This window comes from Carica papaya, chromosome 2 (assembly GCF_054855325.1).
Source record: "Carica papaya isolate Zhongbai chromosome 2, ASM5485532v1, whole genome shotgun sequence".
Taxonomy (NCBI): Eukaryota; Viridiplantae; Streptophyta; class Magnoliopsida; order Brassicales; family Caricaceae; genus Carica; species Carica papaya.
Genome location: NC_142310.1, coordinates 6,232,929 through 6,488,084, shown reverse-complemented (window position 1 = coordinate 6,488,084; position 255,156 = coordinate 6,232,929). Strand labels below are relative to the sequence as shown.

Genomic DNA, 255,156 nt, shown 5'->3' with positions numbered 1-255,156 from the left:
ACGATCAGCCTCCGTTGCGTAACTGGAAAAAGCGGGAGGCAACCTTTTGCTAACTTTCTTACGATTCAGGATCCGGATCTTGGTCGTCCTGATATGAAATGGTTAATAATAAGGGAGTGAGCTAAATTAACTCAGTAAGAATATCAATACTTTACTACTGATACGAAAAAATCAAAGGTTGGTAGAAATGATAAAATAACTAATGAAACTTATTTTTTTTAAGTAAATTCATTTAACTCAAACATTTATTCCTTACTCATATTTAAATTTCCAAATATCATTTATAAAGGAAAAAATCATAATAGTAATACACATCATCCATTCTAAAATACCAATAATAATCAACTTTATCTTTTTACTTACTTACTGATGCCACTGGGGGTCCATAGGGATTCCCACTACACGTGGACCACCATTATATTGATCAACCGACTATCTCCATACCCCGTCCGGTAATGAGCGTCAAATATACCACTGCTTCAATACTTCGTCCTGTATGAGTGTGATCAATACACTTTCCAACCCTTTATGGTATGGGACTTCTCAGCCTCGTTCGACTGAGGGTAACATCCATGGTAGGGTTTGTCCTATATACCGGGTCCATACACTATTTTTCATAACACCCAGTAAGTTCTTTAATTTAATAACGTTACTTAACACATACATGTCCCCATCACCATTTAGCCACCAAATACATGTAACATTTACATTTTAAAATTTAAGGACAATATTATGATTTCTTTAATAGGCAATATAATTTAATATTCAATAATTCAAAAAAATATAATTAAGACATTCATTTCGAACTAAATTAGCTGATAGAGATAAAAAGGATTGAGTAAACTAAATACTAAGAAAAACAATTAAAATCAATAAATTAAAGTACACGAAGTAACTATAAGCAAGTAAAGCAGTATAACAATCAATAAGAAACACAAATAAACTAGGGCAATTATACATTGACCAGTTACTGACTCCATCGTTGACCTATATTTAATTAATTAAGGGATTGCCAATATTTATACTTTTTCATTTAATATTTATTATACTTTAATTAACCGTAATGGAAGAAAAGGTGAGAGATTCTTACCCCGGGTCGATGTTCGGATCACTACCTTTTCCATTGCACTTTCTATCGGTTTCTGGTTCTTAGATTTTTTTAGTTTTTCTACAGAAACCAAAAATACGCGTCAAATATCATGAAAATTCTCAAAAAAGGGCCAAAAGGGGTTAAAATTCTCTCAGGGACTGGTTTAGGGTTCTGACACGGCAGCTTCGCCGCCTGCCCCCTCTCGGTCAAGCTGGTTTCAGCCGGTTATAGTCGAAAACCTGTAAAATTTAGCGTTAGGTGGGTTCTATTGGTGAAAAAATGAGAAAAACCAAAATTTACCAATGGTTTGGGGATTTTGGTGTGGTAGCTCCACCGTTCGTCCCTCGAGGTCGTAGTTTTCCTTCGGTTACCTTGCACTGAAAACATGTTAGATAACCAATGGTTGAAAAACAAAAGGGAACGAGAAGAGGATTCGAGCTTACCAGAGGGGATTTTTTATTTCGAGTGCGATAGCTCGACCGAGCTTTGCCCTCTATTTCCAGTTTCTCCTTTGGTTTTTCAGAGCCGATAAGAGTTTGGGGAGGTTTAAAATCGAGAAACAGAGATAACGAAAAAAAAACTCACTTTTCAGAGTTAGTGATTGGTTATGGTGCGGCAGCGATGACAACCAGTCTTCTTCTCCGGTGGCTGATTCACTTTTCGGCTGCCCCTCTTCTTTTTCTCAGGTTCTCTTTGACGACTAGGGTTTTGGGGATCCAAGTGGAGAGGTTTAAATACCTCTCCGCTTTCGATATGGGCTGTTCATTCAGGACTGTGTGACCTAATCTCCACTGTGAGATTTGGCTTATATGGGAAACAAATCAGAGTCGTCCAATTGAAAGTACGTGAATCGTTCGATTGTGCCTGAAGAAAAAATAGATCTGGGTCATTCTTGTGCGTGGGAGTGAATCCCGACCATTGGATCGGTTGGCATGCGGATTGCCCGTGTGGCCTCTTGCGTTGAACATGTATTCGCGTGTCTGTCATGCTACAAATGGCGACTGGTCGTGCTGCTGAGTCATTTCTTATTTTTAGTTTGGTCCCGACTTTTAAAAATTATTTTCAAATGCTTCCAACATGTATATTTCTTTAAAAATTCTAAAAAAATTAAAATTAAAAATTTGTAAAATAATTATCAATATAAAAATTTGAGCCTAAATCCTGGACTCGGGGTGTTACAACTTTTCCCCTTTTAAGAAAATTTAGTCCCTTAAATTGTTGCTCTCTCACTAATTAAACAATTGAGGATATTGAGCCCTGAAGTCTGATTCCAACTTCCAATTGGCATCGTCATACGAGTGATTTTTTCTTAAGACCTTGATGAAGGAAAGTTCTCTCTTGTGAACCACTAATCGGTATCTCATCGTAAGATAAATCTTCATGAAGTAGAAGTGGCTGGTAAGACAAAACATGTGAGGGGTTCGGGTTGTACTTGTGTAGCATTAACACATAGAATACATTCTAGACTTTGGATAGTTCTAGAAGTAGTGCTAGCCTATAGGTGGATGTCCCAATCTTATCCAAGATCTCAAATGGTCTGATGAATAGGGGTTTCAACTTTTTCTTTTTTCCAAACCTTGTGATACCCTTAAAGGGGGTGACCTTAAGGAATACTCGATCTCCTTTCTCAAATTTTAAATTTCTCATTTGAGTGTTCGCATAACTTTTCTGTCTACTCTGGGTCGTCTGAATGTTTATCCTAATTTTAACAATCTTCTCTGCGGTCTCATCTACAAGATCTAGGCCAATCAATTTTCTGTCACTCATCTTATCCTAACAAATCGGTGATCTACAAGGTTGATCATAAAATGTCTCATACGGAGCCATGCCAATACTTGATAACTTTTATTATAGGTGAACTCTATCAGGGGTAGGTAGTCATCTCAATGCCCTCCAAAATCTAGAAGACAAGCCCTGAGTATATCCTCTAATGTATGAATAGTTTGCTCTGATTGTTCATCTGTTTGAGGGTAAAATGTTGTGCTAAGAGACAATTTTATCCCCATTACTTGTTGAAAACTTGTCCAAAATTGAAAGGTGAAACTAGGGTCCCTATTTGATATCATTATCACTAGAACTCCATGTAGTCTGACTATTTCCTGAATATAAATTTTAGCTAGTTTGTTTAAGAGATCAGTAATTCTGATGGTTAAAAAATGAGAGGATTTAGTGAGTCGGTCAATAATCACCCATATTGCATCATACCCCGAGTGTGCCCTAGGCAACCCTGTTATAAAGTCCATTGTGATATGTTCTCATTTTCACTGCAGGATTGGTAATGGCTGAAGTAGCTCGCCTAGACGTTGAGCTATGTTTTGACCTATTGACATACAAGGCACTTGAAAACAAAATCGATAATTTTTTTTTCATCTCGTTTTACGAGAATCGGGGCCGTATGCTCTGATACATCTTAGTACTTCTTGGATGCATGGTGAACTTTGAACTGAGCCTATGTCATGATATCCTTTTTTAGTTCGTTATCATTAGGGACACATGACCCATCCTGGAACCTGAGCAACCTATCGACAAAGACTCAAAATTATGAGTTTAAACCCTGTTCTGTATCTTTTATGAGAGTTGCTAGAGTGGGATCGGTCAGTTGAGCCTCCCTTATTCTTTAGATTAATTTGGGTTGGACAGGTAAGTAGGCCAGACATGTTGTCCTTTTCAAATCTTGGAGTTGTATCTACTACGTAGCCTTAATCACCCTGCACTTAGAAACCATTATGTGCGCTAACATACCTGCATTCTTCCTGTTGAGAGCGTTGGCTACCAAATTACCCTTGCCAAGTTGATATAAGATCTTACAATCATAATTCTTAAGGAGCTCAATTCAATGCCTCTGACGCATGTTGAGATCCTTTGAGGTGAATATGTGCTTTAAAATCTTATGGTTTGTACAGATTTTGAATGTTTCTCCAAATAAGTAATGACGACAGATCTTCAAGGCATGGATAATGGGGGCAAATTCCAAGTCGTGGATGGGATAATTCTTTTCATGAGTTTTTATCTGCTTGGACTCATAAGCTATGACCTTCCTGTGCTGTATCAGAATGCAACCCAATCCTTGGTAGAATGCATCAGTATATCCACCATTGTCAAGTGCTATCACATCTACACTCATTTTTCTACCTGCTATTTCTATGATATAAGCTTTGTATATAACATTCTCTAATAGTGTTTCATTCCGAGGTGTAGATACAAACAATATAAAATCAAGACTTTCGGGTAACATATTTAAATTTTAAGTAAAAGCATGTAAAATAAAAGAATGTAAAGCACCAGTATCAATCAAAAGATATACAAGTAGTTACAGATAGTGTACATACCTCGTATTATGTCCGGGTTAGCTTTAGCATCCTGTTGGGTGAGTGTATAGACTCCCCTACACTGTGGGTTTGGCCTGATTTTGATTTTATGGGCATTCTCTCCCGTAGTGTTGGGCACTCCCGTTTATACAGCAAGTGTTGTTAAGGTGATAGTAAAGTCAGTCCTTATCATCCTTGCTACAGTGCTGAGAAATCTTGTTATGTCCTGTCACGGGGGCCTAGGAAAGAGCTCGAGTTGCGGGCCTTAGTCATTTGTTCTACTGATTCGGTCTAGTAGGTGTTGGCCTACGATGTGGAACCAGGGGTCTGGAGTTACCCACTGTTGGGAAAAAAATGCAAAGGTTCCTTTCTATCAACTGCGCCTTGGCCAAAATTGTTGAGTATGTGCTAAGCTCGAACACATACAATTACTGTCTACTTTCAGGATGGAGGCCCCAATTAAACTTTCTTACCTTTCTGCCTTGGTCGGTCATGCTTTCAGGAGAGTATCGGCCTAACTCCAGGAATTTTTGAGCATACTCTAATACTGATAAATCTCCCTAGACCAGGTGTGCGAAATCCATCTCCTTCAGATGCTGGAGGTGTTCTGGAAGGTACTCAACATTGAAGGTTATTAGGAACTGTTCCCGGGTAATTGGAGTGCGTAGAGTGGTATGCTTCAGTTGCCACCAACACCCTGCCTCACCCATGAGTATGTATGTGACAAGAATGACCTTTTGTTTAGGAACTACTCCAAGAGTTGCGAAGGCTTTTTCTATCTCTGCTAACCAATAATCAATTTCTTCAAAAGTGAATGGTCCGTCAAAAGTAGATGAATTAACTCTTTTGTACCTCTTGATGTAGCCTGAATTCATCACAAGTGGAGCTAGGTCCTGCTGAAAGGGAACTGGATTATGCTGGGGAGGAACCATGTGGCCCTGTGGTGGCACCTGTTTGTATGCTGGGGATATTGGATTGTACTGTGGAGATGTCGAATGGTATGGTAGAGGAGCAGAGTTGTATCGTGGTGGCATTGGATCCTCTCAGTGTGGAGGTGATTCATACTGTAACAGTGGTGGAGGGGGATCAAGTAGTTCCCTCCTCTTCTCCCTGGCCTACTGGGTAGAGATAAGTCTTTCCAGCATCTCAAAGAGCCGATCGAGATCCTCCCAAAGTGATCCCTCTCGGGCTGCTCTATTTAGCAGGGTCTTCCTCTCCTCATGTCCTTGTACCTACATTTCACAACAAACGTTTGAGATTCAGGTTATATTGAATTATTCTAATCCTATGTATAAGGATGGTTTCGAGGAACGCGACTCTAATACCAACTATAATAGCCTAAAATAAAATAAACTGAAATTTATTAGTTTACAGAAGCAGTTTACCAATTTTGGGTTACGTTCCTTGTACAGTTTTAATTAAAATTCCTAATAGGGTTACATGAATGGCCCTTAAAAACTATATAAAAAAAAATGCAAACTGAAAACTTATGTGATCAACCTCCATTGTGTAACAGGGAAAAGTGGGAGATAATCTTTTGCTAACTTTCTTGCTATTCAAGATCTGGATCTTGATCGTTTTAATATGAAATGATTAATAATAAGGGAATGAGGTACACTAGCTTAGTAAGAATATCAACACTTTACTACCGATATGAAAAAAATCAAAAGTTGGTAGAAATCATAAAATAACTAATGGAGCTTATTTTTCTTTTTAAGTAAATTCATTTAAGTTAAAAACATTATTCTTTACTCACCTTTAAGTTTCTAAATACCATTTAAGAAGAAAAGAAATAGAATAATAATACACATCATCTATTCTAAGATACCAATAATAATAAACTTTACTTTTTTACTTACTTACTGGTGTCGCTGGAGGTCCATAGGGTTTTTCACTACATGTGGATCCCGTATCCATTCTATTAATCATCTGGTCGTCCCCATACTCCGTCCGGTAATGGGCACCAAATATACCACCGTCTCAATATCCTATCAGATATGAACGTGATCTAAACACTTTCCAACCCCTTCTTGTATGGGACTTTCAGTCCCATTCGACTGAGAGTAACGTCTACAGTCGAGTTTGCCCTATATATTGGGTCCGTACACCATTTTCCATGACACCCGGTAAACCCTTTAGTTTAATAACATTACTTAACACATACATGTTCCCATTACCATTTAGCCACTAAATACATGTAACACTTACATTTTAAAATTTTAGATAATAGTATGATTCCTTTAATAAGTAATGTAGTTTAATACTCAATAATTCAAGAAAACATAATTAAGACATTAATTTCGAACCAAATTAATGGATAGGGATAAAAATGGTTGAGTAAACTAAATAATAAGAAAAATAATTGAAATCAATAAATTAAAGTAAACGAAGTAGCGGTAAGCAAATAAAGCAGTATAGCAATAAATAGTCAACATAGATAAGATAGAGCAATTATATACTGATTGTTTACTGGCTCCATTGGTGACCTGTATTTAATTAATCAAGGGGTTGCCAATATTTATAATTTGTTTATTATTTATTAAACTTTAATTAACTGTAAAGGGAGAAATGGTGAGAGATTCTTACCTCGGACCGGTGTTCGGAACACCGCTTTTTCCACTACACTTCTCGACGGTTCTTGGTTCCCTAATTCTTTTGAGTTTTTCTACGAAAACAAATAATATGCGTCAAATATGATGGAAATAGGCAAAAAAAACAGCCAAAAAAGATTAAAATTCTCCCAGGGGCCGATTTAAGGTTCCGGTACAGCACCTACGGGGTTCTCCCTCTCAGTCAGGTCAGTTTCGGCCGGTTATATGCGAAAACCTGTGAACTTTAGCTTTAGTTGGCCTCTGTTGGTGGAAAAATGAGGAAAACCAAAACTTGCCGATGGTTTAAGGTTTCCGGTGCGGCGGCTTTTCCATTCCTCCCTCGAGGTTACAGTTTTCCTTTTGTTGCCCTACACTGGAAACATGTTAGATAACCAATGGTCAAGAAAAGAAAGGAATAGGAAGAAAATTTGGGCTTACCAGAGGGGTTTTTTGTTTTCAGGTGTGGCGGCTCAGCCAAGCTTTTCCCCTTGTTTCCAGCTTTACTTTTGGTTTTTTGACGCCAATAAAGGTTTGGGGAGGTTTAAAATTGAGAAACAGAGCGAACGAGAAGAAAAAACTCACCTTACGGCATCGATGACTGGTTCTGATGCGGTGATGACGATGGCCGGTCTTCTTCTCTAATGACTGGTTCACCTTTGGACCGTTCTTCTTCTTCTTCTCTAGTTCTTCTTGATGACTAGGGTTTTGGGGGTCTGGGTAGAGAGGTTTAAATACCTCTCCACTTTCGATCTGGGACATCCATTCGAGGTTGCGTGGCCCAATCTCCACTGTCATATCTGGCTTATTTAGGAAATGAATCAGTGTCATTCGATTGAAGGTACGTGGACCGTTCGATCACACCTGAAGGGGAAATAGATTTGGATCGTTCGTGCGCATAGGAGTGAATCCAGACTGTTGGATTAGTTGGCACGTTGCCCGCATGGCCTCCTACGTGGAATGCGTATCCGTGTATCTGCCATGTGGCGCATGGCAACTGACCGTGCTGCTGATATGGTCGTCCCACGTGGCCGTTTTTTCTCTTTTTGTACTTTTACCTCGATTTTTAAATTTTTATTTCAAATATGTCATTCCTTATTTCAAGTTGGCCTTGACTTTTGAAAATTGTTTTTAAATACATTCAAAATGTATATTTTAAAAAAAATTAAAAAAATTAAAATTAAAAATTTTAAAACTATTATTAATATAAATTTAATCATCTCGAGCCTAAATCACGGAGTCGGAGTGTTACAAATAATTTCTTATTATACATTATTAATACTATTTAACTTTTATAACCGAACTCATGGAGAATCAAATGATTAATTTTCCACTTATATATATTGATTTTAAATATTATATTTTTTAGAAGGTTTGATATTCTGTTTATATCATATAATAAAAAATGATTAAACATCATATTAATATTTAATAAAGTTAAAGCAGAATTGGGCCCTAATTATATTAAATATAAGATTTATAATTTATTAATTTAGTGTAAATTTTATTCAAAGCAAACAATTATACATGCAAGGAGATAAGTTTACATATTTTCATTTTATATATGTCTACATATATGTGAAATTTTTGCGTCATTATTTTTGTTGCATAAGTAATATTTTATTTTATTTTTTTATCTTTAAAAAAGTGACAAAGAAATGGGAGAGAATCTGTAAAATCCAGGCTCAAAATTTAGCCCGGGATCAATTTTTGTATTTATAAAAATAATTTTAAATATTATTTTAATTTAATTTTATTAATTTATTTGAAAAAAATAGGTTAGAAACGAAATTGAAAGCAATTTTGGGGAAGATTGGTGAAATTTTGAGTTTGGGGGGTGTTTTTTGAAAGAAAAATTGAAAATAGAGAGTTAAAATACAAAAAGAATAAATTTAGCCATGTAGAACAGCCTAGTCAGCAGCCACACTGAACCAGAGTACGCCGCATGATAAAACACGCTAATATCGGCACCACATGGGTAATTCGCGTGTCCAGCGATCCGAAGGTCAAGACTAATGGAGCTCTTAATTTAAGTAAATTCATTTATCATAAATAAAATCATTTATTGCATACTTATCGTAGAGGAATTTCCAAAAGCAACCTATAAAGATAATAACACAAGCAATATCAAAATATCATATTCAATTAACCTGACAACAACTTTCCATTTTTATTTGCCTACTAGTATCCATGGGGGTCCATAGGAATGTCTCTACTGTGCGTGAACTCATATTCAACATTGTTGACTAACCGGCCGTCCCATACCTTGTTCGGTATGAGCGTCAAAAATACCATTCCTCAATACCCCGTCCGGTATAAGTATGAAATGAGTCGTCCCCATACCCCATCCGGTATGAGCGCTAAAATATCAATCCTCGATATCCTGTCCAGTATAAGGCAACATTCATGTATGGTTCCTTATGTACCCAATTTGTCCACCATTTTTCAGGATATCCAATAAGGCTACCATTCATTCATTCACTTAATCAAGCAATTTTTCATTTACATTTAATTTTTAGTTTTACAATTTAACTGTAAATCACGCAAAACATGCAATACATGCATCAAGGAAGCACAACTAGTTTGTCATGCATCCCGAAAGTACTAAGATGTATCAAAGTATGCGATCTCGATTTTAGTAGAATGGGATGAAAAGAGATGTGGCCGACTTTGTTTCTAAGTATTTGGTATGTCAGCAGATCAAGGTAGAGCATCAATGCCCAGGTGGACTACTTCAGCCTTTACCAATTTCGGAGTGGAAGTGGAAACATATGACAATGAATTTCGTGACAGGATTACCTAGGACACACTTAGGATATGATGTCATCTGGGTAATTGTTGACCGGCTCACCAAATTTTTTCATTTTTTAGCCATCAGGATGATCGAACCATTGGACAAGATAGCAAGAATGTATATATGAGAGATTCTCAGGTTACATGAAGTGCCAGTGACAGTAGTGTCCGACAGGGACCCCAAGTTTACTTCTTGGTTCTGGTCTAGTTGTTAGTAAGCCATGGGAACAAAGCTATCCTTTAGTACTACATTCCACCCTCAGACCGATGGGCAATCAGAAAGAATGATCCGCACACTTGAGGATATGCTCTGAGCTTGTATTTTTGACTTCAGGGGCCATTGGGATGATCATTTACTCTTAATAGAGTTTGCTTACAACAACAGCTACCAAGCAAGTATTGGTATGGCTCCGTACGAGACGTTGCATTGCCGCTCATGTAGATCGTCGATATGTTGAGAAGAAGTGGGTGATAAAAAACTATTCGGGCCAGATCTCGTAGAGGAGACTACAACCAAAATAGTTAAGATCAAGAAGAACATTCAAATGGCTCAGAGCATGCAAAAGAGTTATGCGAATACGCGGAGGAGGGATTTGAAATTTAAGAAAGGTGATCGGGTGTTCGTTAAGGTCACTCCTTTCGAAAGAATCAGTAAGTTTAGCAAGAGGGGGAAACTAAATCCCCAGTTCATTGGGTCATTTGAAATGTTAGACAAAATTGGCACTGCCTCCAGAACTATCCAGGGTCCATAATGTGTTCTGTGTGCCCATACTACGTAAGTACAACCCAGACCCCTCTCATATCCTGGCCCACGAGCCACTTTTGCTCCAGAAGGATCTGTCCTACGAGGAGATATCGGTCGATGTTGTGGACCGAAAGAATAGAGTACTCCGCAACTGAGAAATTCCCTTCGTTAAGGTCCTATGGTAGAACCATACACCGAAAGAGGCCACATGAGAATTAGAATCAGACTTCAGAGTCCAATATCTCCAGCTGTTTAGTTGAGTGAGAGAGAGGCAAATTTGAGGGACCAAATTTCTTTTAAGGGAGAAAGAGTTGTAACACCCCTCATTAATTTTAATATAATTAAAATTAATGTGAAAATATAATCTTTTAATTTTTAAAATTTTGTTTAATGTAAAAAATGAAGAAAATTAATTGGAGGATGAAATTGAAAATAATTTTGGGAATAATGGGTAAATATTTGGTTCTTGGAGTATTTTTGAAAGAAAAATTAGAAACTAGGGGTCAAGATACAATTTAAGAAAACTGTGCCATGTAGGATGCCTAGTCAGCAGTCCCGACAAACTGGAGCATGTCGCTGGACAAGGCACGTAGACGCAGTGCAACGCGGGAGGCCACGCTGGCGATTCAGGTGCCCGCGATCGGACGGTCTGAATCAAACACGATGGACGGTTTAGATTAAAAGGAGATGGATATAAATAACTCTCTTCACACCAAACCCTAATCCTAGCCGCCAGACCCCCCGTCGGAGAAAAAGAGCTAGTCATTGGGAAGAGATCCGACCGCCGCCTACCACCACGCCAAAGCCACTTCCGAACGCCAAAAGAGGTAAAAAAATTTCAATTCGCTTGAAATTCAATTTTGAACACCCCCATGGCCAAAATGGAAAAAAAGACAGATGGATGAGGCAGAAACTGAAGGAGAACCGACGGAGCCGCCGTACTTGGAGACCACCCCCCCTCTCCCCCCGACCGGTACGTTCGATTTTTTATTATTTTCTAGTCAACTGAGGTCAGGGATATGTGTAAAACTGGCCAAAACTAGTTAATACCGGTCAAGCTAAGGCAAACTACTGCTGTGAAAAGTGGAACCGGTCCCGGAGTACGACGGTGCCGCTATGGGTGGTGGAGCCGGCGCTGGAGTACGACGGTGCCGCTTTGGGCGGCGGAGCTAGCACCCTCGTGCTGGAACCCTAAAATGGGACAAAAAGAGTTTTTAACACTGATTTTAAATTTTTAGATACTTGACGAGTATTTTAGATTCCTGCAGAAAAAATTCAAGAAACTCGGGATCCGTTAAGAGGTATAGTAGATAGTACAACATTTTCAAACACCGATCTGGGTAAGGATCCTCACTCTATTCTCGATTACAATAAATTAAGAATTAATAATCGATAATTGTGTATTTTGTGAAAAATTAGAGAAAGCCTAAAAATATTACAGGTCACTTGTAATACCCAGAATTAATTTTAAAAATTTTAAATTAATGTATAAAATATAATTTTTAAATTTATAAATTTTTATTTAATGTAAAAATTAGAAAAAAATAGGTGGCGGATGAAATTGAAAATAATTTTGAGAAAAAGAGGTGAAAATTTGGGTTTTGGGGGTATTTTTGAAAGAAAAATCAGAAACTTGGGGTGAAAACGTAATTTTAAAAAAATATGCCACGTAGGACCGCCCAGTTAGAAGTTCTAACGAATCGGAGCATACCGCGTGGCAAGGTATGCAGACTCGGTACTGTGCGGGAAGCCACACTGGCAATCTGCGTGCCCATGATTTGATGGTCCAGATTTGTTCCCGCGTGCGTGGACGGTCCGTATCCGTTCCCTCATCAGGTACGATCAGACAATCGTGATTAAACACGATGAAGGGTCCAAATTCGTTCTCTTTTCAAACGCGATCATACGGTACAAATCAAATTACGATGAATGATTCAGATTTATTTCTTCTTTAAACTTGATCAGACAGTTGAGATTAAACGCAATGGACGGCCCAGATTGAAGAGAGATAGGTATAAATATCTCACTTTACATCAGACCCTAACCCTAGCCGCTAGCCCTCTGCTGGAGAAGAAGAACCAATCACCAGAATAGAGAGCCGACCGCTGCCCGCCGCCGGGCCGGAACCACCTCCGACAACCAAAAAAGGTAAAAAATTTCTCATTTGCTTGAAATTTGATTTTGAACACCTCTATGACCAAATCAAAGCAAAAAGACCTATGGATGAACCGTAAACTACGAGTAAAGTCCAGCAGTATTGCCGTAAAAAAAATTAAAAATTGCCTCTAATGAGGCCCTTCTCGATTCCCTTCTTGTGCGATTTTTCTACCATTGTATTCATCATTCTGTTTTTCACAGGTTGACCAAAGAAAAGCACCTAACCACAAAGGTTAGCCAACGGAGCCGCCATACCGAAAAACTCCACCGCTGATAAGCTTCTGTTTTACGATTTTTTTGGGCCAATCAAGATCTTTTAACATGTTTTCTCGCAATGATGAGTATAAAATCGGCCAAAATTGGCTAAAACTTTCCAAAAATGGACAATCCGAGGCAAGCGGCGGCGATACTGTCGCCGAAGCACGGCGGTACTACCGTGTCGAAATTTTAAAATTTGTCAGAAAAGGGTTTTAACTCCAATTTTTTATTTTGGGGGTACTTCCAAGTATTTGAAGCATGTTTTAATCTCCAAAAGAAAATTTATAGAACCCGGTGACCGCCAATAGGCGCAGCTGAAAGTTTGGTGTTCAAACACTAATTCGGGTAAGAATCCCTCACCTTATTCCCTGTTATGGAATTGAAGTTTGATTATCAATAATACAGTATTTTGCATAATTTAAAAAACTTTGAGAATTAATTACAAGTTATTAATAGAGGCAGAACTGATTATTTATTATTGTTTGTCCTGTTTAATTAATTGATTGATTTTACAATTTTAAATGCATAAATAATACACTGGAGTTGGTATGATGATTCAATTGTATTTTCGTGATGTATTTCTTGTTTGTTTTGCGTGATTTACAGTTAAATTGTGAAACTGGAAATTAAATGTAAATAAAAAATTATTTGATTAAGTGAATGAATGAATGGTAGCCTTACTGGATATCCTGAGAGAAGGTGGACGGATGGGGTACATAGGAAACCCTACCATGAACGTTGCCTCATATCGGAGAGGGTATCGAGGATTGAAATTTTGGTGCTCATACTGGACGGGGTATAGGGACGGTCCGTTTCACCTTTATACCGCACGAGATATTGAAGGATGATATTTTTGGCGCTCATATCGGACGGGGTATGGGGGCGGCCGGTTAATTGACAATGTTGAATAAGGGTTCACGCATAGTGGAGACATCCCTATGGACCCCTACGGATACCAGTAAGCAAATAAAAAGGGAAAGTTATTGTTCTGGTTAATTGAATATGAGATTATGATATTGTTTGTATTATTGCCTCTATAGGTCAGTTTTAGAAACTTCGCTACGGTAAGTGTACAATAAATGATTTTATTTATGATAAATAAATTAACTTAAATTAAGAACTCCATTAGTTGTTTTCATGATTTTTACCAACCTTCATTTCTTATTGGGCTAGTGTAGCTCACTCTTTCATTAATCATTTCAGATCAAGATGACTAAGATCCAGATCCTGATCCACAAGAGGGTTGCAAATAGGATGTTCAATTGTTTACTTTCTATTTATTTCTTTGATTTTTCGTTGTTCTTTTAAAAGATTCATTCCCGTAGCCCTATTGAGTATTCTGAATTATTGTATAAGGAATGTAAATCCTAATGCTATTATTTTGCTTCCGCATTCAATTTATAATTTATTTCCTTTAAAGTTCTGGGTCGTTACATCACTAGTGAAGCCGGAACCAATTAGTTCACATTTGTCCTCATTTCTTATTTATTTTTCTGTACTGCCTACATTTGCTTACTATTATACTGTACGTAATTGAATTGATGGTTTTTATGTTCTTCTCGATTATTTGGCCACAAGGAGGTTCAGCATCGAAAAACGAGCCAAGGAGAGAAATTTTACCTCATTTGGCGGTCGAAAAATCCTCCGGTGCGGTGGTGGGTGGCGGCAGTCGGTTCCTCCGGTGGCTGGGTCGTCTTCTCCGGCGAGGGATCTGGTGGCTAGGGTTTGGGGTTGGGTGTGGATGCGATTATTTATAACCTTCTCCTTTTAATCTGAACCATCCATCACGATTTAATTTGGACCGTCCGATCGCGATTAAATTAGAAATAAATATGGACCGTCCATGCACGCTTTTGATCTGGGCCGTTCGTGCACGCGGGAACAGATCTAGGCCATCCGATCGCGTGCACACCGATCGCCTACTTGGCTCCCTGCGTCAGCGTCCCTGCCACGTGGCGTGTCCTGGTTGGCCGGGGCTGCTGACCGGGCGGCTGATGTGGCTGCTGATGTGGCACTAATTTTTTAAATTGTGTTTTGACCCCCGATTTTTTATTTTCTTTTCAAAAACACCCACATAATCCAAATTTTCACCCTTTTTCCCAAAATTAATTTCAATTAAATCCCAAAAATAATTTTACCCAATTTTATTATTATTATTATTTCTATTAAATTAAATTAAAACCTTATAAATTAATTATTAAAATAGAATAAAATCAAACAAAAATTCTAATAAAAATTAAAATACAATAAAAATAAAATAAAAGAAAAGTTTTGGGTGTTACATTATCTCAGTTAGATGGGGCTGAGAAGTTCCATACCAGAAGGATTTTGGGAGATATGGTTCACCCTCATACCGAACGGGTATCAAGGCGATGATGTTTTTGGCACCCATGGGGACGACCGGGTTAATTATCAAATCTTGATACTAGGTTCACGAGTAGAGGAATATTTCTATGGACCCTCAGGGGTCCCAGTAAATAAGTTAAAAAGGAAAGATTATTGATTTATGCATGAAATTGAACTGCCATTTGGTCAATTATTTTCATAGGTTAATTTTGGAAAAAATCGTAACGGTGTATCAAATAAAAAATTTTGAAGTTAAATGTATTTACTTAAAACAATGGCCGCATTAGTTGTTTTCTGATTTTTACCAACATTCAATTTTCCGTATCAGTGATTAGTATGATATTCTTACTGTGTTAATGTAGCTCACTCTTTCATTAATTATTTCAGATCAAGAAAACCAAGATCCAGATCCCAATCAGTAAGAAAGTTGTGAGTAGTTTACCTCCTGGCCTCTCTTCAAGTACTAGTGAAGGTTACCGTAAAATACTTATTTATTCGTTTTTCTTTAATTACCGTTTGTCTTTTATGAACCGCGTAGAATGGACATTCTCATAACCTTATTGAGCAATTTAATTTATTATGTAAGAAATATAAACCCTAACATTATTATTCGCTTCCGTATTTAAATTATAAATTTATTTCTTTTAAGGTTCTGGACCTTTACAGAATCACTCATGATGTATGTGTAAGAGCTCAACTTTCCCAAGAGAGACTTTTTATTCTATGAAGTATATGAAGATCCATCTTCTGGTTACAATAAAGATATACATGTGTATAGAACATTATTTTCCCGGTCTGAAGGACAAAGATGATAATATTAATTTAAGGTATACAGACATATATATATATATACATATCTATTTAATTCCTTAAATTAATTAAGCATATTCCATTATGCATTTTCAAAGATCTTCTGTTTATTGTATATAGGTTGAGTGTATGGACGCCTCTCTCCTTTTATCCTCAATGGCTTGTGCCTGCAAAATATAATTATTATAAGTAAAAGAAAATCATTAGAACTAAGAAGGCTATTCATCATTTGTTTAGAGGAAGTGATCATGTTTATAATATAACATTAAAAGTATATGCTGATTTAATTTAATATGTAAATATATATATATACCTTATACAGGGCACTGGAAATTTGTTGGAGGCCTCCTGTTACAATCGTTAACCAGGACTCCAATAGTGAGAGGCACACGTAAATTTATACTTAAGATTTTAGCTCTTAAAGCAGTGCAAAGACAGACAGCAGCATCTAAATCTGTTAATCCGGCAAGCACCGGACAACAAGCTTCTCGTTGTTGTGTTGCCACCTGCACTAGTCCGCCTAGTAAGTCCACGCAGAGATCGAGTCTCAGAGTGTCAATCGAGCATGTAAAGGGAGGCGTGGGAGATATAGGTTGTGCTAGTGAAACACTGCACAATTGAAGTGTAATGAGGGTGAACAGAACAGTGGCTATTGTGAGCTTCTCCATATCTTTGAAAGATGCAAACTTTGTTTCTTACTTTTTTTTAAGGGTTTTGCAGAGGGAATTGTGTGTTTTAGGAACCGTGCACTTGCCTTTTTATAGATGCTCAAGAGAGATGGAGAGGAATTGTATACATTTCAATAATTATATCTCACACACACATATATAAAATAATAACAATATAATTAAAAATACACTATCTTTTTAACAAATATACCCACAAAATCTAACTTGAATCTATAATCAATGGTCAACTATATTTATTATGTCAAATAATATTATAGTTATAAAAGATGAATTTGAATATTGGTTGTAATTATAAATTTGAATTCTTTTTTTTAAAAAAAAAAAAAGAATTCAACGTGAAGTATGAAAGGTTCAGACTCGATTAATGCTTTCATCCTAAGCTAATTTTTGTACAGAGAGATGTGTTAATATATAAATAATTAATTAAATTATTTTCTATAAATTTTAACTTTTTATGATAATTTATTCAATTTGTATTATTTTATGATACTAAAAATAATTATTAGAAAATAAATACTAAGTGTTAGAGCATAACGAGTTGAAAGATTTCATCAATCTAATTATAATTTTTTAAAATAATTTTTTAAAAGATACTTTAAAATAAACATATAGTTCTTCCAATTCATATGTGCTCCCGAAACATTTAATAATTATTCAGTTAGTAGATATCTTGATTTTTAAGTGCATAAATAAATTGAAAAATTTTGTAGACTCTGTAAATATGTTTGTACACACGAATATGTAATAATTTTATATTTTTTAAATAAAATTTAAATTCTTATAAACAGAATTCAAAAAATAAAGATTTAAATTTGCAATCCCTTCAAAAAATAAAATCTTAAATGACTGAGTCTATATTAAAAAAAAAAAATGTGCCATTGGAAAAAAATATTTAATCACCATGAAAATTGGAAAATATCTCCTATAATAACTTTTAACTCAAACAAAATAATAATGAAGTTGGTAAAATGTTGAATAGAGTGAGATGAAAAGTTTGGCAAATGGAGGAAATTCACACCGCCAGGTTCGTCTTAACATTTTAATTAGATCTAAGTCGAGGGTTTGGTTTAATTAATTAATTAATCTCTATTATTTCACATAATTATTAACAAGATTATTGTGTTAGAGTGCAAATAAGTTAAAGATAAATTCATAAATTTAATTGGTATGTCGTAATTCAACTTTTATTTCATAATTTCCTGAAAGACTATTAATTTTAAGTGAGAACACCATATTTATAGTTCTTCATAAATGGAAGAAACCCCTAGCAAATACGTCGTCTTCCATTGTAATTAGGTATTGGGTCTAACTGGGGTCACGCTATCTAAGTAGCTGTGCCAGAAGCTACTTCAATATTACAAAATGGACTTTGGGTTTAACTTAATTTATATAATATTTAACTAAAACCAGATTAATTTTTCGCCAAATAAAGTATGAGTACCAATTAATACACGCTCTTCATGAAAACATATTATATGATTTGTTTTTAAGCAATAATTAATTAACTAATAAATATAAATATGCATGCAATTAATATTTATCTACACTACTAATCATATAGTAGTTTAATGGTTAATATCCTTGTGCTAAGTTATAAGATCAAGTCTTATTGATGACATAGAAGTTATCAATTTTTTGAGACATTATAAACGGATGATATTCGATCTATGATACAAAATACTTAATTCACTAATATGTTAGTTGGATTGTAATAACTAAATTAAATTAAGTTATAATGAATATATTAAATTTTTGGATCAAATTCCCTATTATGTTCTATTAATTGGGTAACAAATTAAATACTTTACCTAATTATTTTTTATCCAAGTTAAATTACTGGGCGCAATAGCTCAAAATATAATAAATTATAACAACTCATGTAAAATATTCTTTCTAATTATATATATTAATTAAATATTATATTTTTTTAGAAGGTTTGATATTCTGTTTATATCATATAATAACAATGATTAAACATCAGAATAATAATTAATAAAGATAGAACATAATTTGTAACAGTCTCGGAATTTTAAAGAAAATGTATATATTTATTCTAAGTACAGAAGCGAAATAAAATAGATTATGATTAACATTCTTTACCCAATAACCAAAACGAATTAAACGTATGAAAGAATAAATTAACTTAAAGGAAATATTACAAATGAATACTATGAGGAAAACTAATAAATTCTTTGGCTTCTACTCGCCGTCTTCCTGCAGAACGGGCTCAAGAACCAAGTCCTCCTGATCTGAAATGATTAAGTAAGGAATGAGCTACACTAATCCAGTAAAGACATCATACTATCTCACTGTCACAGAAGTAAAGGTTGGTAGAAAACAAAAACGACCAATGGAGTATAATTTATAACAAACTCATTTATCAATAATAAAAACCTTTACTGTCCACTTACCTCGGTGAGATTCATGAAAACAACTTATGAGAAACAATAACATCATAAACATCATAAGATCATGCACACTCTGTAACATAACACATATCATGCTTTTGTATTTCAATCATCAGACAACAAATTTCCTCTTTTATCAGCCTACTAGTATCCATGGGGATTCATAGGGGGTCTCCGCTACACGTGAACCATTCATATTAATAACTTAATTCTAGGGCTGTCCTCATACTCCGTCCGGTATGGGCACCAAAACTATAAACCTCAATACCCCGTCCGGTATGAGGGTGAAACGGGTCCTCCTCATACCCCGTCCGATATGAGAGATCACGTTCCCGATAGGGTTCCTTATGGACTCGATCCATCCACCATCTCCTAGGATATCTAGTCAGGCTATCGACATTATCCATTTATCAATTCACATACCTTTTCCCATTTTTCTTAATTTCAATTATCCAATCAAACATAAACACGTAACCCAATAATAGACACCAAACAAGCCAACACAACATCGAGTTCACAATAATTCAAACCATAATAGATGAAACTGTAACAGCCCCGGAAATTAAAAAGAAATGTATATATTTATTCTAAGTGCGGAAGCGAAATAAAATAGATTATGATTAACATCCCTTACACAATAACTAAAAACGTGCTCAAAATATAAAAGAACAAATTAACTAAAAGAGATACTCGAAAATAAGAACTCTAAATATAACTACGGAGTCTTTAGGCATTCCCTTCGCCGTCTTCCTGTGGAACGGGCTCGGGAACAATGTCTTCCTGATCTGAAATAGTTAAATAAGGAATGAGCTACACTAGCCCAGTAAAGACATCACACTATCTCACCGTCACGGAAGTAAAGGTGGGTAGAAAATACAAAAAAGACTAATGGAGCATAATTTATAATAAACTCGTTTATTAACATAAAACCCTTTACTGTCCACTTACCTCGGTGAGATCCATAAAACAACATATGAAAGCACGCATTATCAACATCATGTAATCACATAGACTTTATAACATAATACTTATCATGTCCTTGCGTTGCAATCATTAACAATATAATTCTCTCTTTTACCAGCCTACTAGTATCCATGGGGATCCATAGGACCGCTACCCATGAACCCTTAACATTTATAACCTGATTCTAGGGCCGTCCCCATACCCCGTCCGGTATGGGCGCCAAAACACATAAGGTCTCCATACCCCGTCCGGTACGAGAGACCACGTTCCCTGTAGGGTTCCCTATGGACCCAGTCCGTCCACCATCTCCCAGGATACCTAGTCAGGCTTTCCACATTATCCGTTTGCCAATTCACATAACCTTTTATCCCTTTTTCTTTAGTCACCATCATCAAGTCACACACAAACATGCAAACCAGTAGTTCATGCCAACAAGACAACACACAACATCGGGTTCTCAGTCATTCAGTCCATAATCAATGAAACAGTGATACATGCACACGAAACTATGAAATGAAAACATCAGACATCATACTGCATTTAAAACTGTAAAATAGAACAAACAACAACTGACCGACAAATACACCAAACTCGGGCTCCACTAGCAACCTTAAACAATTTTACACAGCTATTGATTCATGAAATACCGTTTTATCATTTATTGCACTTTAATACCGTGATAGGAAATAGGGTGAGGAATCCTTACTTGTTTCGGAACCTGAAATAGACTCTACCGTGCGCCTGCGGGCTATCCCTAATTTCCCTGAATTTTTTTCAGGAAACTGAAACACGCTACCGGTACCTCTACGTATCCCAAAAAATTCCAAATCAGACCTAGGGCCCCTTTCGGCTGATATCATAATTCCGGTATGGCGGCTCCGCCGTGCTTCGGCAACGGCACCGCCGCTTGCGGCGGCAATTCGCCTCGGGTTGGCCGTTTTCGACCGTTTTTGGCTTAATTCTGCCACACTTGTATCGGTTCCTGTGATAAAACAACCATAGGGCCCTCGGTGGGCCAAAAAATCACGAAAAACTGAAGCTTACCGGCGGCGGTGCTCTCGGGTGCAGTGGCTCTCTGGCGTGAATCGTGTTTTGGTGATTTAGCTCTGATCAACCTGTAGAGAAAAGAACGATGATCACAGTGGTATAAAATTTGCATCGAACAGAGGCCGGGAAGGGCCTCATCGGAGGCAAAAACCAAGGAGGGGCGCGGCGACGCCACTGGGTTTCGGCTAGGTTTTCTGGCCGTTTGGCCGGTGGTTTGGCTCTGGTTTGCCATATGCGGACTCAGCGTCAAAAAACAAGCAAGGGGGAGAAAATTTACCTCGATCGGCGGTTGGAAACTTCCCCGGTGCGGAGGCGGGTGGCGGCAGTCGGCTCCTCCAGCGACTGGTTCTTCTTCTCTGGAGAGCACTGGCGGCTAGGGTTTATTTGGTCAGGTGTGGGTGGGGGTATTTATACCCTTTGCCTTTTAATCTCAACCGTCCATCAAGATTAAATCTGGACCGTTCGATCGCGATTTAATTGGGATTAAATATGGGCCGTACGTGCGCGTGAATTTGGGCCTTCCGTGCCTGATTGAATCTGGGCCGTCCGTGCGCGTGAATCTGGGCCGTCCGATCGCGTGCACGCGGATTGCCTCCGTGGCCCGTTCCCTGGTCAGCGTGTACTTGCCACGCGGCGCGCCCTGGTTGGCTGGGGCTACTGACGTGGCACAACTTTTCTAAATTACGTTTTGACCCCCGGTTTCTGATTTTCTTTTCAAAAACACCCTCATAATCCAAATTTTCACCCCTTTTCCCAAAATCAATTTCAATTAAATCCAAATAATATTTTTACCCAAATTTTATCATTATTATTATTTTTATTTTTATTAAATTAAATCAAATTAAAAAAAATCAATTAAAATTTCAATAATTACAAAATAAACTAAATAAAATAAATTAAAAATAATAATAATAATAATAATAGGTGTTACAGAAACCGTGATTCATGCATGCGAAACCGTAGAATAAACACATCAAGTATCATACTACATTCAAAATTGTAAAATAAATCAAACAACGCCTGACCGAAAAATACATCAAATTCGGGCTCCATTAGCAATCTTAATTAATTATGCATATCTATCAATTCATAAAATATTATTTTATCATTTATTAAGCTCTAATGCCGTGATAGGAAATAGAGTAAGAGATCCTTAGTTGTTTCGGAGTCTGAAATCGGGTTCTCACTACGCCTACGGGCAGTCCTTAGATTCCTTGAATTTTTTTTTGGAAACTGAAACGCACTTCCGGTACCTGCACATGTCCCCAAAAAAATCCCAAATCAGACCCAGGGCCCTTTCGGCCAATTTCAGAATTCCGGCACGGCGACTCCGCCGTGCTCCGGCGACGTGGGCGGGGGCGATCCGCCTCAGGTTGGCTATTTCTGGCTGTTTTCGGCCGAATTCTGCCAAACTTGCATTAGTTCCTGTGATAAAACACCCCTAGGGCTCTCGGTGGGCCAAAAAATTCCAAAAAACTGAGACTTACCGGCGACGAAGCTCTCGGGTACAGCGGCTCCTCCGGTGCGTGTTGCGATTTGGTGTTTTGCTCCGATCAACCTGTAGAGAAAAGGACGGTGGTCACAGTGGTATAAAAATTACATCAAACGGGAATCGGGAAGGGCCTCATCGGAGGCAAAAATTGAAAAAACCTGCGGTGGCCTCGCTGGACTTCGGCGGTGTTTTCTAGCCAATTGGCCAGTGGTTTGGCTCCAATTTGGCCACAGGGAGGTTCAACATCGAAAAACGAGCCAAGAGGATAAATTTTACCTCGTTTGGCGATCAAAAAATCCTCCGGAGCGACGGCGGATGGCGATAGCCGGTTCCTCCGGTGGCTGGGTCATCTTCTCCGGCGAGGGTTCTGGCGACTAGGGTTTGGGGTTGGGTGTGGATGCGATTATTTATAACCTTCATCTTTTAATCTGAACTGTCCATCATGATTTAATATGGGCTATCCGATCGCGATTAAATTGGAAATAAATCTGGACCGTTCATCGCCATACGATTTGGGCCGTGCCTGCGTGATCAAATCTTGACCATCTGCATGCGTAAGATCTGGGCCGTCCATGCGCGCTTTTGATCTGGGCTGCCCGAGCATGCGGGAATGAATATGGGCCGTCTGATCGCGCGTATGCAGATCACCCACGTGTCTCCATCCCGCGTGGCTTCCTGCGTCAGCGTCCCTGCAACGCGGCGTGTCCTGGTTGGTCGGGGCTGCTGACGTGGCACTATTTTTCTAAATTACATTTTGACCTCCGGTTTTCAATTTTCTTTTCAAAAACACCCCAAGAATCTAAAGTTTCACCCTTTTTTTCCAAAATCAATTTCAATTAAATTCTAAAAATAATTTTACTCCATTTTATTATTATTTTTATTTTTATTTCTATTAAAATAAAATAAAATAAAATTCCAATAAAAATAAAAATAAAAATAAAATAAAATAAAATAAAAATTTTGGGTGTTACATAATTAGGCAATAATAATATTAAATATAAGATTCATAATTTATTATTTTAGTGTAAATTTTATTCAAAGCAAACAATTATACATGCAAGGAGATAAGGTTACATATTTTCATTTTATATGTCATATATATGTGAAATTTTGCGTCATTATTTTTGTTGCATAAGTAATATTTTATTTTATTTTATTTATCTTTAAAAAAGTGATAAAGAAATGACAGAGAATCTGTGATATCCGAGTTCGAAATTTGGCCCAAAATTAATTTTTATATTTATAAAAAAAAATTTAAATATTAATTTTATTTTATTTCATTAATTTATTTGAAAAAAAATAGGTTATGAACGAAATTAAAAGCAATTTTGGGGAAGATTGGTAAAATTTTGAATTCGGAGGGTGTTTTCGAAAGAAAAATTAGAAACATGGGGTTAAAATACAAAAAAGAGAAATTCAACTATGTAGGACAACCTAGTCAACAGTCACGACAAACCAGAGTACGCCGCGTGGCAAAACACGCTGACATCGGCGCCACGCAGGCAATCCGCATGCCCAGCAATCCGACGGTCTAGATTAAATTCCACGCGTATTAACGGCTCATATGCATTCCCTCCTTATGTATGATTAGATAGACGAGATCAATTGTGATGAACGGCTTAGACCCGCCCACACAATCAGCCTAAACAGGCAACGGTCGGATGACCATCCTCACTTATCGTCGATGCGAATGGATGGCTCAGATCGACGGGGGATAGGTATGTAAACATCGCGTCCTAGGAGAACCCTAACCCTAGTCGCACCTGCCCTCGCCAGAGAAGAAGGACTAGCCGCCAGAGAAGGAGACTGACCCCTGACCGCCGTCGACTGCCAAAAAAGGTAAAATTCTCCTCTATTTGCTCAGAATTCGATTCCGAGTCTCCCTATGGCCATATCGGAACAAAAAGAATGACAGGTGAGCCGAAAATTGCGGGCAAAGTTTTTCGGAGCTGCTGCGGCCGAAACCTTAAAACCCCTCGATGAGCCCCTTCTCATTTTCTATTTCACAAAATTTTCTGACCATTATGTTCACCATCATTTTCTATATAGATTAGCTAAAGAAGAAAATCCAGCCGCGAAGGAGAACCAGCAGAGCCACCGCACCCGGAGACCCCCCTTTTCCACTAGTAGGTTCAGTTTTTTGTCATTTTCTGGCCAATTGAAGCCCCTTAACGTATTTTTCTGCAAGGATACGTGTAAAACCAACCAAAACTGGCCAGGCCAAGGCGAATCATCGCTGTAGGCGACAGAGCCGGCACCGAAGTACGGCAACACTACCGTGTCAAAACCCTAAAATGGGCCGAAAAGAGTTTTCAACACCGATTTTGAATTTTTAAATACGTGACGAGTATTTTGTATTCTCTCAAGAAAAATTTAGAAAAATCGGGACCTTTTATGAGGCGTAGTAGATAGAATGGCATTTTGAAACACCAATCTGGGTAAGGATCTCTCACCCTATTCTCGGTTACGGTAAATTATGAATTAATAATCGATAATTCTGTATTTTGTGAAAAATTAAAAAAAAATTCTAAAAATATTACAAGTCACTAGTGGATGCGGAACTGGTTAGTTCACATTTGTCCTGATTCCCTGTTTATTTCCTGTACTACCTACATTTGCTTACTATTATACTGTGCATAATTGAATTGATGGTTTTTATGGTCTTCTCAATTATTTAGTAATTTGGTTCCTCCTGCATTGTTTATTCGCTTGTTTAAGCATCATTTGAATTAATATGTGAATATGCAATGAGATGTTGGTATGTTTTGGTAGTTATTTGAATGATGAGAATCTAAATAAATAAAAGCTTATCGAGCATCATGGGAAATGGTAGATGGACCCGGTACATAGAGAACAATATCGTGGACATTACCTTAGTTGGACGGGGTTGAGAAGTCTCATATCGAAAGAATTTTGGGAGATATGGTTCACCTTTATACCGGACAGGGTATCGAGGTGATGGTGTTTTTGGCTCCCATTACTATATGGGGTATGGGGACGACCGGGTTAATTGTCAAATCTTGATACTGTATCCACGAGTAGGCGGATATCCATATGGAACCCCAAGGGTCCCAATAAGTAGGTTAAAAAGAAAAGATTGTTAATCCTATGCATAAACATGAAATGTCATTTGGTTAATTACCTTCATAGGTTGATTTTGGAAAAAACTGTAATGGTGAGTATCGAATATAAAGTTTTAAAGTTAAATGTATTTACTTAATGTAAGGGCTTCATTAGTTATTTTCTGATTTTTACCAACCTTTGATTTTTTGTATCAGTGATTAGTGTAATATTCTTACTGGGTTAGTATAGTTCACCATTTCATTAACTATTTCAGATCAAGAAAACCAAGATCCAGATCCTCATCAGCAAGAGAGTTGTAAGTAGTCCACCTCCCAGACTCCCTTCAAGTGCTAGTGAAAGTTGTCCTATGATACTTATTTATTTATTTTTCTTTGATTATAGTTTGTCTTTTATGAACCACACAGAAGGGACATTCCCATATCCCTATTGGGTAATTCAATTTATTATGTAGGAATGTAAACCCTAATATTATTATTCACTTCTGCATTTAAATTATGAATTTATTTCATTTAAGATTCTGAGCCTCTACAGTTGGTATTAGAGTCGCATTCCTTGGAACTATTCCTTATACAAAAACTTAAAAACACCAAATTCAAACTATCGTTCAACCCTTTCTTGTGAAATGTAGGTACAATGATATAAGAAGAGGAAAACCCCTACTAAATCGAGCAGCTCAGGATCGTTCGCTTTGAGAGGATGTTGATAGACTCTTTGAGATGTTAAAGAGACTCATCTTTACCCAGTAGGCCTGATAGGAAAGGAGGGAGCTGTCTGACCATATTATTTGGCAGCTCCCTGGTATAACCATACTCCTCCACCGTATCATCCAACACCGCCACAATACAATCGGGTGCCTCCACCGTATCATCCTGCACTGCCACAGGACCACCTAGCCCCTCCACAGCACAATTCAGTCCCTCTTTCATGGGACCCAGTCTCACCCATGATGGATCCAGATGTATAAAAGACTAAATTCATCTACCTTTGCAAGGGCATCCTCTTTCGAAGAGGCCGAGTATTGGTTAGCTAAGATAGAGAAGGCCTTCGCGACTCTTGAGGTGGTTTCTGAATAGAAGCTCGTACTTGCCACCTATATGCTTATAGGAGAGGTAGGTCACTGATGGCAGCTCAAGCAGGCCACGTTGCCCGTTTCAGTCACTTGGGAACAATACCTTATGGCTTTTAATATAGAGTACCTCTCAGTTCACCTTTGACTATTGAAGGAAATGAAGTTTACACACCTAATTCAAGATGATATGACAGTGTCAGAGTATGCTCGAAGGTTTTTAGATTTGAGTCGGTATTTCCCTGAGAGCATGATGGACGAAGGCATAAAGGCAAAAAAGTTCGAATGGGGCCTCTGTCCTGATATCAGACAGTAGTTGTACGTATTTGAACTCAGTACCTACTCAGCCGTTCTGGTCAAGGCACAGCTAGTAGAGAGGAACCTTCACATCTTTTCTCTAGCAATGGAGAATCCCATACCCCCGGTTTCACATTGTAGACCAGCACCCACTACACCGATTCAGTAGAACAAGAGGCCTAGGCCAGTGACTCAGGCTCCTCCTCAAGCTCCGATAACAGAACGTGGTAAGATTTATCAGCACTGTGGAAAGTATCATGGGGACTGACCCTGCTATCATCTCAACAATACTTATTGCATATGTGAGAGTGGCCAACACTACGCGAGAGAGTGCCTACGAAATCAGAACCAGGATGGACCTCCTATTAAGGGCAGAGCCTACAACCTCACCCAGTAGGATGCTGAAGCCAACCCGAACGTGATACAAGGTATGTAAACTATCTGTAATTACCTTGCACATGTTTTAATTAATACTAGTGCTTCACATTTGTTTGTTTCACATGTTTTTGTATAAAACTTGAATGTATTACCTGAAAGACTTGACTCTATGTTGTTTATGTCTACTCCTGGAAGTAGGACACCAATAGGGGACTTTGTGTTATAGACATAGCAGATAGAAAATTGAGTGTGAATCTGATAAAGATTGACACGGGGGACTTTGATATAATTCTAGGAATGAACTGGTTAACGATATACCACCCACCGTAGATTGTTTCCATAAAAAACTTATATTCGACCCTCTTAACAAATAATCATTTATAAGTTAACAAAAGTTTTGAATATTATTCTCTCATGGAAATTCTGTTATTACATAGCACTTTAACTCGGTTGTCTTCTCTACGCAGGAAAACCTAAGAAAAAAGTCTGCATTTAAGAGATCCCGATAGTGTAAGACTTCCCGGATGTATTTCTTAAAGAACTACCCAGACTGCCAGTAGACAAGAAAGTTAAGTTCACCATAGATCTTCAGCCTAACACTCAGCCGATTTCGGTTACCCCTTTCTGTATGAGTCATGTTGAGATGGAAGAGCTGAGGAAACATATCAATAAGTTGCAGGATAGTAGGTTCATCTGACATAGTGTGTCTCTTTGGGGTGTTAAGTCACATTTGTAAGAAAAGAGAATGAGACGTTAAGATTATGTATTGACTACAAGGGATTAAACAGAGTAATGATTAAGAACATATACCCCCTACTCAGAATTGATGACCTTTTTAACCAATTGCAGGGTGACCAAGTCTTCTTCAAAATAGACTTGCATTCAAATTACCATCAGGTAAAGATCAAAATAGAAGACGTTCCCAAGACAGCTTTCAGAATCAGGTATGGATACTATGAGTTCTTGGTTATGTCATTTGGACTAACCAATGAATCAGCCATTTTTATAGGCTTGATGAACAGGATTTTCAAACAATTTCTGGATTAGTTCATCATTATGTTTATCGATGATATCCTGGTCTGTTCAAAAAGCATATAGGAACACGCCCACCCTCTGACTTAGGTTTTGCAGGTTCTCAGGAAAAAGAAATTGTATGACAGATTGAGCATGTGTGAGTTCTGCCTTGAGCATACTACCTTCTTAGGGCATATCATATCAAGAGATGGAGTATCAGTGAACCTCAAAAAAGTTAAGGCAGTACTCGGTTGGGAGAGATTGACCTCAATTAAGGAAATTTATAACTTTCTCGGGATGACAAGTTATTACCGTTGGTTTGTGGAAAGATTTTCTAACATAGTCGCTCCTTTTACTTGGCTCACAAAGAAGAATATTAAGTTTGAATGGAACGATAATTGCGAAAGAAGCTTTACAAAACTCAAGAAGTGGTTGACTACTGCACCCGTGTTGGCTTTACCAAGTGGGACAGATGGATATACAGGGTATAGTGATGTCTCCTACCTGGGGTTGAGTTGTATTCTGATGCAGTATGGAAAAGTCATAGCCTATGGGTCCATGCAGTTAAAGAGTCACAAGAAAAATTACCCCACCCACGAGTTAGAACTTGCTGCCATTATCCACGCCTTGAAGACTTGGCACCACTACCTGTATGGGAAGACTTTTGAGATTTATAAATACCAAAAGAGCTTGAAACACATATTCACTCAGAAGGATCTCAACATGTGTCAGACGCGTTGGATAGAGCTCCTCAAGATCTACGATTATAATATTTTGTATCACCCGGATAAGGACAATGTGGTAGCCAATGCGCTCAGTAAAAAAAGTGCAGGTATGTTAGCTCATCTAATAATTTCTTAATGCAAGGTAATAGGCGCGCACAACAGATATGACTTCAGGACTTGAAGAGAGTTACATGTTTGGCCCACCTGATTGTCCAACCCAAATTGATCCAGAGAAAAAAAGAAGTCTAATTAACCGATTCTACCATAGCAGCTCTCAAGAAAGATGTAAAAATGGGAGTAAATCCAGAATTTTGAGTCTCTACCAATGGATTGCTCAGGTTTTAGGATAGAGTGTGTGTTCCATATGATAGTGAACTAAAAAGGGACATCATGACAGAGGCTCATAACTCAAAATTCACCATATATCTCGGAAGTACTAAAATGTATCAAAGTATGCGACCCCAGTTTTGATGGAGCGGGATGAAAAGAGAGATATAGGACTTTGTCTTCAAGTGTCTGGTATGTCAACATGTTAAGGCAAAGCATCAATGCCCAAGCGGGCTACTTCAGCCATTACCCATCTCGGAGTAGAAGTGGAAACATATTACAATGAACTTCCTGACAAGGTTGCCTAAGGCATGCCGAGACATGATGTTATCTAGGTAATTTCGACCAACTCGCCAAGTCATTTCACTTCCTGGCTATCAAGATGACCGATCTCTTAGACAAGCTAACGAGAATATATATCCGGGAGATAGTCAGGTTATATGGAGTTCCAGTGACAGTTGTATCCAACAGAGACCCCAGGTTCACTTCTCAGTTTTGGTCTAGTTTTCAGCAAGCCATAGGAACAAAATTATCCCTTGACACTGCATTCCACCCTCAAACTGATGGACAATTAAAGAAAACGATTCGTACACTAGAGGATATGCTCCATGCTTATTTTCTAGACTTCGGGGGACATTAGGATGATCATCTACCTTTGATAGAGTTCACCTACAATAACAGCTACCAAACAAGTATCGGCATGGCCCCCGTACGAGGCAATATATGGCTGCCCCTGTAGGTCGCCGATAAGTTGGGAAAATGTGGATGATAGAAAATTATTCAGTCCAAATCTTGTAGAGAAAACTATAGCCAAGATAGTTAAGATCACGAAGAACATCCGGACAACTCAAAGTAGGTAGAAGAGTTATGTAGACACCCGGATGAGGGATTTAGAATGTGAGAAAGGTGATTGAATATTTCTTAAGGTCACCCCTTTCAAGGGAATTAGTATATTTGGTGAGAGGAAGAAATTAAATTCCCAGCTCATTGGGCCATTTGAGATCTTAAATAGGATTGATACGACCGCCTACAGACTAGCACTACCTCCAGAGCTATACAGGGTCTATAATATATTTCATGTGTCCATGCTACGCAAATATAACCCGGACGTCTCACACATCTTATCCCACGAGCCCCTTTCACTCCAAGAAGATTTATCCTATGAGGAGGTACCAGTGGGCATTATAGACCGAACGAACAGAGTATTTCGCAACAGAGAAATTCCTTTCATTAAGGTCTTATAGGAGAATCACACACAGAAAGAGGCCACATGGGAGTTAGAATCAGACTTAAGAGCCCAATACCCCCCACTATTTGACTAAGTGAGAGGGTGACAAATTTAAGGGACCAAATTTTGTCTTAAAGGGGAAAAATTTGTAATACCGGCCCAAAATTTGACCGATAATCAATTTTCATATTTATAAAAATAAATTTAAACATTATTTTAATTTATTTTTATTAGCTTATTTGAGAAAAATAGGTTACGGACGAAATGGAAAACAATTTTGAGGAATAGGGGTTTAATTTTGAGTTCGAATGGTATTTTTGAAAGAAAAATTAGAAACGTGGGGTTAAAATGCAAAAAGAAGAAATTCAACCACGTGAGACGGCCCAGTCAGCAGCCACGGTAAACCAGCGTATGTCGTGTAGCAAAACACGTTGACATCGGTGCCACGCAGGAGGCCACGAAGACAATCTGCGTGCCCAGCGATCCGACGATCTAGATTTAATCTCGCACGCGTGAACGGCTCAGATGCATTCTCTCTTTAGGTCCAATCGGACAAACGAGATCAATCACGATGAATGGTCCAGATTCGTCACGCAATCGGCTTAAACATGCAATGATCAGACGACTCTCCTTGCTCCACATCGACGTAAATGAATGGCCCAGATCGACGCAGGATAAGTATATAAACATCGCGTCGCAGGAGAACCCTAACCCTAGCCGCTGGAGAAGGAGACCGAACCCTGACTGTCGTTGTACTAAAGCCACCAGCCGACCACTAAAAAAGGTAAAATTCTCCCATGCCTGCTCAAAATTCGATTCCGAGTCTCCTTGTGGTCATATCGGAACAAAAAGAATGGCCAGTGAGCCATAAACCATAGGCAAAGTCCGAGGGAGCCGCCGCGGTCCAAACCCTAAAACCCTTATGATGAGCCCTTTCTCGATTCTTGTTTCACAAAATTTTCTGATCATTGTGTTCACTATCCTTTTTTGTGCAGATTAGCCGAAGAAGAAACCCCAGCTGTGAAGGAGAACTGATGGAGTCGCCGCACCTGGAGACCACCCCTCCCCCTCCTTGGCCGGTAGGTTTGATTTTTTGTTATTGTTTGGCCAATCGAGGTCCCCGAACATATTTTTTCGCAGGGATATGTGAAAAACTGGCCAAAACTAGTCAAAACCGGTCACGCCAAGCGAACTGACATTGTGGACAACAGAGTCGGCGTTGAAGTATGGCGGTGGAGCTAGTGTCAGAGTACGTAGTGCTGCTGTGGGCGACGGAACCAACACCGTCGTGCCGGAACCCTAAAATGGGACAAAAAGAGTTTTTAACACCGATTTTGAGTTTTTGAAATATTTTTAGATATTTGACGAGTATTTTAGATTCCTACAGGAAAAATTCAAGAAACTCAAGACCCATTAAGAGGCGTAGTAGATAGTACGATATTTTCAAACATCGATCCGGGTAAGGATCCCTCAATCTATTCTCGATTACAGTAAATTAAAAATTAAAAATTGATAATTGTGTGTTTTGTGAAAAATTAGAAAAAGCCTAAAAATATTACAGGTCACTTGTAATACCCGGAATTAATTTTAAAATTTTAAAATTAATGTATAAAGTATAATTTTTAAATTTATAAATTTTTATTTAATGTAAAAATTAGGAAAAAAAATAGATAGATGATGAAATTAAAAATAATTTTAGGAAAAAGGGGTAAAAATTTGGGTGTTGGGGGTGTTTTTTTAAAAAAATCAGAAACTATGGTCAAAACGTAATTTAAGAAAAATATGTCACATATAATCGCCCAATCAGCAGCCCTAACGAACTGGAGCGTGTCACATAACAAGACACGCTGACTCGGTGCCACGCGGGAAACCACACTAGCAATCCGCGTACCCGTGATCGGATGATCCAGATTGGTTCTCGCGCACGTAGACAGTCTGGATCCATTCCCTCCTCATGCGCGATAGGACAATCGCGATTAAATGCGAAAAATGGTCCAAATTTATTTTCTCTTTAAATACGATCGTACGGTTCAGATCAAATCAAATCGCGATGAACGATCCAGATTTATTTTCTCTTTAAATAGGATCGGACGATCGAGATTAAATACGATGGACGATCCAGATTAAAGGGAGATGGGTATAAATATCTCATTTCACACTGAACCCTAACCCTAACCCTAACCGCTAGCCCCGTTGGAGAAGAACTAGTCACCAGGAAAGAGAGCTGACTGCAGCCTGCCACCGTGCTGGAGCCACCTCCGCCCGCCAAAAAAGGAAAAAAATTTCTCATTCGCTCGAAATTTGATTTTATACACCCTCATGACCAAATCAGAGCAAAAAGACTACCAAATGAGCTATAAATTGCAGGTAAAACCCGATAGTACCGTCGCAGGAAAAACAAAAAACTACCTCCATTGAGACCCTTCACGATTCTCATTTCGTGCGATTTTTTCACCATTATATTCACCATTATGTTTTTCACAGGTTGACAGAAGAAAAACACCCAACCGCGAAAGTGAGCCAACGGAGCTGCCGCACCAAAAAGCTCTACCGCCTGTAAGCTTCTATTTTTCAACTTTTTTTAGCCAACCGAGTTCCCTTAACGTGTTTTCTCGCAGGGATTGATATAAAATAGGACGAAATCGGCCAAAACTGATCGAAAATTGCCAGTCCGAGGTAAACCACCACCGCCGGCGGTGGTGTTGTTGCCGGAGCACGGCGGCACGCAAACCACCACCGCCAGCGGCGGTGTTGTTGCCGGAGCACGGCGGTGCCGCCATGCTGGAATTTTAAAATTGGTTGAAAAAGGATTTTAACACTGATTTTAAGTTTTTTTGAGGTATTCTTATGTATTTGGAGCGTGTTTTAATCTCCAAAGAAAAATTCAGGGAACCCGGGGACTACCAGTAGGTGCAGATGAAAGTTGGTATTAGAACACCGATTTAGGTAAGAATCTCTCACCTTATTCCTTATTATGGATTTGAAATTTAATTATTAATAATACAGTATTTTGCGTAATTTAAAACAATTCGAGAATTAATTATAAGTTACTAATAGAGCCAAAACTGATTATTTATTATTGTTTGTCATGTTGAACTGATTGATTAATTTTACAATTTAAAATGCATAATAATACACTAGAGTAGGTATGATAATTCAATTGTGTTTCTTTGATGCATATATTGCTTGTTTTGCATGATTTACAGTTAAATTGTGAAACTGAAAATTAAATGTAAATGAAAAATTGTTTGATTAAGTGAATGAATAAATAGTAGCCTTACTGGATATCCTGAGAGATGATGGATGGACCGGGTGCATAGGAAACCCTACCATGAAGGTTGCCTCATACCGGACGGAGTATCGAGAATTGGTATTTTGGTGCTCATACTAGACAGGGTATAGGGATGGCTCATTTTACCCTCATACCGAACGGGGTATTGAGAAATTGTATTTTTGGCGCTCATACTAGATGGGGTATGGGGATAGCCGGTTAGTTGACAATGTTGAATAATGGTTCACGCGTAGTGGGGATATCCCTATGGATATCATTAGGCAAATAAAAATGAGAATTTATTGTTCTGGTTAATTGAATATGAGATTATGATATTATTTGTATTATTGCCTCTATAAGTCAATTTTGGAAACTTCGCTACGGTAAGTGTACAATAAATGATTTTATTTATGATAAATGAATTTACTTAAATTAAGAACTCCTTTAGTTATTTTCATGATTTTTACCAACCTTCATTTCTGTATCGGTGAGTAGTATGACATTCTTACTAGACTAGTGTATCTCACTCTTTCATTAACCATTTCAGATTAAGAGGACCAAGATCCTGATCCTGATCCACGTGAGGGTTGCGAATAGGATGTTCAATTATTTACTTTCTATTTATTTCTTTAATTTTTTATTTTTCTTTTAGAATGGTCATTCTCATATCCCTATTGGATATTCTAAATTATTGTGTAAGGAATGTAAACCCTAACGCTATTATTTCGCTTCCGCATTCAATTTATAATTTATTTTCTTTAAAGTTCTGGGTCGTTACATCACTAGTGAAGCTGGAACCAGTTAGTTCATATTTGTCATAATTCCTTATTTATTTTTCTGTACTGCCTACATTTGCTTACTATTATGTTGTGCGTAATTGAATTGATGGTTTTTATGGTCTTCTCGATTATTTGGTTATTTGGTTCCTCTTGCATTGTTTATTCGATATTCTGGTTATTTGATTATTTGATTATGTTAAACTATATCGCTTGTTTAAGTGTCATTTGAATTAATATGTGAATATAAAATGAGATGTTGGTATGCTTTAGTGGTTGTTTGAATGATGAGAATCTAATAAATGAAAGCTTACTAGGCATCTTGAAAAAGGGTAGAGGAACCAAGTACATAAGGAACCCTACTGTGGACATTACTTCAGTTGGACAGGGCTGAGAAGTTCCATACCAGAAGGATTTTGGGAGATATAGTTTACCCTCATACCGAACGGGGTATGGGGACGACTGGGTTAATTGTTAAATCATGATATTAGGTTCATGAGTAGAAGGATATTCCTATGGACCCTCAGGAGTCCCAGTAAATTGGTTAAAAAGGAAATATTGTTGATCCTATGCATGAAATTGAAATGTCATTTGGTCAATTATTTTCATATGTTGATTTTGCGAAAAATCATAATGGTGAGTATCGAATAAAAAGTTTTAAAGTTAAATATATTTATTTAAAACAAGGGCTCCATTAGTTATTTTCTGATTTTTACCAACCTTCAATTTTCTGTATCAGTGATTAGTATGATATTTTTACTGTGCTAATATAACTCACTCTTTCATTAATTATTTCAGATCAAGATCCAGATCCCAGTCAGTAAGAAAGTTGTGAGTAGTTTACCTCATTGCCTCTCTTCAAGTACTAGTGAAGGTTACCGTAAAATACTTATTTATTCGTTTTTCTTTAATTACCGTTTGTCTTTTATGAACCGCGTAGAATGGACATTCTCATAACCTTATTGAGCAATTTAATTTATTATGTAAGAAATATAAACTCTAACATTATTATTCGCTTCCGTATTTAAATTATAAATTTATTTCTTTTAAGGTTCTGGACCTTTACAGAATCACTCATGATGTATGTGTAAGAGCTCAACTTTCCCAAGAGAGACTTTTTATTCTATGAAGTATATGAAGATCCATCTTCTGGTTACAATAAAGATATACATGTGTATAGAACATTATTTTCCCGGTCTGAAGGACAAAGATGATAATATTAATTTAAGGTATACAGACATATATATATATATACATATCTATTTAATTCCTTAAATTAATTAAGCATATTCCATTATGCATTTTCAAAGATCTTCTGTTTATTGTATATAGGTATAGTGTATGGACGCCTCTCTCATGTTATTCTTAATTGCCCGCGCCTGCAAAATATAATTATTATAAGTAAAAGAAAATCATTAGAACTAAGAAGGCTATCATCATTTGTTTAGAGGAAGTGATCATGTTTATAATATAACATTAAAAGTATATGCTGATTTAATTTAATATGTAAATATATATACATACCTTATACAGGGCACTGGAAATTTGTTGGAGGCCTCCTGTCACAATCGTTAACCAGAATCCCAATAACAAGAGGTACACGTAAATTTATATTTAAAATTCTGGGTCTTAAAGCAGTGCAAAGACAGATAGCAGCATCTAAGTCTGCTAATCCGGCAAGTACCGGACAACAGCCTTCTCGTCGATCTACTGGTTCTTGCACTAACCCGCCTATTAAGCTCACGCAGAGATCGAGTCTCACAGTATCAAACGGGCATGTCAAGGGAGGGACGGGAGATAGAGATTGTGCTAGTGAAACACTGCACAATTGAAGTGCAATGAGGATGGATAGAACAGTGGGTATTGTGAGCTTCTCCATACCTTTGAAAGATGCAAACTTTGTTTCTTACTTTTTTTTAAGGGTTTTGCAGAGGGAATTGTGTGTTTTAGGAACCCGTGCACTTGCCTTTTTATAGATGCTCAAGAGAGATGGAGAGGAATTGTATACATTTCAATAATTATATCTCACACACACATATATAAAATAATAACAATATAATTAAAAATACACTAACATTTTAACAATATACCTACAAAATCTGACTCAGAATATGTAATCAATAGTCAACTATATTCATTATATCACATAATATTATAGATAGAGAGGCTGAATTTGAATATTGGCTGTAATTATAAATTTGAATTCTTTTTTTTTTATTAAAAAAAAAAGAATTCAACGTGAAGTATGAAAGGTTCAGACTCGATTAATGCTTTCATCCTAAGCTAATTTTTGTACAGAGAGATGTGTTAATATATAAATAATTAATTAATTGAATTATTTTCTATAAGTTTTCACTTTTTATGATAATTTATTCAATTTGTATTATTTTATGATACTAAAAATAATTATTAGAAAATAAATATTAAGTGTTAGAGCATAATGAGTTGAAAAATTTCATCAATCTAATTATAATTTCTTAAATTAATTTTTCTTTCATAATTTTTTAAAAGATAATTTAAAATAAACATATAATTCGTCCAATTTATATGTGCTCCTGAAACATCTAATAATTATTTAATTACTAGACATTTTGATTTCTAAGTGTGTAAGTAAATTGGTAAAATTTGTAGACTCTGTAAATACATTTTTACTCATGAACATGTAATAATCTTTTTTTTTTCAAATAAAAACTTAACAATTTAAATTGAATTCTTATAAACAGAATTCAAAAAATAACTTTTAATTCAAACAAAATAATAATGAAGTTGGTAAAATGTTGAATAATGTGAGATTAAAATTTTGGTAAATGGAGGAAATTCACAGCACCTACATCGTCTTAACATTTTAATTAGATCTAAATCTAGGGTTTGGTTTGAATAATTAATTGGATTAATTTAGCTGTCTATATATGCGAGAAGCTACTTCAATACTAAATAATAGAGTTTAGGGTTAGCTTAATTAATATAATATTTAATTAAAGTTAGCCAAAAAAAAGGAAGACCACAAAAATTTTATACAATATGTGAAGTAAATATGAGCAATATTGACAAGATAAACTACTTATATTTTGTAAACTTCTATTTTTTAAATTAAATTTATACTTTTATGAACATACAATAATTATAAAATAATAAAAATAAACTTTAAATAAGGACATATATGAACAGAAAAATATTCGAATTCACGATTTTTTTTTAAGAAATAAAAATATCAATCACTCGGCAAAATAGTGATTGGTTTATGAACTTATATTTTGTAGTGCCCGGAAAGAGGAGCAAAAAAAAAAATGTCACGTCAACAGCCACGTCAGCAGACTCAGTCAGTAGTCCTGGCCAACCAGGACCTGCCACGTGGCAAAACCACGTCGACCGGGGACGGGCCACGTTGGCGATCCGCGTGCGCGCGATCGGACGGCCCAGATCAATCGCGCGCACGGACGGCCCAGATTTAATCGCACGGACGGCCCAAATTTAATCAAAAACAGACGGCCCAGATTAAATCAAAATGGACGGCTAAGATCAAAAGGCAAAATGGTATAAATAGAACCCCCACACCATACCACAAAAACCCTAGCCGCCTGCCCTCGCCGGAGAAGACGAACCAGAGCCGGCCGCCGCCACCCGCCGCCGCACCGGGGAAATTTCTGACCGCCGATCGAGGTAAATTTCATACCCCCGACTCCTTTTTCAATGCTGATTTCTCCTGTGGCCAAATCGGAGCTAAAATCCCGGCCAAACGGCCGGAAAACACGGCCGAAAGCCAGCGGCGCCGCCGCGCCCCTCCTCGGGTTTTGCCTCCGATGAGGCCCTTCCCGGCCTCCGTTTGATGCAATTTTTATATCACCGTGATCACCATTCTTTTCTCTACAGGTTGACCGAGCCGAATCACCAAAAGACGAACCTCGCCGGAGAGCCGCCGCACCCGAGAGCACCGCTGCCGGTAAGCTTCGGTTTTTCGTAATTTTTTGGCCCCCCGAGGGCCGTAGGGTTGTTTTATCACAGAAACCAATGCGAGTGTGGCCAAATTCGGCAGAAACGGCCGAAAACGGCCAATCCGAGGCGAACCACCGCCGCAAGCGGGTACCGTTAGTGTGTTTCAGTTCCCCGGGAAAAATTCAGGAAAAATTGGGGACAGCCTGTAGGCGCACTATGAAGCCGTGTCCGGACCCCTAAACGTGTAAGGACCCCTCACCCTATTTCCTATTACGGTGTTAAAGTTCAAAAATGACAAAACGGTATTTCTTGAATCATCGAATGTGTGAAATTACTTAAGGTCGCTAATGGAGCCCGAGTCTAGTGTGTTTGTCGATTAACTGTGATTTGGCCTGTTTTACAGTTTTAAATGTAGCATGAGGATTGATGTTTCCATTTTATAGTTTCGTGCGCATATTTTACTTTTTTATTGATTATGGGTTGAATGACTGAAATACCGATACTGTATGTTGTCTTGTTTGGCATAAATTACTGTTTGTTTGTTTGCGTGTGAATTGATGATACTGATTGAGAGAAAGGGGAATGAAATGTTATGTAAATGGATAATTGTATTATGTGCTCAGCCTGACTAGATATCTTGGGAGATGGTGGACGGAATATCTGACATAATACAAGTGTTAAGGGTAACGGGTAGCGGGACCCCTATGGATCCCCATGGATACTAGTAGGCTGGTGAATGAGGAAAAGTGTTTGCGAAATGGTTGAATTTTAAAGACGTGATAAGTATTATGTCGCATAGTTTATATGATTTCATAATGATGATAATGCTATTGCTTTCGTATATTGTTTTATGAATTTCACTGAGGTAAGTGAATGGTAAAGGTTTTATTAGTGATAAATGAGTTTTTTGTAAATTATGCTCCATTGGTCTTTTGTGTTTTCTACCCACCTTTACCTCCGTGACGGTGAGATATCGTGATGTCCTTACTGGGCTAGTGTAGCTCATTCCTTATTTAATCATTTCATATCAGGAAGACATTGTTCCCGAACCTGTTCCGCAAGAAGACGACGAAGGGAACACCTAAAGACTCCATAGTTATATTCACAGCTCTTACTTTCGAATTTTTCTTTTAGTTAGTTTGATCTTTTATATTTTGAGTATGTTTTTTTTGGTTTTAGTGTAAGGGATGTTAATCGAATTTTGACTTCGCTTCCGCATTGATATTTTAATACACATATTTCATTTTAAATTTCCGAGGCCGTTACATATTTAACTCTCAAAATTTATCTTATATTGAAATTAACTTATTAATCACACAATTTATAAATTAGATAAAACTACAACCCAATAATATGACTTGCTTTTAAGCAATAATTAATAAATATAAACATACATGCTATTGACGTGAAATACGTGACAATACAAGTTTATAGCAAGTGATGATCGATAATAAGTTAAGAGTTATGATAACTCAAAATATGAAAAATTATTTAATAATAAGATGGTAATTCAAATATAATTAGTTTATATATTATTAGGACTAGTAATGAAAGTGAAGAAGAAACTTTGCAATGTATAACTATATCCACCTACATCTCAAAAACAATATGAAATTCAAATACAATATAATTATAGCATATAGGATTTTTTAGTCAATTAAAAATTAGTTTCTACTTTCATATTTTAAAATTTCAAAAAATCATATTAGCTTCATCTTTTTCTTTTCAAGTTTGAACCGATAATATTTAAAATTCTATCTTTATATAATAGATATTATAATTATAACAACCCGAACTCAAGTGGAGTCATGAACGTTCATTTATTTTTCTTTTCACAATAATAAGTCACAAGTCATAAGGATATGCACTACATAATCTCTTACTAATTAGTACCATCATTTCTTGCGTACAATCTTAAACATTAGAATTATTGACAACTGAAACAAAGGTTCATTTATCTCTAACAGTCAAATAGTAATTTAGTGTTCAAATGTTGAGTCAATAGATATAGTAACCATAAAGGATCTTGTACTTGCCTTTCACTACTCCGAATGATCTTGTGTAACAGGTCGAACTCTCACCCTGAGCTCTAATCGAATATTTACAATGTCATGATAAAATAATCTATAAGAATACTTCACGCAGTAAATTTTAAAATAATGAAAAGTATATCCCTTGCATACTTAGTTCAAAATATCCAACATCCATGAGATATGTCTAAACTTTAAAACAAATACTCACTAAAAATGAAATAATTAACATTAAGTATTGTTCGAATTAAAATAAAAATTAAACAATCTCCTAACAAGTCTTTCACTGTTCATGAGCGGGTTCTGAATATTCTGATCTGAAAAAATAAATAAATAATAAATAGGGTGAGCTTAATATGCTCAGTAAGCATGTAAGTATCGACAAATAATAGGATAATCTGTCCAAGTTGGTAGAAAACATAAAACTACCAACAGAGATGGTTCAAAATACTTTTCTCTTTAATTCGAAAAACACATGGTATTTACACCATAATTCAATCACCGAACCTTATAAATCAATTTATTAGTAAACATTCAGAATTCCTTATTTCATTATTATAACTCATGTCATAAATAGTTCAATAAATAACATAATTTAGTATTCAGTATCACAATTTAGATAACAAGCAATTTAGTAAATATTGATTCAGTATTTCAGTATCATAAACGTTACACATTACTTTCTATTCACTCATATCAGTTTATATCCTATTAAAATAATTTCACCGTACGATACCATTTCCATCGGTATCAACGAGAGTAGTAAAGAATCCTCTCTACAACATGAATATGTCACAATTCAGTTCTGTAAAGCCACTAATTTTGTCATTTTTATTAATTTTTAATTTATTTTATTTAGTTTATTTTATAATTTTTGAATTTTAATTGATTTATTTAATTTAATTTAATTTAATTTAATAAAAATAATAATAATAATAATAATAAAATTGGGTAAAAATATTATTTGGATTTAATTGAAATTGATTTTGGGAAAAAGGGGTGAAAATTTGGATTCTGGGGGTATTTTTGAAAAGAAAATCAGAAACCGGGAGGTCAAAACGCAATTTAGAAAAATTGTGCCCCGTGAGCGCCACGTCAGCAGCCACGTCAGCGGCCCAGTCAGCAGCCTTGGCCAACCAGGACCTGCCGCGTGGCAAGACCACGTCGACCCGGGAACGGGCCACGTGGGTGATCCGCGTGCGCGCGATCGGACGACCCAGATGCGTCCCCGCGCGCACGGACAGCCCAGATCAAGAGCACGGACGGCCCAGATTTAATCACGATGGACGGCCCAGATTTAATCCAAATTAAATCGCGATCGAACGGCCCAGATTAAATCAAGATGGACGGCTGTGATTAAAAGGCAAAGGGTATAAATAAACCCCCCACACCTGACCACAAAAACCCTAGCCGCCAGCCCTCGCCGGAGAAGACAAACCAAACGCCGGAGGAGCCGGCCGCCGCTACCCGTCGCCGCACCGGTGAGTTTTTTGACCATCGATCTAGGTAAATTTCATACCCCCGACTCGGTTTTTCATGCTGAGTTCCCCTGTGGCCAAATCGGAGCCAAACTCCCGGCTGAACGGCCGGAAAACACGGCCGAAACCTAGCGCGGTGCCGCGCCCCTCCTCGATTTTTGCCTCCGATGAGGCCCTTCCCGGCCTCCGTTTGATGCAATTTTTATATCACCGTGATCACCATTCTTTTCTCTACAGGTTGATCGGAGCCAAATCACCAAAACACGAACCACGCCGGAGAGCCGCCGCACCCGAGAGCACCGCCGCCGGTAAGCTTTGGTTTTTCGTAATTTTTTGGCCCCCCGAGGGCCCTAGGGTTGTTTTATCGCAGGGACCGATGCAAGTGTGGCCGAATTCGGCCGAAAATGGCCAACCTGAGGCGAATCGCCGCCGCTAGCGGTGGCGCCGTCGCCGGAGCACGGCGGAGCCGCCGCGCCGGAATTGCGATATTGGCCGAAAGGGGCCCTAGGTCTGATTCTGAGATTTTTGGGACACGTGCAAGTACCGGTAACGTGTTTCAGTTTCTCAGAAAAAATTCAGGGAATTTAGGGATATCCCGCAGGCGCTCGGAAAAGCCTATTTCGGGTCCCGAAAACAAGTAAGGATTTCTCACCCTATTTCCTATCACGGTTTTAAAGTTAAATAAATAATTAAACTGTGTTGTGTGGTTTTATAAATGTATAATGTATTAAGGTTGTCAATGGAGCCCGAGTCTGACACAGGGTTGGTCGGTTACAGTTTGATTTAATTTTCAGTGGTAAATTCAGTATGATGTTAAATGTAGTTATTGTTATGGTCTCGTATGCATGAATAATGTTTTCCTGTTATGATTTGTATTTTGGTGAACCGGTACTGTGTGTTGTCTTGTTTGGCATTAATTACTGGTCTACATGTTTGCGTGAAATTTGATGAGGGTGATTAAGGAAAGGGAATAAAATATTACGTGAATTGGCAAATGGAAAATATAGACAGCCTGACTAGGTATCCTGGGAGATGGTGGATGGACCGGGTCCGTAGGGAACCCTACCGGGAACCGGGTCTCTCATACCGGACGGGGTATGAAGATCCTATGTGTTTTGGCGCCCATACCGGACGGGGTATGGGGACGGCCCGTTTCACCCTCATATCGAACGGGGTAGTGAGGTTCATGGTTTTGGCATCCATACCGGACGGGGTATGGGGACGGCTCTGGAAATCAGGATTTTAAACGTCAAGGGTTCACGGGTAGCGGGCCCCTATGGACCCCCATGGATACTAGTAGGCTGGTAAAGGGGAATTATGCTGTTTAAAGATTGAAATGCAAACGCGTGATGAATGTTGTATTATAAAGTTCATATGATTTCATGATGATGATAATGTTATTGCTTTCGTATGTTGTTTTATGAATTTCACCGAGGTAAGTGGATAGTAAAGAATTTTATTATTGATAAAAGAATTTGTTTTAAATTATGCTCCATTGGTCTTTTTGTGTTTTCTACCCACCTTTACCTCCGTGACGGTGAGATAGTGTGATGTCTTTACTGGGCTGGTGTAGCTCATTCCTTATTTAATCATTTCATATCAGGAAGACATTGTTCCCGAGCCCATTCCGCAGGAAGACGGCGAAGAGGACGCCTGAAGACTCCGTAGTTATATTTATATCTTTTATTTTCGAGTTTTCTCTTTTAGTTAGTTTGTTCTTTTATACTTTGAGCACGTTTTTGGTTTTAGTGTAAGGGATGTTAATCAAAATTTTTATTACACTTCCGCATTTGACCTTTTTAATACATATATTTCATTTTAAAATTCTGGGGCCGTTATAAGTTCACAGTTCACAATTTGTAGTACACAGTATATAATTCACAGTTCTTATTCACCACATCTAGCTAAAACTGTATCAACAGGTAGAGTTCGCCACAGTTACACGCCAAAAGGCTACACACACACACACACCCCTCAGTAATACTGGTTAAATGGGTTTTCCAAATCTTTTAATGTCTATATATTAATTTCAACTCACTAATAAATTTTCTAATTTTTATTATTTAATATATTTTATACTTATAACATACATACTGTAACTATTCATCACCCTAAACTCTTCTACATATCCTTAATGTACTCACAATTACATAGCGACTCGTACATATACGAATCTAGTTACCAAAACATAGCAAAACAATTGACTAGTAATTTTAATAGTAAACATAAATAAGAACACAAAAATCAATAGTAAAATTCAATCGGAATTGTAACACCCAAGAAATTCTTTTTTATTATTATTATTTTATTTTATTTTATTTTATTTTATTCTATATAAATATAAATAAGTATTAATAGAATTTAATTTATTTTAATTTATTTTAATGAAAATGATAGTAATAATAATAAAAAGGGGTAAAAAATTATTTAGAGATTTAATTGAAAATAATTTTGAAAAAAGAGAGGTGAAAATTTGGGTTTTGGGGGTATTTTTTAAAAGAAAAATCGAAAACCGGAGGTCAAAACGTAATTTAAAAAATTATACCACGTCAATTGCCCGGTCAGCAGCTCCGACCAACTAAGACACACCAGGTGGCAGAGACACTGACGCGGGAGGCCACGCAGAAGGGAGCCACGTGGGCGATCCGCGTGCACGCGATCGAACGGATGAGATCCGTTCCCGCGTGCACGGATGGTCCAGATTGAATCGCGTACGAATGGTCCAGATTCATTCCCTATTTAATCGCGATTGGACGGTCCAGATTAAAAGCGATGGACGGCTGAGATCAAAAGCGGATAGGTATAAATAATCTCATATGCACCCAAACACTAACCCTAGCCGCTAGAGCCCCTCGCCGGAGAAGACAGCCCAGCCACCAGGGAGCCGACCGCCGCTACCCGCCGCCATACCGGAGCAATTTTCAGCCTCCAAACGAGGCAAAAATTATATCTTTTGCTCAGAATTTGATTCTAAACCCACCTATGGCCAAATTAGAGCGAAAGCACCAACCAATTGGCCGAAAAACGCCACCGAAGTCCAGTGGCGCCGCCACGAGGTGTCTCAATTTTTGCCTCCGATGAGTCCCTTCCCGATTCCTGTTCGATGTGATTTTTCCACCGTTGTGATCACTGTTTCCTCCTCTACAGGTTGACCGAAGCAAAACACCAAACCGCGACGTAAGCTGGAGGAGCAGTCGCATCGAAGAGCCCTACCGCCGATAAGTTTCAATTTTCTGTGTTTTTTCGGCCCACTGATGGCCCTAAGCTTGTTTTCTCGCATGAACCGATGCAAGTTTGGCTGAATTCAACCGAAAACATCCAACCCGAAGCGGATCACCGCCGCTCGCCGTCGTTAGAGCACGGCGGAGCCGCCGTGCCAGAATTTTAAAATTGGCCTAGTAAACCCTGAGTCTGATTTTTGAGTTATTTGGAACATGTATAGGTACCGTAAGCATGTTTTAGTTCCCGAAAAGAAATTTAAAGAATTTAGGGACCGCCCGTAGGCGCAGTAAAAATTTAGTTTTCGGCGTCAAATCAAGTAAGGACCTCTCACCCTATTTTCTATCATGGAATTGAAGTTTGAATAAATGATAATACTGTATTTTGTACAAATTAAATAGATATGCATAATTAATTACGGTTGCTAATGGAGCCCGAACCAGACATATTTCTTTGTCGATTCCTGTTTGATTTATTTTACAGTTTAAATGCATTATGGTATCTGGTTTATCTATTCTATGATTTTAAATGCATGTATCACTGCTTACTTCACTACTGTTTGATTTTGGGAATCTAAGATATGCTTGCTTTGTTGGATGCACGTTACTTATTTATGTATTCATGTTTAAGTTGGTAACGGAGACTAAGGACAAATAGGAATGGGATGTGATTTGATAAATGGATAAGATGACATCCTCACTAGATATCCTGGGAGATGGTGGATGGACTAGGTTCATAGGGAACCCTACTGTGAACGTTGTCTCATACCGGACGGGGTATGGAGACTTTATGATTTTGGCGCTCATACAGGACGGGGTATGGGGACGGCCCCCTTTACCCTCATACCGGATGGGGTATTGAGGTTTATTGTTCTGACACTCATACCGGATGGGGTATGGGGATGGCCTTGGAATTAAGTTTGCTAAGGATAATGGTTCACGTGTGGCGGGGACCCCCATGGATCCCCATAGATACTAGTAGGCTGATAAAAATGGGCAATTGTTGTTTGATGATTTGAATATAAAAGTATGATATGTGCTATGTTACAGATTATATATGAATTCATTATATATATAATGTTATTGTTTCCATATGTTGTTTTTATAAATCTCACTGCGGTAAGTGGACGGTAAATGGTTTGATTATTGATAAATGAATTTGTTTAAATCTACTGCTTCATTGGTTGTTTTAATTTTCTACCAAGATTTGCTTCTGTGACGGTGATTAGTGTGATGTCCTTACTGAACCAGTGTAGCTCATTCCTTATTTAACCATTTCAGATCAGGAGGACCTGGTTCCCGAGCCCGATCTACAAGAAGACGACGAGTAGATGCTAGATACCTTATAGTTTCCTTTATTTTTTTTATTTCTCGTATTTGTTTTAGAGAACTTATTCCGTGATATTGTTTAGTACTTTTAAGTTATTGTGTAAGGGATATTAACATTAATTTTTTATTTTGCTTCCGCACTCAGATTATTATATGTATTTTCTTTTGAATTTCCGGAGCCGTTACAGGAATCATGCACCTAATTATCAATTATTCAACATTATACTTTAATATCTTAGAAAGATTAAACTACATTTGTAAGTCTTACGCACTTAACTGATTTCTATCTAAATCTGTTCGTAAAATTATCTCTGATGTACAAGACAAACTTATTACACTGATATCCAAGTCGAGCTAGAAATGAATTAGTTATCCCATAATTTCAAACATCCGTATATAGATTTATTCCTAATTTTAAACTAGATAAATAACTTATTGCATTAAAATTAAATAGGATTAATTAACCTTAAATCTAAAACGGTAAACTATCAGAGTTTTTGAACTCACTTGTCACAGATCACACCCTGTCTTATAGGATAATGACCAGAGCATATTTTTTTAAATCATATAGACTCGAGTTAAATAAAATAACTTAACTTTATTAATAATAAAAATGTCACAGAAATGTTATATCCCTTAAATATAAAACATAAACATATGTACGAGATTCTAAATTTCTTTACTTATATTATTAAACAAAAATAAGAAATAGTAATCTTAATATCAGAGTATAGGTTACAGAGATTTTTTCTGTATCACCGTTCACTCTGTAGCGGTATCTTCTATATCTGGAGGGTGATAAGAGAGGTGAGATAAAATATCTCAATAAGCAATATTATGAAATCATAATATAGTACATGCAATATATAGTTTCTTTACACACAACAGAACATATATTATATAATCTTTCCAAAACATATACGAATCAGAATACAAAAGCACAAATTAGAAAACAAATGCATGTTGTATACTTCATCACTATTATGGAGAATCAATCAATTATTGTAGATTATGCATAAGCACAGATACTTATCACTAATTCCTCATGTACCCGAATATGGAACGACATATATGAGTACCTTAAAATATTATTATCCCCTAAATACAGAACGGTTAGGGCACGCAGATCATACTATTTTCCCATACACTCGAACACGGAACAGTTATGTATGGGTATACACTTATCACTTTACCAGTACACTCGAACACAGAACAGTTATGTACGGTCAGATTGAAGCCTAGCATAATGCAGTGCTTTTGGATAACTTCTTTCCATAATGAGTGATGCACACATATTAAAATCACATTTCAAAAACATAAAGCGAAATAAATTTATAACGAAGTAAAACTTTAACAAATACTTACTTAACAAATACGAAAGACAAATTAAACATGTGCACATTTTTATACTGAAAATACATAAAATACTTCAAAACTACATAGGCTAAGAATTCATAATATCTACTTACCTTACGTCCTTAGCAGTTGTAGTGTTAATTTTGATAGAGTTCTGCCTTTATTTATGACTTTTTCCTCTAAAAATTCAGTAGAGTTTCGAGATGATTTTTGGTCACTTTCTTGACTCAAAAATATCTAACGCAATACTCAAAAACTAATCCCAGAAATCAAAGAGAAACCGAACTTCAAAACTTAAGAAAAAACTTACCTTTTTAACGGTTTATAACTTACTTTTGATCATGAGTCTTATTCTTCTTCTCTTCCTTTTTCTCTGCTCTCATAAATTTAGCAGAGTTTCCCCAAGATTTTTATCTAAAACTTCAAAATACTCTCAAATATCACACACTTCGTACTCTCTCTTCTTCCTTTACCTCTATACTTCTTATTATTTTTCTCTCATTTAGATTATCTTTTCCTCCCTTCTCTTATCCCCTATTTATAGAAGTGGGTAGCCACGAGGAAAAAGTTGTCACCATTCCGTCTTACAATTTCATTTAAAAGTTATCACCTTTCGTCATGTCACTTCACTTAAAAGGTTACTACTCTTCATATATCGTTTAACCTAAAAAACCTTTTAACATGCCACTTCATCTAAAAAGTTACCAAATTTCATATGTCATTTTACCTAAAATGCCTTTTAACATGCCACTTCATCTAAAAAGTTACCACTTTTCACTTGTCATTTTATTTAAAAGACCTTTTCACATGTTACTTCATCTAAAAGATTAACACTTTTCACATGCCACTTCATCTAAAAGGTTACCACTTTTCACATGTCACTTTATTTATAAGTTGTCATTTTTCATTATGTTATTTTGCTAATAGCTATCACTTTTCATTATAACACTTTATTTAAAATATTTTCACCTTTTCTCATGCCTCTTCATGCTTATTCTAGCTTCTTCATCTTTATCTATACTTTTTTCATTTGACTCTCTACTATATTCGTAACCTAATTATATATTTTCAAACACATGTAAAACTAAATTAAATATATCAAATATAATAAATTTACTCTGAGGTATTTTCAAGCTATCACATCACCTACCGGAACTGGGTTCATAGGACTCATTGCGTGCAACCATTAGAAATCTACACGCCTCCACACGTGCCGTCACCGGACCGCTATGCACCGATGTTGATCGTCATCGATCACCACTGTGGATTGGTTGAAATTCACTGCAAAACTCTTTGTGCCCTCAAATGCAACATAGATCTAGTGGTACCACACCGAAGCACTCTCGAGAATGCAAAGCCGCACTTGGCCGCCACCGCGGAGTTATTCCTCTCCGGTCCTACTGCCACGTGCAGCACCACTTCTCCTTCTCCTTCTTCTTCTTCCTCTCTTTTCTCAGTTGTCACTTGGTGATAACTGCAGCCTCTCTCTCTTTCTCTCTCCCCCTTTATCTCTCTCTCTTCCTACATCGATCTCCCTCTCTCTCTTCACACGACTCTTTCTTTCTCTACTCGATTTATAGCCGGAGAGATGAGAGCCCTACACAGTTCTTCCCCCTTCTTCTTCGATGGAGAGAAAAGGCGTACACGCCTCTTCTTCCTCTTCTTCCCCGACTAAAGGCGAACAGGCCTTTGGTCAAAAATTAATTTTTTTCCTTACCCAAACGGCATCGTTTTTGGGGTTTCTAAAACGACGTCATTTTTATCCTTTTTTTTTTACCTAAAACGGCGTAGTTTTGGAGTTTTCCAAAATGACGTCATTTTAGTCTATTACATTTTGTTTCAATTCTTGGTTCTCCTATTCTGAAAAAAAAAAATTAGAATGAGTTATATATATTCAATCAGAATAATTAAAATCCTAACTTACAGAGTTCATTGAATACATATAAATTCTTTTTGTGTCCCATCTCGAAACTAATGGTGTATCCATGTCTATAGAGAGCTTAGATGAAACACAATTAATCTTCATTTCACTTATTTAAAATGATTATCTTCTCTTTTTCTCATACAATGTTCATTCTTTCACACTCACAATTTTCATTACCATATTATAGAGAGAAAACTAAATAATCAAAATTTACAAGGGAATTTAGTTATACTTTTCGAAGCAATCATTTCATTTTTTTACTTTTTAATTTAATCACGATATACTATAGTCAATTATTATGATCACCTTCTCAATATAATACGATACGATATAACACGATACAATTTAATTTATTTACCACATTCAAATTTATTATTACAAAGGCTCATAAACACTTTAGACTTTTCAATTTTATCATATGATGTCGTTTTAATCTCTATCAGTGAGAATAATAAACGTGTCTACTATTAATGTAAATTCGATACGATACATCTAAAAAAAGACATAATAACAATATGATGGTTAGCTCACATAATAGGGTTTGCTATCACGTCGACTGAATCTCGACCACACACGCATACACCCCTTCTTAATCTAAGACCAAACAGATTTAAAATATTTTGACTCATTACGTCAATCCATTATGTTTTAAATTTAATCTTATGTCTACTTACTTTCTTTTTTGATATTTACCAACGTTTCTTATCTTGATTTGATAATTAATATATATATATATATTTATTTATTTATTTATTACTTCCAAATTTTCTTTCCATTGATCCTTAATATTCAATTTGAACCTCTAAAATCTAACGTATTATGATTTCCCCATGGCAGTCATTTCGTTATTAAATTCTCTTCTCTTTTATTTTCCCGTTTAATATATTTCCTTAGGGTTATACTATATAATTGTCTTCCAAGGTTCCTTTATTTTTATTTATTTATTATTATTATTATTATTTAATTTCTTCTTTTAATTTTCTCACCAGAAACTTGTACTGGGCCTTACCCTTCGGCCCAATACTTTCTGGATTCCTTGCCTTTAAGCTTCTTCTTTTACCAGACCCTTAGGAATTTACAGACGGCCCATTTAGCCCATTAAGTATTATAGACCCATTAATTCGAGAATTTTATTTATTTATTTTGCTCAGTTGGGCCTCCTCATAATTATGTGCATTACTGTATTAATTTTATTTTTAAAGTTTTAAAATTGAAGTAGATAATATTATCTCTATATAGAATATATAATCACAATATCTAATAAAATTTTTAATTGGGCAGATTTTAGAATTATTAATATGATAATTAATTTTAAAAATAATAATAATTAAAAAAATTTAATTTCAATAGAACTATTAATTGGTTAACATAGTTGTGACGTTTAATTAAAATCTTTAATGGCACAATTTTAATTTTAATAAAATTTTTAGTTGATAGAATTATAACATATATCTCATAAAAATTTCAACTTATAACGTAATAATCTTCTTGTATTGATTTTATCCTATGGTACCATTTTATTAATAATTTATTCATTTGAAAAAATGGATGCGTATAGGAAATGAAATATTTGAAGAACATTTTTTAAATAGCATATATTTTATATAGACCCTTCTTCCGGGGAAGATACAGAAATTTTTTTATTAAAGACATTTATAGTGCTTTAAATTAAATATGTTTTATTGTTGAAGCAGACATCGAATTTGTATATTAGATGCTCTCTCCGTATTATTGTAAATACACTGACTGCAACCAGCCCTGCACCAACATCATTAACATAAATAAATTGGAAGAAATGAAAGAGATTAATTTCTATAGTTTTTACAATAAATTACATACTATATATTATAAATTAAATTAGACTAGTATTATGTGGAAAATTCTATTCACAGGTATGGAAATTGACGTATATTTTCTTTTTGGCTCTAGCTTATGCATTAATAAGCTTAAATAATATTATTATTTAAATTAGATATATATAGATATATATGTGTGTGTCATATAATATATTGCAATTAGAAACTAAATGTATACCTTATAGTTTTGCTGGACATTGAAAGCCTTGTGGTAAGCTCCTGCCACAATCATTAACCATGACCCTAGTGACAACACGTAATAAGAGATTGACGTTAATGATTCTTCCTCTAAGGGCAGTGCAAAGACACACAGCAGCATCTACATTCACTAGCCCTCGAATCACTGGGCAACATGCTTGACGTGGTCCTATTATGATCTGCACTAGCCCACTTAATATGTTTGCACAAAGCCTTAGTCTCAGTGTGTTAATTGGACACGTTCCTCCACTCGGTGGTGGTGACGGTGATGGAGGTGGTGGCAGGGGCTGCGATGGTGGTAGCATTGGTGGTGTTGATTGCGGTGGTGATATTGGTGGTTGTGATGGTGGTGATACTGGTGCAAACGGTGGTGGTGCTAATGGTGGTCGAATTGGTGCAAATGGTGGTGGTGTTGGTGGTTGTGATGGTGGTGATACTGGTGCAAACGGTGGTGGTGCTAATGGAGGTCTTGTTGGTGCAAATGGTGGTGGTGCTAATGGAGGTCGTGTTGGTGCAAATGGTGGCGGTGGTGATGATGGTGGATGCATTGGTACAGTTGGTGGTTTTGATGGTGGTACCATTGGTGGCGAAATTGGTAAACATGGCGGTGTGGGTGGTGGCACTGAAGGCATTGGGGCGATGGTTGGTGGTATTTTATGAGGCGGTGGTGGTGCTTTTAGAGGTTTATATGGTGGTGGTGGTGTTTTTGGAATTTTGGGCGGTTTGGTAGAAGCAAGCGAAGAGGCTAAGTGAATGAAAATAAAGATTGAGAAAAGAGTGATTCGAGGAAGTTTTGTCATTTTTATGTGTAAAAGAAATACCCACTTTTTATTATTATTATTATTATGTTTTTTGCAAATAGTGAGTGGCTGTGTGAGTTTAGAGTTCATGAGATTGCTTTTTATATAGGACTTGAGAGGAAGAGCAACTTGTTAATTAGTCAAAAAAAAAACTTTATATTTTGTCAATTGATAACTAAAAAAAAAAAAAAATACCATTTTGGTCTAACATAAAAACTAGCATTTCCATAAAGTAATTTCCAACCTACAACATAAATTAGCCGCCGATTACAATATTTTGAAATTTAAATATTAAATATTTTAGAAATATTAAAAATGAGGGTAAATACCAATTTTTTTTATTAAAAAAAAAATCAGATAATATAAGTAAATTTGTATCCTTTACTAGTAGATTTTCTTTTTTTTTTTTCCAAAAATTTTGAGAATTATTTATGATATTAATTATCACTTTAATTTTTCTTAATTAATCAAAATTTGGATTACTAGGTAGGATTTGGCACGGCTCACCCCATAATCTAATTACAACTTTCCCTTGCTTTAAATTTTGTGATATTAATTGTTACTTTAGACTTTCTTAATTACCTCAATACTGATTTATTTTTATACTTAAATATGATTGAAACTTTTTTACATCAAAGTTTAACAAATTGTCTTGAGAATGTCTAATGGATATTTTTTATTTATCAAGAACATTTAATTTAAATAATATACATATTTTTATTACAAATTTACAATAGAATAATAATAGAGTCATATTTTCCTCTAGACCTACACACACACACACACGCGTACATATATTCAAAATCTAGATCATCAAAATTATAAATTAACTTTTTTTTTTAATGATATAAGGCTATATTGAGTTTTTTTTTTTTTTTTTTTTGTATTCTGTTGTAATTTACTCTAATTAAAAAAACATAATCGTGTATATAAAATTTAATTTTATTACTGCAATCTCACAAAAACATTACCGAATGAAGTTATTAGTTTCATGAAATTAAACATTATAAAACCATCAACATATATATTTTTTGATTATTTCTGCTAATGATTCAAACCAAAATCAATTTATTTGTCACAATAATAATTTGTATCACCAAATGACACCAGTATTATTTGTTTAAGCATTTGTTGAGCTTCTTGTAGATCGATGTCACTGTTCATTCTTGATATCATTACATATCGCGTAAACCCCACATAAAGGATAGGTTGATTAACTAATTGAGGATAGGCTGGTTAGCTCCATAATCTTAGATTTAATCATGGTTACACTAATTAGATTTTTATCTTCATTTATTTATAATTAGGCCAGAATATTAAATTAGTTTCTATGCTATTTAAAAATATTCAAATTCATTTATATAATTTTTTTTTACAGTATTTTTTGTTGTATTTTTTTAAAAAAATTGATTTAATCTATCTTTGTTACATATTAACACCGTCAATGGAAGTGACATATGAACTTAAATTAAATACATATTACATTCTGATTGAATTATTTTATATGTTATATGTCATGTGTGTGATGATATGATATTTGATGTAGCTAGTTTTAAAAATTTAGGAACCATTAGACCCAAACCAACTCAAACCAGTTGTTTTATTCGAACTAGTTAATGGCTTTTTAGATTTTTAAAATTTATCATATTAAATATTATGTCATCATATGTACAGTATCTAAGTGGATATTGATTCAATCAGAGTGTAACACGTATCTAACCTAAATTAGCGTGATACTTACAATAAGATATTAATGTGCATTAAAGATCAAAAATGTAAAAGTCTGGAACTTAAAAGTAAATAAAATCATAAATTGAATATGGAAGCGAAATAATAGAGTTAGGGTTTACATTCCTTACACAATAGTTCAAAATATCCAATAGGAATATTGGAATGTTTCTTCTAAAAGAACAAACGAAAATAAAAAAAAATAAACGAAAAGTAAATGACTGAGCATTCTAGGACGATCTTCACTAGCTTTTGAAGGGAGTTCGAGTAGTGAAACTATGCACGACCCTCTTATTGATCGGGATCTGAATCTTGGTCCTCTTGATCTGAAATAGTTAATAAAAAGGTGAGTTATACTAGTTTAATAATAATATCACACTACTCACCGATACAGAAACTGAAAGTTGGTAAAAATCATAAAAAAAAACCAATTGAGCTCTTAAATTAAGTAATTTTATTTATCATAAATAAAACAATTTATTGCATACTTACCATTGCGAGATTTTCAAACTCGAACTATAGAGATAATAACTTAAACAACAGCATAATCTCATTTTCAAGTGAGCAAAAAAAATAACTTTTCTTTTCTATTTGCTTACTAGTATCTCTAAGGGTCCATAGGGATGTCCTACTACGCGTGAACCAATATCTAAATTTTATCAACTAACCGTCCCCATACCCCATCCGGTATGAGCGCCAAGAATACCATTCCTCAATACATCTTCCGTTATGAGAGTGAATTGAGCCGTCCCCATACTCTGTCCGGCATGAACGCTAAAAAATATCATCCATCGATATCCCGTCCAGTATGAGGTGACGTTCACGGTAGGGTTCTCTATGTACCCGGTCCATCCACCATCTTCCAGGATATGCAGTAAGACAACCATTCACTTATTCACTTAACCAAGCAATTTTCCGTTTACATTTTAATTTTTAGTTTCATAAATTAACCATAAATCACGCAAGACAATAATACATGCATCAAGGAAATACAACTTAATTATTTTACCAATTACAGTATATTATTATGCATTTAAAGTTGTAAAATCAAACAATATTAACAAGAATAAACAATAGTAACTAACTGATTTCGGCTCCATTAGTAACCTGTAATTATTCTCGAAGTTTTTTAAATTGCACAAAATGTCATATTACCGATCATTAAACTTCAATTCCATAACAAAGAGTAAGGTGAGAGATTCTTACCCGAATCGGTGTCCAAAATACTGAACTTTCTACTGCGCCTACTAGCGGTCCCCGGATTTTCTGAATTTTTTTGCGAAGATTAAAACACGCTTCACATACCTAAAAATACCATAAAAACCCAAAATTGGTGTTAAAATCCTTTTTTGGCCAATTTTAAAATTCCATATCTCAATCTAGCCCTTTTCGACCGGTTTTATACTCATCCCTGCAAGAAAACACATTAGGCGGTCTCGGTTGGTCAAAAAAATTTAAAAATAGAAACCTACTAGCGGTTGGATTTTTCAGTGTGGCAGCTACACTGGCTCACCTTCACGGCTTGGTGTTTTTCTTCTGTCAATCTATAAAAATATAACAGTGAACACAATGATGAAAAAGTTGTACAAAATAGAAAACGGGAAGGGGCTCATCGAAGGCGGTTGTGAGTTTTGCCCGCAGCTTTGCCTGTAGTTTTTGGATCACTCGTCGTTTGTTTTGCTCCGATATGACCACAGGGGTGCTCGGAATCGAATTCCAAGTGGGTATAAGATTTTTTACCATTTTTGGTGGTCAGAGGTGGCTACGGTGCAGCGGTGGGCGGCTGTTGGGTCCCTTCTCTAGTGACTAGTTCTTCTTCTCCGACGGGGGAATGGCGGCTAGGGTTCGATTTCTGTATGATGCAAAATATTTATACTCATCTCACATTAATCTAGTTTGTTCATCGCATTTAATCTTCACCGTTCGATCGCATATAAGGAGGAAACGAATCTAAACCGTTCATCGCGTTTGATCTCGACCGTCTAATCGTACCTAAGAAAGAAATAAATTTGAACCATTCATCGTGTTTGATCGAGACCATCCGATTGCACCTGAGAAGGGAACGGATCCGGATTATTCATGCTCACTGGAAGACCTCCGGCGGTCTGATTACGGGGCACGCGGATCGCCAGCGTGGCCTCCTGCATGGTACCAAGTCAGCTTGTCTTGCCATGCAGCGCACTCCGGTTTGTCAAGACTACTGAATGAGCAGTCCTACGTGGTAAAATTTTTAAAAATTACATTCTAACCTCCAGTTTCTGATTTTTTCTTTCAAAAACACCTTCGGAACCTAAATCACCCTTTTTTAAAATTATTTTCAATTTCATCCCTAACCTATTTTTTTTCTATAATTCCACATTAAATTAAAATTTATTAATTTAAAAAATATATATTTTTATACATTTTAGAATGTTAAAATTAATTCCAGACCAAATTCTGGATCCGGGTATTACAAGTCTCCCCCCTTAAAAAAACTTTGGTCCCTCAAATTTGTCTCCCTCACACTTAATCAAACAGTTGGGGATACTGAGCTTTAAAGTCTGATTCTAACTCTCATGTGACCTCTCTCTGTGTGTGATGTTGCCATTGGACCTTAACGAAGGAAATTTTTCAGTTGCGAAGTACTTTACTCTTTTGGTCTACAATGCCCACTTGTACCTCCTCATAGGACATATTCTCCTGAAGTGAAAGGGGTTCGTGGGATAAGATGTGAGAGGGGTTCGAGTTGTACTTGTGTAGCATGGACACATGGAACACACTATGCACTCTGGATAGTTCTAGAGGTAGTGTCAGTCTGTAGGCGGCGATACCAATTATATCTAAGATCTCAAATGGCCCAATAAACCAGAGATTTAGTTTTCTCCTCTTGCAAAGCCCACTGATCTCCTTGAAAGAGTTGACCTTGAGGAACACTCGATCACCTTTCTTAAATTTCAAATTTCTCCTCCAGGTGTCCGTATAACTCTTCTGCCTACTCTAAGCCGTCTGGATGTTCTTCCTGATCTTAACTATTTTAGTTGTAGTCTCCTCCACAATATCTATGTCAAACAATTTCCTATCACTCATCTCTTCCCAATAGATCGGGGATCTGCATGGGCAGCCATATAATGCCTCGTACGAAGCTATGCCGATACTTGCTTTGTAGCTGTTATTATAGATGAACTCTATTAAGGGTAAATGATCATCCCAATGAACCCGAAGTCAAGAACACAAGCTCGAAGCATATCCTCCAGTGTGCGTATCGTTCTTTCTTATTGTCCATCAGTCTGAGAGTGGAATTCGGTATTAAGAGACAATTGTGTTTTCATGACTTGTTAAAAATTAGACTAGAACCGAGAAGTGAACTTGGGGTCCCTATCGGATACTACTGTCATTGGCACTCCATGTAACCTGACTATCTCTCAAATATACATTCATGTTAACTTGTTCAAGGGGTCAATCATCTTGATGCCCAAGAAGTGAGAAGACTTGGTGAGCCGGTCAATAATTACCCAAATGGCATCATGTCCCGAGCGTGCCCTAGGCAATCATGTCATGAAATCTATTGTGATGTATTTCCACTTCCGGTCCATAGTCGGTAATGGCTGAAGTAGGCTACCTAGGCGTTGATACTCTGCCTTGACCTGCTGACACACTAGGCACTTGAAAATAAAGTCGGTTACCTATCTTTTCATCTCGTTCTACTAAAATCGGGGTCATATACTTTGACACATTTTAGTGCTTCTGGGATGCATGATAAATTTTAAGCTATTAGCCTTTGTCATGATGTCATTTTTCAGCTCACTCTCACATGGAACACACATCCCGTCCTGAAATCTGAGCAACCCATCGGTAAAGACTCAAATTTCAGAATTTACGTCATATTCTGCATCTTTCTTGAGAGCTGGTAGGGTGAAATCGGCGAATTAGGCTTTCTTTATTCTCTATATCAACTCATGTTGAACAGTCATGTAGGCCAAACATGTAACTCTCTTCAAATTTTGAAGTCGTATCTGTTGTGTGGCCCCTATTACCCTACATTCTGAAACCATTAGGTAAGCTAACATATTTGCACTTTTTCTGATGAGTGCGTAGGCTACCACATTGCCCTTACCCGGGTGATACAAAATATTACAATCGTAATCATTGAGAAGTTCTATCAATTGTCTTTGATACATGTTGAGATTCTTTTGAGTGAATATGTGTTTCAAGCTTTTATAGTCGGTATAGATTTGAAAAGTCTCCCCATACAAGTAATAGCGTCAAGTCTTTAAGACGTAGATAATCGTGGCAAATTCTAAATCGTGGGTGGGGTAATTTTTCTCATGACTCTTCAACTACCTGCACTTATAGGCTATAACCTTCTCATACTGTATTAGAACACAACTCAACCCCAAGTATGAGGCATCACTGTAAACTGCATATGCACCTATCCCACTCGGCAAGGCCAACACAAGTGCAGTAGTCAACCGCTTCTTTAGTTCTGAAATTTTTTTTTCACGGTTCTCGTTCTACTCAAACTTGACGTTCTTCTTTGTAAGCTAGGTCAAAGGAGCAGCTAAGCTAGAAAATCCTTCTACAAACATGCGGTAATAACCTGTCATTCTTAGAAAGCTACAAATCCCTTTGATCGAGGTCAATTTCTCCCAACCAAACACTACCTCAACTTTTTCAGAGTTCAATGACATTTCTTTCCTTGATATGTACGTGCTCTAGGAAGGTAGTCTGCTCGAGGAAGGTAGTCTGTTCGAGGCAGAACCCATACTTACTCAACTTTGTATACAACTTTTCTTCTCTAAAAACCTACAAAACCTGAGTAAGATGGTGAACGTGTTACTCTCTATTTTTTGAATAGATTAGGATATCATCGATAAATACAATAATAAACTAATCTAAGAATTGTCTGAAAATCCTATTCATCAAATTCATAAAGATGGTTGATGCATTAGTTAGTTCAAATGGAATGACCAGGAACTCATAATATCCGTACCTGGTTTAGAAAGCTGTTTGGGGAATGTCTTCTGCCTTGATCTTTACCTTATGGTAACCTGAATGCAAGTCTATTTTAGAGAAGACATGGACACCCTGCAACTGATGAAAAAGGTCATTGATCCTGGGGAGGATATATTTGTTCTTGATCGTGACCCTGTTCAGTCCCCTGTAGTTAATACATAACCTTAATGTTTTATCTTCCTTCATTGCAAATTTGACTCTAGCACCTGAAGGGAACACACTATGTCGGATGAACCTACTATCCTGCAGTTCATCGATCTGTTTCCTCAGCTCTTCCATCTCAACACGGCTCATACGGTAAGGGGCAACCGAGATAGGTTGGGTGTCTAGTTGAAGATCTATGGTGAATTCAACTTCTCTATCCATAGACAGTTTGGGTAGTTCATCAAGAAACACATGCAGGAAGTCTCGAACTACCAAAATCTCTCAGATGTAAATTTCATTCTTATGTTTATCTAGTTAGAGAAAACAGCCGAGTTAAAGCACTTTGAAATCCAAAAATTTCCATGAGGGAATAATGTTTAAAAAATTTATTAATTTGCAAATGATTCTTCATTAAGAGGGTTAAATACAAGTTTCTTGTTAAAACAATCTACAGTGGTATGATATACCGGTAACTAGTTCATTCTCAGAATTATATCAAAGTCTCCCGTGTCAATCTCTATCAGGTCTACACTCAATTTTTTATCTATTATATCTATGATACAAGCTCTGTATATAACCTTCTTTAATAGTGTCCTGCTCTTAGAGGTAGACACAAATAATACAGAATCAAGTCTTTCAGATAATACATTCAAGTTTGGTGTAAACGTATGTGAGACAAATGAATGTGAGGTACCAGTATCAATCAAAATATGTGCAAGATGACTACAAAAAGTGTACGTACCTTGTATCACGTATGGGTTGGCTTCTGTATCTTGCTGAGTGAGGTTGTAAGCTCTGGCCTAGATAGGAGGTATGATCTGGATATGATTTTTTGGGCACTCTTTCGCATAGTGCTGGGCACTCCCACATATACGATAAGTATTATTAAGGTGATAACAGGGTCGGTCCTCATGATTCTTACCACAGTGCTGGCAAGTCCTACCGCGTCCTGTTATCGAAATCTGAGGAGGAGCCTGAGTCACTAGACTAGGTCTCTTGTTCTGCTGAATAGGTACAGCAGGTGCTAGTCTGTGGTGTGAAACCGGGGGCCCGAGGTTCCCCACTGCTGGAGAAAAAATGCGAAGGTTTCTCTCCACTATCTGTGCTTTGGCTAGAATGGCTGAGTAAGTATTGAGCTCGAACATATACAGCTGCTGTCTAATCTCAGGACGGAGTCCCCACTCGAACTTCCTTGCCTTTCTGCCTTCATCTATCATGCTCTCAAGGGAATACTGGCCCAACTCTAGGAACTTTTAGGTATACTCTGACACAATCATATCACCCAGTACTAGGTGTGCAAACTCCATTTCCTTCAGATGTTGGAGATGCTTTAGGAGGTACTCTGTATTGAAGGCCATCAGGAACTATTCCCAAGTGACTGAAACGGGCAGGGTGGCATGCTTGAACTGCCACCAGCTATCTGCCTCTCCCACCAATATATAGGTGAAAAGTATAACTCTCTATTCGAGAACCACCCTAAGAGTCGTGAAAGTCTTCTCTGTCTCAACTAACCAATACTTGGCCTCTTCAAAGGAGGATACCCCTACAAAAGTAGATGAGTTTAGTCTTTTATACCTCTCAATGTAGCCTAGATCCATCATGGGTGGAATTAGGTCCCGTGGAAGAGGGACTGGATTGTGCTAGGGATGGACCGAGTGACCCTGTGGTTGTACTGGATGATATGGTGGAGGTACCAGATTGTCCTGTGGTGGTGCCAGGTGATGCGGTGAGGGGTACCGGACCATATTGTGGTGGTACCGGATGGTATTGTGGAGAAGCAGGGTTATATGGAGGTGGATCAAGATCCTCCCGCTATAGAAGTGACTCAAACTGTGGAAGCAGGAGAGGGCCAGGTAGCTCCCTCCTTTCCTTACGAACCTACTGGGAAGCAATGAGTCTCTCTAACATTTCAAAGAGTCGGTGAATATCCTCTTGAAGCGAACCCTCTCGAGCTGTTTGGTTTAGTAAGGGTTTTCCTCTCCTCATCTGTATGTACCTGTCTTTCACAAAGAATGGTTGAGTGATAATTTATTTTTTGGTGTTTCCTTAAGTTTTTGTGTAAGAAATAGTTCCGAAGAACGCAGCTCTGATACCAATAATAAAATTCTGAAACTTAAAAGAAAATAAAATCATAAATTGAATACTGAAGCGAAAAAATAGAGTGAGGGTTTATATTCCTTATACAATAGTTCAAAATACCCAATAGGACTATGGGAATGTCATTTCTAAAATAATAAACGAAAATTAAAGAAATAAATAAAAAATAAATAACTGAGCATCCTAGAATGACCTTCACTAGCTTTTGAAGGGAGTGCAGGTAGTAAACTATTCACAACCCTCTTGTTGATCGGGATTTAGATCTTAATCCTATTGATCTGAAATAGTTAATGAAATAGTGAGTTATACTAGCCCAGTAATAATATCACACTACTCACCGATACAGAAACTGAAGGTTGGTAAAAATTATAAAAATAACCAATTGAGCTCTTAAATTAAGTAAATTTGTTTATCATAAATAAAACTATTTATTGCATATTTACTGTTGCGAGATTTTCAAAACTAACCTATAGAGGCAATAACTCAAATAACATCATAATCTCATTTTCAAGTAGATAAGAATAATAACTTTTTCTTTCTATTTGCTTACTGGTATCCATGTGGGTCCAAGGGATGCCCCAGTACACGTGAACCAATATCTAAACTTTATCAACTAACTGGTCGTCCTCATACCCTGTTCGGTATGAACACCAAGAATATCATCCCTCGATACCCCATCCGGTATGAGGGTGAATCGTCTCTATATCCCGTCCGGTATGAGTACAAAAAAATATTATTCCTCAATATTCCGTCCGGTATGAGGTAACGTTCACGATAGGATTTCCTATGTACTCGGTTCGTCCACCATCTCTCAAGATATCCAATAAGACAATCATTCACTTATTCACTTAACTAAGCAATTTTTCATTTACATTTTAATTTTTACTTTGACACATTAACCGTAAATCACGCAAAACAAACAATACATACATTAAGGAAATACAACTGAATCATTTTACCAATTTCAATATATTGTCATACATTTAAAGCTGTAAAATCGAACAATCGGTTAAACATTATAAACAATAATAACTAACCAGTTTCGACTCCATTAATAACCTGTAATTATTCTCAAAATTTTTTAAATTATACAAAATGTCATATTATCAATCATTAAACTTCAATTTCATAAGAGATAGTAAGGTGAGGGATTTTTAGCCGAATCAATGTTTGAAATATTAACTTTTTAATGCACCTACTGGCAATTTTCAAGTTTTCTGAATTTTTTGTGGAGATAAAAACATGCTTCACATACCTAAAAATACCCCCAAAAAACCCAAAATCGATATTAAAATCTTTTTTCGGCCAATTTCGGGATTCCAACGCGACGGCACCACCGTGCTCCAGTGACGGCACCGCTGTCCACAACGGCGGTTTGCCTCGGCCTAGCCATTTTTGGCCGATTTTGACCAATTTCTATTGGTTTTATATCTATTCCTGCAAGAAAACACGTTAGGGGGCCTCGGTTGACCGAAAAAAATTAAAAAACAAAAACCTGCCAGCGATGGGATTTTACAATGCAGCGGCTCCGCTGGCTCACCTTCGCAGCTAGATATTTTTCTTCGGTCAGTCTGTAGAAAACATAACAGTGAATACAATGCTGAAAAAATCGCACGAAATGGGAAACAGGAAGGGGCTCATTGGAGGCGGTTACAGATTTTGCATGCGACGACGGTGTCGATCTTTGCCCACGATTTTTGATTCACCCATCATTTGTTTTGCTCTGATATAGCCACAGGGGGTGCTTGGAATTAAATTTCGAGCGGGTAGGATAATTTTTTCCTTTTTTGGCGGTCGGAGGTAGCTCTGGAGCGGGGACGGGCAGCAGTTGACTTCTTTCTCTGGCGACTGGTTCTTCTTCTCCAGCGGGGGGCTAGCGGCTAGGGTTCAAATTCTGTGTGATATGAAATATTTATATCCATCTTGCATTAATCTGGATCATTCACCGCGTTTAATCTCGACCATTCGATCGCGCCTAAAGAGGAAACGAATCTGAGTCATTCATTGCGTTTGATCTCGACCATCCGATCGCGTCTAAGGAAGAAACAAATCTGGATTGTTTATCGTGTTTGATCGTGATCGTCCGATCGCACCTGAGGAGGGAACGGATCCGAACCGTCATGTGCATGGGAAGACTTCTAGGTTGTCCGATCGCAGGGCACGCAGATCGCCAGCGTGGCCTCCGGCGTGGCATCGAATCAGTGTGTTTTGCCACGTGGCACGCTCCGGTTCATCGAGACTGCTGACTGGACAGTTCTACGTGGTAAAATTTTTCAAAATTGCATTCTAATCCCTAATTTTTAATTTTTTTCTTTCAAAAACATCATCCGAACCCAAATTTTCACCTCTTTTTTTTTCAAAATTATTTTCAATTTCATCCATAACCTATTTTTTTCTACAATTTTACATTAAATTAAAATTTATTAATTTCAAAAAAATAGATTTTTATATATTTTAAAATATTAAAATTAATTTAGAGCTAAATTTCGAACCTAAATATTACAAAAAAAAATAGATACGAATTTTTTTAAAAATATAGTGATTAAAATATAAAAACTAATTTTAATCGACTTAATATATGAAAATATACAATTTGACCAAAGTGGGTATTGCTTAATTTTGCCTTCCTCTCTTGGTATATAACTTAGAATTTTGTATAATACTCTTAACTAACTCTTAAATAAAAGGAAACCTTTGGATATATATATATATATATATATGGAGGGAATTTTCGTCTGTGCATGGTCTTCATGCACAATATGTAGATATGAAAAATTTACGATATCTCCCTATCATCATTGTGTTAATAAATAAGTTTGGTTAAACTAAGAAATTGCCTAATTTTTAAAATTAATCGCACTAAAAATAGAGAATTAGTGTAGCGCCCGGACCGAGAAAAAAAAAAAGCCACGTCGGCAGCCACGTCAGCAGGCCCGGTCAGCAGTCCCGGCCAACCGGGGCCTGCCACGTGGCAAGACCACGTCGCTCCTGAACGGGCCACGTTGGCGATCCGCGTGGGCACGATCGGACGGCCCAGATTTAATCAAAAACAGACGGCCCATATTAAAACAAAATGGACGACTGAGATCAAAGGGCAAGGGGTTATAAATAGAACCCCCACACCAGACCACAACCCTAGCCGCCTGCCGCTCGCCGGAGAAGACGAACCAGAGGCCGACCGCCGCCACCCGCCGCCGCACCGGGGAAATTTCTGACCGCCGATCGAGGTAAATTTCATACCCCCGACTCGTTTTCCCACGCTGATTCCTCCTATGGCCAAATCGAAGCCAAAATTCTGGCCAAACGGCCGGAATACGCGGCCGAAGACCAGCGGCGCCGCCGCGCCCCCTCTCGGTTTTTGCCTCCGACGAGGCCCTTCCCGGCCTCCGTTTGATGCAATTTTTATATCACCGTGATCACCATTCTTTTATCTACAGGTTGACCGGAGCCGAATCACCAAAACACGAACCTCGCAGGAGAGCCGCCGCACCCGAGAGCGCCGCCGCCGGTAAGCTCCGTTTTTCCGTGATTTTTTGGCCCCCCGAGGGCCCTAGGGTTTTTTTCTCACAGGGACCAATGCGAGTGTGGCCGAATTCGGCCGAAAACGGCCGAAAACAGCCAACCCGAGGCTACTCGCCGCCGCCAGCGGCGGCACCGGAGCCGGAGCACGGCGGAGCCGCCATGCCGGAGTTGCGATTTGGGCCGAAAGAGGCCCTGGGCCTAATTTGGGTTTTTTTTGGAACACGTGCAGGTACCGTTAGTGTGTTTCAGTTCCCCGGGAAAAATTCAGGAAAAATTAGGGACGACCTGTAGGCGCACTGTGAATCGTATTCGGATCCCGAAAACAAGTAAGGACCCCTCACCCTATTTCCTATCACAGTATTAAAGTTCAAAATGATAAAACGGTATTTCTTGAATTAACGCATGTGTGAAATTGCTTAAGGTTGCTAATGGAGCCCGAGTCTAGTGTGATTGATGATTTACTGTTATTTGGCCTGTTTCACAGCTTTAAATGCATTATGGGGTTTGATGTGTTCATTTTATAGTTTCGAGTGCATATATTACTGTTTTATTAATTATGGGTTGAAAGACTGAAGAACTGACACTGTATGTTGTCTGTTTGGCATGAATTACGATTTGCTTGTTTAAAAATGAATTGATGATGCTTATTGAGGAAAAGGAAAATGAAAGATTGTGTAGACTGATAATTGTATGATGGGGTCAGCCTGACTAGATATCCTGGGAGATGGTGGACGGACCGGGTCCGTAGGGAACCCTACCGGGATTGTGGTCTCACATGCCGGACGGGGTGTGGAGATCTTATGGTTTTGGCGCCCATACCGGACGGGGTATGGGGACGGCCCGTTTCACCCTCATACCGGACGGGGTATTGAGATTTATGGTTTTGGCGCCCATACCGGACGGGGTATTGAGGTTTATAGTTTTGGCGCCCATACCGGACGGGGTATGGGGACGGCCCTGGAAACTGATTATGAATGTTAAAGGTTAACGGGTAGCGGGACCCCTATGGACCCCCATGGATACTAGTAGGCTGGTAAATGAGAAAATGATATGTTGTATAATGATTGAATTACAAAAGGCGTGATAAGTGCTATGTTTTACAGCTTATATTATTCCATGATTGTGATAATGTTATTGTTTTCTTATATTGTTTCATGAATTCCACCGAGGTAAGTGGATGGTAAAGGTTTTATCATAAATAAAAGGATTTGTTGCAAATCATGCTCCATTGGTCTTTTGTGTTTTTCTACCCACCTTTACCTCCGTGACGGTGAGATATCGTGATATTCTTACTGGGCTAGTGTAGCTCACTCCTTATTTAACCATTTCAGATCAGGAAGACATGGTTCCCGAGCCCGTTCCGCAGGAGGACGACGAAGGGGATGCCTAGAGACTCTGTAGTCATACTCATAGTTTTATTTTCGAGTTTCTCTCTTAGTTAGTTTAATCTTTTATATTTTAAGTACGTTTTTGGTTTCTGTGTAAGGGATGTTAACCGAAATTTTGATCTCGCTTCCGCATTTAATATTTATAATATAATTTCCATTTTGAATTACCGGGGCTGTTACAGTTGGTATCAGAGCCGCATTTCCTCGGACCCATCCCTTACACGATAGTGCCTTAGATAAATACTCATCGATATATCGTTACTCAATCATTCCTTGTGAATGCAGGTACACGGGAATGAGGAGAGGAAGGCCCCCACTAAACCGAGCGGCTCAGGATAATTCGCTTCGGGAGGATCTTGACAGACTGTATGAGATGGTGGAGGCTCTCGTAGCTGCCCAGCGAAGGCAAGAGGAGAGAAGGGAGTTACCGGGACCTCCTCCGCTAGCGCAGGTTGAGCCCCCGCTACAGCAGGCTGATCCCGTACCACCCCGGCAGGAGCCTGTTCCTCCACAGTACCAACCGGCACCACAGCCGCGGTACGACCCAGTACCACAGCCACAGTACCAGCAGGCGCCGCCACAGCACTTTCCAGTGCCCCCACCACATCAGCAGGTTCCACCACAGGGTCCCCCAGTTCACCCTCAGCCGGTCCCAGTCCCTCTGCCCCGGGACCCTGCTCTTTCCTTGATCGACCCCGGCTTCATAGAGAGGTACAGGAGACTGAACCCTTCTACCTTCTCAGGGGGATCCTCGTTCGAAGAAGCCCAATACTGGCTGGCAGAGACTGAGAGAGCTTTCGAGACCTTGGGAGTAATTCCTGAGCAGAGGACTGCCATTGCCTCCTACATGCTGGTAGGGGAAGCGGTACGCTGGTGGGAGCTCAAGCGGGCCACCCTGCCTGTACCAGTTACTTGGGAGCAGTTCCTAGCGGCCTTCCATGCGGAGTATCTCCCTAAACACATCCAACATTTAAAGGAATTGGAATTTGCTCAATTGGTCCAGGGTAATATGACAGTGTCGGAGTATGCCCACAAGTTCCTGGAGCTGGGCCGACATGCCCCGGAGACATTGTTGGATGAGGGCCGAAAGGCCAGGAAATTCCAGTGGGGCCTCCGCCCGGCGATCAGACAGCACTTATTGGTGATGGAGCTCGAGACATATTCGGCAGTCCTGGCAAAGGCGCAGATCATAGAAAGGAGCTTCGACACCCGCCCTCAGCTAGCGGGAAGTTCCCGACCCTCAGCCCCGCTCCGCAAGCCAGCGCCTACCATGCCTGTCCAACCAGTAAGAGGCCCAGGCCTGCCGTTCAGGCCCCTCCTCAGGCTATGGGGGCAGCACGTGGGAAGATCTGCCAGTACTGCGGCAGGGATCATGGGGACCGACCCTGCTACCGCCTCAACAACACCTGTCGCATATGCGGCAGTGCCCAGCACTATGCGAGGGAGTGCCCTAGAAACCAGAATCAAGGGAGGCCTCCAATCCAGGGCAGAGTTTACAATCTTACCCAGAAGGATGCCGACGCAGACCCGGACGTGGTACATGGTAAACCCAAGAAAGAAGTTTGTATCCAAGAGATTCCAGTAATCCGAGACTTTTCAGACGTATTTCCGGATGAACTGCCCGGTCTACCAAGGGACAGGGAGGTCGAGTTCACCATAGACTTACAGCCAGGTACCCAGCCCATCTCAGTAGCTCCTTACCGAATGAGTCGCATCGAGATGGAAGAACTAAGGAAACATATCACTGAGCTACAAGACAGTGGCTTCATTAGGCACAGTGTTTCCCCATGGGGTGCCGGGGTTACTTTTGCAAGGAAGGGAGATGGAACGTTGAGACTGTGCATTGATTACAGAAGGATAAATAAGGTAACAATCAAGAACAAATATCTTCTTCCTCGGATTGATGACCTTTTCGATCAGTTGCAGGGTGCACAGATCTTTTCTAAAATAGATCTACGATCAGGTTACCATCAGGTAAAGGTAAGAGCGGAGGATATCCCCAAGACGGCATTCCGAACCAGGTACGGACACTACGAGTTCCTGGTTATGTCGTTTGGGCTAACCAACGCCCCGGCCATCTTTATGGATCTAATGAACAGAATCTTCAGAGAGTTCTTGGATCAATTTGTCATCGTGTTCATCGATGATATCTTAGTCTACTCAAAAAGTAGAGAAGAACATGCTCGTCATCTTGCCCAAGTCCTACAGGTACTCAGGGAAAAGAAGTTGTATGCAAAGTTGAACAAGTGTGGATTTTGGCTCGAGCAAACCGCCTTCCTAGGACATGTTATATCGAAGGAAGGGGTGTCGGTGAACCCCGAAAAGGTTGAAGCGGTACTTGGTTGGGAAAGGCTGACAACAGTTAAGGAAATTCGCAGTTTCCTAGGGATGGCAGGTTATTACCGCCGATTTGTTGAAGGGTTCTCTAGTCTAGCAGCTCCTCTAACCCGACTCACAAAGAAGAATGCAAGGTTTGAATGGAATGAGAACTGCGAGAGGAGTTTTTCAGAATTGAAGAAGCGACTGACTACTGCACCCGTGCTGTCTCTACCGAGTGGATCAGGAGGGTATACAATTTATAGCGATGCCTCCTATCTGGGTCTGGGTTGTGTCCTGATGCAGCATGGAAAGGTTATAGCATATGGGTCTAGACAGCTAAAGAATCATGAGAAGAACTATCCTACCCATGACTTGGAGCTTGCCGCAATCATACACGCCCTGAAAATCTGGCGCCATTATTTGTATGGAGAGACCTTTCAAATCTACACCGATCATAAGAGTTTGAAGCACATCTTCACTCAGAAGGATCTCAACATACGTCAGAGAAGGTGGATGGAACTCCTCAAGGACTATGATTGTGACATCCTATACCATCCAGGTAAGGGCAACGTAGTAGCCGATGCCCTCAGCAGGAAAAGTGCAGGCACCCTTGCCCATCTGATGGTTTCAGAATGCAGGTCCATTGGGGCCACGCAGCAGGTTCGACTGCGAGATCTGAAGAGGGCCACATGTTTGAGCCATCTAGCAGTCCAACCCGAGTTAATCCAAAGAATAAAGGAAGCCCAGTCAATCGACCCCGCCCTAGTAACCCGCAAGAAGGATGCAGAACAGGGAGTGAACTCAGAATTTCAGATCTCTGCCGACGGATTGATTCGTTTCAGGGACAGAGTGTGTGTCCCAGACGACAGTGAGTTAAGAAGAGACATCATGACAGAATCCCATAGTTCAAGGTTCGCCATGCATCCAGGAAGTACGAAAATGTACCAAACTATGCGACCTCGGTTCTGGTGGAATGGGATGAAGAGAGATATAGCCGACTTTGTATCTAAATGTTTGGTATGTCAGCAGGTCAAAGCAGAACATCAACGCCCGGGCGGGTTACTTCAGCCTTTACCGATTCCGGAGTGGAAGTGGGAACATATCACCATGGACTTCGTATCGGGACTACCCAAGGCACGATCGGGACATGATGCTATATGGGTAATTGTTGACCGACTCACTAAGTCTTCCCACTTCCTGGCCATCAAAATGACTTGGTCATTTGGCGCTCATACCGGATGGGGTATGGGGACGGCTCGCTTCACCCTCATACCGGACGGGGTATTGAGGTTTAATGTCTTGGTGCTCATACCAGATAAGGTATGAGGACGGGTCTGGAATTAAGATTGTTAAGAAAAATGGTTCACGTATAGCGGGGACACGCCTATGGATCCCCATGGATACTAGTCGGTTGGTGAAACGAAAAACAGTGATGATTAGTTATTGTTAATGAATACCAATTTATGATATGTTTTATGTTACTGATTATGCATGAAATTGTGATCTGTATGATATTATTGCTTCTATAATTTGTTTCCATAAATTCGCCAATGGTAAGAAAAAGGGTAAATAGTTTTATTTTAAATAAATGTATTAGTTTAAATCTACTACTCAATTGGTTGTTTTGATTTTCTACCAACCTTTACTTCTGTGACGGCGATATAGTGTGATGTCCTTACTGGACTAGTGTACATCACCCCTTATTTAACCATTTCAGATCAGGAGGACCCAGTTCCCGAGCCCGATCCGCAAGAAGGCTATGAGTAGATGCTAGATATTTTATAATTTTCTTTATTTTTTTCATTTCTCGTATTTCTTTTAGAGAATTTGTTCTGTGATGTTTGTTAGTTCTTTTGAGTTATCGTGTAAGAAATTTTAATCTCAACATTTTATTTCGCTTCCGCACTCAAATTATGATATCTATTTCTTTTTGAATTTTCGGGGCTGTTATAACTTCAAAGTTTATTTAAAATTAATTCTTTCTATAAGCACACTTTTTTTACCGTGCATTTAGAATTTTATTCTCATATATTTATTTTTAAAAAATCATAAATTATAAATTATAAATTTTATACATGTTATCTGTTCCAATTTTTTATTTTTTATTTTTAAGTTTAGAAATTAAATTGTTTAAAAAATTAATTAAAAAATTTAAATACAATTCAAAATAAAATAAGATTAAGAAAAATAAATTATATAGGCCCAGTCACATGGTAACCCACGAGACAATCAATCGGATCCAATTTGGGTATAAATATATATATATATATATATATATAGTTAATTATAATTAGAATGATATAACACAAAAAAGAAGTAGTTCAATTAAATTAATTTAAACTTTCAAATGTTAACCAGTCAATAAGATAAAATAATTATAGATAACAAATGTTCTTATAATGGTAAATAATTTAAAATAAAAATTTGTTGTTTATAATTAATTTTTAATAAAATGAAGAGGTACATCCAACAATACAATTTCACTAAATTGTGAAATGAAGGCCTTGAAAAAAAAGATAATTATTTTTGGCACATTAAATTAATTATTTTCTTGCTAAATGCGTCTGAAGAGTACAATAATTAATTTCACTTGAAGCGATTAATAGAAACTCTTCCTTTATTCTTCATATCTATATCAAAGCTGACTTCCCCTGCAGCATAATTTTAAGCCAACAAAAAAAAAAAAAGTCAGAAAAATATCTGCAATGTGTGTGTGTGTGTGTGTGTATTACGTGTGTAAATGCATGCTCATGCATATACCAATCAAATTGATTAAAATAATTAATTAACTTTAAAACAATAAGTTGTTTTAAACTTATAGAAAAACAAATATTATATATATATATATATACCACCTGTACGAGTCAAAGTGATCATGATTCTATGTATCTATTAACTATATACACACACACACACACATATATATATACCTTTATTAATTAGCAGGACATCTGAATGAAGATGGAGGATGCTTGCCACAATCATTAACGAGGAGATCAAGAGCAATAGGCAATACGAGGTTAATATTGAGGAGCTTAGCCTTAATGGTGGTGCAAAGGCAAAGTGCAGCATCTAAATCTGCTAAGGGATGAAGCACCGGGCAACAAGCGTGTTTTGCTTCAGGGCCGATGCCGATGTGCACCAACCCGCCTAATAGGTCCACGCAAGCTGCCAATTTAAGCGTGTTAATTGGACAAGTATGTCTGGCTGGTGGTGTATGCGGTGGTGGTGGTGGGAGTGCTTGTGGTGGAGGTGGTGATGGTATTCTTTTTTGTGGTGGTGGTGGGAGTGCTTGTGGTGGAGGTGGTGATGGTGTTTGTTTCGGTGGTGGTGGTGGGAGTGCTCGTGGTGGAGGCGGTGATGGTGTTTGTGTTGGTGGTGGTGGTGGTGGGGGGACTACATGTGGAGGAGGAGGTGATGGTGTTTGTTTCGGTGGTGGTGGTGGGTGTGATCGTGGTGGCGGTGGTGATGGTGTTTGTTTTGGTGGTGGTGGTGGAGGACAGGGGACCTCAGTTGGCGGGGGAGGAGGTTTCGGAATAGAGCAATGAGGACATGCAAGTGAAGTGGCTAAATAGAGGAGTAGAAGAGTAGTTAAGATGGCAAACCTCTCCATTTCAAACTATTCACTTCACTTCCTTATTTTTTTTGCTTTTAAGGCTTTGAAGTACAAGAATGAGTGAGTTTTAGAAGCCTTTTTATAGGCAAAGGCATGTAGAGATTTTCCCATGAGCAATAATTTATTCAAATTAAACTATAGACTATATTGCAATTTTGACCTAATTTTTTTCTCATTTCAATTTTGCAATTGCACTATGAAATTATAAGTACCAACTGTAGCCACAAAACAAAACAAAAACAAAAAATCACTAGTAATTTATGGAATAAAATTGTAATCTTTTATTTTTACACGAAAATCACATAAGAATGTATAAATTTTGGGTGTAATTGTTTTTCAAAAAATAATAATCTAATATTTACATTAACAAATTATTATTTTTTAAAAAAATTAAGGGACCTAATTGTGATTCTTTATTTGCAATTTGATTGTATAATTTTTGTGATTGTTAATTTCGTTGACCAGATCCATATAAACTAATTATAACTAGAGATCACAGGAAGAAATTTTGATTCAGGCTGGCTGGCGGTGGTGATAGTCTGTCTTTATATATATAATTAGTATGGTTTTGGAGGCTTAACTTGTTTTCAAATCAATTCCAACCATGTTTTAAGCCAAGAAAATTGAAGAACACGACATGAATCAGTATGGGTATATTTTGGCATTTAGTGCCCATTTGCGGCCATGGTTGAAAAAACTGCTACATATATATATATATATACATGTAATTAAAAGTCTCCTTATAACAAGTAATATATTTTAATCATGTAATATGTAAAAATTATTAATAATTTATATATTTTTTATATACAATTAATTAAATAAACTTTATTAGTTCATGTCTTGAATTTCATAAATATGAATTCATTTTCTTATTTATCAATAAAAAAATAAATATTAAATTGGACTAAAGATGTATTATTTAATTAATTTTCTAGATAGCCAGCATTCATATATATATATGAATTAGAATTTGAATCATACCAATTTTATTAGTCACGTCGAATATAAACACATGAACGGGATTTTCAAATGGAACCAGTGGATCCATTTGCAGATATTTTAAATATTTAATTAATATATCAAACTTTTAAATTGATATTTTAAAAATATAATTAATAATATTAAAATCAGAATCTGAGGTTTTTTAAATTCTGTAACATATAAATAATCAACTCGTATAAAAAATAAGAGCCGGAACTAATTTTTAAATATTAAAAAAAATACATTAAAATTCGTGGATTAAGTTGTGTGGAAGAAAAAAAATCTCAATGACTTTAAGAAAATAAAATATTAAAATAAAAAAGCAAGAGTACTTCGTGTTGGTCATGGGTACATGGGCAACATTTACTGTTATTATACTTTCATCCAATATTTATATTATATTCTTAAATTATATTATGGTATGAAAGTAAGAGAGTGTTTAAAATATGTTAACCAACAGTTATATTTATATAACTAACTAGTTGATCATTTTCATGTGTGTGTGTGTGTAGAGATCGAAGGAGTCGTTGAATATTTTAAACTTGTTTAGAGTATTTCATTCAGATTATTTCTCTTCATTTTAGTAAATATCATGTTAGGTTATGTCTCGATATATTTTAATATTTTTTAGATTTACACTTTATTTAATCAAAAATAAAAATTATAAATTTTTTATATTTATCGTGAATATAATATATGATAGAGTTATTATAAAATTATTTTACTTTTACTATAATTACACCTCATGTGCCCTACTAATTGGGTACTAAGGGATTTTTTTGTTTTTTTATTTGTGATTTTTTTCTTTATTTTTATAGTTAAAATAGTTTTTTTTTTTAAAAATTATACATTTAATTAATCTTAAAATATGAAAATAGTAACATATATTTTACAACTCAATTCTGCATCACTATAGAAATGAATTATTCACATTTGAATATATGTTAAATTAAATAAATAATTTTTCTATAAAGTAATTATTATAAATGTTTTCATAAAATAATTATTTTCAATTAATTTATTGGGTTTTCTCGCTTCTCTTACACTTGGGATACTGACAGCATCCATTTCATGACTGCCAGCCTTTAATCGCGGCGCATAAGCCTAGCCACGAGGCTACGCGCTTGTAAGCTGCAGATTTATTAATATCCATTTGAATGAATGCTTTAATTTATTTTAAAATTTTAAGCATTATTTTAAAGAATTTTGACTTACAACTTATGAAATACGTATACATATTTATACTCAATTCAGTTTAAGATATAATGATTGAATTTTACACCAATAATAATGTAATTGTCTGGTAATTAATACTTTTATATTCTATTTAAATGTTATGATTTTGAATTTCATTCACATATGTATAATTTTTTACTTTATGAACGTATTATAAATCGTTAATTATTATTTTATAATGTTTGATAATGATAAAAAATTTAATTTATCTATGCTGATAAAATTATGACGATCAAGTTTGACTAAATTTCAATAAATTTATTACGTGTTTAAGTAAACATAATATTTTATGATAAATATATTTTTTAAATTGAAATTATTATAATTAATTAAAAATTTAATATAATTTTTTTATATTAAAAAAAAAACCAGATTTCATAGTTTGATTTAAATTATAATATTAACAAAATTATATTTAAGAAAACCATGATAGCATCCTTATGTAAAATAATATTTTATTGATTTTATTTATTATTGCTAGTGTTTATTTGACGTTTTTTTCTTTAAATAAAACTAAGTATGACTTGATTTGTACTTTGAATTAGCTAATTTAAAAATTGTCAAGGTTTAGATGGAAATCCTCCATCTTGAAACAATTAAATTAACTTATAAATAGCGAACAAATGATGACATAAAAATTTATTTTGAAAGTAATACATTGATATTTGTTTTATGTAGCGCCCGGACCGAGAAGGAGGAGGAAAAAAAAAAAAAGGGCCACGTCGGCAGCCACGTCAGCAGGCCCGGTCAGCAGTCCCGGCCAACCGGGGCCTGCCACGTGGCAAGACCACGTCGCTCCGAAAAGGGGCCACGTTGGTGATCCGCGTGGGTGCGATCGGACGGCCCAGATCAATCGCGCGATCGGACGACCCAGATGCAATCGCACGGATGGCCCAGATTCAATCAAAAACGAACGGCCCAGATTAAAACAAAATGAACGGCTGAGATCAAAAGGCAAGGGGTTATAAATAGAACCCCCACACCAGACCACAAACCCTAGCCGCCTGCCGCTCGCCGGAGAAGACAAACCAGAAGTCGGCTGCCGCCGCCCGCCGCCGCGCCGGGGAAATTTTCGACCGCCGATCGAGGTAAATTTCATACCCCCGACTCGTTTTTTCACGTTGATTCCTCTTGTGGCCAAATCGGAGCCAAAATCCCAGCCAAACGGCCGGAATACGTGGCCGAAGGCCAGCGGCGCCGCCGCACCCCCTCTCGGTTTTTGCCTCCGATGAGGCCTTTCCCGGCCTCCGTTTGATGCAATTTTTATGTCACCGTGATCACCATTCTTTTCTCTACAGGTTGACCGGAGCCGAATCACCAAAACACGAACCTCGCCGGAGAGCCACCGCACCCGAGAGCGCCGCTGCCGGTAAGCTCCGTTTTTTCCGTGATTTTTTGGCCCCCCGAGGGCCCTAGGGTTGTTTTCTCACAGGGACCGATGCGAGTGTGGCCGAATTCGGCCGGAAACGGCCGAAAACAGCCAACTCGAGGAGACTCGCCGCCGCCAGCGGCGGCGCCGTCGCCGGAGTTGCGATTTGGGCCGAAAGGGGCCCTGAGCCTAATTTGGGATTTTTTTGGAACACGTGCAGGTACCAGTAGTGCGTTTCAGTTCCCCGAGGAAAATTCAGGGAAAATTAGGGATAGCCTGCAAGCGCACTGCAAAGCCGTGTTCGGACCCCGAAAACGAGTAAGGACCCCTCACCCTATTTCCTATCACGGTATTAAAGTTCAAAATGATAAAATGGTATTTCTTGAATTAACGAATGTGTAAAATTGCTTAAGGTTGCTAATGGAGCCCGAGTCTAGTGTGATTGATGATTTACTGTTATTTGGCCTGTTTTACAGCTTTAAATCCAGTATGAGGTTTGATGTGTTTATTTTATAGTTTCGTGTGCATATATTACGTTTTTATTGGTTATGGGTTGAATAACTGAAAAAAACTGATACCGTATGTTGTCTGTTTGGCATGAATTACGATTTGCTTGTTTAAAATGTGAATTGATAATGCTTACTGAGGAAGAGGAAAATGAAAGATTGTGTAGACTGATAATTGTATGATGGGGTCAGCCTGACTAGATATCCTGGGAGATGGTGGACGGACCGGGTCCGTAGGGAACCCTACCGGGATTGTGGTCTCACATGCCGGACGGGGCATGGAGATCTTATGTGTTTTGGCGCCCATACCAGACGGGGTATGGGGACGGCCCGTTTCACCCTCATACCGGACGGGGTATTGAGGTTTATGGTTTTGGCGCCCATACCGGACGGGGTATGGGGACGGCCCATTTCACCCTCATACCGGACGGGGTATTGAGGTTTATGGTTTTGGCGCCCATACCGGACGGGGTATGGGGACGGCCCTGGAAACTGATTATGAATGTTAAAGGTTAACGGGTAGCGGGACCCCTATGGACCCCCATGGATACTAGTAGGCTGGAAAATGAGAAAAGGATATGTGGTATAATGATTGAATTACAAAAGGCGTGATAAGTGCTATGTTTTACAACTTATATTATTCCATGATTGTGATAATGTCATTGTTTTTCTTATATTGTTTCATGAATTCCATCGAGGTAAGTGGATGGTAAAGGTTTTATCATAAATAAAAAGATTTGTTGTAAATCATGCTCCATTGGTCTTTTGTGTTTTTCTACCCACCTTTACCTCCGTGACGGTGAGATATCGTGATGTTCTTACTGGGCTAGTGTAGCTCACTCCTTATTTAACCATTTCAGATCAGGAAGACATGGTTCCCAAGCCCGTTCCGCAGGAGGACGACGAAGGGGATGCTTAGAGATTCTATAGTCATACTCATAGTTTTATTTTCGAGTTTCTCTTTTAGTTAGTTTAATCTTTTATATTTTAAGTACGTTTTTGGTTTTCGTGTAAGGGATGTTAACTGAAATTTTGATCTTGCTTCCGCATTTTATGTGTTTAAATACTCATTTCATTTTCACATTTCCGGGGTCGTTACAGTTGGTATCAGACCCGCGTTTCCTCGGACCCATCCCTTACACAATAGTGCCTTAGATAAATACTCACCGATATATCGTTACTCAATCATTCCTTGTGAATGCAGGTACACGGGAATGAGGAGAGGAAGGCCCCCACTAAACCGAGCGGCTCAGGATAATTCACTTCGGGAGGACCTTGACAGACTGTATGAGATGGTGGAGGCTCTCGTAGCTGCCCAGCGAAGGCAAGAGGAGAGAAGGGAGTTACCCGGACCCCCTCCGCTAGCGCAGGTTGAGCCCCCACTACAGCAGGCTGATCCCGTACCACCCCGGCAGGAGCCTGTTCCTCCACAGTACCAACCGGCACCACAGCCGCGGTACGACCCGGTACCACAGCCACAGTACCAGCAGGCGCCGCCACAGCACTTTCCAGTACCCCCACCGCATCAGCAGGTTCCACCACAGGGTCCCCCAGTTCACCCTCAGCCGGTCCCAGTCCCTCTACCTCGGGACCCCGCTCCTTCCTTGATCGATCCCGGCTTCATAGAGAGGTACAGAAGACTGAACCCTTCTACTTTTGCGGGGGGATCCTCTTTTGAAGAGGCCCAATATTGGCTGGCAGAGACTGAGAGAGCCTTCGAGACCTTGGGAGTAGTTCCTGAGCAGAGGGCTGCCATTGCCTCCTACATGCTGGTAGGGGAAGCAGTACGCTGGTGGGAGCTCAAGCAGGCCACCCTGCCTACACCAGTTACTTGGGAGCAGTTCCTAGCGGCCTTCCATGCGGAGTATCTCCCTAAACACATCCAACATCTAAAGGAGATGGAGTTTGCTCAATTGGTCCAGGGAAATATGACAGTGTCGGACTATGCTCGTAAGTTCCTGGAGCTGGGCCGACACGCCCCGGAGACATTGATGGATTAGGGCCGAAACGCCAGGAAATTCCAGTGGGGCCCCCGCCCAGAGATCAGACGGCATTTACTCGTGATGGAGCTCGAGACGTATTCGGCAGTCTTGGCTAAGGCGCAGATCATAGAAAGAAGCTTTGACACCCGCCCTCAGCTAGCGGGAAGTTCCCGACTCTCAGCCCCGCTCCGCAGGCCAGCACCTATCATGCCTGTCCAACCCAGTAAGAGGCCCAGACCTGCCGTCCAGGCCCCCCCTCAGGCTACGGGGGCAGCACGTGGGAAGATCTGCCAGTACTGCGGCAGGGATCACGGGGACCGACCCTGCTACCGCCTCAACGACACCTGTCGCATATGCGGCAGTGCCCAGCATTATGCAAGGGAATGCCCCAGGAACCAGAATCAGAGAAGGCCTCCAATCCAGGGCAGAGTTTACAACCTTACCCAGAAGGATGCCGACGCAGACCCGGACGTGGTACATGATATGTATACTATCTCTGGCCATATTGCTCATGTTTTGTTTGATACTGGTGCATCACATTCTTTTATTTCACATGTTCTTGCTTCCAAAATTTGTGTATCACCTGATAGACTTGATTCATTATTGCTTGTATCTACCGCTGCGGGGGAGACATTGCTAGAAGAGGTTGTCTACAGGGCATGTGCCGTGGAGATAGCAGATAGGGAATTGAGGGTAGACCTGATAGGTTTAGACACGGGGGATTTTGATGTAATCCTAGGAATGGATTGGCTAGCGGCGTATCACGCCACCATAGACTGCTTTAACAAAAAGATTGTATTTAATCCTCCCAACGAGGAGCCTTTTACAAGTTAATAAAATTATTCAGTACTGATTTCCCACATGACAAGTTTTCTTGATTTCCAGTGCCTTGATCTTGTATTTTCTCTAACTAGGTAAACCCAAGAAAGAAGTTTGTATCCAAGAGATTCCAGTAGTCTGAGACTTTCCAGACGTATTTTCGGATGAACTGCCCGGTCTACCAAGGGACAGGGAGGTCGAGTTCACCATAGACTTACAGCCAGGTACCCAGCCCATCTCAGTAGCTCCTTACCGAATGAGTCGCATCGAGATGGAAGAACTAAGAAAACAGATCACTGAGCTACAAGACAGTGGCTTCATTAGGCACAGTGTTTCCCCATGGGGTGTCGGGGTTACTTTTGCAAAGAAGGGAGATGGAACGTTGAGACTGTGCATTGATTACAGAAGGATAAATAAGGTAACAATCAAGAACAAATATCCTCTTCCTCGGATTGATGACCTTTTCGATCAGTTGCAGGGTGCACAGATCTTTTCTAAAATAGATCTACGATCAGGTTACCATCAGGTAAAGGTAAGAGCGGAGGATATCCCCAAGACGGCATTCCGAACCAGGTACGGACACTACGAGTTCCTGGTTATGCCGTTTGGGCTAACCAACGCCCCGACCATCTTTATGGATCTAATGAACAGAATCTTCAGAGAGTTCTTGGATCAATTTGTCATCGTGTTCATCGATGATATCTTAGTCTACTTAAAAAGTAGAGAAGAACATGCTCGTTATCTTGCCCAAGTCCTACAGGTACTCAGGGAAAAGAAGTTGTATGCAAAGTTGAACAAGTGTGGATTTTGGCTCAAGCAAACCGCCTTCCTAGGACATGTTATATCGAAGGAAGGGGTTTCGGTGAACCCCGAAAAGGTTGAAGCGGTACTTGGTTGGGAAAGGCTGACAACAGTTAAGGAAATTCGCAGTTTCCTAGGGATGGCAGGTTATTACCGCCGATTTGTTGAAGGGTTCTCTAGTCTAGCAGCTCCTCTAACCCGACTCACAAAGAAGAATGTAAGGTTTGAATGGAATGAGAACTGCGAGAGGAGTTTTTCAGAATTGAAGAAGCGACTGACTACTGCACCCGTGCTGGCTCTACCGAGTGGATCAGGAGGGTATACAGTTTATAGCGATGCCTCCTATCTGGGTCTGGGTTGTGTCCTGATGCAGCATGGAAAGGTTATAGCATATGGGTCTAGACAGCTAAAGAATCATGAGAAGAACTATCCTACCCATGACTTGGAGCTTGCCGCAATCATACACGCCCTGAAAATCTGGCGCCATTATTTGTATGGAGAGACCTTTCAGATCTACACCGATCATAAGAGTTTGAAGCACATCTTCACTCAGAAGGATCTCAACATACGTCAGAGAAGGTGGATGGAACTCCTCAAGGACTATGATTGTGACATCCTATACCATCCAGGTAAGGGCAACGTAGTAGCCGATGCCCTCAGCAGGAAAAGTGCAGGCACCCTGGCCCATCTGATGGTTTCAGAATGCAGGTCCATTGGGGCCACGCAGCAGGTTCGACTGCGAGATCTGAAGAGGGCCACATGTTTGAGCCATCTAGCAGTCCAACCCGAGTTAATCCAAAGAATAAAGGAAGCCCAGTCAATCGACCCCGCCCTAGTAACCCGCAAGAAGGATGCAGAACAGGGAGTGAACTCAGAATTTCATATCTCTGCCGACGGATTGATTCGTTTCAGGGACAGAGTGTGTGTCCCAGACGACAGTGAGTTAAGAAGAGACATCATGACAGAATCCCATAGTTCAAGGTTCGCCATGCATCCAGGAAGTACGAAAATGTACCAAACTATGCGACCTCGGTTCTGGTGGAATGGGATGAAGAGAGATATAGCCGACTTTGTATCTAAATGCTTGGTATGTCAGCAGGTCAAAGCAGAACATCAACGCCCGGGCGGGTTACTTCAGCCTTTACCGATTCCAGAGTGGAAGTGGGAACATATCACCATGGACTTCGTATCGGGACTACCCAAGGCACGATCGGGACATGATGCTATATGGGTAATTGTTGACCGACTCACTAAGTCTTCCCACTTCCTGGCCATCAGAATGACTGATCCCTTGGACAAGTTGGCAAGAATGTATATCCGGGAGGTAGTCAGACTACATGGAGTTCCAGTAACAGTGGTATTCGACAGGGATCCCAGATTCACTTCTCGGTTTTGGAACAGTTTCCAGCAAGCTATGGGAACAAAGCTGTCTCTTAGTACTGCCTTCCACCCCCAAACCGATGGACAATCAGAGAGGACAATTCGTACGCTGGAGGATATGCTCCGAGCTTGTGTCCTTGACTCCGGGGGCCATTGGGACGACCACCTACCCCTGATAGAGTTTGCCTACAACAACAGTTACCAAGCAAGCATCGGCATGGCCCCATACGAGGCGCTATACGGGCGTCCGTGTAGGTCGCCGATCTGTTGGGAAGAAGTGGGCGATAGAAGATTGTTTGGCTCGGATTTGGTAGAAGAGACCACCTCCAAGATAGTTAAGATCAAGAAGAACATCCAAACAGCTCAGAGTAGGCAGAAGAGTTATGCCGATAACCGAAGAAGAGACTTGGCCTTTGAGAAAGGCGACCGGGTGTTTCTTAAAGTCACCCCCTTCAAGGGAATTAGCAGGTTCGGCAGGAGGGGAAAATTAAACTCCAGATATATTGGACCCTTTGAAATCTTAGACAAAATTGGTACCACTGCCTACCGATTTGCACTGCCTCCTGAGCTCTCCCGGGTTCATAATGTGTTTCATGTATCTATGCTACGTAAGTACAATCCGGACTCTTCTCATGTCTTGGCTCACGAACCGCTTCCACTCCGAGAAGACTTGTCTTATGAAGAAGTACCGGTCAGTATCACGGACCGAGAAAGCAGAATACTCCGCAACCGGGAAATATCATTTGTAAAAGTCATGTGGCAGAACCACACGCCCAGGGAGGCGACTTGGGAACTGGAATCAGAATTTAGGGCTCAGTATCCCCATCTGTTTGATCAAGAGTAATGAGGCAAATTTGGGGACCAAATTTCTTTATGGGGGGGAGAGTTGTAGCGCCCGGACCGAGAAGGAGGAGGAAAAAAAAAAAAAGGGCCACGTCGGCAGCCACGTCAGCAGGCCCGGTCAGCAGTCCCGGCCAACCGGGGCCTGCCAGGTGGCAAGACCACGTCGCTCCAAAAAGAGGCCACGTTGGCGATCCGCGTGGGTGCGATCGGACGGCCCAGATGCAATCGCACGGACGGCCCAGATTCAATCAAAAACGAACGGCCCAGATTAAAACAAAATGAACGGCTGAGATCAAAAGGCAAGGGGTTATAAATAGAACCCCCACACCAGACCACAAACCCTAGCCGCCTGCCGTTCGCCGGAGAAGACAAACCAGAAGCCGGCCTCCGCCACCCGCCGCCACGCCGGGGAAATTTTCGACCGCCGATCGAGGTAAATTTCATACCCCCGACTCGTTTTTCCACGCTGATTCCTCTTGTGGCCAAATCGGAGCCAAAATCCCGGCCAAACGGCCGGAATACGCGGCCGAAGGCCAGCGGCGCCGCCGCGCCCCCTCTCGGTTTTTGCCTCCGATGAGGCCTTTCCCGGCCTCCGTTTGATGCAATTTTTATGTCACCGTGATCACCATTCTTTTCTCTACAGGTTGACCGGAGCCGAATCACTAAAACACGAACCTCGCCGGAGAGCCGCCGCACCCGAGAGCGCCGCCGCCGGTAAGCTCCGTTTTTTTCGTGATTTTTTGGCCCTAGGGTTATTTTCTCACAGGGACCGATGCGAGTGTGGTCGAATTCGGCCAGAAACGGCCGAAAACAGCCAACCCAAGGCGACTCGCCGCCGCCAGCGGCGGCACCGTCGCCGGAGCACGGCGAAGCCGCCGTGCCGGAGTTGCGATTTGGGCCGAAAGGGGCCCTGGGCCTAATTTGGGATTTTTTTGAAACACGTGCAGGTACCAGTAGTGCGTTTCAGTTCCCCGAGGAAAATTCAGGGAAAATTAGGGATAGCCTGCAAGCGCACTGCAAAGCCGTGTTCGGACCCCGAAAACGAGTAAGGACCCCTCACCCTATTTCCTATCACGGTATTAAAGTTCAAAATGATAAAACGGTATTTCTTGAATTAACGAATGTGTAAAATTGCTTAAGGTTGCTAATGGAGCCCGAGTCTAGTGTGATTGATGATTTACTGTTATTTGGCCTGTTTTACAACTTTAAATCCAGTATGAGGTTTGATGTGTTTATTTTATAGTTTCGTGTGCATATATTACGTTTTTATTGGTTATGGGTTGAATGACTGAAAAAAACTGATACCGTATGTTGTCTGTTTGGCATGAATTACGATTTGCTTGTTTAAAATGTGAATTGATAATGCTTACTGAGGAAGAGGAAAATGAAAGATTGTGTAGACTGATAATTGTATGATGGGGTCAGTCTGACTAGATATCCTGGGAGATGGTGGACGGACCGGGTCCGTAGGGAACCCTACCGGGATTGTGGTCTCACATGCCGGACGGGGCATGGAGATCTTATGTGTTTTGGCGCCCATACCGGACGGGGTATGGGGACGGCCCGTTTCACCCTCATACCGGACGGGGTATTGAGGTTTATGGTTTTGGCGCCCATACCGGACGGGGTGTGGGGACGGCCCGTTTCACCCTCATACCGGACGGGGTATTGAGGTTTATGGTTTTGGCGCCCATACCGGACGGGGTATGGGGACGGCCCTGGAAACTGATTATGAATGTTAAAGGTTAACGGGTAGCGGGACCCCTATGGACCCCCATGGATACTAATAGGCTGAAAAATGAGAAAAGGATATGTGGTATAATGATTGAATTACAAAAAGCGTGATAAGTGCTATGTTTTACAACTTATATTATTCCATGATTGTGATAATGTCATTGTTTTTCTTATATTGTTTCATGAATTCCACCGAGGTAAGTGGATGGTAAAGGTTTTATCATAAATAAAAAGATTTGTTGTAAATCATGCTCCATTGGTCTTTTGTGTTTTTCTACCCACCTTTACCTCCGTGACGGTGAGATATCGTGATGTTCTTACTGGACTAATGTAGCTCACTCCTTATTTAACCATTTCAGATCAGGAAGACATGGTTCCCGAACCCGTTCCGCAGGAGGACGACGAAGGGGATGCTTAGAGATTCTGTAGTCATACTCATAGTTTTATTTTCGAGTTTCTCTTTTAGTTAGTTTAATCTTTTATATTTTAAGTACGTTTTTGGTTTTCGTGTAATGGATGTTAACTGAAATTTTGATCTCGCTTCCGCATTTTATGTGTTTAAATACTCATTTCATTTTCACATTTCCGGGGTCGTTACATTTTATGCCTGGTTATTTAGTATAAACTGTATGAAATATAATTTTTATTAAAGGTAAATCCTCTACATGAGGTAATATTCTTCCAATGAGTTGATTTTTTATTGTATAAACTCTTATCTAATAATTCATTTGTAAACATTCTTTCAATCAACTTATATTTTAAAAGATAAATTTTCTATTTCGTACAGAAAGCAAACTCCTACAAGAATAATGACTCAATAACCACATAACAAGAAAATAAACATTCATTGCTTTCATCTGAAAAGAACATAAAACAAACAAGACACATGTCATGAAAAATTAACGAAAGAGACTAAGCAGAAATGAATTACCCAGGAGAAAAAAGATTATCATCCTAATGTTGAGCAAAGTGCAAGCCTCTTTCAAATTTGTCAAATGCATCCTCCTAAAAAACAAGAATGCATAACAAGATATTCAATTCATAAATATTATTAAATTCCTAACTTTTATATGATGCAGCTGTGAGGGAAGAAAAAACATATGTCTCATGTCTTTAAGATAAAAAAGGAAAAAAAATAGTTTAGAAAAAAAAAAAAAAACACATAATATCACAAATTGTTGATCACGAAATTGAAAACTATTTTCATGTGTATCAAGACAATAAAAGAGACGTGACTAAAAAAAAATGTAGATATTCAGTAATTTTAAGTTAGAAGTTAAAGTCAATTTATGTATTTAAAAAAATCATAAATTTAATAAGTGAAAATATAAGAAAAAATATAAAAAACTTGAAATATCTTTTTAAAATATGTAATATAAGATGGATTCCTAAATATAAGAACTATCAAGCTGATTCCTAAATATAAGAACTATCAAGCTAACTCGATTGCTAAATAAGCATCCCACACTAAACTTTATGATACAATCAATATGCGAATATAGAACAAACTGAAGCTAAATGCAGTTTAATTTTGAAAGTTTTTAAATAATAAAATATTAAATATTTAAATATTATGTGAATTTGTTATATAGGTTTAAGATGAATATTAGAGTTTATACCAAAAAGAAAAATAATTACAATTATACTTCCCAATAAATTTAAAACTTAAAAAAAAAAATTCAAAATCGTCAATAATTTCATTAAAAGTGAGATTAAACACTATAAAATGAACTAAATTTTAATTTTAAGATTTTAAATTTAAGAATAATACAAATAAAAAATGCGAACCACCTTACCTACACCTTGATGTAAGTTAATTATTGATTTAATTTGTATATGTTGCATGTATGATATATTGTTATTCATTAAAAATTAAAAATACTAATCAAAGTGTTCACAAACCATAGATGTGAGAAATTTAAGTACATCCACACACACACAAAATAAAAATAAAAAATTCTTCTCGTTTTCATAATATATCTCTTTTTTTTTTTTTTTTTTTTACAAATGACACTTCACAGCTCCACAACTTACCAATTCTAGTGCACCTTTTCGATAATTCCTGAAATTTGTTCCCTTTCTCACCCCTTATTATTATTTTTTAATTTAATCTTATTATCTCTTTTTGGATGCCGACATTTAATTTGTTAGAATTTAACAGTAAGGCTCAAGGCTCAACCGCCCATTATTCATTTTACATCGTCGTGTGTAAAACGACGCCGTTTATGGCGTTTTCTATGAAGATGGGCTGAACCTTTTGGGCTCAATTGATTATTGATGGGTTGGGCCCAAAAGAACAAGGCTGGCTAAGGCTTCAGCACTTCGGGGCTAACAGGTTTTGGAGTTTTTAGGTTTTTGCTTCTCTTTCTATTTTCCTTTTTCTCTGTTTTTTATTCATGTATCTCTCTCTCTCTCTCTCTCTCTCTTATTTTTTACATTACATTAGTTTTACTTTAAATATTTAAATTTATATTTTATATTTTATTATTTTTTTAAAATTAATCAAATGTTAATTTTGAAAATAAAATTAATTTGAATAAATTTTTCGTTATTAAATTCTACCTAATAATTAAATAAATAATTATTATATTTTATTAAATTAAATTTAATGTTTATAGAAAATACTGAATTTTAAAAATTATTTTAAAAAGTTAAAAATAAAATAAAATACCATGTTGCAATTTTCAATTTTATTTTTGAAGTTTTGATATATGATAATTATGTAGTTGTTCAACCAATAAAAGCCAAAAATGGACCGGCTGTATGCTGTTCGTGACACCATTAAAAGCCGAAAGATACCGAATAAGCTCAACCGAAACGACGCCGTACTCTTCCCTTGACCAGTATCCAGTTATCCAGGCGTTGACTCCTCTGCTACTCCAAAAATTTTCCTCCGTTCTCTCTTCGCTCCTCTCTCTTCTTCAACCTCCTAAACCCCCTTCAAATAGCCCAACCACCATTAACGACAACAAAATTGTACATCATATTCATTTCTCTCTCCGTACATAAAAATAGCACAACAAACAACGACGATAACCACAGAAGATTTGGCAGCCTCACGGCGACTTATTTTCTTCCATTATAGGGAAAGAAAGGGGCATAACCATGTCGTGGCTGAGGAATGCTATGAACAAAGCGGTGGAGGTGGGAAACAAGAACAACATCACGCGCACTGTCAAGATTTATGCCGACTCCGTCGTTCAACAAGCCGGCCATGCCGTTGCCGAGGGGGCCAAAATCCTGCAAGATCGCATTGTAAATTTATACTTAACTTCTTTCAATTGTTTTTAAATACTTCTCAAATTTAGTAGACGTCTGTCTTTCTCTAATTTTGAAGTAGGATTTGAGTTTTCGTATTTTAGGATAAATTGTGTGTGCCTCTGTTTTTTTTTTAATTTGATTTTAATTCTGTACATTTTATTTTATGCCTGCTGGTTCTGTAAATTGTAGAGGAAAATGTGTGATTAAAAATGCAAATTAAGTGTGTTTCCGAATTGCATAAGCTATGGCCATTGTTTGTCAGTCTTGTGCAAAATTTTGGGATAAACGGGTACTGAATTTAGTGGATGATGATTCCTCTATTAGTTGCATAATTTAAATTTATTGACACTTACCTTTATTTGAAATAGCTGGTAATGAATTTAATGGATGATGATTTGGCTATCAGTTGCTTAATACGAATCAAAGTTACATTTATATTTTATTAGAAAATAGGGAGAATGCTTGGCTTCTTTTTAAGGTTTTTAATCTTTTCCCTAAAACTCTGTTCAGTAATTACTTACTGTGATAGCTTGGCTTAAAAAGATCTGAGTGGCATGTACATTGTGTCATATATGTATTAGTTTACTGCTGGCAACTATAGGGAACATTCTACTTTTGTTGTTAATTGCTTTTCCTAATTGGATATTGTTAGGGCGTCCGTAATTTCAAGAGCTCCAAGCAAACAATTAAAAGATTAGAGGAAGTAGCGGTATCTTGTAGAGGTCCTGAAAGAGCAATGCTACTGACGAGATGGTTGCTTGTGCTCAAGGAAATTGATAGATTATCTGGATGTTCCTCAGAGGATAAAGTGAAGAGTCTCGAGCAACATCTTGCTTCTGATGAAGCAAAGAAGGCACCCTTGGTGAGCTAGTTGCCGTTGTCTATGACAAACATTAAGGACTCATTTTTTTTTTTTTTTGCTATTGGCTTATACTAAGAGTTATTATGTTTCCAATAACAAAATCAGTTACCTTTTTATTTATTTCTTTGTTTATTCAATGGGAAGCGTTAAAAACTCTCATTGATTTGGCTATTGGCTTATACTAAGAGTTATTATGTTTCCAATAACAAAAGCAGTTACCCTTTTATTTGTTTCTTTGTTTATTCAATGGCAAGCCTTAAAAACTCTCGTTGATTTGGCTATTGGCTTATACTACGAGTTCTCATATTTCCAAAAATAAAAGCAGTTACTTTTTCATTTTTTTCTTGGTTTATTCTGTTAATTTATACTGAACATGCAAATAGGAAAAGTTTTTTCCTGCCTGTTTTAATGATTGAATGAAATCTTTAGGTCAGGCCATAAATGGGCGGTTTGCATTGTAGGGAAATATTAAAACTCTTTTAGAACATGTTATGCAAGTTTTCTACCAAAGAAGTACATGTCATCGTTTCATTTATTATTATTATTCTTCTTTTACTTTTCTGTGAATAACTGATCTTTCTGTTCATCTGTTGGATCCATGCCAGACATGCCTGAGAAATTACCTTATAGGTTTTCCAACATTCTTGAATGGGGTGATCATTTGAGAAACTGGCTTATAGGTTCTACAATTATGATCATTAATAGTTATTGGCAATTCTCTTTGACGAAAGAGAAATTTATTAGAAGTAGATAGAGAAATAAGTCTTATCAGTGACAATGATTAAATATAAAACTAAATTATGTGGTAGTTGAATTAGTTCAAGCCCCATGCCGCTCATTTTTCTCCAGATACTGCAATATCAACAGAAATGGAGTTCTTACAGAATTATTTATGTTCAAGACTCCTTACTAGAACTAGAGATCATTAGTTTCAAACCTGGAACGTTAGACTCTTCTTGATGGCAAGGATATAGGGGCCCCTATTGCATTTTTCTTTTTTGCTACTTCAAAACTCCATTTTGCATGTGTGGCATTCGGTAGTGCCCTGATAATGTTGGTTTATGTGCTTTTCACTATCATTTGTTTAGTTGTATTAATATCTTGAAGGCTTAATGCAAACTTTGGTTAGATAAGTAACTACTTATTTGAAAACTTAAAATAGAGAAACTGGGCTACTAAATTTGTGTGCATTCTTATATTTAATTTGCTTGTCTCTGATATGGTATGATGATCTCCAGGTCTTGTATTATGACTATGATGTTGGGGGGGAGCCACTTAATTTTCGTGATGTTTTTCTGCAAAGCCAGGCTCTGGAGGGCATAATACTATCTATGGTATGCTTAAGTGTGTGCACTCATTTTACAGACTTGTTTCGACATTTTGCACTGTAATTCTGATTATTCAGTTTACAGCTTCAGAATCTTGATTGTGCGCGTAAAATTGAATCATAAAAATAACAAAAGAATAGAAAATAACCACCAGCTAAGTGACTTCTCTTGATGGTATTGTGCTGAGGAAAATGCTTATAACAACTGAAGCTTTAGGTGTAAATTCCACGGATTTAACTTTTTTACCAGAGAATCTGAAAAAGATGTTAAGGAAAAGGAACTAACCACTATGCAACTGATTTTTCTTGGTGGTACTGATAATTTTTTTAAGAGATTGATTATGGTGATATTTGTTTATAGAGAAGCAAATGAAAGAGTAAAAAGTAGAAACAGGCCTAGCTCCAAGGAAAGGTGCCCAGATTTTTGGTCAGTATCCTAGAGACTTATATGTAATAAGCAACTTTTGTGATGGCTACAACGAATATTTGTTTTCTGGGACCTTATTTTACATTTAAGACTTTTGATAATTCAGTTCATAATTTGGAAGCCTTACTCAGTAGCATATGTCGTGTCTTTTGTTTAATAGCTTGGAGAATTTAAATTTTTAAGATTTCTGATCATGGAGGTTAGCCGGAAGTTAACTCATTTCTATGACTCAGATTATTGAAGCACCAAAGGATGAAGAAATAGCTCTGCTTCTAGAGATTTTTGGGTGAGTATTCTTGCGGATAGGCATCTAGAGGGAAAACATCCAGTTCCTGGCTCAATTTTTTTTTTTCTTTTTTTTCTAAATTTTTATTTTCATGCCTAAAATTTGTAATTAATTGATCTTAGCATGATGATCCATAATTGGCTTTGGTTATGTTATCTACTACTTCTGGAAGAATGTCTATGGAGGCAAAGAATATAGATTATAGTTATTTGGTAGCTTGGTCAGTCCAAAAATGATATGATTAATATATATATTTTTAAATCTAATATGAGTAGGCTATGTCTCACTGGAGGAAAGGAAGTCCATAACGCAATAGTCAGCAGTATACAGGATCTGGCAGCAGCATTTTCTGGGTACCAAGACGAAGTACTGGTAAAGATATGAACAATGATGATTTCTGTCTGCACAGAATGAAGATTGCAATTTTGACCTGAAACCTGTCCTCTTACCTTGTTTGAAATGGTGATTGTAGGTGAAGCGGGAGGAATTACTTCAGTTTGCACAAAGTGCAATCACAGGCTTGAAAATGAATGCTGAGCTCTTAAGGTGATTAAAAATGCACACAATATATTTTCCTACATTTAAGGAATTACTTAAATTTGCACTAAGTGCAATTACAGTCTGGAATAGATTGCTGAACTCATATGGTTATTAAAAGTTGCACAGACGATATTTTCTTACTTTTAAGATGTTCCTTTTTTTTTAGGGTTTACCTGGATCAGCCTGTTGTCTCCATGGAGGATGATGGGATTTCTCCTATTTTTCATATACTATTTGAATATATATACTTTTCAAATTTCTTTATCCCCTTTTGGACAAATTTTTTATTTTTGATTGAGTTTTATCTCACGTACGAATTACTGTTTGTTTTCTGCTTTTCTTAAGGAAAAATTTTCTTGCATATTCATCGGATTCAAATTTTTTTGGATGATTGCATGTTGAAGACGCTGGGTGTATCAAACTCTAAGACCCTTATATGTCTTTTTCATATAAGTTTATCGTGTGCTTAATATGCATTTCCTTACGTGCTAGCTACTGTTATATGCTTCCGTATGATAGGCGGGCGAAGGGAGCGAGATCAAGCTGAGCCACTAGTGGAGTGGCAAAGGAGGCCTACTATACCGTTAAAAAAAAAAGTCAAAAGAATTTCAGTAAACTATTGAAGCTATCAGTGTGATTGATCAGACAAGTACCAAGGGCTTTCGGTAGACTTCTTTCATTTCTGAATTAGCTTGCGACAAGTCCTAGCATTAGTATGATTTCGTTGACTGCATAAGGGCTATCCATCTTGATGACAAATTCCACAATAACAAGAAATAGAAATTAATCGTTCGATGTCTGCTCATTCTCCCCTCTTCAATTCCCAATGAACAACATGATCTTGACCTATCATTTGTTCAATTTGGTCAATCTGATACTTAGTTCCGTGTGTGTTCGTATGCTTTCATGACTGCACTTTTAAGTAATAACTATATAGTTGGAGTTATCTCTGCAAGCCTTTTGCTACTTTGGTATTGTTGCAATCCGGCTACATAGAGGTAAGTTCTACTCGGGCCAATAAAGAAATCCAGTGATTGACCTCCCAGTCACTGATATTTTAAATGACATCATATTTATTTAATTCTCTAGAGTTAGGTTGCCTAATCTCTCAGATAATTGGTTTAGCCCAAGGAAAGAGATGAGTTGATTAGGGAAGGATGGGTGTTTATCTTAGGAGCTTGTTCATTGTAACCTTTATCTTCTACCTAATCTTTGGAACCTTAAGCAAGATAAATCTTGGGTGTATGTCTGATACTAGAGCCATCAATAAGATCATCATCAAGGATATGTTTTCAAACCTAAACTTGAGGGCATGATCAGTGTGCTATCAGGCTTTATTTGGTATCCTGATATAGGTATTCATAGTGAATACCGTTAGATGAAGGTTAGACTAGGGGAGAAATGGGGAATTTCCTCTAGGGCCCAAGATGGCTTATTTGAGTGGTTAGTCTTGTTATTTGGACTTTTCCAATTCTCCTAGTTTTCTCATGAGGGCAATGACCCACCTCTTGGGACATTCCATTTTTAACTTCCTTGTACATCTTAGATTTTCTAGTCCTAGCACTTTCAGAACTGACCCGCTTCTTACATCATTTCACTGGAAAGTTTCTTCTGGTCTCATTTTAAGATAGGCGTAAAGCTTGGTCTCCCTAAGAGGCTGTTAATTGCCCTTGTGGAACTTCTAAGGATGAGCATTTTCATAAATTGTAACATAAATTTATGACAAGCCTCTAAGAATTACAAAAAGCTATGCAAATTGCATAAATTCTTTTATTTCAAATTGTTAGATGCCGTGCTGAAATTGCAATCTTAAAAAATCATCTATATTTATTCAATTGATATAAAAAAAAAGTTAACAGTTTTAAATTTGTACAAAAGAGACAGATCATTAAGAAATTAAAAGAAAAGAACATATTGTTCTGGTATAGTTCTATTCCTTATTGAAATTTAGTTAAAAGAGTTATATTTTAGAAAATGTAAGGCAGATTTTTAAAAACTCTTGGCAGTGTTCATTGTAGCTAACCTAAAAAGATAGGGTTTGGGGAATTGCATGAACCTAGGACTATTGCAGTGATATATAGTTCCATGGTTCGCTTATTCTTTTCTTAGGAGATTTAGTTCTATTGTGGCTCCTATTACTGATTTGGGATTAGGAGAACTTAAATGGTCCACTTCAGCTGTTAAGTCATTCAAGAGACCAGTCACAGTATATCTAAAGCTCCTCCTTTTAGGCATCTTGCTTTTGATACATTATTTGAAGTTGCTGGGGATATCTTAAGAGTTGTTTTAGGCGTGTTGAGTCAAAAGAGACTATTTTTCCTTCAGTGAGAATGTTGCATGCTGAACAGGAGTATTCTACCTATGATAAAGAATTTTAAATGAGTGCTATCCCTTTGCCATTGAAATAACCTCCTTCTTATGGAGTTTCTGATTTATCCTGATCACTCAGCGTGAGTCACAAGTCTTCCTGAAGAAAGTTGAATAATAGGCAAGTGGTTGAACTATTTAATGAGAAAGACTTTTTGGGTCTTAGCTTGAAGGGTTTTCCTAGATGCATTTTTGGGTCAAAACAGAATAGTTGTGATCTTATTTCTGGGTTTGCTTCCAAAAACTTTGGGCCATGATACACCGAGAAAAGCCTTTCGACCATTATTTATGAATATTCACTACAAAGCACCTGTTGGTTTGATATCTCTTCCTCATGATGCCTGTCTTTCTTAGCCAATTGAGTCCTTCACTCGAAGTATTCGTGATTTGCATACTAGAAAATAGAAGACCACATGACATTCTCCTCAAGAGACCTTGATCTTGGAATCTTGATCATGTTAAAATTTCTTAAATTTCCATCCTCGTTTGGGCTTTCCTACACTGGCTATTGTTATGCTGTGGAAAAGTTTTGGACATGTAAAAATGGATCATAGATATGTATTTGATCCTGGCAAACTAAGATCATGCAGTTAATCTACTGTTTCTTACTTCTTTCCATATGTGCTTAACGGATGCAGAATAGATGCTGAAGCTTCTGATCTAAAGAAAAAATTGGATGGAATGACTGCTTTCCACAAACCTCCAAATGAGGATCAAGACAAAGCATCTGAAGAAACGAGTATAGCAACTATAGAGGTGACATTATGACACGTTTTTGTAGTGCCTTTATTGATTTAGTGTTTTCCTTTTTCCTTTATATTGAGAATATTAATCAATGTTGAAGAGAAAAATTCATGGCATGGCTTGTGCATGTGTTGTTATTGCTTCTAAAAAAAGTATCAAATTCCTTTTTGACTCTGGTTTCTTTTGTAGTAATTCCTTTTACCCCTTGGTTGAATCTTAATATTTATACAAGCTGTCTTCTAAATTACCATTGGGAACAAATTCTTGGAGCTGCTGCTGATCTTTAGGTAGCGTCATGGGAATTTGATTCCTGCAGATTACTGAGTATATTGAACAAATTCTTGGAGCAATTTGACTTAGGCTCCAATTTGCTTTTCCCTTCTTTTTTCTGTCTGTTTGACCAAAATGTACATTTACTTACTAGCATCAAATCACCATATTTTAGGGAGTCATTAGTTTCCTTCTCCTGATGATTGGGGTTTGTTGGAATTGTTTGGTTTTTCTGGCTCCATGGGCTGGTCTGGTGGTTGTTCATTGTGGTTGGACCATTATGGTTTCCATGCGAGATAGGAATTTCTGGACATAGTTCCTCCTTATGGTCAATTCATCCACATATGAAACAAATAGTTCAGAGCCCTTCATATTCAACTTTTAAAAGAGTTTCGTCACGTTGATTTTTGAAAGTGGAGGGTTCTGTTAAGTTAACTTCGACATAGAACCCTGCAAACTTGCCATATAAACCCTCAAATGTTGTTACATGAACTTGAATCGGCTTTCTGATCGTCTTTGCAGTTGCAAGGAGTATATCCTCGTTACAATGCTCAATTCGAAGTAAAGAAATATGAGCCCAAAAAACCTCCAAGGAAATAATAGACAGATTCTGGTTGGGTGTTGGACTTCCATCATGGGACATGCAGGTGATGTGCAAAGGCCATTCAAGACCTCCAATGAGAACTTTCTTGACATCTTCCGTATAGTTGAACTTGGAATACTAAAGTTGCATCCGACTCTAATGGAATCGGGTTCTCCTGGACTTGATTCTTCTTTGAAAGAATTCTCCTTGAATTGAGTTGCCAACAGACTTTTAAGTCTAACCACCGGAACAGTGCAGGACATATCTTGCCCAGCCATCTTTGCTATCAAGGTCTTCTGTCTCCAAATCTGTTTTACCGTTAATAGATATCCCCATCAATCTATGCTTTTGGAATATCATCATCTGCATGGTCCATGTCAACATCCAATGCTCCATCCTCCATGTCAACATCGGCATAATCTACTTCTTTGAATTATTTGTACTCTCTCGGACTAGAGATTCCCTTAGGGTGCTAAGATGTTCTCCACCACTCAAAGAATTCTCAGTTGTTCCATCATGAGAAACTGGAACAACCAAGAGTTGAGTGTTTTGTTCCTCTGCAGATTGAATTGGATAGTTCGGATTACTTATTGTTAAAGTATCTTTCTTTTCTTTGTACTTCATCTTTGGAGACCTTCTTCCTCACGATAGACGTCTCTCTTGTTCTCGTTAATTGCCATTGTGGCTCTGCTGAGGTTTTTAACTGTGGGAATCCAGAATGTTTGTAAAGGCTATTTGCTGCTGGCCATGTTTGTATTTTGAGGGCCATATGTAGAATTTAAATTTTGAACTGGTTCTTTCTGTTAGGAGTCGGAAACTATATTCTGACAACTTTTTCTCTTCTCTCCTCTTTTAAATTCTAGACTCTTAAAGAAGCACTTGCACAAATTCGAGTATGTTCAAGATTGGAAGGTCTTTTACTGAAAAAAAAACTTCTGAGCAATGGAGAATCGCCAGAGGTTCATGCTCAAAAGGTAAGCACCTCTCTCATTCTTGGTTGTTGCTTGATTTTTTTGGCGAAAATGTCATTGGACATCTTAATTTATGCAATGACTTAATAATATCCATTGGCATCTTGCAGTTAATTTCACTTAGATGTTGGCCTAAGTGTGTAAAATCTTTGATGTCAGCCTATGCTATTCAACTTATTAATTTGTGATTAGGAGTAGAAACTTGTTGACTTCTTTAGGTTGTTGTGTGCAGATTGATAAATTGAAGGTCTTATCAGAATCTCTTGCTAACTCCAGTATGAAAGCTGAGAAGCGCATTTCGGAGCACAGGTGTGGTCGTAGGTTTGAGAACAATTTATCTGCTTGAATTTGACAAAGTATTACTAGGAGATAGGATCTCATGCTGGAGTACACAGGCTGTTTTAATTGTCCATTTGAAACTAGTCTCTTCAAAACCCTAACCACAGAAAATCTGAGACAACATATTAAGGAATCCGAACCTCCTTATCAATCATTTTCTGAATTTCTGCGAAAAATTCAATTTCAAAGGATGAGTATTATTGGTAGATGCAGTCGTCATAAGCTAAAAGGTTTTGACGGTAGACATCTCAATGATATTCAAAGATATAGATATTGGAGTCTTACCCTCTTTTAAGAGGCCTTCTTACTTTCTCCCTTTGTACTTACCTTTTCACTATCTATATATTTTTTTTTGCTTTTCCTTAAAAAGAATTATTAGCATGTTCTCTACTTTGTTATTACCTTTAGAATAGCTCTAGGTTTTCAATTTAGACGTTTTTGTTTAGTTCAACTATCATTGGCAGATTGCAAAAAGAGGAGGCACTAAAAGTTCGTGTGTCAAAAGCAAGTGAAGCTGGTGAAAAGGAGAAGGTATTTTTTCGCTTGGACTGGTTTGTCTGCTTAGTGGCAATGCTAACTTTAAGAAGACAAAGAAAAACTATTGAAATGTTGCAATTTTAATGTCAAATCCCGGATATTACTGAAGTATGGTAGGTGCACCATTGAAGACATCAATTGGTTCTAAACAGCATTGCTGAATGGTTATCTGGATGCTTTTTTGGAAAAAGTTATTTTCTCTACTCTAATGCATATCATCTTACAGTAATGGTCGGGCATTTGTGTATTTGATAGGAAGTCTTGCCATTTTTAGCAAATTATTCTAACAGTTTTTCGTAGTATTACTTTTTCTATAATTTGCCTGTCAAGAAACCCCACTCATGATTCATCCTTAATACTATCACATCATCTTGTCTATAGCAATGTCTTAATGTTACCATGTTGTACGTATGTTAAAATGCATGCAGTATTCTGAGGTTTCAATGAAATAATGGTAAAAAAAGGCCCTTTTTAGATGAGATTAAAAAAATTAAGAGACACCATGCATCTACTCTCATGTAACATTGCTGGTTGTTGCTTGTGTGCTTCCAAGACAAATTTGACTTTTTTGCTTCATTTCCAGGAGTTAGCAGCTGAGATTGAACAATTGGAAAAACACAGACTTGATCTTGAAGCTGAATTGAAAAAGGTTTAGCTGCTTTATCTTCTATTTGTTTTTTCTTTTGTTCTTTTTGGATTCTTCATTGCTTAGCTGAATTGAAAAAGGTTTAGCTGCTTCATCTAAGGTTTTAAAATAATTGAGTTTGGTTACCAATTACCCCAGAAGTTTGCAGCTTATAGAAATGATTAAGCTTCATTGTTTATAACTCATAGACTCTTTTACACACAAGCTTACTGGCTAGAAGTGCAGACAGAGTACAAACTAAGTATACATTGTGCTAAAATTGAATTTTTAAAATGAATGAGTTCATATGGATTTGAACTCTTTGAGTTTCAGGTTTGGCTAAAATTTAATTTTTAAAAGAAATGGGTTCCTCTGGATTTGAACTCTTGAGTTTCAGGTTTAATAGCATGGGAAATAATTGAGTTGTGTTACCAATTATATTGTTTATGTTCTATCAGTCATTTTATCTGTCTTTTTTTTAGATTTGATGAAAACACGTACCAAGATGTATTTAATGAATTTAATGGGAACAAAAGTAAAGTCATGGTAACTTGATTTAGGATGAAGTCAACTTTGAGTGCCCATTATAGTAGCCTGGGATGCAATATGTCAAGATTTGGCCCAATTGATGGCCATGGCATTACATTCTTCTATCAAAACCTTCTACCTGCGAGTTTAATTTAGAAAAACTGAGTGTGCCACATATGATAGGATCTTGTCCGAATAGCATTTTAGACTGACAATTTCTTTTGATGAAGAACTGGGCTATGTCTTCTTACAAGCTCAGTTTTTTTCCTATACTTGTGATGATTTTTTATTACTCTTATTAAATAGAGAACTTGTGATGATTTAATTCTCTGTATTGATGGCAAACAATTTAAGCAGTGACCTACACGGTTCAGGTTAATATATCCTTGGCTGCTGCTCATGCACGGCTTCGAAATGCCAGGGAGGAGAGAGATCAATTTGATGAAGCTAACAATCAGATCATTGCACACTTGAAAACAAAGGTTTGAATTTTCTTGGCTGATTTCATGAGGGTTAATGAGCTGTTATGTTTAGAAACTATTCATACTCTATATTTTCTGGCCCCTTTGATCAAAATTTTGATTTTACTTTCAATTTTTAATAGGAAGACTAGCTTCCAAAACCCATTAAATCATGAATTTTCTTGCTGATTTCATGAGGGTTAATGAGCTGTTAAGTATAGAAACTATTTTGTAGCGTATATTTTCAGGCCCCTTTTATCAAACATCTGATTTTCCTTTCAATTTTTAATAGGAAGACGAGCTTTCAAAATCCGTAAAATCATGTAGGGTAGAAGCAGATGTTCTGAGTACATGGATCAACTTCCTGGAAGATACTTGGCTTCTTCAATGCTCCTATAGAGAAACTAAGGATAAGCAAGTCAAGTATGCACTCCAACTTCTCTCAAAATTAACCTGGAATTATTACTCATAATTGACCAAATTGTTTCTTCATGGTTGCATTTGAAGTGATGATTTGGAGAAACATGAAGAGTATTTTTTGAACTTGGCTATTAGTCTTCTCTCTGCTTACAAGGTATAGATCACAAAAAATACCATGTTTTCATATATAATTGGAACCTTCATTTTACGTGTTAGGTAATATTATTGTTTTGTGCAGAAAGCATTGGGGCCTTCAATCAGCCGCATTGGGAAGTTTGTGGAGAACCTGAAGAATTTGAGTGCTGGGTAACATTGTGTTTCATTGAAATGGCTTTGACCTATTGGATGCATATTTTAAATTTTTTTTACACCTGTTGAGACAGGTCAGAGGTAGGATCAAATGCAGACATTAAGGAGACTGAAGTACTAAACCCAAGAAAAAATCTTGAGGAGGAATATCTAGATTATGAAACCAAGGTACAATTCACTTTTGAATAGACTTTATAGTGTGGTTGCCAACGATTTTTTTATTTTTATGCATCCTGTATATGCTGCTGCGCCTGTCGGTATCTCCCCATCATCCACCCTCCCCCCTCAATTTTAAGAAGATTCAACTAATTCATGCATTGTTTATTATGCCTGGTGTTTTTCCTGCCAAATATAATTTTTATCACTAACATTGACTTTGTTCCACTTGTGTATTTGGTTTGATTATTTCAGATTATAACAACCTTCAGTGTTGTGGATAACATGAAGGAGCAATTTTATGTGCAAGATGGCACAAATTCGTGGTAAGTTGTTCTGTATTCTGCACATTCATCTATTTTCCCGCACATTATCATTTTCTTCTTTCAGTCATCGAATCTGGCTGCTTGAAAAGGGCTAATTCAATATCCTTTCTTTCTTTTTCTCTGATCTAGGAAGGATGATCCTCGTGTTAAAGAGCTCTTTGATGATATTGAAAAATTGAGACAGGAGTTTGAGTCTATTGAAAGACCAAATTTAGAAATGGAGACTCTAACACCTAAAGCTGACACTCCCGCAAATGAAAAGTCAACAGGAAGCCCCACCAATCACTTAAACCCCGAGACAACTGAAAAACCTGTTACAAGAGAGCATCATGAGGGTCCTGGAGCCGGGGCAGAACAAATTCTAGATGCTGAAGCAGAACTAGCAAAGTTGGAATCAGAGTTCGGGAAGGTTGGCCCAGACTATCCGGCAGATGAAATTGGAGACTGGGAATTTGATGAACTAGAAAGGGAGCTGAGATCTGGTGATTCAGCAAACAGCAAGTAGAAAGTGAGAGATTGGTTTAATATGCAAAGCCAAATGAACAGGTAAGCATATGTACAAGAATGATACAATCCTCCTAATCACCTAAAGAGCTGCATTTTAGATCGATGGCTTTTCACTGTAACTCTTTGAGTGTTAAATGGTGTTTTATTTGTTAATTGTTCTGTAAATTATGAAACTGTATCGTATATGATAAACTGATATAACAAATAAATGAAAGGCTAAATATATTTTGTCCTCGTAATTTCTGAAAAATTGTTGAATTTGTGGATATTCATGCGGTGATTCAAGGGGTAGAGTTTCATGCCCTGTTTTTTTAACAAAGTCTAGTACTTTGATATTTTGATTATCATCAAGGTATGAAATCTTCTTTGAGGTAGAGGATTGCTAATCTAATATTTGGAAGGACCCCTCTTGTTCGTTTGCATGGAAATGGAGGGAACCAAGAAGGGAAGGTGGGGTTTAAATATCTTTGTTTAATTTCCACCAGGAAGAGAATGTGGGGTTCAGATATATTTGTTAACTATTTGTTAGAACACAAAGATAGAAATGAAAGCTATGTCAGAAAAGGTTTCCTGATATAGAAGTTGGAATTTGTCTTTTCTTTAGAAGAGCATTATGATTGTGTTAGGGCCTGTTATGCCTTCAACATTAGGGTACAGAAGGTAGTGGGATAAGAGTGTACACCCAAAACTTTCTTCAAAAATCAGTTCCAAAATGGGTCTTGAGCTGAGCAAAGAGGATTTGGTTGTACAGTGGTCTTAGCTGTTGCAGTGTTTTCTGCTTTCTTTTGTTGTTGTTGGTTGGATACTCGGCAATGGAGTCCCCACAATCGAAACCAGAGAGGCTTTACTTGTCAATTTGGTGGGTCATTTTGATTTATATATTTATGGCTATCCTTGATTACTTTGCGTCTACTTTCTTCTCTGTTTGTTGGGGATAATTTTGGTCCAATATCTTGGGTAGAGTACCATATGGTACTTGATGATCAGACAAAAGAGCCTGTATTTGATGTCGCCTGTTAAGTTCATAAACATATTTGATTGTGGCTAAGGCATTGCTGATAGTTCACTGACTAGCCAGTGTTTATAAAACAGTTATACGTTAGAAGAGGGAATTTTTTTTTTTTATAATAATAATTGACAGAAGAAAGAAAAAGGAACTTCAGCAGGTGTCTTGGACTTGAAGCCTTACTATTTGACAAAGAACAAAAAGAAAACTTGAGCAGCAAAAATTTGGAAGATAAAAAGACACTTTACTCATTTAAATACTTTTTGGAATACCCTCTTAATCAATTTACCTTTAAAGATTGCACATAGTTTACCATGCATTTTTCCCCCTTTTCCTTTAGTGGAGCCTTTTAAGTGTGCCACTAGAAATGAAAAGTGGCTTTACATCAAGATTACACTTGGCTGACTGATATTGACAGTTGCATTTTCATGAAATGGTAGTATTTGAATAATTTGATCAGAAATTTTGTATAATAATAATAATCTATGTAGGTGATTGATAACTTATGCCTAACAGAACCATGCAGGTAGCTCCTAATTTTATTGAACAGATTCTCGAGACTGAAAAACTTAGTTTGCTAGTCTTCGAAGAAATAATCTTCCTAAAAAAAGCCTTTATATTTTTAAAGAAATCAAAAGTAGATGCTAATTTTTTGAATTTTCTGCTGGAGTGTTGAATTTATTTATAGAAGAATAAGAGAGAATTGAAATGACATTAGAAGATATGGGGAGTGTATTAAAAGGCAAGAACAAAACAAAAGTCTCGAGCTTTGCAGTCATTTTATCCTCCTCACAATTCCCTTCCCCACCACTCCCTGTCGGATCATCTTCATTTTTCATCTCTTTTTTTCTTTAGACACTTCAACAACTCATTAATTTACACACACCCACATAGATATATTCAATTATATTTATGTCATTTCTATATTGTTGGCTAAAAATCACAAAAAATTATTTCCTTTTTTTTTTAAAAAAAAAAATACCCATTAGAAAAGGTTAAAAAAATCATCAACCATTACAATTTGGGGAAAGAAAATTAAAAAAATAATAATAATAAAAAGCACAAGTATGAATGAGTTTATGTAAGAAAGAAGACAGGCATGAAAAAGTCATGGCTAATAAAATTAGTAAAAAGGAAGCAAACCCAGGAATCCAGTAAAAGTAGTAAAACCAGGTAAAGTATAAAGTGCTTCTTTAGATCTATCTATTTTATATATATATACATATTCTGCTTTGGAGTTAGGCTTCACCAGAAAAAGAAGCAATTTTTTCCTGCTTACATATAAAAACTTTTTATGTTAAAAAAAAAATCAATTCTTTATTTTTTATTTTTAGTTATGGGTCAGAGAGGAGGGATGAATTAATAAATTATATAGTGAGTGCAGGAAACAAGGTTTTGAAATATGGGCTGCTTTATAATTCAAATATGGGTTTGTCACAGATGAATATGCCAGAAATATAGGTAATTATTATTTTTTTTTATGTGCACGCTCATATAATTTATAAGTTAAACTACTACCATCAATATGTATCTATGCTTTTATCTCTTCATTCTTATACTCCCTCATCAATTATTTCTTCATCAGAAAATTTTGATGTCATTATTATGATGAACATAATGAACTGATAAACTTTTATCAATAAAGCTTTTCCTTTATAAATTGTTCCTTTGCAATTAATTGCCAACCTTCTTAAAGGGCTTTTTTTTTTTTTTGTTTTTGTTTTTTTCCAAATGATGATTATCAGAATGGTGTCTCTTCAAGGTGTTCATTTGAAATTTGACCATTTATGATCAGTTAAACTTGGCAGCCTTAAACCAATTATTGTGTTAATGATGGATCTAGTCAGTAGTCAGTAGTCACCCACATGGTTTTCTAAGAACCCTCATGATTTTAAAGAGATTGTATATGGGTTAATTTATTCATTTTATAGAATTAACCCTTCTGTAAGGCTAACAAATACTTTCTCTAAAATTTACCTTTTCCAATTTTCTTAAAGAAAATAAAATGGAAGAAAGATAAGGGCTATATATATGTATATATGATGTAAAAAGCAATGAGAAATGAGACCCAAAATGAAAATAATAATAAAGAAAATGTAGACAGGATTCAGTGGTGGGTCTACTAAAAAAAATTCCCATAATGTTGTGGATTTTATATTTGGAAGCATTCAAAGATTTTCCAAACATATTTTTAGAGGAACCATTCTTTCAAATCCCAGTTCTACTCAAGCTTAATTTCTCAAGAACAACACAGAGAGAGAGAGAGAGAGACAGAGAGAAAAATGGCAGTGAACCTGGTATCATGTGACAGTGCAGATGAAGAAGAGTATATTGACATGGAGGTAAGCTCATACTCCACCTTCTTCTCTTCTTCTCCTTCTGCACACCCTAGAGAATTTGAGTTTCAAATGTCTTCAAGCTCACTAGAGAAAGAACCAACCACTTCCCCAGCAGACGAGCTTTTCTATAAAGGAAAGCTTCTTCCACTTCATCTTCCTCCACGTTTACAGATGGTCGAGAAGCTCCTGCAAAACTCAACTTCTACTTACGGTGAACATGAGTTTTCTACCACTTCTACTCCTCCATTAACTACTGCTCTCACTACACCATTTCAATCCTGCAATATTTCACCTTCAGAATCTTGTCAAGTCAGTAGAGAGCTGAACCCAGAAGAGTATATATTTGAATATTATTCAACTGAATTTATGGGTGAAAATGAAATTCTTCCAAACAAGTCTAGAACCAGAAAGCTTAAACTCATTAAGCACTTATCACTTGCTTCTTCTAAACTCAAAGCAGCTTCCACAGCTTACTTCAAATCTTTCTTTCGAAAATCTGCTTCTTCAGACGACTCCAAAGTTGCAGATGAAGGATCTCTCTTCAAACCAATTAAGGATAATAATAAATATGTCAAGTTACCAATTAAGAAAGCTCCGTTTGGACAAATCTCAACTGCTGTCAACAAAGAAAAGATGATTGATGACAATGGTGGTTGCCATAGAAGATCATTCTCGGTCTCCATTAAACGACAATCGACGAAGACTAGTTCTACCACTTCGTCATCGTCATCTTCATCTTCAAATCATTCAAATGGGTTTTATCCTCTGCAATTTCTGAAGAGAAGCAGTAGTACAAATTCTGACATGGAAAATTCAATTCAAGGAGCAATTGCACATTGCAAACAGTCTCATCAGCAGCTTATGATATGTTCAAGAAAGAGCAGTGCAAGTCACGATGTTGGATTTTATTCACTATCTGCAGTTTGTGATGATCAAGAAAGGGTAGAGCTTTGCAGAGGCTAGTATGGCTGATTGATCTTTAATAATTAATTAAGATGTTCTTCATTTCTCTTTATTTCATGATTTTGATATTAATCAGTATGCTTCCACTTAACCCAAATATCTCTAATTCATAAACAAATCTTAATGATCTATCCAACAGTTCATTTTTTTTTTTTTTTTTATAAAAAAAAAAGAAAGCCTTGAAATAACCACTATGAAAAAGTGGTAAAATCAGAAAACAAGGTTCCATGATTTCAGTTGCGATTTAATTGATTTTGTCTCTTGTTTTTTCACCTTTGTTTTCAAATGATGAAACAAAAGAAAGAAACAATCTTAAATTACTTTCATATAAATTACATGTGAAGGCCTTCATTGCAGAACTCCCTGAAGCAATATCAGGAAAAAGATAAACACCAGCCAATCAATCATCAGATAACAGAACTAATCATGACTAAGATTGTCTCTTAAATCAACTAAGAGACACTTTGCCAACATTAATTAAATAGTACATCATGCCAAACTTATTTTTTACTCTTTGATCGAATTCGTCACACCTTCATTCCAACGAAGCATAAATTATCTAATCAAACCTTCAAAGATAATCTGAATATATATATAATATATTTTTATTATACTCTTATATTTATAACAATTTTCAAATTTTATTTTTAAAAAATTTATACAGAATTTTCCTCCTATTTCTTGTCTAAATATATATTATAAAAAAACTCAGCACCCAACTGGAGAAGTTATTTCGGGAATCTAAAACAAGAATAACAGTTGTTGAAAAGTTTGGTTCTAAGAAGAAGATGAAAATGTTAAGGTGGCTGCTTTTTCAATTTTCTAAACCAGAAATCATGCCAGGTAGCTGCTATTCACCAAGGCATTATTATAAAGGCTAACTGAGGATCCCAATTATCATCAATATAAAAATTAACAAAGGAAAGGTGGGTCATATACAACATCACTGTGTCTTATCACTACTACAATATAGTTTGTTGATGTTAAACAACTTAAGATGTAACACTTGATATATCTCCTTCTTATATTTTAGTTGCATATACAAAAGGGATATATATATCATAAGACTATTCACAAAAATATGAGAAAACACAACTCTATTTAATGGTTGGAGTCAAATTGGCACATGAACACACTTTTATATGATTTTCTAAAGCAACATCCACCATAAATAAATTAGGGTTTGTATTGCATAACATGTTTTTTGTTAATACATTCTTAAGCTTTTGGCTCCTGGTGATTGAAGCTCCATTCTTGTTTTCAAGCATCTTATTAGATTTACAGGAATTTTGGTTGGTGGATTTTCAAGAAGCCTCTTATTATTTGTTAATGTTTACATCTCAAGTAACTTTATTTAGTTGTTTGTATTTTAAATCATCTTTTAATCTTTAATGAACTTCACCTACCCCAAATTAACAACCATCATTATTTAACTAATCTTAATTAATCTTTTCCCTTCTATTTTTTATTATTTTTTTAATTTAAGATTCAACCCTTTTGAAACTTAATTTGTCATTTTTGTGAAAAATAGAAGGATGCGCAATAGGTGCAACTTCTGTCCCACACCGTATAACCGAAAGATATATTAGCGCTTTATATATTCCAGGTCGGGTATGACAAAGCACGACCTTACTTGAACAGGATCTGTTCTATAGGTTCGTACCTCTGTTTCCTGGAGTTCGAAGGAGACAGGATCTCAAGTCTGGCGGATGAATCGTGACCGTGTGATCAGAGCGTGATTAATGGCAGAAGCGGTTCTCGAACCGTTGATGCTGTAGAGGATCGTTCTCAGTTGGGTTTGATCCTGACTGGGGGTGGTCACCCGGTTATCTGACAGACCAATCAAAAATATTTTTCCGACTTCACTCTCAATTTATTAAAATTTATCATTTTCAATTTATTACGCACAAATTTGACTGTTTTGTCAGAGTATTTTTTTATTTAGTTGCACAAATTATCCCTCATGGGATATTTTTCCGACTTCACTCTCAATTTATTAAAATTTATCATTTTCAATTTATTACGCACAAATTTGACTGTTTTGTCAGAGTATTTTTTTATTTAGTTGCACAAATTATCCCTCATGGGATATTTTTCCGACTTCACTCTCAATTTATTAAAATTTATCATTTTCAATTTATTACGCACAAATTTGACTGTTTTGTCAGAGTATTTTTTTATTTAGTTGCACAAATTATCCCTCATGGGATATTAAAATTTTGATTTATTTTGCAACAATTTTTTTAATTTTAGTTTGATTAATTTTCTTCACTAACATCAATTTTTTCTTTGAGAGGAAAATGATGAAACCATGCAGGAGTAACATTAAAAAATGAAAGTCGGTAGACTTAAAAGTCTGTTTACTAAAGCATGAGCTACCGAGTAACAAACTCGTAGAATTCAAGATACCTAAAGAAAGAAAATCAGTAATTTGTAGAAGTTGCTTTAACTGGTAAGTTGGGGGAACTGAGATCTGTAACATTCTGGGAGTCTTCTTCCACATGCAAGCCATACAATAGAACTAAAGCCTCTTCTGTCTATGTCAGCCTGACATGGGCTTTGGGAAAATCTGCTCATCCCCACGAAAGACTACACAATTATGCCTGTGCATACACACTTATTAACCCTACAGAATTTTTTATTAACTAATTTATTTGTTATTAGTTTATAAACTAAAAAAAAAAACGAAACCTGACCACCCCCAAGAATCACAGCATCAGACCCAGAAGATTAAGAAGTTATAACACTATCAATGGTTTATGAAACATTCTATTGCAATATTAGATTGAGTGAATAAAAAAATTTGATTTGTCTGTTAAATAATCGGGTGACCACCTTAGAATGATTTTTTACAGCATCAATGGTTCACAAACTGAATCTTGTGGGTGAAAAGAGAAATTTGATTAGCCTGTCAAATTAAAATATAAATATATTTTAATTATAACTTTGCGAGATGAATATGTACAACTAAATAAGTTTAAACTTGCTAACAGAAAGAATAATATTTTTTTAATTAATCTGTCAGATAATCTGAGTTAACTCGAGAGAGTTAGGGTCAAACCCAATGATATCATCATTTTTTTTTTTTTTTTGTCAAAAACTAAAATTAGTTATCACTAAAAATTTACATACAAGGGTTAATAAAAGTGAAGAAAACAATTTAAAGAAACCAAAATAAAATAATCTTTACGTAAATTATTTGATTATTTAATCACAAATTTTTTGTGCGGGCTAATAAATTACTACAACAAACAAACACAATGCAGTGTTTCAAAATAAATTGTTTAATTATAAATTTATTTGTCGTCTAAAAAATTTTTGCTCACGAGTAAATTGCGTGAATAATAAAATTCACACAAAAATGTGTTCAGTGTCATTTCTACGCAAAATATTGTCTAATTACAAATTTATTTGCATCTAAAAAATTTTTGCTCACAAAGTAAATTCTGTAATAAAATTAACATAAATTGTTTAATAACAATTTTTGTTCACAACTGCGTGAATATAATAATTTTAACGAACTAATTTGATCCAAAAGGAGGAAAAAATGTGGGGTCTGTCAGACAACCGGGTGACCACCCCAGTCAGGAGTTCAAACCCAGCTGGGAACGATCCTCTGCAGCATCAACGGTTTACAACCGCTTCTGCAATTAATCACGCTCTGATCACACGGCTACGATTCATCCGCCAGACTTGAGATCCTGTCTCGTTCGAACTCGAGGAAACAGAGGTACGAACCTATAGAACAGATCCTGTTCAAGTAAGGTCGTGAATGGGGTATTCGTTCCTGAAAAATATAAAGCGTTATTATATTGTTTAATTATGCGATGTGGGATAAATGTTGGGCCTCGTCATCTATCCTCAGTTGCTTTCCATGCGGGACATATCTTTCTTCCTGCTTCCCTTTATTTATCTAGGTTTAAAGCTTCGTCTTCTCTAATCTTCTAAGCCTTTTACTCCAGTACATGCTTCTTCTTGTTCCTCGTAATCTGATTGGATTATTCAAGATAATTTCTTTAAACATACATATGATTGTGACATGATACAGTCACATTAGTATGTATATGTGGTTCCATTTCCTTCCCATGGTAATGCTCAATTGTGAAAATTAGGTAGCCATATGAGATCCATATATAGTTGCAAAATGTTGGCTGGAACCATCACATGTCCAATTTTCACAGAACGCATTACATATAAAATCCATGTTTCTATGACAATAATGATTAACCCTCATCAACTAGAATTACCATGAATTACTCTCACAAGTTATTGAAATGAATTTTTGAGTTGATAAAATAATTGATCATCAAATATCCTAAAAATTTGATTTGGTAAGAAAGAGTCTGATGGAGAAGAATTAGATTTCAGTCAGTCAGTCAGTCAGTCAAGTCAAGTCTTAAAATATGCTTACCTAGAGTTGTTGGATCTAGTGCAAGAATTCAGCTTTGATTTAGCACGGCTTCATTTTTCCCATCTTGATTTCTCAACACCTGAAAGGAAGCTGCTTGCAGATCTAGTCCTGGGACTAGTGCCGTTTCAAATTCAAATTACAACTTGAAATCTTACAATGTAAAGATAAAAGAGACGTCAACAATTTACAGTCTCAAAACCATCATAACTTTTAACATGATCTTTTTTTTTATTATTATTTTAAATAACTTTTAACATGATCTTAAAACTTCACAGCCCCAATTAATACACCTTATATCTTGCTGTCTGATCACTTCTCTGTCTCCGTCATGCCAGACAATAGATAATTTTACAGCAAACTTCCATCATTCACCAATCACCCAATACCCCAAACTTCTTCATAGAAAGAAGAAGCGTACTCTATTTTCCGACAGCTAAAATTTGCTACTCAGAAGAAACAGCAGTGAAATGTATGACGATAGGAACTAATCTTATTTAATTCCAGGGTATTGTGGGATTCATAGTGAAGAATAGTCTGTTTACCCGTTCGGCACAGCGGCATTTTTTATGTCCAAATTTCTAGGATCTCTATAAGAGTTGCAAAATTCAAACATCAAAGGGCATAAATTCGATCAGGTTCTGAATTTGAGAGATCAGAATGATACCATGAGTTGGATCCGCTCCTCCTCGCGCTCTTCTCCCTCTTCCTCATGGACCTAATCCTCTTGGACTTTACTACATAGTAAGTCATGGTTCCTAGAACCCCACCCATTATCACTCCCCCAACAACTGTGACCAAAGTTGCAGCCCACTCATATTGGCGGCCCACAACAATGTATGCAGAGGCCATGAATGCCACTGAAGTGCAGACAGATGCCAACCACATCAACTTGTTAATCACTTCCACTACCCTTTTCTCTGCTTTTGTCTCGCCTCTAACCAATGTAATTTGAACGACTACAACAGCCAAGGAGGTAAAGAGTGCAATAGCATTAAAGATGAAGAAGATCTTGAAAGAAGCACTGCCTACTACCACAGCCATCCCATCATTATCATCCCCACCAGGCACAGTAAATATGGCTGCAAAGGCTACTGTTGCAAATAGTACAGCAACCACGGTCACAGAATTGGTGGCGTTGTTGATCCCTTCACGGTGGAGTTTCCTCAGTTCCTTAGATATATTATGGACATTTTTGTTGGTTCTTCTCGTTTGTTCAAGCTGAGTATGAACATCTTTCTTAATTTGGGTCACAGTTTTCCTCAATTCATCCCTAGGTTGGTTCAGTTCATTAGCCCTGACAGCACCATAGCGAGTGAGGCACTCCTTTATTTCTGAAGATTCTTCAGATAGAGGAAGATCTTCAGCTATGTCAAGGGCTGTTTTATGGTCTCTGGTCAGGGCATTAACGTTGGTGTCGGGTAGCATTAACAATTCATTTACAATCTGCAAACAAAAAAGATTATGATTCATTGCAATTTTCAGGTAGAGATGCAAATATTTGAAAAAGAAAATAGAAAAAAGGTAGTTGAGGATTAAAAAGAAAATGATGAGATCTCCCAAAGTTCTAAGAGGTAAATAACAGAACAGTCAACTTATTACAGGCACCAAAGGTAAACATTACAAACTACCAAAGAACAGTGTATACAAGTGGAACAATAGCCATTCATTATAGAGAGCCCATTTGGTTTTATTTAATAAAGGATACTCAAAATGTTAGTGCTTATTTAAATAATAATCTACGCTCTGCTCTTTGAAACAAAAAGTACATGTTTAGATAGTATTTGCAAAAAAACAATTATTATATTCTGGTAAAAAGAACAAATACAAAGACATAGACAAGTAATTGTACATGTTAAAGAAATAGAGACTTCAAGCCAATGCAGAAGAGCACATGGTAGAGGTGCTTCACCAAACAAGCACGTTTGGCTGGGTACTTATACGCAACCCAATATACTCCTCTTAATAGGTTTCTGGAACCAAATGGATAACCAGTTATGAAGATATTCATCTCAAGTCTAAAAGTATTCAAGAAATTTTAAATTAAAACTCTTCAAGAAGCACTGCAACCGACACAAGGGTCAGACAGAAAAAGAAAAACTTCAGCCATCCAGGCTAGTAATTGATCACTGTATTTCTACAGAGGATATCAAAGATGTCATATAAAATCTGTCAACTGGGTAGAAGCGCACAAAACCAAAGACTAAAGTTCAGCATCACTTGCAGCTGCCTTTTAAAGAAAATAACTGAATAATTTTATATATACCTCTGCTCGCTTTTTCCGGGTGGCAACATGTAATGCTGTGTTGCCAAACTTGTCAGGAAGCATTACAATGGCAGCATCTGCCCCAAGAAGCAATTTCACCACTTCACAGCTCTGTCCTTTTACAGCCATGTGCAATGCTGTTTGCCCTTTCTTGTCAGTCCTCCGTGCCAATTGTGGATCTTTGCTAAGCAAAGCTTGTACAACTTCTACGTGCCCCTGTCTGGCAGCCAGATGCAATGCATTTTTCCCGTTGGACCTAGAAATCTCTAACAAGCTACCGTCCTTTGACAAGAGCTCATTCACAACTGCTGTATGTCCTCTGGTAGCTGCAGATATAAGAGGGGTTGTATTTGATGGGCCAAATGTTCGGCTTAGTGTGGGATCATGATCTAGTAACACTTGGACAATAGCTGCAAGGAAAGAACCATTATGAGAGTCATGGCTGGGTTTCCCATGGTCGTATAAAATCTTACAAGGACAAAGTAGCAACCATAATATCAACCAAAAGAAAAGACTGTCCTGGAGATTGAAAGATGAAATCCAGATAAAATCAACAAAAGAGGAACTAGAGCCTCACTAGAGGAGGTGTCACTTAATATTAGTAAGCAATTTTATACAATCAAGCAAAACAGCAACTTTCATGATTCGTCTTGTAGGAAAAAAATTAAGCCAACCCATCAAGCATATTATTTGAAGTTTTAAAACGACTAGCAATCTACGACAGAAGCATGAAAAGAACCTACCATCTTTCTGTTTCTAAGAATTTCACTTTCTGTTAAACTCTGTAGCCACTTACGGTAGAAAATATTTAAGCAGTATAGTTCATAAGATAAATACGAAAAAAAAAAGATAGAAACTTTGAAACTTTATGATAAAAAGTAGTGTGACAAATTTTCAGTAAGAAAAAGTAAGAAAATATTCAGGTCTTTACATATTCTGTGACATTCTGACAGCTGTTGATACTGTTCTTATCATAAAGTCATGTGGATGCAGTAAATAAAGTAAGATCTTACAAATAAAAAGAATGACTCCAGAAGGTCATAAAGAAAATAGATTAATGAAATTTGAGCATCGTGTTTCCCGTTGTTCTGTTTTTACATGATGGGATCCTCAACCTATCCTAATAATACTTGCAAACAGCATTACATAAATATAGTCAAATGAAACTTCTGCAACCCTGGGGTAATCATCAGGTGAAAATTAAAATAATGTATTCCAAATTCTTATCAGTGTTGATTTTCTAAGCAATTAAACGGAGCACAGACCATCTACCAGACTTCTATTAAACTATAATTTTAATTTACCACTATATTTTGTGGACTTTCAGGTAGAATTTCCAGACAAAATTTAAAAAAGAAAATCAACCAGTAAGCTTCTTTAGTTGAGGAAAAGAAGCCCACCACTGAAGATCATTACCTTGGTGCCCTCGAGTCGCTGCAATATGCAAGGGATCAAACCCAGACCTATTCTTCTTCGAAACGCTCTCCTTATTTGAATATTTCAGCAGCTCTTTCACAACATCAAGATGTCCTTTTTCAGCACCTGTAAACAGTGCTGTCTCCCCCAACTCATTCACCTCATTCACCACAGAGGCTCGAATCTCTGCAACCTCTGTATTTAAATCTTCACCACTCAAAGTGCCCACCATTTGCAAATCAATATCATCCAAAATCTGCTTCACTGCAGCCAGATCACCTCGCTGTGCAGCCAGGTGGAGATCAGTATCGTTGTGACGCCCTGTCACCTGCTTCACATATTTCTTCTTCCCAGCCTGATCCATCCGCTTGCCTGAATTGGACAAAACCAATGCTGGAGCTGCTGCTGTTGAGGATGGAGATGGAGTTGGTGAAGGCTCCATGAGAGGGTTTTGAATCTGTTGCGGATTCATCAATCCTTTCTCTAAATCCCTTTCAATTCCTACTACATCAACAAAAACAAATATGACACAACTACAAATTTTTTTCTAAGCTAAAATGAAATCGATCAATCACGTAATCCACAGTTAAATCTACAAGGAAACAATATGAACTAAAGTAAACCAAACCAGAAAAGGAAGAAAAAAAAAAAAAAAAGACTAGCTCCATTCACAGACATCATACCAATAATAGTCCATTTCTTCCCCTAAGTTCTAATTTACTAATCAGAGATAAGCACAACAAATTCTTCAGTTATAATAAGTCAATCAGCCATAAATCATGAATCATACAGATGATTCCAACCTAAATAACAAAGACAATAATTTTAGCTCCAATCAATCATTGAAATGATTATCAGCAAAATACATGGAAATATACTCCCAGCTTCAATTTAGAAAAATAAATAAATTTAAAAAACAGAAATCAAGAAACATGACAGACTCTCTCCTAAAATCACGCTACTAAAATATTCATCAAAGTCTACTCAAAAAATAATCGTCAAAATTAGAATAAACACAAACCGGAGGAATCTTTCTGATTAACATAATTAATTTCAACAGATTTCAAACTGAAAAAGGAAACTAAGCAGAAGCTAGAAACACAAAATCAATATCGAGATCAAACATAACCAGAAATCCTAACCTTCCACAGTAGCTAAGGCCATGATTGAAGAGAGCAGAGACCAAGTGGGAACCCTAAGTTATCATTCGAAGGGAGGGAAATCGCGAGCTTAAGAGCTTGAGGAAGTGAAGTGAGAGGAAGATAAGAAAAAATGAAGGCGATGATGAAAGGAAAGAGGAAGGAGGGAGGAGGAAGGTAAAGGAAAGTGCAGAGAAAGAGGAGGAGAAGAAGACTGAGAGGAGGAGAAGTGAAAAAGGCGCTTTGGCTTTTTGTGTAATAAAAAAATAAATAATTCTTGCCTAACTTTCCACGTCAGCAGAAATATTTTTCTCCTCATGTCCAATCAATAAAAAAAATATTAAAATAAATAAATTTAAGCGAAATTATATTTAAATATTATAATAAAAATTATATTAATCAATGTGATAATTAAGTTTTTTATGACGTAGTTATGCGTAAAAAAAAATATTTATTTTAATTGATAATTAAAACAATGATTTTAACTTAAAAAATAAAACTATTAATTAAAGTCAATAACAAATTATCAAATTGAAAAACGAGTGACAAAAGAATTTTGGTCGCTCATTTTAATTTTAATTTTAATTTTTTGATTTCATTAAATAAAAAATTATAAATTATGTAAACGGCACATAACATATCTATTAAATGGTACGTAATAAAATTTATTAATGTTTTATATAAGAAAATTTAGTCATGTAAAATTTAATATTAAATAACTTTTCTACCCCCATCAACATACATAATATATTTAATTTATTTTATCATTTTCTCTGTGCCGTTTCTTCTTATTATTTAATTTTTAATATAAAATAATTATGAATCTTTATACAGCTGTAAAGATTTTAGCAAGAAATAATTACAAATTTTTTTTTTTTTTTTTTTTGTGTTTCTAATTCTGTCCGTATCTTACTTTATATAAACCTTAAACTATTATAATAACTAAAGATTATGTTAATGAACTTTAACTGTGGTAATTAATTTATTTTATTAAAAAAATTGCAACAAAACTAATTTCAATTTACAATCCTAAAGACGAACACAAAACTCTCTAAGGCTTCTATCTAAACTAAATAAGCCAGAAATGACGTCTTGTTTATGTTAAAAAAAAATTATCTATCATATATAAAAAAAATATTAGAATTTTTAAATTTTAAATAATTTTAAAACACAAATAGTCAATATATATATATATATATACATGAATCAGTTTAAATATTTTAAAATAAAACAGCAACCAAATTAATATTTTTGGCTAGAATAAAACTAACATCATAATAAACGCGCAGCACCAAGTTAAACTTATTAATTGTGAGAAAAATTAAATTGAACTCCTAATATAATCCATCAAATTTATAATTTCTGATCAATCTTAAGTGCCTGCATCTGCGATTATTTTGTTGCCAAGTTGTCAAAGTCGCTTGACTATCAAGAGCACATGGCGACAAAAATAAATAAAAAAATATTGAAGTAGTTTTCACCTTTTTTTAACTATGAATTTGACCACCAGCAATCTATAATAAAGTTTTAATATTGGAATTTCGTTAGCAGATTATATATTGTTTTAATTTTTTTTTTCAGTTTAAAATGTTGATAAGCTTAGACTATGCTTTCACTACTTCAAGTGAGAAAAAGCCCGCCGCCTTAGCATTTTATGCTAACAATTGAGATTTAAATAATCAAATGACGGCTCCCATCTGATAAACAATTCTGGGCGGCCCAACATAGATAAACAGCTTATTATTATTGAGTAGCGAAGGAGAGGGTCCAGGCCGAACAGAGGAATAGAGTTCAACTTACTTTCCCAAACTCCTCGTTTGTTTCAACTTTACTAAAAAGGATTTTCTCTTCAGAAGAATCAAGTATCAATTTACAGGAACTAGAATAGATTTCACCTAGCTTAATCAGCAAGTTACAAAATCCATCATAAATTGCATATTTAACCCGAATACAGAAGTGAACTAACTAGCTCACATCAACGATACGATCGGTTGCTCACAAACATTTTTACTTTGGTTTAGCGGGTAATTCCCAGCGGAAATCACCCTCCAAAAATTGGCGTATGCCGCTTAATGCGGTGAGCACACGGTATTCTTTAGTAAAAGGCGAAAGAATAGTTCGCTTTGTACTCGCCGCACGGCTCCGTAATTAAACCCCTGCGCGGAGCCCATTTATCTAGTGTATAGGATTTCTTATTCTCTATTAGTTACACGATGTGGGACACCAATAAACTTATTTAAACCGCTCATTCCATACACGCTTCTCCCGAATACTTGGCGCCCCATCTCCATAGCTTCTCAGGCTTGCTGTCCTTCAGTTGATGAACTAAAAGTTATCATCTCCTTGAAGCAATTTCCTTGTTGAGTTTCTAAGTTCCTTTGTCGGCAATTAGTGATTTTACTTGTGAGTAAATTTTTTAGATGCAAAGAAATTTGTGATTAAATAATTTATTTGTGATTCAAGCACAAATTTTGTTTGTCTGAAGTTAGTCGAATAATTTATTAGCCGTATGAAAAATTTGTGATTAAATACTTGGATAATTAAATTACTTTATTTTGATTTCTTTAACTGTTTCATTTATAAATCAACTTATTTTTCTTCACTTTTGTAAGTATATTTTTACATGATCACTAATTTTGTTTTTGACATAAAGATAATGGTATCATTGGGTTTGAGGGTTATCTAACAGATTAATTTAAAAAAAAAAATTCTTGTTTTCTGTTTTGTCAAATTTAATTCTTTTTCTATATGATATTACCTCAAAAAGATCTGTTTTATATGCTTTCTAGCCTTTATGTTCTTGAATTCTCAGGCCCTATGATCACAAATCCAGTGGATGAATCTTGTGATCATCTCATTAGAAATGTAGTGTCTGTAAAACTGAAGGATTAAATTATCTTTTAATTATTCCTTGTGGGATACATATATAAATCAAAATAAGTTTGAACTTGCTAATGAACACAGAGCAAAATAAAATTTTTGATTAATTTGTTGGATAACTGGGATCACACTCAAATTATCACTTTCCAGTCAAAAACAAAAATATACTTGCAAGGGGTAATGAAAGTGAAGAAAATAAATGGAACTAAAACAAGTTAAATCGGGATATAGAAAGCGCAAGCACAGCTTATAACCACAAAGTGTGGGCTGCTCTTTTTGAACAAAAAATAAAAAATGATAAATAAATTGCAAAACCAATACTTAATTATGCATTGGCTAACACTACCGTAAGCTTCGTAACTCCGAGAAATCTCGCTTCTAATGACATTTTTACTCTTAGTTAGTGGGTTATTTCCTAAGGAAATCACCCTCCAAAAATTGGCGTATGCCGCTTAAAGCGGTGAGTACACGGTATTCTTTAGTAAAAGGCGAAAGAATAGTTCGCTCTGTACTCGCCGCACGGCTCCGTACTTGTTAGATCACAAGGAGCTCAATTATGTAGAGTTTAGGATTTCCTATTTGTTCTTATTTACATGATGTGGGACTTTATTAAACTTATGTACACCTCGTCTTGTTTATTCTCCGGTATAGAATTTGAACCGCTCATTCGATACGCGTTTCTCCCGAATACTTGGCGCTTATCTCCATAGGTGCTCAAGCGTGCTGTTCGTCAGTTCAGGAACTGAAAAATGCTTCTCTCTTGAAGCAATTTCCTTGTTGATTTTCGGAGTGAGTTCGTCGGCAACTATTTTACTCAATGTTCGCGACCTTTCCAGGGAAGACATTTACCCAAAAAGGAAAGATTATCAAATTTCGCTTGTGATTTTTGGATGTCGCTTCATAACGCCTTTGCGGACTGGTAAGCTCACGAACTGTTCGATTGATTAATTGAATGGTTTCTTGTTTTCTTGGAGGCAATCATGACTGATGAAAGTTGAGTGGTCATATACTGTTTTGTCCATTTAATTTACCACATTCTACCTAGATCGTAACAAATGCAATAGCACATTCAAATCCGAAAAATGTGATCGCTCAGATGCTTGGTGCATTTATCAGTTTCGATATGAATGTACATTTTATGCAGAGAGCAGGTTTTGCTAAGATTTCATTAAAGAAATTAAGAAACCATTTGGAGCTTCTCTTTTCAACTATTCATCTTTGCCTTCAATGTGGTGCAGGTACCAGTACCGGCATACAAGGAAGATAAATTTTGGTCGGCAATTGTTTGTGTTCTCAAGTCAAATTTGCAAGAAAGGAGGCGATTCATGCTTTTTTTTATCTATAAACAATCATAGGTGCATATTCCATATATTTCCATATGAACAATCTTAGGTTAGACCCACATTTGTAGCAAGGGAAATTACATTAATTGATTGATGGAAATGCAGAAATATATAAACCTGTTTCTACTACAGTTATCGGTACCTTTTTAAACAATTACAATAACAAGGGAAACTTGGATGAAATTTCTAAATAATTAAAGCCAAACCACAAGATACCAAAAGAGTAGACAAACTTGCAGGAGAGCCTGGCTTTTTAGCAAAGTTTAATGTAGCTTAAATGCTCATCGTTGATCCAACTATACTTCTCCATGAAAGGGTTGGTACTTGGTTTTGTAGGGTAATGTTGTATGCAGCCTTTCCACACATTGGCATCATCCAGGTCCCTGAGAACCTCCCAGACACAGTTGTTGCACTTGAAACCTGCTCCCAAGCTGATCATTAAAATTTTGTCACCCTTCTTAAGCCTCTTTTTAGCCTGCATGTAACCTAAGACATACCATAGGCCACCAGCTGAGGTGTTACCAAATCGATGAAGTGCCATTCTGGCTGGTTCGAGATCATAGTCACCGAGCCCTAGACTCTTACCAACTCCATCAATTACTGCCTTGCCGCCTGGATGAATGCAGAAGTGCTCTATACCAGCTTTAAGATTTAGACTCGCTCCTGCAGTATTCTCAATGGATAGGCTTTTGATTTTCTTTCTCAACCGAGAAACTATCACGTAGCGAAGCAGTTCCTTGAATGGTAACATTTTAGGAACAAGAACTCTGAAGTTCATGCTCAATGCTTTAGCAGCAGCCTTTTTGAGGCTTTTAGTGAGCAAAAAACCTCGGTAATCTCTGTCATCTTCAACCTGCATGCAGCAGTTGTAAGCGTCATCGTCTGCAGCAAGATGGGTGCGGACTGAGCAGCTCAACTTCAAGATAGCTTGACGCTCTAGAGCTCTGTTGTTCGTCAGCAGCATTGAACAGCCACCTGATCGGAACAGGCAGTTGGATAGTATCATGGACTTTTCCTTGCCACAGTACCAATGTGGACCAATGGATTCTGTACTCACAACAATGGCAAATGCATTGTTGTATAACCTGAACAAATGCCGAACAAGGTCAACTGCAATAAGGCTTGCACTACAGCCCATTCCAGAGAGATTGAAAACCTTGATGTTTTCTCTCATCTTGTATCTGTTAATTACACGAGCTGTAAGAGAGGGTGCTGGAGATAATAATGAGACATTGACAACAAGTATGTCAATTTCTGAGGGTAAGACTCCTGAACTAGCAAAGAGCTTATCTAGAGTCTGAAAAATGATATCATCCAACTCCCAAAGAGCATCAGCGGTAGTAGGACACTCCTCTCTGCCTTCAATGACATTTCTTGGGCCGTAAGTTTCTTCACCAATGCCCGCACTAACAATGGTTTGTAAGAGAAATCTATACTCTTCCAGACCAAGGTTTTTGTTTCGCTGGACGATCTTTCCACATGATTCAGTGTCGAGCTTTCTGTCGTCGGTCGAAGTGTAGCACTCATAATTCAGCATATAGCAGCATTGGTTTCTCTTATGGAAAATATACTTGCAGAAAGTGATCATGGTGTAGACAAGAAGTAAGAAATAAATTGCCGTGAAAAGCTCCATGGAGGGAAACCAACAAATAGGTAAGCAAGTTTTCAAGAGAGTCTATTTGAGTATATCGCAATTCTATGGTGACTGATATTTCGTGTCATATGAAAGTTTTTGTGTTCATTTTATAGAACCCAACTCAAAGAAACTATTCTTTTTATTATTTCTTTTTTAACATAAAAACAAATAAATTTATCCGTGTCATCTTTGATAGCCGCTAAACACCATCCATAAACAGCATCTTTCTTCCTTTAATTTATATGGAGTAAAGAGGATTTCCTTGCAGCCTGTTTGGTGTACATTAATTTGGAGCGTTTTGAAGCATGAGGTTCAAACGTTATGCTCTTGGGACAGAAGATTGGTGAAAATAAATAATTATACAGTATCAACTTGGGTATTGTTTAAAAGCATTTACAGTTCAGAGAATTGCACAGTCCTAATCCTGTTGAGTAGTTGAATTGGTTTCACTCATTGTCCTAGCTCAGTCCTACATATGCAGACTTTTCTTCTTGAGAGTACTTTTCTCTTGTTGGCTAGTTGAAATGGTTTCACGCGTTGTCCTAGCTTGGTCCCACATGTGTAGACTTTTCTTCTTGCATGAATTTAGTGTTATTGTCAGTAATGACACCATGTGCTTCAGCATCTTATGCAAATACAAATAAGGTACCAATTCAGACCAATGCTTTTAATTACATCTACCAATTCAGAAACACCAAATTTATTGTTTTTTCATATCGAGTTCATTAGAAGTATGTAGTATTATTGGTAAGTTCTAGTATTAGATGTTGTGATATTATTAGTTGTATTATATTTGGTGTGTAAATTTCATTTAATTATCAAAATATGTAAATTTTTACTAAAAATAAATTTCAAAAAATTAGGTTATATATACTAACATAAACGTTGAGAATTTCTTATTAAATACAACGGATATGTGTTGATATGTCTTTTTTGCTATAACTTAATAAAAAACTTATTTTTTATCATTTACGTAATATTTCTCTTTATAGTTCAGTAAAAAAAAATTTACTTATAGTTTACATAGTATCTCTCTAATAAATATTGAAGTAGCTTATAATATTTATGAAATGATTCTTTATCATATCATTAATAAAATCGAGATACTACCTTCATGCTACTTTGCACTAAGCAAGTAGATATAATTTTTCATAAATTTTAGAGATAGACAAGATTTAAACTTTGATTTCCATTGAGAGAGAGAGAGAGCTACAAATACGTTTTCTTCTTAAGTTATCCTCATAAATCAATTGTTAGTATTATGGAATCAACAGATAAGGTGCATTATATATTTTTCTTTCATTATCATTTCTATCAAGACTTATATTTGAATATATGAATTTAAAAAAAAAATTGTGGAATTTACTTTTAGTTAAATATATATTCAATAAGTATACGTTTTTTTATCGATTGATTCAATCAATAGAATTTATAAATGTTAAGCAAGTACGTTTGAAATTGTATGCAATTTCACAACTTTTAAAAATTAAACTTCTTACAGACTTGGAAGAAGTTTAAATGGCATTTAGACTTCAGTTTCATTAAGTTCCCTTACATGAATATATATGGTAATCCAAAATATATTCTAAAAGATTGTATTTTGTAATTCATTTGTTATGGAAGTGCATCAATATGGTAATACTAATTAATTTGATAAGCAATACAGGAAAAGATTCCAATTTCCTTTTATTGTCTTCAGCCACAACTGGAATTGTTTCCTGAAGTTTATGTTTTTTTCTTTTGCTTTATATGAATTGTGTCTGCTTTAAAAAGTATACATAGAAAGATCAGATGAGATAATCAAAACTGGTTTCAGACTTTGTCTTTTCTCTGCAGCTAATTGGTTGTCACGGTGCCAAGGGATAAGAACACTAATAAAGAAGATTAATAGACACCAATCTAAATTGACTGTAGATAGATGTGTTGCTCTGCCAGCAGTCACAATAAAGAACACTAATACAGACATAAAGGATCTATTTTAGAGTTACTCTCAGGTTTGAGAAAAATAGAATTAAAAGTTTTAAGAGAAAAAAAATTGTAATTCTCATAATTTTTTATAGATTAGATCCATTTCATGAAAGTAAATCACTTTAGCATAACAATATAATATTTTGTGTGTTTTTAAGGCGTAAATTGTTTGTCTTTCTTACTTCTGCTTGTTTAATTTTTATATCACAAAACATTTTTCATGGGTGGTAAAATCGAAAATGCGAGTCTTAGCATGTGTTACTTGTATATAAGATATACAGAGTTAGATCTCTATTAGAGATATAAGCTTCAATGTGGGGTTTATATGCAAGAGGGATAAATGTTGGTTCATGGAATCGATAATTCTTTGACTGCAATGGTTGGTATTTTCTCACTCCTTAAGAAATTATGAGTTTGAAATAAAGTGGTATGTTTCTATGTGTATAGATTTTTAGAAATAAAGTAGAAATGTATAGATTTTTAGTAAAGATTAATTTTTTTTATTATTTATCTCAAAAAGCTTTTAGAAAGGTACTTATAGCTTATTTATGAAAGAAATACATAATCGGGCCAAAGAGACCTTGATTAAACCAGTTGGTTTTCCAGGCAGAAGCTATTAAACTCCACAACTTATTATCTGTGTTGCACATGTTTGATTCTGATGTTGTGTAAATCAGTTGACAAGAGATTTGAGTTTCAGTACTTTGCAGTCTGCATATTACAGAACAAGAAGGGTGTGAGGAGATTCTGTAATAATGAAAGAGTCGGGAAAAAAATAAGAACAACATATTATTTTTCTATTCCAAGTCTTACATGGTCAGATCTCTCTCTCTCTCTCTATATATATATATATATATATGTGTGTGTGTGTGTGTATCTCTCTCTCTCTGTATGTATGTATTTATACCTGCTTTATTCAATGCAGGAATTATTATGATTCATGCTGACCACTCATGGTTTGGCTTGAATTTTACAGCTGTAAATCTAGGTTCTTACTTGTTCTTGAGCTTTAAGTAAGGGAAATTAGGTGGAACACCTAATTTAGTAGATATTATGTGAACTCAAATCGTAATAAATGAGATGGACAAGTCACAATCTATTATAGATTATAATTGAATAGTAATAATTAATAAGGAATTGGGCGATTTAATTATAGAATTCACTATATTTTATTAAATAAAACTATATTTAATAAAATATTTATACTTCTCAAAATTTTAACTTCAATGCATTATGTATACAGTTGTCTTGAAAAGTAAATTACATTCATCAAATGTTATAGGTTCAAGATTACACAATTTACCTTTAAAATAAATATATATATTTTTTTTAAATATCTAGTATAATTTCTTTAAAATGTTTTAAACCATTTATTACTTACATAGTATATATAGTAGTAGACTTATTCACCATCTCTTCTTTATGCCACTACAAAATATAAAGCTACATCGGGAGTGTTGATTTATGCATATACTTATAGAAAATGAGGTTACCCACCTAATTTATTACACATTATATTAAAATGATGTTAAAATTGTACAATTCATAATTCACTATCCTTTTCTGTGCACGTTAGCCGAATAAAAAACTTTAGCCGCGAAGGAGAACCAGTAGAGCTGCCGCATTTAATGGCCCCTTGACCGATAAGTTCGGTGTTTTTGATGATTTTCCAATTAATTGAGGTCTCTTAATGTATTTTTTCGTAAGAAAACGTATAAAATTAATCAAAACTTGGTAAAATCAACCTGACTGAAGCAGACCGCTGCCGTGAGGGATGAAACCGGTGTCGGAGCACGGCGACGCCGCGATATTGTTTGCTCCAATTGCAAAATATAAAATTACATCACAAGTGTGACTTATGCATAGGTTTAATTCGTAGACATTAGGCTATCCACCAAATTCACTATATATTATGTTAAAAAATGATGTTAAAATTGTACAAAATTCATAATTTAATATAATTCAATAATAAAGTTTCTTATTATATAGTATAATTTCTTTAAGATATTTTCATTTATTACTTATGTAATACATAGCAGAAGACATGTTCACCAATTTTTGTTTGCTCCAACTGTAAAATATAAAATTACATCACAACTGGTGACTCATGCATGGATTTAATTGATAGAAATTAGGTTATCTACCTAATTTACTATATATTATGCTATTACAATTGTACAAATCATAATTTAATGACAAAATCACATAGATGAATCACACTTTACATTAAATTATAAGTGAACCACAATAACTGATAAAGATGTGACAATTCAATTATGTAATCCACTATATCTTAATTAAAATTATATTTAAATAATTTACTTACATTTCTTAAGAATATAACTTTCATGACAACGTACATAATTGTCTTTAAAAATAAATTATAGTTATTAAGAAATATTTTTATATTTACACAGTTTACTATTTGAAGTAAATACTTTTTTATTATATGGTATAATTTTTTTAAAATATTTATCATTTATATTTTTTTACATGATTTCAATAATCCAATTAAATTTTAGTTCGTTGTAATTATTACAATAAAATATTATAATATTTATAAAATATTTTTTTTACCTAAAATGTGATAGGTATGCTGAAAATTTAACCAAATTCAATTACTACAATTTTATCAACATATTAATTAATAAAATTATTGATTTCACTAAATTTAAATATTATACGATGATTATCACTAACTTATAATAGATTTATAAAAATAAATAATTTTATATTTTTAAAAATATTTAAATAAAATATAATATAATATTTTTAATCACTAAACTATTGTATTTTCAATCATTTATATAATATGTATAGCGGTAAACCTATCTATCAACTTTATGAACTTAGGTTAAATTTGATTTTGTGAACTACGCCTGAATTTTCTTAACATTGATTCACCAAATCCACATTTTAATGCTTTTTTAAAAAAATTAAGAAATTATTAATATGTTTATTAAATAAACTCTTAAAATTTACTTAAAATCTTATTTCATCACTTTGTTTAAGACATTTGCTTGTTTAAAACAAATAAGAATAAAATTAACCCTCTTAAATTTTAACTTTTTAAATAATAAGTTAATACTTTATATTTAATTTTTATTTTTAAAACTTTATATGGATTAATTATTTATATAAATAATATTTTTATTTATTTTTTACAAAAAAAAAATATGGCCCTCGAGAATGTACAAAATAACTGCACCAATAAGACTGGGTCTAGACCGGGCTGATCCGGAGCCCAACATTCATTTTATTTCAGAAGGCTGGCGCAGCGCGGGCCCAGTCCTGCGCGGATCATAGACACGTCTAGCTGCCACCGCCCCGGCGGCCTGTTAACTTCTGCAAAACGCTGTTTTATGTACAAGTTTGCTCTTCGTCAGTTCAGCAATTACCAGGGTGAGCCTAAGGATTCATTGGTTTGATCGTTTCTTTGGTTATTCCAAGTAAACTAGCTTTCCCCGAAATCACTTCGTTCTTTCATTTCGCTCAAGGATTACCCCGGAAATTTGTCTACGGCGGAAATTGTACAATCAGTAAATTGTCCTTCACAGCTTTTTTTGAAGGAAATCATTTAGACCCAAAGGAGAGTAGTTTGTTTTGTGCTTGAGATTAATAGGTATTGCCTGAAAATACACTTGAGTGAAGAGGTTTGTTATATATTATGTGAAGTGGTAGAGTTCATAAGCTATTTGATTGATTGCTTAAATGGAGCCTTGTTTTCTTGGATGGCAATCATGACTGAGAAAAGTTCAATATGGAAACTTACTTGTTTCAAATTGTTTATATGTTTCAAAGCTATTGCTACTAAATGATAGTTTGCTCTAATATCAGGATAGAAATTTTTTTCTCCTTGTATATTGACTGCTTTACTAAGTTGACTTTGGAAGCTGATATGCAGGGCAGGGCTATATGTATATGTAGACAGTTATAACAATGTAGGTGCTTGGCTGTGCGTCTTTGTAGGATACTTATCCATGACGAGTCAGTCTTCAACAATATAAAAATTTGAATTCCTTTAGGGAAATGCTGTAAGTTTAAGATTGATACTTATTTTGTGTTCCCTTAACAAGTCATCACTGTGAATGATTATGTTTGTAGCTTATTGCTTGTTACTATCAGTTGAGGGATGACCACCTTGGCTCAGGCTGTTCGGTTTTTGATCAAGTGCTCAAAATATCGGCAGTTGAGCCTGTGGGTACTGTTCCTGTCACCACACTGGACATGGGCAAGCTTCACAAAAATGTTTGAGCTGAGTAGAGAACAGTAACTACAGAGGTAGTTCTTCTCTCCTACCTCTGAAAAATTGCAAAGAAATTAAAGCATTGCTAGCAATTTTTTCTACAAAATTTTTATTTAGTAAAGCTTCCAATTGAACAAAGGTGAATGCCTGATCGAATTGATTAGGTCATGCAGGAAAAAGATTCAAGTCTACCGGCCTATTAGGATGTCTTAGCTGCATGCATCAATGCCCCTCTTGAATGTTAGTACTGCAAATTGGCTATGAAACAAGATAACAGCTTGTAAAACCTTTAAACAGTTCATGAAAAAACTTACTCTTCAACCATTGGAGCATGCTAAAAACAGCTTCCAAAATTAGTAGCAGTCTAATTTTAGCGCTGTTATTGGTGGTGCTTTTGGTTGTGATGGATAGAAACATGTGAAGAATACCTAAGATCTTACTATGATGAGCATATGAGCAAGTGTCTTTTTTTTTAAATAACAAGTAGAAAATATCATTAAGTATCAAGGGGGTACAAACCACCCATACACGAAATTATTTACAGACCAGTCAGTATATCAATGAGTTCTCCTAAATTTTCTATGTAGTTTAACGGTTAACCTATGATTAGTAAACAAAGGGTCTAAAACCATCGCTTCCCTGAATCCTGTTACTACCCTCCTCTAACCCTTCGAAAATTCTCCCATTTCTTTCTTTCTAAACCACCCAAAAATTGTCAAAGGAATGAGCCCCCAACATTTCTTCCTATTGATCAAAGCCTTCCTTGCCCATAGTTCACCCTTCACTGTACCAGCCATAACCTAATTGACACCCTGCAGCCTATAAGCCATTGACCACAAACTGAATGCAACGGGACACCAAAGAAGCAAGTGGTTACATGTGGTTCTGGCTTTTTTTTTTTTTTTTAATTTATGGACATTGAAGGTTGCATGGGGAAACTTGCCAGAAAGGTGAAAGTTGATGCTCATGCTTGACGCTGTGATGCTTTCTGTGTTTCCCCAGTAGGGGTTATTTCATCAGGACAGATACATATATAGCTGTTTAGTCCAGAGGGATTGATGGAAATCACTTGGGCACTGTTTCAGTGATTATAATGACAACTTGAGCTCCAAAAGTTAAATTAATGAGTATCCCCATTTCAACTCCCTTAGAAGCTATAAAGTAAACCATAAAGTTACTTGAGCTTGCTTGATGTTTTCTTCTAAGATGCATCTAACTATTAATTATCCCAACAGTGATAAATACTCTCATTACATGGCCTCACCTCCCTTAAAAAAATTGTTCCTTTGTTTTTTCCCAAGTGAACTCTTTTTTTCTTTGTTATTTGATTTATGATCTTTTTATTTGTCAATAATTTTAAAAGTAACTTTTGTTTTTAGTTATTTTAGTAATTTAGCCTCTTCAAAATGTAAGAACTAATCAATAGTTAGTTTTGTTTCATTGCTTGCAGCTGGCCATTATTATGCCTTAGTGCCTTCACCTATAGACATCTTACTAAAGGAATAACAATAAAGAACCTTGTTATTTGATTGTTTTTCAAGGGTACTTCTATGTTCTAGTTAGCAGTTGAAATTCTAGGATGTTAGTTAGCAGTTGAAATTCTTTTGAAATTCTAGGATGTTACTTGTCTATATGCTTACATTTGACATACTAATTATATATGAAAGAAAATGAATACACACATTTTCTTTCCTCTCTTCCTTTTTGCATGAGTGAGTTTGTTAGGAGCTTCAAATATGGAGTCTGCCGTGAACTTGAGTAAGATAGTGAGAGAGAGATAAGTAGTTTTAGAGGCGAGTAGAAAGGAGAGAAAAGAAAGGTTTTAGGGTTAGAATGAGAGAAGTGAAGAGAGAAAGTAAGATGAGATGAAAGTATTTATAAGGGATTCTAAGACTGTTCGTTAGTTCAGGAGGTTGTAGACAAAATTCTATTACACCATTACATGGCTGTATTCTCTTACATTCTACTCTAGTACGGCAATACAGAAAAATCCAACAAACCATAGCAGAAAGGAAATCCTAATAGTACTATATAGCTACAGCTGGAGAAGTGCAAGCTGAAATGACAGAAATTATTCCATTTCCAAGTACCCAAAATCTGGAACGCCAGCTCAGCTTAGCAGATAATTTTTCTTCTTTTTTTGATAATAAATCTGGAATGCATTGCCACCCTCCCTCAGCTGTCCTTTTACCGTTTTGACCCAAGTCTTTTGTTGTCGTAACAACTCTTCCCCCTCCGGAAACTTCCTTGTCCTCAAGGAAACATTCTGGAAATTACTTCTTCAGAAAACTGATGTCTTCCCAGGTAGCTTCCTCAGGTTCTCTGTTAGTCCACTGCACCAGAACTTGTTATGTGGTCTGTCTTCCTCTCTGGATTGTCCTTTCAGAAATTACTAAGTGGTTCAATTGTTGGGAGTCCTTTTATGCCAGCGCAGTCAATTCTTCATAGTGAACATTGCTTCCAGAAATAAATTTCTTCAAAAGGGGTCCCTCATGATGTATTCTAGCATGATCAGGCAATTTTAGTTTGTATGCAGCTGGTGACAGACTTTGAGGCTCCACGACCACGTTGAAAAAACTGCTCAGCAGCTCAGTTTGTCATGTGTTTTGCTGCTGCTCCAGGCTGTTTGCTTCTGGATTCTCAGCTCTTTCTCCTTCCAGACTGCCATCTCTCCATACAAAAAAATTACAGCAGCATTTAGCTGGTACTTCTTCCTCATCATTTTGTTCAACCCATTACAAGCCACCCTTCTAAATTTTTTACTCCCGGCCAGCTCAATCAGTTTATTCTCTCTTCCATCCATAGTAAATTCTACACAAGATTGTATAAAATTAAAGATATTAGGGCTGAATTGCCTCATCCAGTCTATCTATGGTTTTGAGACAAGGAACATCAATCTTATGTCTGTAAACTTCAGAAAGCTATCCATGGTTTTAAACAAGCTTCTCATGCTTGTTTTCAACAGTTCACTTATTTTGTTTTCTCTCAGGAATTTATTGCAAGCTGAGTAGACAATTTACAGAAGGGATCATGATGCGGTTGTTATTCTTTTGCATCTCGATGATATTATATTAAGAGTTTTTTCTAGCGCCAACCAACCTTACTACTCCTTGAATATTGAAGGCACTAACAATCAAGGACTTTCTCTTGACTAAAGCAAATGTTACTATGGATCTCTTACAAAGCAAATGGGGAGCAAAGATGCTTCCCTTACTATTTGACACCTCTAATGAGTTGTCCTGCCCTTTATTGTTGCCCCACTGGCAACTACCATGTGGTTCGGAAATCTATCTTAATTTGATGCCAAACAACAGGAGCTATTAATTAATGCATTGTCTGGGAGAGCATATTTGAATTGGAATCCTTTATGAGAAAGAACAGAACAAGAGAAAGAGATACTGACCGATGATATTACAGGTTATCCCCTGTTTGTTCTTATAAAATTGAATAAGAGGTTAAAAACCCTTTTTCTCAAATCAGAATTGGAAGTTGAAATTTTTAAATGATGTTATCTTCATTATCAGAGTAACTGACTGCACATATGGGGCATGCCTATGCTTGAATTGTCCTTGTTGCTACCAGTTTTGTAATTTGAGGTGAATTGAGTTTAGTCAAGTTCTAGTTATTGCAGGCAGATCTTCTTACCATCTCTATAGGTCTATATCATTGGTGGAGACATCAATCGATATTATCTAATGAACATGGGTATTTTGATTAGTTGTTTCATAAAGAGGAGAAATTTTTTTATCCTCAATAAAATTAGGCAATGCCACTAATTTTGACCATAAAGCCTATATGATCAAGTGACCAGATACTGTGGCATCTAACTTCAAAGGGTTATAGGATTTCTGTGTAAGTTTATAAAAACACCGATATTTTTTTTAATGAACATGGATATTTTGATTAATTGTTTCATAAAGAGGAGAAAATTTTTTATCCTCAATAAAGTTGGGCAATGCCACTAATTTCGACCATAAAGCCTATATGATCAAGTGGCCAGATATTGTGGCATCTAACTTCAAAGAGTTACAGGATTTCTGTGTAAGTTCATAAAAACGCCGATGTTTTTTTTAATGAACATGGATATTTTGATTATTTGTTTCATAAAAAGGGAAAAATTTTTTATTCTCAATAAAGTTGGGCAATGCTACTAATTTCGACCATAAAGCTTATATGATCAAGTGGCCAGATACTGTGGCATCTAACTTTAAAGGGTTATAGGATTTCTGTGTAAGTTCATAAAAATGTCGATGTTTTTTTTAATGAACATGGGTATTTTGATTAATTGTTTTATAAAGAGGAGAAAATTTTTTATTCTCAATAAAGTTGGGCAATGCCACTAATTTCGACCATAAAGCCTATATGATCAAGTGGCCAGATACTGTGACATCTAACTTCAAAGGATTATAGGATTTTTGTGTAAATTCATAAAAACGCCGATGTTTTTTTTAATGAACATGGGTATTTTGATTATTTGTTTCATAAAGAGGGGAAATTTTTTTATCCTCAATAAAGTTGGGCAATGCCACTAATTTCGACCATAAAGCTTATATGATCAAGTGGCCAGATACTGTGGTATTTAACTTCAAAGGGTTATAGGATTTCTGTGTAAGTTCATAAAAATGCCGATGTTTTTTTTAATGAACATTGGTATTTTGATTAATTGTTTTATAAAGAGGAAATTTTTTTTTATTCTCAATAAAGTTGGGCAATGCCACTAATTTCGACCATAAAACTTATATGATCAAGTGACCAGATACTGTTGTATCTAACTTCAAAGGGTTATAAGAGTTATGTGTAAGTTCATAAAAACACCGATATTTTTTTATCACATTTTAATCCTATTCGTGAAAAATACGTAAGTGATTAGTATATATAAATAATCAGCTTATTAAGTATTAAAATTGAAGTTTAAGTTAGAGAGTTTGAGATTCAAAAGAAGAATGTTGAGTAAGCAATAGTTGAGTTTGTTTAAGCAGAGAGGATCTTTCTTGAAGATTGTTTTAGACTGCCCTAGCATCTTGCATGATGTGGTTACACTCTTTGATTTGTTTACAAAAATCCTCGGTGCGGCCATCTTCCCGGGGAATTATATGGCACCGTCTTTTGTTTCAAGTTACCAGTATTTTTCGATGTGTAGTTTCACTCGAATCATGTTCTAAATTCTCGGTCTTGACAGGTTTATAATAAATACATATAACTTGTATTATTACTATTTTTTTTAAAAAAAAAATCTGAAATTTAAAAATTGAATAATTGATTGGAGTGGGGCTCAAGTTTATTAGATCACGAATCTTCCGATCTATAAATCGAATTGAGGAGAACCCATTATGTGTAATTAATTTGAGTCTGCTGCCTTCTAATAAGTTCATAAACATGTGATGATGTATTGAGAAAGTTGACTTCTAGCAAGGGCAGGCAGTGGTCTTCAATGGCATTCAATGGAAGATAAAAGGCTAAATGTCTTCAAGCTCCTCTTCCCCATTATTTATATCATTTTAATTTAGAGATACAAATATTTTAATAGATATAATTATTTTATTATTATCATATTATATTTTTTTGACTATTTTAATATTTATTTATTAATATTAGTCTTTGCTATCATGCATTCACATAATAATAACCTACGTAATAACAAATTTATCAAATATATATATATATATATATATATATATATGTATATGTATATGTGTATAATTAGTATCAGAAAAAAGTACTATATGTTAAACCTTAAAAACTCTGAGATAATTAAATACTAGTTGTAACTCCATCAAAATTTAAATTTTATTGAGAATATAAAATTTAATATTTTATTATTAAGCATAAGGGATTCTATCTTAATCGGTTTTTGATCTTAAAAAATTTTTAGTATGAAACCGATGGGGTTAATCGATGCATACCATTCTCATCAGAGACGCATATTGTATGAATGTGCCTTCTTAAATAGATATATAATAAAAACTGGTACAGACCCCTATCACTATATTTATATATATATATATAATATATCACTACATGCATCCATATACAATAAAAAGTATAATTATTAAATTAATAATAAGTACATTGATGCATGGTGTGGGTCATGTTTAAACACCATGCACCCACAAAATATACATAATTATAAATTAAATAATTGCTATAATTAAATTAATAAATTAAAAGTTTACGCACGTGGATAATAGAGACAAAATTAAAATTTCCATATAAATAGATTCCTCCCACTCTATTCTTCTCAAACTCTACCACCCCCATCCATGGATATCCTCATCACAGTATCTCTACTTCTGCTTCTCCACATCATCTTCAACCTGTGCAAGTCAATTTTTTATGGAAGAAACCGTTGCTGCTACATCCTGCATTACGAATGTTACAAGCCTACCGACGATAAAAAGACTGACATTGAAAATGGCATGAAAATTGTTCGGAGGAACAAGAACCTCGGCTCCCAAGAACATAAATTTGTCTTAAGAACACTAATTAGGTCAGGTATTGGTGAAGAGTCTTACTCCCCGAGAAACGTCATTGATGGCCGAGAAGAGTTCCCGACTCTTGGCGATTCGCTCTTGGAGCTTGATGATGCCATTTTCAACACTCTCGACAAACTTTTCTTAGCAACGGGGGTCTCGCCAGCAGAAATTGACGTACTCGTTGTTAGTGTCTCTGCTTTCGCTCCAATTCCCTCAATCACAGCTCGAATAGTGAACAGATACGTGATGAAGGAGAACATTAAGGCCTTCAATCTCTCCGGAATGGGCTGTAGTTCGAGTCTTGCCGCCATTGATGTTGTTCAGAGATTATTCAAACTATATGATAATAGATTAGCTATTGTTGTTAGTACAGAATCTCTCGGTTCTCATTGGTATCCGGGAAAAGATAAATCTATGATTCTCTCCAATTGTCTTTTCAGATTAGGAGGGTGTTCAATTCTTTTAACAAACAACAAAACTATGAAACACAACGCAATCATGAAGCTAAACTGCTTAGTCCGAAGTCACATTGGTGAAGACGATGAAGCTTACAAAGCTTGCTTCCAAGCTGAAGATGATCAAGGATATGAAGGGTTTATTCTCAATAAAACCCTAATCAAATCAGCTTCCAAAGCTTTAACCCTAAACCTTAAATTGCTGGAACCTAAAATTTTTCCAGTCTGGATTCGTATTAAAACTATAACTTCTTTAAAATATAAAAACTTTTGGAGTATTAAGTCAAGAATTAAGCACTTCTGCATACATCCTGGTGGGAGAGCTGTGATCGACCAAGTTGGTACGACTCTACAGCTTAGTGAATACGATCTTGAGCCGGCAAGAATGGCGCTTCATAAATTTGGCAACACTGCATCATGTGGAATTTGGTATGCTTTAAGCTATATGCAAGCTAAGAAGAGGCTTAAAAATGGTGATGAGATCTTGATGATTGGTCTTGGAGCTGGTTTTGAGTGCATAAACAGTTTATGGGAGGTGATGAGGGATTTGAAGGAGGAAGAGAATGTGTGGAAGGATACAATAGATTTATATCCTATGATCTTTGAAGTTACCAAAGCTAAGATGGAAAATAAGTATATGGGTCAATATTGATTCAATGATATGTTAAAAAATAACAGCTATATATATATATATATAGCTAGTTGGATTAATTTATAAGACATAATTGGAAATAATATGAGGTAATTAAGTCTAGCTCTTTTTACTTTTTCTTTTTCTTTTGATTACTTGGAAAAAATAAAGTAGAAGCAATGGGCAATAATAAAGATGTACTGATCTAGTAGTGCGTGCAAAATATTGATAGATTTGAAGGTAATGTAGTGTTTGTTGTAATGAAGTTCTTTCCTACCTCATTAATTTTACAGGGTATATGTATTTATTTTATGTTCAAATACATGACATGACATGACATGAAAAGGCTATACTAATGTGATGGACATATATATGTGTGTACGTGTATGTATATATATATATATGGAAATAATTATAACATACATTATGGAATAATTAATAGGAAACTAACACGAACAATAATTATTCTTTAATTTTTTTTTTTTTTTTACTTCTTAATTCAATTCTAAATAGAAACATAATTATTTGTAGGTCGCTTTTTATACCATTAAAATAAGAAAAAATATTTTTGTTTACTAAATTAATGTGCATTACACTAAATCAATATTTATATTTGAATATACCCTTTCATAATGCACATACTTTGTGTCAAATTAATTTTCAGTACAAAAATAACACTTATGACTCGAGTACTAAAACTCCAGTTATATATACACACAGACATATATGATCTTATCTGTAATAATTGAGGATCAACCTTTATATTCGAATACACCTGCCATTGTACTTGGCTTTTGTAAAAAATAGAAAGAAGGATTGAAAAAGAAAAAGAAAAAAAAGTTAAAAGGGAAAATATATAGAAGAAGGAAGGAAACGAATGGGCTGGAGTTGAGAGGCCCATGAACTATTTTAAAAGCCCAAATCCAATATAAAGCCCAATAAGAGAAGAAATCTTGAATCCATAAGAAGAAAGAGATGAGAGTCGGTCCAAACCAGCCTCTTATTCCCAAACGACGTCGTTGGCATGGAGATCAAAACGGGGCTACTCCAAGACATGTGCGCGCGAGCGAACGAGATTCCATCGGTAAGTTTCTTTCAACGTTAAATTACAAAGAGACATAATTTATTTTTATATTTTCATTTTTTTTTTAATTTTCTCTTTCCCATCGGGGATGAATGTAAAAATTAAAGTATAATTGAGTAGCATTTGTTTCTCATTACATTTTTTGTATGATCTCTAGAATAGTTTTGATTACATAATCTAAATGATAATGAGTTTTCTTTTTCTTTTTCTTTTGTAGGTTAAATTTTTTACTTTTGGATACGATAGAACGGAATTCATTACTTGTCAGTTTTGTAACGGCCCCGGAAATATTAAAATGAAATGAGTATTTAAATATATCGAATGCGGAAGCGAGATCAAAATTTCAGTTAACATCCCTTACATGAGAAAAAAACCCAAAAACATACTTAAAATATAAAAGATTAAACTAACTAAGAAAGAAACTCGAAAATAAAACTATGCGTATGACTACAGAGTCTCTAGGCATCCCCTTCGTCGTCCTCCTGCGGAACGGGCTCGGGAACCATGTCTTCCTGATCTGAAATGGTTAATTAAGGAGTGAGCTACACTAGCCCAGTAAGAACATCACGATATCTCACCGTCACGGAGATAAAGGTGGGTAGAAAAACACAAAAAAGACCAATGGAGCATAATTTACAACAAACTCGTTTATTAACATGAAAACCTTTACCATCCACTTACCTTGGTGGAATTTATGAAAACAATATGAGAAAAACAATAACATCATCATAATCATTGAATAATGTAAGCTGTAAAACATAACACTTATCACGCCTCTTGTAATTCAATCATTGTACAACATATCTTTTTCTCATTTACCAGCCTACTAGTATCCGTGGGGGTCCATAGGGGTTCCGCTACCCGTTAACCTTTAACATTCATAATCAGTTTCCAGGACCGTCCCTATACCCCGTCCGGTATGGGCGCCAAAACCATAAACCTCAATACCCCGTCCGGTATGAGGGTGAAACGGGCCGTTCCCATACCCCGTCCGGTATGGGCGCCAAAACCATAAACCTCAATACCCCGTCCGGTATGAGGGTGAAACGGGCCGTCCCCATACCCCGTCCGGTATGGGCGCCAAAACCATAAGATCTCCATACCCCGTCCGGCATGTGAGACCACAATCCCGGTAGGGTTCCCTACGGACCCGGTCCGTCCACCATTTCCCAGGATATCTAGTCAGGCTGACCCCCATAATACAATTATCAGTCTACACGATCTTTCATTTTTCTTTTCCTCAGTCAGCATCATCAATTCACATTTAAACAAGCAAATCGTAATTCATACCAAACAGACAACATACAGTATCAGTTTTTCAGTCATTCAACCCATAATTAATAAAAACGTAGTACATGCACACAAATCTGTAAAATGAACACATCAAACCTCATTTTGCATTTAAAGCTGTAAACAGGCCAAATAACAGTAAATCATCAATCACACTAGACTCGGGCTCCATTAGCAACCTTAAGCAATTTCACACATGCGTTAATTCAAGAAATACCGTTTTATCATTTTGAACTTTAATACCGTGATAGGAAATAGGGTGAGGGGTCCTTACTTGTTTTCGGGATCCGAATACGATTCACAGTGCGCTTGCAGGCTGTCCCTAATTTTTCCTGAATTTTTTTCCCGGGGAACTGAAACACACTAACAGTACCTGCACGTGTTCCAAAAAAAAATCCAAATTAGGCCCAGGGCCTCTTTCGGCCCAAATCGCAACTCCGGCACGGCGGCTCCGCCGTGCTCCGGCGACGGCGCCGCCGCTGGCGGCGGCGAGTCGCCTCGGGTTGGCTGTTTTCGGCCGTTTTCGGCCGAATTCGGCCACACTCGCATTGGTCCTTGTCAGAAAACAACCTTAGGGCCCTCGGGGGGGCCAAAAAATCACGGAAAAACGGAGCTTACCGGCGGCAGCGCTCTCGGGTGCAGCGGCTCTCCGGCGAGGTTCGTGTTTTGGTGATTTGGCTCCGGTCAACCTGTAGAGAAAAGAATGGTGATCACGGTGATATAAAAATTGCATCGAACGGAGGCCGGGAAGGGCCTCGTCGGAGGCAAAAACCGAGAGGGGGCGCGGCGGCGCCGCTGGGCTTCGGCCGCGTATTCCGGCCGTTTGGCCGGGATTTCGGCTTCGATTTGGCCATAGGAGGAATCAGTGGGGAAAAACGAGTCGGGGGTATGAAATTTACCTCGATCGGCGGTCGGAAATTTCCCCGGTGCGGCGGCGAGTGGCGGCGGGTGGCGGCGGTCGGCCTCTGGTTCGTCTTCTCCGGCGAGCGGCTGGCGGCTAGGGTTTTTGGTCTGGTGTGGAGGTTCTATTTATAACCCCTTGCCTTTTGATCACAGCCGTTCATTTCGTTTTAATCTGGGCCGTTCATTTTTTGATTGAATCTGGGCCGTCCGTGCGTTTGAATCTGGGCCGTCCGATCGCGTGATTGATCTGGGCCGTCGGATCGCACCCACGCAGATCGCCAACGTGGCTCCTTTCGGAGTGACGCGATCTTGCCACGTGGCAGGCCCCGGTTGGCCGGGACTGCTGACCGGGCCTGCTGACGTGGCTGCTGACGTGGCCCCCCCCCCCTTTTTTTTTTTTTTTTTTTTTTTTTCCTCCTCCTTTCCGGGTGCTACAACTCTCCCCCCCATAAAGAAATTTGGTCCCCAAATTTGCCTCATTACTCTTGATCAAACAGATGATGATATTGGGCCCTAAATTCTGATTCCAGCTCCCAAGTCGCCTCCCTAGGCGTGTGGTTCTGCCACAAGACTTTTACAAATGATATTTCCTGGTTACGGAGTATTCTGCTTTCTCGGTCCGTGATACTGACCGGTACTTCTTCATAAGACAAGTCTTCTCGGAGTGAAAGCGGTTCATGAGCCACGACATGAGAAGGGTCCGGATTATACTTGCGCAGCATAGATACATGAAACACATTGTGAACCCGGGAGAGCTCAGGGGGCAGTGCAAGTCTGTAGGCAGTGGTACCAATCTTGTCTAAGATTTCAAAGGGTCCAATGTATCTGGGGTTTAATTTTCCCCTTCTGCCGAACCTACTAATTCCCTTGAAGGGGGTGACTTTAAGAAACACACGGTCACCTTTCTCAAAGGCCAGGTCTCTCCTCCGGGTATCAGCATAGCTTTTTTGCCTACTCTGAGCTGTCTGGATGTTCTTCTTGATCTTAACTATCTTGGACGTGGTTTCTTCCACTAAATCCGGGCCAAACAATCTTCTATCGCCCACTTCCTCCCAACAAATCGGTGACCTGCACGGACGCCCGTATAGCGCCTCGTATGGGGCCATGCCGATGCTTGCTTGGTAACTGTTGTTGTAGGCAAACTCTATCAGGGGTAGATGGTCGTCCCAATGGCCTCCGGAGTCAAGGACACAAGCTCGGAGCATATCCTCCAGCGTACGGATTGTCCTCTCTGATTGTCCATCGGTTTGGGGGTGGAAGGCAGTACTGAGGGACAGCTTTGTTCCCATAGCTTGCTGGAAACTATTCCAAAACCGAGAAGCGAATCTGGGATCCCTGTCGGATACCACTGTTACTGGGACCCCATGCAGTCTGACTATTTCCCGGACATACATTCTTGCCAACTTGTCCAACGAATCAGTCATTCTGATGGCCAGGAAGTGGGAAGACTTAGTGAGTCGGTCAACAATTACCCATATGGCATCGTGTCCCGATCGTGCCTTGGGTAGTCCCGATACGAAGTCCATGGTGATGTGTTCCCACTTCCATTCTGGAATCGGTAAAGGCTGAAGCAACCCCCTTGGGCGTTGATGTTCTGCTTTGACCTGCTGACATACCAAGCAGTTAGATACAAAGTCGGCTATATCTCTCTTCATCCCATTCCACCAGAATCGGGGTCGCATAGTTTGGTACATTTTTGTACTTCCTGGATGCATGGCGAACCTTGAACTATGGGACTCTGTCATGATGTCTCTTTTTAATTCATTGTCGTCTGGGACACACATTCTGTCCTTGAAACGAATCAATCCGTCGGCAGAGATCTGAAATTCTGAGTTCACTCCCTGTCCTGCATCCTTCTTGCGGTTTACTAGGGCGGGGTCGATTGACTGGGCTTCCTTTATTCTTTGGATTAACTCGTGTTGGACTACTAGGTGGCTCAAACATGTGGCCCTCTTCAGATCTTGCAGTCGAACCTGCTGCGTAGCCCCAATGGACCTGCATTCCGAAACCATCAGATGGGCTAGGGTGCCTGCACTCTTCCTACTGAGGGCATCGGCTACTACGTTGCCCTTACCTGGATGGTATAGGATATCACAATCATAGTCCTTGAGGAGTTCCATCCACCTTCTCTGACGCATGTTGAGATCCTTCTGAGTGAAGATGTGCTTCAAACTCTTATGATCGGTGTAGATCTGAAAGGTCTCTCCATACAAATAATGGCGCCAGATTTTCAAGGCGTGTATGATTGCGGCAAGCTCCAAGTCATGGGTAGGATAGTTCTTCTCATGATTCTTTAGCTGTCTAGACCCATATGCTATAACCTTTCCATGCTGCATCAGGACACAACCCAGGCCCAGATAGGAGGCATCACTATAAACTGTATACCCTCCTGATCCACTCGGTAGAGCCAGCACGGGTGCAGTAGTCAGTCGCTTCTTCAATTCTGAAAAACTCCTTTCGCAGTTCTCATTCCAATCAAACTTTGCATTCTTCTTTGTGAGTCGGGTTAGAGGGGCCGCTAGACTGGAGAACCCTTCGACAAACCGGCGGTAATAACCCGCCATCCCTAGGAAACTGCGAATTTCCTTAACTGTTGTCAGCCTTTTCCAACCAAGTACCGCTTCAACCTTTTCGGGGTTCACCGACACCCCTTCCTTCGATATAACATGTCCTAGGAAGGCGGTTTGCTCGAGCCAAAATCCACACTTGCTCAACTTTGCATACAACTTCTTTTCCCTGAGTACCTGGAGGACTTGGGCAAGATGATGAACATGTTCTTCTCTACTTTTTGAGTAGACTAAGATATCATCGATGAACACGATGACAAATTTATCCAAGAACTCTCTGAAGATTCTGTTCATTAGATCCATAAAGATGGCCGGGGCGTTGGTTAGCCCAAACGGCATAACCAGGAACTCATAGTGTCCGTACCTGGTTCGGAATGCCGTCTTGGGGATGTCTTCTGCTCTCACCTTTACCTGATGGTAACCTGATCGTAGATCTATTTTAGAAAAGACCTGTGCACCCTGCAACTGATCGAAAAGGTCATCAATCCGGGGGAGAGGGTACTTGTTTTTAATTGTTACCTTGTTTATCCTTCTATAATCAATACACAGTCTCAACGTTCCATCTCCTTTCTTTGCAAAAGTAACCCCGTCACCCCATGGGGAAATGCTGTGTCTAATGAAGCCACTGTTTTGTAGCTCAGTGATTTGTTTCCTTAGCTATTCCATCTCGATGCGGCTCATTCGGTAAGGAGCTACCGAGATGGGTTGGGTTCCTGGCTGTAAGTCTATGGTGAACTCGACCTCTCTGTCCCCTGGTAGACCGGGCAGTTCATCCGGAAATACGTCTGGAAAGTCTCGGACTACTGGAATCTCTTGGATACAAACTTCCTTCTTGGGTTTACCTAGTTAGGGAAAATACAATATCAACGCACTGGGAATTAAGAAGAAAAGAATTTGTCATTAGGGAGAATCAGTACCGAATAATTTTATTAACTTGTAAATGGCTCCTCGTTGGGAGGATTAAATACAATCTTTTTATTAAAGCAGTCTATGGTGGCGTGATACGCCGCCAGCCAATCCATTCCTAGGATTACATCAAAATCCCCTGTGTCTAACCCTATCAGGTCTACCCTCAATTTCCTATCTGCTATCTCCACGGCACATGCCCTGTAGACAACCTCTCCTAGTAATGTCTCCCCCCCAGCGGTAGATACAAACAATAATGAATCAAGTCTATCAGGTGGTACACAAATTTTGGAAGCAAGAACATGTGAAATAAAAGAATGTGATGCACCAGTATCAAACAAAATATGAGCAATGTGGCCAGAAATAGTATACATACCATGTACCACGTCCGGGTCTGCATCGGCATCCTTCTGGGTAAGGTTGTAAACTCTGCCCTGGATTGGAGGCCTCCCTTGATTCTGGTTCCTAGGACACTCCCTCGTATAGTGTTGGGCACTGCCGCATATGCGACAGGTGTTGTTGAGGCGGTAGCAGGGTCGGTCCCCATGATCCATGCCGCAGTACTGGCAGATCTTCCCACGAGCTGCCCCCATAGCCTGAGGAGGGCCCTGAGCGGCAGGCCTGGGTCTCTTACTGGGTTGGACAGGCATGGTAGGCGCTGGCCTGCGGAGCGGGGCTGAAGGTCGGGAACTTCCCGTTAGCTGAGGGCGGGTGTCGAAGCTCCTTTCTATGATCTGCGCCTTTGCCAGGACTGCCGAATATGTCTCGAGCTCCATCACCAACAAGTGCTGTCTGATCGCCGGGCGGAGACCCCACTGGAATTTCCTGGCCTTTCGGCCCTCATCCAACAATGTCTCCGGGGCATGTCGGCCCAGCTCCAGGAACTTGCGGGCATACTCCGACACTGTCATATTACCCTGGACCAACTGAGCAAATTCAATTTCCTTTAAATGTTGGATGTGCTTAGGGAGATACTCCGCATGGAAAGCCGCTAGGAACTGCTCCCAAGTAACTGGTACAGGCAGGGTGGCCCGCTTGAGCTCCCACCAGCGTACTGCTTCCCCTACCAGCATGTAGGAGGCAATGGCAGCCCTCTGCTCAGGAATTACTCCCAAGGTCTCAAAGGCTCTCTCAGTCTCCGCCAGCCAGTATTGGGCCTCTTCAAAAGAGGATCCCCCCGAAAAAGTAGAAGGGTTCAGTCTCCTGTACCTCTCTATGAAGCCAGGGTCGATCAAGGAGGGAGCGAGGTCCCGAGGTAAAGGAACTGGGGCCGGCTGAGGGTGAACTGGGGGACCCTATGGTGGCGCCTGCTGATGGGGTGGGGGCACTGGAATGTGCTGTGGCGGTACCTGTTGGTACTGTGGCTGTGGTACCGGGTCGTACCGCGGCTGTGGTGCCGGGTGGTACTGTGGAGGAACAGGCTCCTGCCGGGGTGGCTCGGGATCAGCCTGCTGTAACGGGGGCTCAACCTGCGCTAGCGGAGGAGGTCCGGGTAACTCCCTTCTCTCCTCTTGCCTTCGCTGAGCAGCTACGAGAGCTTCCACCATCTCATATAATCTGTCCAAATCCTCCCGAAGCGAATTATCTTGGGCCGCTCGGTTTAGTGGGGGCCTTCCTCTCCTCATTTCTGTGTACCTGCATTTACAAGGAATGGTTGAGTAACGACCAATCGGTGAGTATTTCTTTAAAGGACTATAGTGTAAGGGATGGGTCCGAGGAAATGCGGCTCTGATACCAACTGTAACAGCCCCGGAAATATTAAAATGAAATGAGTATTTAAATATATCGAATGCGGAAGCGAGATCAAAATTTCAGTTAACATCCCTTACACGAAAAAAACCAAAAAACGTACTTAAAATATAAAAGATTAAACTAACTAAGAAAGAAACTCGAAAATAAAACTATGCGTATGACTACAGAGTCTCTAGGCATCCCCTTCGTCGTCCTCCTGCGGAACGGGCTCGGGAACCATGTCTTCCTGATCTGAAATGGTTAATTAAGGAGTGAGTTACACTAGCCCAGTAAGAACATCACGATATCTCACCGTCACGGAGATAAAGGTGGGTAGAAAAATACAAAAAAGACCAATGGAGCATAATTTACAACAAACTCGTTTATTAACATGAAAACCTTTACCATCCACTTACCTTGGTGGAATTTATGAAAACAATATGAGAAAAACAATAACATCATCATAATCATTGAATAATGTAAGCTGTAAAACATAACACTTATCACGCCTCTTGTAATTCAATCATTGTACAACATATCTTTTTCTCATTTACCAGCCTACTAGTATCCGTGGGGGTCCATAGGGGTTCCGCTACCCGTTAACCTTTAACATTCATAATCAGTTTCCAGGACCGTCCCCATACCCCGTCCGGTATGGGCGCCAAAACCATAAACCTCAATACCCCGTCCGGTATGAGGGTGAAACGGGCCGTCCCCATACCCCGTCCGGTATGGGCGCCAAAACCATAAACCTCAATACCCCGTCCGGTATGAGGGTGAAACGGGCCGTCCCCATACCCCGTCCGGTATGGGCGCCAAAACCATAAGATCTCCATACTCCGTCCGGCATGTGAGACCACAATCCCGGTAGGGTTCCCTACGGACCCGGTTCGTCCACCATCTCCTAGGATATCTAGTCAGGCTGACCCCCATAATACAATTATCAGTCTACACGATCTTTCATTTTCCTTTTCCTCAGTCAGCATCATCAATTCACATTTAAACAAGCAAATCGTAATTCATACCAAACAGATAACATACAGTATCAGTTTTTCAGTCATTCAACCCATAATTAATAAAAACGTAGTACATGCACACAAATCTGTAAAATGAACACATCAAACCTCATTTTGCATTTAAAGCTGTAAACAGGCCAAATAACAGTAAATCATCAATCACACTAGACTCGGGCTCCATTAGCAACCTTAAGCAATTTCACACATGCGTTAATTCAAGAAATACCGTTTTATCATTTTGAACTTTAATACCGTGATAGGAAATAGGGTGAGGGGTCCTTACTTGTTTTCGGGATCCGAATACGATTCACAGTGCGCCTGCAGGCTGTCCCTAATTTTTCCTGAATTTTTTTCCCGGGGAACTGAAACACACTAACAGTACCTGCACGTGTTCCAAAAAAAAATCCAAATTAGGCCCAGGGCCTCTTTCGGCCCAAATCGCAACTCCGGCACGGCGGCTCCGCCGTGCTCCGGCGACGGCAGCGGCGGCGAGTCGCCTCGGGTTGGCTGTTTTCGGCCACGCTCGCATTGGTCCTTGTCAGAAAACAACCTTAGGGCCCTCGGGGGGCCAAAAAATCACGGAAAAACGGAGCTTACCGGCGGCGGCGCTCTCGGGTGCAGCGGCTCTCCGGCGAGGTTCGTGTTTTGGTGATTCGGCTCCGATCAACCTGTAGAGAAAAGAATGGTGATCACGGTGATATAAAAATTGCATCGAACGGAGGCCAGGAAGGGCCTCGTCGGAGGCAAAAACCGAGAGGGGGCGCGGCGGCGCCGCTGGGCTTCGGCCGCGTATTCCGGCCGTTTGGCCGGGATTTCGGCTTCGATTTGGCCATAGGAGGAATCAGTGGGGAAAAACGAGTCGGGGGTATGAAATTTACCTCGATCGGCGGTCGGAAATTTCCCTGGTGCGGCGGCGAGTGGCGGCGGGTGGCGGCGGTCGGCCTCTGGTTCGTCTTCTCCGGCGAGCGGCTGGCGGCTAGGGTTTTTGGTCTGGTGTGGAGGTTCTATTTATAACCCCTTGCCTTTTGATCACAGCCGTTCATTTCGTTTTAATCTGGGCCGTTCGTTTTTTGATTGAATCTGGGCCGTCCGTGCGTTTGAATCTGGGTCGTCCGATCGCGTGATTGATCTGGGCCGTCGAATCGCACCCACGCGGATCGCCAACGTGGCTCCTTTCGGAGTGACGCGATCTTGCCACGTGGCAGGCCCCGGTTGGCCGGGACTGCTGACGTGGCTGCTGACGTGGCCCCCCCCCCCCCCTTTTTTTTTTTTTTTTTTTTTTTTTTTTTTTTTTTTTTTCCTCCTCCTTTCCGGATGCTACAAGTTTGTAATCGTTTAATTTAATAAATTCATTTAATTTTAATGTTTAGTTAGGAAAATAATAAATAAAAAAATTTAAAAGAATGAATAAAAAAAAAGACAGAACTAAAAAAATATAATAATTTAAGATGCGAAGAGCATTTAAATTTTTCATATTTTGTCTTTATTTCATTTTTTATTTTGTATGTATCCTTAATCTCTTTTTTTTTTTTTTCTTTTTTTGGTTTATTTTGTAAAATATTATAATTAATACGAGAACAAATATGGATAATCAATCATTTTGCCTAAATTAATATATTAATAAGCATGCGAAAACACATTTAATAAGTTGGTTATATGCTATATAAAACATGCCTCTCGTATCTTTTTACATAATTTTTTTTTGGATCATACTATGGAATTTTTAGGTGACAAAATTAAAAGTAGTCAATAACAATCACATAATTAGAGTGTTATACAAATAGGAAACAATCTTTTCTTTTATACATCATATTGAGACCAGACAAAAGAAGATGAGGTAAGTACACGTGTACCTTACTCTATTTAATTTTCTCTGCAACTTCAGATTCATTCAATTGCTTTTAATTCCCAGATGGCGCACCAGAAAGTGCAGAGCTTTTATTATACCACAGATCTAGCTTCTTTTTCTTTTTTGAGATCGATCTAGCTGGATCTCTATACTTGAATTTTTCTTTCTAGAAATTCTCGTAAACAAGATCAAATTAAATCGTTAAAACACACAGTACGAAAATTAACAAAACCCCTTTGCTTACTTGGATCTAAGCATCACGTCTCTAATGAAGTTTGCATCTTCTTCCACCACAACCTTCTGATAATATTCCTGAAACACAGGATCTTCCACCATGGATGCTTCTGGGTACTTGTCTATGAAATCTTTCCACACATTCTCACGACCCTTCAACTCCCTCATCACCTCCCACACACAATTGCTGCACTTAAACCCCGCTCCTAACCCAATCATTAAGATTCTGTCACCTTTCTTCAACCTCTCCTTAGCTTCCAAGTACGCGAAGACGTACCAGATCCCTGCAACTGATGTGTTTCCGAATCGATGAAGAGCCATTTTTGAAGCTTCCACGTCGTATTCGCTCAGCCCTAAGCTCTTGCTAATCCCCTCAATGACAGCCTTGCCTCCTGGGTGAATGCAGAAGTGGTGAATCCCTGTTTTCAGATTCAACCGAGCTCCTCCACCTGGATATTCATTCGCAGGAGTAACACTCGTACCGCTACTGCGTCGGACTGAAATCTTGTTTGCTAAAAGAGATGATACAACGTAACGAAGCAGCTCTGTTAATGGCAGAACCTTAGGTAAAAGCACTCTGAGATTCGTTGCCATAGCTTTCGCGCCAACTCTTGGGAGACTTTTGGAAAGCACAAACCCTTCATAACCTTTATCATCAGCATCTTGAATGCAACAACTGTAACCTTCATCGTCAGAACCCATATGGGTTCTCACCGCCAATTTCAACTTCAAGATCGCTCGGTGTTTCAGGGCATTGTTGTTTGTCAGAAGCATGGAGCACCCACCTGATCTGAAAAGACAATTCGGGAGCATCATCGATTTTTTATTCCCACAATACCAGTGGGGCACCATAGCTTCTGCACTCACAACGAGAGCAAGCTTGTTTTTGTAACAGTTAAACAAATGCTGAACAAGATCGATTGCTATAACACTCGCGCTACATCCCATACCGGATAGGTTAAAAGTTTTAACATCATCCCTCATCTTATAACGGTTAACGACTCGGGAAGTAATGGACGGAGCTGGAGAAAATAACGATAAATTAACGACGAGGATGTCGATTTCTGACGGAGAAACCCCGGTTTTGGCAAAGAGATTATCGAGGACAGTGAAAATGGATTCGTCGACGTCGGAAAGTGCATCAATCAAGGTAGGGTTTTCTTCTCGGCCATCTATAACACTTCTCGGGCCGTAAGTTTCTTGTCCCATACCGGATCTACCGAAGGTTTTGAGGACAAATTTGTATTCCTCAAGACCCAGGTTCTTGTTACGGAGGATGATTTTCGCGTTTTCTTCAATGCCGAGCTTTCGGTCATCGGCAGCTTTGAAGCATTCATAGTGAAGTAAGTAGCAAGATCGGTTTCGTTTTTGAATTAGTGATTTGCAGAGGTAGAAAATAATGTGGAAGAATATTAGCATGTATATGGCCATGAGGACAAGCTCCATAGTTACAGATGATCAGTAGAGATAAGATGGAAGTGAAGAGGATTTAGTTATATATGTAAATATATAATATATTTGACCTGGAGTGCTTGTATCTTGAGGTTAAGCTTATGGGAAAGATCTGTTTGGGTCTTTCTTTTATAGACCTGAAAAAGGTGGTAACGTACCCAACCACCATGTAATTACTACTACAATAATTTTCTTTTCTCTTCTGGTTTGTTTTTTTTTTTTCCCAAACAATTGATAAGGATGGTGAACTTTTCTCTTTTTTTTCCCTTCAAAAGGATTGATGGGGACGGTAGTGGTGTCACTGGACCTCGTTACATATCCTCGTTACTGATGGGTACACATATAAATCAATAAAATAATATTTTTCAGAGAAAATTCAATAAGAACACACATCTAAATAAGTGATACATAAGCTTGAAAATTCTTGTGAATTATAAATTTTAAAAAAACTAATCACGTTTACAGAAGAATTGGTAATCACTTGAGAACATGAGAAGTTGGATAAGACGGAGCTAGTTTAGACCTGCTTTATTGTGGTCCTTAAATAATGAAAAGTCAAATATTATTCTTAAATAGGAAACTAAGAATGCATTATTACCGCGTACAACACGTTGTACTCGTATTAGGTTTAAACAGAATTTAAATAAGGCATTTTTTTGTGATTTTATTGGTTTTAATCAAGACAGGTTTTTGTTCAATACCCATGAATGGTTACTGTTTGATCTTTTGAAGAGTGAAAAATCGAACTAGCTTTTTCACTTTTCAAATATTAAACTGACTAATTATTATCTTTAAAATCTTCAGCTTTTTATGTTTAAAACACTGAAAATCCTTACTAACCAAGTTTCTCTTGTGTGATTAAAAACACTAATCAAGTTTCTCTTTCTAACATATATATATATATATATATATATATATTCCATGAAAATCTTCCATTGAAAATCGATCTATCAAAATTTCCCATTATATTAAATATGAAAATCCCATTCACCGTGTTTCAAGTAAAGGGTTAATAATGTTAATCAAGTTTCTCCTTCCAGTATTTTCTATGGAAATCAACCAGAAAAAAAGTATAGAAATGCCATCAAGCATGTTAAAGTGAATGGTTATATATCCACCAAACTTTAATAGCGAAGATCAGGAAGATAGGGGGTGCTAAAGGTTGATGAAGCATAATTAAATGAATGATTAGAAGGGAGTAATTAAAACCAAGGCGAGCTGGCAGGACAAAATTCCTGTATTATTTATTTTTATTTTTTTTTCTAATGAAAAGAAAAAATAAGTATCATCAACATTGCGTTATACCTACTCCTTTGTAGCATTATAAATGATATGTAGATACAGATATACAAACACACAGTGCATGTACGTAGCTTTCAAGAGGGACATATACAGTGCATGGGATAGTAACTTTGTGTCAGAAGGTAGAAATGTGATTGGAAAATCTTTTATTGCATGCGACAGTAACTATTTCAAAAACGTAGAAATGTCTACTATATCATTCATCCATGTATAACTCCTCCATCGTAAGAACATATATATATATATAATTTATACAAGCATACAAACCTAGATAGGCCAAGTAGTGAGTGCTTGTTTCGTAGACTACTAATTGATACTTAAAAAATTTAAAAGATACTAAATTCGAACAAGATCAAGTAAGAAATTAGACAAAACACTAACAATTTTATCATTATATTAACTATTCTAAAATTTTTATTTTATTTTTAGTGAGACAAAACTATATTAGCTATTAACTCATTGTTGCTACTGTAAATAAGAAAATCTAATCATAACATAAATTTTTTTAATAAATTTATCGAAAAGAAGTCCAATTTGATCATCACACCGTCATCAACATAATAATTTTAAATTTGTTGAATAAAGTAGTATAAGTTAATGTACTCATAAACTAGTGAATTTTACATTCCCAACAAATTTCAAATTGAAGATAAATAATATCTTAAAAATTTTATAGAATAAGAAATTAAGTATTTAAACAATATTTTTACACTACCATCATAAATACATAAAGATAATTTAAATTCATTACATCCCAATACAAAATGTGGAAACAGATAGACACATAAATCTCGATAAATTTAAGTTGATGCTCTAATTCTCATAACACTATTGCATAACAATAATATTATTATTTTCGTAAATATATAATTTAAATGGATAACAAAAGAATTTTAATCTCGGTCTTAAGATTTGAAATACCCCTTACCGTACTCAAAATAAAAAATACTTAAAAACTCTATATGAGATGTTGTTCTCAAGAATATCAAGTACTAATTACCCATTGACTTCTTTTATTCTTCCTGAAAGGTTTCTTTGCATCTTTTATTAATTAACACACACACATATATATATGGATGTATTTGTTGAGAATAGATATTAAATTGGCATACACAAAAATATCAGGTTCTATTAATGAAAAAAGGGTATGAATTATGTATTATATCGTATTAGCTATAGCTACAATGATCAACATGTTCAAGTAAAATTTTTAAGAAATATTCGAAAAAGCAATTAAAAAGAATAACATTAATCGGTTTCTTAATATATATATATATATAGAGAGAGAGAGAGAGAGTGTGTGTGTGTGTGTGTGTGTGTGATTCATATGTATGTAAATTACTATATTAATCAATATGTACTCTACATTGTATTAGAACTTATTTGAGGTCGGAGACTAAAAGCTGAGCAAATATCCTTTATGTCTCTTTCCATAGACACATACAAATATTAATGAGAGACAAGAAATTCTAACCTTCTTCATACAACTCAGCATGTATATAATAAATTCTTAATAGTTTCATAAAAAAAATAAATAGATAAATAAATTAATTCTTAATTCCTTTGTAAATATATATATATATAAATAAACTCTTAATAATAATGAAAATTAATCTTCATCATAATCATATGAATTCTAACTCTAGACTTTTGGTGCGGTTAATCTCCTGCATATATCCTTATTTGGAGGTATACTGTGATTAGTATATGCAAATTATCTAATTTAATGAATTTATAAATTTAGATTAAAAAAAATTATAATTAATTAATGAAAATTTTAAATTGATAAAAGTAACTTTGAACTTATTATCAATAAACATTAATTAATACGTCATGTGTAAATTCACCATAAAGAAAGTGGATTAAACAAAAACACATTACGTACTTAAGCTGAAATTATGAACATTAATTACAATCGTTCAAGCATTGGGTTGAGACATGGTAGTTACCAGTTGAACATCGCACTAACCACCATCTAATTTATATTAAAACTAATTAATAGAAATAAGACGACCGTCAAAATTCAGAGATTATAGTAAATTACTCGATAATTTAATTAAAATAAACTGAGTGTTAGTCTAATACAACACTTGAATTCTGAATCTTAAGTAAAAGAAAATGAACAACTATCACAGTCTAAAAACTTTTTAAGTGCTAATATATGTGTGTGTGTGTGTGTGCATATACATATATATATATATATATATATATATAGAAGTTGAAAATCCACAAAAATGTATACTAGGTTTATCTTAATATTCTGTTCTATATCTTTTTATAAAAATTTAAAATATGGAACTCTTAGAAGTATGTGACTCTATATTATTCTATAATTATTTATTTATACATTAACAATAGAATCAAACATGATTATACCAAAATGAGAATAAAAGGGTTACACTATTTCATAATATATATATATATATATATTTTTTGGGTCAATACATTGGAGATGGTGTTGGTGATCATCATTTATCACCATCATCTTCCCATAGATCTTAATTAATTTACATCATTTCATTGCATTCAACTTTTGAACCCCATTCAATTTATGAGCTTGTCCTTTTGGTTTCTGCTTGCACATGGCTGTTCTGGTCTTTCAGCATCCGCTACATACACATACATATATATATGCACGCACATGATGGGTTTTATTCTTAATTCTTCAGTTTCTGTCATTGACAGTGGTAAATTGATGGGAGGTTGAATTTGCTGTTTGCTAGAAGTGAATATGTGTGGTTTAGATCAGTGAGGTTGATGGTTTGATTCCCAGTTTTTTGTTTTTTGGTTATGTGATTTTTTCTTGTTACTTTTGATCAGAATTTCAGGAATTGATCAAGTAATATAATATATATACATATACAAATAGATACGCTAAAACTTAAAAGATCAAAATTATTAGTAAGTACTATATTTATAATATATGGTCGTAATTTTTTTTAAATAAAAAACAGATACAGTCATTATTTAGATGATATGCATATATATATATATATATCAATAATAATAAATATATATAAATAATTTTTAAATAGATATAAGTTATGATTTTTTTTATTGTATAATAAAATTATTTATTTTTGATTAAATGATTGGAGAGAAGTAATAAAATATCTGTATGTTGTTTCGGTAGATATGGGCGCTTACACGATTAATAAATTGAAAGATGGAAGAGGAAGTTGATAAGTACAAGTGAGAAGTGAATAGCATGCTTTTGTAACATGCATATCTTATCTTCAAATTAAAGCAAAATATGGGACCATTACTGACCATTGTTTTTCTTTGGCTATACATATATATATATATATATACGTATGTATGTATGTGTGTGTGTGTGTGTGTGTATATATATATATATATATGGGGACTAGTAGGTGAGTTTTTCAATAAATTGCCAAAATTATTGTTTATACGTGCCACCTTCACTCTCAAGATTGAATTATTGACAGCATGGGAATCTCTTGAATTCTATTCATGGGGAAAGACACGAAATAATATGTTGTAACTAATTATAATAAATTATTTTTTGTTTATTTTCATTAAAAAAATTTATATGTTCGAGTCCATTTATGTATTTTGTGAGTCTTTAATATAAAATGTGATTTGTCTTGTACATATATGTGTGTGTGTGTGTGTGTATATATATATATATCTCACTTAATTGATAATATATATGAATTTTTACTCAAAAAATTATATATGTATTGAACAGTCATCTAATATTTTAGTTGATGCCTATTCCTTTCATGACTCACTTATTAATTAACTAGATTTTTATCTAACATGTATGAATTTTGAAATCGATTTCTGAGTTCTTTTTTCTTAAGAATTTTGAAATTAATAATTTTAATTGTATTAAAATATTAATAAATTAAATTATTAATTTTATTAAATAAAATATTATAAATTACTCACAATCAGTTAATACATTAAATCATGCACAACTCATAATCAACTAATGTAATCAAAAACTTTACAGATAACATTATTATTCATAATCATAAAACTCTCAACAAATTATCTCTACTTGATTTACATTCAACACGTGAATGTCAACTAAGATAATTGAAATAACTTTAATTGATTAAAAATACTATAAATATGAACTTGATAAATTAAAAATCAATTCGAAAGGAAATTAATAAATCGTCATAAAGATTTACTTTGATAAACTGAATCAATTTTCATTTAATAAGAAGGTTGAAAAAACCTAATTAGTTGAAAATTAAAACTTCATAATTTTATTATTTTCAAACTTTATTCTTTATATGAATATGTGTATATATGTTAAAAAAAATATAAATAAAAACTAAGAGAATTAGTTAAGTAGATAAATAGATTGACTTTCTATTTTAATTATCTAAGGTCATTTTCTAGATAATATTTATAAAAAAAAAGAGGGATTCTAAAAATAAATGCCCTCAAATTTAGTTTGAAAAAGTTTAATTTCAAATAAATTGTTATTACCCCTTGTAATTTTACTTCTACCATTTGTTCTTCCGTTCTTCCTTCTCAAGTCAGCAAAGGAGAATTAACTGAGGTAGCTCCAGAAAACGACACCGCATCAGAAAGTTGACTTCACTGCCCACGCTAGTTGACGGCAGTCTCTGAGTACCAAGGGTTTAGACCCGGCTCTCCGCCGGCAGCCTCGACGGCCCTCTCTATTTTCTGGCCTCCCGTTTCTCTCTCTCGACATAAATGTATATAAATGAACACCGATTGTATACTATGTATGATTTTGCTAGTGCGTAAGATTTGGGGAATGGATTATATGGTTGTTGTTGAATGGATTTTGGATTGTTATCATGGAGGAATTAATCGTGATTCATATGTGCTCTTTTTGGGACTTTGAAAAAAAAAAAAAACCAAAGTGGGTGGCTCTCGTGTTCAATTGCGTAGCCATTGATTGATTAATTCATTTTTCAATTCTTTTTCTTTTTTTTTTTTTTTTTTGTTTAATGGAGTATTTTTAGTAGTCTTTCACTTTGCGGGTCCTGAGAAGTTGATAATTCATAAGATAATCTCTCTTGACAAGTACACATAAGAATACATAGTTTGGTTCGAAACCATGACATGGTTAAGACCCAACGATTCAGTTAAATACTGTACTATATTTAGTATGTTGAATTTCCTGGACATTGTTTGATTAATTCATTTTTATCTGTTTTTGACCTTCTCTGGACACTGGGTACTTCATGATTCCTCAATGTAAATAATGAATCAGTTCTTTTCCATTAGTTTAGTCTTTTAGAAATTTGATCACTCATTTCATATTATATATGTCTGTATATCTACCTATATATATATATATTATTTCAAGTGGTATAAGAGAATTGAAAGATCGAATTTTGCTTAAGCCCTTCTTTCAATAGGATGAGATTGGTACTTGGGACTTATAGACGTTTTAGACAAAGCATAAATATTACTGTTTCTAGGTGGGCTAGTTTTGGACATAACAGGATGAGCCTGAATATGGGAAGTGACTTCTTGGTTTTGATTATTTCCTTTCTTGGGCTCTACATGTTATTTTGCGCTGCATGCCAAGACAAAAGCATATACATTACAAGTTGTATCTCATCTGAAGAGTATAGGCTAATTTTTTTACTACATTTGATAATTATTTCTCTAATAACATTCTCTCAATGCAACATATGAAGCAGGGAAGAAGCAGAAACAATTGGAATATTATACAGAAAAGGTAAACTATCTTCTATCCTTACATTTGAATATGAACTTTCAAGATGAAGTTTTGCTCGATGCTAAACTTCTCTTTTTTGTGGAAACTGAGCCCACTAGATGCTTAAAATGGGATTTCTATAGCTTTTTGGAATATGTATTGCAGCTTAAATAGAACCCTGTTTCTTTTTTTAATTTACTTCTGATGCTTAATTACTTATGTCTAAAGATTTTGATGTTTAGTTATAGTCCTTAACATCATTGAAAATTTCCAGCATGCACAAGAATGAAGATGTCTAATCTTCTTTTCACTTCTGTTTGGTGCAATATCCATGGATAAATGGCTGCTGTTTATGCGTTTAAATTAGGGGATAATTGGCATCTCGAAATCTGTTTGTAATGCTTGAAAATACTTGATTTGATGCTGGACTTGATGGTAATGAAAGGTTAAAGAGGCAAGACACCGTATATTAAATGGGTGTGAACATAATGCACACAGACACCAAATCTTTGAAGAACCCAGTTTGTTGATTTTGGTATGTTAAATTATTAGTTCTTTTTATGCTCTTTCTTTTCATTGATTTTTCATTAATCCTTAGTTATGTTTTGATTTCATCTAAAGTTTAAAATTGAAATTTTTAACAAAAGTTATTAAGTCTGTCTCTGGGTAAATGTTTACACCTTCCTTTCATAATCATTTTCTTGAACCTAATTTTCTCTAAAAATTTATCAGTAATAGTTTTAGCATCCAATCTTCCTTCTACAATGATTAGTAGTGGCTCTCTCCACCCTTTGGATTTTGAAATAAATTGATTTTCATTAATTTTTTGGAGGTTGCTACAACGCTGGCATCACTTCTTTCTGCTCAACTGTTTGATCATCTATGGGAAATCTAAAAGTTGACTACAAAAAGAAGAAGAAAAAAAAGGAGAAAACTGCATCTGCTTTGGATACATTCTGTATACCAAACACTTCAATTATCACGATTTGCTGTGAACATGAGCTGCATCATTTATGGAGGTATGCATACCCGAGAATGACATGATGAAGAAGTTGAAGAAAAACCATCTAAGATATGAGTACCGTGGAACAGGTCTGACAAGTAATTTTCAAGATCATCAGGTCCAAACCTCACCAACATCGCCAGATTTTTCTCACCATTCAACACCCCCAAGTACTTACCATAGAATTCTCTGTACGCTGGTACAAGTTTCTTTTCTATTGACAGCTTAAGTTCATCCCTTAATTTTCTATCTGGTACAATCCATGAGATCTGTTTCATATATGCTGCTTCAAATGCCGCATTAAACTGTCTAAAGTGCTCCTTTGCCACTTCAGGCGATACCATTGTGGAACCTTTCTCTGGCAAGGATGAGAGGACTTTAGTCCATGCTGTTGCTTCGTAGCTTGATGCATATAGTTTAACTTTCTTTATATGCCTTGCTACCCATTCATCTCCAAGGACGTTGTGTAAATGAGTTGTCTGAACTTCATTGACTATGAAGAGAAGATTGTTAGCTAGGAAAAGGTAGGACATAGATATATCATTGTATAACTCAGCTTTTCTGTCGAGCTTGCATAAAAGAGCTAGTATGAGCCAAGCAAGGTGAGTCGATGCTGCTGGAGTTAAACCGTCTTCAGATGCTGGATTCTCAAAACAAGATTCTGGGACTGGTGAATTTCTTGGAAGTGGATGATCAGCTAGAATATCAGATAGAATTCCACTGTGTTCTGCGAGAGAACATATGTAACTCATTGCTGATCGGGCCAGTAGGTGAATTCCACCACCAGGAGGTATGGTTTTTGATGAATCCCTCTGGATTGTTGATTCGAAATTCAATAAAAGGCTGCAGACAGTGTCAGCAAGTTTATGTAGTGATGAAAGGGCCTGCAACTTAATAACTGAGGTCAATTCAGAGTTGAATATTAACTCTATATCCTGCCAGAGCTCAGAGATTGCTTGATGGAGTTCCATTAGCCGGAAAATTCGTCCTGGCAATTTCTTCTTCTTCGAAATAATTTCTGGAAACCTGAATAGTGTAATTGTTTTTTCTTTGCTGATCTCGTAAAAGCAAGACTCTCTAATTGTTTTAGAAGCTGAAAACACATAATCACAGAGCATTTTTTCTCCATTGAGGAGTGTTTTCACTGCAATCTTTATTGCATTCAGCCACTTCTTGGTTACATGCTCCAGTGCTTCCCCATCCATTTTCTGAATATGGGAATTCTTAATTCTCTCCATTCCAAGCAGGTACAGTCCTTCATCTATGATTGACTTTCTGATTAACTTGTAAATCCTTATACACTCTTTCCCGTAACCACAACTGATCATACACTCAGCTACTGCCTTCAGGTCTGACATCACGAGAATTGAGTCCTTTTCTACCTCAGTTATTGACTCACCAGCTTTTTTCATGTCAGCCTCATCTTCAGATACCATCTCGTGTTCATCATCAGAATTGCTCGACCCATCTGATGATCGGCTTGACACTGATTCTGGATCAAGCTTATCACGGTTTGAAGATAATATGAGGTAAAACTCATTTTCAAGCCTTTTCATGGCCGTTTGCATGAGGTTCTGAGCAAGTACAAGTTTGTCAGAAGTTGAATCTTCTGAGACGAAAAAATGCATAGCTCTTCTCAAATCTTTGACACTTTTTAGAAACTGCTTTGCTTCTTTTCTGTTATGCTGAAAGATAGAGGTGACTTTGGTGTATGTTGAAGAATTAGTGTCCCATTTGGTGATGATTGATTCTGCAGTTTCAATGGTTTCTTCCATCATTGAATGGGAGAATGCATGATGGACCGGGGTGGGAGGAGCAGAACCACTAGGAATCGAGGAAGAAGAAGGAAGGAGCGATTTCGAGGATGGGAAGAACAGAGTTGACAGTACTTTTCTTCCCATGACCGTGTTGGTCCTAGCAGTTCCCAACACCCCCATTAGGCTTTAAAGACTGAACCGAAAAAAGAAAGAACTTTACGATGTAAAAGATGAAGCTCCAATTTTTGAGAGCTCGTTGTGATTTGCTTGGTTTGTGATTTATGCTTTGTGGTTCTGCTCTTGAAGGAGTTTTATAATGGAAACAGCCGCAAGTTTCCAGTTGAGGAAGGTGTATTTTTAGACCAAGAAACCATTGACTGACTCAAGTTGATGTATGCTTGTCCCCCATAATAGGAGTTTCTTGAGTGGACTTATGATTACATATTACATATTTTATGACAGTATGGATCATGAAAATAGTTTAAAAATCCTTGACAATCTCTCTAGATTATATCTTTACCATGTCTCCAAAGGTTTCTGACTTGCAACTTGTTTTGGCAGGATTTTGGAGAGGAGATAGTAATCTTCAAAGCCAGGTTTTAGGATGAAAGTCCAAATCAAGAAAACCCAGATAAGCAGAGAGAGAGAGAGAGAGAGAGGTTATGGTACATATTGGGTGTTCAGTGGTAGATTTTCATTGTCAAATTATTACTTTAACCTTCACCAGTGATTTTACTGTCCAGCAAATGACATATCCTTCTTTCTAGCTTCGTCTTATGGTTTCTTTGACTCGTTTGATTTATCCCCCCAACACCAGCAGTTACTGGCCAATGAGTAACAAAAAAGAAAAGTAAGTTGTTTTGCAAAAATAAATTCAATTAAGTTGATAAATCACTTGGGTGATTACTCAAATTGGTTTATAAGCTAAAAATAAAACCAAAATTCTATAAATTATTTATTTATTTATTTATTTCTTAAATAATTATAAATATAATAAAAATAATGATAAAGGAGAAAATTAAGGTGGGCCCCACTGCCACTAAGAAAATAAAATGAATTTTAAGAAGATTCCAGAATTCAAAAACCAGAAAAACAAAAAGGAAGAGTTGACGCTCTCCCTCGCGCACTTCTGCTTCTAAAGTTTGTCAAAACCGAGTGAGTTGACTCACAAGGATTATAATCTTTTGGGTTTTTCTTTAATTATTTATTTAACCCAATAAATATAATATAATATGTATACATACATATATATTATATTCAATATATGAACGTGAGTCAGTTCAAAAAATAATAAAATGAACGCATATATACTTGTTTTCATGTATTATGCGTGTGTGTGTGTGTATATATATATATATTATTCTTTTACGTAAAGAGGGAATTAAATCCTTAATCAGACCCTTCAAAGCTTACGTGTTGATTAACAATAATTTTACAAAAATAATAATTTAGTAATCATGTTCATTAGTCTCCTAATGATTTGGATTTGCTGGCGCATTTAGATGCCATTAGATGCCAAACATATTCAAAGATTAATTGGATTAATTACATCATTGGGGTTTGGGTTGACCAAATCGTTTTTGCATTAAATTTTAATTTATTAATTTGTTAATTTACTTAACTTAATAGGTGAGTTATCTATTACGTAATTGTTAATTATTATTTTTAATATTTATATAATTATGAAGAGTAAGAAAAAACAAAAACAAAATTAAAACCTAGAATATGATCGAATTAAAGGTTTGAATTGGTCTTGATAATTGCACAAAGATAAGTTGTGATCACCAAATTAAAAATACTACACATATATATATATATATATATATATACACACACACACACTCGTTGCTTTCAACAAGTGTAGATTATGTTATCTTGTATGTTATTTATATAAATTGATATGGATGGTAATTAGTTTAATTCATTTATGACTTTAATAAACAAGATAGTTGACCAAGCGAGCAAGGTCTATAGTATTAATTTTTAACCTATAAATTCTTTGTTTTTTTAAAAAAAAAACAAATTAAGTAAACCTAAACTAATGCTTTAGATGAAGTCATTTTCAGGTGAGGGAAAATGCTGATCACAAAAATTTCCTTCATGGGTGAAATGCTATACATACATACATACATATATATATATATATATGCAGAGGAGAGAAAACTGAATCACAATATTATCTTGAACCAAACTTCGAAGATTTTGGATATGATAAGCGAGAGAAGATTAGTAATTTAAGCTTTGACTTTGACTTTAGGTGTGGATTAAGAATCTTTGAAGAAGGAAAAGAAAAAGATGTTTGGCAAATCAAGAATTGTGAGATACCCACAAGCCACAATCATAGACCAACTTAATCATTTAAAAAGAAATTTCAAATGAAATTGTTTTAGTGGGATATGTATATGTATGTGTATGTGTATGTGTATGTGTAATTCACTAAATAGTTTTATTTAATACTCATCATATAACAGGGGGAAAAAATATATATATATGTTTAGAAACATTGATATTTTGAGGTTTTCTAATACCTAATTTCTTATTATTTTAGGGAACATATCATGCAATTACCAGATGATTGAATACTTGAACATGTGATTAAACAAAATCATCAGGTAAGAATTTTTGTAACATCACAGCACAATTAAGTCTATCCCATTGCATAAAAGTATTTATAGACTGATGGTTGCATAAAAGTACTCAAGTTTTTATTCAATTTCTACACGATTTTTATGTCAAGTTTTATTCATATAATTTATTATGTTTAAATTATAATTACTTTGATCTTAAATCTTAATGAATATTCCAGTACTTGATTTTTTTTTTTTTGGAGAAAATAAAATTAATCCCTTAAATTAAACAGAATAAATCATAACCCATAAAAGTAGAAATTGAAAAAAAAAAAAACAAAAAAAACAAGAGGTTGCAAAGTCATCCATCAACATGACAAAGGACTCCATCCATGAATAAGAAACTATTAACTTAATATCATCATCAATTACTACTGGCCAAATATCAGATTTTGCAGTTTTTATTTCCATTTTATCATCTTTATATATTGTGTTCACACTTCTATTTTATACAATCAAAATTTTAAAAATTAAATTCTCACCAGAAATTAAAACAAAACAAGTCTACTCAAAACTCTCAGAACATCAATGAATTTCTTCTATAAACTCTCTACTCTTTCACCAACAACAACAGATCATATCAAATCATTCCCAAGATCGAGTTAACAACAACCGCAAAATCCATCTCCCCCTATGTATGTATAGGCCAGTCAATTTCTTTTTCAACCACGTTTGCAAACTTTCTTTAGCCTTACAGGTATTACCTATGAACTACATTTCTATCCAAACTTGAATCCAACCACACAATCTAAATTCAGACTGAACCGAAACTCAAACTATCTTAATTCCAAAAGTTCAAACACTCAACATATGATATCATATATAACCTTAAAAAACCACCTGATACAAAAGAAAATTGAAAAGCCACCTGATAGACACCATAAATCAAACGAAACTATAACCTTAAAACCTCTCCTCTTGAAATGCATTCAAGCCTAAACCTTCTATCGAGCTCAGACCCAAACAAAAACTCTCCTCAACTTGACTACATTGGAAAAATTCGAAACATGGAAAATATTAAAAGAAAATATACAAAGGAAAACCAGTAAAAGCCGAAAAATATCCAATAAAAGCCAGAAAGGAATTCATTATAATGGAATAGAAATTCTCCTCTTAACTACCACACACATCAAAAAGGTAGACGCTTTCATTTAATATGAGAAAACAATTTAACACTAAGTCAAACTCCACATTCAGGAAGACAAACATAAAAAAATTTGCGAGATTCTAAAATATCATATCTGACCTATCTACCCTAAACCTTAATGGCATACTTCCTCATGGGAAAATACATTTCCTTCTTCTTCTCACGTTCCGTCTTCAGCGATGCCTGTTAAGTCAAAACATGTCATAGGCATTAGGAAAATATGAAAAAGTCAGCAAGCAAGCTCTTAAGAAAGTTCGGTTGCAAGAACAAAGAAATGCATAGAAACTGTTGGAAACCTCCTCTGCATTGAGGTTCCAATACAATCGGCACAACTTCAAATCTCTTCGAATTAGTAAAAGAAGACAAAATAACCATATTCAGCACAGTGAAATTTAGATATGAGAGCAGCCAATTGTACCACGCTAACATAACTGAATATCTATAGGTCAATACAGAAAAGTCTAAATCGAATAATCAACTATGCTCGTGATAAAAGGACAATCAAATAGTCACAAAATCTAGTTATCTAAGACAACAGCCTAGCCTCCAAAAAGTAATGGCAAAACAATATTCATAACAAGAAATCAAGAGTCGAACTTTATGGTAAAGCATTATCTATATCACAATATGGAAGAGCAAAACTCCTAAATTATTCAATTAAAACTTTGAAGAACAAAATTCGAATGCAGAGTCTTCATCATCAAATGAAAGCAAAAATGGAAAGACCAAAGAATCAAAGCAGCATGGTACCTGGTGCTTGGTTAGCCTTCTCCTGATGGCTCTTGTCTTCTTGGGGCGCAGATCAAGTGGCAAGTACTTCTTCTTCTTGTATGCCTCCCTCAGTGCAGCCTTCTGCTTTTGAGAAATAACAGTCAACACCTGGGCAATCGACAACCTCACCACCTTGCTGCACTCCATTTAAATTGAGAAAGTAAAGGTACGAACATCGTAGGAATAACACGACTATACAATCTACGCAACAACACAAAGAGATAGGGAGAGATGAACATACATCTTGGATAGCTTATTAGGAGCACCGCCTGTGACTTTAGCGACGCGCAGGAGTGCGAGCTCGGCCTTCAGATCCTTCAGCTGGTTCAACAGATCAGCCTTCGACTTCTGCCTAAGCTCGTGAACCTTGATCCTCGCTGCTCATATCATATTACCTCCATGTTTTAGTAAAATGAAACAGAAAATAAAGAAGAACACGCAGAAGGAACATGATTATCTGAAGACGCAGTAAAGAAAGGAGACGGTGAGAATGAAAATCACATTACCCATTGTCGTCGGCCGGTTCCTGTCTCTGTTTCGCAAAACCCTAAAAAATGAGGAAAGACTTAGGGTTCCGTTTACCGTAACTTTATTTATATATGTAGCTGCGGTAAGGCAAAAGGGAAAAACAACATTTTATATGTAGCTTTATCCCTGTAAATAAAAAATAGAGTGTTGCTGGGCTGGGCTTGAATTTTTTAAAGAGTTTGATAAAAAAAAAAAAAAGAGGTGAATTTTTCTTTTTCTTTTTTTTAAATATTATTATATGTTCTTAAATTAAATTTGAATTTAGAATCAATTTTCTTATTTTTTTTTATTTATTTTAAACATAATCTTGGAGCCGTACTAAAAATATTCTAATTTCACTTCAAAATGGGGATAAAAAAGTTTACTAGAATGTAAAATTAAAGAATATGTATCAGTATAAATATTTCTCGAGATAGAATTTATAATCTTTTAAAAGAAAATATTATATAGTTTATACTCCTATGTGTAAAGTTCTATTTGTGCATGTATTTTTTTTATTTATTGATTCATATTCAAAAGAAATTAACATTTGAATCTACAAAGTTTTTAAGATTCATCAAATCTATTAAGCTATTTTTGGGTTTTAATATCATAAAAATATTTTAAGAGTAGACTGAATTCATGACTAACAAGTTTCTGCAATGGGGCACTCTGGAATATCATTAGTTCTGTAATGATGATGCATCTGATAAACTTTGCAACATACAACAAATGATTAAGCAAGAAGACATCCATTAATCTTAACTTAAACACAAAATTTGCACAAGAGACATACTCTTATTAAAAGATTCTAGAAAATTGAGTAAACAAAATGAGTTTCAGTATCTACTTTTACATGTCCAGAAAACAGGTATTTTTACTAATTCTGCTACTTAACAAAAAGGTCATCATTTTCTATCTAATTACAATTTTGTCATTCTATTTACAAATCGACCTCGTATCATATTCTTTCACCCCCTCCATAGGCTGGAGTATACATATTGTCAATACCCAGCTTGAGTATAGCATTTTTAAATAAAAGAGGAGGCAAGAGGTTTGGTAAAGCAATCTGCAACTTGATGAGAAGAAGAAATGGGCAGCAGCCGAAGGACCCCATCTCAAATTTTCTGGCGAACCACGTGGCAATCGATCTCAATGTGTATAGTAAAACAGAGATTTCAGCTATTTTGATAGCAGAAGAATTATCACAGTAGACCAAATTTGTACCTACAGATTCAACCTGCAAATCATGAAATAAATAAAGCAGTCATTGTATCTCACAATGACTGACCCAAGAAAACACAATAACCAGTTATGGATTTACGAGAATCTGCACATGTCCCCCAATATGAATCACTAAAGCCTTTGAGTTGCAAAGAATTTTGTCCAGGATAAAACAACCCCTGACCTGGAGCATTCTTCAAATACTGTAGCACCCGGTGTGCAGCTTGCATATGACACCCTGTCAGTGCTTCTAGGAACTGCAAAAGTTGTTGCACAGCGAAGGTAATATCCAGCCGAGTGTGGGTGAGATACAAGAGTTTTACAAGTAGTTGCCTGTAAGTGGTGTTGTCAACGGCTGGAGAACCATCACTCTTGCTCAATTTAACGGAAGAAACCAAGGGAGTAGCTGCTGGTTTGCTTCCTAAAAACCCAATTTCAGATAGAAGGTCCAACATATACTTTCTTTGACATATGTTGATACCTTTATCTGAACGTGCCACTTTAAATCCAAGAAAAAACTTCAACTCTCCAAGTTCCTTGATGCCAAAAGTTTTATGGAGGAAAGTCTTTATATCTTGAACCTGAAATAGACAGTTGCTGGCAACAATTACATCATCAACATATATCACTAAGGCAATAAAGGTGGAACCAGAATGTTTAATGAACAAGGATGAGTCGGCATGAGCTTGCACAAATCCCTTTCCTTTCAAGGCTTCAGTAAGCTTGAAATTCCATTGTCTACTAGCCCATTTTAAACCATAAAGACTCTTTTCTAGCTTGCAAACTTGATCTGTGGCAGCATTAAAACCTGGTGGAGGCAGCATATATACTTCTTCTTGAAGGTCTCCTTAAGGAAGGCGTTGTTAATGTCAAGCTGATGGAGAATCCATCCCTTGGCAGCAGCTACAGCAAGCAGCGTTCTAATAGTGGCAACGACTCCATCATTAAAATCTGTGTTTTTACAATATCAAATGGCTCATTTAAACCTTTGAGAAATCTTGTTACCCTATCTTCTTCTTGATACCTTTTACATTTACAGTCACCATTTTCAGTAGGTCTTAAATTCAACAACTCATCCCACAGAATTTTAGCCTTGGTAAAATACTCTGTTACCGAGCTCACTCCTTTCAGCATAAAAATCTCATCCTGGAGGTCCGAAATTATTACTAAATCTCCTTGGCCAAATCTATCATGTAAGTCCTTCCATAAATCTTTTGCATAATCAAAAGACACTGAACTTTGTGCTATGACAAGGGATAAGGATCTCATGATCCATGACAACACCATAAGTATTACACCTTTCCCATGCCTCATATATCGAATCCTCTTTACTAGGAATAGGAATCGTTCCATCAACAAATTTCATTTTATTCTTGGTAATCAACGACATCCTAGCAAATCTTGACCAATTGTAAAAATTGTTACCTGCAAGAAGCGCGGATGTCAACTGCAGTGAGGGACTTTCGTTCGGGTGCAGGTAGAACGGATTCGAAATACTTCCTTCAAAACTTTGATGAGTCTGTGCTGGCTGAAGTTTCCATGTGTACTTGTTAGGCAGCAAACATCAATCCTCAAGATATCAAGTTCCGTCTTCAAGAACTTAGGGTTTTCGACTTTACAAAATCAAAATCGAAGGAGAAACTCAATTGCTCTGATACCATGTTAAACTTTGCAACATACAACAATGATTAAACGAGACGACATCCATTAATCTGAACTAAAACACAAAATTTGCAGAAGAGACATATTCTTGATTGAAGATTCTAGAAAACTGAGTAAACAAAATGAGTTTCAGTATCTACTTTTACATATCTAGAAAACAGGTATTTATACTAATTCTGCTACTTACAAAAAGGACATCATTTTCTATCTAATTACAATTTTGCCATTCTATTTATAAAACAACCTCATATCATTTTCTTTCAGTGGAAAATATAATAATTGTACATGGCTATCTTTTCCTCTTTCGACCAAAAAATGGAATCTTGTCATTCCCAAGATCAAGTTCACAGCAACCTTAAAATCCATCGCCTATATTCATTTTTCAATGGCGTTTATTGGCTTTCTTTCTACTCACTCAGTCATACATACAAAAGATGCCACATTGTATATTCATAAACTTATAGGTATACTTAAGAACTAGGTTACCACATATCTATGAACTCAGAAATACAAGCAAATCACCCAACTTCAATCTAACTTCAAACTAAGTTCAAACTCAAATTATCTTAACAATTCCAATAACATCAAAATTTTAATATCGTATTATATATTACTAAATAATATTAGTATGGAAAACTGATGAACACCAGTGGTCTAGTTGTTGAATATTGATATGGAAAACTGAACAAGATTAGTCAGAAAATATGAATACCCTATTTATCAACACAACCATAAGTCAAACAGAACTACAACCTCAAAACCTCTACCATTAAAAAGAATTCAAGCTTAAACCTTCAATCAAACTCAAAGCCAAACAAAAACTCTTCTCAACTTGATAACATTGGAAAAGAGACAATCAGAGAAACTGCTAAAAGAAAACATAGGAAGAAAATACACTAATCTGGCAAAAAAATAAGATTCCAATAAAAAAACAGAGAAATTCATCAAAAAACTAAGCACCTTCAATTAATATGGGAAAACCATTACAAACTAGCTCAAACTCAACATTCAGAAAGACAAATACTCAAAATTTGCGGATCAAATAGGTTTATAATTTGCGAGGTCCTACAAAACATCATATCCGACAGATCTACCCTACACCTTAATGGCATACTTCCTCATGGGAAAATATATTTCCTTCTTCGTCTCACGTACTGTCTTCAATGATGCCTGTGAAGTCAAAACATGTCACAGGCATTAGGAAAACATGAATAATTTAGCAAGCATGTACTTACAACAGTTCAGTTGCAAGAACTAAGAACTGGTGGAAACCAAAAGAATTCAATAAGTGTAGCCATTCTTCCTTTTCACAAAACAATCGATAGAGACTTTAGGGATTCTCTGCTTCATTGAGGCTCTCTAATATTATCAGCACAATTAAAAGTTCTTTATATTTGTAAAAGCATACAAAACAACAAGATTCATCAAAGTGAAAATTTAGATATTGGAGCAGCCAATTGCACTACACTAACATAACTGGAACGATTGTTGGTCACTACAGAAATTGGAAATTGGATAATCAAACACGGACGTGGTTAAAAAAGAATCAAATAATAACCGAAACTAGTTATGTTAAATAACAGCTTAGGACCCAAAATGCAAGGGGAAAAGACAGTATTCATAAAAATGTTTTTTTGTTCTTTTGATCTCCCTCGAAAAGAAATCAATAGCTGCATGTACGGTAAAAAATTATCAAAAACACAACATAAAGCAACGTAACCCTGTAAATTATTCGATTAAAACTTTTAATTCTAATACAAAAACTTCTAACGAGTGCAAGCAAAAACGGAAAGAGCAGAGGATCGAAGGAGCATGGTACCTGGTGCTTGGTTAGCCTTCTCCTAATGGCTCTTGTCTTCTTGGGGCGCAGATCAAGTGGCAAGTACTTCTTCTTCTTGTATGCCTCCCTCAGTGCAGCCTTCTGCTTCTGAGAAATCACAGTCAACACCTGGGCAATCGACAGCCTCACTACCTTGCTGCACTAAACCAAAATTGAAAAAGTCAAGGCATGAACGCTCATAGCAATAGCACGACCAACCTAAGCAACATCACACGCAGATGGAGAGAGATTAACATACATCTTGGATAGCTTATTAGGAGCGCCCCCTGTGACCTTCGCGACGCGCAGGAGCGCGAGCTCGGCCTTCAGATCCTTCAGCTGGTTCAACAGATCGGCTTTCGACTTCTGCCTAAGCTCGTGAACCTTGATCCTCGCTGTTCATATCATATTACCTCCATGTGTTAGAAAATGAAACAGAAAATAACAAAGAATACACCGGGGGAACATGATTATTTGAAGATTAGAAATAAAGGAGACGGTGAGATTCAAATGCACATTACCCATTGTCGACTGCCGGTTCCGATATCTGCTTCACAAACCCTTAAAAATGAGGAAAGAATTAGGGTTTCACTTTGTCTAACTTAATATACGTATTATCCCTGTAAATTAAAAAAAAAAAAAAAGGAAAATAGATGGTGGGCTGAGCTTTAGTTTTTAAAAGAGTTGGAAAATAAGCCCAAAAAATGTTTTATAAAATATGAGGTGAATTTTTCTTTTTTCTTTTTTTTTAATGATATTAGAATTTATATTATGTGTTATTAAATTAAATTTAAATTTAGAATGAATTTTTTTTATTTTTACTTATTTATTTTAAATATAATCTTAAAGTCTTACTAAAAATATTCTAATTTCATTGTGAAATGAGGATGAAATTCTATAAAAGAGTAATTATTGAGATGTAAAATTAAAAATATGTTTCAAAGATATACAACTTATAATTTTTTGGGAAAAAAAAAACATTATATAGATTGTAGCCCATGCCTCCATCTGCCTTAGTGAGACAAATCTTTGACCATGTGAATCTTCTTTACCCCTCCTTACACAACATACCAAAACTGTATAATTAATCCCTTCAAATTGCAAATAAACATTTTTGTGAAGCAATAAGATATTCATACTGTAACGGCTCCAGAAATTTAAAAGGAAATACATATAATAATCTGAATACGGAAGCGAACTAAAATACTAAGGTTAATATCCCTTATACAATAACTTAAAAGTACTAAATAATATCATAAAATAAGTTCTCTCAAATAAATAGGAAAAATAGGAAAAAATAAAGGAAACTATAAGATATCTAGCATCTACTCGCCGTCTTCTTGTGGATCGGGTTCGGGAATCAGGTCCTCCTGATCTGAAATGGTTAAGTAAGGAATAAGTTACACTAACCCAATGAGGACATCACACTATTACCGTCACAGAAGTAAAGGCCGGTAAAAAACTAAAAACAACAAATAGAGCACATATTTTAAACAAATTTATTTATCAATAATTAAACCATTTACCGTCCACTTACCGCAATGAGATTTATAAAAATAACCTATAGAAACAATAACATTATAAATATCATGAATTCATATATAATCTGTAACATAGCACATATCATACTTTTATATTCAAATCATCAAACAACAATTGCTCCTTTTTATCAGCCTACTAGTATCCATGGGGACCCATAGGGGTCCCCGCTACACGTGAACCATTCCCCTTAACAAACTTAATTCTACGGCCGTCCCTACACCCCGTCCGATATGAGCACCAAAATAATAAACCTCAATACCTCGTCTAGTATGAGGGTGAAGTGGGTCGTCCCCAAACTCCGTCCGGTATGAGGGTGAAGCAGGCCGCCCCATACCCCGTCCAGTATGGGCGTCAAATCACCAAGTCTCCATACCCCGTTCGGTATGAGACAATGTTCATGGTAGGGTTCCCTATGAACCCAGCCCGTCCACCATCTCTTAGGATATCTAGTGAGGCTGTCATCTTATCCATTTATCAAATCACACCCCCATTTCCTATTTTTTCTTAGTCTCCGTTACTAATTCAAACATGAATACTTAAACAAGTAACGTGCATCCAACAAGGCAAGCATATCTTAGATTCCAAAAATCAAACAGTATTGAAGTAAACAGTGATTCATGCATTCAAAAACATAGAATAAATAAACTAAATACCATAATGCATTTAAACTATAAAATAAATCAAACAAGAATTGACAGAGAAATATATCCAGTTCGGGCTCCATTAGCAACCATAATTAATTATGCATATCTATTTAGTTTGTACAAAATACAGTATTATCATTTATTCAGACTTCAATTCCATGATAGGAAATAGAGTGAGGGGTCCTTACGTGATTTGATGCTGAAAACTAGAATTTCACTGCGCCTACGGGCGGTCCCTCGGTTTCCTGAATTTTTATCGGAAACTGAAACGCACTTATGGTACCTACACATGTCCAAAATAATGCAAAAATCATACCTAGGGCCTATTCGGCGAATTTTGGAATTCTGGCACGACAGCTCTGTCGTGTTTCGGTGAAGGCGATCCGCCTTGGGTTTGCTATTTTCGACCGTTTTTGGCCGAATTCAGCCAAACTTGCATCAGTTCCTGTGAGAAAACACCCTTTGAACCCTCGGTGGGCCGAAAAAACACAGAAAACATAAACTTACCGGTGGTGGGGCTCTCCGGTGCGGTGACTCCTCCAGCTCACGTCGCGATTTGGTGTTTTGCTCCGATCAACCTGTAAATGAGGAAACCGTGATCACAAAGGTGAAAAAATCACATTGAACAGGAATCGGAAAGGGCCTCATCGGAGGCAAAAATTGAGACACCCTGCGGCGGCGCCGCTAGGCTTCGGTAGTGTTTTTCGGCCAATTGATCGGTGATTTCGCTCCGATTTGGCCATAAATGGGTTTAGAATCGAATTCTGAGCAAAATGTAGAATTTTTACCTCGTTTGGCGACCAGAAATTGCTCTGGTACGGCAGCGGGTGGTGACGGTCGGCTCCCCGGCGGTGGGCTGTCTTCCTCGACGAGGGGCTTTAGCTGCTAGGGTTAGGGTTTGGGTGCGGATGAGATTATTTATAACCATCCACTTTTGATCTGAACCGTCCATCGCATTTAATCTGAACCGTCCAATCACGATTAAGTAGAAAATGAATATGGATCATTCATCGCGATTCAATTTGGACCATCCGTACTCGATGCAATCTGGATCGTCCGTGTGCGAAGCAATCTGGGTCGTCCGTATGCGCGGGAACGGATCTAAGCCATTCGATCGCGCACACGTGGATCACCCATGTAGCTCCTTTCTGCGTGGTCTCCCACGTCAGCATCTCTGCCACGCAGCGCGTCCTAGTTGGTCGGGGCTGCTAACCGGGTAGCTGACGTGGCGCAATTTTTTTAAATTACTTTTTGGCCACAGGTTTTCAATTTTTCTTTCAAAAATACCATCATAATCCAAATTTTTATCCCTTTTTCCAAAATTATTTTCAATTAAATCCCTAAATAAATTTTATCCCTTATTATTATTATTATTATTATTATTATTTCTATTTGAATAAATTAAATTAAATTAATAATAATAAAATTTTAAAAAAAAATTCTTGGGTTTTACAACTCTCCCCCTTTTAAAGAAATTTGGTCCCTCAAATTTGCTTTTTACTCTCGATCGAACAACTGGGGGTACTGGGCTCTAAAGTTTGATTCTAGCTCCCACGTAGCCTCATTTGGTGTGTGGTTTTGCCATATGACCCTTACAAAGGATATTTCCTGGTTGCGGAGTAATCTACTCTTTCGATCCGTAATGCCGACTGGTACTTCCTCGTAGGATAAGTCTTCCTAGAGTGTGAGGAGTTCGTGGATCAAGATATGAGAGGGGTCCGGGTTGTACTTACATAGCGTGGACACATGAAACACATTGTGGACCTTGGAAAGCTCTGGAGATAGTGCTAGTCTGTAGGCGGCGGTACCAATCCTGTCTAAGACTTCAAATGGTCCAATAAATCGGGGGTTCAGTTTTTGCCTCCTCCCGAACCTACTAATTCCCTTGAAATGAGTTACCTTAAGGAACGTCTGGTCGCCTTTCTCAAACGCTAAATCTCTCCTCCTGGTGAACACTCTTCTGTCTGTTCTGAGCCATTTGAATGTTCCTCCTGATCTTAACTATCTTGGATATGGTCTCCTTTACTAGCTTTGGGCCAAATAATTTTCTATCGCTCACTTCTTCCCAACAAATCAACGATCTGTATGGGCATCCATGTAACACCTTATACGAAGCCATGCCAATGCTCACTTGGTAGCTGTTGTTGTAGGCAAACTCTATCAGGGGCAGACGGTCGTCCCAATGCCCCCAGAGTAAAGGAAACAAGCTCGAAGCATATCCTTAAGTGTACGGATTGTCCTTTCTAATTGTCCATCAGTCTGAGGGTGAAAGCAGTACTGAGGGACAGCTTCGTTCCCATGGCTTGCTGAAAGCTACTCCAAAACCGAGAAGTGAACCTGGGGTCCCTGTTCGACACCACTGTCACTGGAACTCCATGCAATCTGACTATTTTTCGGATATATATTCTTGCCAACTTGTCCAAGGGATCGGTCATCCTAATGGTTAGGAAGTGGGAGGACTTGGTAAATCGGTCAATAATTACCCAGATGGCGCCATGTCATGAGCGTGCCTTAGGTAACCCTGTCAAGTCCTTGGTGGTATGTTCCCACTTCCATTATGGGATCGGTAAATACTGAAGTAACCTACCTGGGCGCTGATGCTCTACCTTGACCTGCTGACATACCAAGCATTTAGACATAAAGTCAACTATGTCCCTTTTCATCCCATTCCACCAAAATCGGGATCAATTGATTTGGTACATTTTAGTGATTCCGGGATGCATGACAAACTTTGAGCTATGGACCTCTGTCATGATGTCTCTCTTTAGCTCACTGTCACTTGTAACACACACCTTGTCCTGAAATTGGAGTAACCAATCGGCGGAGACTCGGAATTTTGAGCTAACTCCTTGTTTTGCACTGCTATTGAGGGCTACTAGGGCGGGATCAAGTGACTGAGTTTCCCTTATCATCTGGATTAACTCAGGCTGGATGGTCAAATGGCCCAAACATGTGACGCTTCTCAAGTCCTGAAGTCGAACATGTTGTGTAGCCCCAATTTGCCTGCATTTTGATACCATTAAATGGGTTAAGATACCTGCACTTTTTCTGCAGAGTGCATCGACTACCAAGCTGCCCTTACCCGGATGGTACAATATATCACAATCATAGTCCTTAAAAAGTTCTATCCACATTCTCTGACGCATGCTGAGATTCTTCTGAGTGAATATGTGTTTCAAACTTTTGTGATCGGTATAGATCTAAAAGGTCTCTCCGTATAAATAATGGCGTCAAGTCTTCAAGGCGTGTATGATTGCGACAAGCTCTAAGTCATGGGTGAGATAATTTTTTTTAATGAATTTTTAACTGTCTGCACCCATAGGCTATGACATTCCCATGCTGTATTAGAACACAACCCAAGTCTATATATGAGGCATCATTGTAAACTGTATATCCCTCCAATCCAATCGGTAAGGCCAGCACAGGTACAGTAGTCAGATGCTTCTTTAGTTCTGAAAAACTTATTTTACAGTCCCCATTCCACTCAAACTTGGCATTCTTTTTTGTGAGTCGGGTTAGGGGAGTCGCTAGACTAGAAAATCGTTCAATAAACCTGCGGTAATAGCCCGTCATTCCTAGGAAGCTACGGATTTCTTTAACTGATGTCAATTTCTCCCAGCCGAGCACCGCTTCAACCTTTTCAGGATTCACTAATACTCCATCCTTTGATATGATGTACCACAGGAAAGTGGTCTGCTCAAGTCAGAATCCACATTTACTCAACTTTGCATACAGCTTTTTTCTTCTAAGAACCTGCAAAACCTGGGCTAGATGGTGAGCATGTTCCTCTATGCTTTTTGAATATACCAGGATGTCATCAATGAACACGATAACAAATTGATCTAAGAATTGTCTGAAGACCATATTCATCAGATCCATGAAGATGGCTGGGGCGTTGGTTAGCCCAAATGGCATAGTGTCTGTATCTGGTTCGAAAAGCCGTCTTGGGGATGTCTTATGTCCTTATTTTTACCTAATGGTAGTCTGATCGCAGGTCTATTTTGGAGAGACCTGCCACCCTGCATTGATCGAAGAAGTCATCAATCATAGGAAGGGGATACTTGTTCTTGATTGTGACCATATTCAATCCTCTGTAATCAATACATAGTCTCAACGTTCCATCTCCTTTTCTTGAAAAAGCGACTCCAGCACCCCAAGGGGACACATTATGTCTGATAAAACCACTGTCTTGCAAATCAGTGATCTGTTTCCTCAACTCCTCCATCTCAATGCGGCTCATGCGGTAAGAAACAACTAAAATAGGCTAGGTGTCTGGCTGTAGATCTATGGTAAACTCGACTTCCCTGTCCACTGGCAGTCCGGGTAGTTCATCCGAAAACACATATGGGAAGTCTCGGACTATCAGAATTTTTTGAATATAATTCTCTTTATTGGGTTTGCCTAGTTAGAGAAAATAGCAAAGTTAAGGTACTCGACAAATAAGAAAACTTGCCATCAAGAAATAAATACTAAATAATTTTATTAATTTGTAAATGGTTCCTCATTAGGAGGATTAAATAATACCTTCTTGCTAAAGCAATCTACGGTGGCGTGATACGCCGCTAGCCAATCCATCCCTAAGATTACATCAAAATTCTCCGTGCCTAATTTTATTAGGTCTACACTCAGTTTTCTATTTGTTATCTCTACGGCACAAGCCCTGTAGACAACTTCTCCCAATAGTGTTGCACTCCCAACAATAGACACAAATAACATTGAATCAAGTTTATCAGGTAATACATTAAATTTGGGTGCAAAAACAGGTGAAACAAATGAATGCGATGCACCAATGTTAAACAAAACATGAGCAAGATGGTTACAGATAGTGTACATACCTTGTACCACGTCCGGGTCGGCATCGACCTCCTGTTGGGTGAGGTTGTAAGCTCTGCCATCGATAGGAGGTTTTCCCTGATTCTGGTTCCTTGGGCACTCTCTTGCATAGTGTTGGGCACTACCACATATACGACAGGTGTTGTTGAGGTGGTAGCATGGTCAGTCTCCGTGATCCCTGCTGCAATGCTGACATATCTTACCACGTCCTGTCACTGGAGCCTAAGGGGGAGCATGGATCACCGGCCTGGGCCTCTTGTTCTGTTAGACAGACGCAGTAGGTGTTGATCTGTGGGGTGGAGCTGAGGGTTTGTGGTTCCTTGCTGACTGAGGGAGGGTGTGGAGGCTCCTCTCCACTAACTGTGTCTTAGCCAGAACGACCGAGTATGTCCTGAGCTCCAGTACAAACAAATGTTGCTTGATCTCTGGGCAGAGGCCCCACTGGAACCTCTTAGCCCTCCTGCCCTCACCCATCAACGTCTTAGGGGAGTATTGGCCCAACTCTAGGAACTTACGAGTATATTCTGACACCGTCATGTTCCTATGGACCAACTGGACAAACTCCATCTCCATCAGATGTCGGATATGCTCTAGGAGGTACTCTGCATGAAAGGCTACTAAAAACTGTTCCCAAGTAACTGGAATAGGCAGGGTGGTCTGCTTGAGTTCCCACTAGCGGTCTGCTTCTTCCACCAGCATATAGGTAACAAGGGTGACCCTCTGCTCAGGAGTCACTCCTAGGGTCTTGAAGGCCTTCTCTGTCTCCGCCAACCAGTAGTAGGCATCTTCAAAAGAGGATTCCCCTGCAAAAGTGGATAGGTTTAGTCTCTTATACCTCTCTACATAACCTGGGTCAATCATGAAATGAGCTAGGTCCAGCGGAAGCGGGACTGGGCCGGGCTGATGATAGACTGGGGGGCCATGTGGTAGTACTTGCTGATATGGTGGGGGCACTGGATTATACTATGGCGGTGCCGGACAGTACTGTGGCTGGGGCATTGGATTATACTGCAGTGGTGGAACCGAGTGGTATTGTGGAGGAGCAGGGTCGTACCGGGGTGGCTTGGGATCCTCTCGCTGCAATGGTGGCTCAACCTGTGGCAACAGGGGAGGGTCAGGTAGCTCCCTTCTATCATCTCGGCCCTGCTGGGCAGCAATGAGTCTCTCCAGCATCTCAAATATCTTGTCAACGTTTTCTTGAAGCGAACCATCCCAGGCTGCTCGGTTTAGTGGGGGTCTTCCTCTTCTCATTTCTCCGTACCTGCATTTCACAAAGAAGGGTTGAGTAATGATTCATTGGTTTGGTGTTTCTCTAAGTATCATTGTGTAAGGGACGAATTCGAGGAATGCGGCTCTAATACTAACTGTAACGGCATTAGAAATTAAAAAAAAAATACATATAATAATCTGAGTGCTGAAGCGAAATAAAAGATTAAGGTTAATATCCCTTACACAATAACTTAAAAGTACTAAACAATATCATGGAATATGTTCTCTCAAAGAAATACGAGAAATAGGAAAAAATAAAAGAAATTATAAGGTATCTAACATCTACTCGCCGCCTTCTTGCGGATCGGGCTCGGGAACCAGATCCTCCTGATCTGAAATGATTAAGTAAGGAATGAGCTACACTAGCCCAGTAAAGACATCACACTATTCACTGTCACAGAAGTAAATATTGGTAGAAAACAAAAAACAACCAATGGAGTACATATTTTAAACAAATTCATTTATCAATAATCAAACCATTTACCGTCCACTTACCGCAGTGAGATTTATAAAAATAACCTATAAAAATAATAACATTATAAAGATCATGAATTCATATATAATCTGTAACATAGCACATATCACACTTTTATATTCAAATCATCAAACAACAATTGCCCTTTTTTATCAGCCTACTAGTATCCAATGGGATCCATAGGGGTCCCCACTACACATGAACCATTCCCCTTAACAAACTTAATTCTAATGTCGTCCCCATACCCCGTCCGATATGAGCGTCAAAACAATAAACCTCAATACCCCGTCCGATATGAGGGTAAAGCGGGTCGTCCCCATACCCTGTCCGGTATAGGCGCCAAATCACCAAGTCTCCATACCTCGTCCGGTATGAGACAATGTTCACAGTAGGGTTCCCTATGAATCCGGTCCGTCCACCATCTCCCAGGATATCTAGTGAGGCTGTCATCTTATCCATTTATCAAATCACACCCCTTTCCTATTTTTTCTTAGTCTCTCTTACCAATTCAAACATGAATACTTAAACAAGTAACGTGCATCCAACAAGGCAAGCATATCTTAGATTCCCAAAATCAAACAGTAGTGAAGTAAACAGTTATTCATGCATTCAAAAACATAGAATAAATAAATCAGATACCATAATGCATTTAAACTGTAAAATAAATCAAACAGGAATTGACAGAGAAATATGTCCGGTTCGGGCTCTATTAGCAACCATAATTAACTATGCATATCTATTTAATTTGTACAAAATACATTATTATCATTTATTCAGACTTCAATTCCATGATAGGAAATAGAGTGAAGGGTCCTTTCGTGATTTGACGTTGAAAACTAGATTTTCACTGCGCCTATGGGCGGTCTCTAGGTTCCCTGAATTTTTCTCGGGAACTGAAACGCACTTAGGTACCTACACATGTCCCAAATAACAGAAAAATCAGACGCAGGGCCTATTCGACCAATTTCAGAATTCTGGCACAGCGGCCGTTTTTGGCTGAATTCAGCCAAACTTGCATCGATTCCTGTGAGAAAACACCTTTAGGGCCCTCGGTGGGCCGAAAAAATACAAAAAACTGAAACTTACCGGCGGTGGGGCTCTCCGGTGCGGCAACTCTTTCGAATCACGTCACAGTTTGGTGTTTTGCTCCGATCAACCTGTAGAGAGGAAACCGTGATCACAAATGTGAAAAAATCACGTCGAACAGGAATCGGAAAGGACCTCATCGGAGGCAAAATTCGAGACACCTCGCAGCGGCACCGTTGGGCTTTGGCAGCGTTTTCTGGCCAATTGGCTGGTGCTTTCGCTCCAATTTGATAGTAGGTGGGTTTAGAATCGAATTCTGAGCAAAGGGTAGAATTTTTACCTCGTTTGGTGGCCGGTAATTACTCCAGTACGGCGGCGGGTGGCCGCGGTCTGCTCCCCGGCGGCTGCGCTGTCTTCTTCGGCGAGGGGCTTTGGCGGCTAGGGTTAGCGTTTGGGTGCGGATGAGATTATTTATAACTATCCACTTTTGATCTGAGCCATCCATCACATTTAATCTGGACCGTCCGATCGCGATTAAATAGAAAATAAATCTGGATCGTTCATCGCGATTCAATTTGGGTCGTCCGTGCGCGATTCAATCTGTGCCGTCCGTGCACGATTCAATCTGTGCCGTCCGTGCGCGATGTAATCTGGGTTGTCCGTGAGCGCGAGAACGGATCTCAGCCGTTCGATCGCATGCACACGGATCCCCCACGTGGCCTCCCGCATCAGCGTCTCTGCCACGCGGCGCGTCCTGATTGGCCGGGGCTACTGAACAGGCAGCTGACGTGGCGTAATTTTTTAAATTGCGCTTTGACCCCCTGATTTTCAATTTTTCTTTTAAAAATATCCCCAGAATCCAAATTTTCATCCTTTTTTTCCAAAATTATTTTCAATTAAATCCCTAAATAAATTTTACCTTTTATTATTATTATTATTATTTCTATTTGAATAAATTAAATTAAATTAAATTAATAATAATGAAAGTAAAAAAAAAAATTGGGTGTTATACATACAGTAGGTAAGTATTATGTAATGCCCTTTTTTTTTTTTCAACGGCGTACGATCAACAATCCTATAACCCAACACGCCAATTTCATACTAATAGCATTCCCCATAAACAAAACTTGTCCACAGTTCATTGTTTTAACTCAAGGTAAACTTGTAGTTTTACCTATACATCAATGACACCCCATACCATACCCTTACAGCAAGTCAACATCTATACTAATATAAACTTTTACAGGCGGTAACCCGCCACAAGGAGACCCTGGCCCTATGGCGCTAAAGACTAGGCTCCGTACCCAGCAACTCAAATCTCGGCTCCATCCCTACTTCATCTGGAAAATGACAAAAAGTGAGTTCACGTAACTCAAAACGATAAAAACTAAGTTGCAGGTATAATATGCAGTGACAAGACAGTTAGTATATCTATATGCATTTCTCTTACACTACCCAAGTCATGCTTTAGAACCACCCTACAACTAACCGTTATTTACCTACCCTGAAAGACTAACTATTCAATAACACATACAGCAACAGCAACTCCAGTACCCCCATAAGTACCCTGTCTATATCACTTACCTCCTACCTCAACCCTACCCTAGTACAACACCAGCCCCCCTACCTGGTAGACTATTTGGGTGCCTATCCCACGTGACTCCCCGGCCGAAGTCACACCCTAAGCGCCCCTGTTTACATTTATCACCAATATCAACTACTCGTACGCCCTTCTCTCCTACTCCACCCTAATAGGCCACCCACGCACACACACCACCATCTCGTGTCACCAACATCGGCGGCTCATATCAACCACATCGACCCCAATAGGCCACACACGCACACGAATACCATTACCACACATCACTAACATCGGCGACTCATACTCACATCTCTACCTCTCGACCCCATTGGCCACTCACACATATAATACCATTATCGCTCGTCACCAACATCGGCGACTTATGTTCACTCCTCCACACCTCGACTCCAATAGGCCATGCACACACACAATCCGTCCACACCTTGACCCCAATAGGCTACGCACACACCCAATTCGTCCACACCTCGACCCCAATAGGCCATGCACACATGCAATACCGTTCTCACACGTCACCAACATCGGCGACTCATGCTCACTACTCCATACTTCGACCCTAATAGGCCACGCACACACACGATCCGTCCACCCCTCGCCCCCAATAAGCCACGCACACACACAATCCGTCCATACCTCGACCTCAATAGGCCACACACACACACAATCCATTCTCGTACATCACCAACATCGGTGACTCATGCTCACTACCCCACACCTCGACCACAATAGGCCACGCACACACACCATCCGTCCACACCTCGACCCCAATAGGCCACGCACACACACAACCCGTCCACACCTCGACCTCAATAGGCCACGCACACGCACAACCCGTCCACACCTCGACCTCAATAGACCACACACATACACAATCCGTTCTCGCACGTCACCAACATCAGTGACTCATGCTCACTACCCCACACCTCGACCACAATAGGCCACGCACACACACCATCCATCTATACCTCGACCACAATAGGCCACACACACACACAACCCGTCCACACCTCGACCCCAACAGGCCATACACACACACAATCCGTTCTCGCACGTCACCAACATCGACGACTCATGCTCCCTCCATTACCTCTCGACCTTATTAGGCCACACGCACACCAAGACTTCTTGCACATGCCGGCGATGTTCCCTCGCAAACCTTTAAATTTATAGTAACTATACCAAACCATCTCCCCTCACCACACTCCTATTATACCCCTACCAATGTGTCCATACTCACTCGTCCTAAACCATACTCTATAGTCCCCTCCTATGCCATCCCAATCTCCAGCAACTACGTTCTTATCCCTCGCTAAACCGACCTCTCCCTAGGTTCCATAAGCCTCTTCCCTCACCCAAAATTTTTCATACATGCCAATTTCTATTCCATAGTCCCCTCCCTCTCACAGTCCGAACTCACACCGTCCCACTCACCATGCACGTCCCTCTCACCCTCGCACAGTCTGAACTCACACTGTCACACTCCCCACACTCACCCCTCTCACCGGACACTCACCGAATTCGTTCCTCCTGCTCATTCCGCTCGCGACTCTCTCCGCACCCCCGCTCCTGCACACGACTCCCTTCGTCATCTCGGATTTCCCCACACACGCCAAACTGCTCACTCCCTTTTCCTCTCAGTGATCTTCCCTCGGTGCTCACACTCACCGCACATAACCTTCTCTCTCTCTCATAGATCTCTCGTACGCCCCAACGACGCCATCCTCTCCTTCTCACGGCCTCCTCCGCGAACGTCTCTGCCATTCCGTCCTACACTCCACCTCTCAGCTCTGCCCAGCTACCTACAGACTCCCTGGCCTTGGCAACCTGCAAATAGCATCACAACTCACCCAATACCTACACAACCAAAGTTTTTATCGTACCTTCCATTTCCACTTTCCTTCTTCTTGCCGATCGCACTGTTCGTCGTCCGCGGCTCTCTTCTCTCTCCCTTCTCGCTCCTCTCTGCTTCGACTCCCCTCTCTCTCTTCTGGAACCTTCTTCCCTCTCTTCCTTCCTCATTCCCGCTCTCTTCCTTCCCTGCTTTTCTCTTTGCTTTTTTTTCCTCTCTTCCCTTTCCTTCCCGACCCCCATTCATATCCTACCAGCTTACCCAAAACGACATCGTTTTCTCCTTCCCAAAACGACGTCGTTCACCCCCTCCTAAAATGACGTTGTTTTTCCCTATTCAAAACGACGTCGTTTCTTCAAACAAGATTTTTTTTTTCTTTTTCCCTTTTTTAGTTATTACATATAAGATTTAGCCAACAATTCACATCACTTAAATTCTTCACTTCATTTTTTTAATTTTATTTATTATAGATCAGGATGATGCCATAATTTAGATTTTTTTTAAATAAAAAATTATTTTAAATTTTTAGTACACTTTGACTCAATCAATTAATACAATATAATAGCTACATAATATATATATATTTTTTTAATCTATAAATATAATAAATCTTTTAGAAGATTAGTAAATTCAATCTTTAATTCTATTTAATTAAGCATTATTGCAAAATTAACTAATAATATATTCACAACATAGCGAGCTTTATGTCTTTAATGACATTCGAATTTGTAACATTAGTGAATTCAATCTTTGGTATTTTTTATACCTCTTTTTTATATATAAATTTTTTTTAATCACGTCAAAATTCAGTAATTAGCTATGTTAAGGTTCAAAAATTTTCAAGTACGATGACTCCGATCTTATTCCAAAAATCAAATTTTAAATCTATGTTAATTTACTATGTATATGTATAAAGATATCTGTTTATTTATTTTTGTTTCAGCTCTTAGTTATTTTTTGTAGCTTTCTTTAAAAAAAAAAAGATTAAACTTTGTACTTAATTATCAATAGATATTTTAGTTACTAAACTTCAATTTCATTGTTTTGATTTATATAATTTTTACATTAGTAAAAAAATTGTAATTTCCAAATTGAATCACGTAATGCAAAACAATTTGATTGGGTCTTATTTGGCAAATCACCACCAAATGGTTATGATCAACAGTAAGGACATTAAAGTGGATTTATTTTGTTGCTTTCAATTGTGCCATCCACATTTGACCAAAAAATGTACAAGTTTATTAATTTTCATATTTATGAGAGTAAAATATTATTAATTGACTCTATATATATATATATATATATTTGTAAAATTTATTTCTCAAATTAACATAAAAATTTGTTTGCAGATAAAGCCAAATAAACAACTAACATTATCCAACATTCATTGCAGGCCCTAAATAATTCATCACATACCTTACCACTATAACTCCAATCAAATAACAAAAAGACAACATTTTATAATTATCAAATTTTATTTATATTCCTTCATCTATTAATTATATTTTATTATATTATATTATATTATTTACTTTTGATTCTTCTACATAACATTTTCTAAATTTATTACAAAATCAAAAGATGGGTAATTTGGGATTTCCATGGCACGCATATATATATATATATATATATATATATACACACACATATTAACATGCATGAATATTGTCACTCTCTATTTTGGAGTGTTTGTATAATGCTAAATTAATAGATTAAGAGGTACGACATTAGACAAAGCTCTTAAATTTTGTCTTAATATATGAGAATTTGAAACTAAAATACATATATTTTTCTTTCACTATATATTCTAAATATAATTCAACATAAATATGAAAATTTAAAATATTCTTTATTTATTTATTTATTTATTTTTAAATAGAAGTGAGTTCCAGTGTGTAAAGGGTTTTGGTTGGTCAAAACTGGTGACTTCAAATTTGGAAAAACACCACCGTTTCATGACTCACTCCACGTCGTCATCACCGTTGTTTAAGTAGGTCCCAGTCAAAAGCATGTGGGACCCACTTCGTTTCAAAATTTAATATTATCCCGTGTATTATTATTCTTTTTAACTTTACAAAATTAAGTACCACGACCCTTTGAGTAATAAATTTCATTAATTTATTAAATTAAAAATTCTTCTCTCAAACTATTCAAACAAAAATTAATTAATTTAATTTTTTATATTAAAGAATAAAAAAATTAAATATTCAAAATAAATAAAAAATATTATAAATGAAAATTTATCCAAAATATATTAGCACATAAAGTAATAAAGTATAAATTGATACATGCTTTATCAATAAAATTTCATCCTATTCAAAGTAAAATTTTTAACGTAATATCTTAAAACAAGTTAAGAATTAATTATTACTAATAATTTAAGTTAAATGTCATATCAATTATCCACTCGTACTAAAAAAAACAAAATTAATTAGGTTAGTAGTTTAATTGCATTATTTTTTATATTTTAAAAAATAATTTTTTACTAAAATTAGATAATTTAAATGTAATTTTCATAAAATTCTTCTTCTATAAGAAATTGTTAGTTTAATTTGAATTGTATTCTTATTTCTTATTTAAATATTATTTATATAATATTATGATTTGTGTTTATACATCATTTAATTTAATTTAATTATCGAATATATGCATATATATTTTTTTTTTTTAAAAATTAGAATTAAATGATGAATTGTACCTAAAATATATTTAACGTGGAAGAAAGGGTTTACAAATATATTGAAATCCGGCAATCATTAAAGTATTGCATATAATCTTATCTCGATCTTTTTTTTTGCACTTAAAAAATTATTCAAATATATTATGATTTATTGTATTAATAATAATCTTGTAAAAATAATATACGCTTTAAGTATATGATTATTAACCATTTAATAATTTAATGGCAAGAAGCAACATATTATTATCTATTAATAAATATATATTCGTAATTGTAGCAAAAATCACGGCAGCCCTGAGGATAATGTGCAGCCCACTTGCGTTTTGGTCAAACATCTCATCCGTTGACCAAACTAAATGCGATTTTGATTTTTAATTTTATACGGTAACGGGCGTATTAAGTCAATCTTCACATAATTAGACTTTAATTACATAATTAGTTGTTTCATATGGGAATATAAATTTGAACCATAAATAAAAAATAAAAATAAAATAAATTTCTTTCCAAATTTGGATATAGTTGATAAACTCATTTTTATATAAAATGGGGAAAATATACAAAAATAATAATAATAATAATTTTGTACACCTATGATTTAAAGCATGACAAACCAAAGTCGGAAAAAGAAAAAATAATTAAAAAAAAAAAAAGATGTTTGAATTTTCGGCATGAAATTCTCTCATCTTCTTTGTCATTTTCTTGGATATTTATATCATATAATATAATATAAAAATATTTTTAAAAAATTATAGAAATTTTCTATAGACAATAGGCTTTAAACATGCTTAATAACTAAATATATTAAATTAATCCAATAATTAATGGCTCAAATTGGTCATGCGTATCCCACGAATGAGCAAATCTGATGGGGCAAGTAGTTATAAAAAATTAAAAATTAATTTTTGTATAACTAATTTACTATTTAATTAGAATTTAAAAATACCAACTTCTCTCTCTCTCTCTCTCTCTCTACATATATATATATATATGTATAGATACAGATGCTCTCCTGTTTATCTCCAAAATTCCATGCACCCGCACTTATCCGGAAACTAAACTCTTCCTCCTTGCTCTGTTCTCTGGTTTCCTCTTTTACCTTTTCCGATTCAACTCAGTTAAATCTCCATTGAAATCTCTGCTTTCAGTTCCCAAATTATTTTCTCTACAATCTCTCTACCAATTGCTCGCTCATATCTCTTCTTCTTCTCTCATATCATATCGGATTCGCGGCAACATAGTCTCTGTTTCTTCCTTCTCTCCAATGGTGAGTCTCTGTTTTTCTTTTTCATCGTCTGGAATTTCTTTTTCTTTTTTCTAAGAACTGGGTTTTTCGGTTTCTTACTATTTTCAGAGTGGGCTTTCTTTTTTCTTTCATCTGGTTTCGGAGTTCTGTTTCTAATAATTTTTTTTTTAAAAATTATTGATGAATTTACAGGCTCTTGAGATGGGAAATATTAGATACGACGAGGTAATAAACAATTAGCGTTATGTATATCTTTTGAATTTTTTACGAACATTTGTTTTTGTTTTTTTTTTTAAAGAAAAGAAAATTTAAATCTATGCAGGAGTATATAATGAACTCGAGAGGGATAAAGCTGTTTACATGTAAATGGATACCTACGGATCAAGAACCGAAGGCCTTGATATTCCTACTCCATGGATATGCAATGGAATGCAGCATCACCATGAACAGTAAATCTAATTTTTGTTTTTTGTTTTAATTACAAAAATTAACAGTTAATAATAATAGTTAAACGGTTTCAGGCACAGCAATTAGGCTAGCAAAAGCTGGTTTTGCAGTTTATGGGATTGATTACGAGGGGCATGGAAAATCAGAGGGGCTTGATGCTTACGTTAAGAAATTTGATGATATTGTTGATGGTTGCTCTAATCACTTTACAACTATTTGTGGTGAGTTTTCAATTTCTTCTTTAATTAGAAATTACCCATCTCTCTCTCTCTCTCTCTCTCTCTCTATATATATATATATATATATATATTTATATATAACTTTTTAATTATTTTTTGAAAATTTTAAACAAAAGAATTACAAGATAAAAGCTTAAAAAATGATTAATTATGCAGAGAAGCAAGAGAACAAACAGAAGATGAGGTTTGTGATGGGGGAATCCATGGGAGGGGCAGTGGCTCTGTTGTTGGCCAGGAAGAAGCCAGACTACTGGGACGGTGCCGTTTTAGTGGCACCCATGTGTAAGGTTAGTGTTTTTAATAAAGGAATCTCCATTATTGTATAACATTCTTCGTTTACTCCCCCAATTAACGATCATCCACATGTTTCAGGTCAATGTTGATCCATTTTTCTTTTTTTTTTTTTTTCTAAAAATAAAACCCATATAATAATTAAAAAAAAAAAAAACTTTCAATAACATATGTATATCCTGAAATTTAATTTAATTTTTTTTTGAATTATTAATACTTTTCTTTTTTTAATTCAGCTTCAAACGAGTTATGTATAATATAAAAAATCCATGCAATATATATATATATATATGTATTTGACAATTCACGTACTTGCAGATTGCAGATGAGATTAGACCAAGTCCTCTTGTGATAAATGTTTTGACCCAGCTTTGCCGGTTTATACCAACATGGAAAATTATTCCTGGACAAGATATTATTGATGTTGCTTTTAAAGAGCCAGATGTCAGAAAACAGGTACTTACTACTTATACACCACCCGAATTCTCTATATATTTTTAACGTCTTCTTATTAGTATATATACATATATATATATATATTCATATAGTTATCGAAATATATAAATCGTAGATAAGAGAGAACCCGTACTGCTACAAGGGACGTCCTCGCTTGAAAACTGGTTTTGAACTTTTGAGAGTCAGTCTGGATCTCGAGCAAAGACTTAACGAGGTTTGTCTTCTCTTTTTACATTCTTCTTCCCTTCCAGAAAAAAAAGCTAAATGCAAAGAGTTTACTGACAACATTGAATTTTACAAAATTGGAAAGTTTACTCTTGTTCTGCGCTTAATCTTGATTTCGAACTTGTTTAGGTTATAATACCATTTATAGTTCTCCACGGAGGAGATGACCGGGTGACGGATAAAGCTGTGAGCAAACAACTTTATGAATCGGCTTCGAGTACCGACAAGACCTTCAAGCTGTATCCGGGAATGTGGCACGGACTGTTATATGGAGAGCCAGTCGAGAACTGTGACATGGTGTTTAAGGACATCATAGATTGGACACAAGAAAGAGTTTCTTTAGGGGATTCGAGGCTGGAGAGGGAGCACAAGTACAGGAATGAAAATCTCTCCATGTCCAAACAGAAGTAGTTCGGGCCTTCAATCAATTTACTCTTGACCTTGTTTGGACAAATTAATTTGTGGATTAATAATTTGTAAAAAAAAAAATTTGGTAAATTAATTCTTGAGATTTGTATAAATTAGCACAGAGATATTCTTATTATACAGTTTAAAGATTTTAGTTCATCCAAAAGGGTGTTGAAATATTATTTTATTGTAATTTTATCTTACGAAATGCAACTCATTAAAAATCATACTTACGGTGTTTGTGTTAGTAATTATAAATAGATATAATTCTATATATAAATAATAATATTGCATATTTATTAATTTTAATATGCTTAAGAGATGGTAATAACACGAGACGTTAGGATATATATGTATATTATATGACAAGCCATACCATTTTTTTCTAGGCCCTTCACAGAATCGCTTCTAAATAACATTTGGACACATACATACATATACGTACAGTTGTAATTAAAAGTTAATTCCGACACTGTATATATATATATATATATATATATTTATATTACATTTCTACAATTTTTTTCTCCTCAAAAAACATATCTCCATCATTTTTCATGGTAATGTTCTTTCAATCTCCTCTCTTCTTCTTCTTCTTCTTCTCTCTCTCCATGCATGGCTTTTTTACTCTTTGTTTCTGGTTTTTGGCTTTCAATTTTTACAGGCTTTTGAAACAGACAATATTAAATATGATGAGGTAAGGCTTTATTTGTTTAATACTTCATTGATCATTTCTAGTTTTGTTTCAAATTTTTAGCATTGAATTCGTTCTGAAACACAGGATTATTTCACGAATTCTAGAGGACTGAAACTCTTCACATGTAAATGGATTCCAACGAATCAAGAACCAAAAGCCTTGATTTTCTTTTGCCACGGCTATGCCATGGAATGCAGCATCACCATGAAGAGTACGTCTCTCTATACATATATAATTCAACCCATACGTATGTCATAGTTAATTAATTTAGTTTTGTAATCTAGTGAGTTTTAATTTAAACATGCAGGTTGTGCGACTAGGCTGGTAGATTCAGGATTTGCAGTTCACGGAGTAGATTATGAAGGGCATGGAAGATCAGAAGGTCGTGCTGCATTTATCAATAACTTGGATGATGTTGTTAATGACTGCTCTCAACATTTCAGACAGGTATGCGGTAAGTGCTTAAGTTTCATTTTTCTTCCAATCATAATTACTTGTTCTTAATTAATTAATTAATTAATTAATTGTTTTCGTTATTAAATATTTAGAAAAGGGAGAGAACGGAGGAAAAATGAGATTCTTGCTAGGAGAGTCAATGGGTGGAGCTGTTTCTCTTCTTCTACACAGAAAGATGCCTGGATATTGGGATGGTGCAGTCTTGGCCGCACCCATGTGCAAGGTTAATTTTCATTTAATTAATTGTTTATTACTATTTTTATAATTAATTGTTTATCACAAGTATATGATTTATCTTTGGGGATTAATCATGTTTCTAAAATTCTAAAAAGAGGCTCAGGCTCCATCTTTTTAGGATCTTTGGATTTTCTTAATCACCACCCATTATTTTACCGAAATGAAAGTTTTAGCTTGTTTGGCCTAATATTACAGTACAAAAAATGCATTATAAAATTTATTATTTTTATGCTAATTGTAAGTAATATATATATATATATATTATGATATATATTAACTCTCATTACTCATCTATAAATGGGTAGCGAGTGCTCCATAGCATTAGCAACCCATAAGTACCACATACATATTTATATATATATATATATAATATTTAGAAAAAATTAAGATATGATAATTTTGGTAAGTACAATTTATTAAATATTAATAAAAAAATGAAGATAAAAAAAGACTAATATATTAATCAGTAGACAATTACGAGATAGACTGCGATGGACTTTTGAGAAGAGAAGAATGTCACCGTACAGATTGCAGATGACATAAAACCACCTCCGGTAATGATGTCTTTTCTGCAAGCACTTTGCAAAGTCATCCCAACATGGAAATCCATCATTAGCCAAGATCTCACTGATATTGCTTTTAAAGACCCCAAAGTACGCGCCGAGGTATACATACACACACACACACATACGGGTAAACATATGATTCTTTTGTTGACAGATTAAAGCAAACAAGTATTGCTACAAAGGCCGCCCTCGCTTGAAAACCGGCCATGAACTTCCTCAGAATCAGTGGAGATATTGAGGGCCGACTTCAAGAGGTCTGCCATATTTTTTTTACTTCCAATTTTTGGAAAGTAATAATAAGCACTATTTTGATATTTCATTATCAGAAATGAGAAAATTTTCTAATTTCTATTTTAGGTCGTAATCCCCTTCTTACTTCTCCATGGAGGAGATGACAAGGTGATTGACAAATCTGCCAGCAGGCAACTCTATGAGGTATCGAAGAGTCCAGATAAGTCCTTCAAGCTGTACCCCGGAATGTGGCATGGTTTGCTATTTGGCGAACCGACAAACAATATTGACATCGTGTTTGCAGACATTATCGACTGGTTAGAGGAGAGGGTGATGAAGAGAAATCAGAGTGGGGAAGGTGAACTCAAGCTTAGCAATGAAAATGTGCCTAAACAGAAACTTGATAGTATGCTTTGAATTCAAAGCATTAGATAACTCTAAACCATTGATTAGGGTTAAGAAAAAATGTCACTTTAAGTTCCAGTTCACAACTTTAATACTAAGTACTAAAATTGTCCATTGGATCAGTATTTCTAAGAACGATTATTATTCAAATATTAATACCTAACGGTTAAAACTTTAGAACTTACTATTAATGCTGTGAACTGGAACTTACAGTACCATCCTTCCACATTGCTGGCCTGGTTCAAGGGTAGCATCAGCTCCTGCAGAAACCTGGCTGAAAAACTATTTGAACCTTCAATTATTAGTTCATTTGTTTTAAGGCTCCGTGAGAGTAATGGGCATTCCCGGTTTAGCCGAACATAGATAGGAGAAACAGAAATCTGCAGTGATATGGATTAATATCGAATCATTGTAACTAGTATGGTCAATGCCTGTAGTTCAATTCATAATAAGATTAGATAATACAGAAAATACAGTTACTAATTCATACTGTCTAAATTACCCTGATGGGATCTGACTGAAAGTGAGTGGCATGGTTCTTTTCTTCTTTGGTACACTTAGTAAAAGGAATGACAACATGAATCCCATAGAAGATATATATTTAGTCAAGGCTAATCTAGTAATTACAACAGAAAGGACATTTTATAGTTAAGAACTACCTCACATTAGACTGCCAGCATTTAGCTCGGCACACTCCATTGGATCCTGACCAAGGATGTAGGGAAAGAAAGGAAGCTTCCGCCAGCATAAATTTTCTGTGGTCAGAGGTCCATCTGGTAATTTACCCATGCTTTTTCAGGCCTCTGCATTATCTGCTTAAACAGCTTCACTCTAACTGCAATTAGCACTAACCAATGCCGATAACCTCAGCACAACATCCTGCATAATATTCGATTATCTGGTAAATAACATTTGCATCTAACAACATCAAAAACTGAATCAAGCATTAATAAATCAATATTAAAAAGAGAAACATGTTGACTATCACAGTAACTGATATCATCAAGCTGAACTAAACTTCATTACAAGATTGTGGAAGGAAAGTTACAGATATTAGTAAAAATCAGAGTAGAGAATTGTGAACTATTGAACATATCCTACAAATTAGAACCTTTCCAGAGCACAACTTTGAGCATATTGTTGAGTTAGAGGTTCCAACCAGCAGAATCTGAAATTTTGGATGGCATAAAACACAGTCTAATGGAGACGCGTAGGGTCAATAGGTAGACCATAGTCTAGGGATGCAAATAGGCAGATTAATTTCTCCAAAATATAAACATAAAAGTGCAATAACAGAGAGAGAGAAAGAAGGCACTATGAGACATGCTTTCTCAAATTATCTTATTTCGAACTTCTTCAAGTTTCTTCAATATCTCTCCGGGTGTTCTATCCAACTCGTCAGCAATTTTTCTTTGCAAGTCCAGAGGAAGTGTTGGGAACTGCTCACATAGATCGCCATCTATCACATCCTGCATAAATATTGCAGAGTTCAGAAAAGCTATCAAAGTTGTCCATAATGATTAATGAGTATAAGAACCGAAAAATTCATGAAAGAATGAAAGCTAGAGTCAGGAGAAATCAAATGAAAGCTCACAACATTAGTTTCTTATTCGCATCCACAGTTACTACAACTGGCCCCATCTGCCATAGGTGTTTAATTTTTTTAACAAGTGCTGGACCCACCAAGCAAAAACAAAAAGAACCCACTCCGATGGGATTGGATTTGTGGGCCTCCAGTAGGCCGAATAAATTTGCTATCCTAGGTTGCCTCAAAGTAAAGAATCATTTCAGCAGTCAAGGATACATTTATTAATGAACTGGAGACATATGAAATACCTTGACAGGAAAGTACGCAGATCTATAAGCCATGTGATCTCTTCCACATAAAGGTGGGTGTTCCTGCCTCATATGCATCTCCAAATGCGAAAAGAAGTCAACATCATCACGTGAGGTGAATGCATGCAATGCCCCCAAGCTCCCCATGACAGTTCCATAAATGATGCATTCTGACCCACCTGGGATCAAAGATGCCTTCTGCAAACAAGTAACCACATCACCAACATGAAACTGCACTATCTCTTCTACCTTGTTAGGTGCTCCATTGAGCTTCCCTTGCTCCCACTTAATCTTCCCACCAGTTGGATCTTCCTCAATCTCATCTGACACATCCTGTGGCAACCGAACAAAATAGAAATTCCCAAATTTGTCCGCACCCGCCATCGTATCAAAATCTATGTGATATGATGCAGTAAGCCATCTTGGGACACAATCATCTGCAAATATGTACAGTTGATTTTCGTCTCGTCTATACTTGCAGAAATGGAATGACTGCCAAGAAGAGAATAATACAAGTTAATACAAAAAACAACTCCGCACCTTAGGGAACCATATATCTATCTCTATTGCTAGCATATAAACAATAAATAACACATTCTATTTGAAACTTCTTCCAAACAAAACATTTTCCCAGCTAATGTCATACAGAGGAGTGGTTGCACAATTAACTTCTTATTATTTGAATGGTTCATTATTTGGACTTTTATTTTACCCATTTGGAATACTGTATGAGTTCATTTGTTAATGTAATTATCCATTATCACGAACTTTTTGACGATATTATAGCATCTTCCTCACAGTTGTGAAGATAATCCGAATAGTGAATCATCTTAGAGCCATTAGTTAAAATACATACCTCCTGAATATCACCAACATAAATTCGGTCACGATAAGTATGAATCGAGACAATTTTGTTAGGGAACAGCTTATTTTCACATTTTCTGAGCAACCTCCTTTTCCCCAAGTCGTATAACCTAAGTACAGGACCTATTCCAGCTAGCAATCTTCCCTGAAATTGGGATAAAGCAAGAGGTACACCTTCCACTTGTGTCTTGTGCAGAAGTTCAAGAGATTTCCCATCTTCCAGAAACCTATAAATATGAATAAACCCCGCTACTAAACTTCTTTTGGGCCAAAACTGCAGTCCCTTGGCTGTACCAACTGCTAAAAGAGTTCCATACTCCTTATCATGGAAATTAACAGTACAAACACTGAATGCAGCTTCATTGTCCTGAAGTTCTAGGAGACAAGTTGTAGTAGCTTTCCTTGGATCAAGGACTCGGATACAAGAAACCCACTTGTCTGATTCTGCCTTTGGATAACCATACTGCTCATCCGAGAGGGGATCATCTTTGTCTTCATCATCACCATTCTCCATTTGTTCAGCATTAGCATTGCCATTTTCTCCCATTCCAGCAGCTTCAAAGAATTCCTTTCTTGCAGCTTCACGTTCTTCTGCATTGAATGCTCCTTGGTCACTCTCAATAATCACTAACAACTTCCACTTGGGGTGGAGAACAAACTTTCTTGGCGTGTACCTTAAAGGAATCACAGTTTCGTTAAATGTTTCCCCAAGACGCTCAATTGTGAAAATCCTCAATGCATCCCCAGCCACAGCAACAACACCTTCAGCACATTGATCGGATGAAAATGAAGCAGCAAATTCAAGAGTCTCATAAGAAAGAGGTGTTAACTGGAAATGTCCCTGGTGAATATAACCAAGCCAGGGTCGACTGGACAAGCAAAGCATTGCACGTCGTCCTCTCACAATGACCGAGAATAACTTCGGAGGCCTCAGCCCTAAAAACCGGGAACGGGAATCAGAAAGTTGACCAGTCACCATATCCACAACTGTCCTAAATAGAACCCCAGTCTGTAAACCAGCATTAAGGAAAAGACTAGCAGGGTGATCAGCACCATCTTCTCCACCTACTGAAGCCTGGACTTCAAGAAAGAGGAGGGATTCTGGAGGCGAAGATACACTTTGAACACTGAGAATCTGCATACAGTCATCAGGATCCAAAGATAAGATACGAATGGTGTTGTCATAAGAACCAACTGCAAGGAAGCGTGACCTCTGTCTTCCTTCAGGGACTGGAGCAATGTCCAAGCAAGCCACATCTCCAGACATTTCATGTTTCTCCACCTCCATCAGCTGACCAGTCATATCCACCTCAAAATATATAAGTTCCCCTCCTGTAAGGGCAATAACTACTTGGAGTCTGTTTGAACCAACCTTAACAATCGACCTCTTTCCAGGGGTTCTCCACTCATTAATACGCCCATCTTCCCTAATATGCCGAATACCATTAGGGTGGACTTGCATTAGAGAATCATCACCTATTAAAGAAACAGCAAGGGAGGGAGTAGTATCAAGAAACCCACTATCGCTGACTTCTTCAACCGTTTCACCAATTGAAAGCACAAGGGTGGCATTGGTAAAAGAGACCACAATATATGCATCAAACTCATCATTGACATTCTTTTTCACAGTCCAAACTGCACTTGGGAGACCAGGAAGCTGTGACACAGCCATCTCACTGATGGCCAACCCAGGCCTTAATATCCTTAAAGAGGAACGAGGACCTCGTCCACAAAGTGAAAATATCTGAGGTGTTTCTTCCTCAAAGAGATTTATTACTTTCATGTCCATTATTGGCATCAGGCTCTCAACCTGGTCAATCCTAACAAGGTTTTTGAGTCCTCTAGGCTGGAAAAACACAGGCTGGAAACCTTCATCAGTTTCCATCAAAGTGGCTGAAGATGACTCCACGTCAGGCTCCTCCCCTATTGCCTGAAACTGATACAAAGCATGATTTCCAAACTCCGATGCAGCAAACAAAAATCCAGACTTCAACACACACATGGAAGCTGTAACCGGAATAGTATCAAAATATTTAATCTTCAACTCCGAAACGCTATCCCCGTCATGTTCCAAAGTAACCTTAAAAATGTCTCCATATTCAGTTTGCAAAAGAAAGAAGAACATGGACTTCTGCTTATGCATTGCAGCTGACACTATTAGAACCCCCCGTTCAGCAGGCAAATCTGCCCGCCTAGGAATCACTGCTCGGAAATCTGGACCTTTAGAATTTTTATAAATTACAAAATTCTCAGCACACACCAGTACTCCACTTGGCCCATCCCCTCCTCCCGGAACAGTAACAAGCAAGTTGGCACCATTATCAACCTGTTCAGACCATTTCCTAGACACATGGTTAAGCCCTAAATCTAGCTCGTAAAAAGTCAATTGCTTCTGGGCTTCACTAGCTGCTTGTCCGGTGGAATCCTGATCTGCCTCCGAGTAATCAAGCTCAATGGCAGCAAAAATCGGGTTCTCAAAACCGCAATCCACCCCGCAAATGGAATAACATATCGTGTGCGATTTGTGCGCCTCTAGCGGAGACGAAATCGTTAATCTTGCAGCAGTATCCCTATTCAAAACATACACAAGTTTCTGTTTCTCACAGGCACCTATCATAACAGCTCTCCCTTTCGGGTCAATAGCCAGGTACTGACCCGGAACAATCCGGCGACAGCCAGACTTCCCAAAAGTTTCTTGGTGTACCTTGTCGAATACGTTTTTCTCCTTGTTGTACTCTAGTATTACGATTCGACCGGAATCGGAACCGACAACGATGTAATCTTTTTGGGACCCGGTTAAGCGAAACTGAGCTAGGGATCTAATGGCACCAAACACTTCGACAGAGAGTAAAGTTTGGATCTTACCGTTCTCGTCAGGTCGGAGGAGATCTAGGACCTTACCACGAGCAACGACAATCTCCTGCGTCTTGCCGCCGGAGAAGTTCCCATTTATGGCACAGAGAATGCCGGTAGCCTGCTGCAGGGTGAGATTGTATAGATACATGGGTGACAATATGGCGAGCTTGACCTGCAGATAGAGCTGAAACAAGCGCTACAATTAGATAAAGAGGAGAGAAGTAGTGGATTTGGGGTTTAGGGGACGGATTCAGGGTTTTAGTTAAATTCCATGGTGATGGGGTTTTCTTGAGTTCCTGATTTCGGGTATTGGAAACGAAATGACGGGAAGAGGTATAACCTGCTATAAACCCTAGGCCTAGAGATTTATTGGCCCAATTCAGCCATTGCTGGAATCGACGGCACAGATCACTTTTTCAAAATTAATCTTATTTTATAAGTATATAACTTCACCATTCATAATTCAATTAAATTTTTTTCAAGTAATTCTCTTCAAGAAAAAATATACACCCAAAAATTTGAAATGCAATTTAAATTAATTCATAATTTAATTTAATTGTTTTATTTAATAATATTATTCATGATAGCAAAAAATTTATTGGTAGTAAACTATTAACAAGTAAATCAAAAATATTTAAAATGCAACTAGACCAATTTTTTATTTTTTATTTTTAAAAATTGAAATTATACATATATATTTTTAAAATTTGCATCCATGACAAATACTTTTTCTTAACCAAAAATCTCTAAATTTTAATAACAATCTTACAATTATGCACTAATGACATGGCCCATGAGGACTAGTGTGTATAATCAGCCCAAATCCACAATTTAGGGGTAAAACAATTCAAGGCAGAAAAACCGAAGCTAATTGGGTGCAACCACTAAACACCATATTCAACCACTCCAATTTAGATCCACTACACTGCCATAATCACATTCTTCTATCATATTTATTATTTATAAACCAACAATAACACTGAAGCCAAACCAAGTTGACGATATGATCATGGCAAAACTCCCTCCAATCGTCGTACTTTTCCTATTTGTCATTGTTGATCAATCATTCTCGTTACGAATTCTTAACAATCATCACTATCGCCATCGCAAAATCACTTTCATCATGCAAAATGTGTTCAATGTGTCAGAACCCTCATCCAAATCTGTAACTACTAAAGTCGCAGGCCATCACCTGCCATTTCTAAAACCATTAGGTTTCTTCCCTCCAAAAGGAGGAATTCCTATACCAGAATCACTCCCCACGAGTTCAACCATTGGAGAATCATCCCAAGCAGTTGATATCTCGGACATTGGCCTCAACTTTCCAGCTAGAGCTACTCTTGAGGAGTTGGAATTGGGAACATTTACAAGTATTGATGAGGACTTGTTCAAAATCTCAACAAATGGGGGGAAAAAACTGTTCGGCAAAGCACACGGGGTGTATGTTGCTAGTCCAGGGAATGGAACTGGCTATATGATGGCAGTTACAGCATTTTTGGGCCCAGGAGAGTTCCCGGATGGATTGAGACTTTTCGGGGTGTATAGGGCTCAAGAAGCTGAGTCTCATGTGGCTGTTATTGGCGGCACCGGAAAGTATAATTGTGCCAATGGCTACGCAAGTGTTAAAGCTTTTGAACTCCAGGGAGCCAACAAGCTCCTGTTATTCACAGTTTATCTGAGTTTGTAAATATATCTGTTAAAAGATCCTCAGATAGAAACTGTAATAGCACATAATCTAATTTTGTTCTGCTTCACAACTTATCAGTTAAAAGATCATCGTATGGGGGCAATTTAAATCTGTTTAATTGTTTTTCACTAATCAAACATAATTTCTGAAAAAAAAAAAATCATTCAAAAGATTGAACTAGAAAATTGCAATGATGAAAGCTAGTCCAAATTGTGCTAGTAATACAAAAAGTGATGTAAAAAGTCATATTATGTGATAAACTAATTCCACCTTGAATCCGAAGAATCCTACTGCATCCATCCAACAGTTACAACTCAGAACATTGAAAGAAAAATAACTCAAAATTTATCACTAGATCATGCAGCCTGTTGAGCAGCAAGCCTCTTCCTAGACTCCTCAATGATTGATAACTTGATGCCCTTGCCCTTGGGAAGGGACACCCATGGTTTTGAGCCTTTACCAATAGTGAACACATTGCCCATACGGGTTGCAAACTCATGACCAACTGCATCTTGAACATGGATGGTCTCAAAGCTACCCTTATGTTTCTCTCTGTTCTTGATGACTCCGACACGCCCTCTGTTCCTTCCCCCAGTCACCATCACAACATTCCCAACATCAAACTTAATGAAGTCAACAATCTTGTTAGTCTCCAGGTCAAGTTTAATGGTATCATTGGCCTTGATAAGAGGGTCTGGGTAGCGAATGGTGCGGCCATCATATGTGTTCAGGTATGGGATACCCTTCTGGCCAAATTGGACAGATCGAACCTTGCAAAGCTTAAACTGCAAAGAATGTAAACTTCCACAAATTAAAACATGCACTTAAAACTCTTTAAGAAGTAATGTTATAGCATAACAATAATCCAATAAATCAGGCAGCAACAAACAAACCTTGGCTTCCTCGTCCCTGACAGTGTGGAGGCAGAAGCGGCCCTTGGTATCATATAAGAGACGGAAGTTCTCATTTGTCTTGGGGATTGACACAACATCTAATACCAGAAAGCATAAGGATCTATTATATGTATTAAGTATTGCAAAATAGCCTAGATAGGAGAGAAAGCAGAGAATAGAGAGAATCACATCTTTGCACCCATGAAAAATACTAGTAACCTGTCTCCATGGTTTAATGAATTCTTTAAGCATAGTTAAGGTTTCAATCATTTGGGATGGGCTTTATGGTTTTGCTAACTATTTCACAAGTAATACATCAAGCTCATTTTGGAATACAACAATTCAAAGTAGAATAAGAATAAGGACAAACTTTTTAGCACCTACCCATGAAACCGGCAGGGTATGTCTTATCAGTCCTAACTTTTCCATCAACAAGCACATGTCGTTGCATCAGGATAGCAATGACTTCACGGTAAGTCAGTGCATATTTGAGCCTGTTCCTCAGGATCAGAATCAAGGGTAAGCATTCTCTGGATTTGTGCGGACCAGATGATGGCTTGGGTGCCTGAAAGGTGTTTTATAAAGGTTTATTGAACCATAAAATAAAACCAAATAACGATACAAACTGAAAAGTTAAAAAAATGCAGCTGAAATTAGCTGACTTACAAATGCACCACCTAGCTTGTCAAGCATCCAATGCTTTGGGGCATTGAGCCTCTTCAAATGTTTCTTCAACCCCCTCGCCTGTAGTAACACCAGAGAAGAAGAGGTGAAACCCCCTAAAATATTGCAAACAAATATGAAAGGAAAAAAAAAATCTTTGCAACAGAAAAAGGAAAGAAAATTTAGACTTAAAAAACATACATATGTACTATTAATGTATTATCCTAAGCCTTAAAACTTGAGTTTTTATATTCATACAATAATCTCATAAAGGTTTACAAGTAACCAGTTCCCAAAACAACATACCGGCTGCATTTGTCACTACAAAAATCATCAAATTCTTAAAAGCACATGATAAAACATCAGTGATATTTAAAATAAAAAAAAAACTCAAAGCACGAAGACATTATACCTTGAAAACCAAAGATTAAATGGGGAAAACAAGAACTAAAATAAGATCAAAGAAGCAAACCAGATTTGACATCCAAAAAACATTTGCATGAGTGTTTAGGACAAGAAAATTACAAACAGATAAAGGAAAAACATCTAGGGAACAGCAAATAATAGTTTAAAACAAAAGTTATTTTAAACTAAAAAAAAGCCATAAAAAAGAAGTGGAAATTATTTGCAATTATACATTTTTCAAGTTTATGACACCCTCAGATAGAATTTATAAATGAACATCATAGTTGAAAAATGCTGAAAATTTATCTTTCACTCTTGTTTCTGTTTCTCTAATTTGAGTGAGTCAAGAAAAGTTCATAAAATGTTTTGAAGTTACAATTTATTTCAATCACCCACATTCTCTAGCAAGTGAGCACAAGCTTAATTCATTTGTAAACAAAATGGATTTTAATAGTTTATTTTTTCACATTGAAGTCTTAAAGTTCTAATAACAAATACTATATACCTCATCAAATCTCATAAAAAAACAAGCTTCTAAACAATCATGTGTCCCGCACCAACAACCCATTAAACATTACTTTAACCAAAACACAGATGAAATTAATGAGTGGTATTCACTATGATACAAAAAAAGTAAGAACCAAATACAACCAGCAGATCTACATAACAGTTACATGACAGGCTTATAAGACATGAACACTAACCATTTTGCTGGTGCTGGCTCGACCTCAAAGAGTCTTCTCGCCGAACGTCCTTCAAAGGTAAAATTAACAAAATAAATTAAACATACAAAACTGGGCAACCAAAAGCATGAGATATGATTATTTGAGTTTCAAGAAATAAATATCTCTTAATAGCAATTATTTATCAACTTATACATGTTAATATGGTGAAAAATATTTAGATAATCAACTCCCCCTCATCCATCCAGTCCTTTTCATTAGAAAGTTTTACCATCAGAAGGAAATTCCAGCACAGATTATAACTGATTTCAGAATGTACCGCCAAAGACGCAGAAAGAAGAAAAATCAAAAGCGAGACAAAAATGGGAGAGATAAAAAAACTACAACTGAGTAATCGAAATTATATACAAGCACATAGAAAAAAAAATACAAGCATATGTAGGAAAAAATAATAGAAAAGCACAAAAGTATATACATTGATGCGTATGATCAAACAAGGGTATCGCGAAGAATGAACGGACAAAAGAACATCAGAAAAAGAAGAGAGACGGAAAAGAAAGATTAAGCGAACCGATCCACGACGAAGAAGCCGGTTCCAGTTTTAATTAGCATATCACAGTACAAACAAACACGGGAATCATACTGAAAATACAGAATGGAGTGAAGCATTACCCCGATGCAGGAGGCTGAAACTCCCAGCTGCTACGGTCTCTGAGATGCGCGACTACGAGGACGAAAACAAAACGGGGTTTATATAGTGCGATTCTGAGAAAACCTAAAACACCTTTTAGAAGATGGGCCATGAGAAAAAGGAATGGGCTGGAGTATTGGGCTTGGGCAAAAATAACACTTTATTTTCCTCCCTATTTTTCTTAATTTTTTTATTAAATAAAGACCAGAAAATTAAAATCTAATCATCAATATATATCTTATAAAAATTAATGAGATGTATTATTTGAAATAGAATTTTTAAAAAAAATATTGTAAAATCCATTTGCAAATACGTACGTAGTTTAATTAAAAGATTATGCAAAAATTGTACCATAATGAAATTATTTTTTATTAATTTTGATTATTTAAAAATAAATTCTTAACTATTTTAAATACTTTCAAAAGTTAATCTACATCACGTAGTTGGATTCCCAGCTTATAATAATTCATTAAAATTTAATTAACATGATGAGATTAGTATATTACTTTTTGAACACAAATAACCTTGTTGACAAAATGCTAAATACCACCATATTTCAACTCAAAATTAGTAAATATGTCGGAGACTATAAAAATCATTTAGTTTTTTACAGTAAAACTTTCGGAAAGAAAAAATTATCCAACAAATATAAGAAAAATGAAAAGCACAAACTTGTTTATTGTAGCTTTCTCATGTTCATCATACCTGAACCTTTACAAAAGACCCAAGTATACCACAAAATTTTTGATAAGATATCTATATATATATATATATATATATATATATATATACCTATTTGTTATATAGCTGATTCTTTACAGTAAAAACTAGCTAAGTAAAACATAAAACATGATCATACCATTTTCTTACTTAATCAACAACATATACAAGGGTTTAGATCCTGCCAACTAACACCAAACCCAACAAAATCAATATGGTATCAAGCCAACAACTCCATTTCATCAACTCCATTCGTATCAAAAGCTTCTTCCAGCTATATATATGTGTGTGCCCATAAGATCGCTATGTTCTCCATCAGAAAACATCAAGTCTCCTCACTTGTGCGCCAACAAAAATTTGACAAACCCTAATGGCTAAAGCTCTTGCATTTAGCACCTCCGCCTTCTGTTTCCTCTTCATATCCCTTCTCTTTGGGTGTGCCTATTCGGCAAGATTTCTTGATGAAATAGAACATCAACCACAAGTCATAGCTGATACACCTGACGAAGAATCCAATCTGGCAACACCACCTGTTACTACCATCAGTACATTTCCAAGTGGCCAAATACCTACTACAACTGTGCCAACCGATGAAACACAACCACCAGTTGATGATGTGGCATCACCTATTGATGATGTGACACCACCAATCGCCGACGTGGCACCACCAATTGATGATGTTGCAACGCCTATAAGCAATGGATCACCGCTAACAAATCCTACTAATGTTGCTACTACCACTACTACTACCACCAATATGCTGCCAAGTACATCACCTACGATGACAAATTCAGGTACGGAGGCAGGTCCTGTTGGACCACCACGAGACTCGACATTGTCATTCTTCATGCATGACATCTTAGGTGCGTCCAACCCATCGGCTAGGGTGGTCACTGGGATCATAGCAAACACTGAGATCAATGGCATACCTTTCTCCAAGACCAACAACAATTTTTTCCCCATCAGTGGAGGATCCCCACTTCTCAACCTCAACAACATCAACAACCTCATAAACCCAAACACTGCACCGTTACTCACGGGCTTAAATGGCGGAAAACCCAACACTATAGTACAAAATGCTGGCAATAACAACATCTTCAATAGTAACAACCAACCTTTTGTCACTGGTGGGCAACTCCCACCAGGACCCACCCTTCAACGGCTTATGTTTGGATCAATCACCGTGTTCGATGACGAGTTGACAGAAGGACATGAACTAGGATCAGCTATAATAGGTAGAGCACAGGGGTTTTACTTGGCCAGCTCCATAGATGGTACTAGCCAAACCATTGCATTGACAGTATTGTTACATAGTGATCATGATCACCATGATGTTGAAGACACTATTAGCTTCTTTGGAGTTCATCGGACAGCATCACATGAATCACAAATTGCAGTCGTCGGTGGGACCGGAAAGTATGAGAACGCTAATGGGTATGCAACAGTTGAGACACTTCACGAAGAAGACCAGCATACATCAGACGGTGTGGATACCATCCTGCATTTCAATATTTATCTCTCTTAATTGATTGGCAACTGATTACTTTAGTCTATAGTTGTCTTTGTGTGTGTTTGAGATTGTATGAAAGCATGTATTCAAATAACCAATGTATGCTATATAAGAGCAGGAAAATCATCTAGCATCCGAATGAGAATTTATTGTGGGTTGTTGGATCAAATCAAATCTCAATGTTAATTTTTTAACAGTGCCAGTCATTTTTTGGTTGGAAAAGACGATATAAATCGATATGTTTTGGTCAAAAGATGAATTGACAAAGTAATCCTGATTAAAAACAGAAATAGAATCAATTGGAGGATGAAAGAAAACAACTACCTTAAAAGGAATGGGCCAGAAAATTTAATTCAGAATTACAAATCACCTTAAAATTATTGTAATAATATTTTACAACTTGTCAAGAAAATAAAAACTTAATGAAAATTCATGTCTCCTTAGTTAAGTTTTAAAATATATGATCAGAATGTAATTTATTGTGTTTGAGTTACTAACACCTTCTCCATGAATATTATCACCTCCTTAAATTTCTTGATAATGAAAATTTAATCCTTAACTTTTAAAACTAGGAAAAAAATCACACCATCAAAAGGATTAATGTGAGATCTCGATAACTTAAAACAACAAATTATGTTCTAATTATAAATATTACGAGAAAAAAAAATTAGAAGTTTTTCTATATTAGAATTAGAACTCTCTCAAAGAACATATATGTTAGACTAATATAAAAATTGGAACTCTCCAAATATATAAAAATTAAAATTAGTAGTTAACTACGAATTCAAAAAGTATTGAACCACATCCAACTGAGGAAAATTGAGGGAGAATTCACAAACAGAAAGTGAGACAAAATTCTGGGTCATTTTTACAGCAATCTCTTAAAGGAAGTATTTGAGAAATTTTCTTGGAGGTCTCGCTGCAAATATGTATTATATATATGTACATATATAGCGAGTACTAATTGAATGAGAATTGAACCAAATGCAACCTAAAGATATTTAAGGAATTCATCGAGAGAAATGAGACACAAGATTATAAAGTAACTGGGAAAATTTCTTGGAGGTCTTTCTGCATATATTATCTTAATAAATATATGTGAATTGACATCTCTACAAAATTTAGTTGATTAAATCAAGAATATAGAACATAACAATGTCGATTTAAAGAAATCAAGTTACAAGTTTTACCCACGAGTAATTTGGCTGTCCGAACCTCGCCGACCCGTCGAAGGGAAATGCAGGTTGCCTTGCACGGCTACTAAGCGAAGAAGATTTGAATTTGAATATGAAAATGAAAGGAGGCGGGAGGAGCGTGTGAGAGAGAAACCAGTGAAGGTAGTCGGCTCCCCGCTAAGGACGATTAGGGTAAAAGGAAAACTAGGGTTTAAAAATATATGTTGTGAAAACAAAGGGGCATTCCGAGAATTGAACTCGGGACCTCTCGCACCCTAAGCGAGAATCATACCACTAGACCAAATGCCCAGGTGACAAACTTCCTCAAATGAAATATATTCAGTAATCAAAACGCTCCAATTTTTTATTCATCCTGTCTAAACTTTCAGTAACTTCAATTTATGATATAATTGTTATTTGTGTTTGATTCATATTTATCACTTAATTATACATATAAAAGATATTAACTAGAGTAAATGGTAAAGTCCAACAAAGAAGACTTCAAGCATCAGAAAACCGGCATGGAGCTACTGGCTATCGCAATGTTCAAATGTTTCACACCAACACGTAGATTGTAGTATTTCACATACCAACAAATCGAAACAAAACTTGATGAATGTTTATATCTCGCTAAATCGAAAACCTCACTCGACCAAACTAGACCAAAACTTTTCCTATGTACAACTCTCTCTCATGTATCCTTATAGTATTCTAACAAAGAAGCAGACAACAAAAACACTACTTCCTCTCTCTTTTATACTTCGATGATAAAAAATTTATCTGCCAAAGAATCAGAAGAAAAACAAAAGACAACTATCACTCAAAAACTCTCACTGCTAACAACCTCAGCTGTTAGCTCATCAATCAAAGAATTCTCTATTTCCCTACCAATTATCTCAATCTCATCTCCCAGTTCTAACCAACTGTTGCCCCTTCCCTCTAGTGCATTCATGGATGTGTTTGCTTTTGCTTGTTTTTCTGAATTCGCAAGCAACATTCCAAGCTCGTCAATTACCTTCAGACCTCGCTTGAGCCTTCTTGATACAGGCTTCGTCCACGTAGACATGCCCATGCATGGCCGTAGAAGCTCTAGCAGTCCTAAATTTATCCGGTCGAACAAAAGCCTCCTTTCTGACCTCTTCCATGATGTTTGCTCACCATACTTCTTCTCTAGGTTCTCAAAGACTCTAGGATTTATAGGGCATTCCAAGGAGTGCCACTTATGAAATCCCTGGTTCCCATCATTGAAACCTGCCTCAGTTAGGACCTCGATTATATATGAGAAATCCCTGCTTTCAACTTCAGACAATTTAATTACACATTTGTGTTCTTTGCATTCTGAGTCCCATGTTGATGTTTCCCCAATATCTTCATCATCACTAGACACAATCATACCGGATCCTTCTGAGAATGTCTCTGAGGATTCTGATTTCAGAATTTCAAGTCGCCATTTTACACCTATAATACACAATAAGAATTACAACTACAGAAATTCAGCAAATATAACGAACATCACAAGCAATCCTCTTAGGAAGCTTACCATCCAAATTGACACCCTGGAAGCATTCAGAGCCTACTGAGATCTCATCTTCAAAAGGTGGTACAAGTACTGAAACTGGACTGGGCTGGTAGGCCTCTTCCAACTTCGAGGAGGACTCAGAATCTGTGCTAGAGAAATTTGAGGAAACAGAACCTTCATCAGAGATTCTGCTCAACAAATCCTGCAAAGCAGTGACAACATTTGAAGTGAGAAAACATATAATTAAAATTTTTGTATCTCCAGTAACTGACTGCCTAAGTAGCTGGGATTTCCTCGGTTAATATGCTGTCTCTCGAATTTAAGTGCATGAGATAATAAGTATCTGATATGAATCATCTTAGGCTCCAGCATAACCTTGTTATACATAACAGTCACATATGCAACCAGAGTTGACATTGGATGAGCCAAGCTCCTATTTGTTCTTTCCCTCAACAACTCTCCCCACCTTTGTTAACCAACTAGAAAGCAAAATAAGAAACCCCAAGCACATATTTGCCTCCAATACATTCCCTTCAAAGATCTAGATTAAAAGTTTTTGCAAATATAAAAAATTTTCCACCAGCAGTTTACATCACCAACAAATACTAAATGAAATATAATGGAAGTAGACTGCATTCTAAAAGAAGATGCTAGTGTTGTTTAAGTGCCTTAAAATCTTTACAATGCTACCTTACCCATGATACAATTAGAAAATTGTCTAATTTATGATGATAGAAACTTTAATGAATCATGGAGTATAAAATAGTAATGCACATGGAACATATACCATATCATTTGACACAAACCAGTGAAATATGTGGACTTTAATGTCAAACATATTAGGACCTATCGAAGTGGGCTAAATTTAATGGATACATGCTATGGGAGATTCAAAATGATATGAGCAAGTATGGTACTAAATGGTCATTAGTAGATATTTGAAGATTTCCATAAGAAACATCAAACCTGTTGATCTGAAGCTTCTGGGGAATGATAAGAAGATGCATCATCTTCCACCAATGGAGTGATATCCATAGATGCCAACTGTTGCTCCTTATGATTTCCAAAGTATCTGCCCATGACCTCAGATTCTGTGACAGCCACCATATTCGTAGTCATTTTGACTGGGGTAACACTTCTTGTTGATGTATTTTCTGAACCACAGCAAATAACACTATCACTTGATGATATAGAAAGCACAGAATTTTGTCCTGATGAATGCTTCCCTTTAGATTCGTTCTTTAGCTCGTTTTGGAACACATGATTACCTCTAACTGATTGAACATTTTCTGAATGCAACCCAGGAACATACTGAAACTTCCTGAAACTGAACTTTCTTAACTTGGGCTGTGCCTGAATGACAGATTCTTGAGTCTTTACTGTTCTCTGATTGATACCAGCTTTTGGACTCATAATGCCAGTAGAATAGGTTGAGGGAGATCCCACTGTTAAATTTCGGAAGCAAACATCCTTGCGGCCATCCCTACTGCTAATGCATAAAGAAGTACCAGAGTTCATAGATCTATCTTCAGTATAAAAATTATTGCTCTTCCCACCAAGCTTGAAATGGGAACTTCCAAGCCTCATGCCATTATCAGGCAAGGCAAGCATTTCACCTAGTGTTCTAGTTTTTAACTTACTTCCAGTAGCTAATCCAACTTCTTGACACCCTTGAGTTGTCTTCCATCTTTCTGAGATATTTTTCTTGGCTTCCTTGTCGAGACATAATCCATCTGAATTGCAAAAAGAGGCTTGATATCCATTCTTCATGTGAGACAAATAAGGAAAAGAGACAATCAAGGATTTTGACTCTTTTATTGTGTTTCTTTCACTTGGTGTGTTTTTGAAATTGTTGCTTGTCCCATGCTCTGTCGATCTAGGAAAATGCTTTGTGGTTTCACTTGACAAACTATCCATTTGTTTGATAAATTTGATTTCATCAGCCAATTTCTTCGTCAAATAAGAATCTGGGTTTTGTTTTTCAGCATAGAGCTCTTTGTTTTTCCAATCACCTGAACAAGAATCTGGATAGGTATGAAGTAAAGAAGACCCTCTAGGAACACACTCTGACCGCTCAGCAGTTGGCTTCAGAACAACAATCCTTGAACGGCGAGAGAATGATCCAATCTTTGACTCATCTTGGTATCTTGGCACGCTATTAATGATATCAGGACTATCCTCTCCTTGAGAACCTTTTATAGGAGCATGCTCTGGTTTCTGATGCATTTTAAGATTTCCTGAATCAATTCTCCACCCAGTTTTGACGCAAATGTCACTCTTTCCACATTGAGAAGAAGCTGACGAGTTTAATGGTATATACCTTGATTGCATGTTAAGAGAGACGCCTTGTAGATCGCAAAGATGCTTAGAAATCAAAGAACTTGGCTTCTGAAGATAACTTTGAAAATGGTCCTTTCTCAAATCCGCTTCAGATAGATCGTGAGCTTTCTTTAAAGTCTCAACATCCATGTCCACTGACATTGAATCCACATCCATAACCTTCTGGCTCTCAAATGCCATCTTTGGCTCTGGTGAGCTTGGTTTTGCTTTCATTTTTTCAACTGATACTTTGTAATGCTTCTTCCTCTTTAGTGTTTCTTGTACTGCATATACATGCTCAAAATCTTCTTGATCTTCGACACTCGAACTAAATGATCGTTGTTTATGAGATGAACGCTTCTCCCAGACACCTATAGATGCAACTCTGTGCAAGTAATTCTCGGAGAGCACTCTCTTCTGTTTCTTGACAGGCTGCTGAGGGGTTAATTCATCAAGGCCCATCAATCTTGCAATGACACTAGGCGTGCTTTGCCTAGATTCCAATTTCGTAGACATTTCTCCCACTAGTTTAAATGGACACTCCCTAAGGTCATGAATTCTAGAAAATGCAAGACAACACCTGCACCAAACACAGAAAAATTCTAGGTGAAAATAGTAATTAAACATATACCCCACAAAATGCCTTCCCATTTCATTTTACTTGACTTTTTTGGGCTAACTACTAAATATGTAAACAAGACATAATAACACCCTCAAGAGCAAACCAATGATAGCCCACTTACTCTATTTTTCCTTAATCCTAATGCTGCAGCAGCAACTGGAATCAGACACAAAGCTTAGAAGCACTTATATTTTTCCACAGTCCCCTGCTTCCCCGAAATGATTTTATGATATTTCAGCGAAGACGGATATATATCAAATTAGTGAAAAATAACCTTAAAAAACTAACAAGAAAAAAGGAAATAACTCAAAGAGCTTTTGAATGAAAGCATATAAATATGAATCCTAAGCCTGACCATAATCTCAAAAAGTAATGCACATAAAGGAATAATTCTTTTACGGAAGACGTTCTTCAGAGGTGAAAGCATCATCCCGTATGTCCTATATCTATGAATCAATGTTTTTCTTGAATATAATAAGGAAAGGGATAAAGACAAAACAACCACTTAGGAAACAAAGATGAAACATGAATAAAATCTGTGACCGGAGAAGAAAGAAAAACAAAAAAGAGAATAGAAGAAGAAGAAAAAGAGAAAGGAACTTGTGAAAGGCATTGAATGGCTAATGAATGATGATGATTGGTATCCTATAAAAGCCAAAATCAGATATTTTTAGAAAAACCCTAATGTCAAGAACACAGTATGGTCACAACGAGCAATCAACATGGATAAAACAAAATAAATAAAAATAAAACAGCAACTTTTGGCAAGAAATGATTAGAACAGCATGAGAACAAAGTGTAAAGTGCAAAGCAAAATGGATGATAAACCAAACAAGTATTGACCATAACTTTTCAATTTTATTTCAAAACAAAAACAAGACAATATCATTCTGGTAGCCACTACAGTTTTTTTTTTTAAAGAAAAAACCACCATTAAATTAACTCCACCTTAATAAACAAAATCCCACTTTGAGAATATCACAAGCAAGAATAAAAAACCCACCCATGAAAAAAATACCAAACAATCAGAAAATAAATATTAAACAACCCAATAAGGGAAAAGGAAAGAAAAGAAAACCCATATCCTGAATCAATAAAAGAAATAAAATCTGACCTTCATTAATAGATCTGCAACTGGGGTTTCTTTATATGCTCATGATTTGATTTTTCCATATACACTCCATGAAATCTGTATTAAATTCTCAATCTGGAGGAAAATGATTCAGATGATTCTCTCTGTTTTGCTTATAATTCAAGTAAGAAGAGACAAGAGCCCACAAATTGAAAAGGACAAGTCCAGTCAGCCGTATAATTAATGAAAATGGTCAAAAGGGTAAGGCAATACTTCAAATTTAGCAAATTTTAACACGCAAAAAAGTTGGTCGGTTATATAAAAAAGAAAAAAAACTGAAATTTTTCCGAAAACAAAGTAAAAATCAGAGTGTCGTAAAGATAAAAATGAGAAATTGATAAGGAGGACGAGTACCCAGATAATAGAAAAGGCAGAGTTGGATTCTTTTTTTCTTTTAATAAAGGTGTCCTTTTATGGTAACAAAGGTGTCGTTTCATGTATCTACGCGCGAACATGGATTGTCGTTTTCGCGTATTTCGCGCCAAAAAATATACACTGGTGTCGTTTCGGTAGTTGTGGAAATTGATATCGCCAGTTACGATTTTGCTTGGTGCAGGAACGAACCGTCTGTTTTTTAACAGTTTGATCTCTGAGTGGTGGTGGGCGGATAGTAAAATGATCGGTTGGGCAAATAATTTTTTTTTTCTTTTAAATATAATTAATAATTTATTTTTAATTTAGTAAGTTACTAATTTACAATTGCATTTGCATGGGATTGTGATTTGACCAGATTTGGTTTGGGTATCTTAATCTCTTTTGGATCCAACTAGGGCTTCTATCCATTTAAAACAAAATTAGGGTTACTGTCTTGGGACCCACGGCTATAATTTTTTTATACAAAAAATAAATAATTCAATTCTAAAAATTGGACCAAAAATTATATGATATATTATTTTTAAATTGTCTACCTAATATCAATTGTTACATTTAAATACGGAAATGAATTTGTTATATAATAACTATAATTACTAACAAGTCAAGTTTACCCATGTTATTAATAACATAATTTAAAAATAATAATGACGACTAGTAATTGACAAAATATAGTGTGAATATTTTTTAAAAAAATTATATTTTGATGTGACGTGTGCTAATATAATGCAACATTGATTATAATATTATCTTTGTGAAAACATAATTATTAATTTTCCATGTAACTCATTAATTGCATTTGCCCTTTGACCCACAAAACTAGTAGGGTATAATTGAGACCACCATGCCTTATTATGGTCCATTAAAAGAACCATTTTTTATTCTTTTTATTATTTGTTTAATGGTTTATTTGAAATGAACAATGTATTTTTTTTTATAAATTTAAATTTGAAATAAATAAAAAAATATTATTTATTGTTAAATATGTAACGGCTCCGGAAATTTAAATGAAATGTATGTATTAAAATCTCAAATGCCGAATCGTAATAAAAATTTTGATTAACATCCCTTACACAATAACCAAAACGTACTCAAAACATAAAGGAACAAACTAACTAAAAAAGATACTCGAAATAAGAACTATAAATATAACTATCAAGTATTTAAATGTCCCCTTCGCCGTCTTCCTGCGGAACGGACTCGAGAACGTCTTCCTGATCTAAAATTGTTAAATAAGGGATGAGTTATACCAGTCCAGTAAGAACATCACACTATCTCACCGCTACAGAAGTAAATGTGGGTAGAAAACAGAAATGACAAATGGAGTATAATTTATAACAAACTCGTTTATTAACATAAAAACATTTACTGTCCACTTACCTCTATGAGATCCATGAAAACAACATATGAAAGCAATAACATTATAATCATCATGAAATCATATAGACTTTATAACATAATACTTACCACGCCTTTGCATTTCAATCATTAAACCACATGTTTACATATTTTACCAATCTACTAGTATACATGGGGATCCATAGGGGTCCCCGCTACACGTGAACCATTAACATTTACAACCTGATTCCAGGGCCGTCCTCATACCCCGTCCGGTATGGGTGCCAAAACCATAAGGTCTCCATACCCCATCTGGTATGAGAGATCAAGTTTCCGGTAGGGTTTCATACGGACCCGGTCCGTCCACCATCTCTCAGGATATCTAGTCAGACTATCTACATTATCCATTTTGCCTTTTTTCTTGATCTCAATCATCCAATCATACACAAGATGTAAACCAGTAATTAACACCGAACAAAACAACACAGTATCGGGTTCACCATAATATAAACCATAATAAAATAAATCATGATTTATGCATACGAGACCATAACATAATTACATCAAACATCATACTGCATTTTATACTGAAAATTAGATCAAACAACAACTAACCAACAATGTATCAAACTCGGGCTCCATTGGCAACCTTAATCAATTATACATCTATAAAGTCACAAAGTACAGTTTAATTATTTATTTAGCTTTAATACCGTGATAGGAAACAGGGTGATGGGTCCTTACTTGTTTTGGGGTATGAATTCGACTTTACAGTGCGTCTACAGGCTGTCCCTAATTTCCCTGAATTTTTTTCGGAAAACTGAAACGCACTATCGATACCTGCACGTGTCCCAAAAAATTCCAAATCAAACTTAGGGCCCCTTTCGGCCAATATCAGAATTCCGGCACGGCGACGGCGCCGCCGCAAGCGGCGGCGATCCGCCTCGGTTGGCCATTTTCTGCCAAATTCGGCCACACTTGCATCGGTCCCTGCGATAAAACAACCCTAAGGCCATGGGAAGGCCAAAAAATACCGAAAAACCGAGACTTATCGGCGGCGGTGCTCTCGGGTGCGGTGGCTCTTTCGGCATGAGTCGCATTTTGATGTTTGGCTCCGATCAACCTGTAGAGAAAATAACGGTGATCACAGTTGTATAAAATTTGCATCGAACGGAGGCCGGGAAGGGCCTCATTGGAGGCAAAAATAGAGGGGGGTCGCGGCGGCAGCGCTGGACTTCGGCTGGGTTTTTCAGCCATTTAGCTGGTGGTTTGGCTTCGGTTTGGCCATAGGCAGACTCAGTATCGAAAAACGAGCCAAGGAGAGAAAATTTACCTCGATTGGTGGTCGGAAACTTCTCCGGTGCAGCGGCAGGTGGCGGCAGCCGGCTCCTCCAGCATCTGGTTCTTCTTCTTCGGCGAAGCACTGGCGGCTATGGTTTTGTGGTCAGGTGTGGGTAGGGTTATTTATACTCTTTGCCTTTTAATCTCAACCGTCCATCAAGATTAAACCTGAACCGTCCGATCGCGATCTAATTAGGATTAAATCTGGGCCGTCCGGGCGCACGTTTGATCTGGGCCGTTTGTGCGCACGTTTAATCTGGGCCGTCCGTGCGCGCGGGAACGGATCTGGGCCGTCCGATTGCGTGCACGCGAATCGCTCACGTGGCCCGTCCTGTGTCAGCGTTTCCTTGCCACGCAGCGTGTCCTGGTTGGCCGGGGCTGCTGACCGGGCCGCTGACGTGGCTGCTGACGTGAGTGCTGACGTGACACAACTTTTCTAAATTGCGTTTGACCCCCGGGTTTCGATTTTGTTTTCAAAAACACCTCCAGAATCTAAATTTTCACTCATTTTTTTCAAAATCAATTTCAATTAAATTCAAATAATATTTTTACCCAATTTTATCATTATTATTATTTTTATTTTCATTAAATTAAATCTAAAAAAATTCAAATACAAAAAAAAAGAAAAATAAAAATAATAAGAATAAAATTAAAAATACTTGGGTGTTACAAAATAAATAGATTTCAAATTTTTATCTGCATTATGAATATATTATTTAAATTTTATTTTATATTGCATTTTATATTCTAACTTTATTTTAAACTAAGGTAAATTATATATATGCGATCAATATTAAGATAATTATAAATAGGTACATTATTTTTATTGCTTTTCTATTTTTGATAAACTAAAATTTTTATGTTTTTATTTTATATAACAAAATAATTTATTATTTTATTATTTTTTATCATATTATAATGACATAATTGGTACGTGTGATACGTATTTAATTACTGTTTTAAAAAATATATATTAATAATAGATATTCATTATTATTAATTGATAGAATTTAACTTGAATTTAAATTTAATGGAATCCGAATTAAAAATTCTAAAGCTCATTAGAACATGATAATAAGTTTACTAAATATCAATAAAAATAATTTAAAAAACAAAATTTTGAACCTATGGTAATTGCTTTATTTACTTGATTTAATATATCACGTTTAAATCTAATTTATCTAAAAACAAATTACAAGACTAAAGTAAATAATAATTTATTGTCTTAGTATAATTTCATGCGTTTAATGTCATATAAATTTTTATGTTATAAAATTTAAAATTATTATAATCATCAATCTCGTGCGGTTGTGCATGATAAAATTTGTATAGCTACCGTACAAATTTTAAATGCTTACAATAAAACAAATTAAAAAATAGATTATTATATATATATATATTCATAAGTTGCTTATAATCAAAATTATTAATCTAACAAAGTTTAAAAAATAAAATATAATATAATAATTATGTACTTTTATTCATATACCTTAATACTAACTACTGATTTTACTAATAATATATTAATCTTATGCTTTTAATTTAACTATTAAATGCACCTTAAGTTTAAAAAGATCTATAATATTTTTTCATGATATTTTTTTTTAAAAATATTTTTAAATAGTTGAAATATTTTTTTATACAATCTAATGGTCCAAAATTATTGATGCACATTGTATATGACTCAATCGCATGTAGTATTCTCCCGTAAAAAAAAAAATTAGATCAGATATTTATCTGTTGATGAGTAATATAATTAAAGAAATATATTTATATGAATTTTTTTTTGGTTTAAAAATATAATAAATTTTGTAATATTTAATTAAATTTAATTATTACAATTATATTAATAAATTAAATATTTAATTATAATAAATTATATGTTCTTAATAAAATTTTAAGTTATGATGTTCAAATAAAACAAATTTTAATTAATAAACCATCGTCTTTGTTCAAATTTAGAACATGGCTTAAATAGCGGCTTTGTTCGCCATCACATCCAGGAGCCAATTTCTATCTTAGTTCCCTTTTTTTTTTATAGAGTTTCCATTTTTGATTTAATTACTAAGAAAAGGAGAGAGCAGTAAATTTTATTTTAAATCATGAAATATTGGAAGGGACTTTCCGGTCAATTTTCTTCGGGCATTTATTGATTTATCAACCAAACCAGTAAATTCCAAGCTTAGAACCCACGCATACCCCATCAAGGCCAACCCCTTTCTCATTTCGTTATTTGCTGCCTTCTCTCTTTTATCTCCAAGGTCTCTGTAGAATAAGAATTGAACACATCACTAGCAACAAAAATTTCTCAAAATGGCTGTGGAGGTCTGTGTCAAGGCTGCTACCGCTGCCCCTAATGTTCTTGGAGACTGTAAGTTTATCTTCTTCCATAATTGCATGCATTTGAGTGTTTTGATTGACATTATTCTTGAATTTTATGCCATGATTCGTGTTTTCAGGTCCCTTCTGCCAAAGGGTTCTCCTGACTTTGGAAGAGAAGAAGGTTCCCTACAAGACCCACCTGGTCAATCTCAGTGAGAAGCCTCAATGGTAAGATCAGAAATCTTCAATGGCGAGGTTTGTATTTTTTGAATGGTACAGCTAATGGGTTTTGTTTATTGTTCTATTTGGGGATGGGGATTAGGTTCTTGGAGATTAGCCCAGAAGGGAAAGTGCCTGTGGCGAAGTTTGATGACAAATGGGTGCCTGATTCTGATGTTATTGTTGGAATGATTGAGGAGAAATTTCCTGAGCCTTCCTTAATTTCTCCTCCTGAAGTTGCCTCTGTGTATGATTCTCTCTCTCTCTCTCTCTCTCGACTTGCTGTTTTGTTTATGGTTTTGTTGTCTTTTGATGTATGGCATAATTGTGCGAAGTTCAAAATTTTTGGAATCTTCTGTTTTTGTTGGCTGTTTATGATTTGTTGTTTTTCTTTCATACTTTAATCTGGTAGCTAGCTTTTCAAATATTATGTTTTTTGTTTGTTGGGGTCTGCAATTATCTTCTTTGCATATTTTCTGCCCTGGTAGGATAGGTTGCGCGCGGAAAACTGAAAGGTGATTCGAGAAGCTAAGCTTTTGTTTAATGGTAAAAATGTGAAAACTATGTTTGGAAAATTAGAATGGAAATATAAAGTGAGTTGAAGATAATTTTTTACTCGTTCCCCATTCATGCTATATTTTCATTTTCTTTCTGGAAATCCTATTTTCATTTTCAATGGCTGTCTATGTTTATATGCATAAAAATACATGAATCTAGAAAAACTTAACACTTATTCTACAAGTAACGTGACCTAAAAGTTTCCCCTGGAAATCAAAATGCATTACCACTTCCTTACATCTCACACAAAGTTAATAGCTTGTAAATGCCACGAACAGGACTTTGTTTTGGGCGGTCATCTGTTCATTTTTTTTATTTTTTGGCTAATGAATTGTGTGTCTCCCTTTGCACCTTCTTTAAAAAGTATAAAAGGAGAGAAGAAAATAGTTTTCTTTTTCTATCCAATCATTGGCTTTTCCCTTATTTACTTGCTTGACTCCTGTGATTCGTTATCAACTGAAATTTTGATTCTCCACCTAATTGGGTACTGCAGCGGATCAAAAATATTTTGGGCATTTTTCACATTTCTGAAGAGCAAGGATCCCAGTGATGGCTCGGAGCAGGCTTTAATTAATGAACTAAAGGCACTTGATGAGCATCTTGCTGGACATGTAATTTCACAAAGTCTTAAACATAACCCTTTGTTAACGTATAAGATCATTTTTAACCTTTTTGTTTTCGAGGAACAATGATTTTATCATGTTTGCGATGTTGAAAATATATGATTTTTTTGGAGCCTTGAATCAGGGGCCTTTCATCGCTGGGGAAAAGATCACTGCCGTTGATTTGAGTTTGGCACCAAAATTGTACCACCTCGAGGTTGCTCTTGGCCACTTTAAGAAGTGGACTGTTCCTGAAAGCTTGACTCACTTACGGGGCTACACGAAGGTGTGTGACTGTTGAACTCTGGATCATCTATGCAGTGCATTTTGGTCATAGAGAATTGCTGAGATGTTGATAGCTTTCCCATTTGTTCATAAAATAGGTTAATACTAAAGTGTGTTACTTATGACAATCTTGGTCTGTGACCATGGATTGATAACTGATCCATTTCAGGAGGTTGAGTCAAGCTGTTTAAGTGAAATATTAATATGCACTGTATAACAACTCTATAGGATGTTGTAGTTTAAAATAAGTATGACATCTTATCTGCTGCGCAATCTCTGTCATGTGTCTCTGAGAGAGGGAGAGAAATTTTTGTTGCGTGGAAGCCCTTTTCAAAGAAAGGTCTCATGATTTTTCTTAGTTAAGAACAGTGTAATGCACAGTCATATTGGTAAGATCACACTGAGTCCGAAGTTTCATATATTTGCAATGCTCATATCATGAAATTTATGCCCTATTTAATCTTATGTACTCCCTGAATATGCTATATATGTTCTGCTCTTGCCATTGAAGATGCTTATAAAGTTATCCTTTGAGAACCTGTGTACAAAACCATTCCATTACAGTTCATGGCTGCAAGAATTGGTAATACATTTTTTGTTGTGATGTGAGGTTTTAATTGGCTTTGGCTGAGTTTGTGTTGGGAGGTTCTGGGATCTTTGTATTATTTGGTTCTTATGGTCTGTTGCAGCCAAGAATCCGAGGTACTGAGTCACTTTTCCCTACATAGTTTCCTTCAGAAGTTGCATAAGATGTATGGTTCTTTTTTCGCTTGGGGGCGGGGGAAGGTTGATGACTCATGTTAAAAAAAAGATTTAACTGCATTCCAAGATAGTAGCAAAGTAGGTAAATTCTGTTATAAGCTGCAAATCTCGCCCTTACAGTTGTGTTGGTTTGGTCCGTTGCTATTTATATGTATGTTTGTGGCAGTTGATTTTGCTAATGAATTCAAAGCTTTTGGGATCTGAACATGTTCTTATAATAATGTTCTGCAGTTGGTTTTCTCTCGGGAATCTTTTGTGAAGACTAATGCTGCAAAGGAGTATGTGATTGCTGGATGGGCACCAAAGGTCGAAGCATGAATTACTTTTAGAATTCGATGGCCTTTAAGCTATTGTTATAGGTGAGGCTTATGTTGGATGAATGCTGCTTCTTCTATTTGCCTAATAAGTGTTAGATCTATCATCTATCAGTATTTTTTTCTTTTGAGAAGATATCAGTATTAATAAAATAACTCTGTATTTAATATATGCTACTGATTGGTAAGCAAGTATCTTTATGAAAAGTATTATCAGCTGTCGAAATACTATTATGATTTTCGGTTTGTTCCCTTTTTCCTGAAGGTGTTAGAATGATCCTTAGATGGACAACAATGGATATATATTCTAGCAGACTTTGCGGATAGGATTTGAACATCTGACACCTTGTTGGGAACTGGACCTAGAGCAGCCAAAGAATCTCTTTTGGCTGCATCATTTTTATGTTTCTCAATATAGAAAGGATAGAAGCCATGCAAGTGGGCAATAGAAATTCTATAGATTCAACATGGGTTTCTTTGTTGTAGCTGGAGATATGGCCACTTAGGCACACAGATTGTGTCTGCCGAAGCTTGTGTTCCAGCAAAAAATTTGTTATTTCACTTAACCATAAGAGACTTGATGGTCCCATAAACTGATTCTTTTTCTCCCCTTAAACCCTCACAATGTTTGATATGAGAGAGAATTTCACCCAAGTTTTTATTCATGAAACAATATTTTGGTAGTGGTTTTAGATTGATACGAGAAGTCAAAAACGTAGGGTGGTTTAGTGAGGATATTTTCTTTTTGCTAAGAACAGGATCCGATAGCTATGTTACAAGAGAAGAAAGGTTGCAGACTGATCCAATAACTGACACACAGAATCACGTATCAACAGTTTCCTGTGAAAGTGGTGGTGCCAACTGTGTTCTGGGTTCAAAGAGATGAAAATGAGTGGAAAGATTCAAGTAAACCAATTAGTTAGAAATTAGAGGATTGAAATTCAATGAGTCTAAACAACTACAGATGCTGCCAGCCTATTGTAAAACCATATAATTACTGGTCTGTCCAACTGACTAGCTTATGATCATGTTTGGAACTAAAAATTTTAGTTACCTAATTTATTTGGTCCTATTGCAAGTTACGAGACCCTTCAACATGGGTATGTCTGAGTATGGTATTGTATTTCCGTGAATAATTTAATAAAATTCTAGATACAGTCTATTGAGTAAGATTTTCTTAAATTATTGATGGAAATGTAATATCACATTGGTGGATACCCCTGGTACAAAATATCTTTCAGCGAACTATATCTTATATTACCCTTAATTTACTTTCCATTCATTTTTGTTCCCACTGGAGTTATCAGCATGAAGATTTTACCGTAATTCTTGAGGGCATTTCGCTTTGGATTGCAGAACACAACTATATGAACTAAATGCTGCTTTTATTTTGTTAGCTTTAGGGATATAATGGTTTTCATTATTTAAGTAGGTAGTGATTAACATTATTATGTACGAAAAGTGATACTATCGTTATCAGTGTTGTCTGCATTCTTTGGAATAAATAGTTGATTTTTTGGTACAATGATTGTGGATTTGGCCAATCATACTCTAGAATATATTTGCTAATTGGGTAGCTTTGTAAGATGCACCCAAGAAAAAAACATATGACTCACAAGTCTTGCCTTGAAGCAAATTGTTTTATTCAACAAAAATAGTGTGCTAGTTTGATTTGGCCTTGAAATTACTAGGAAATATTTATTCGAAGTATGTTGGTAATTTGAGTTTTTACCACCAGTACTATCGTATAGTGGTTAAACTTCTAACATTTTATTTGAAGATTATGAATCTTAATATTATTGAACATGTAGAATTACTATTTTGTTAATATTTTATAAATTGAATATCGTTGATAATATTTGATTTGTGGGTTTAAGATTTAGTTCATTACTAAGTCTGCAGTGGTTAAATTGATTTGGTGCTAACTGAGTCATGACGAAATGATCATTTCATGATAGTTAATTTAGAGTACTTACCTCGAGTAATATTTAACCAGATTTTTTCTATTAAAAATGTATATCTTGAGCTTTTTCTTTTGGTTGATAAGTAATTTGAATGTTGTATGATAAGATGTCGATCGTAATTGACAAATGAATGAACCAGCTAGCCTATACCATATGCTGAAACCTAAACCTCCAAACCATTGAAGCTGAAAAAAGCAAAATGGAGCCCAGTAGTCCAAGGTTTCTCTCTGTGATATCAATCAAGTTTCTTTCTTTTTTTTTTTTTTTTTGTTGGGTAAAATCAAATCATTAATAGCTTGTACAATTATTGTTCTTAAATCAATTTACTAAAAAAAGGTTTAGACTTTATTTTCAAGAGATGTAACATCAAAAAAGAATAAAAACAAATGAAGACAGCTTGATTCAAATCGAGTCATAAAAATCAGGTCACTGACATCATATTCCTTTTTAACTCTTTTACAGAAAATGAAAAAAATGATCTTGAAAATCTTATACGACACCAAACAGCAACATATTACATCAAACAATAACAAAACAAATTGATGAGCAGAGTCTGTGAAAGAAGATCAAACCAAATTTGGTTTTGGTCGAACAAAACTAGAAATCAAACCACAAAATTTAAGCCACTCGTTAAGATTAAGAATAGAAACAAGACATCAACATGGTCTTCCTTTGTTTCACGAGGAAAATAAAAACGAATTAAAAGTTGTCGATTGTGACGAGGCTGCTAACCAGACCAGTAGTCCCCACAGTTACAGGCTTCATTTATGAGAAAAGTATGTGTCATAGGAACGCATGCATTCGAGACAGATTCTTAAAATCCTAGCTATGGCTAAATCAATTTTCTGGTACAACCCAGAAGACATACAAAATTCGAGATGTAACAACCTGTCTCACCTCTTGTATTTTACTACACCTATACATATATATATATATATATATGCATACACTAAAGAGCCTGATATGTATGTTATAATGTTATAAGTAGTAGCCAGTTGTTATTCAGCACATGCTCTAGCTGCTAATTATATGGAAATGGCACACTGTAAGAAAAACTAGCTCGAAAGTCTTGATGTTGGAAAGGTCAAAGAATAGATTCAGTAAAAGTAAATTTTTTAACTGTTTTAGTTTTAGGAGAAGAAACCAATCATTTTTCACCATTACCCAGTAACAAGTAATCAATTATTTCATTAAGAGAGCTACTTAATGAAGATTACAGGGTTTCTCTTTTGTGTGTGTGTGTGTGTGTTTTCCTCTAGAAATCAGATAGCATATTGACGTGGCAGGCAGTGATTGGTTATGTCTTTAGTGTAATTTTATATTATATATTATATATATTTATTATATATTACATCATGATTCCGTGCTCTTCCGTATAAACATGTGAAAATAGGACCACAAACACAGTCACACTATATTTAATAATTCTCCTAAAGTATTTTGGACGGAAGTGCAGAGAGTTTTGAGGGAAGCTAATATACCAACTAGAAAAATACACACACATGGAGTAGAGATCATTTTCAATGGCGTAGGCGTAGGAATTTAGTCGTCTGGTTCTTTGGAGGAATCTGAGATCATCTTCTGGATCATTTGGCTTATCTCTTCTTGGGACATTCGATCTTGTTTCGTTTGAGACTCAGCATACGCCTCGAAGAACTCCTTGTTTTCTTTCTCTAATTCATTCCACACTGTTCATACATAGATCAAACCAATGATGTTACAATATATAGAAGGCCAAGTTTATATATAAATGTTAATGTTAACAAAACAATCGACTTGATCAACCAAACCCTAGTGGCTACAGAGAGATTTAGCTAATTCAAACATGAAGGCTAACAGATTCTTCAATTAGGTTACTTGCCCAAGAAGGAATTGTGATTTTATATGCATTGATGGAACTATATATGAAGTTTGGTAAATTAAGATCAATTGCTCAAGAAAGAGGTTGTAAGTCCATAAGCTTGATTATGACTTACTAGATCAAAAAGTGGATGGTTTTTAATGATCTTTATATGGTTAAGACTTCTTTTTCAAATGATCTTTATATAATTAAGACTGTTTTACTTTTTTCAGTTTCTGAAAAGAATCGTTGCATACAAAACTAACTCTATGCATCTCCGATCCCTTTTAGTCCTAAACTGTTGTAAAGCATGATACTTGACGAGTATCAAAAGAGACCAACTTGATTTTTTAGTACAGTCTTAATTCAGACTGCCTGGGGATTTACCTTGATGTATCAGCTTACCCAAAGTTTGTTGAAGATCATGATCAGGTAAAACTAAAATCACCAAGTTACCAAATTAGAATTAAAACTAAAATCATGAAGTCGACTTTGATCAAAACCAAAATCAGTACGCTATTAGATCCATCTTATTACATATAAATATGTAAATATATATACATATATGTATATGTCGAGTTATGGTTTTTGTATGCCTTCCATGATATGTGCAAACATGGATAAATAAGAAAAGGGAGAGAGTACTAAGGAACTAAAACAAACCAGTGGAGGTGATCACAGGTTGAATATTTGCATGTCTTGAGAGTGCTTCCATGCACTCTTCTTTACTCATGTGGAAGATCAGACACTTCTCGATCAGGTGCTGCACCTGCAACATACAATAAAGTCACAATCATCAATAAAAAAACAAATAAAATCAGACATATATACTATTGTACCATCACAGGATTAATAAAAGATATCATCTTTAATTTTACGATGATCTCATCAGTTACCATGTGTATATATGAAGCAGAAGAATCCCCCATGATACACACTATATGTATATATACACCGATCCTAGCAGAAGATAGATGTACAAGAATACAAGTAATGGAATGGAAAGTAACTAGCTAGGGAACTTAAGTGTGTATAGACATATATATAATTAAAGGGAGATGATGAGAAGCTGGTGCAATATGATATGATGTAGCATGTATAAAAGAAAACAAGGGGGCTAATGAATAAGAATATTGGTAGCAACTTAAAAGGAGGCTAAGAGGAGGTGGGGATGGGTCCAGTAGACCCACGTGGGAGATTGATGATAATTGGCTGAGAAGGGATTAGAGGAGATTTGTAAATGACTATTCTTTGTCTTGTAGGGTATTTTTCTTTCGCCATTAGAGCAAAACCCTCTCCACGTGATTAGTGGGTCCTGACCACCTACAATTTTCCCAAACAGACAAATCCCTCCACACCCAGTTGGCATTCTTCAACAGTAGGTTTTTGATCCTTCTCTCACAATTCGTCACATATTGATATGCCATCTCATATCACCACCTTATAGTATTTATAAAAGACACGTCTTGATTAATTCAGTCATTTCAATATACTCAATGCTATATATGATTTTAAGGTATACCTTGATAAATTCAGCACCTATACTTTTCTTTTACTTGGAAACATACAATATTTGCCCATAATGCACTGATGGAGACCTGTTGCTTAATCGACAATGGCATCTGCAATATCAAGAATTTGATCTTTGCTTCTGTTGCTCCTGAATTATGGTTCTGTTTTGTCAGGGTACAGTTTATCTGCAGGCATATTTATACTCAAGTCACAGCAAAGTAAATGCAGCTGTCTGGAGATTAATAATTAAGCTTAAAGTTAAAGAAAGGACTAATGGTAAGTCGTAGAGACGAATGTCATTTAACATCTTTGGCAGCGCCTCCGTAAACAAGTATCCATAACTCAAAAAGGCCGTCAATAATTGTAATTTGAGAGAGGAGCTCTTGTGTGATGAGATTAAATCAAACATGCAAATCAACAATGGAGAAACAAATAGATTCAGAATTTATGTAGTTCGATCAAAGTGAGTTACTCCAGAAAAGTAATGAATTCATAATTAACAGTAAAGAAGTCCGGAGCAACACCATGTAACCCCACCTGTAAATGGCAATTAAACCAAATGGTCTGAAATGATTAGTCGTTTAATAGACCAAATAATTCTGTAGCTCTGTTAGAATTCTTGACAGGTTTGTCATTTTTCTTCTCTTTTCTCATGCCAACACTTCAGTATATTCCTTCTCAAGAAAAAACCAAACAATCCAAAAGTTTCATAGCAGAATATAATAAAAAGCCAACAAAAAATACTCAATGGATTGAAACAAAAAGAAACTGTTTGCTTCTTTTAGATATTTTCCTCAAATACATAATGTCAAGAGAGATCTGAGGCTGTGGCCCCCCAGACTCGAAATTAAGCTATCCGTTCAAGATACAAAACAGCTGCAGGCAATGCAAGAAGCTGGATAGAAAATTTGGTGCTGGTGATTTAATATACATCTTGTACTTTTTATCCCAAATAAAAAGAATCTCGATAGAAAATTACTTGCAAAGGAAGAAATCAAAATCCAGTGGGTAAGTAATATATACATAAACTTTTAAGTTAATTACATTCTAAAAACACAAAGTTCTTGGTGTACATTTTTTTTACATAAATGTATACGTCTAAAGGGTGCAAACAATATGCAAATGCAGTTATCAGTGGTGGTCCTCCGAGAAGACATCCTAATAGTTACAAAATGCAGATTGGCACGTGATTCGAACTCTCACGTAACCGATGATGTTGCTCTTTCAACCTGTTTCTCAAGACTGAATCACGCCAATGGTAAAGATTTAATCTGATTTTTAATTAAACATGAGAAGAACATGCCAAACACAGAACAATAACAAAAAAAAGTCACAAGAAATTACCACCCCACACCGAATTTTCATGTGTTTGAGCTCAGTACTTCCAATATCTCTTTGACAGGAAAAGACAAACACATATTATCAATGCAACAGGCCTGTAATTAGAATTTTAATAAAATAACAGCAAGCAGAAACCTAAGTTTGTGATTTCTCATGAAGTCAATTCCTTGTGTTACTAATTTGGTTCTCTTTCTGTAGAAGACAACTTTCCATGAGTAGATAACAACTGTCCCAAAGGAATTAGTGACCTAAGCATGTCAAAATATCTTGTTGCCTATGCAAAATGATTACTTTGCACATTGGACAAACAAATTTTATATCTTTTTACCACCTAGTCATGGTTACTAAAGGGTAATTGTTTGTTGAGAGGTAAAATGAAGTCTGCTGCAACATTAATGATTTTGGAGGGAAGTAAGAGGTAACAAACTCTTTGTCAAAAATATATCAAACACTTGGCGTGCAGGAAGTTAAACAATACAAGTACATAATATACCAGCTGATTATGATCACAGTGCAATCCTATTGACCTATCTATATCTCAAAGAATAGTTACTTACACTACCAACTGGCAAGCCTATCTCTTTTTTGGATGTAGTCTTTAAATGTAAGTCTGTTTGAAAAAGCTAAGTTGGGATTTTGATGATTATAGATAAAGGAATGTACTAGATTAGTAGTGGGTAGTACTAGTATTTGAAGGGCAGTGATATTAGGAAACACATATTTATGTACTTGACAATGGACATGCAAGCTCTGGAATCAGAGAGAGGGAGATAAGAAGAGAGGGAAACATATGATCCAGATTTGTTGATGGAGGATGAGGTTATCCATTCATCAGAAAAAAACCATGTAGCACAACTGTTTAGTTCCACATCAGAAACCTCTTTATTATCCCAAGTTGTCCAAATTCCCTTCTCCTTCTAGTATAGTCCGAAAACAAGTCATTTATATGTGATCAAGACCACCACCCAAGTCGTACCGTACGAACCATGTCGTCAAGAGTGATAAAAACAGAGACCTGAAAAACGAACAGCAACCGAGTAAAGCACATAAACCTCAAAGCCTTCTGTTACTAATTATATTTCTTTTTGATCAGTAAGCGTGATAGAGAAGCCTAATCACGTTGTATGGGACAGGGCCCTGAAAATTTTGGCCAGTTGAATATGCCATGGACGTGACCGTTAAGAAATCGGGGAATCCATGAAATTTTACAACAGACAATGGACCTGGATCTCTCTATAAGCCCAGCCCCAGGGTACGGAGAATAGGTTGGGATCACTGAACACCTTCATATGTAAATCTAACTTCTACTTTTATTGAAACACTTTCGGTAGATCATTACTAAAATATTTATTATTTTTTATTTGAAGAAGTAGGACAAATATATATTTTATTCATTAATATATTGTTCGATTTGTAATTTATAGAATTTTTTTACGTAACCTTAGTTTTTCAGGTTTTCTTCTCTAATTTTAGCCTCACATTTGATGTTGCCGATTGAAGACTCGCTAATGTACTCCAAAAAAATGTGTCTTCCGCTTTTCCGCACCTATGTGGGATATTTCAAGAAGTCTCCAAGTATGATATTGATGGAGGATCCTCCATCCTAGTACTATAGAAGAGCATCATCACTTGGCAACATCAAGCTTTGGATTTTCGCTATGGAATCCGAAGGAAAGAATCACTATATTTTATTTCACAAGGTAAAGCATACAGGAGCCCTTTTTATCAGGATGTTCCGTATAAGTTCGTTTCATGCTTGAAGATTTCATCCTCTAGCTTTTAATTTTTGACCTGCCGCCAGCGCCCAAAAGGACATGATCTCAACTACAACCAGATTAGAACCTACTGTTACAGATTGCTAAAAGCCAAGTATGCATTTGCAAGTGGAAAGAGTCCTGGAATGAGCGTCAACACAAATTGAATAGGTTCGCATTACTTGCAGATTCTCAGAGATTACTACATGTGTTCTTTCAATGACACCTTTTACCACATTACAACGACTACCTGTGGGAAAACAACACCGTAGGTAATTTTGTTGGAATGACGTAAAGAAATCTTTCAAAACTTGTATCTAATGTGTCAGATCAATAAAATCCAGAAAAACTTCCACCGGACTTAGATTTTTGTTCACTAGTTGAAATTAAAATCTCTACAGATTTTTAATTTCTATTTCTAATCGAACTCCTCTCAGGACCCGCAAAAAGATCTAAAAATGCTTGGGAAAAAAAAATGCTGATAGTCAAAAAGAACCTTGAGTTAACCTCCAGCCATTATGAATACAGTGCAAGTACAAATTACTCATTTGGTTCAGAATTGTGGGGTAAATAATTGGGAGGCCCGCTCAAGCGAGTTCTGCAAAGTAAGCAGCGTCAGCGCTCGGCCAGCCTATCACCCCTCCATAAATTCTTGCGCATCATTTTAGATCGAGCGCGGCGACCAGCTCTCACCGGTCGCTTTGTTTTCCTTACTCATTAGTTTAAGGCAGTTTGGCAAGGCTCTCCAAAGTTTTACTTAAAGAGGACTTCATAGCACGGGATTTCGCTTTCCTAACGATGTGGGACTCCGCGGAAGAGTAATAGAACTATAACACGCACTCTTCAGCCTGTTTGTGCATTCTGTCGATACACTCTTTTTCATTTAAATTTATTAATTTGTCATCAATAATTTTATACTTATTAGAAATTATTAGAATAATACTTATTCAATCTAAATATTATTAAAATAAAAATAATTTAACATTAATTTTTATTGAATAAATAAATATTTTTAAATACTTCATAAAAATCTAATTATAATGATTAATTTTTTTATTATTATCTAGCTTTTAGTCATTTCAATATTTTTAATTTTGATAAATAACTAGTTAATATAATACAATGTTTTATACTAAAACGGAAATCATTGTTAAAAGTAAGAACCAGAATGTTAGATAACTTGACAAAATAACTTTGGTATAACCCCCATTAATATTCGCGGTTATAGATAGTTCTAAACATGTTAAAATTATGACTCTCACGCAATAACAAGCAATCTCACTTTACTAATTTTCGGTTTAAATGTAATATTTTGGGACCAAAAATCGGCTCAAATTTTTTTAATTATAAAAAAATTATATAAATAATTAATTCAATTTATTTTAAATTAATTTTATTAAAATTTTAAGAAAAAATAAATTAAAAATGAAATTAAAAATAAATTTTAAAAAAATTGGTGAAATTTTGAATTCGGATGATATTTTTGAAAGAAAATTTAAAAACAGATGATTAAAATGCAAAAAGAGAAAGTTTGGTCATGTAGAACAGCCCAGTCAGTATTCTCGCAAATCAGAACACACCGCGTGACAACCCCGCTGATATCGGTACCATGCGGGAAGCCATGCAAGCGATCCACATGTCCAACGATCCGATGATCCAGATTTAATCACGCGCGCGCGAACGATCCAAATGTGTTCTCTTTTTAAATGCAATCGAACTATCAAATTTAATCTGATTGTGCAGTTCAAATTTATTTTCCGAATAAGATAGATCCAACGGATGAGAGAGGACCATGCATACCTGAATGGATGATCCAGATCAACACGGGATGAGTATTTAAGTATTGTATTTTAAGGAACTTTAACCCTAGCCGCACTTGCCCTTGCAGTAAAAAGAGCCAACCACCAGCCGCTGTCACACCAGAGCCACCGCCAACCGCTAAAAAAGGTAAAATTTTTCTTTTCCAGCTCAGAATTTGATTTCAAATCTCACCGTGACCATATCGAAGCAAAATGGACGACAAGTGAGGTAGAAACTGCGGGTAAAGCCCAGCAGGGCCACTACGGCCAAAATCCTAAACCCCCTCCAATGATTCCCTTTCCGTTTCTTGTTCCACACGATTTTTTTACATTGTGTTCACCATTCCTTTTTGTGTATGTTAGCCGAAGAAGAAACCCCAGCGGTGAAGGAGAACCAGCAGAGCTGCCGCACCCAGAGACTCTCTTTGTCGGTAGGTTCGGTTTTTTAGTTTTTTTTTTTACCAACCGGGGGTTCCTAATGTGTTTTTCGCATGAATATGTGTAAAACTGGCTAAAATCTGCCAGATTGAGATGAATCACTATTGTGGCCGGCGAGTCGGTGTTAGAGTATGATGCCGCCGCCGTACTGGAACCCTAAAATTAGCCGAAAAATATTTTCGACATCGATTTTGAATTTTTGGCTACGTGACAAGTATTTTAATTTTTGTAAAAAAAATTTAGGAAACCCAAGCCCTGTCAGGAGGCGTAGTGAGTAGTACAACATTCCAAAACAATGATTTCAGTAAGGATCTTTCACCCTATTTTCTGTTATGGTAAATTGAGGATTGATAATCGATAATTTTATGTTTTATGAAAATTAAAAAAAAAAACTAAAAATAATTACAGGTCATTAGTGGAGCTAGAATTGATTAGTTCATATTTGTCATGATTCCCTGTTTATTTTCTATACTGCTTAAATTATTTACTATTTTATTGTGCGTATTAAATTGATAGTTTTCTGATCTTCTCGATTATTTAGTTTATTTGGTTACTCCTGGATTATTTATTTGGTTATCTAATTACTTGATTATTCGATTATATTAAACTATACCTCTCACTTAGATGTTGTTTAAATTAAACTGTGAATATATAATGAGAGGTTAATATGCGTTTGATGGTTGTTTGGACGATAAGGATATATATAAACAAAAGCTTAATGGGTACTTGAGAAAGGGTGGACGAACTTGATACATAAGGAACTCTACCGTGGACATTACCTCAATCGAACGAGACTAAGAAATCTCATACCGGAAGAGTTTTGAGAGATATAATTTATCCTTATACCAGACAGGGTATGAGAACGGTTGAATTAGTTGTTAAATGTAGATATTAGGTTCACAAGTAGAGAGATATCCTTATAGACCCCCAAGAGTCCCAGTAAGTAGGTTAAAGGAAAAATTACTGATTTTATATTGAAATTAAAATGTTACTTGGCAATTTGTCTTCATAGATTGTTTTCAAAAAAACCTGACATGGTAAGTATGAAATAAAACATTTTAAAGTTAAAAGTATTTATTTAAATCAAGGATTCCATTAGTTCTTTTGTAATTTTTACCAACCTTCGATTTTCCGTATAAGTGATTAGTGTGATATTCTTATTGGGATAGTATAGTTCACCTTTTTATTAATAATTTTATATCAAAAAGATCAAGATTCAGATCCCGATCAGTAAGAGAGTTGTGAGTAGTTCACCTCCCAAACTCTTTTCAAGCGCTAGTGGAGGTTAATCCCTAAAATATTTATTTATTTGTTTTTAACTATCGTTTGTCTCTTTATGAACCAATGTAGAAGGGATATTCCAGCAGCTCAATTGAACATTCTAATTTACTATGTAAAGAATGTAAACTCTAATTTTATTATTTACTTCCGCGTTTAGATAATAAATCTTTTTCTTTTAATTTCATACTTTTATATTAAATCTTAAACTTGTTCTTAGTTTATTTCTTAACTTTATTCAAGTATTTAAATATATAATGTGAAATTAAATTGACTCATATATTTAATTTCTTGAAATATGAATAAATAATAAAAACATCTTCCTCTTGCCCCCAAATGACTCAAATTTTAATCTCATGCTATGTTTACTAATATTAAAACCGAAACTTTATGCTTATTGACATTTTGGGTTTTAAAACCCAGCATATTTTGAAATTCTAGTCGTTTATGTGACGATCCTAAAAATTCAAAAGGAAAATACATATAATAATCTGAGTGCGGAAGCGAAATAAAAGATTAATGTTAATATCCCTTACACAATAACTTAAAAGTACTAAACAATATCACGGAATAATTTCTCTAAAAGAAATACAACAAATGGAGAAAATAAAGAAAACTATAAAGTATCTAGTATTTACTCGCCGTCTTCTTGTGGATCGGGCTAGGGAACCAGATCCTCTTGACCTAAAATGGTTAAATAAAGAATGAGTTACACTAGTCTAGTAAGGATATTACACTATATCACAATTACAGAAGTAAAGGTTGGTAGAAAAACTGAAAACAACCAATGAAGTACAAATTTTAAACAAATTTATTTATCAATAAACAAACCATTTACCGTCTACTTACCGCAGTGAGATTTATAAAAACAACCTATGGAAACAACAATATTATAAATATCATGAATTCATATATAATCTGTAACATAGCACATATCATACTTTTATATTCAAATCATCAAACAACAATTGCCATTTTTTATCAGTCTAGTAGTATCTATGAGGATCCATAGGGGTCCCCGCTACACGTGAACCATTCCCCTTAACAACTTAATTCTAGGGTCGTCCCCATACCTCGTCCGGTATGAGTGCCAAACAATAAACCTTAATACCCCATCCAGTATTAAGGTGAAGCGGGTCGTCCCCATACCCCGTCCGGTATTGGCGCCAAATGACCAAGTCTGCATACCCTGTCCGGTATGAGATAACGTTCACGGTAGAGTTTTCTATGAACCCGGTCCATCCACTATCTACCAGGATATCTAGTGAGGCTGTCATGTTATCCATTTATCAAATCATATCCCATTCCTATTTGTCCTTAGTCTCCGTTACCAACTCAAACATAAATACATAAACAAGTAACGTGCATCCAACGAAGCAAGCATATCTTAGATTCCCAAAATTAAACAGTAGTGAAGTAAGCAGTGATTCATGCATTTAAAACCATAGAATAGATAAACCAGATACCATAATGCATTTAAACTATAAAATAAATTAAGCAGGAATCGACAGGAAATAATATCCGATTTCAAGCTCCATTAGCAATCTTAATTAATTATGCATATTTATTAATTTGCAAAAAATACAGTATTACCATTTATTCGAACTTTAATTCCATAATAGGAAATAGGGTGATGGGTTCTTACTTGATTTGATGTCGAAAACTAGATTTTCACTGCGCCTATGGGCGGTCCTTGGGTTTCCTGAATTTTTCATTAGGAATTGAGACGCACTTACGATACCTACACATGTCCCAAATAACCCAAAAAATTAGACCCAGGGCCTACTCAACTAATTTTGGAATTCCAACACGGCAGCTTCGCCGTGCTTCGGCGACGGCGCTGTCGCTCATGGCGGCGATCCGCCTCAGGTTGGCTGTTTTCGGCCGTTTTCGATCGAATTTAGCCAAACTTGCATCGGTTCCAGTAAGAAAACACACCTAAGACCCTCGGTGGGCCGAAAAAAGTGAAAAATAGAAACTCACCGGCGGTGGGGCTCTCTAGTGCAGCGGCTCCTTCGGCTCACATCGCGGTTGGGTGTTTTGCTCCAGTCAACTTGTAGAGGAGGAAACGGTGATCACAACGGTAGAAAAATCACATCGAACGGGAATCGAGAAGGGCCTCATCGGAGGCAAAAACTGAGACACCCCGTGGCGGCGCCGCTGAGCTTCGGCGACGTTTTCCGGCCAATTGGCCAGTGCTTTTGCTCCGATTTGGCCATAGATGGATTTAGAATCAAATTCTGAGTAAATGGTAGAATTTTTACCTCGTTTGGCGGCCGAAAATTACTCCGGTATGGCGGCGGTCGGCTCCCCGACGGTTGAGCTGTCTTCTCCAGCGAGGGGCTCTGGCGGCTAGGGTTAGGGTTTGGGTGCGGATGATGTTATTTATACCCATCCGTTTTTGATCTGAGCCGTCTATCGCTTTTAATCTGGGCCGTTCGATTGCAATTAAATAGGGAATGAATATGGGCCGTTCATCGCGATTCAATCTGGGCCGTCCGTGCGCGATACAATCCAGGCCATCTGTGCGCGTTTTTGATTTGGGACATCCGTGCGCGTGGGAACAGATCTCAGCTGTTTGATCGCACGCACACGGATCGCCCACGTGGCTCCCTCCTGCTTCAGCGTCTCTGCTACCTGGCGCGTCCTGGTTGGCCAGGACTGCTGACCGGGCAGCTGACGTGACACAACTTTTCTAAATTGCGTTTTGACCCCTTATTTCTGAATTTTCTTTTAAAAATACCCCTAAAACTCAAATTTTTACTAAAATTATTTTCAATTAAATTTTTAAATAATTTTTACCATTTTTATTATTATTATTATTATTTCTATTAAATTAAATTAAATTCTATTAATACTAAATTATATTTATATAGAATAAATTAAAATAAAACAAAATAATGTAATAATAATAAAAATAAAAAAAAAATTTCGGGTGTTACAATTCACCTGTAATTTTGAAGTAAGGTACAACTTTATTCAAACAGAGCTCATTGCTATTAGGAACACAATACTATACAACTTGTTTTATTAATCATCTAAGCAAATCAATGTGCCTACAGAACTGAACCCAAAGGTAAACTTACAAGCTACAAATTCTGTATAAATCATAACAATCGAAAACCACGCCCCAATACTAGATGGATTCCGTGGCATTTTACACTAGAGGAGCCTACGTACAGAAAACAATCACATCTTATTCGTTGTAATTACAACAAACATATACAGATATAAACTGCCTTCTAAAAATTGGCATCAATAAATCTGCAAAGACCAAGCATCCTTCTTTCAAGATTTCCAAGACAACAATGGCTCCAATTGAGGGTCGGCATCTTTTAAGTTCGATGACCTTCTCTTACCTGACTCCAAGTCAGCAGTCAAAGAATCTTCTGCTTTCTTACTCAACAATCGCTGGAAGAAACTTCCTTTATCTGGTAATGCATCTGGAGTCTTTGTAGCTCCACTGAAACTCTGCAGATGTTGTAGACATACTTGGACAGCATCATGCACCCTCACAAAGTACCATTCTTTGCCAATCAATTCAACCAAACCGGACCTTGCTAAGATTAGCAGAACCTCTCGGTTTGGATTGGAAATAGCAAGCTGCAATAAGAGACCAAATGCTTCGCATGTTTTACACCGGCAGTCTTAAAAAAAAAAAAAAAAACAAAAAAACAAATGGCCTCTCATTAACTTAAGATTAAACCACATTGTAAGGTAAACCAAACCTGGATGTCCCTTGATTTGTATTCATGGTGCAAGTCCTTCAAGGCTTGAACAGCACTAGAGTCTATATATGTTACAGCTACAATCCACAATAAAATACGTTGTTAAGAGTCATAACAATGACAACTGTCTTTAAGCTACAGCAGAACTCAAAGCACATCTTATACCAAAGGGAGCAACAAAAAGAAACCTCAATAATCTTTCCTGTTTCAGTCAGGGCACAAACTTTTAATACATTTGATGAGCTAAACTACTAGTTCTTGCATGCAAGTTGCTGGATTTCATCACGTGCATTTTGTGATCAGTGAGCAACAAATGTAATTTCAAGGGCAGGCCACTAGGAATTTGAAAGACTTAAGAATGGAAAAAAGAGCTAAACATAGGAGAGGGTGAGAATACTTAGACAGAGACACAAGTTATTTACGAATTCACAACATACAGAATAGAATTAACAATAGCATGCTTTGAAGAAGCAAGCAACTCATGTTTAAGTGTTGGTACAAAAAAATATGTACTTCTTTACAGTCTAAACACAAGATACAAAAGAGTAAGACTTACGTGACAACTCTAAAATCACAAAGTAAATCCTTTCCACCTCCAGTCCACGTCTAGCTGACTTGTCAACAACAACTTCATATTCCCGTAGCCTATAATAGGAAATTCAGATGAATATTTTCTTTCTTAATTTAGAAGTTCACATGTAAAACCAACCAAGAAAACATGTCTAGCCTATATTCCAAAGGGAAGCATAGAGTTTCACCTGTCTTTGATATAACTTATATTTGCAAAATAGATTGGTGCATCAATACGAACAACTACAATTCCATGGTAAGTATATGCTTCTGGATACTGCTTAACATTTCTGTAGATGGTAGTTCCTGGAAGACGGCCCAAAACAGCTGCAGGACACAGCACAAGTTAAAAAAAAAAGACAATAAGAAGACACACAAGTCAACACATGCTAGAAGATGGAAGCATTAAGCCAAATAAGTCTATTGACAGAAGCTACAATATTATTGACCTACTCGTTGTTATGTAACTTTCCTTAACACAATAACCATCAATTTAGTCAGCAAAGAAAGGTTGTGTCAAATATTCATACAGTATTGAACTGCATGATACCTGCCAGCAAAATAGACATCCTAGAAACAATCAAGGATTTATCCAGGTCAGGCACATGTGGAAAAGATTATTGGTTGAAACAAGGAATGGAACAGCATATAATTCTGGACAGACTAGCAAACTGGTGCAGATTGGGATTGTCACTTTGGTTATGAGGAGAAATTAAAATAAAAAGATGATAAAAGTACATAACAAACTGAATGCTTAGAAATATAGAAACAGAAATGTAAAGATATAGAACTCTAACAAAGAAGTAAGCACCCAGTAGACTGTAAATGATAGCAATCAACACCCTTAATGCGTTAGAATGCATAATGGTAGACATTTATCTACTTACCAATATGAGGATTTGCTGACTCGTGGATGACAAAAGCAAGTGAAACTCCTACCTAGAATTCCAAAAATAACATTAAAAGATACTCTTCTTCCAATACCTTCAGAAAATTGATGCAGCATATACACTTGCATAATGCTGAAGACCTCAAATGACTTTAGGGTACAGATTTATTGCCAATAGAAAAAGAAATGCACAGGAATTCAAAGCACTTAATAGTTGAACCGACGATATGAAAATTTGCAAATCTGATTAGTTGACAGTAACTGATATTACAAAACCATTGGTTATTAAGGTACCTACCCCAACAAGGACTCCAATCTCAATACCAAAGAACAATGTTGTAGTGGCAGTAATGGCCCAAAGAAGAAAATCTTTCTTGTCCACACGCCATAAGAAAATAGCTTCATCAAAATCCACCTGGAAAGATTAAATCCAAAACTAATAAAAATTTATGTTCTAACTATTATTTCAAAAAAAATAAATTCTAATCTAACCATGTTGGCTTTGACTTTAAATGCATCTTGCTTGTAGAAATCAACACACATAAACAATAAAAAGATCCAGCTTCATAATTGTAATTTCTGTATAGATTGGCTTTTATACCAAGTTATCATCATGGACAAAACAGAATTAAGAGAAACAAAAAATGTTCAGAGCTCTATTAGCAACCCAAATAATGCCAACAGTATTTATAATAATAGGAAAAATTCATGCTGACAAGATATAAGAGAATCTTTCTTTGAAGGTAGTTACTCTTATAAAACATGGTAGCTTTCATCAGTCAGCATTGAATTGTCACTTCAACCCCCAGGGGAAAACAAATCACAAAATTGACAAAACCAGTAACCAACCATCCATTTGCTCTTACTAAAGTAGACGATATCTCATAAAAAATTGTCTAATAACCCGTGGAAACCCAAAGTTGCAAAAAAGTACACTTGGGATTGAACTAATGACGTATATGATACTTAAATTCTCAATATAGATGCTACATAGTTAGTTCTCATCATTCCATGTCCTCATAAAGAGAATCATTTCTTTCAATATTCACTCATTATTTGTTCATAATTATTAGTTAATAATCCTAGCATTGTATCTATATGCCTATTCTGCTAGAAAGTGAACTATTCAAACGATTTTTCATTGAATGACTTCCATGGACCTATTCTGTTGTAAATAGAGACCAGAAATCTCTATGGAAAAATTGTTGTTCAACTAACATGTATGTTTGCCACACTTACCAGGCCCATAACAGCGGAGATAACTATTGCAGCCAAGGTACACTGAAAAAGTGGAGACTGCAAATCAGAGAGCTAGATTTCCAAAAGATGTGATCCATGATAACCAAATGAGACAGTAGATTAAACAACCAGAAGTTCAGAGCTTAGATTATCCAAAATTTTAAATTCATAGGCCACACATTGCAAAATGAAAAGCTCAAATAATATAACAGACAGAAGAAGTTTTTTTTTTAACAAGAATTTTAGGAAAAATTAACAGTTTAAACACATGCATCATGTAATAAGGTTTCATCAACATCCTAAAAATGTAACAATCCCAATGGAGAATTAAATACGTAAACATGGACACAGACCTGGGGTATGTATTCAAACAATGGAGTCATGAATAGAAGAGCACAACACATTATGATTCCAGTTATAATCCCAGATAAGCCAGTTTTTGCTCCACTTTCATGATTCACAGCTGACCTAGAAAAGGAGCCTACGTGATATAAAAGAATAACCATCATCATTTATCAATTATAGTACAGTGGTGTTATAACACAATTTCATGGAAACAAAAATCATGAAAAAAAAAAATTAAACATGAGCAACAATAATAAATTATGACTATTAAGGGTGATCCCAGTACTGATGATCAAATATCCTGGTAGTGGCAGCTGAAAAAGGGTGGTCTATTCAGAGTGAAGTCCTCCTATAATGTCATCGGCACTAGCTCTTCTGGAGTAAAAGTTCATCCTTAGAAACAAAGCTGAAAAAGGATTTCTGCCCCTAAGATCAATTATTTGCCTGAGAGGCTGTTTGGGGGCAGATCTGGACACCAGACAACCTTAAGAAGAGGAGGAAGGAACTGGCCAATGGTGTTTTCTCCGCAAAGGGGATAAGCAGTTTGCCCAACAGATTTTCCAGTGCCCCCAGACTATCTAATCATGGAGACAGCACTAATTATTTTGGAGCTTGACTAAGCAGTTAGGTTCTATTGCCGCAGATATTTGAGCCTCGGGTGGTATTGAGTCAGACAGGCATCACAAAAGAGTTATTGCTCTTACTCCACTAGCTGGGCTTTGGTTATTTGGAGAGCGAAAAAAGAGAAGTATCGAGGGGCTCAAATCTTCTTTCCATTGTGTTAGAGACAATTGCTTCAATATCTAACTCTATTCTTTAACAGTATCCCTACTCCTGATTTTTATGGGATGCAGGATGTCATAATCTTTTGATTTATAAGTTGTAACTAGTGCATGGAGTTTTATGCAAGAGTGACACCCCCGTGGTGTCTTGTGTCTATACTCACCTTTTGAAAACATTATTATTATTACAAAAGAATCCATATCTGTGGCTGTCAGGACCTCTAGGAAGCCTACCTGTTGTAGGGTATATCGAAAAGAATGAGCCCAAAATATTGGAAACGCCAAGACCGAACAACTGTAAACATATAACGAAAAACAGTACTTAGAAACTTTTTCTGAATATGTAAGCAGAAACGCAAGAACAAAAACTTCTTAAAGATAGAATAATTAAAATTTATTGACCACATTGGGCGGAATCAATTTGCTGACATGCACCTATATGATACTCTCACACCATAACTCAATGAGTCAATACAGCAAATACCAAAAAAATATTCACAAACTTGACTTAACTTTACAAATTAATGATATTAAGGAATTATAGGACAAACAATAAAAAAGCACATTGGCAGGAGCTGAGTTGTGATCAACAAGCTAGACCCATATACTTTCCCAAAGAAAAAAGAAAAGAGGAAGAAAAGAAAAACAAGCAAGGCCCTTAAGAAGATTGGGTATAGAAACTTGGACTAATTAACATTTTCTATATTTTTTTTGCCCATCTTATTTCCAGTGAAAGACAGTTAGAATTAAGAGTTATAATGTATGACATATAAGTTAAAAGCCAAAACAGGATACAAAATCATTTCCTTCCTGTTATGAAGGACAACAAGGGAGCTAGAGGAAGTAAGTCCATAAAAGATGTCTGTATTGCTCATAACTTTATTTGCATAAACTTAGTGGGAAAGAAACCTAATTTTCCACACATTTGTTAAAAATACTGTAACCGAATGCAGTATCAAACATGGCATGCTTTGTTTCAATATCAAAAAGTTAGAACAGAAAATTATAGAAAGCATGGAAAAAGCTTTTCCATTTTCCACAAAACATACCTCTTGATTTGAATCCAGCTCATATCCATTTTTCGCTGCCAAAGCTTTGGCAATGCCCACAGATTCCTACAGCTCAAGTAGTTTCATCACATGGTCACAACCCAGTAAGCATATAAGCCACCTAAGGCTAAATGAACTCCACAACTTCTTACCAATATGGCCACACCCGTAATGAGAAGTGCTGTTGGAATCAAAGACTTCGCATAGCCAAAATTCTTGGGGATTGAAAATGTTGGAAGACCCTGAGGTATTTCTCCCACCTGAAAGACATACCAGATGCCATTTACCATTTTTTTCAAATTTGATGTTCCTTTATTTCTTTCTTTTCATATATTAACTCCAGTAGTTGATGATGTAACTTAAATGCACGCAGGTGGTACCATGGAACTACATCAATTATACATTTCATTTCTATTTAAAAACACAAAATATTTGTGTCAAACATTTGCTTTGTTTACCAGCAAAAAATGGTTATGCTTCACTGTCAAAATCATTCAGACACTATCATTCTTACCAAAGAAATAGAAGGAGGATGAAATATTTTCACAAAAGTTGTTCCTAAAACAACTGCTGTGAGGGGACCTGCAGCTCGCAAGATCTGGAATTGTTTCCTTGATTTCCCCTGAACATAAGACATCAAAAATCATAACCAAATATCTTAGGAGGCAAAAAGAAAGTAGCCTCTTCTAAAAGAGTTTTAGCAATGAGCTCATACCAAATGCTTCATGACCAGAAGTATTGCGAGCATGACAGAGCCCATGACAAAGGGAGGCCACAAAAACTGCAATAACAAAAGACCACCTGTGGCTTAGGAAGGAAACAATAAGTTGAAACAGAGCAAGAAAATTAACAACGCCTATAAAATTTTTTTCAAATAACAAAGCCTATAGATATCAAGGGGATTGTAAACAAATTTCAGTAAGCAATAGAAACTGAGCATATGATAAAGGTTAAAACTATGTACCAACCAGTCCTGCATACAAACAAGATAAATAAGGAACATATTGTTGTTTTAGACAACAGACTTTAGTATATACAGTGTAGAAATTTCAGACATGGTCATAAAACTCAAACAACTTCTTTTAGAAAGAGAATGAACTTTGTTGACAAGGCAGTAACAGGATGCCATGCATATAGAAAAAGAGTGTGTAGGGTAACCAAAAATCTATAAAATCACCTAAATCTCACTCATCGACAGGGTAACCACTAGAGAAACTCCTGAGATTCTGCAGTCAGAGATTTTTAATCCTGTGGACCCGGGAAACCACATCCTAAAAGGCTCTTTTTTTTCTTTTCTCACCTACTAACTGAAAAAAGGAAAGAGGAATAAGAGATATAATGCTTTTCACTCTCGAGTTTAACACGAATTTAACTATCTTATGTTATTGATATACATTATCATGACCTTTATAGACTTCCAAAATTTCTAAAAGAACCACTGCCATGTTTCAATAACATATACAAAAACAAATCTCTTTTCTTTTATAAAAGAGAAATTGTTACTAAAAGAGGGAAGACAAGTAACGGTAAGGGATACACTCTTCCAACCAAAAGAGAAGCAAAAATAAAGTAACTTTTATTTCTTCCTCACAAAAATACTATAACCCTATGGTATCTGCAAACCAACAAATAGGTTCCAGTAAAGGGTTGACCATAGAAGTATTTATCCCAATGTTTGTCCTCCTATTCAGGAGGAAATGCCTGAAGAAAAAATTATTATATAGTCCTTTAAAAAAGCATTTGCCGCCTGGGCAATTCACGCCTCTTATGCCTATACTAAACCTTCAATAATTTGCTTACACATACCTTATCTGCACCAGATATTATGCTCCTAACTAATGGTATAATCTTGCTACTTCGGACTATATCATATCCCAAAAAGTACTTCGCTTGTGATAGTGCAATAACAATGGCTGACGAAGTTGTGAAGCCAGAAATCACAGAGTGACTGATGAAACGAATAAGCCATCCGAGTCTGAAAAAAATGACAGACAAATGAGCTCATTCATATTAAAGAAAACCTTCAAAAAGAATTAAATAGCAAGAGATTCATTGAAAGACTAAAATCGACATTCAATTTAACCTATGAAATAGCTCTAGCTTCTCCCAGTCCCCAATTTAAAGAAAGATAAGAATTTGGGAGCTGAATAACTTGTTAAAATAGATATCAGTAAAATGAGGTCCTCATCCATCTGAGAACAGAGAGAGTTATAAGCATTAGTATACCCTTTATTAATGTCCTTGCAAACAAAAGCTGATATTAACAGTGAGAATCACATGCAAGCTACATCTCTGGACATCTGGGTCTGAAGAAGTTGTATAACCATTTCTTATAAAGAGGATAACAGAAAATCTAGACAGTCATGTGGTTTGGTAAATAATTTAAATATCATGAAATCACTCCCCCCCCACCCCCACCCACCCCCCAACAATACGAAAGAAACAAGTTCAGCTGTTCATGCACACAATAATTTATTCTGAACAAAGTAGTAGTACCTAAGAAGACCCATTATGCATTCAAGCATTCCAACCATAAATGCTAATACAATGGCAAGCTCTGTATACAACTCATCAGATGAATCAACAATTCCACCCAAGACATTGGAGACCAGGAGAGAAACCAATGCTACTGGCCCAATCGCAAGCTGACGAGATGACCCGAATATTGCGTAGACGAATATTGGCACAAAACCAGAGTCTGCCTCACAAAGTCAGAATAAGAATTTCAGAGTTACAAGGTCAGTACCACAAAAAAGAAAAGAGAACAAGGGAAAAAATAATGAATGGTGACTGAAATAATATACAGAAATCACTATGTTGATTTCCTAAAGCAAGAATTTCATCAAATTCCAACAATGCAAGAATATGAACATACGTCATTAAAAATGTGAATCTCCTTTATCCATTTTCAGTTAGGAAAAAAAAAAACCGAATTTATTTCCTCCGGTTTTTGTCCTTACCCATTAAAATCAAATTCAAACTCATCCCTTTTTTTTCTTTGCCACAAATAAAACCGATATCTGGATTCAATGAGGATAAAGTAATAAAAAGATGAAAAGATGAGCAAATAGAAATCATTAATTTATAATGATTTTACTGTGAAGTTCTATGAAAAAAAAAATGATCTTACTGTGAACTTACATAGCCCATAGATTGGTTGAAGCCCAGCTAGTTTTGCATATGACATGGCCTGGTAATACACAACAAAGGGAATTGAATAATCTTGTCAATTCATTTATGATATAGACTGCAGACTGCAGGTAGAGTCTCATTTAAGTAGTAATATCAGTCAGTAAGGAAATGGCATTGCAATAAGTGGCACAGAAATGGAAAGAAGCAGTTCTTCAGAGGAAATAAGGCTGTGTTTTGCTGCCAAAAAAAATTATTGAAATAACAATTTGAAGGAATTCCATAAACTGGTTTTTAACTTTTTTTTCTTTGAAATACATAAACTGGTTTTAACTTTTAAAATCACTTTTGTATAGAATTAGAATTTATGTATGTTTGGTTAAATTTTAGGACTCAAGAGGATTAGGTACATTAAGTAAGGAGCTCATGAATTTGCCTTCATATCATTCTAATGCTCCGAATCCGTGCATCCAAATACGGCCTAACCGAAATAAGTATTTTTGAATTGATGATCCATTTGCATAAACTCTCTTCTCTATAATACAAATCAATGTAAAAGCCAAGAATCTGATACTCTCAGTGACTCTCACCGCTACTGCAAGTGAACTATGTATCAAAAACTAAGGAGTAACCCGATCATTAACAGCTGATAAACAGTCAAGTGTTTGACAAAAGCGGCTTAGTAATAGCTCATCAACACAAAGTGAAATCGGACACTTGTAATAGTAATGAAAATATCACAAGTTATTGCAGCATTGGTAAAAGAACACGAAGGAAAAAAAATCCAGTTATCATTAAGTAAGTGACAATTAATTGCGAAAAGTTCCATCACTCTCGACTAACCAACAGATAATTAGGTATTTACCAAGTAAGTCAAACGGACTGGGAAAAAAAAAGTAGAATTACATTCTCGAACAGTCTGTTCGGTAGGCGTAAAGCTTACGAACAACAGGAGAAAACTACAAAGCTCAAGAGTACATTTCAGCTTTCGTCTGTGTAAATTTCAGAAACGAAAATGAAGGTCACTTAAGGTTTCGTTTTCCACGGTTTTCTGACGGAGAAAACAGGAAATATAAAGAAGAAAATCATGAGAATACGGACAACTACTCGAAAAACAAAACATTAAGCTCCTTGTCAACCAAGAAAGAAAAGAAGAAAGGCCTGATTGAAGTTTTGTTCAATCCAAAAACGGAGAAATAAAAGAGAATGAAACGAAAAGAAGAGAAAAACAAAATTGAAGAATAAGGCGAAAACAACCTGAGGCACGAGCATGATGCCAACGGTGGTCCCAGCCATGAGATCAACCTGGAAATAATCGCGCCATCTGTAGGTGCGAATCCAACGACAGCAAGGGAGCAAGAGCTCGATCCACTGAACAAACGTCATGCGCCTGAATTTCGAGGTCCATCCCGAGAAAACACCATTAAAGGACGAGGAAGAGTAACCGCCAGACCGATAGGAAGTCGTATCGGGGTGCTGCAATGGTATGATCTTGACGGGACGGGTGGCGGTGGGAGTTGTCGGCATGGAGGCGCCGGAGACGAGGTCAGAGGCGCTGGGGGATGCATAAGTTATCTCCATGCGCGAAAATGGCGCATCTCAGAAGCTCCGAAACTTAAAGAAGCGAATCTAAACGAACTCATTTAAGCGCACACCGCGACGGCACCGGGCCCCAATAATTGTGTGGCGCGCGAGTTTTTTCTTCATTGACAAAAATAAATAAATAAATAAAACTTGAAACTAATACCGTGAAAATGTGATTTGCCGTTCTGGAGAAGAGAAAGAGCTGGCGGGATGATTATTTTATAATAAAATAACATTTTTATCATATGCTTAATACTATATATTTCGAATTTTTATTTTATAAATATATTTCAAGGTATAAAATACAATTGAAGACGTACGTTTTGTTAAATATTATTATTAAAATCTAGAAATATTTTATTTTTTATTTCCCATCTGGTTTTGTAAAAATTAAGAAGCTTCCTATATTTGGTTTCTTTTTTTTTTTTTGCGTTATTTGTAAAGTTTTGGATTTTTAATTATGGGTTTATAATTATTATTTAGATATGTGATTTTTTTGGTTTTTTTTTTAAAAAAAAGAAAAGGAAATATATAAATAAAAAAAAGGTGGAAATATACATTGAAATGAATCTGGACATGATAATGGGTGAAGTGCGAAATACAGATGCGTGGATATATCAATTGTAGCTGATGTCATTTGGGGAAAACGTGTGTGATATAAAGATGATACCGGATTGATTTAAGTCTTTTTCATTTAACAGTATTTAAAATAATATCAAACTACGTGTGTTTAATTGAAGTTTTATAAATATATAAAATGATGAAAATTAAAGTGCATTTTTATATAATAATAAAAAGACTGGTTTATATATATATATATATATTTATAATTATTAAAAAAATTATAGTAATGAAGGGCTTAAGAATCGCATAGCCCAATTACTCGAGTCCATTGATAGTAAAGTTATGGGCTGCGTTGGGTGACACACAATTGTATGCTTATTTTGTTAAATGCATAAATATATTGTTTCAACTCTTCAAATAGACGACAAATTTTATGTCAATTGTTACATTATTTAACTGTGAAATATCAAATAGTAAAATTAAATATAAAAAATTATAATATGACAAGACCCCATTGTAAAGATATACATATATATTATATTGCATTAGTGGCATTAAATAATGGAATAACCATGATTTTGTCTTGATTTAGTTGATAAAAAAGGGTATCAAATGACAATAGAAAAGTAAACAATCCCAAGTTTTAACTTATCTTAAACTTATTAGAAATATATTTTGGAATATTTATTCAATCCGTAATGGGAGTAGAATTTATTCTTCCCATCTTATTACTTCTTTTTTTTTTTTTTGGGGGGGACAGATTATTAGTAGTAATATCTAGTAAATTAATTTCAATTATAACTACTAACGTTTAAAGTAAGTCGGCTGTGAATGAAACAAGATTTATTCAAGAATCAAAAGAGGCCATGTGTTATCAATCATCTCCACTTCTTAAAATTAATTGGGATGTGCTTTTCATCTTGTCCAATCAAATGGATGGCGTAACCAGCCAATTGCTTTGAACTCATCCACAATCATTTTTTTATATTTCTTTATTAATTTCTAAAGACTAATTATTTTTTTTTATAAAATAAAACAATTATAATTTAATTTACAACTAACTAAACGACTTTAATTTCTTTTGACTAAAAATAAAAATATTATTCATTTGACTAAAAATAGTTAATCAAGGTTACGTACTTTAAATTTCTAGTACACACATCATTTTCACTTTTAACGAGTATAGGAAAAGACAAAAAGAGAAAAAAACAGAGTCATGGAAGAAAAAAAAAGAGACGATTACTAGGAAGCCATTTTTGCATTCCCAACCAATTCTCTTAACTTTTACATATTACAAGCCAAGCAAAGGTGCTTAGGAAACCTAAACTACAAATACATCCTGATTAACAAATAAGTTTCTATATACTATTAAGTACCATATTCAATGAACCTACCGAACATCTGCACACACACTTACAGATTGTTTGCCTTCAACCCCAACCCTTCATGGCTCGGTAGATTCTTTAATGTGGTGTATGGATTAATGGGCAGTAAAGATGAACAACCAAACAAAAAATATGACCATATTTCCCTCCTGCTAATAGTGTGCTCGCCCGTGCTCGGGTTTGTGAGTGTATTCATAATCCAGATGAACAAAGGCACGTTCGATCTCGGGCAACAGCTCAAGCTTCTCCTGCAATGATTCTCCAATATCATGAGCATCTTGCAAGGCCATGTTTGCCGGCAAGACAATGTCAACTTCAACAAAGTAATGAGAGCCAAATGTGTAAGCCCGGACTGTGTCAATGTGTCTGATGGCCTTGTGGTGGTTCCAACAGAGGTAGGTTAGTTTTTGCAGATAGTCCGGAGCAGCTGACTTTCCAACAAGGGAGTTTACATTTTCCAACACTGTGATTGACCAGGTGCGGATTGTGTACAAGGCCAGCTGCAGCAGTTACAAACTTGAACAAGTCAGCAACGTCCAAAGTTTCTCGAACAGCAAAATCAAATAAAGAAACAAACCCAAAGCGAATGAATCATGAAAATCTTGAGGACATCTATATGATACAATAAAACAGTAAACCATTCCTTAATCTTAGAAGAGGTCTAGAATAGTCAAGATCTTCCTCACAAAAGAGATGAAAAGCTAGCTTGTTCAGCTGCAGTAAGAACCAAGGTGCATTACCAAAATTTTATCTGCTACTTGCAACTCCCAAACATATTCAAACTAGTTTAAAATTTAAATGACCTGGATCATGCCGAAGATAACCATAATTCCATCCCATGAACAAAAAGAAAGATTAACACCACAGATAGAGAGAGAGAGAGAGAGAGAAAGAGAGAGAGAGAGAGGGGAGAGAGAGAGATAGAGAGAGAGAGAAAGAAAGAGAGAGCATTCACTAACAATGATAGCTCCAACTGGGTCCATCCAATCATCAATATAGTTAGCAAGAAGCACAGCTACAAGGCCAATGATGTTGGTGATAACATCAAAAAAATGATCCTGGGCATAGGCTTTGACGATCTCGTTAGTGAATGAGCGGCAATAGATAACCAGAATGAATTTCACCAGGGTCACTGACAGCATAATGCCCACAACCCATGTCTCTTGCTCTTTTGTCAGGTCAAATTCATCTTCCTGCATGAACATATGTTGTAGAATGAGCAAAAAATATCCTAACCAGCCTCACAACAAATGAAGTATTCATCAGGGTAAAAGGAAAGCCTCAAACTCAGAAATTTATCTAAGGCTACTTACATCTGATATCATCGTGCGGAAGGATTCCAAAATAATCTGCAGACCCAGAGTTGCCATGACAGAGGCAAAAACGAGGATTCCCTACGCATCATTGACAAATCCAGTAGAGTATTTAGAAAAATTGTGTATAGTACATATAAACAGACAGTTCAGTAATGGATGTTTATATAAACTTGAAAAAATTATAACCTCTGTGATTGTTTATCTGCTTATCAGACAACTTTTTTACATAACAGAAATTTACATATGCCAAAAAGTTATAAGAGGAAAACAGCATAAACACAACCAAAATCCATGCTACAATGGTCCCAACAGAAGTATCCAGTATAATGCGGATCATTTTCATGTTACAGGTCATAATTAAAATGGACTTAAGCAAACTTTTAGAAGCAGTATCACCATGGCTGATAAATAGTTTACCAAGCAGAAGGGTTAAGCACTACCTATTGAGTTTGGAGAGCATGCACACTAATAACATTAGTTAGAAATGTCTCTACAAATTCCAATAAACAGTCTCACTAAATTAAGAAAGATCCAGCAACACAAGCAACCTAATTGAAGGGGACAAAACATACAGACAAACTTGAAGCATAACTGGACAAAATACATTTTGAGAGAGATCTCAATGTGATTGCCATAGGTAGGCAGTTGCAATGTTCTTACCAAGGGCTGCATCCGTTTCTTTCCAATAGGATATTGATATGGGTTTGGTGTCTTCATGGAAAATGCAGTAAACCACAGGATGAAGCCAGATAGAAGATCAAGAAGAGAATCCAGCGTGGATGCAATGATTGCTAATGAGCCACTTCTGACTGATGCATAAACTTTAGCAGCAAAAAGAACCATATTAGCTGCATTTGATATTCTAATGGCTAATGTCTCACTCTTAGCCAACCTTTCTCTCTCTTCCTGCAGCCATAACAAACTATTCTCAGTTTGAAATTTCTGAGAATCTCTTCACCTGATTTTATGAAGATTTCATACATACCTTAGACATTCCAGGAATAAAACCACGTTCTGCAAGGGCATCCATTTCATTAAAACCCTCAAGCATTTCTACCTGCTGCTGGTAGTATACAGCCACGTTATCTTCTGGACCTAAAGCCAACAAGCAAAAAATAATGAGATAGGATGCATCCAATCCCTTTATCCATTACTTTTTTAAGTATTGTACATTGAGGCACTCCAGTGTACTTCAAAAAACTTGTTTTTTTTCTTTGCTGTGTATATCAGAAATGAGAAGTCTCAACTATATTTTATCAAGAAAGAAGTACAATTTGTTAAGGTCTGTACAACAAGAAGATGCTCAAAAGAGGAAGAGAAACTCAATTATATATTTAGATATTATGTTTTGTCTAATAATATATTAAGATGTTGTATTGTGTATGATAATTGGGCACTGTGTATTAAAGCATGTGTATGGTTTAGTTGAAGGATAAGACAACAGGGGAGAGTTAGTCAATTAATTAATCTGAAAATTAGAATTTACTTCCAGAATAACAACCAATAGCTACTTCCTCTGCTGTAATAAATCCCATTGCTGTAAACAGAATAGTATGCCTTCTTTTCTTGAAATAAAAAGTGTGAATTGTATTAATATAAGCACAAAGAGGGTGCCACGTATATACAAAATTATAACTCAATTAATATATCAACAAGTTCCACTAAATTTTTCATAGAAACAAGAGGACGACCCATAACAAAAAACCAAGTGTATGCAACCATCTATCTTTAAAGATACCAAAATCATTTACATCCTTAACCCCATAAAAAGTTCTCCGATTCTTCTTCTTCCAACTACCAAAAAATAGAGACCGGTATCATGTCCATTTGTAAACAGATTAGTATGTATGAAATCTTATTCAAGTTTGATTTTTACTCAAGAGATCATAAGGTTCTTTCTAACAAACCAATAGGCCCCAATCAGATGCTGGTAGTGAATAAATAAGTTTTTTCTCTTTGGGGCGAGAAACACCACAGATTTAATTTGCAAAAGTCAACTCCGTTTTTATTCATGATGCTGGAGCTATTTAAATAAAGAAAAATTCTACCGTTACTTTATAAGATTAAGAAGCTAAATTTAAACATGTGGAAAATGAAATACATATGCTGACGAAAACGTGGGATGCAATAGTTGCACGGAGATCGTGGAGGTGCTGGAACTGCTTTGATTGTTTCCCAGCTGCACGTTCTTTTACCGGGCAAACTTGGGTTCCTTCTGATCTTATCGTTGCCTCCCCTTTTAAGAAACCTTGTCCTCAAGGTTCATAAATCTTCATGCAGCTCTACTGGTCCCCCTGCTTCTCGGTTCTCCGTTTATCAAAGCTTAGCGGGCTCGGTGTCTTCTTCATCTTCGTTGCCTTCCAGAAGCAAAATTTGGGTTCGATGGCATTGATGTCCGGCCGTAAACTTCTCGTCATAGTTGAAGCACAGCCCATGCGCTCGCTATCTCTGCATTTTGTCCCACAAGAGCTGCTTGGTGATGACGGAAGGAGCCGCAACATTTTGTGACATTGGAGCTGCTAATGCTTGAGATAGTTGGGGGGTTGGAACTCACCTCGACTGGTTAGACCGGCGTTGCCGGTTCAATTGATCTTCTCTCATGTGGGCTAAACTAATTACTTCCTTCAAAGACTTGGGTCGGAACATCCTGATCTCGTCTGCTATTTCGGGTTTAGGCCCACCAATAAAAGTCCCCACCAAAGCCTTCTGCGTCCATCCCTAAACTCGGTTACTCAATTGCTCAAGTTGTTTTTGGTATTCACGTAATAAACCAATCTGCTTTATTCTGGATAAGGCTTCATCAAAGTCTCCACTCTCCTCGGTCCAAACCGAACCCAAAGCTCCTCTTCAAACACACCCCAAGTAATTTCTTTCTATTCTTCCTTACAGATCCGACGAAGTCATTGCCACCACTGGTTGGCTTTGCCTTCCAGGTGGTACGACGCCAACGCCACCTTTTGATCCACAACGGGGCCCTGGTGCTCGAAGAACTACTCCACACAGTTAAACCACTCCATCGGATCATCGCCAACGTAAGAGGGAAACTCAAGCTTGGCCAACTTGGAGCAAAATGGTTGTCGGCCCCCTTCTGTTTTCTCAGCTCCTTCGCGTGATGGCCGACTGTAACCAGCCCGACTAGAGGCGTTGCTACTAGAACCTTCTCAGTTGAAGGTGACGGTGTCAGTAAGTCGCTTGAGGTTCTCTTTGATGATGCGGAGTTTGTCGGCCATCACGAGCTCCATCCGACTGAAGCTGTCCTGCAACCCGCCGAGGCTTGCTACCAAGTTCTCAATACGTTCTTTGTTAGAGGTCATTTTGATGTAGCTCTGATACCAATTGATAGGTTCCAATCAGATGTTGGTAGTGAGTAAATAAGTTTTTTCTCGTTTGGGGCGAAAAACACCACAAATTTAATTTGCAAAATTCAACTCCGTTTTAATTCATGGTGCTGGAGCTATTTAAATACATAAAAATTCTACTGTTACTTTCTAAGATTAAGAAGCTAAATTTAAACATGTGGAAAATGAAATACATATGCTGATGAAAACGTGGGATGCAGTAGTTGTGCGGAGATCATGGAGGTGCTGGAACTTCTTTGACTATTTCCCAGCTGCACATTCTTTTACTGGGCATACTTGGATTCCTTCTGATCTTATCACAAACCCTAACAATTACTCAAGATAAGTAAGGAAAGGAAAACATTCAAAAAAATGTTGAAGTTAAACACCCAGTAACTAGATACTTCAGTCGGGACCATAACATAATTCTAGTCAGAAGGACTGAAGGAAACACCATACCATATTCATGATACAGAAAATTTTAAGACAGCCAAAAAAGATTAATAGGAGCACAACCATTCTTATCAACACTTGCTTCAAAAATTCAACATGAAAACTTAAATTCCTGGGAGACAAATTAAATTTTGAATGTTTAAAGACAAAAACAACCACGTAATTGCCGATCCTAAAATTGTCTGACCATTCCTATTAGTTTCAGCTAACTGTTTTTAACTTATGTAAGAAAAGCTGTATATATGTACTTGATTGCATTTAAAATGGAAAAGAAAGCTATTAATCACTAGAACAAAAACACATGGACAAGATGATATAAATAGAACTCATTTTCTATCAAATCAACAAGTAGGAAACACAGAACAAGCAAGCTCATTCCAGTTAAGACCCCTCCCTCCCCCCCAACTTTTCAAAGTAAAAAACGCAGTTTTCACATGAAAACAAACCTGTCAAACACCAAGAGAACAACAAGACTTAAATAAAATACTTCCTCGAACTCCTGCTCTGTTCAAAGCCAATATTTCTCCAAAACCAAACTAAAAAAACTCTTTCAGCTCTTGGTCAACATATAACACCGACTCAGTCAATAATCTATGGAGAAAATACTGTCACTCAGTATCCCATTCTTAAGGACCACACATGTGTCAGTTCGCCATAACAAGGAATAAACGAAAAGCACACTGTAAAAGGAAAAACAATATATCAGATAGTTACAGATCGTTTGAAAATTTAAATGAGAATACGATGCCACAAGAAGTAAACCCTGAGAAAACATAAACAATATTCGAACTTTCCGTTTGAAGCCCGAGCTAACTAAAGAAAAAAAAAACAACAAAAAGCAAAAAAAACAAAAAAAAAAAAGGACACTAAACAAGTGAGGATTAGGACTAAAGATTTTAGCTAATAGCGATTAATCAAAAACAGTAAATAAAACACAAGTTATTTAAAAAAGAAAAAAAAACAAGCAAAGAGAACGGTAAGAAAGACAAAGTGAAGAATTACCTAGAACTCCGAGGCAGTCATGGAGCCCTCGAGGCGGCTTCTCCTTGTGCTCAGTCGACAACTGGTAACCATCGAAGTTCAACCGCCATGACCGGTCGCCATTGCAGCGTTCACCAAGTAGCGAGAGTTCCTCATCCTTCTCATTTCTCACCGGCTCCACCATTTTCCCTTCGCCGAGAGAACCGAGCTGCAAATCAGGGGCAGAATTGAAAATTCGAAGACTTCTGCCTTTTAGACAGGCAAGAGAACCGAGCTTCAAATCAAGGGTAGAATTGAAAATTCGAAGAGAAATCAAGGGTGCCTTCGTAACTTCACAAGGATGACTGTTGTGGTTGGTCGTTGAGTGAGACAGAGAAAAAATAGTCACTCACTCAACCTGTGAGTGAGATTCACATCAAATTTATACACACACCGAAAAACAAAAAAATACATATCCACGTGGCAGCTTCTCATACGTCATTATATACACGTGTACGGTTAAGATGGAGAGCGAGGTAAATTTGGGTAAAGCGAGGTCAAATCAGGTGAGAAAACTGATGCCCGTTGGCCACACGATTCTCATTCACTCACACGTGGGTCTCACATGTTTTAAAGAAACTGTTATGGTACATGTCGCGTGCATGGAGTCCGTTGATTTGCACCGTCGGATGGAGATCAAAAAGGTCGATTAGGTGGGGTCAGGGGAACCGCGGGCGAGATTGGAGAGATGTGATTGGATATTTCCCCGAGATCCATGATGGAGAATGGCCACATGGATGATGCTCCACTGAATTTAGAATAATTAATGATGATGGGATACCATGATGGGTTTAGTTGGATTCCTGGACCCACATGGGACCTCCATTCGGGTACCCGGCTCTATCCAAAATACTATTTTATTTCTTAATTAAGTAAATTTACCTGACTTTATCCTTCTATCTTCAAGAATAATTGGCCCAACTTTCCACTGACGAAATTAGTTCATCTTCTATTTTCTTTTCTCTTTCATATTCTTTTAAATATGTTTTTTTTTAAAAAAAAAATTATTCTGACAATTAAACGGCGTCGTAAATTCTCCTTTATTTTTCATACTGCTAAACTACAATCAATATAAATTTCCTTCATTTTCTAGACAACCAAACATCATAATAAATTCTCATTTGGATTCCTCAATTGACAAATAACTAAAAACACATAAATTATAGAACCCTTTCACTTCCCTCCCCGAAGTTTAAGTTCTCCTTCAAATTTTCAGAAATCCCATCGTTTTCATTTGTAAAATAAACTAGAAGATAAAAGGGTAAAATTGTGATTTCACTCAGTACTGTTAGATTCAACGTTTAGTATATTGCAGTGGGAGATCGTATAATTATAAAAGGGAATTTTGGATTTAACTTTTATAAATAAAGATGCTTTTGGAAAGTTTGTAATTTACTGGATTCGTAAACAATAATAATTAATGTTTATCTGCTCAGTTTTCAAAAAAAAAATAAATAAATAAATAAAGCAATTAATTTATTTTAATGAATTAATTTTTTATTCAATGAAAACATTAATTTTTTTTGTCTTAAATCTGTTAAAGATGGCTGGCTGCTGGTATTCCAGCCTTGAGCATACTCGGTTTTGTAGATGGACGAAATGGTGATTTAAAGAAATTTTCTTTTTTAAAAAAAAATAAAAAGAAAATTGTGGCTGCTGGGATTCGAGCCCAGGTCTCCACGGCCACAACGTGGAATTCTCACCACTAAACTACAGCCACATGTTGTTAAATCAATAATTAATTAATATATAGTTTAAAGTTCCCAAAATTTGTCATTTTTGCCCATTTTAATTTTAAAAATTTATTATTTTTTCCAAATTTATTTTCTTATATTTTGGATTTTCTGTAATTTAATTTACATAAAACTCATAATTTTTTTATAAAATATCTAACAACATCAACATATGTTTGACCTTCTAACATGAGCATGTTGAAGTTTTCTTACTAAACAAATCAATTTTTTTCAAAAAATAAGAATATTATAAGGTAATAATTTAAGAGTTGATATTATGATAGTATTAACAATTAATATATTTGAATCCGCAATACGCACAATGTATGTAATAACTATTAAGCTAAATTGATAATTATTTAAAATTAAGGTCAATGAGTATTTGATATGCACCTAATTATAAAAATAATATATACCAAAAAATAGATCACCGTAATAGTCTTAATGCATTTTTATATAATGTTAGAACTATAACTTATACATCAAGATTTAAGTAAATATTTAGATAGTCAATTATTTTCACTATTGTTCAAGTAAATGTCTTTTATTGACATTTGAACCATGCATTTGATCTTGTACAAATGTGAGGAGCTGTAATAATCTGTGGTAGCATGTGTTATAAGTTGCGATCTTATATTTTGTTTGCTTAGGCTTATTTGCCAATTTGGTTTAATCAAAATTGTATCATCATATAAATGATAGAGTTAGTAATTAATATTTATTTTTTATGAGATTGTGCGATAATAAAATGAATTATTTAATTTATAAAATTACGAGTACAATTATGTTAGATAAATTTTACAATGATTGATGCAATATTTAATATTTTAAATAATAATTAATAAGAGACGATACATGAGTATAATAGTCAATAGATTTAAAGATTGTTCGTTAATTAATTAGAATATTGAGTTGAAAATGATTAAGAGAACTTATTTTTATTAAGATACATATAAATTTTATTTGTGATATTTATCTAGTAGTTTAAATTTAATTAAATTATACAGAAATTTTTTTTTTGACAATTAACATAATAAATAATTAAATAATTGATTTAAATTAATTTAAATTTTATCAATAATTTTATGATCAAAATATAATATTGGTTAAAATTCTATAAGATACCTATTTTATAATTTTAGAAAAAAATATTTAATATTCAATATTTCAAAGTTAAATCAAGCATAAATTTTAAAATGAATTTTACAAATAAAGTCCATTTATTAAAAATAAACTAATAAGAGATAATTTCTTAAAAAAGTATTAGACGAATGAATAACTAAAATGATAGTATATGCTAGGCATAGTATATAATTGTTTAATTGGTCAAATGGTGTTAGTAATAATAATAATTCATTATTTTTTACAATAGATTATGTAGATTATTTGATTTATCATACTATTATCACATCTTTACATATAACTATATTAATCTTAATAAAAATGTCACTTAGATGCACGTGGTTTCAAGTTAATACTAGATAAAAATAATTTTAGTTTTAATTTTTCCGTGATGGCCTAATGTGAGGTGATACTCGTGATGGTTTGGCTTGAGATGCATTTTATTTATCTATTTTCTAAATGTTATGATTATATGAGTTATTTTTTATTAGCATTAAAAATGTATTATATTACGATATGGTAACGTTTAATAGTTTAATGAATTTTCAAATTATTTGATATCATAGTTAAAAAGTTATTTATAATTAATATTTTTATAATTTATTAATTAATATAATTCGTTTGGTATAAATAGTTTACAAGTTTAAACGATGCTAAAAAAGTTAAATACCATTTTACAATATTAAAAAACTATTTTCTAAAAAATTATATATTGCAATCATAAGTTATAAATGTTACAAATATCGTGGAACCTATAACACATGTGTGTTAAGTTATTGATGGAAGGAACAAGTTTATAAAAAAAATTCACCTTACTTACATTAAATTATTTATATTATTAAATAAAAATATTTACATCATATTTAATTAATTGATATATACTTAAGAAATTTATTAAGTATAATATTTACAGTCAACATATATACACTTGGTGTAACACCCAAAAATGAAATTGTAATGTAATTTAAAATTAATAAATATAATTTTTTATTATTTTTAAAATTTAATTTAGAGTAAAAATGAAGTAAAAATTGAAAGAGAATGAAATTGAAAACAATTTTAGAAAAAATTGGTAAAAATTTGGGTTATGAAATTATTTTTAAAAGAAAAATCAGAAACTGATTGTCAAATTGTAATTTAAAAAAGTTTTGCCACGTAGGACGCCCGGTCAAATGCTCTTGTCGCGTGACAGCGGACGCTGACGCAGTGCCACGAGAGAGGCCACGCAGGCGATCCGCGTGCTCGTGATCGAACGGTACAGATTCGTTCGTGCACGCACGGACGTTCCAGATGCATTCCCTCCCCAAATACGATCGAACGATCAGATTTGAACGCGATCGGACGGTCCAGATTAGATCGCGATGGACAGTTCAGATTCACTACCTATTTAATCGTGATCGGACGGTTCAGATCAAACGCGATGGACGACCAATATCAAAAGTGGACAGATATAAATAACCTCCATCCACACCAAACCCTAACCCTAGCTGCCAAACCCTCTCGTCGAAGAAGAAGACTCAGTCACCGGGAAGAAGATCGTTGCCACCCGCCGCTGGGAAGGAGACCGCTGCCACCCGCCGCCGGGAAGGAGATCGTTGCCACCCGCCGCTGGGAAGGAGACCGCTGCCACCCGCCGCCGGGAAGGAGACTGCTGCTACCTGTTGTCGCACCGAAGCCCTTTTCGATTGCCAAAAAAGGTAAAAATTTATCATTTTACTCAGAATTCAATTTTAAACACACTCATAACCAGATCGAAGCAAAATGACAGATCGATTGGCCGAAAAACTTGGGCAAAACATAGCGGCGACATCACGGGAAATTCTACAAAACGCTTCCGATGAGGCTCTTATTGATTCCCGTTATGCATGATTCTTTCATCATTGTGATCACCGTTTCCTTATCTATATGTTGACCTAACCAAAACACTCAACCGCAACGTGAACCGGATGAGCTGTCGCACTAGAGAGACCCGCCGCTGGCGAGTTTCGATTTTTTATATTTTTTCGGTCAATCGATACCCTTTAACATATTTTCTCTCAGGAATCAATGCAGAATCGACCGAAAACAATTGACCCGAGACGGACCACCCTTGCGGGCGGCAGCGCCGCTGCCGTGCTGAAATTCCAAAATTGGCCAAGTGGACCTTGAGATTGATTTTGGGTTTGTTTGGGATATTTATAAGTACTATTAATGCGTTTTAATTTCTGAAAAAAAAATTCAGGAAATCTGAAAATCGCCCGTATGCGTAATCGAACAGCTTAACTTTTCGGACATCAAATCGAATAAGAATCCTTCACCCAATTCCCTATCATAGAATTGAAGTCTAAATAAATAATAATATGGTATTTTGTGCGAATTTAAAAAATGTGTATAATTAATTACGGATTGCTAATAGAGACAGAATTGAAAATTATTTACTATTGTTTGTTGATTGTTTTTACAGTTTATAGACATGATGGTATCTTATTAATTTATTTTATGACTTTGAATGCATGTATGGTTTATTTTATGTGTTTATGGCTGAATTGGAAAAAATGAATGTTTAACGGTAAAAATTGTGTAATTAAGTGAATGGATGAAACGATAACCTTACTGGATATCCTGGGAGATGGTGGACGAACTAAATATATAGAGAACCCTATCGTAAACGTTGTCTCATACTGGACGGAGTATCGAGACTTGATAATTTGGTGTTCATAGCAGACGGGGTATGGGGACGGCTCGATTCACTCTCATATCGGACAGAGTATTAAGGTTTTGTAATTTCACGCTCATACTAGATGGGATATGAGGACGGCCCATAATAGAGAATGTTAAAGGAAATGGTTCACATGTAGCGGAGACATCCTTATGAACCCTCATGGATACCAATGGGCTGGTTAAAAGAGTGACAGTTATTGTTTGATTTATTGATGGTGGATACAGAATTATAATATGTGTTATATTGTTGATTATACATGAAATCATGATCTATATAATTTATTATTTGTATATGTTGTTTTAATAAATTCCACTACAGTAAGTGGACGGTAAATGATTTTATGATTGATAAATGAATTTACTACATTTAATGCTCAATTAGTGATTTTTGATTTTCTACCAACATTTATTTCTGTATCGGTGATATAATGTAATATCTTTACTGGGTAATGTATCTCATTCCTTATTTAATCATTTCAGATCAAAATAACCAAATTTCAGAGCCCGAACCGCACGAGTATTGCGAGTAGATGTTAATTTTCTTTATTTTCTGTTTATTTTCTTATTTATTGTATTTTTTGAAGACTGAATTGGTAAATCTTGAACATTTATTACGTTTATGTACTTAATTTATAATTTATTTTCTTTACATATTTTCGGAGTCGTTACACTTAGTAAAATAATTGATAATATTTTTTAAACAAGTGCATTTATATTATAATTAATTACTTGTATTATGTCTTACAAATAGAAAATTACTTGTAATATAGTTACATTTTTTATTGAATTCAA

General features: G+C 36.4%; 20 protein-coding genes, 2 long non-coding RNA genes, 7 other non-coding genes and 2 pseudogenes across 42 annotated transcripts; 11 read left to right on the top strand and 20 right to left on the bottom strand.

Moving 5' to 3' along the window:
* Window positions 1-51,597: 51,597 nt before the first annotated feature.
* On the bottom strand, window positions 51,598-53,052 carry LOC148268708 (uncharacterized). Its single transcript, XM_088212970.1, has 2 exons — window positions 52,163-53,052; window positions 51,598-51,886 (listed from the first exon to the last, which is right to left on the bottom strand). Exon 1 carries the CDS (start codon window positions 52,980-52,982, stop codon window positions 52,164-52,166), a length of 819 nt encoding a protein of 272 aa, XP_088069096.1. The 5' UTR covers window positions 52,983-53,052; the 3' UTR covers window positions 51,598-51,886; window position 52,163.
* Window positions 53,053-71,582: 18,530 nt separating this feature from the next.
* LOC110825034 (uncharacterized) lies at window positions 71,583-72,852 on the bottom strand. The gene is made up of 2 exons (XM_022055500.2): window positions 72,103-72,852; window positions 71,583-71,823 (listed from the first exon to the last, which is right to left on the bottom strand). Exon 1 carries the CDS (start codon window positions 72,783-72,785, stop codon window positions 72,108-72,110), a length of 678 nt encoding a protein of 225 aa, XP_021911192.1. The 5' UTR covers window positions 72,786-72,852; the 3' UTR covers window positions 71,583-71,823; window positions 72,103-72,107.
* Window positions 72,853-83,355: 10,503 nt separating this feature from the next.
* LOC148268707 (uncharacterized) lies at window positions 83,356-84,942 on the top strand. Its single transcript, XR_015816711.1, has 3 exons — window positions 83,356-83,422; window positions 83,656-83,753; window positions 84,802-84,942. It is a non-coding gene; the product is annotated as an uncharacterized LOC148268707 (long non-coding RNA).
* Window positions 84,943-87,233: 2,291 nt separating this feature from the next.
* Window positions 87,234-100,527, top strand: LOC110824027 (structural maintenance of chromosomes protein). Its single transcript, XM_088212969.1, has 18 exons — window positions 87,234-87,697; window positions 88,356-88,565; window positions 89,804-89,899; window positions 90,553-90,605; window positions 90,881-90,977; window positions 91,078-91,151; window positions 94,151-94,268; window positions 95,973-96,083; window positions 96,313-96,389; window positions 96,884-96,950; window positions 97,540-97,605; window positions 98,484-98,591; window positions 98,863-98,993; window positions 99,078-99,144; window positions 99,229-99,296; window positions 99,374-99,467; window positions 99,711-99,781; window positions 99,911-100,527. The coding sequence occupies exons 1-18, from the start codon at window positions 87,548-87,550 to the stop codon at window positions 100,284-100,286; spliced, it is 2,034 nt and encodes a 677-aa protein (XP_088069095.1). The 5' UTR covers window positions 87,234-87,547; the 3' UTR covers window positions 100,287-100,527.
* Window positions 100,528-103,368: 2,841 nt separating this feature from the next.
* MAKR4 (membrane-associated kinase regulator) lies at window positions 103,369-104,687 on the top strand. The gene has a single exon (XM_022054534.2). The coding sequence runs from the start codon at window positions 103,577-103,579 to the stop codon at window positions 104,594-104,596; it is 1,020 nt and encodes a 339-aa protein (XP_021910226.1). The 5' UTR covers window positions 103,369-103,576; the 3' UTR covers window positions 104,597-104,687.
* A 1,532-nt stretch (window positions 104,688-106,219) lies between these two features.
* Window positions 106,220-106,436, top strand: LOC148268706 (small nucleolar RNA U3). The gene has a single exon (XR_015817454.1). It is a non-coding gene; the product is annotated as a small nucleolar RNA U3 (small nucleolar RNA).
* Window positions 106,437-108,149: 1,713 nt separating this feature from the next.
* On the bottom strand, window positions 108,150-108,366 carry LOC148268705 (small nucleolar RNA U3). Its single transcript, XR_015817455.1, has one exon. It is a non-coding gene; the product is annotated as a small nucleolar RNA U3 (small nucleolar RNA).
* Window positions 108,367-109,211: 845 nt separating this feature from the next.
* Window positions 109,212-114,058, bottom strand: ITN1 (Ankyrin repeat family protein). Of its 2 annotated transcripts, none has more exons than XM_022054566.2 (4): window positions 113,829-114,058; window positions 112,687-113,190; window positions 111,271-111,680; window positions 109,212-110,450 (listed from the first exon to the last, which is right to left on the bottom strand). In XM_022054566.2, the coding sequence occupies exons 1-4, from the start codon at window positions 113,848-113,850 to the stop codon at window positions 109,620-109,622; spliced, it is 1,767 nt and encodes a 588-aa protein (XP_021910258.1). In that variant the 5' UTR covers window positions 113,851-114,058; the 3' UTR covers window positions 109,212-109,619. The 2 variants fall into 2 exon arrangements, with proteins under 2 accessions (XP_021910258.1, XP_021910259.1); XM_022054567.2 differs by having other exon boundaries at window positions 112,687-113,187.
* A 1,793-nt stretch (window positions 114,059-115,851) lies between these two features.
* Window positions 115,852-115,967, bottom strand: LOC148268704 (U5 spliceosomal RNA). The gene has a single exon (XR_015817451.1). It is a non-coding gene; the product is annotated as a U5 spliceosomal RNA (small nuclear RNA).
* Window positions 115,968-117,115: 1,148 nt separating this feature from the next.
* Window positions 117,116-117,230, bottom strand: LOC148268703 (U5 spliceosomal RNA). Its single transcript, XR_015817450.1, has one exon. It is a non-coding gene; the product is annotated as a U5 spliceosomal RNA (small nuclear RNA).
* An 879-nt stretch (window positions 117,231-118,109) lies between these two features.
* Window positions 118,110-119,951, bottom strand: KCS19 (3-ketoacyl-CoA synthase 19). Its single transcript, XM_022054452.2, has one exon. It carries the CDS (start codon window positions 119,679-119,681, stop codon window positions 118,302-118,304), a length of 1,380 nt encoding a protein of 459 aa, XP_021910144.1. The 5' UTR covers window positions 119,682-119,951; the 3' UTR covers window positions 118,110-118,301.
* Window positions 119,952-132,124: 12,173 nt separating this feature from the next.
* Window positions 132,125-133,744, top strand: LOC110824029 (3-ketoacyl-CoA synthase 19 pseudogene; annotated as a pseudogene).
* A 10,953-nt stretch (window positions 133,745-144,697) lies between these two features.
* On the bottom strand, window positions 144,698-146,598 carry LOC110823950 (3-ketoacyl-CoA synthase 19 pseudogene; annotated as a pseudogene).
* Window positions 146,599-152,086: 5,488 nt separating this feature from the next.
* On the top strand, window positions 152,087-156,994 carry LOC148268702 (uncharacterized). The gene is made up of 2 exons (XR_015816886.1): window positions 152,087-153,489; window positions 156,790-156,994. It is a non-coding gene; the product is annotated as an uncharacterized LOC148268702 (long non-coding RNA).
* On the bottom strand, window positions 154,305-156,782 carry EXO70H2 (exocyst subunit exo70 family protein H2). Its single transcript, XM_088212299.1, has 2 exons — window positions 154,498-156,782; window positions 154,305-154,370 (listed from the first exon to the last, which is right to left on the bottom strand). Exons 1-2 carry the CDS (start codon window positions 156,406-156,408, stop codon window positions 154,305-154,307), a joined length of 1,977 nt encoding a protein of 658 aa, XP_088068425.1. The 5' UTR covers window positions 156,409-156,782.
* Window positions 156,995-159,984: 2,990 nt separating the features above from the next.
* Window positions 159,985-161,419, bottom strand: LOC110824116 (large ribosomal subunit protein uL29). The gene is made up of 4 exons (XM_022054656.2): window positions 161,280-161,419; window positions 161,015-161,150; window positions 160,753-160,909; window positions 159,985-160,185 (listed from the first exon to the last, which is right to left on the bottom strand). Exons 1-4 carry the CDS (start codon window positions 161,281-161,283, stop codon window positions 160,111-160,113), a joined length of 372 nt encoding a protein of 123 aa, XP_021910348.1. The 5' UTR covers window positions 161,284-161,419; the 3' UTR covers window positions 159,985-160,110.
* A 3,687-nt stretch (window positions 161,420-165,106) lies between these two features.
* On the bottom strand, window positions 165,107-166,645 carry LOC110824124 (large ribosomal subunit protein uL29-like). Its single transcript, XM_022054672.2, has 4 exons — window positions 166,507-166,645; window positions 166,245-166,380; window positions 165,986-166,142; window positions 165,107-165,336 (listed from the first exon to the last, which is right to left on the bottom strand). Exons 1-4 carry the CDS (start codon window positions 166,508-166,510, stop codon window positions 165,262-165,264), a joined length of 372 nt encoding a protein of 123 aa, XP_021910364.1. The 5' UTR covers window positions 166,511-166,645; the 3' UTR covers window positions 165,107-165,261.
* A 16,298-nt stretch (window positions 166,646-182,943) lies between these two features.
* Window positions 182,944-185,439, top strand: LOC110823918 (caffeoylshikimate esterase-like). The gene is made up of 8 exons (XM_022054416.2): window positions 182,944-183,167; window positions 183,339-183,371; window positions 183,469-183,595; window positions 183,668-183,814; window positions 183,989-184,119; window positions 184,442-184,579; window positions 184,695-184,793; window positions 184,934-185,439. The coding sequence occupies exons 1-8, from the start codon at window positions 183,165-183,167 to the stop codon at window positions 185,213-185,215; spliced, it is 960 nt and encodes a 319-aa protein (XP_021910108.1). The 5' UTR covers window positions 182,944-183,164; the 3' UTR covers window positions 185,216-185,439.
* Window positions 185,440-185,736: 297 nt separating this feature from the next.
* On the top strand, window positions 185,737-187,651 carry LOC110824031 (caffeoylshikimate esterase-like). Its single transcript, XM_088212968.1, has 7 exons — window positions 185,737-185,772; window positions 185,877-185,909; window positions 185,994-186,120; window positions 186,217-186,363; window positions 186,458-186,588; window positions 187,323-187,422; window positions 187,526-187,651. The coding sequence occupies exons 1-6, from the start codon at window positions 185,770-185,772 to the stop codon at window positions 187,404-187,406; spliced, it is 525 nt and encodes a 174-aa protein (XP_088069094.1). The 5' UTR covers window positions 185,737-185,769; the 3' UTR covers window positions 187,407-187,422; window positions 187,526-187,651.
* Window positions 186,975-193,706, bottom strand: LOC110823917 (spliceosome-associated protein 130 A). Of its 4 annotated transcripts, none has more exons than XR_002541468.2 (6): window positions 190,497-193,706; window positions 189,641-190,132; window positions 189,132-189,273; window positions 188,464-188,683; window positions 187,990-188,184; window positions 186,975-187,713 (listed from the first exon to the last, which is right to left on the bottom strand). XR_002541468.2 is itself a non-coding variant. In XM_022054415.2 (4 exons), the coding sequence occupies exons 1-3, from the start codon at window positions 193,506-193,508 to the stop codon at window positions 189,136-189,138; spliced, it is 3,642 nt and encodes a 1,213-aa protein (XP_021910107.1). In that variant the 5' UTR covers window positions 193,509-193,706; the 3' UTR covers window positions 188,226-188,683; window positions 189,132-189,135. The 4 variants fall into 4 exon arrangements, 1 of the variants encoding a protein (XP_021910107.1); XR_015816885.1 differs by having other exon boundaries at window positions 188,016-188,184; XR_015816884.1 differs by having other exon boundaries at window positions 186,975-188,184.
* A 533-nt stretch (window positions 193,707-194,239) lies between these two features.
* Window positions 194,240-195,106, top strand: LOC110824032 (dirigent protein 16-like). Its single transcript, XM_022054539.2, has one exon. It carries the CDS (start codon window positions 194,364-194,366, stop codon window positions 195,045-195,047), a length of 684 nt encoding a protein of 227 aa, XP_021910231.2. The 5' UTR covers window positions 194,240-194,363; the 3' UTR covers window positions 195,048-195,106.
* A 172-nt stretch (window positions 195,107-195,278) lies between these two features.
* Window positions 195,279-198,497, bottom strand: LOC110824202 (small ribosomal subunit protein eS4). The gene is made up of 6 exons (XM_022054775.2): window positions 198,364-198,497; window positions 197,713-197,761; window positions 196,607-196,684; window positions 196,325-196,505; window positions 195,941-196,038; window positions 195,279-195,832 (listed from the first exon to the last, which is right to left on the bottom strand). The coding sequence occupies exons 2-6, from the start codon at window positions 197,713-197,715 to the stop codon at window positions 195,404-195,406; spliced, it is 789 nt and encodes a 262-aa protein (XP_021910467.1). The 5' UTR covers window positions 197,716-197,761; window positions 198,364-198,497; the 3' UTR covers window positions 195,279-195,403.
* Window positions 198,498-199,472: 975 nt separating this feature from the next.
* On the top strand, window positions 199,473-200,806 carry LOC110823916 (Disease resistance-responsive (dirigent-like protein) family protein). Its single transcript, XM_022054414.2, has one exon. The coding sequence runs from the start codon at window positions 199,473-199,475 to the stop codon at window positions 200,625-200,627; it is 1,155 nt and encodes a 384-aa protein (XP_021910106.1). The 3' UTR covers window positions 200,628-200,806.
* Window positions 200,807-202,024: 1,218 nt separating this feature from the next.
* TRNAP-AGG (transfer RNA proline (anticodon AGG)) lies at window positions 202,025-202,096 on the bottom strand. The gene has a single exon. It is a non-coding gene; the product is annotated as a tRNA-Pro (tRNA).
* A 244-nt stretch (window positions 202,097-202,340) lies between these two features.
* LOC110824186 (uncharacterized) lies at window positions 202,341-207,671 on the bottom strand. 2 transcript variants are annotated; one of them, XM_022054755.2, is made up of 4 exons: window positions 207,362-207,671; window positions 204,273-206,205; window positions 203,328-203,508; window positions 202,341-203,245 (listed from the first exon to the last, which is right to left on the bottom strand). In XM_022054755.2, exons 2-4 carry the CDS (start codon window positions 206,139-206,141, stop codon window positions 202,608-202,610), a joined length of 2,688 nt encoding a protein of 895 aa, XP_021910447.1. In that variant the 5' UTR covers window positions 206,142-206,205; window positions 207,362-207,671; the 3' UTR covers window positions 202,341-202,607. The 2 variants fall into 2 exon arrangements, with proteins under 2 accessions (XP_021910447.1, XP_021910446.1); XM_022054754.2 differs by lacking the exon at window positions 207,362-207,671 and adding an exon at window positions 206,369-207,355.
* Window positions 207,672-212,602: 4,931 nt separating this feature from the next.
* On the top strand, window positions 212,603-216,662 carry LOC110824209 (glutathione S-transferase DHAR2-like). Its single transcript, XM_022054783.2, has 7 exons — window positions 212,603-212,801; window positions 212,890-212,980; window positions 213,075-213,218; window positions 214,023-214,140; window positions 214,277-214,417; window positions 215,410-215,537; window positions 216,251-216,662. The coding sequence occupies exons 1-6, from the start codon at window positions 212,744-212,746 to the stop codon at window positions 215,494-215,496; spliced, it is 639 nt and encodes a 212-aa protein (XP_021910475.1). The 5' UTR covers window positions 212,603-212,743; the 3' UTR covers window positions 215,497-215,537; window positions 216,251-216,662.
* A 2,084-nt stretch (window positions 216,663-218,746) lies between these two features.
* LOC110824248 (uncharacterized) lies at window positions 218,747-224,634 on the bottom strand. Of its 5 annotated transcripts, none has more exons than XM_088212966.1 (6): window positions 224,400-224,634; window positions 221,346-223,164; window positions 220,819-220,993; window positions 219,960-220,065; window positions 219,684-219,734; window positions 218,747-219,144 (listed from the first exon to the last, which is right to left on the bottom strand). In XM_088212966.1, the coding sequence occupies exons 4-6, from the start codon at window positions 220,027-220,029 to the stop codon at window positions 218,999-219,001; spliced, it is 267 nt and encodes an 88-aa protein (XP_088069092.1). In that variant the 5' UTR covers window positions 220,030-220,065; window positions 220,819-220,993; window positions 221,346-223,164; window positions 224,400-224,634; the 3' UTR covers window positions 218,747-218,998. The 5 variants fall into 5 exon arrangements, with proteins under 5 accessions (XP_088069092.1, XP_088069093.1, XP_021910515.1 ...); XM_088212967.1 differs by having other exon boundaries at window positions 222,707-223,164; XM_022054823.2 differs by lacking the exon at window positions 221,346-223,164.
* On the bottom strand, window positions 224,480-224,634 carry LOC148268701 (U12 minor spliceosomal RNA). The gene has a single exon (XR_015817453.1). It is a non-coding gene; the product is annotated as a U12 minor spliceosomal RNA (small nuclear RNA).
* A 5,783-nt stretch (window positions 224,635-230,417) lies between these two features.
* On the bottom strand, window positions 230,418-240,897 carry LOC110824126 (sulfate transporter 4.1, chloroplastic-like). The gene is made up of 17 exons (XM_088212963.1): window positions 240,407-240,897; window positions 239,162-239,210; window positions 238,517-238,718; window positions 237,827-237,995; window positions 236,736-236,801; window positions 236,535-236,642; window positions 236,173-236,280; window positions 236,021-236,086; window positions 235,206-235,266; window positions 234,198-234,325; window positions 233,845-233,886; window positions 232,904-233,020; window positions 232,604-232,655; window positions 231,905-232,043; window positions 231,703-231,791; window positions 231,147-231,223; window positions 230,418-231,021 (listed from the first exon to the last, which is right to left on the bottom strand). Exons 1-17 carry the CDS (start codon window positions 240,728-240,730, stop codon window positions 230,707-230,709), a joined length of 2,112 nt encoding a protein of 703 aa, XP_088069089.1. The 5' UTR covers window positions 240,731-240,897; the 3' UTR covers window positions 230,418-230,706.
* Window positions 240,898-242,536: 1,639 nt separating this feature from the next.
* MTP11 (Cation efflux family protein) lies at window positions 242,537-249,148 on the bottom strand. Of its 5 annotated transcripts, none has more exons than XM_088212961.1 (7): window positions 248,792-248,929; window positions 247,531-247,662; window positions 244,984-245,093; window positions 244,659-244,904; window positions 243,996-244,076; window positions 243,642-243,875; window positions 242,537-243,182 (listed from the first exon to the last, which is right to left on the bottom strand). In XM_088212961.1, the coding sequence occupies exons 3-7, from the start codon at window positions 245,047-245,049 to the stop codon at window positions 242,835-242,837; spliced, it is 975 nt and encodes a 324-aa protein (XP_088069087.1). In that variant the 5' UTR covers window positions 245,050-245,093; window positions 247,531-247,662; window positions 248,792-248,929; the 3' UTR covers window positions 242,537-242,834. The 5 variants fall into 5 exon arrangements, with proteins under 5 accessions (XP_088069087.1, XP_021910276.2, XP_021910275.2 ...); XM_022054584.2 differs by lacking the exon at window positions 248,792-248,929 and adding an exon at window positions 248,236-248,469; XM_022054583.2 differs by lacking the exon at window positions 247,531-247,662 and having other exon boundaries at window positions 248,792-249,148.
* Window positions 249,149-250,457: 1,309 nt separating this feature from the next.
* TRNAH-GUG (transfer RNA histidin (anticodon GUG)) lies at window positions 250,458-250,529 on the bottom strand. Its single transcript has one exon. It is a non-coding gene; the product is annotated as a tRNA-His (tRNA).
* Between the last annotated feature and the right edge of the window lie 4,627 nt (window positions 250,530-255,156).

What these genes read in the sequence shown, in the direction of transcription:
- LOC148268708 (XM_088212970.1), bottom strand. Translation starts at nt 52,982, where the DNA reads ATGACAAAACTTCCTCGAATCACTCTTTTCTCAATCTTTATTTTCATT.
- LOC110825034 (XM_022055500.2), bottom strand. Translation starts at nt 72,785, where the DNA reads ATGGAGAGGTTTGCCATCTTAACTACTCTTCTACTCCTCTATTTAGCC.
- LOC110824027 (XM_088212969.1), top strand. Translation starts at nt 87,548, where the DNA reads ATGTCGTGGCTGAGGAATGCTATGAACAAAGCGGTGGAGGTGGGAAAC. An exon ending in AAGCAAAGAAGGCACCCTTG is followed by an intron (nt 88,566 to 89,803) that starts GTGAGCTAGTTG and finishes GATGATCTCCAG; the next exon opens with GTCTTGTATTATGACTATGA. An exon ending in GGTACCAAGACGAAGTACTG is followed by an intron (nt 90,978 to 91,077) that starts GTAAAGATATGA and finishes TGGTGATTGTAG; the next exon opens with GTGAAGCGGGAGGAATTACT.
- MAKR4 (XM_022054534.2), top strand. Translation starts at nt 103,577, where the DNA reads ATGGCAGTGAACCTGGTATCATGTGACAGTGCAGATGAAGAAGAGTAT.
- ITN1 (XM_022054566.2), bottom strand. Translation starts at nt 113,850, where the DNA reads ATGGCCTTAGCTACTGTGGAAG. An exon ending in AGCGACTCGAGGGCACCAAG is followed by an intron (nt 111,681 to 112,686) that starts GTAATGATCTTC and finishes CTTTCCTTGCAG; the next exon opens with CTATTGTCCAAGTGTTACTA. An exon ending in CCCGGAAAAAGCGAGCAGAG is followed by an intron (nt 110,451 to 111,270) that starts GTATATATAAAA and finishes TTTTGTTTGCAG; the next exon opens with ATTGTAAATGAATTGTTAAT.
- KCS19 (XM_022054452.2), bottom strand. Translation starts at nt 119,681, where the DNA reads ATGGAGCTTTTCACGGCAATTTATTTCTTACTTCTTGTCTACACCATG.
- EXO70H2 (XM_088212299.1), bottom strand. Translation starts at nt 156,408, where the DNA reads ATGGGGGTGTTGGGAACTGCTAGGACCAACACGGTCATGGGAAGAAAA. An exon ending in CTTCATCATGTCATTCTCGG is followed by an intron (nt 154,371 to 154,497) that starts GTATGCATACCT and finishes TTCTTTTTGTAG; the next exon opens with TCAACTTTTAGATTTCCCAT.
- LOC110824116 (XM_022054656.2), bottom strand. An exon ending in CCTAATAAGCTATCCAAGAT is followed by an intron (nt 160,910 to 161,014) that starts GTATGTTCATCT and finishes AATGGAGTGCAG; the next exon opens with CAAGGTGGTGAGGTTGTCGA. An exon ending in GAAGGCTAACCAAGCACCAG is followed by an intron (nt 160,186 to 160,752) that starts GTACCATGCTGC and finishes TTGACTTAACAG; the next exon opens with GCATCGCTGAAGACGGAACG.
- LOC110824124 (XM_022054672.2), bottom strand. An exon ending in CCTAATAAGCTATCCAAGAT is followed by an intron (nt 166,143 to 166,244) that starts GTATGTTAATCT and finishes GGTTTAGTGCAG; the next exon opens with CAAGGTAGTGAGGCTGTCGA. An exon ending in GAAGGCTAACCAAGCACCAG is followed by an intron (nt 165,337 to 165,985) that starts GTACCATGCTCC and finishes TTGACTTCACAG; the next exon opens with GCATCATTGAAGACAGTACG.
- LOC110823918 (XM_022054416.2), top strand. An exon ending in GAAATATTAGATACGACGAG is followed by an intron (nt 183,372 to 183,468) that starts GTAATAAACAAT and finishes AAATCTATGCAG; the next exon opens with GAGTATATAATGAACTCGAG. An exon ending in TCACTTTACAACTATTTGTG is followed by an intron (nt 183,815 to 183,988) that starts GTGAGTTTTCAA and finishes TTAATTATGCAG; the next exon opens with AGAAGCAAGAGAACAAACAG.
- LOC110824031 (XM_088212968.1), top strand. An exon ending in ATGCAGCATCACCATGAAGA is followed by an intron (nt 186,121 to 186,216) that starts GTACGTCTCTCT and finishes TTAAACATGCAG; the next exon opens with GTTGTGCGACTAGGCTGGTA. An exon ending in ACATTTCAGACAGGTATGCG is followed by an intron (nt 186,364 to 186,457) that starts GTAAGTGCTTAA and finishes TTAAATATTTAG; the next exon opens with AAAAGGGAGAGAACGGAGGA.
- LOC110823917 (XM_022054415.2), bottom strand. Translation starts at nt 193,508, where the DNA reads ATGTATCTATACAATCTCACCCTGCAGCAGGCTACCGGCATTCTCTGT. An exon ending in ATGTTGGTGATATTCAGGAG is followed by an intron (nt 190,133 to 190,496) that starts GTATGTATTTTA and finishes TCTTCTTGGCAG; the next exon opens with TCATTCCATTTCTGCAAGTA. An exon ending in CTGCGTACTTTCCTGTCAAG is followed by an intron (nt 189,274 to 189,640) that starts GTATTTCATATG and finishes ATATTTATGCAG; the next exon opens with GATGTGATAGATGGCGATCT.
- LOC110824032 (XM_022054539.2), top strand. Translation starts at nt 194,364, where the DNA reads ATGATCATGGCAAAACTCCCTCCAATCGTCGTACTTTTCCTATTTGTC.
- LOC110824202 (XM_022054775.2), bottom strand. An exon ending in ATACCCTGCCGGTTTCATGG is followed by an intron (nt 196,039 to 196,324) that starts GTAGGTGCTAAA and finishes TTCTGGTATTAG; the next exon opens with ATGTTGTGTCAATCCCCAAG. An exon ending in TCAGGGACGAGGAAGCCAAG is followed by an intron (nt 195,833 to 195,940) that starts GTTTGTTTGTTG and finishes CATTCTTTGCAG; the next exon opens with TTTAAGCTTTGCAAGGTTCG.
- LOC110823916 (XM_022054414.2), top strand. Translation starts at nt 199,473, where the DNA reads ATGGCTAAAGCTCTTGCATTTAGCACCTCCGCCTTCTGTTTCCTCTTC.
- LOC110824186 (XM_022054755.2), bottom strand. Translation starts at nt 206,141, where the DNA reads ATGTCTACGAAATTGGAATCTAGGCAAAGCACGCCTAGTGTCATTGCA. An exon ending in CAGAAGCTTCAGATCAACAG is followed by an intron (nt 203,509 to 204,272) that starts GTTTGATGTTTC and finishes ACTGCTTTGCAG; the next exon opens with GATTTGTTGAGCAGAATCTC. An exon ending in CCAGGGTGTCAATTTGGATG is followed by an intron (nt 203,246 to 203,327) that starts GTAAGCTTCCTA and finishes TGTGTATTATAG; the next exon opens with GTGTAAAATGGCGACTTGAA.
- LOC110824209 (XM_022054783.2), top strand. Translation starts at nt 212,744, where the DNA reads ATGGCTGTGGAGGTCTGTGTCAAGGCTGCTACCGCTGCCCCTAATGTT. An exon ending in CTCAGTGAGAAGCCTCAATG is followed by an intron (nt 212,981 to 213,074) that starts GTAAGATCAGAA and finishes GATGGGGATTAG; the next exon opens with GTTCTTGGAGATTAGCCCAG. An exon ending in CCTCCTGAAGTTGCCTCTGT is followed by an intron (nt 213,219 to 214,022) that starts GTATGATTCTCT and finishes TGGGTACTGCAG; the next exon opens with CGGATCAAAAATATTTTGGG.
- LOC110824248 (XM_088212964.1), bottom strand. Translation starts at nt 220,225, where the DNA reads ATGGGGGATTCTTCTGCTTCATATATACACATG. An exon ending in CTGCTTCATATATACACATG is followed by an intron (nt 220,066 to 220,192) that starts GTAACTGATGAG and finishes TGTATGTTGCAG; the next exon opens with GTGCAGCACCTGATCGAGAA. An exon ending in GGGTAAGCTGATACATCAAG is followed by an intron (nt 219,145 to 219,683) that starts GTAAATCCCCAG and finishes ATGTATGAACAG; the next exon opens with TGTGGAATGAATTAGAGAAA.
- LOC110824126 (XM_088212963.1), bottom strand. Translation starts at nt 240,730, where the DNA reads ATGGAGATAACTTATGCATCCCCCAGCGCCTCTGACCTCGTCTCCGGC. An exon ending in TAATATCTGGTGCAGATAAG is followed by an intron (nt 236,802 to 237,826) that starts GTATGTGTAAGC and finishes TTGTTATTGCAG; the next exon opens with TTTTTGTGGCCTCCCTTTGT. An exon ending in AGATTGGAGTCCTTGTTGGG is followed by an intron (nt 232,656 to 232,903) that starts GTAGGTACCTTA and finishes TTGGAATTCTAG; the next exon opens with GTAGGAGTTTCACTTGCTTT.
- MTP11 (XM_022054583.2), bottom strand. Translation starts at nt 248,954, where the DNA reads ATGGTGGAGCCGGTGAGAAATGAGAAGGATGAGGAACTCTCGCTACTT. An exon ending in TGACTGCCTCGGAGTTCTAG is followed by an intron (nt 245,094 to 248,791) that starts GTAATTCTTCAC and finishes TGTTGGCTTTAG; the next exon opens with GTCCAGAAGATAACGTGGCT. An exon ending in ACCCAGTTGGAGCTATCATT is followed by an intron (nt 243,183 to 243,641) that starts GTTAGTGAATGC and finishes TAACTGCTGCAG; the next exon opens with CTGGCCTTGTACACAATCCG.